General features: G+C 46.1%; 3 protein-coding genes across 8 annotated transcripts in view; 1 reads left to right on the top strand and 2 right to left on the bottom strand.

Moving 5' to 3' along the window:
* The window catches only part of HPRT1 (hypoxanthine phosphoribosyltransferase 1), a 21,472-nt gene extending 264 nt beyond the window's left edge, over positions 1-21,208 (bottom strand). Inside the window, exons 1-9 of the mRNA XM_037408269.1 lie at positions 21,131-21,208; positions 18,984-19,090; positions 17,297-17,480; positions 11,703-11,768; positions 10,714-10,731; positions 8,308-8,390; positions 5,919-5,965; positions 3,614-3,690; positions 1-3,009 (exon numbers count right to left, since the gene is read on the bottom strand). The exon at positions 1-3,009 is cut by the window's left edge and continues 264 nt beyond it. Of these exons, the coding sequence (XP_037264166.1) occupies positions 2,962-3,009; positions 3,614-3,690; positions 5,919-5,965; positions 8,308-8,390; positions 10,714-10,731; positions 11,703-11,768; positions 17,297-17,480; positions 18,984-19,090; positions 21,131-21,157 (657 nt within the window). The 5' untranslated portion in view covers positions 21,158-21,208 and the 3' untranslated portion in view covers positions 1-2,961. The remainder of the gene's footprint in view (positions 3,010-3,613; positions 3,691-5,918; positions 5,966-8,307; positions 8,391-10,713; positions 10,732-11,702; positions 11,769-17,296; positions 17,481-18,983; positions 19,091-21,130) is intronic.
* Positions 21,209-32,462: 11,254 nt separating this feature from the next.
* On the bottom strand, positions 32,463-59,785 carry PHF6 (PHD finger protein 6). 6 transcript variants are annotated; one of them, XM_037408025.1, is made up of 11 exons: positions 59,390-59,785; positions 54,129-54,308; positions 53,816-53,917; positions 50,150-50,283; positions 49,781-49,824; positions 40,133-40,296; positions 39,814-39,957; positions 38,469-38,573; positions 37,509-37,642; positions 36,753-36,882; positions 32,463-36,462 (listed from the first exon to the last, which is right to left on the bottom strand). In XM_037408025.1, exons 2-10 carry the CDS (start codon positions 54,264-54,266, stop codon positions 36,753-36,755), a joined length of 1,095 nt encoding a protein of 364 aa, XP_037263922.1. In that variant the 5' UTR covers positions 54,267-54,308; positions 59,390-59,785; the 3' UTR covers positions 32,463-36,462. The 6 variants fall into 6 exon arrangements, with proteins under 6 accessions (XP_037263922.1, XP_037263916.1, XP_037263920.1 ...); XM_037408019.1 differs by having other exon boundaries at positions 40,133-40,299; positions 59,390-59,783; XM_037408023.1 differs by having other exon boundaries at positions 32,463-35,163; positions 40,133-40,299; positions 59,390-59,783.
* Positions 59,786-118,405: 58,620 nt separating this feature from the next.
* Positions 118,406-273,375, top strand: GPC3 (glypican 3). Its single transcript, XM_037408503.1, has 8 exons — positions 118,406-118,734; positions 127,507-127,668; positions 189,299-189,993; positions 211,516-211,649; positions 214,524-214,649; positions 226,818-226,938; positions 245,265-245,418; positions 272,083-273,375. Exons 1-8 carry the CDS (start codon positions 118,572-118,574, stop codon positions 272,256-272,258), a joined length of 1,731 nt encoding a protein of 576 aa, XP_037264400.1. The 5' UTR covers positions 118,406-118,571; the 3' UTR covers positions 272,259-273,375.
* Positions 273,376-286,807: the final 13,432 nt, after the last annotated feature.

The following is a 286,807-nucleotide window of genomic DNA, read 5'->3' as shown; positions in this document are numbered from 1 at the left end:
GCAGCGCCAGTGGCATGCGGCAGGCGAGAATTATCACAATGTACAGAAATGCCAGATGTCACAGGGTGAGACAGTATAGCAAAGCCTATAAATATTCAAAATTATTTTTCCAGCATACATTTGTGATTCATAAAATGTGGAACCATAATGAATTTCAAATGCCACATAAACGTTCAAATACAAGATTTTCTCTGTGCTTTCATAATGCTTTAACAATATACATCTGGGTTGCATAAAGCTGGCATTTAACTTGCAAAGGTGTGACTAAAACCCCAGTCTTTTAACCGAAATTACTGAATTAAAAGTAACAACTGCATTTTCAACTTTTTTCAAGTAAGAATTTATCTTCCTGTAGCGCCAGCACAGGTGCTGTAAAAGGCTGCAATATGTTAGAACTGTTGTCGCCTGTGTGTAACTTTTCCTCCGAACAATTTTCATAGAAAGTAACAAAAGCTTTTGAACGAGGAGTCCCTCTGGGGCGACACGCTTCACCTGACAAGCGCCTGTGTGAAGGCAGGGGCAGGGGAGTGTCTGTTCCCCAGCGTTCGAAATGTGGAAATGGGCTTTTTCCGTGGGACACGGGTGAGGTTTGTTGGGAGGCGGACCTGGGCTCCTGCAGCATCGCTCCCGAGGTCAGTGTAGCTCAGGAGTATCTTCCCCGGCCTCTTCTGTGATTCCACCATGTGCACACCTCCACGCAGTTCCTACCCCTGACCCCACAGACCAGTCATTTCCCCACTCCAGCTGTGTGGAATACAGTATTTGTATATGGAATACATACAAGCTAAAGCACTTGTTATGATGACTCAACCTCTCCTCCCTTTCCCAAATCACAGCATCTGAATAACCATCCTGCCCAAGATAAGAAAACATTTCAGGATAGACTAATTTACGAGTTTAATCCTAAAAGACATCAACTATCACCAATCCTCACTATTTTCATGTGGAAATGGGTACTTTTCAGTGACCTCTCTAGTGTAACCTCTAGATGCCATGAATTTATTTTAAAACACATTGTGAAATAGGACCTAGTAAGAAGGTTGAAGAAAACGCTACTTTTTAAGATTAGAACTTAAGTTCAACCAGAACTAATGAAAACTTCAGCAGATGTAGTAATTCTCGAGTGGGTTTACACGTTTCTATGTTGCTTTTGTGTTTCCTCTTCTTAGAGATGCATCATACGTTTTTGCAACAAGTCATCCCAGGGACAGTACAGGTTCTTGGAAAGGCATAAACACAAACAGCGTTATAAATACCACCAGTCTTTGTAGTGCATTTAGGTAAAATAAGCTCTTTGGAACATTATAACATCGCAAAAGTATAGTATAATCACAACCAGTGTTCTGATATTTGTTAATGAGAATTTTGATTTACGAATAGATCTCCTACAAATAGATTGTGGTCATTTGATCTAAATTACAATGGGTGAGTTATTCATATTGTAGGTCTGCTACTAACTACTACAGCTGTAACTGAGCACACCATGGACGGACAACATGCAGTACTTTGAAAAGCACAGAAACATGGCTCAAACTTCAAAACCACAGAAAAAAATCTTTCAAAACAGGCTGGTAAAAAGTTCATTACGTATTAAGCACTGAGCAGTGTTAAATCTGAGCGTACAGTGGAAGAATCCACGCGCAGAAGTACAAGAACCCTGTGAGACAAGAGACCACAAAGCACAGCACAAGGACAAGGTGTGAGACTGGCTGCCACGTTTTGAATTAAACTCAACACGAAGAGAGGTGTTAATGAAATGAAGCCAAACGATTACTTACAAAACGGTTGTAGGTGGGGATTTTTCCATGTGTATGTCTTTAATAAACATACAGTCTCCACTCTTTATTTTTGCCAAAACAGAACAGAGGACAGTGCTTACACCATTTTCTCTGAAATCTAGTTTGGTTATGGAATACGCAAGTGTTTCAGTATTCCCTCAGCACTTTATCATCTCTCTTATAGACAGGATAATGTTAACCAAAAGCTCTACAAAGATAACAAATGTAGAGTCTGCCTTCACTGTTCAGAAACACTTCTGAAAAATATTACTGAGAAGAAAATGTCAAGAGCACTTTAATATACAGAATGAGTGGCATAGATATATGGGGCTTATTTTAAAGAGACAGCCTTTATTTAAAGTACTTTGTTTTGTAGATCTTATAAAGTAAACATTACAATACTTTTTCACAAATATATTAAAATTGTTTAAATTTAAAAGGCAATTCCACTGACTGATGGGAGATTTTTAAAGAAAAAAAAAACCTAACAGAAACAGGCAGCTCAACTAAAACTAGGTTTAAACATTCTGTTTTGTCATTCCATCTCCTTTAAATAAAAATAACAAAAAAAAAAAAAAAAGAGAGAGAGAGAGATATTTTTCACCCAGACTTCCTTTACAGCAATAAGGCAACTCCAGGAGATTTGAATGAGCTCATTGGAGATTACAGATACTGTAACTGGCTGCTCCTCATGCTTTATAACACCCAAAGGTGCAACTATCCATTAATCACAATCACATTTGTGCATTAAAATATAAAACTTAAATTACAGATTTTAAAAATATTACTAATAGACTTCCCTATCATAAAATGTTTGACATTTACAGTACTTGAACTATTTCAGTTCTGGGTTGATGAGGTTTAAGCAATTTACCACTGCAAGAGTTAGACTCCGAAGCTCACAAACAGCACAACCCAACCAGGGGCAGCAATAGTCGGTAGAGTCATAGTGCAAATCAAAATAAGGAGTGCAGAATTGCACTAGTTGTTTACATTTCTAAAATATAAATGAACAAGACGAGCTCTTATATTGTACATGCAATAAATTATAGTAAGCATATGACAATGAGGCTGGGGCATTCTACAATTTTAGCTGGTGTACCAGAGTTGAAGCCTGTGAAAGATAGGACTCAGTAAACAAAACATTTCAAAGCTCTGTTGTCATAGCACTTGAACTATGCTTTTATGCTTTGTACTTCTGCTTCCCTGTCTCGCTGATCACACAGATATGCTGAAACAAAATAAAATAAAAAGATCCTGTTAGAAAGAGACCAGTGTTTTACATCCGTATTCAATAATGTGTTTCTGACAAAAATAAAAGCGTACCATACACATTTCAGTATGAAAATCTTGTGATACTGTTTATGCAGAATAATTTAAGCCTTTTCTTGTCTAAAAATCCCAGCATTGCCTTCTTTCTCCTCCCCATGTCTGCTGGCGAGACCCAGATGAAGAATTAATGACTTAGGATAAAAAGCAACCCCCTCTTAACTTCCAAGGTGTCTCTTCTCTAACTCTTCCATCACTAAGGAAATGCACTTATTTGTTGCAGACATCTGGTAAGGTAAGAGACTTCACACAAGCTTTGCATTATTTCACAGTTGACAGGAGATGTGTAGCCTCCATTCTGCATGCAGCAAAATAAAGTTTCATAAAAGCTCCAAAACACTGTCCTGCTGCTCTAGGGTTTGTTCTCATCGTTGCACCACCAACGGAACAGATTTGCACACGAGGTGTGATTTACAGAGGAGGAGGGAGTGTGATGTGAGGAGACTTCCCTTCCTTCCTCCTCCCTAGTTTTAAATGGACAAAAACATACGGGAAAAATTACTTACGTTCAAATCTCTAAAGTATTCATTGTAATCTAGGGCGTATCCCACAACAAATTTGTCTGGCACTTCAAATCCAACAACTGAAAAAGACCGTTAAGTCACCAGTATGTTAGAGAAGAACTTCCTAGAGCTCACTAGACTTTTTTTATACAGACAATCTGGAATTTTACAGATATGTGACCATCCTAACTCGTTTTATTTCTTTCACTCGGGCATGCTCAGATTAAGTTCACGCTATTTTAAAATTTTAACTTACTTTGTTGATTTCATTTATCAACTAAAGCAAAATTAAATGGCTGTATTTATTGGTTCCCACGCAGCAGCATGGTGCTAGCATGCACTCTGCAAGAAATGAATGGAAGCACTTAAATCTACAGACAGGGTATTGTTATCAGAACGTAGAATTCCTTGAAAATTTCCTGCAACTTCGCAAATACATACAAAAAGAGCCAATTCCCGGACTTCCTAGATGCTTGACATGCCAGTACAGAAGCCATGGAACTGGTGAGCACAGCACAAGTCACCCCCCGACCCAGCATCACTTAAAAGGCAGCACTCCTGGGAGCTGGACCTGCGCCTCAGGCTGCAGGAAGGGTACCCGAAGGCATCATGAGGAGGCAGGTTCAGTCATCAGCTCCTCAAAGCTATGGATGTGCAAGCCCAACCGGACTTTCTGTGAAGGGCTGGGAAAGTACAGAATAACGTAAACGTCAGAACCAGTTATTGCAGGAAAACCCATCCTTTGCCCTTGAGTAACTGCCCAGATGGACTCCATTCGTGCGACTTGCAGGCAATGGCCTGGTATGCAGGAACATACTGCGGTTGCTAGAGCACATCTTAGATGCTGATTCCATGGTACAGAGAATGGTGAAGAGCAAAGAGCGCTCTGTTCTTTATGGAGTCACTTGCAGGTTTCAGTAACAGGTGGGTGGGTGGTTTTTTGTGTTTGGCTGTGGTTTTTTTTCCTCCCAGAAAAGCTGCCTAAGACGAGGACATCAGCTATTCCATAGATTATCTGAACAGCTTTAGCAGGACAGTTCGTGGGTGGTCAGGCAGTTATCAGCCCAACCTGTCCACACACACTATAAAATGACCAAAAAATATTACATACATAAAATATAAAATTTCCAAACGGCTTTCTCCCCTCATGCTATAATCAAAGACACCTGAGCACAGGAAATCTGTGCAGTTTTTCCTCTCCCTGGCTATAACGAGGGTCTGTAAGGAAAACAGGGAGATAAACTGTACCGCTCAAATAAAAGGCTGTGCGTGCTTTTGGAAAAATTTTAAAGTGATGTCTAGCATCTACCTGGCCTCGCAATACAGGGACAAAATGGAGGCCCAGCCACTACTGCCTTGTTGTCTCCTCCTTCAGAGCTCACGTGTCCTGCACTGAACAGGTTGCCTCTGTGGACAGATGGCAAAACAAGTCATCTGCTGCAAGATGCTCAAAAGGCAGACCATTAGCCCAGCTAAGCCTATAATAAGATCTCGGGAATGAGGAGCATCCTTGACTGAGGGGGAACACCTCAATTAAGCTTTAAGGCATTGAAAAACTTCATTCCAGACTATTGTACAACATTGAAAAGGAGGAAGAAGAGGATGCGATTCTGCTGCTAAATTCACTCCACTTCCATAGTGAAAGTACATGGCTTAGATTAACAGGAATTCAGCCTCTGGAACAGGGTTAAAACACACAGCCCTTCCCAAGGCAGGAGAAGCCGTCACTTTGGTCCAACTGCCTGCTGTGGATGCTATTATTTTCTTTATGGTCTTGGGACAGACAGGAGAAGACAAGAAGGGAGTAATTCAGATGCCTAGACATAACCAACTCTGTGCCAATTTAGGCTTCTTATCACTGTAAACTTTTATCAGACCTGCTACCCCGTGCAGTCCTCCAATATTCCTGGGGACATCCAAACAGCAGGAGGTGGCTAGGTTTAGGCACTCAAATCACTCTCAAAAGCGTCAAAGGTGAATCCAGCAGATTCTGCTACCCAAAGCATTTGACTACATGCAGCTGGGAAAATCTGCACATGAAAAGGGTGTAACCTGGACCAAAATATCAAAGTTTGCTTTTCGTATAGTAAAATGTTACAGGAAGTTAAGAAGAAAAAGCATCAGACCAAATCCAGATTAACTCTGTCAAAATACATTCCAAATACTTAAATTCCCTAAGTAAGAGCAAAATCTATCAATTTTTCATTAGTGAAAGCTTGTTTGGAACATCCCTGGACTCTGACCAAAGGGTACACAATACACTGACATACTTTTAAAAATTAATAATGTTTGTCAAAAAGTTACTTACAGTCAGGCCGATATCCCACACTTCGAGGAGTTCTTTTTACCAACAAACTGTCAAATAAAACCAATGTAAAACTGAAACATGGAAAAGCACTGGGTACAAATATATGAGACTGTTTCAATGACAGACAAGATGAATTTGGCCTAAGTGTGTGTAACAAAGCATAACTACGCATATTTTAAACTATTATTTTATTTGCAGGTACAGCTCATCATAACGACAAAATCAACACTTCCTAGACCCACGAACAGTTCACAGCCTAAAGGATAACTAACAGGTTATGGCAAGGAAGAGGCTAGGAGATACTGACCTGGATGGTTTTTCATTGTGAAGAGTGACTTAATGGGGTTTTATGTGTGTTAAGAACTTCAGACACAATTTTGCCTATATGTACAGTGGCAACAACTTGGGATCTGGACAGACCAACTGAGCTCTTTTCAAAAGCATCAGTATGAAACAAAAGTTCAGCTGCTTAAATGAAACCTTAATTGTACTTGCCCAACATGCCCTCAACTGTTTCTCACTGGCAGTACTACTTATCCCATAAAGAAAATCTAAGTGGTTCTGATGATCAGGTGATACAAACCAGCTCCACTTTTCCAGAACTAATAGTCAGAGGTGTAAAAAAAATCGTGGAGACACAGAGTTGAGGGTACTGCAGCAGAGAAAAATGCCCTGCTAGTTTAGTTTGATTTGCTCATTTTTCAGTTGAGCACTTCTACCTCTTAGAAGTCAACCCCACAGGCCTGATGTGTCTGTCTTTGAGATACAGAGACTTTGGGAGGAAAAGCAAGCATGGTCAATGGCTGAGTGGAATGACAGAGGTCAGCATAAGTCTGTGCATTAAGCACAGATCTTCCCTGCTGGATCACTCCTGAAGGTAGGACTTCTTCATTTGTCAGAGTCACAGTTTCAATTTTAGACAAGTCTCTTGAAACTTCTAGTTGTGAGACTTAATCTTTGAAAATTGGTGTAGGATTTGATCAAAGACACCCCAAAGTCATATTAGCATTAACTCACACCTCCCTGCTACAACTGCTTAATTGTCAGAGAGAAAGAAATTAAAAAAACCCAAAAATAATAATAAAAAAAAAAGAGATGAGAGTCAAGTGAAGTAACTAAGAACATCACCCTGAAGAGTATCTGGAATGATCATGTTTACCTGCACAGGTCTTTGGCAGACCCACATTACTGCAACAGGTTCAAACAATAGGAAACTGGACTTTGCTCATACTCTATCGTACCTGTGATATTCACTGCAGTGTTAGGACACTTTTCAGCAAAAAGTATTTAAAAAACACTTAATCTGGCCAGGGAGAAATCCTCAAGAACCTCACCTTCAGCAGGTCACCTCCAGATTATCAGCAAGAAAAGCTGTTCTCGTATGTCTAACAACTGCTCTGACATTGTTATGGCAACACAACCGACCAGATATTACATACAGCTCTGCTTTATTTCTAATCCCCAACAATCATTATGCTTTTATTGTAAAATACACCGCCACAGCATAGCAGTGCAAAAGATGTAATTTAAAAAGAAGTAGGAAGAATGCTCATGTTGGTTAATAATATAGTATTATTCTCAACCTTTCTTGTTGCTTGTAAGTTATTTAATTATAAAATGTTTTGAAACTAATTGATTAAAGATGTAACTAAGTAGAAAAGCCTGGAAGAGCATATGGCTGGGTGACTCTCACAGAATGACCTCTAAAGCTTAGCTGCACTATGCACACTACACAAACAGTAATGCTGGTGTGCAAACCAATTTAATTCTACAATTAAAGAAGGCAGACTAAAAAAAGGTCTCCATTGCACAGGTATATTGCACAGCACTGCGGTCCACTGAAATTGTAGATAGCGCAAGCACAAATGAACATGTTTGGATAGATACTACATATATGTGACTGATTGTTTTTATCCCCTTCTCTAGTAAAAGTCTGCATTTATGAACTAAATTTGTGTTGAAAATACGTCTACCAACTTGAAAGGATTTTTTTTTTTAAAGTCCAAAAGATTTAATTTCTTCTAAATCTAACTTGGACTCCACAAATCTTACCGTAACATGATAAAGCAAGACATGTACCTGGCATGCACAAACTATCCCCTTCTGAAGCACTGAAATGCTTCCAGCAATAAGACTGGAAATAGTGTTTTCGCCAGCCTTAACGAATACATGTTCTCATAAGAAGGAAAAGTACTTTTCGAGTTTAAACAAATACTAAACTCCAACAAATCACATCATATAGGACTCCCGCAGAAATGTTTCCTCCTGTTGCTCTTCCACGGAAATGTATTCTATTTTTTTTTTTTTCTTTTTTTCTTTTTTTTTTTTTAACACTGTGTGTCCTTCTTAAGGTGAAATACAGCACAAATAATCATCATTAAAAATATACCTGGCTACTTTCACCATCTTTGGATTGTATTGCTTAAGTAGAGACAGCAACGTTTTCATTGTTTTACCAGTATCAATTATATCCTGAAAATAAAAAACCCATGTAAGAAAGAGTATTAAACATGTCAGAGTAACATTTTCAAGTTTCTACCACAGAAATTGCTCATCCACAATAGCATGAAAATATGCCAAGATACTGTTCGAAATCAAGGACAGGTGAGATGTAACACCATATTGTGCTTATACAACTGTGCTCCGTAAAGTGATAACACAAATTAACAACAGTTCTCAATTGTTCTGGACAACTATGACATTGAAAGTTACTGAACTATGACCTTCTTGGCTCCTTTTGTAGATTTTATGGCTTGCTCCTTGTAGCTATTAGACAAACAATGTTTCATTTGAATATGATAAAATTAGTATTAGTCTTCCCATTCAGCTCAGAGACAGATGCATGCAACAGCAAGAAAACTAACAAGGGAAAACAGGCAGAACAACCCATTACTGCAATTAAAGAAAAAGGAGCGTAATTTACATTACAGTTCCAAGAAACATCCAAAGAAACTGCACTGGGAATATCAGGATGCAGTTCTAAAGTCTATACTCAAACACAGTAAAATTAATTTTGACACATCATTTTAATCCCATCCACTGCACATATAAGCAGAAAAAAAGAAGAATATATGGCTTACAACTGAAGTAACAGAAATGGACTCCTCAATTGCACTCCAATAATCACACAGCCTTTAGAGGGACAGTCCTTACCCTAGTCTGAAATCAAATCTATTTGAAGTGAAGGAGGTAACACAGAAGCAGCAATGTCCTCTTTTCAGCTTATTTTCCCATGACTCCCAATTAAAATAAAAATCAAACAAAAAACTCAACAGAGCACCCGTCAGCAATACCACCTTTAACAATTAATGCTTTTAATCATGGTTATAAACTCAAGGAAAGTTAAAGACATACAGATATCCAGATAAAAATAAAAGTTGGTGAATAAACAGAAGTAGCTACTTCCACGCTCTAAAATAAAAACAGAACCTATTACTGATTTTGTATTGTGTGATTATCTGTTTATTGGAGGCGAATCTCCATTTTGTACAGATCTTTTTGCACATTAAAGGGATGCAGTATAGAAAAGCCTGGTGCTCTGGTGCACAAGATACTAAGCCTACAATAAATGTGCATTTTTATTGTTTGACAGTTAAAACACACCAAACACAGGTGATTGGTAAAAGGATTCATGTTTGACAGTGTATAAGACAAATCACTGGAAGATGATTCACCGAACAAATGAGAAACTAACCTAGTTAGCTGTCTGGGACATTAAAGACATACATTCATCTGAAATGGAGCAGATACATAATTAAACACATCTGCCTATCTGAAGCAAAATATACTTCAAAGGACACCACTGGTCACACAGATGACTGCTGTATACATACTATTTTGGTAGGAGTTTTGGAACCGAATGTGCTTCCTGTGGAATAATATAACCTTCTCAAATTAAAAAAAATATCCAAAACCAACCATACATAAAAAACACATTTTATGAGGGGAAACATCCTTCCCCTCAGCTGCTGAATCAGTTGCCCTGGCTGGTTTTTTTACTTATAAACAAGCCACTTCCATTATTTGGAGCCTTAAGACATTATTAGATTGCACGTCTATTCTTCCTGTCTGCTGCTACTTCCCCATCCTGAAATTGGCAATCTTACTCAAGAACATCCATTGTTAAAGCAATACTCATGTACTTGCGGAACATAAGCAACACCGTCCACCGAGAAAGCGGTATGAAACTTTCAAGAATTAACCAACAGTACCTACTAGGAAATCAAACTGAGGTATATCGTACCTGGTATCATGCACAGAACTATGACAAGAGAGAGGAATGGGAATTTAGCAGTTGTTAAAACACTCCTTAAGAATTAGCGTATTCTATGTCACTATTCTCTAAAGAAAATTACACACGGGGACACTGGGCTTAGATCTGTTTTTCATGTATTTTAGGATATTCCTACTAAGAACCTCTTTCTACCCCTGCAGTTTAATTTTCTACCTTGCTGTTATAAACCCAAAACAATAATATGCTTAATACCACTTTGTTCAGGCTACTTAAAAAAAAAATAAAAGTCATTTTAGAATTGACAGAATTCCAGCAAACTGAAAGCAAATGCAAACAATTTTATATGGATATTTTCCTTGTTAAATTTAGCAGCTGAATGCAATTTGAGAATTTAAACCACAGATAATTTCTAAATCAGAGCCCACTTTTAAAATTCAAGCCTGAAATCAGAAGCTGGAAGCCTTGAAACCAGAAACTGTAGGTTTTCTGGCTTAAGAACAACTTCTATTAGAACTCTTACCAGTCAAACATTAGAACTTCAAGGTGAAACATAATACTTACTTCTACAATCAAAACGTTCTGGTGGGAAGAAAAGAAGAAAAAGAAAAATCTCCATTAATATCTAGACAATATGCCATTTCTTATATATGTTAATCTCTATAATTTACTAATTTTTGTTGCAGTTAAGTATTTGTACCATTTATGGTACATGTAAACATACCATGTAACAGTGAATTCTAGTAAACATTTCTGAAGCTCTAATTACAATTAGGTGGCAATGAGATTCTCCTCAACTGCTCATGCTGTGTACAAAGGGGTCTTTATTTGGGCTTTTAGAATCCTAGATGGATGCAAAAGAGAGGTAAACAGCCTACACAATTTGTATTCTTCTGAAACAAGGAGTATCATACTATAGAGACACAAAATTGTGTCATACCTACATCCTTCATATTGAACTGAGACATATGTGCCTTAAAGATCACGTATTTGTAAGGAGAAGGGGAAAGTAACGTGTTCTGACAGAGCAGGAGGCATTGAAGCTTTAGTCCTGGAAATCAAGCTCAATGATCTCCACAGAGTCACTGGAGAACAGCAGATTCCCAATTCACATTCTGCATTTCCTTCTCATTGCTGCCTGGAACAGCAACCTCCGTTCCTAACCTGGGCTGCACATCAGACATCTCGGCAGTACAAAATCCCTTTACTACTTCAGCAAAACAATACAGCCAATAAATAACGCTGCTGTCTTTTAAAGGTAGTCTGTAGATGACAATCCACACAAGATTATTCTTCTCAGGCACTGGAGAAAACCAAATCTCCTAAAACTTTGTTGATACTGAAGACAGTGAAGACGATTTTAAGTTCAGACTAAACTGATGGCTTTGGTGGGGCTTCTCCACAATCCTAGTATACAGTGCTGAATACTTAAATGAAACTCTTCTGTGTTTGTTCTTTTTTAACTTCATAAGCTTCACACACTAAAAGAGTAGCCTTAAAACCATGCAGGTATGTGGGTTCTTTAGTGGTTTTAAACATACCAAGAGCCATACCTTTCCAGTCAAGGTTGAGAGGTCATCCCCACCAATGACTTTGATATCTCCAGTTGACTGATCATTCTAAGAAAGAGGAAAGTGAGCATTAGCATTACCAGAATGAAAATAATTTTTTCTTCCAGTAAATATCAAAACTACAAAGTACATAGCCAGTGAATGTTAATGTCTTCAGAAACACAGCACCAACAGCATCTCTTTATTAACTAAGAAATTATAAGTGATCAAATTCAAAGACAGTATTCCTTTAATCTGAAATACTGAGATTTGACAACAGATCTGCATAAATGCAGGCACCATCTCTCATCTGTGACCATTACATAAACATATGTATCTAAAAAGATGATTTGCTATGCATTCCCTACAGATATGGAAATAAGACCCCCCCAAAAAGCACTTTGTTTTCAAAGCTGCATGCTGCTATATAGCTGGTAATTTACGTTTTAAACTTTAATGTTTGAAGCCTTAATATAAAATAAAATAAGTAACATAGAAAGCCTTACTCTTTGAATAAGAGCAAACAATCATAACAAAGTAATAAGAATAACCAGCAAACAAGGCACAGATTAGTATTTAGAAATATAAACCAGAAAAATAGCCAGAAAAGCTTTTGTTTGCCTAGTTTACAAAAATATTGGTAACAAACCAAATTACTTCTTATAGTTAATTGAACAGCAACATAGGAACACCATCACTACAGCACAGCATTTTGCTTCAGTAAAACTAAACTTTGATAAAAATGTAATTAACTGCTTATATAAGAAAGTTAAAACCAGTTGCTAGGGGTGCTTCGCAGATCTTTGCAGTTTACTTCAAGTCATTCAACTGACTTTAAACCTTGACAGTGTCTCACAGTTCATGTTAGATGTGACATGCTTACTATTGTACTACTTACACATAGCCACATTATCCTACAATTTCATTTCAGTCAAAGGTTACTATTGCTTATCAAACTTTATTCTCGTAACTCCTTACCACATATCTTCCTTTTAGAAAAATGGTATTGTTTTGCTGCCGCAGCTTGAAGCCCAAGCGTGCACACAACTCTGCAGACATGCAGCAAAACAGCAGTTCCTTCCCAAACCCCAGAAATTACAGATGCAATACAGAGGGGACCACAGGGGAACAGCGACAGCCACACACAGCTTCCTGTTTTTACAGTCACATGAAGACAGATACTCATGCTATATGAATTGTAGGCAAAACTTAGAAATGTTATCCCAATAGAGGGGAAAAAAATTATGGGGAGAGGTACACACCGAGTACACAGTAAGTAAACGCTGGGCTGATACTAAAGAGAAAATGTATTAAAATCCTTTGGACAGTGGTGTTGGCGATCTGGGATAAAGAAGTGCCGACAGCTCTAGGCACATAAAAGCAGACGATAAGACTAACAAATACTTTCCTTTTAAGATTACAATGACGCAACATAAAAAAAAGCCAAAACTTATTAGAAAAAGTATCTTTTCAGTTCTACCCCAACTGCTTTAAAGAAAGCATTAGTTCAGCGTAATTTCAGAGTGGTATAACTTGAACTCCCATGTTTCATTACTATACGGAACATTCATTTTTGATAAACAGCCAACTGTTTCAGTGCTTCCGTAACAGTGCAAACAATAACTAAACCAAACAGCATCGATGTCACTGTGTTGAAAAAGTCCAAAACCAAAGATGTCCAAAACGATTGCTGCTTGACCCCATAGATATACACACTGCTGCTGAATGCCTGTGATACTGGCTAGATCAAGCACTAGAATTGATTCATTTAAGCACTGCATTCATAAAGCTAAAGGACATTTGCTGCGTTCACTCTACCTTAAAAACTACCTTAAAGGACAGCTTCTTTAAGCTTCTCCTTGCTTATGTTACAGGATTCTCTCTTTATCTATTCCTACACTAACAGGGATTTCATCCCACTTCCACGGAATAATGTAAAAAAACATCATTCCTTACAAATCAATGATGGAGAAGTTGTTTCAGGTATTTGGTCCGTTAAAATTACATGCATAGATGACAGATTCTTACTGCTCAGTCTATGCGTAAGATCAGGTTCCTGATGATGTTTGGCTAGAAAGCAACACACCATAGTCAAACAAGAGCATCACAAAACTGTAGGTTACTGTAAACCTTTGGATTACACATATTGAAGTGTGATGATCAGCAGCAGAGAAAAAAACACCTAACCTACAGAAACTCTCCTTGCCCTTCTCACCAAATCCCACACAAATTGCTACACTGTTTAACACAAAACATAAATCTTCATTGGCATATAAACCTGCATTCCTATGCAGGTGCTGAGCTGCTGAGCAATTAAAGGATAAAAAAGTTAAAGAATTTCTGACACTGGCTGTAACCAGAATTCCATTGGAAAGAACTTTGTCTAATAATTAAGCAATGTTTTAATGATCTTCAGGAGCATTATTTCTGATTTCAGTACTGGTAAGACTTGGTAGTTTAACACAGAAGAGTTTTACTGTTTAGATCTGTTTTAACTGCTTCCCCATTCTTGGAAAACAAGAATGCTTTACAAAATCTTAACTCTTGACTCAAGTGACTCCAAGACCACCTTTTAAAAAGGCATTTTAAGTTCCTTCCAGTATTTGCTACAAGGCTTGGTTAACAGAGACCTTTCAGAGTACTGCCGTAACCAGCCTAACCAGACTTTACCATGTACCCCACTGAAAATCCCTATTTTCCCAAGCAACAGTGCACCACATCCATTGCCTTTTGGCTGCCCTTCATGACTACATAAGCAACGTCTGCTCATTTCCAAGTTTCGATGCAGAAGGCTGGTGAAAAGCCATTCTTCTTGTAGCACAAGCAAAATAAACTGTTTGTCATGAATATTGAGACCTGGGTCTGTTCACAAACACTATCTTTTCATTTCTTACCAGCTTGCCAGATCATTAAAATTCATCTGTAAGGACTCGGAAAGCTGGAGTTCCAAACAAAGTTTAATCGCAGCTTGATCATGTCAGTATTCTTTGAGAATTATTTTTGGGTGCAGAACACTATGAACTTTGCATTGCAACACAAAAAACCCCACATCCAACCATACGCTTGTAAATATTAAATGATTGGTTTGAAACAAGAATAGAATCTCAATTACATCAATTTCAGATCCATTACACAAGTTCAGCTGCTTTGTTTATGGGACCAGGGTATTTTTAACATCTTTTATCCAGTCTGTAAAGGCAGGCAGCATGATCTAGTAATTGCATCCAAAGATGGTGATAAGAGAGCTAGCTCCACTTTCAACTGTCCGTTACAGTTTGTGATGGGTTTCCCATCACTAAAAGCAGATCTTTCCACCTAGTAAAGCACAGATAAAAACTACAGAGCAGATTTAGCATTCTGACAACTATTAGTGATGGAAGACCTAGTCAATCTGTTACATACATGTTCATGTTAGGACAATCTTATCCAGTCTATCAAGTTAAGGAATCTGAAGGACATAAATCTGGATATTAGTAAACCCCTAAGAGAGTCCACAGAAATGGAATGCTCATAAACACTGTAGTGGAGGCATCAGGTAACAGGAGCTCCTCACTCATCTAGAACAAGAAAACATTCTTTTATAGAATTGGCTGACAAAACCAAAAACCCCAAAGTCAAGACCTCAAGGAAAACATTCTGCTTAGACAGTTTTCTGTCTAAATTTCCGCACTTTTCATCTACTCTTCTTTTACTACAAAACCAGGCGTTTAATTTCCATAAAAACTATTTTCCTGCTCACCCTCCTAATAATATCAAGGCATTGTAGTTCTGGGGAGTAATAAACAAAAGCAGCTGTAGTAAAGAAATGAACCAAAGCATGCCTAACACACCAGTGAAGAAAACATGCATACAAGAAGGCAGCCTTGCATTTTAACAGTTTTTTTCAGGTGTTTCAAACCATTTTTCCAATAGCTTTTTCCAAGTCACTCAGAAGGTGGAGAGAGTAAAAAGGTGTAGTCTTTATATTGCTTTTTGAAACAAGCCAAGTACGTTATTGGAAGTGTTCCTTGAAGAAAGCAGCAGATAGACAATTTCCTCACCAAAAAAAAAGGTGGGAGTCATCATTTTCTATTTTTAACATATTATACTCTAATAGAGGCATTCAGCTTTCTGTTGTGGCTTTTACAGGCAGAATATGGGCATGTGGTGGCTTAGTGGTTAAGTAGAAACATGGCAGGAGCCTGAATCTTTTGGGGAGAGCAGAAGGAAAGGGTGTCAAACAGCCCTCACCCACTGACTTAAATACAGTGCACAAGCACAGAGAGCTCCTTGTGAGATACAACCATGAACCTTTCTATCCAGCCTTGCCCTCTCGTTAAAGAGCATGGCTAATGCCTTGCATTCAGCAAATGTGAATGTGGTCTCCAGGTAACCCCTGGACAGCCAGCCACGTGTATGCCTCGGGCAGGCAGGGCTGCTCGTCTTGCAAATGGACTTGACCAAAGCCCTGTGCAGTTCTGGGCTTGGCCATGAAATATTAACGGATCACTCAACAGCGATCGTGAATTTATGAAGTTCTTTGATTCTTTGACAGTCCAAACTATGTCTGCAAATAACTCCATCTCTAGTTTCACAGCTTAATGAAATTAAGGGCGAGGATGAGTTTGCAATTTAGTAATCTCTGGTTTTTTCTACTGAAACAGGCACTCGTCTACAACTACTAGATGCAGCCTATACTGCTGGCTTGAATGTAAAGATGCTGAGAAAGAACTAACAGCATAACCTTACAAAATAATTTATTCAAACACTCTAAACTGAAACCAAAAGAGGTAATTATTTCCATGCTACAGATGGTCTTATCGAACAAATCATAAATACCATCCTGAAAACACGAGACTAGGCTGTCAGTAAATCAGGAAGCATACAGGACTAACACACATCTGCTTCTTCCTTTGACCCACACAACATAACCTCATGTTTCCTTCTATAAAACTTACACATTGCCTCATGTTACAGAATGTTCAATTTCCCTATAAAGTTAAATCCTTGTGTTCAGAATGAAAATAAATTATTTTCCAAAAATGTAAACCCAAGGCAACCTAAGCTCAGGCTTGAAAAGGTAGTGCCACATTCAACAGCCACTAATTACAAATGTAGGTTTATGAATCTAGTATTTCTTCAAGGCCAAATACAACTAGTTTTGTTCATAGTTTGGTTAAGCCAAACAAAAGATGAGCTAATTTTTGCAGCTTTCAAGTCTTCCTGTCCAATGAATGATGTCTAAGCCACATAAAAATTCATAAAATCGAAGTTTTATAACCACAGTTGTAGGAGTATCCTCAGTATTATTCTAGAGCCACAGCTTTAGAGTTGTAGTAGTGGGCCGAGAGGAAATTGTTTAACAAGTAAAGGACATGGAAAGGGTCTCTCTGCTCTGCACAAGGATTTTACTGTTCAGTGGAGATATCAAGGTCTAAAGAAAACAGGTTACATAATATAAAGTAGAGAAAAGTAAATTAGCTTGTGACTCTTAATTCCCTTAACTATTTGTTTAATATTAGTACATTCTGACAGTAACAATATTAAACCACCTCTGTTAATAATTCGAAGTTAGTAAAATTTATTAAAAAATTGCAGGGTACTGCAGAGATACTTACACAATAACTCTTCAACCTAATGAAGTCGACAGTCATGGGGATTGATTTGTCACTGTTTCTGTTCAGTGCTTTGATGTAGTCTAATAAATCAGCAAAAAATTTATAGCCACCCTTGAGTACACAGAGTGCTACAATGTGGTGTCCTCCCATGCCCTTCATAATTTCACGTGCCAGTCTCTCCGTCCTGTACAAAACCAAGAAAGAGTTAGCTGTCATATCACATTTCACTTGCTTACTATAGCAGCAGCATTCTATACTGCTAACAGTAGCAAACACATGCATCAAACTTGGAAACACACTTTGCTCAGAAATATTTGCCTACTACTTGTCGCTTTTACACATTATTGGTCAACAAAGTTTTGCTTTTCAAGGTTAATCTAACAGGAGCACTGCCAAACGCCTTTGTTTTCATACATCACGCTCAGCCAAAGCAAATCTGAACACTCTGAAGCTGTTTCACTGCCAGATACACGACATGAAGGTGCGTTTTCTCCTTTGAAAAGACAGGCTCAGCTTCCATGCACAGAGCGATGTAAGCTAACGCAACCAAAAACGCAGTAGCCCTTACTGAGGAGCAAAAAAAAAAACAAACCTCAAATTGTAAACTGAAGAGTTTATGTTTAAACTAGCCAAGCTAGAATGCCAGAAATTTGTCCTAACTGCAAAATACAATACCAACAAAGAAGAGCAACAGAACACTGTGCCTTTTTTCTGCAATCATTGTTTCTAAATTTATCTTGCAATTCATTTTAGAAAGCATGGTATGTATTTACTGTGTGCCAGCTGACAGCAGGTTTCTCAGAGAAAGCCTACTATTACAAACTTTACGTCAATTACTTAACGACATGTGCTTTGTCCAATTTTTTTCCTCTATATGGACCTTCAGTGCAAAGTTTTTACAATATTAAAAAAAAACCCACATTTTATACGAATGTTTATTATATCTAATCAAACAGGACCACACAAAATCCAGATGCATTCCTATTCACAAGATCTCCAGGAAGTTCCACCCAGCACCACTCTTAAATGGTTGTGTGTCTCCAACAACCAAATTTGTTGTTCATTCTCTTAAAGGGAATTAGGAACTTTCAAACACAAAGTAAACCAAAAATGCCTCACAGACTTATGCACCCATTTCTGACCAAATGAGATAAAACTTCCACAGCACATCACAGATTTCAGCAACCACAGAAGTGACAGATTGGTATTTGCAGAAGATAATGTCTTTCCCAGAAGGTAAGAGAAAGTTGGATATGACTTCTCTACCATACGAACATGAGAAAAGCTACGATGATGTGATTAATAATTTACTTGTATTAATACTCTAAGGACATTCAAGAGACTACAATTGTTTTCAGACTGAACTGGCACAACAAGTAACATCTTCTCATTAGGTTTTAAGAAGGTAAAACATCAAAGAAACTCTGGAAAGAAAGTCATAGATGGCTACACACCATAAAATTTCACTCAAAAATCATGACAAATTTCCAAACAATAGCATAACTGCAAATGTAAAAACTCTTAGAAGCCAAACAAGAAAGAGTTAATTAGCACTTTTACTTCTTAGCCTCTGATTAAATGTAATCTATTTAGACAATCACCAGGTGGCAAAACTATCACTGGAAGATTGTTTATTCCAGCGTCATGGAATCAGCTGGAGCAGTGTACTGTCTGAAGTCAAACAAACCTGTCCATGATGAGCCCATGAGGAATATAGACTTTTTCCAAATCATCTGCATAATGTTTAGGTATGCAGAACAAGTCCAGGTCGTAACCTTGTTCATCATCGCCAATCTGAAAAGGAAACAAGGTGAGATTTCTACAAAGCCTTATAGAAAGTCTGTGGTGAGAAACTGCACGTCCTTTGCTTTATTCAGTAAATTATCAAACCCATTATGCTCATCAGGATCACCTTATTTTCCCTTCCTATATATAAAAACATTACTCACGCTGAACACAGCATAAAATGTAATTTGACAGAACCTACAGTTCTCAAGACTTGCTTGATATACCACGAGCTGCTCTTGCAATACAATGTGGAGAAGAAATTAAGTCCTAACAACATACTCCTACATCAGAGAGCAGGAAAACGAAGCTATGACACATCAGTGTATCTCTATATTCCATTAAAAAAAATAATTAAGGTGCTTTTTAACACCTTTGATTTTCCTACTGTAATGCAAAACCTGCACCTGCAATTAAGCAAGCAGAGTTTTGACACAAGACATCTTCCAAATCTCCACAACACCAAATCACAACAAAACACACGAGCCAGCGTTCAGGACAAGACAAGACAGCTACACGAGCACGACAAGTTAGGCTGCTGTGAAGCAAGCCTTCTCAGCACCCTCTGCAAACCGTGGGTGTTCAAGATCCCTCAGAATATGAAAACGAAAGCCCTAATTCAGCAACCTGTTCCACACGGGCAAACTCCCTGTATGAAACAGCCTGTAATATCAGCAAGGGTATATTAATTAGGACAAGGGATTAACTTACGTTTATAATTACACCAAACATTGCTGAGGTTCAGGGCATATTGTCACAACAGCATCAAGGACAACCTTCCCCTGAACCTTAACCCTGCTGCAGCTTGAAAATGACAATCTGCGTTTTGTAATTACTTCAATCCCCGGTTATGCAGCTGAAGGCTATTACATGCAAAATGAAATTAAGACATTCAGAGGGAAAACCAAAGCTTGCTACTGACAGTTCACCAGGGCGGGCATTATAAGCGCCCATTCTGACTACCGCTGCCCTTGCAGGGCACAAGCTCATTTTGGTGCCCAAGGAAGCACTTACTTGGCCTGTGCTCAGCCAACAGTTTACACGGGGTGTCTTTTTTTGGTGTGCAAACCCTAATGAGTATTTCCCGTGGGAATTTCATGAGTATTTCACCCTCCCATCCACAACAGCCCCTCAGAGGGTCCCACGCGGGCTGGTGTTTGAAGGAGTAAGACACGTCCCTTCCCAAAACACACGGTATTTTCCTGTGGTTCAGACCCATCCCTGTACCTAGCGTGTCTCTTGAACCTTCCTTTCCGCATCTGGTAGGGAATTCCTACAGATTTTATCAGGGGTTTTTACTGACTGCAAGGATTTACAGGCACAACCCCGCGGCCGGCGCAGCCCTCAGCCGTGAGACACCACATGCCTCGCATGAGCACCCGGCGCTAGCTTTGAAGGGGGGAAGGGGGGGGGTGAATGAAGTCTGTAAGAGCCTTAGCAGATACGGCGATGATGCAAAAATACCCCCCGACTGCTCTTCCCCCACAAACGCCTCCGAACTGCACGCTGCGGCGGCTGGGGCTGCCCGGGAGCCGGTGCCTCCCCAGCTCGCCGCGGAGAGCAACAGGAATAGGAAGTTGAGCGGCGCGGGGCTGCGAGCGGTGGGAAGTTGTTTCACCTTCATCCCTGAGGCGGCAGCCCCGCCGCTCCCCGCCTTCAACCGCCCGAGCCTCCCGCCGTGGCCGCCGGCCCAGCCCCGCAATGCCCGGCGGCCGAGGGCGCGCAGCCGCCCCGCCGGCGCCCGGGGAAGGGAGAGCGGCGCGGCCGGGGCCGGGGGCGGCGCGGCGGGGAGCCCCGGGCCCGGCGCCGGGAGGCCGGGGCTCCCCTCAAGGTGACTCCGCGGGGCGGCGGCTCCCGCCGCCGAGGGACGCGCCCCGCCGCCCGCCCCGCTCCCTCACGGATCACCGGATTTGAGGCGGGGGGCAGCGGGAGGGACCCCCTTCCCCTCAGCAAAGCGGGAGACACCCCCTCGGGCAGCCCCCGGCCCGGCGGCGGCGGGCAGGCTTCCCCGCGGCGGGAGGCCGCGGCGGCGCCGGGGGCCGCACTCACCACGATGCAGGGGCTGGGGGTCGCCATGGAGCGGGGCGGCCCGCCGGCGGCGGCTGCGGGCGGCGAGGAGGAGCGGCGGCGGCGGCGGGCGGCGAGCAGCGAGGAGGCGCCGCGCCCCGCAGCGGCCCCGGCGCCGCCTCCGCGCTCCCCGCCCTCAACATGGCCGCGCCGGGGCCGCCGCCCTCTCCGGCAGCTCGCGGCCTGCAGCGGCCCCGGCCCGGCGCGGCGGCGGGGGAGCGCGGCCCGGGCGGCCCCGCCAGCAGCCGCCCCCCCGGAGGCGCGGAGAGCCGCCCGCAGCCCCTGCGGCGCCGCTGCCCCTCCGTGCGGGGCGGGTCCCCTCTCCTGGCCGGGCCGCCCCTCGCCGCGGCTGTCCCCAGCCCCGCAGCGGGGCAGGTGCCCCCGGGCTGCCCCCCCCCCCCCCCCCGTTACCCTGACCCTCCCCGACACCGTGTGGGGATGCCCCGTGTCCCCTCGTGTCTCCTTGGGTAGATCGCTCCTACCCCCGGGGGGGGAACAGGGTGTGTGGCTGCTGGCATTCCAAAACCAGGGCTGGGATGCTCTTCCCTCGGGCGTTCGTCTCCTTGGAGGGGCTCCGCAGACAGACCCCCAGGGACAGACGGACCCCCATGCACGGCCAGAACGCTGCTTGCCATCCAGGGAAGGCCTGTGCTCCGCCACCGCTCTGTGCGTGCTGAAGGAGGAAAGAGGAGGGACTGTCTCCATCACTTCGGGTCTTCCTGAGAATCACAGGATTTGATGCAGCATCATCCCCCCCCAAAATCCAGCTCCCCCGGGCACAGTCTGCTGAGGGCATGGGCAACACACACCTCCGTACTGGTCAGACTGGCACGGGTGGGCGTTGGGGCGCCGCCAGCCCCGGGGCCTCAGGCAGGGCAGGGTCACCTGCCTTAACCTCAACGGCGCTTGTGTCGGGGCAGTTGTGATAACCAGATCCCGGGGCTCCAGCCGACCCCTCGCAGCGGTCAGGTCCCTGGGTGCAGAACTGAGCATACTGTGGGATTTTCCTCTGCTGTCCTTTGCAGCAGCAGTGTGCTGACAGCTAGCAACCAGCCATCACTCTGACATGGTGCAGGGAACCCTTCGCAGATGCTGCTCCGCACCTGACACGGCAGGGAACTGATATAAAATTAGGTCTTAGCTGGTAATAACCGTGCATTTTCACTAGGCGAAGAAAGTGGCGGGTGCCACTTTTCCGTGGATAAATGAACAGGGATCCCCTGCGCCCCTGCCACCTCCCGGCACGGGGCACAAAGAACATGCACTTTCTGTTTGGTGCGAGATAAGGCTGAACTGTGCCTCCAGCATGCTGGCCGTTATCTGTAACTGTCTGAAGGAAAAATGGAAAAATCTGAACTTCAGGTAAAATAATAACAAAGCATGGAAATCCTTGGATAGCTCCACAGGCCTCAAATGAGGAAAACGCCACAACCCAACAGAGTAATTTTTCCTGTAGGTCTGGAGTTAAGGACAACGCAACACTGAAAATGGAAATTCATGGTTTCTTATATTCAACAATTATACATCATCTGAAGATTTTCCCCTTCTTTCTCTAAGGGGCGGAGACCAAGTTTTATTTTATGCTGCATAACTAACTTGGTGTCAAGAAAAGGATAACAATTCTTAAAAATAACTTTATTCATAAAGAACTGTAGCAATCGACTCCTGATACATTTTAAGGAATTTAAGTGTTCCTTTGTATGAAACAACCAATTTAAGCAAATTTTCACTAACCAAATAAGGCAGGAGCCCTAGTGAATGCGGTATTGTTGCAGGTAGGTGTTCAGCTACAGTTTGGGCGGGTTAATTCTGGAGTGGGAGGAAGGAGCCTTTATCAAATTGCCTAGAGCAGCAGAATGAAATACGCCCTGCAGCTAACTAATATCGAGAACATGTCACAGCTGGCCTGTTTCCAGAAGGCTGGGAAGAACAGCAGCTGCCTTGTCAAGTTCACGGGGAGCCTGACATTACTGGGCAGTGGGCAGTATCTGTCGAGAGACTATGCAACCACAGAAGTGTCTGAGGGTCTGGTTTTATTTTAGTTGCTGAAGACATTTCTCATTAATGACCAATATCAATGTCTGCCATTAAAAGCAGCATCCAACAGCACCTTTCTGGTTGCATGCAAAAGTTGTTGGCTTGACTTCTGTGCAATTTCTCCCCAGCAGACAAAAGCATTAGTCCTGTTTTGCCCTTCTGGGTGAGCAATTTCTTTGTTCCTCTTGCCAACCAGCACATTCCTAGATCCAAAGCATTCCTGGTCCTGCTGGCACCCCGTTATGGAGGGAAGAACAGATTTACAAAAGCAGAAATATTTGCTGATATTACGGGAAGTTGGTTAGCTGAGATCAGCAACAGATTTAGTAGATGATCAGTTTTGTTCTTGCTGGTACGGGGGCCACCAAGGTTTGCAGGGTGGCGGGAGGGGGTTCGGCGGTATTTGGGAGCTGCACATTATCTGGCTAGACGATGCATGAGGTGGGAGAGCCAATGTTCTGATTTCTCTGGTACGCACAGATTTTCAGAAGGCACAATAATTTAACAAATATGTTTTGTCTCTGAGTGGATTCCTGATTCCATTATTATTTTGTCCTCAGTCACCAGGCAGGCATATCTCGGTGCTCAGGCCCAGCGAACCATGGCCTGTGTGAGCACTGGTTGTATGCAACTTTATTAAAAGGCTTTTAAAAACGTTGCATGGTAACCACATGCCCCCAGTGGTGGGATACCTGGAGATGATAACTGAGTATTTGTCGTTTGGAAACACTTGAAATCGTGTCCTCTGAGTCAGATCTTCAGGTCACCGCTCACCAATCCCCCTCTTCCCCCCATTTTTTCTCCCCAGTTTTGCCATTGCTGCTGGGTGACTCACAGGGAATCAGCAGAATTTATCTGCTGGGTTTTTTGTGTTTTTTTTTTTCACAAGACAAGCCTCCTAAAAAAGCAAAGAGCACAATGAATTTTCAGCAGATTAACAACTGAGACCAGCAGGACTCCCTTGTGACCAGAAATTAGTCTGTGCAGAAAGGGAAATGATGGACAATTCAAGGCATATTAACTCAGTCCTGAGATGAGCACCAATATTTCTAATCAAGAGGAAAATCAAAAAGGAGTATCTCATTAGATGATATATAGAGCATTCATCAAAATATGAATTTAGCATGCAAGCATCCCATCTTCATTGTGGCTACAGAGAAATCACTCCACTCTGACCAGTGATTTAAATAGCCTAAAATGATTTTTGTAGCCTAATGTTTCAAATGGCAGAGGAAGCCAGATGTACCAAAACAACATTTAAAGAGAGACACACCCTTCCTAAGAAACAGAGAATAAATATTGTTTGTTGCAAAATACCTTTAAAAATAATGTTATTCCTGTTCTCCATCTTGTTGACCTTTGCAGAAATTAGTCATCAAAGTGATTCTCGGTGGCGACAGTCTCTGTGGATTTGGGGAAGCGGTGTCTATCTATTTACTTGTTTCAAGACTGAGACTTGCTGGATGATGAGGATTTACCAAGATTTATCTCCCTGCTCAGCTAATAAATGACAATTTACCTATCAAAATAAAAATAAGCAAACCTTTGACCCGATGCACTCCTCTAGAGCTGTAGGTAATTTCCTTTTTCACGTACATCTTTGCTTCTGTCAACTGTTGTAGGAAAAAGGTTTTCATGCTCTAGGCAGAGGCTTGGAGGAATTACAGACATTTTTCTCTTTATTCAGTAGTGCAAGGAATGGTCACTGACACAAGAATTACACAACTGCTACAAAACACTTGGTGTTGGCTTATCACAAAATGTCAACCATCCTCAGAAACAGCCAACCTAGATTGCTGCAGACAACACCACACATTGGGCTGGTATTTATGGCGTTTACTGGTTTTCCTTTGCAAACACCCGTGAAGAATTACCCCAGTGGTCCTGGTTCAGCAGGACCAGACGTGCGATGGTGTCTGTCACAACACAGCGGAGAGGCTGGCGCTTGGCACCACACATACCTAAAGACACACCGAAGTCCTGCCCGATGGGATTTACCGAGTGCCAGTGTGCTGCCAAGGTCCAGCTAGCCTAAGGGCCCGCAGAAATTTAAACAAGGATTATCTTAAAGTGGCAGAAAACAAGCAAAGGCAGATCCCGTCACCAAAGCAGGGCAGCTGGCATGGGCTGCCAGACCTGAAGCACAACCCCATGCCACGGGGTCTCATGCCCTTAGGGGCACCCAAAACCTTTGAGTAGCCCAAGTCCTGCTGCTGTGACTGAGCACGTGGGGTGCCCACCTTTCCCCCTGCAGCTCTGAGGTCTGGGTTTGCTCCTGTTCCCTTTGTCCAGGGAACTTGCTCCACTGGCACAGGAGAGCTGTAAGAAGTGGCTTGGACGGGGAGGAAGGCACACCTGAAATCTGGAGAGCTGCCCAGAGGACATTGTTTTTGGTTGAACCTGTCCTGGCACAAAGATTGAAGCCTGAGCGCTGTAACTACCAGGGAAGTATTTTTCTTTTTTTTGTGTGTGTGTTTGAAACAGCTGTTTCTCAAGCTCAGCTTGACTCACTGAACAATGCAGCCTGATGGAGCTGCTGACTTTTCATGCAGCAAAAGGTAAAAAAGCAGGAGGGTTTTTTTGCTTGCTGCAGAGCAGCCTTCAGAGCTATTACACTAACCATTTGCTGCAAGTGTGTGCAGCATCCCTGCCGCCACAGGAGGGGAACCACCAGTGTATGAGATGTTGTCACGTGGCACCAAGAACCCTGCGTGCAAGGACATGGTGAAGCCCAAGCTGACCTCCTTTTACTCCTCCCACCCACCTCCTTCGGCTGCGTGTGTTGCTCTTCTCACTGAAGAAGTCACCTGAGGTCCTCGGCAATGCCATGCAAAAGCAAAGCAGAATGAAGAGCGGGGCAAAGACCAGTTACGAGAATGAGATTCCTTCCCTCACTGTGCAGCATCAGTAAGGGGCACGTTTTCTCCGTGCCAGTAACAAGGGAAAACTCTTCCGCTGCCCCACTTGCATCAACAAGATACCTGGGTGACCCACGAGCTTCTGTGTGCCACGTTTCAGTGCAAACCCCATCAAAATTAATGTTACTGATGGCAGCCACATTACTCTGCTGGCTTACTCAAAATTAAATGGTCTCCTGGAGCACAGGAGTGAACAGATGTCTACACTGCAACATGCACGTGCAGCAAACTCCCAGTTCTACGCAGGCATAAAAGGGCTTCTGGCAGATGGGCTGTGCATGGGAAGTCAAGCAACTTATTTTAGCCAACAACTTGGATAACACAGCCTCCATTTTTTCATCATGTTTAGATGAAAACATGCTAGTAAGAAACCAAGGGAATCCCGCAGCGGGACTTCAGCCCGGGATATCTGCACCGGAGGCTCGTTTGTACCGTACCTTCAACTGAAGTCTGAGGGAAGGCTGGACAACTTCAAATGCAGACGGTTGGTGCTGGCAGGTCTTCCCACCAGGGAAGGGGGACTGTGGGAGAGATGTGGGGTTTCCCCCCCCCCCAGCTCAGTTGCTTTCTGAGGAATGAACAGGTTAATCTGCTTTCACCAGGCACCTGAGTGCAGGACCTCCCTGCAAACCCCGGGAAACATTTCTAAAAACCTGTAGAAGACTGGCCGTGTCACATGCCTCAGCAGAGGTGTCTGCACAGCTACACACAGGTGAGCCAGATGCAAAGATTGTTTCAAAAAAAACCCCAAAATCTGGAACCTGTTGGTACCAGCATGGACAAAGTGGCCAACAGGCTGTTGCGTGAGGACAGAAACTTGAGAGGAGGCAAGAGGAGGTGGCAAGGCTGTTTCAGCAAGAGGGGAGAATGAGGAAGACCAGCAAGAGACCGCAAGGCAGCAACGCGATCAGGTAACTTGCTGATGGAAGGCCGTGTTTGCTGAGGCTTGCAGATCCAGCTGGCACTGTCTCGATGCAGAGGAGGCATCAGGTGGCAGAGCTCACATGCCAACCCCTGCCTCCCATGCGGATCGTGGCAGCCGTTCAACTATCTCAGAAATCTTCTCTGGGCAGATTACAAGGGAAGCAGAGACGAGAAGCACACGCCAGGCCAGGAGGGAACTACACTTCAGGACTCGCTTCGCCTTTGCGTGACTTCTTGAGTTGTATGGTGTGAGCTGAATTGTCATTCAGGTCCTCAACTATTAAATACTGTTCTAGGAGTAACACCAGATCCTGAATCTGGATTTGGGTTAAGGGTGCAAGACTGCATGATATGCCTGGTGAGGACAGAGTCAGATAGTTCAGCTGAAAGAGTGCTTTTAGAACTCAGTTCATATTTAAAAGGGGAAATAAGTGGATTTGTAGGGTCCCAAGATAAATGACCAGGCAGCAGGGAGCTAGAATTCCTGTACTCTCACTCACCCAGAATCCTGCTTGACCCAGTGGGAAGCTCCTTCAGAAATCTGTCCTCGAAAAAATCCCACAAGACAGGGATGGGAAGGGAGAGGACTGTTCTCAAAATGACTGACAGGCCCCATAGCAAGGGGAGGACATATACCTTCCTCTGGGACAAAGACAACAGGACCTCATCTGAACCCCCTCTCCAGGCAGCTAGAAGGTCCCCAAAAAAACCTAACCTTGATGCTTTTTGAACCTATCTGGCTCCAGACACTGACCCTATTTAGCAAACTATTTAGTATGTTCAGTTAATGGCAGAACAGAGCACCTGTACCTATAATTGCAGAAATTTAAGATATAGAGTGCTCAATAGAGATGACAATAGGAGAATTTTGCTTCAAATAACATTTTTTCACCAAACCTCTGCTCTTAATTTTACCTATTAACTAAAATCCACTCCCCAAGTTGTAAATCTGTGATATCTGATGGGCTAATACAAGTTTTACACAGTGATAGCATCAAGATTTTTTAAATTCACCCAGGCTTATCTAAATCTCTGGTTGCTTGATTTTTTCAGAGTCTGGACAAGTTTTCCGAAACTCAGTTCCCCTCTGGTGTAAGTATTGTTCGGCAGCATCGGAAAGGCTTTCCAAGGAGAAGTGAGACAGACTGGAGTTCCTGTCTCCTTGAATCCCTGCCAAGCGCATCTTGAATTACAAACTTACAGACTAGTGTGGTCCTGCTATTGATGAGAGTTCAAAAGATTCTGAAGTACAATGACACCGATCTTCTGTTTAATTGTTGCACAAATCAGGTAACTGAATACAGAGGATTCAAATAAAAGCTGAGTAACTGACAATACAAAATCAAGAGGAGGGAAAAACAGCTATGCAAAATTACTGTGTTTTCAGTGATTCCTGTGAAATAGCAGAAAATGATCCAGAGATTTAATGACTGTCTTGGAAAATATTCTTGTTACAAGTGAGAAATCCTGAAAAAGGAAAATGTGACTCTTGTTATGTCTAAACAACCAACAACTATTGCAACAAAGAACAAGGAAGCTTGATACTTAAATTGAAAGATCGGTCTTCATAGTTCAAAACGTACAGAAGAATGTGACGTGATTTATTTTAGGGCAAAATGGCACTAGTAGGTAAAAAACACTGGAAAATGTGGCAAAACCAAGTAACTCATAGGCTTCAAGGCCTGAATGAATCACTTCTGTCACTCCGTCCAGCTTCCCAGAGAGCTTTGTGTCTCGTGTTTATTCTTTTTAATCTAGTCTCATTTAAGGAAGTGCCTTTCCAATTTCATATCACCACGTCGGGGTTGGGGATGTTTAGTTAACAGCAATTTGGAGGGTTTAAAAACCATTTATTTGCAGCCCAGCTGCTACAGTTCTTACTCTGCAGGAAAACACTTTTTGGATGTGTCACCTGAGCATCTCAGTTTTAGGTTAAAAGCCTCCTCCCTGCTTTGAACTTTGCAGACTTCAGGGATTGCCAGTGCCAATCTCAACCATGGTTTAAGTAAAAACGTTTGAACTGTGATCCTGTGTAAGCTACCAGCACTCTGGAAGAAGGTAAAATTGATACAGCACAGCAGGGAGTAATAAGATTAAAAGCGTTGCTGACTACGTTTGAGTTCAGTGACTTGTTTTGGAGAGGTATCTAGGCTTACAGCTAAGGCAGCTGCATGGCTGCACGCCAGAAGGAAGTTCACAGCAAAGCTGTTTGCACAGCATCAGCCTATTTTTAGTACGTGGGGAAGGAGCAAACTCCTTCCTCCCCCTGCCCCAAGCCTCTGTAATGCCCTCCACTGGCAGGCTGGAGCTGACGGCAGTCTTTGCACAGGAATACGGATTTTTTTCCAGCCAGCAGTGTGAGATAGGGTGTTGCATGTGTGCCAAGCAACCTCCATGTCTATCCAGGGAATAAAAAGCAGAGCAGCACCAGCCCTGGTTGCTCTCTTCTCAGCTGGAATGTTGTTTTAGGAAAAATAAAAGCAGAAAAACAAAGTAAGAGACCATCTTCGCACAAATTCAGATGAAGGTTTAAGATTCCCGCCACAATAATTGGGTAAGAGATTGGTCACCCCAAACTCTGTATCATCCCACTGCACGTACACAGGCAATTAAGCATCCAGGAGTTGTGTGTACAAATCCCACACGTACGTCTGTATAAAGCACTGCTGTCACTGCGCTTACTCTTACACAGTAGAAATGTACAGTCAAGGTGTGGGACACGTTCACTCAAAAAGTTGGGAGTGCTGCAGTACTCCCAAAAATCTGAAATGGAAGGGTGGAGAGTGCCTTATGCTGGGTGGTGTCGGAAAGTCCGTACTAACTACGCAGACGTGGGCCACTCCACAAGAGCATGCCGGTCTCCCCACAGATGTTATTGTTACCACAAGTGCTATTTCAAAAGAAAGATGAAAAAGGAAACACATGGCTGTGAGCCTTGAGGTCAAGCTCAAGAGCTTTGCCAGTGCCGTGTTTTGCTCCAGAGCAGTTCTCCAGCTCCCTTGCAGAAGGCAAGTGTGAAACTGTAAGAGGGCATTTCAGTTAGCCTTAGCCCCATCTGCACCAGCCGTAGGATGCCCACTAACTTTTCCTTTAAAATCTCAAATTCCAGAGATTCCACAGCCTGCCCAGGAAAGGTATTCCAGAGCTTAACTCTTCCAGCTGCCCATTCTGATGTCTAAGCTAAATGTCTCCTGCTGCAATGGGATCTGTTTTTCTCATCCTACCCACAGCAGTGAGGGAAAGTGTTTATTCCCTTCTTTGCAGCTACCTCCTACCAATTTGAAAACGCCTCTCCCATCACCTTGAAACCAGCCCAGTCCTCCATCCTGTTCTCTCACTGCTTTTCTCTGGTTGCTTCCAGCTGTTCCACATTTTCCATGAAGTGCAGTGCCTCCAGCTGGATGCCATGTTCCAAGAAAGGCTACTACCACATGAGGAAGAAGGACCACGTCATGTATCTTACAGACTATTTTCCTGTTCAAACATTCCACAACATCATTATGTTTTTTTCAGGAACAGGATGCTGTTGAATCATGTTCAGCTGGTGCCTGGCTATAACCCCAAGAGAACTTTGCTGTACAACTGCTACCCTAGCAGCCTGTCCCGTCCTGTATTTTTTTGTGCAGCTGATCGTTGCTTCTGCTGAAGTGTATAAATACGCATTTATCAAATCCATTGCTGGATTTACATTCTAATTCTTTTGAATTTATCCAGTTCATTTTGAATTGTAAATGTCTTCTACTCGGTCAGCTCAAGTCTGGTGTTCCCTATAGTTTAACCAGCATACACCATCTAAACTGTTAATGAAAATACCAAGTAACATCAAATTGTAGCAGAAATGTAGAGAATCCCACTCAATACATCCTCGCAGTCTGACTGCGAGTGATTAATAATTCTTCTGACTGGGGTTTTCCAAGCAGGTTTTTATAAACTCACTTTTAAATTTCTGTCAGATCACATTCCCCTACTTTAAGGAAAATCATTACACGTAAAGCTGTGCCCACTGCTTCTCTGTTCAAGACATTCGTTGCCTTTGTGTAGGAGTAACCTTAGCTAGCCACAATCTGATCTTTCGTTTAAAAGCTCACCGACAGTTTCCCTTTTCCGTTAATTTTCCAGTTTAAACTACTGACCCCGAGTTCTGAACAGATGGGTGGAAGCGGAGAGCCAAGCTGAGCCTTCAGTTTACAGCATCCCCCTTTGTCCCTAATGCTTGAAAGTAATTTACCATATGGGGTACTCAATCGAGGCACGAGGATCGCTACTGTTGTACTTGTGCAGCAATCCCTTACATACGGCAGAGTAAGTACAGCTTGTCTAGGCAAGGACAGGACAGCCCCTGAAGTATTCGCTACCCTGCCCCAGCATCACACACGGACAATGGAAGTCTTCTGATCCTATGTCTCTGGATCCCTCTCCTCAATTATTCCAAGATTTCAGTGATACGTCACATGCATGAAACAGAGAAGGCTCCTCAACAACATCCTGCGCTTCCTGCAAAGATCCCAGCTGACTGAACTAGAACACAAAAAACATACAGCAAATAGATGTGCATCCAGTAATTATTTCCATGGTATCAAAAACCATGTGGTAAAACTACTCCCAACATCAACTTTGATAATAAAAGTCTTAAATTAACCCCGTAAGAAAACCTTTGCAAAGATGGATGTGGCATCACAGGATGAATAATTACACTTCATCAACAAGACCTGATCATTTGGCAGCTCCTGTCTGAAGATGATACATAACAATTTCTTCCTGACACGTACGTCTCCGCTGACTGGGGATACGATTTTTCTCAGGTCACTGTAAATACCTACTGTGCTCAGTAAACTGACTCCTTGTTTAAGGCGACGACAAGAGCACGTAGTTGTTTGCAGAAAGTAAGATCTTCATCAAAAGGCCAACAGTATCCTTCCCCTATGGAGTTTTCCCATCATATTTCTTGATACTTTAAATACACTGAAATGTACTGGCAGTTATGTATTTGGACAAATCCAGCATTTTACAAGCGATCTTTTGTTTTGTTAATCTCTTACGCTACATCTATGTATGTTCTAAAGTGCATCCTGGCCGTAGCTGCTCTTCTGCAGTGTAAGTATATTACACTCTGCATTCCCTTGGTATCTTAAGTCTAAATTAATTTGCTCTTGAAAAAGAAAAAAAAAATTCTTGAAAGGTGAGAATGGGAACCTTCAGTGAGTCAGTTGCTTCACATTATTAACTAGCAGAGCAGCTTACCCGTTGCACAAAGTTAAGAAGAATACACAAATATGCAGTGTTACCACTAAGTGCCATACTGCAAGTATGCATTCTCACTTCTTTCCTGGTAAAATTTTCATGGGACTGTAACCTCAAAAGCAAATACTGCATTTATGCATTAAAACGACAATTTTAAGAGTTACACTTTCAGAAAAAGGACAGATATGCAAATATGAAATTCATAACTCATTTATTGAATATATATATGCAAGGATACCAATAAAAAGAAACTAATACTGCAAACTACAACTTTGGAAGTAAAGCCAATATAACAGGAACAAAATATACATAACATTGTAGATAGGAATGCATTTACCCTCTTTCATACATTCCTTGTCTTTACACCTAATGTAAATGTATGCTAGAGCAAAAGCTGCAAATGTTAGCCTAACCTGAGTGCTTTTTGACAAGCAACAGTTCTCCAGGATTCTTTAAGAGTTGAGATGTCACTGCTGACTAATGAGTGTGCATATATATGCATATATAGAAACTGCTTCAACAAGTATATAAATCAAGAGCTGTGTTCTGTTTTTTAACCTCCTTCACTAATACGGTGGTATCTGTTTCTGGCAACATGGAAGAAGAGTTACTATTCGCTATAATGTACTTTCAGTTCTCTTAAGATCAATTTCATCTAATGAGGATTAATTTTCTTGTCAATCTGATTTAGCATATTAGTATTTTTGGAATGCACTGATTATCACCTGCCAGATAAGTCTGATATTTCAAGTAGATCATCACCTCTTCATCTTTCACTCTGGTTTAGCATGAAGTTATTTCTCATATAGGCAGCAGCACAAAGCAAGCTCTCTTCCTTTATATTACATTTTAGGGCCAGATTGGGTATAATCATACCATTCTAGATCAGCACAGCTCTTTGTACCTAAAGATCAGACTTTGTGGAGTGTAGGTGTAACTCCTACTAGAGCCTTATCACAGAACCTCCTGTGGATCAACACCTGCTGAATGAGCAGATCTTTTGATCACCTCATCTACCTCAGCCTAGCTAGCTGCACTGATGCCAACGCCGAACCAGCCTTTCACCCTTCCCTGAAATGCAGCGATCGCACAGCTCGCTGCCATAGTCTTTGATCGCACCTTGAGAATGGCATTACACCAGCTGTATCCTCGAGTTGTTTGAACAATACCCTCCTGATGCCTGTCCTTCCTTGGTACAGTCCTTTCATGGTATAGCACAATCACAGATCTGTTAATACAGAGATACAGTGAGTTGGGGAGACCTCTATAAAATAGAGATACAGCGAGCTGGGGAGAAATTTCCCTTCTCAGAGGGTTCCAGGCATCTTAAACAGCACACACTAACTCTTGTGAGCAAAAGAAATGCCCAAAGGCCAAAAAGAAAATTTAAATAAAGCAAAACCAGTTTCATAAGACAAGTTTTGTTAAATTCATGAGTTCTCCAATTGTGAGATGAAAGCCGAAGGTGCCTATTAAAAAAAAAACCCTCAGTAACAAATAGACTGCATTAATTTAACTATCTAATTTAAACATACCTATTTCACCTATTGAGCACTTTCATTACTTCTAACATTTCTGGGAAGGCAGTAGATGCTCCAGAATAATCTTCAATATATGCTTGCAAAGATTACATTGCTTTACCAAAAAAAAAAAAACCCCAAAAAAACTCTCAGACAGACTGTCTGAAATTCCAAGCTAAAATACACATAAAAAGACAATAATGGCAGTATTTTGTCTTTAAAAAATGACGTAAATGTTGTATACTATCATACATTGTCATGCTTTTTAAAACTACAATTAAGGACGTAAGAGATGTACAGTAAATACACTGCTGAGGTACATTTCTTCTAAATATTAACACCACGACAGAATTACTCCCCAGCAGGTGATGCTACTTGGGAACATATAAATACAATTTTTACATTGTAAGGCACTTTTACCCAGCATACATGAGTTGAAGTCAGTTATGACAAATCTGAGGCTTGTAAGAAAAGATTTTTGCTTTTGACTTTGTTTCCATGAATTTGGAATTAATGACAGTTTAGTCAGGCCATCTCAGCACAAAGAGGTAACAGGTAAACCAGCCACTTTTCTGCTACCCAAAGGTAAAGTGCTGTTCTGGTTCTTCAAGGCATGGAATGGGGTAATTTATTTTTACAGATGAATTATTGGATTGAATATTATACTAAGCAACTGACACACTATGAATAAGAGCTCAGTCTCAAATACAATCAGTATGCTGGCAGATCTACCCCATGCAACCTTAGTTAAAATACAGTAGCTGCAAACAAAGTGCCTTTTTTCCATGGAAGGGCCATGTCTCAGGCACAAATCTAGAAGTAATTTAAACACTGAAGGATGTCATTTTGCATTCTAAAACTGTTCTGAGTGGCTGAAAAATGTTCATATTCTAGGAGAAACAAAACACCTTGATAGACAATTTCAATAATCGATCTGTCATTGCAATTCAAGTCACGCTTTTAATTTTGAAAGTTACAAATACAAAATAAAAATGATCAATGGCATCATGTTTAGAGCAGTAACTGAGTATTTTCTGTACACAGCAATATTTCTTTCCAAAATGACATTATTCTCCAGAAAAGCAAACAGAATTGATTGAATTCTAACAGGTAAAATGTTAGAAACTCCAATATACAGTAATTGAGTCCCTCAAGACATTAAGGGAATGCATAAGAAGACAAATGACACACATTAAATCTTTTAAAAATACAAGTAAAAAATGCTACAGAAATTCATGTTACAAATGAACTGTTTTTGCAATACCAATCACAGAAGAACTGTAGCAGTTTATAGTCAAATCAGTGTCTTTTGCTTGTTTCCTTCCTTCAGATCCAGAAGTTTTGTTGGGAGTTCAGAGTGAAACAAGTCAAAACCCTAAACGAACAATAAGGTGATGCGACAGCAACAGACAAACATGTGGACTAGATTCAGCTTTTTGGTTTTATTTAAGTCTGAGACTGTGCTTTAACAGACCAATTGAAGAAGCTAGTAGTCATTAAAATGACAAGGTGTTCTGAAAACAGTCAGAGGACTGATCTGTTAGGTTTGGTATAGCCTAGATCTGATTATTCCCTAAAGGAACATCAAAGTCTAGCAAGTAGGATTCCATGGCGTGATTGTTGACTTGAACAGAAAGAGAAAAAATAATCACTAAAACAATAAGGATGATAAGCAAAGTTTCTCATATAGTGGTCATAAGATTAAAAAATAAATACCAATCTAGCAAAAAAGGTTGTTTCCTCATTCTTTTTACAGAATGGGACCTTTATGCATATTCTGGACAAAACATGAAGTGTTCCACACAGCACAGAACACTTGAGGTATGGACGTCAGATATGGTGGCTAAATTCCATAGTGAGTTAGGAGTTGTAACTCTCTGAAGTAAAAGAGATTGGGCTGCAGAGTCCAAACATTTGTATAGTAAGGTTTTAATCACACTTAGTGAAGTGTTCTTTGTAAATCAGGGACACAGAAGAGGTGGGTCGTTGGGGAAAGAATGAACTACAGCCCTTTGGCATGAGTTCTAAAGCTCACAGCTCAGAACCAACAGCTGCTCAAGTAAATCTCCCGCAAACAATGCTGGGCGGAATGAGCAATCACAACAGGAACAACCTGAAATGTTCAAGCGTGCTTCGGTGTACACTGAGTCCTTTTCTACTGTGTGCTTTGCAAGCAAAAACAGAGAGCAGCTTTCCCATGTATAGCCTCCATTACTTGTGTATGAAGAGAATGCAAAATTCACAAAGTACCAGCTTGTCGCCACCACCAACTTGTTGTTAATTAAACTAGCTAAGACCTTCCCTCATTGCATGAATCCACTAAACAAGTTACACGTTCCAAATCTTAAGGTTTTTATTCAGTCCAGAAATATAGATCTTACTTCATTTCAATGTCTGCCTTAACTTTTGACACTGTACATATTACATATCATTTATATAGTGTTTCATTTTTTCCAGACACTGCAGACTACAAACTACATAATATTGACATGTAAAACTCTGCCACTTACTGAAGGCTCACACACATGAACGTTTCAGGCAGTTCAATGAAATTTCTAACAGAGTTGGGTAGTAAAAAGTTACTAACCCTTTTCTGATTTTAGAAAACAATTTAAAAGAATTAGTAGTTATGATGTCTTAGCCATTCCCAGTTCTATAACTCTGTCCCTTGAACCTGTTTAAAAAATGATGAAAACAACAGTAAATTTAAAATCATACAGAAAAGCATTTAGCAGCTCTGACATTACATCTATATTTAGCGACAGAAACGAGGGCCTCCCTTCTTATATGGTTACAAAGTCCGTTGGATTTAAAAAACAACAAATCCTCCCCATTTTTCTACAGTGTGCCAATGAAAAGTATTTATCTGCGTACACTAGATTTAAATACTTCACTGCAGTAAACTATATTAAATGTATATTGCATTTCAGTCTCGGTAACAGATCTGTCAGGTAACTTCCATACCTAGTTTCCATTGAGCTGCTGCTGAGGAATGTCATTATGGTCAGTGACTGATTTGCCACGGCTTTTGCTTTCTCTTTCTTCATCCTCTTCATCTCTTTCATCATTTCCACTATGGTTTTTACAATAGAGTCTAGCACAACAAAAGAAACAGTGAGGACTTCTACCAAAAATATCAAAACCAGACTCTCAATTAGTTTTGAGATGTGCTACAAGTCAGCTGCGAACTCCTAACTCACTCATGGTTTTCAAGTCTAGCATCAGTTAAATGGAGAAAGAAAAAAAAAGGTTGAAGCCTAGCCAACAAAACTGATCAATGAGTTTTCTAGAACTGCTACGACACTGCTCAGAGAATGCCCTCTTGTGGGCACAGCCACACTGGCAACTCAACTGCAGCAAGTGCCAAAGTGACAGGGTCCAAAAACCCAAAAATAAGCTACAAAACTTATCAGGATGGAGTAATCATGCCATAAATTATCCAGGGTTTCTTCAGTATAAATTAAAGATTAATGGAGGAGGAAAATACAGTACAAGTAAACTAATTTTCTCAGTTCTCATAGTGCAACACCACGAGAGAAATTTTAAGTTAGCAGAGTAACTGAAATCTTTTGCAAAGTCAACAATTACTTAAAAATACCATTTTAAATGAAATTATATTCCCTTTTTTAATAACATACTTGACTAGCCAAGTTAGACAGAAAAAGTGCCCTGAAATACCTTCACTTTCATTATAGATTGAAGAATTACATAGGTCCTTACTTATAAATTCCTCGTGACATATTCTCAATGTATTTAGCTTTGTCTTCTACTCCACAGTGGTAATGGTATGTTTTTATGCAGGCTTTAATTTCACACCCAATAGTAGCACCAGGCTGGCTGCAAAGTGTGCATTTCTGTGCAGGAGAAAGAAGAGAATGGCAGAGTTCAGCCTTTCAGTCTCTTGCCTCTTATCATCAGCTTAGTGTTCCTCTTATTTATGGCTACCACTTTGGAACAGAGTAATTTCTCTGGCAGATCATCCTTCCAATGACAAGTTAATCAAAGATATTGTAAAAGAGAAACTATATAATACTAACCTAATTAAATATGAACATTAGGATTTACCTGCTCATTGCATTGAAAATTGCTACATGATTGCACATATTATTGCATTTCCAAGACAATTTTATTGCCACTGAAGTTAGTAAGTTAATATATGAAGAATCTTAAATTATTTTTTTTTCAAGCGACAATATTGTTAGGAGTCATTTGGTCTCCCCCAATTTCTTAGCAGTTTAAAAACACACTGAATTTTAAAAAAATACAATGTGACATTGTACCAACATCCCCATCTCTGAGGCCCTGATACGTTTTCATATATAACATCAGAACAGTTAGAAACATGCTGCTACAAGAACATATTTTCTAAATTTATTTCTAGTTCTACACAGTATGTTTTCAGTAACATAGGATCCAAAGCTGTTACTCTCTTATAGTTACAGGAAGGCTAATAATTATTTACTATGTATACTGTCATGAAGAAACCTAAATACTTGCCCAAACACCACTGATTTCTAAGGCGATTCCTACCTGACTACCTGTCCCCAAAGTAATAATGTATTTAAATTTTGTGTTTAGAACATTTAGATGGAAATGATTATTTCACAGAAGGAAGGAGGCAAAGCTATGTACACCTTAGAAGAATCAGTAACACATTCATCACATCCTGCAGACACATACCATTCTTTTTCCTCTCTTGATTTCTTGAAGTACAGTTTTGATATCAAAATCACCAAACTCTGCCCTTGAAGTTGTTGTTAGCTGGACAGTGCCAGAAGAGAACAACTGTAAAACAAGCAAGTCAAAATAATTTCAGGTCACCAACATGATTAGAAATTTGTTTATATGCAGGAATAACTGCGTATTGAACATCCCCTTCTGTGATCTCAGACAGCACGTGCTGTACCAACAAACTAGGAAAAAAACCCATGCTGAGTAATTAGTACGATGAGTATTCCTTCTGATACCCACACGATTGCTTTAATTACATTTGGCACCTTGGAGAAATATATTATAAAAGACAAAGAAGTAGACAAGAAATAATGACATAATGAAAACACAAAGTAATGAATGGCCAATATTATCAATTACGCGACTGAACTTTTTAGGAATATTCAATTTCCTTCCCTGTGACATATATATATGTAATTCAGCTTCACACACAGCATCAGCACAGCTGATGTCAACATACCTGAAAGGCCCTGAGGGGTGACAACGGAGTACCATCCCTACTATCATCATCCTGGTATATTCAGTTTAAACTGCCCTAAGATCAAAGCTCAAGCAAACAGAGCAGCAAAGAATACTCTAAGGCTGAAGGCTGCTGGCACACACCAGCTCTGTTTAGCATGGCTAGGTATAGGAAGACACTTAATTAATACTCCACAGATTGCCTGGACTATTTATTAATTCTGAGGCGCAACAGGAACCACTGAGGCTTGTTACTCAAAGCCCTACCTCATTCATAGAACAAGTTATATGAAAGATAACTGCTCATGTTCATTGAAATGAGGAGATTCTTTTCAGGCTGGCAGTTCTATAAATGTGACCGTTGAAAAGCAAGGGTTTTCTAGAACTCCCATGTCCCACTCTACTTGAGTCACACAGTCTGAATCCACTGGTCAGAAAATTAATGAAGGTCGTGGATTCTTCTCAGATTTTGTCTGAATGCTTGTGGAGTAAAGGTATTTTGGTTTTGGAGTGGATTTGTTTAGTTAAAACTGTTTTCTGTTTTCCTTTTTAAATACTGCGCGTGCATTTACACGCTAAGGGAGCATTTTTAATAAGCTAAAGAGTCTCCCTGAGCTAATTCCATCTCTTAGCACGTAGCCAACTTTTATCCATACTGCCCGCAGTGAAAATAAATGAATTGCTCACATCGCAACACTTCAGCGCTTAAAGAGATCATCAGCGCACAGACAATACTCATGCATAATTACATGTGAGGTTACTGTATTAAAATTTAAAACAGCAATTCAGACAAAATTCACATAATAGACTGGTTTACAACAATACTGTTACTCACCATGCACTTATAGTGTGCTGCAGCCTTTTTGGCATTAAATATATGAAGCTTTCCTCTAGCTTCATTTTCTTCTTCACCTGCATGACAGAATCCACATTTAGGTTTTGTATCACTGGGGCTGCTTCTGTGGGGAGACCTGTCTCTCTGAAAGAAAAACATGTTACTAAAACATACTGCTGGTTACAAATAAGGTTTTAATTTTAAAAGCCTGTAGCCACCAGCTGGAGGCTCAGACATGCAAATTTTAATAAAAACTGTATTTGCAGAGCAGAAATATTAAATTCTGTCTTCTAAAAAGTTTAGCGTATTTACTGCTTACATAGGAACTGCTTTCTATTTCATCTGTGCCATGTGAGGACGTAGATCTAGTGTCTTCTGATTGCCCTTTTAAATTTGTTTTTCTTGGCTTTCCCTTACGACCCCTCCTTTTTCCTTTGGGAGGTGAAGGCTCCAATTCGTGTTCATTGATACTTTCTTCTAAATCTGCTTTAGAAGTTAGAAAACATCATCAAATAACATTCTCAAAAAGTTTACACAAAACTGACCAAACAACAACAATAAAAAAACCCAAAACACCAGGAAAACAACCAAACAAGAAAACATAACCTGTATTTTCTGTGTTTCAGTCAGAAATAATAATAGCAACTTTTCCCCATGTATTACAGACATGCAACTGCAGATCCTGAAAACATTATTTACTTCTTTATACATTATCACACAGCTTTGCATCTTTATAACATATGAAGATTTAGCATTTCTTACAACTTCTGCTTTCAGACCCAAAACGTGACCTCAGATACACATTTTCCTCCAGTGAAAATAAGACTCACTTAAACTACACTGAAACCAGAAAGTGTTTTCAACCATGAAATAAGCTTTTAATTTAGGGTTGGTTTTTTTTGAAGATGCATAGCTCCAATGTAAATAGCCCTTGATATTATGCCAGTGTATCCAAATAACACCTCTCTCCTTGCTTTATTAATTGATGCCATTTGACATAAGGAAAAAACTCACTCATTTTGGCTAGAACATTAACATTAAGTTTTAAAACTGAAATGTATTTTGCCTCCATGAAACAAATTAAAATTTCCTTTCAGTTACAGAGTATTTTTCCATCTACAGCTAAAAGCAGCCACCAGTTTACTGAAAAATCATCCACGCTGACAATATCCCAGATAAAGTATTTATAGAACATAAAGAATTTAAGAATGTATGATTTTAATACAGACATACCACAGAGGTCTGACAAGTTGCTTAGAAAATGTCAGCTCAGCAGCTGAATGCCATACAGAACTGTAGTCCAGTATTCTAACAGACCTCCTTTTTGATTACTCAAAACTCTACAGTTAATACAGATCAATTCTGCAAACTGAAAATTGCTTCAAATATGATCTAGTTAAGTTACATCTGATACTGAATAACCAGCTCTACTCGGTTGCTAACGTCTTTCCTCATCATCAGCTGCTCACAGGAGCATCTTTTTTTTTCTTTTCTAATGTGCAACACCCACCCCTGCTCAAACTGCAAAGATACTTCAGCAGACTTATTTAAAGAAACATGCACATGCTCTGCTAAAGAACTTGCTTCTAAAATCCAAACCACAAACATCAGGATGAGCCCCCAAACGGAAGAAAATCCTAGCCAGAAGATTTGGAACATCTACTTTATACATTAACTGGCCACTTAACTGTTGTGGTATTATTATTATTAAAGCATTGCTATGGCACTTATTGTGATTATACTGTTGCCTCAGTATCCAGACAGGACATCTTATTTTGAGACTAAATGTTGCTTCGCCAGAACTCATCTTTCTCATCTATTATCATAGAAAAACCAAATCACATTTCTATCTCATTATTAACAGCAACTCAACCGCACAAGTCAAAGACTTGAACATATTCCACAGCCATCAACCTGGAGCAGAAGATAACTGAACTACTGGGCCAAGGCCTTGCATACAAGTGTATCCTGTTAAGCTTCATCTACCATATCTGTCCCTGATGCCTAAGAAAGCTACAGCTTCTTGCTCATTCATTAATGGACAGAAAACTAATCCAAACACATCACAACAGGTTATACTGAACTGTAATTCCTCCAAAGCTTTACTCTGTTATATGCTTAGAAAGAGGCAAAAATACAAATCTGCAAATGATTTTGGCTTAAATTGACAAGATTATTCAGCTATATACAGATATACCCAAGTTGCTACTAAAATGCATCAGTCTATCTACCATGATATTCCTGTGCTTTAATACATATACTATCCTTTTCTAATTAGATTACAAAAGCTCTATTTCAGTTTCCAAAAATAAAATACATACCATGTATTATCTAATGACACAATATGTTTTACGTTTTCTTCTTAGAACTTACTATCTAACATTATTTTTTATTTATCATTACTTGCTAAATTCCCCAAGCAAGATTATACAATTTAGATATCACACCTCTCAGACTCCATAGAGCAACATTTATTACAATTTGAAAACCTTTTGAATAACTCTCCTTTATCTTGTCCTTCATCATATGAACTCTCCACCAATGTTTTAGAAGAAATTTGTGAATTTTTGTCTCTACTCTACATTTACAGAAATCACAGATGGTTATTCTAGAAAAAAAGAGTCTTACAAAAACATGACTATTGAATCCATGACCCTTTAAATAACATCAGTAGGAAGTTAAAAGTAATTCCTTCCAAAATCATTCCACGGACTTCCTTACTATATTTGATGAAGCAAAATGCAGCCCAGTCACCAACACATTTTTTCCAGAGCTCCTTATCAATTCTGTCAACCATAACGCTTTCTACCTCTTAGTCCACCCTTATTTTCTAAATAACATTAAAGCGTATCCTGAACTCTCTACAGGCACACTTTCAAAACTGAAAGTGAATCATAATCGCCAAAACCAAGCACATGTTATGAAAATAAACTTTTTTGTAAGAAATGTCACAGCCTCCTTACAGTGTAAGTTCTTAAGCGCTAGTTTTTAGTCTAAATTTGTTAGAATATTTAAGATTGGAGAAGTAAAAATGCTGTATTTTTAAATGATGGTTTCAGTGTAAGCATAAAAAAAAATTAAAAAAACCCAAGATTGCACAGTTTTCCTCAAAGGAGAACCCCTTTTCCGTGCTCAAAACTAGTACTTCCTAAAAAGTTCAGAGTTCACTGAAATAGAGATGCTACATGACCCCTTCATTAAAATAAAATTCCTTGCAGATTTAGGTCTCCTACTACAAGTGACACAGACCTACAGATTAACACCAGCGAGATGTGAGGAACTGCTTTACCACATCTATCTCCAAGACTGATGCCTCAAAACACTGAAGTTTCTCTCATTTTTTAACAGCACCGTGAACTACTGTAACAATACAGGAAGAAAGAGATTGTAACCAGCTTTAAAATACACCTGCCTTGGATGGTCTTTACTGTTTAATATGCAATTTGGTTTGTGCCCTACCCCTCCCCTCAAGCCCACTGCCAGCTTACCCTGTTTCCCTGGCATCTGATGGTTGGGTGTTTCCAACTTCTCATGTCAGCTTGAACTAAGGAAAACACAAAAAGTTGTTCAACTCCTCCCTGACCAGATGACGTTTTATCATGGATATCACCCATACACTGAATCCCCTGAGACTCCCTGGATACTCCTCAGCTGCCCCCATCCCATATCCCATTACTGCATTGATTTTTAAAATCATCACAATACGCTCAACGTAACTTTATCTAAACTCTTCAAAGGAGGTGTCTTAGCTTTCTTCAGAAGTCCCTACACACCGTATCTGAAAACACAAGCTTAATATACAATATGGCCTGAGAAGGAGGGGTAGGGGTAGAAATCAAGAGGAAACATTCCACATTTTAAAAAGCACCTAAGAACATGGTATCATAAATTCAGATGAGCAAAAAGATGAGCAGCAACAAGCCCCAAATTTGCATTTTAGAAATCCATGAGCAGTACAAAGTACCAAAAAGAAGACTAGCAAAATGCTGTATTACATAAACTGTTAACAGGGAGACTCAGCTTCAGAGAGAAATCTAAAAATTCTCCTTTGATCATGACTAGAAAGAAAAAGGATCAAGATGTTTTGCTGTTTAAAATAAGGCTTGGCAGAGAAGTCACTGAGGTATCACTGATCTATTCTATATTGCATCAGCTGGAAATACACCTGGAACAACCCTTTTCCCAAAGCTATCTTAAAGCAAAGTAATAAAAGAATTAAGTGATTTAAAGGTTGTGAAAGAACAAATAAAAAGATGATGTGTACAATAAAGGCTAATACTTGCTCTCTGCGTCCACCTCCTACATTACCTTAAATAACAGACTAAGTGAGCCAGAAGCAAAAGGGGCTAAGTCTGTATGAGGAAGATAATAAACAACTGACTGGCAAAATATATTTGGAAGTAGGACTGTACATAAAAAGCCGCCAAAATGCAGAATGTGGAAGAGGCTTCGATATGCTGTTATGTAAATCTGAAATCACACATGTATATTTAAAGTTTTACAGTGCATTTTCGATAAAAGAGAAGCTCTGAAAATTATAAAAGAACAAAATTGACTTTACTAGGTTTTCAGAAGAGAAATGGAATATAACAGAGAAAGAAAAATGTACTTTGACGTGTTAAAGTAAGATGTCCTTAAAATATGGCTGAAACCCAATGAACCATGTGTGGCAACATAAATATTTTAAATTGAAAAGAAATGTCAAAAAAAACCGGAAAACCTTATTATCCCAGTAGTCAATAATAAAAATGTGAATGCATCTATAAGCATTAGTAAGAACTAGATATTTGCATAAAAACCCCTGAAAACAAATACAGACTCAGGTAAACCAATCATGAAATAACAGCAGCTTTTATAAGCAAATTATGTGAAATTAACAATTAAAATACTGAATATAAATTTTAGTGTGGCAGGGGTTTTTGTCTGTCTGTTTTTGGGGTTAGGTTTTTTTTTTTAATGGAAAAAGACTAAGTTACATGAAACATATCTAAACTGGAGAAAGTAAGAATGTAGAGGAAAAAGATTAAATTACCTCTTAGGTCCCATCACTAACATGTTTTCCAGACACCTCAAGGAACTGATGACTCTTGTCCAAAAACTATTTTTGACTTGACAGTATCTATGCTATGAAGTACTTGATACTTTTTCTTTAAATACATTTAACATAGAAAATGAATAAATAAATAGTCCTTCATAACCTTACAATCTAAATGCTTTTTCAAGCGATCCCTGGCAAAGACTGAAGGCAGACAATACACTTGGCTTATCTGCATAATCAGAAAGCTTATTACAATTGTTATGTTCAACCTGTTAAGTATGAGTTAGCTGACCAAGATTCTATTTGTATAATGTCTTGCCTAGATAGGAAGGAGAATTATAGTGTAAACACCACAGGACAGCTCCTCAGATAGGCCAAACCTCTCACCACATTACTTTTACATTTTTTCCTGTTCCATTAGCTATACATTTTTCCATAAGAAAACACCACTGTGATGCTTCTGCAAAGTATCTCATTAGTCTATAATGGACTGTACAGGAGATCGCTAACTTATTGCCTGGACCAACTGTTTTTGTTGTAACACTACGCATACATTTGATGTCACATTCAGAGCAGCAGACTCCTGAAGACAGGCAACAAGAAGGCTGAGTTAGCAGAGCCTAGGAAGAATTTTTTACCATCAACCAGCACAATTGAAATGACACTGAACTGCAACATTACAGAAACTTATTAATACCTGACTGCATTAATGCATACAATGTTAGGCAAGCTTATGCTGTGAGCAGCATCACAGAAAATGCAACTATAAACAAACAGTGATTAAAGAATCCAAAGATGAATCAGGATATTACCTAACTATAATGCCAAAAAGTTGTGGATCTTTTTGCTGCCAGCCCCTGGCTTACATAGTGCTTTGAAAAAGCAGTCGGTTTGATACAGATTGCATCATCTCTAAATAGGTCTCACAGAGAAATATTATCCTGACTCAACTTAGAGGGCAGTATGAGAAGCACAGATTTAATGTCTGATCTTTAGAATAACATGAAAAGGATGCTGCGACAGGGAATGTCCTTATTTCCATTGTGGAAACATCATTCCCTGAGGCTTTGAGTACAGCTACCATAGGAATTACGGACACTTTTATTTCTCTGACTGCACAGTTCCCAAGCATCTGTTTTAAACATTAACAACAGATAGTCACACGGCTGTCTTCATTCTTTGATTTACTAATATGTAATAGAAGAATGAAATTACATTCTTAGTTTATATGAAACTATTCTTGATGAACTGAATTTGTTTTAAATTCAACACAGGGGACCCCACCTGCAGGGAACCGTAAGATACCAGATTTAAAATTTTTCAACAATTATTTCCAGTACGTTGGAATACATGCCAACAAATGGTGCCAAAACCTTATTTCAACAATACTCTATTCTTCAAAATGAATAAATGCAATTGTATAAAACTGAAAAGTAATTCAACTAATAGTCAGCTGTGATAGTTTGAATGCACTGGCACCAATTCCTGTAACCTATTAGGTACTGAGAACTTGAGATGGCTTGCCTAAATTAAGAATTAAATTACTTAAAGTTCAGGTCAAATTATGTTGTTAGATTTGTAACCAGCAAGACAAAAATCTAGACTTGAAGCTTTCAGTAACTTGGTCTGCTCCTCTGAGCAAGTGTCTTTAAATTTGTTGACCTCACAGCCACAGCCTAGTACAAAGTGTGAGGGTACCTCACTTTTACTGTCCTTTTTCCAGTTAGTGGGAACACAGCACAGAAGCAGCATTCTGAAATATATATACATAAAGAAAATATAGCAGAAGTACACTTTTCCTATTCTATGTTACCTGAAGGCTTGGCTGTACAAATACATCAAACCCAACGATCTGCTGAAACGGATAATGTATTTAAGAGCACAATACTTTGCTGCCATGTCTCATATTTTTATATTTAAAGAAAACAGAAGGTAGTTCAGCAACTCCTGTCAATTAAAGGAAACTGAACTTCCATCACCCATTAACTCTGTCTAGATGAGTAGAGAGATACTTAGTCTGATGAATTCTCGCGCCACTTGAACTTCATGACAGCAATAAATAACATCTAACAGGTCCTTTTTATTAGGTTTTAACTGGGTAACTTTAATTTCCACACAGGTCCTTCAACCACACTTCCACACACTCTCAAGAAATGTTCTTTAACTGTTATTAAATGGTTAACAGATACCCTTTTTAAACTAGAACTTCTAACAAAAGGTATATTAGTCAGATCTCAGACATGAACAAGTATGTCTCCAAAAGCATCTCTTTTCTAGGGAAGGGAAGAAAAAAAATCTCACTATTATGCAGCAGTACTGCCTATGGAAATAAAACTGTTCTGCACTGCACCAAACACTCCTAAAACCTCTCTGAACATCCACTGATAGAAGTGACATAATAAAAATGTTTGGACTGCAGCAATTAAATCTGGATACAGAGAACAATGGATAAAAACCCCAGACGTTCTACACTGACCAAGAAAAAAAACCACCAAAACACCAGCATCCCAGAGCAGAAGCAGTAAGCTTCCATTAAGAAGGACTGATAATTTCAGTGCCTCTGTGCACCTACATTAAGTGACAATAACCACTGATGAGCTTTAACTATTCTGTTACAAAAACACTGCCAAAAGCAAGGATTCACGAAAATGAAACAAACACATGAGAGGAAAAAAAAGCCACATCTAGTATCCCTAGCCAGTCTATTCACTCTTCTCTGCAAGTCCTTTCTGGTTTCACACACCACCACTCTTTGACATTCATATGACTCTTTGATATTCACATTTTCCTCAAGAAATAAACCAACAAAATACAGACATAAAGCTTAATTTCACCATCCAACATCTTCAAGTTACCATTTCACTAAGCAGACTTCAGCATTTAAATATGAAAAAACAAACCCTCCATCCTTTCTTAAACTCTGAAAAACATCCTGTATATTTCTGACTTGTAAAGGTAATTAGTTTTCAATGTAATAAAATACCATTGCTGTACAATGCTCTAAGTAATTTCCCTAAGACAGATGCAATATGTATTTTCACTTTCTTTGATTTAAAGAGGTCTATCACAAAAGAGCCCCAGCTTCTGGCATTATCAAATCCATAACTGTAAGTAATAAAATTCTACGGGTATAGTTCCCTAAATTGTATTGACTAAAAAAAGAGAACATATTCCTTGGAAAAGAGCACTGGCTAAAATTTCAGTCAAATATTAAACAAAAAAATGAAAACAAGGATGTGAAGTACAGCTGCACATATGTCTAAAAGCGTAAAGCATAACAGAACTAAATATTTTAAACAAAAATATGTGTCCAAAGTTCAATGCTAAGTAAGATACTGCTGGGTTCTTAGGTCTCAGTTTTTCTGAATGATGTTGCTTATTCCTCTTTCTCCTTACCCTCAAACTAAGAGTCTCTTTGGATGAGTCTAGTTTAATGTTTTAATAAATTGCCATCATCAACATTTAAGAAAAAAGCCACTACGCCACTAGTAATTATTCCCGTGTCTTCTCAGACAAATATATCCATATAAAATTTAAAAGCCTTTGCTGTAGAGAATGACATCGTAGAACTGGAGATAACAGTGTCTCAAAACTCTTAAAGAAAAGCACATTTCGATCCTGCAAGGAATTCCAAGCAGAAAAAGTTGTCCATTGGCAGTGGGCTCCACACAGAACTGGAGGCATTTCTCAATAAGATGTCAAACACTGAGCCATTTGTGAATAAGTATAAAAGATATATTTAGTTATCAGTTAAAAAGATGAGTATCTCTCTGGACTGAAATGTTTTTCATATTCTGTTCCTGCTAACAAGGAAAACAACCCCCAAATCAAAGAAACAAAGTGCTACAAACAAACTACAAGATAATGTGGCCCTGCCTCCTTGGAGAACTAATATGTATATTGCTTTTCTTGGGTAAACCTGGTAACAGCAGTATCAGAGAGTGCTCTATACAAAGCACATGACAATAATTATTTAAATAAACTAAAAAACCACAACCCACAGTTCTCATTTGCCATTTTCTACTGCTTTCAATATCTTTCTGAACATTGAAATAACATCCAAACTTTAACATATCTACTACCCAAAGCATAAAAAGTGGTACATTACCTTAAAATACATTTGGCAGAAAGAGACTGAATAGTTTACGAAATCTGATCTTCGCTAAAAAAAGCATCTCATACTCCTCATTAGTTAAATCTGATGACATTTCAGTCAGAAGTAATGCATAAAGTAAACTAACAATTGTTCACTTACACAAATTCAAATACAGTAAGAAAAAGGAAAAATACCTGCATAAATACACGATAGCACAACTAGTTTGGAATTTTAACCAAATGATTTATCTATGTTTGTGGCATATCACCCCTCACACATTTCACTACTCTCCCCTGCACAGATGCACCGCTTTTATGACTATATCCATACGGATTTTTTTGTTTATGAAGATGACTCAGAAATACATCTGTAAATGATCTGATCACAAACCTTTTCATTTACTATTGCGTCCTTCTTATTTGAAGAGTTAAGCTCCATTTAATAGTTTTAAAAAATAGTGAATATTTAGGAACATTAGCAATAGCAAAAATTAGCTGTTACCTGACAAAATATTTTAGATGTTAATATTGTGAATATTTAACTACAAATATAAGCCAGCTTCTTCCCAGAAGGGAATGCATTACTTCCACCCAAACTTTGTTTTGACAGAACATCAAATCTTTTGAACAGCCTAAAATTTATATTTTGGGCTTCTCTCCACCTCAACCAATAATTTTTAGAGAAAATACAGAAATCAGATGGGCTTCCAAACTCATTGTTTCTCAAAAAAATGTAGTTCTAATTTTTACTGAAAACATTTATAATCTCCAGAAGAATTAAATTTAACCAAGTATCTTTCTACAATGGGAAAAATTTATATTGAATAATTTTACCTTCAGAGTTATGCGTAGTTTTCTTGTGTTTTCGACATAAAATCCTATAAACAAAGTAGTTGAAAACTGTCAAGTCAGTCACGATTCACAGATTTATTTACTCATCTTTTAAATTTAAATGCCAGTACATTTTTGTCCCACTTGTAATACTCACTGATATACAAATCTTGCAGTGAAAAGAATGCTTTTCTAGCACATCACTATTTTGAATGCCACAATCATCATTAGAATTTTTTTTGCAACAGTTTTGTTTAGATTCCAAAGTGGGTATTCTTTTGTTTTGCTTTGTTGCTGGTTTTTTTTTTTTAATAAACCAAAGAATGTGAAATATAAATACAAAAATAAGCATAGCAAACAAGTAATAGTTACATGTAAATGCCTTGTGAGGGTTTCTCTCTTATCTGAGCTTTATCATGCAAAGCACAGTAGTAGTGATATGTCTTGTGACATGTTTTCACATCACAGCCAATGGTTGCTCCAGGACAATGGCATAAAGAGCACATCTGTAAAGAAAAAGAAAGCACAATTCACGTTACTGTTGGCTTAGTATTTCTGAGTTCAAAAATAACAGTTACCACTCCTGGTGACAAAATAAATGGAGTTATACACTTGGTATTACTCTGTGTGCTCTTAGGTGTTTTGCATAATTTATTTTAAAATCAAGGAGAAATTTGTTGCAATTATGCAACAGTACAATAACCATCATACAGTGATTATCAATTCAATGAAGAAAAAAAGTAATTTACTTTTTGGAACATGTTTGATGAAAGTGCCACAGCTATTCACCTAAATATCTCACTCCCAAGCACAGTCTGTACCAACCATTTCAGAAAAGTTAAAATAATAAATTGTGTCTAATTCTGATTTATGTTATGAAGTTAAGGGGAAGACATCCATTTGGCAGTCAGAAATACAGATGACCTGCAAATTTACCTTAGCCTCAGCAGCTAACTTCACCTCATTTTTCTATAGTAATTTCCAAAACACTGAATTTAGTGAAATATTTGTTAAATACAATGAATTTATTTCAATTAGACTCAATTTTGCTCTTTATACTTACATTGCAGAAAAAGTTAAATGGGAGTCTCTTCCTTTACTCTTGTTTCCCAATAATTAATTCTTCTCATATTACTCACTATTGCTTAGGATACACCAGCTATCATGCTTCTAAATTGCTCACTGCCCTGCTTATACTGTGTTAGGAATAACTGGAAAGAAATCTGCCTTATTTTTTACATATTTATTTGTAAATAAATATGGGGCAATATTTACATAATATTACCCCCAAAATCTCAGAATTTCCCATTAAACTCCTGTCCCAAGACAACCGGAGCTTTTTGTTTGTATCCTGCACGTTGTCCACACCTCCAAAAGGTTACAATTAATTCCAGCTCCGTCAGTGTAAGTGTGCAATGTAAGATACTTGCTACATACATCTTTGTGGAATACACCTTCTGTCTACTGCACTAGCATAGTCAAGTTCTTTTCATTTGTCTCAAATCTGCCAAATAAATATACCAAAGTTATGTATCACCATCCCCTTTTTCAATTTTAACAAAGTTAACTGAACAGTAAAAATGTCAAAGCCTTGGATCATCTCCACTTACTCCTCTACAAGCTCTGAAATGGTATAGTTATATACCATTCCCTAGTTCTTATCTAAATTGTATGGGTATTTTCTCTCGTAAATTTGTTATATGTTATGGTTTAATATATGTAATAATGGCAGACCAAAGTCTAGGCTGAAATTATATCCAATCAATTTTAGTCAGTACTTCAGTATTCTCAAAGCAAGAAATGACTAAAACAAAACTTTCTTTTTATGAACACCATGGTGTATCTATACAAACAAAACAGACATAGGAATTTTAACACTGATTTATTGGTCTATGTTCCCGGACAGTAATAAACTATTTATTTCATTGGTACAAGTCCTGTTGTCCAAATGGCCACTGTCAACAGATTAATTAATTCCCAAGTCATATCAGGTATATGGGAAGTTTGACAAGCTGCAAAAATGGGCAAGCTCTTTAAAAAAATCCTCCCACACACAGCTAACAGAAATAATACGGATATCAGTGCCGTGGTACTCCCAAATATTTAGACTTTGTAAGTTTTTATGACTGGCTTATTAAGGTTTGAACCTACTAAATTTTCTCAGGCAGAAATGTATTACCATCTACATGTCAGTCATTATCATTTCAGTAATCAACAGGCCTTGATTTTCAGTGCATACCTGGTCAGCAGCAGCACCTCCTGAAGGAGGGCAACTACATAAAATCTGTCAGCAGACAAATTTTGTCCAAGCTATCAGTATAATTACTTAACCCAGTGCACCATGCTGAGATATTTTTGCTCAATGTGTTCCCACATAAAAGAACAGGCTAGAACAGAAAGCAGACGTTAGAGGAGGGGGTATTTGGGCTAACTATAAACATTTAGCTTTACGCTTCCTATACAAGTCAATGCAGAAAGACAGATTCCTCCAGAAAGAGATACAGAGCTGTAGTTTTCTGACAGCTACAGACAAAGATAACACAGCTAAATTAAGATCTAAAATTATCTTGTAAATTCTCTCCAAACAGGATACATTTCAGGACTAGGAATCTACTAGGGTAACCAGATCCAGGTTTTCTTCAAAAAGCTGAACAAAATGCCTGATACATACAGCTAGTGAGTTCCAAGAATATATCCAGCTGTTGCATCAGTGAGGGAACGCAAAGAGATTCAGAAGCAGAAAGACAGAAACCATCAATGACATAAAAAGAAAAAAACTTCAAAAAACATTTAAGAGACCCAAGAATCAAAAAGTTTCTTTATGATCTGTAGTTCCATTTACTACCATGCTCTTTGGAAACTCCTAATCACAACATGACTGACTTGTGAATAGTTACTTCTTTATGCTTCAGCTAATTGGAGCAAAGAAAGTTCCCCACGTTGGAAAAGATTCAAATGAAACACTGGATGAAATATTAGACTACTATTATACAATTGCAGTTCTACAGTAGTATTTCGGACTACTCTTAGTGGTCCAATAACTGGTAAATACTTAAGAATGCTTTAAATAACTAAGCTGAACATTTTTAATGTGAGGAGTGAATTGATCATTTGTTAAAACTCTTTTTAAAAAGCCTTACTCATTTCTCCCAATGGAAAACAACTAGTTCTAGTTTTTTTAAAAAAATTTAAAATCATGAATTCGCTTCTCAGAAATTAAATAAACTAATTGCTGCTCAATTCTCATGAATTTGATAGAACTGTAATCACTATTGTATCCACATACCTCAGAAGACACCTATATTCACAGAACTGTCTATTAAATCAATATTAAAGGAAGCAACAAAAGTACCTTTGGTAGTTAAAACCAGATTTTGGCAGCAAAACCAAATACTGGTAAAGGCACAATAATACCCTCAACCAGGTCCCTAGAATGTGGGTTTCTTTCTGACATCTAACAGAAAATATTAAATAGAAATTACTGGATTAAAAACATAAATCTAGGAAATGCTATTGTTTATACGCAGAACATCAAAAAAAACCCTGGGCTTATTCTGTAAATGAGTTTTCAAATTTGCTTTGAAAAAATGCCTATCTGCTACAATCATCTACATTTGCCAATGAGGAAAAAAGTGACCCTAAAAATAGTAATTCTGGATTTATTTTTTAATAATTCCATTATTAAGCTACAATTCTTAAAAGATGTTTACATGAAAGCAGCACTGGACTTGAAATAAACAAACTACTTTTCATCCTTTCCTAAACACACTTCAAGAGTTGTTTAACTGACATTTAACTTTCATTTCAATATGAGTATAATCATACCTACTGAGGTCTTCTGTTCATAAATCTGAGACCAATCTTATTTCAACATCATCTTCTGTAAGTTGTCCATTGCCTCAGAGCTCACACAAAGGTAGCACTTTAACCACCCCCACCACCTAATATATATAACACACCAAACAACTGCATGGTAAACTTTACAGAAGGTAAGAAAATACTGCCTTCCATTTCCAAGAGCCAAAAATAGAGACTTACCAGTTTAGTGCCTCTCTTTATTTCTTTCTGAATATCTTCAATAGAGAATCCACCAAGACTCTCATTATCAGTGTGTGAAGATACCAGTGCAGATGAGAACAGCTAAAATTATAAAAACAAAACTTATTTTTTAAGCTCTAAGGTGGTACGGACCATTTAAATATATAGATAGATAGATATATAGATGAAACCCACAAAAATTTCAAATTACAGTGATCAATAAATTGTGCCAATGCCACAGCTTGTTGAATTTTCTGTTTGTTTGTAGCCTTTTACTAGCTCGCTACACTCCTTTTTCCTATGGGTTACTTACCATACATTTGTGATGTGCTGCCACCTTCTGGTTTTCTGACATCAGTAATTGTCCACATTCATTATCTTTATTAGATCTACAAAAACCACACTTCCTTTGTCTTGAAGACACTTTTTTCTGTCCAACTGAGCTTGTCATGATTTTAAATGACCTTAGAATGCCACTTCAATCCTCTCAATGCTACAGAAAAAAAAGGTGTAATCAGCACGTTAACATCAACAAAAGGCAATTTAACTTATAGTTTTATAAAAGTAATATTGGTTGCTTGAAAGTGATCTGTCCCTTTTCCCTTTTTTTTTTACACTACTTCAATATATCCAGATAAACATGCACCCAGCAGAGGCAGTATTTTGCCAACTTATGAAATTGTATCAGCAAGCATAATTAGTTCTTTAGGCAAAAATGTTTGAACATTAATATAAAACTTTGGATACTAATACAAAACTTAGGGGGAAAGAAGGAATAAGTGTAAAATATAACAAATACAGCAATCATTAGGGGGAGAAGTTACTGCAACTCCTTGATCTCATTCTTACAGTTATTTATTACAGCAAAGGAAGTTGTAGAAAATGCACTACCTGTGCATGCAATAAAATTCATGCTTCTGTTTTTGAAGAAGTTCAGTAGCAAAGAAAAACCCAAGAGTCCAGCATAGCATCCAGAACAGGTTTTGAGTGTAAAAGTATCAGCAGAGAAGTAACTACCCTCAGATGAGGGTAGAGATGAGAAGATAAATCGTTACCATTTTAGGTATTACAGACATACAGTGTGGCTAGTCAAACAGCATTAGGAACGAAATTTTAGAAGCATATCGGACTAACTTGCTGGAATGGAAACCTTTTCAACACCCACAGTTAATTTAGCCATACCGTACTAGCTTTCAGTTAAGTGCACGAGAACTGCTATTCTCACCTAAGAAAAGTAACTTTGAATTAAACTCAACATGAATCACACACTTTGCACATGTCACCAGCAACACATTTTAAAATATAACATTGAGGTCCCAAATCCTCTAACCAGGCAGACACTGCAAGTTCAGAAGTGAAAATACCTGATGTGTGTACGTGCTTCTTGGCCCAGTATTAAGTAGTTTGTGTGTATTGGATTCTACATCTCTCAAAGAAATAAAATACCATCCCCTTCAAACAGACTTTCTTATAGGTTTTCACTTTGGAGATTTGAGCCTTACTGTCAGAATTGGCCACAACTGCAATAAAAGCAATCCTCCTCAGCTTTTGTCTTCATTAGACTCATCTAAGTAAGAAAAGCCACCACATAGTTTGATATTTCTGTTGGGAAAAAATAAAAAATCCAGCCATAAAAACAGCAGATTTGCAATACATCTGGACTGTGCTACAATGGCCATTGCATGAAAATGCATAACTGTTTTTTCAAATTTGCATAGGCAAACCTGCCTGCTTCTCCATGCTGTCAGACTCTCATAATACTAATATCACCCCCTATTTTTCTGATGGAAAGCAGAGAACCATCATTAAGTGTCTGTCAGCATATACTACTGCTAAAAGACAATCCTGTTAGATTCTCACTCTTCTGTTTCAACAGATTTACACAGACTGTGCTTTAACTGTCTTGCAATGTTTACTCCAAAACTCCTGCATCAAAAGGTGTCTGTCCTGTATCTACTGCCTTTGCTTTATCAACAGCTTCATTTGCTTTCTTTTATAACTGGAAAGCAGTTTACTAGCCGGTGACGCATACTCATAAGAAGAATGCATAGATTTCAGATCTTGCTGATTTGCACAAAAAATGTGCCAATCTGGATAAACTAGTCACACCCTTTTGCAGTGGCAATAGAGAGTCCTTAAGTGTTAAACACAAAAGAATTACAATACTGTATTCTTCTAAAGAAAAAACAAAACAAGACCATTCTGTAATCCTTTCTGAGTAGAAAGAGGGAATGGCTCCTGAAGGAAATATACAGATTTTTAAACTAAAAAAAAATATATAATTTTTAAACTTAAAAGAAATGTATTTGGGAGTAGGAAAAAGACTTACAAAAGACAAGTAGGAAAAATATCACAAAGATTTCTTCTTTTCAGGTCACGTTCAATAGTTCAACACAAATCACAGAGCTATGTGTTAGAAATATATTAACAAAATCATTTAAAAAGCAAGAAGCTCTGCTTTGGTATAAATAATTTTATAAATACATTAATTTGGGTCTACCTGTTTCATTTTATATTCAGATTATATTATCAATATATTGCCAGGAATGATAATAGTTCTTAAACGGAGTAACAGGAATTTTGTTGAGCACATACGCAGGTACTGCTGACCTACAGGACTAAGAATTACAACTATAAGAAACAGCTATCTTTTAATTTAACAAGTAAATTCGTATTTTAGAAAATGCAAATAATCTGTAGAACACACAAAAATTTACTAAATCGCTCTCATAATCTTTTATTTATAAGAATAGTAACTTTCAAGAAACAAGATTATGAAGAACCTTCTCACAGCTGGCTGCAGTCAACTGCCCTCAGCTTACGCCTTCGAGAAGGCACGTCACTACAGCAACGCTAGAATGTGACATAACCTAACTTCTTGAAGTACTTTTGCATAATTAAATTTTTTAAGGCTCACAGTGAAGACAAAAATAATGCCAATATTTACTTGATGACGCATGGATGCTGATGTTGTAACACCAACAAAAATTAGCAAATACTATGTTTTGGAATACTTATTAAATTATAAATAATTTAACACTTGAAAATTTATTCAAAACACAAACAGACCAAAAAGCATCAGTGAACACCAAAAAGCAAACACACATTCTTTTCACGATCAGATTAAATTACTCCAAAAGCATTTTACAAGGATATCTAAAAGTTTTCTTTCCATTTCTACATTCTCTGCATTTGTGTTTTCTGTATCACTGGGCATTAACACTATGTATACATTTCTAAAGACTGCAGAAAAAAACCGAGCATGAGAAATATTTCAGAAGCATTTAATCTGTAGACCTCTCCATAAATTATATTTGCTTTCTCATAAACGTGAGAAAACTACCCTGAGATCACTTTTCTTTGTGCCAAGATGCACTTCTTATCCTGTCCATTTAAATATACTCATTTTCTGAAAAAGACAAACTAGGTTATGCAGCTCCAGAATTCTGAACGTGAACACTCAAAATTCTGTTTTCATCTCTCAAGTTAAATCACCCAAAAGCAACTAATCCAGTTTGCCAAGTATCAAGCTACATTTCATTGGAACAAGAAAAAGAATGCAACTTAAAAACAGCTCAGTATTTGTTTTCCACGTTTAAAAAGCTAACATATTACTACTAAAACTTATAATATAGTGTTTTAAGTATACTGTTGACAGAATCTTGCCTGTCTGCTTTGTCGGGGAAAGTCTTACAGATTGGATCACAGAAAGCGATGTACTATGGAATCACTGACTAGGAGATTGTGCACTATCTGTACCAAAACAGAACACGTGTACTACAGAACACAAATTATTACATACAGAAACATTTTCCACAGGCTTGGTCTGAAAAATGGGAAGTTACATCTACCCTATAGTCACAAAAGAAGAAACTAATTCAGTGATTCTTCACTCAGAAATTTGGTTCATTTGCATTCACGTTTCTTAAGTGTCCACTAAGACATTAAACATGGTGCCTCCCCTAACAGCATCTTTATTTTAATCTTTAAAGCAGCATGTTTTACAAACTCATACGGTTTGCATACTGTTTTACTGAGTTCTAGATAATGTAAGAGAGTGTGAGTTCAATGACTCTCAGGCAAAGAAGGACGCTCTCAAGTGTATGAGACATTGTTCAGCACCAAAGAACGGAAAGTAACCTGGATTCTAATTTCTATTTATTGCCCCAGGATGTTTCAAGAGCTACTGCCTGTTTATAGGAGTTAAGGCCCCACTTGTATTTCCAGCTGACAACAACGACCTGTATACTGTACTTTCTCATGTACAGTTTGGTTTCATGTGTGGCCTGTATGATTACAAAATTGTATTTTTAAAAATTAGGATTTATATTTATCCATGAAGAAAATTTCAGACACCCAAGGAAAACCCGCAAGTACACATGCTATGTAAAACGTCATTAAACATGCTGAAGTGGTTTGGCCTTTCAGGAAAAGCTACAGAAAATACAGGCAGTGATTTTTGCAAGATGCTCGCTAGAGATTACCAGATTCTCTGTTTAAAAAACTTCCAAGTGCTGTCTAGTTTCTAGGGTCAATTACCCATTTTTGGGGACATTATTTTGGAGAAGGTGAGCAAAGCTGGGGGGAAGGGAGGTATCCCATAGGTGTCTGTAGCTGAGAACCAAAAGTCACAAGTCCCATGGAACTCTTTAACCCAGAGTTACTTTCACACAGCATCCTACAGCCACTATAAAAAGTAGGACATGAACTTACCCGTGCAACTCCCTTAAAAAAAAAAAAAGAAAAAAAAAAAAAAAAAGAGAGAGAGAAAGAAAGCAAATGGGGTGGGTGTGTGTGTGTGGAGGGGGGGGGGTGTTCGGCGGGACACGATGAGGGGAAAGCCTGACCCTGGAAAGTCTAAACAATAAGAGCAGAGCAGGTAACTACAAATGACACTAACAGAGCCTGCGGTGAGGGAGATCTGGCAGGCAGCACAGACCTATCTTCAGGAAAGTTTACATACTCCCACGGGGAGCGGGAGATGAGACGATAACAGCACCTCCGCCGCTCGCCCCGCCGGGGGGGATGGCTGAAGCACGGCCCGGCACCCCCCGGGGAGGGACGGCCGCCAACCCCCGCAGGAGCCCGGCCGCCGCACCGGCTGGGCCTGATCCCTCCCCGACGGAGGGCCTACCGAGGGGAGCTCGGTGGGGCGCGGGGCTCCCGGGAAGGGCCATCCTCCCTCCGTTTCTCACCGAATTTTGGGGGAAATGGGACTGGGAGACAAGGGGGGGCGGATCCTCCAGGGAAGGAGGGAGCGGGCCGAGGCGGGCGGAGCGAGCGGCTGCCGTCGGCTCGGGGAGGGGAAGGGGGGGCGGGTAGCGGCGGCGGGGGGGCGCCCCCCGAAGAGGCAGCACTGGGTGCCGGGACCCTCCCGGGGGCAGGCGGCTGGCTGAGGCCCAGGGACCGGCGGCGGCCGGCGGCGAGGCAGCAGGAGGGCAGGGCTGGCACCCCGAGCCGGGGGCTGCGGGCGGGCGGGCCGGGGGCGCCGTGCCTGCCCCGGGCGCGCGGCAAAGAGGCGTTTGGGCGGGCAACGAGGCAGCTGGGCACTCGGCCGGTCACTCAGTCACTCACCCGTGTGGCGGGTGGGGCGCCGGGGAGAGGAGCAACTCGGGCACACCCCCACCCCCCCGTCACCGCCGGTCGCTCACGGCCGCTCGCTCGCCGGGACCGTCCCTTTCATTCGGGGCAGGGGACGCTGCGCCGCCGCCGCCGCCGCCGAGCGCAAGCACGCACGCACGCACGCACGAGCGGGCGGACGCACGCACGCACGCTGGGACGCACGCACGCACGGCGCGCTCGGGCCGCGACGGCGCGACGCTGCGGGGCGGCGCCCGATTGGCGCGCTCGGCGGTGCGGCGGGAGCGCGGCGGGAACACGGCGGGACCTCGCGGCCTCCTGCGCACGCGCGCCGCCGCCCGCCTCCCCTCGCTTCTCCGCGAGGCCCGGAGGCGAGAGAGTCGGGAAACGGAAGGGGGCGGGGCGGGAGCTCCGCGCCTGCGCACTGCTCACGCGCAGCCGTTGGAGCTGGGGGGGGCGGTGGTAGGAGGGGGCGCGAGCGCCGGGGCCGCGCAGGCGCGGTGCGTCGGCGGCGCGCGGCAAGGTGCCCGCGCATGCGCGGAGCGCGCGGAGGCGGGCGGCAGCGCTGCGGCAGCGCGGGAGGGGACAGGCGCATGCGCGAGGGTGGGAGTTGGCGGGGCCGGCTCGCGGCGGTGCCTGACGGCGCTGCCTCATGGCGCAGCCGCGCCTCGGCTCCGGCAGGGCCTGGCGCTCCGAAGCCGTTTCCCGGCTCGAGGTGTGACGCTGGCGGGGAGCCCCTGCCCTCCTCTGCTGGCCAAGCGAGCGCACACGGGGTTGGTGTTAGTGCAGCGGCCGTTGGTAGTGAGGAACAATGTGGCGGGAGGTTGGTTACCTTGCCCGGGCCCCAACATCGTGGTATAGGTCAAGGTATAGCTCGCTTGTGGAGCAGTGCGAAGGGAGCCAGGGAGCACCGTGGTGCCTGGGAGTGGCTTGTGGCTGTGGGTCAGGCAGTCTGGGAGGAAGCCAGAGGTTCCCTCTGCTGCCCAGCTGGGAGCTCACACTCTCCTCAGGCTTACACTGAGGGGGAGAGAAGCCAGGGCCCCCGCCACAGCTCCTTGGTCACAGCTGTGAGAGCAGGACTTTGCACCGCCAAAATACAGCCTAGTTGGCCTCAATGTTGCAGAGAGGCAGCAGAGCAAGGCCTCAGGCAGAGGGATTACAGATCGGCGAGGATGGAAAAGCCACAGAAGACAGCCACAGCCAAGCAGTCTTCCCAGGTATTTTTGTTTGAGAATGGGTGGGTGAGTGGTGGCTAAGTTAGAGGTAGGGCTGAATTGAAGAGACATGAACTGAGCAAGACAACAGGTGCTAAGAGAGGCAAGTGTGGAAAGAAGCTAAGGTAAAGAAGCAGTAGAGGCAAGAAACTGCTAGAGCCGGTAGCAATCAGTACAAATCCCTGCTGGATACCATATGCTGAAAACACAGCCTCAGCTGAAAGGCACAGTTGTCACTGCACAGCAAATTGTCACTGCACTGGTTGTTTCCACAGTGGCTCTAATCATACACTTTCTTCCTACCTTTTACTAATACCATATGGCAGAGAGACAAAGAGGTATCATTTGATACTAGCTTCTCCAGTTGGGTTCATGCCTACAAAGATATTACTCCCAGAGGATCCTTGAGAAGGATGGATTGAAAGAGTTTTGTGGGTACATGTATCCATTCACAGCCAAGAGGAATAATTTTTTTTGGTAGCTACTGTAGCAAAATAATTCAAAGTCCTTACAGAAAGTGGGTTGTCACTTTGAACTGATACAAGGTGAAAAAAATGTCAACAGTAATTAAGAGATCTGAGCTGTAAGTGTGTACTACAGCTTAACAGATACACTGAGTATACATGTACGCAAACACACAATGTGCTTCACAGAGGAGTACGATTCATGGCAGGAGTAATGGTTCTGTGTCAAGAAAAAACTGTTGTAGATGGTTGTATCAGCAAAACTGCTTTCTCTGATACGATTTGTTGTATTTGCAGAGTAGTGATGATTTTAAAACACTGATACTGTGCTCAATGTTAGGAGAAAAGTTGCAGCTGAGTATCCTACTGGTGTAAGAATAAATCAAACTGATAAAGCACTTTTCCTGCGGGTGAAACATTTTAAAACATTTAGTTGTGGTTTGAAAAAAGCTATTAGCTATTATTGCCAGAATAACTAAATAGAAAAATGTAAGGCAAGAATCCAATTCCAGGAGATTGCCTATTTTTCTGAAACATAGTAAATAACAAAAGTTACACTTTCCACAAAGTTGACATCATCCTGAATGTGTTGACCGAATCTGTATTACACTATAGTGAGAAGCTCGAATGCTGATACACAATTAAATACTCAAGATGCTGCCATTTTACATCATAATACATAGATGATTTACACTGGTATCCCTACAGAAATTATTCTGCCATCTTGTTATTTGTTCTTTTTGATTTTTTCTCATTATTAATAAGAAGTTTTATCTTCATTTAGTTCCAGAAAACATTTTGTGTGTCTTCAGGGAAAATGTCTCCTTTCTCTTTGGTGTTCTTTGATTTTTGCTTTTAAGTGAATGTTTTTTGAATATCAGCTATTGGGAAAAGAAAAAAAAGCTGCAAAGACAGTTTCTTTGGTTTTTGCCTGAAAAAACTTTTCCAGTGATTGTGCTTCCTTTCCAAGACAATTATTTTTGTTACCCTCTGGCAATATTTTGTCCTTCTTTGGCACAAGGAGCTTCAGAGGGGTAACATTTGAAAATATACACAACAGTAAGATATTTGTGATCATTGTTTGATTTGGCTCCTGTTAAAATATACGCTATCCAGCACATCGCTGTATAGCCCCAGCACCTGCAGAGCTAGGCAGAAAAAGCTTTCGTGGGGGACCCTACTGATTTCATGCTCTAGTAAAAGGCTGAGAACCAAAGGTGTGGAGTGCGTGGTGGAGACGGAGGCGACACTTTGTATGCATTATCAGCTAGTGATGTTTAGTCCTATGTTAGTTCTGATTTTCCAAGCAGGAGTGTATTTTCCTTTCTTTCTATAGGAACTTAAAATTAACAGCCAGTTGCTTTATTCTTTTGTAGCACAGTATTAAGAGCACTCTAGGGATGCTGTACCTCACTGAATACGGAATTCTTACGTACATAGTTTCACTGAGAGGCTCAGCAAGGCAAAAGAATTAATGAGTTTAGGAACAGCAATCCAGCTGACTTCATGTTTTATCATCCTGATGTTTTACAGCCAGAGATTCCATGAATAATGGTCACATGCAGCAGTATTGCAGATTTTTTTAATTCCTAATGCCAGGTTATGGCTAGCCAGTTGATTGCAGTGGGCAAATGAACAACACAAGGAGATTCTCAACTTTATGCTAAATATTTGGACCATGTTGGCCAAGGAGCCCAGCAGGCATTAACAAATACAGGAGCTACAGAACTTCTCAGTGCCTTGTGTTTTGCAAGCTCATCCACCACAGACTCACTTATTACTTTCTTTCATTTCAAGAGACAAGAAATGTCATAATCAAGAATCCAGAAAGACTGAATTGCAAAATAGAGCTTGTCATTTTGTTCAAGATACAGCATTAATCCAGTTTCCTCTATAGACCTCAGACTTATATAGAAACCATTCATCTTTCATCAAAGACATGACAGTTTTTTTCGATTTCTATAGCCCAGCGTAGTGGAGTATATTTTTACAGTGACTTCACTGTGCGCAGCTAATTTTTTTAGTTAAAATGATGGGAAATAAAACCTCATTATTTCCCACGAAGCAGTGCTCTGATTAGAACAAAACCCAACATTATATAAGGTCTGTAGGAATAAGCAGGGGGGAGCTATTTAAGAAAAGTCCTTTTAGAAACAGGTTGAATCCTCTGAAAAAAAATCTCTTTAGCTGCTGTATTTCTGCCTAATAATTTAAGCACAATCCAACAAGTGCAAGTCAATCAAATCTTACTGTTTGTGTAGTCTGGTTTTAGGTACAAGATGTAAATGAAATGAAACGAAGGTGAGACCCATACCATCTCTTCAGTGCTGGCAGCTTCCAAGAGCACAGCCAAACAGCTCGACCAAGCCCAGCTACTTGCTCAAACCACCCTCATATTTTCTGTTTATACAGTGCTATAAACCTTATGAAAAAAGGCAATGTGTTTACAGGGTAAGATTTCAAGACAAGCACTGCCAGCTTTGCTATAAGGAGATCCACAAAAAATGGATTGCAAGGGTTCAGGAGAGAAATCAAAATCAAACAAGAAAACTGATAATGAATGGAAAGTGTCCTGGGAAAAGAGAATACTGAATCACTTAGCCATCTTGCAGGTACCCCCATTTTTAACTTATCAGGAGAAGGAAAAAAAAGGAAGAAAAAGTTCTCATAATTTCATTAATGGCCATTCAAATGTAATTTAAAAATTATAATGAGTAATGTTGACCGTGTGTCCTAGTAGTCAAATACGGACATCAAAGGCAACTTGTGTCCAACAAGCTCTACTGCAAAACACCACAGGCAAACAAGACTCTCCTCTGCTTTCACTGTACAACAGCAGCTCAGTTTTAAGCTCTAGAATAATTCTCAGCCAATGCGTATTAGATACTTAATTGCATGTGTTTGGTTTTGTACAAGACTGTTAATCTTAGATTCTTTCATTCTCAAAGCAGCTACAAAAGGTCCAGGCTTTAAACCTAAAGTGAAACAAAACAAACCCCCATAAATCCCCTTCAAAAGAACAAATGTTGCCAATGGTGACTGAAAGCTTAATTATTTTACCACTGATTATTTTAGCATAAAGTTATGTATAAGGTACAGCATTCACAATCCTGCCCTAGCTCTTTCATCTTCCAGAATTACAAAATACAGAGGTTCCTTACTATATTCGTATCAATTAAGTTAAAAGCACACTGCTTTAGACAGCGCTCCAGTACAGCAGCATGTTAGCTTTGTGATGTTACCATGTGCGCTACCAGTATATATCCATAAGGGCACTATTTTAGTGTTCAGTCACCTCAATATATGTATTTTCTATGTGCACATTATACCGCTCTCCTGTTATTCTGGGACAAAACAATGATAAATGCTCTGTTAGTACATAAACACGTGCTTTGCCCAGACCTAAGTCCAGGATTGTCTTTCTGTGGCGACTAAGAAAAGATTATATATCTTGAGGTTTCGCGTGATATGTAATCCATAATTAGGATCTCATGCTACAAGTCACTTCAAGAAGAATGTCACTTCATCTCCCTGCTTTTATTTCCTCTGTCTTGTCCATACAGATGGCAAAGGCTTATGTGCAGGAGCTGTTCCTTTCTATGGGCTTATACGGCAGCTAGCATTTTCTAGGGTCTCTAGCTGCTGTGTTACACGAGTATTTAAGATACAACGTTTTCAGATGTGTGGACAGAGATCTACGTCTCAATTACTAGTTTTCTTACCTGTATTACAGTGTCTTGTGAAGGTTATACAGACAGCTAAGTTGGTCCTGCTCCCCTGGGATTCACAAACCCATTCTTAAAAGGAGATGAACATTACAAATCAGTTAAGTTACAATTACAAAGGCAAAATGCTGACAGGAAGCAAGAGTTTTACACCATTTATGAGGTATGAAACAATTGTTTATTGTTCAGATGATTCTTTTTGGACAGAACTGCATTAAACATGAATGTTCTACGTATGGCTTAACCAGGTGGACTTCACTGCGATTATCAAGAACATTGGATTTTGTATGATTTTATTTCCAAAAGTAATAGAACAGTTTCAAGCAAATCAGAAGATGATACAAATCATACTTGTTTTAATTTATGATGTAGTTAATTCAGGCTGCACTCTTGTTTTAACTACACAACAGATGTTTGTGGTTACAGTCAGTAACTGGAACATGCAAGCCGTTGAGGCTAGAGGTAAGATAAATGTAAAGATCAGTGGAGGACATTAGAACCATTTGTGTTCCAGTATTTTAACCAGATTTTTTTCTGCTAAAACCATGCAAACAGAAATAACTAATGCTGCTGTCATTTAAATAACAATCTTTTAAGTTTCTGAATTAAACTAGTCAAAAGCACTGGATGGTTCTTGGAGCTATTGTCAGAGCTATTGTTTCAAGCCATCTGTGGCTTACAGAAAACATCTTCTCCTCATTTGTATTCTATATGTTTAAAACCATAGGTCTCCGACTGCAGACCTCAGTTTTCCACTAGAAAAGGACTTCACAGCTATGATTTAGTGCATCCTTGTGTTTTTTAAGTGCTAGAGCTACCCAGAATATGTTCTTTATGGTCAGACAATTAAGAGATCTTAGACCCGCAGTTCCTAAACTTTCTGGGAACAAACGCTGTTCCCCTCTTACTAGGTTAGGAATCACTGTCAAGGTAACTGAAACACTGGCTTGTGAGTACTGTCAATGGCTTTGAAGACTGTCCTCTGGGAATACTTGCACTAGGCAAGTAAATCTGCAAAATTTATGTAAAGCATGGGCATTAGAATGACATTCCGAGTTGAGACATTCAGAGAACAGTCCACAGTTTGGTCAGGCTACATCATTTGGGACTTGAGTCTTGCCTATATGTAGTTTTATGTCCTTTACCACAAAGGATGTAGGTGTTTTGACTCCCAGAGGGGTGCAGTTGTGTGATGAGCTGTGTCTTTATTAACGGGAGGGGGGGAGTTTCTAGTTTTCAACCAGATCAGCAACCTGATCTGACTGATCTCAGCCAGCATACTGCCTGAGCCAGGGAATGACAAACTGTGGTCAGGGAGCGAACTCTTTCACTGGCAACACAGCCTAGTTGGGATTGACACAGCTGTGGGAAAGCATTCTTTCAGGCTATTTTTAAAGTATAGGACAATTTTGGTTTATGACCCAGGACAGTCTATTGCTTGGAAACCCACCTGGCCACACACAACGTAGCTTTCTGAGAGCCCCAGGCTCTCCCAGGTGAGATGATATTCAAAAAACACGCCTCTCTCTGTCTCACACAACAACTGGACATGACTGACTTGTTGCCAGATCTTGTCCCAGAGGCTGCTGCCTTCAAGCTTACCTGATATAAATCACCCGACATAGCTCTCAATTACTTTGCGTTCCAGCAACATTGTCTGAATGGTGCATAACAGCTAGGCAGAAAAGCTGTAAACAAAACACATGCTCTGCCGTTGTGTTTTATTGCAACTTACATGGTTTTCCGAACAGAAGTGGTGGACTTTCCAGCAAATTACATTAGCACTGCTGCCTAGTCTTTGTGGATTGCCATTAATACCTGGCCAACAGCACGGAAGCATCTTGAGTGTTGTCCAGAGCATTTTCCATTTTCAGTACTTATGAAGAGTTGTCAAACAAGAGCGTGTGTTGCCTTCATACTCTTGTGTCATCTTGGAGAGGATAAAATTCAGTTATCACATGAACGACTGCCTGGCAGGAAACCAGCCCTCTGACAGAGGTGTAGCAAAGGCTTATAACAATGAGAGTATCTCTGTGTGGGCTAATACTCACCAGGATTTTACCAGTTAGCATTAATCAGTTCTTGCCAGTTTTTAGCTCATCACGTCATAGGAGCTCTACACTGTAGTTATCAACAACCTATTAAATTCAAGTTTAAAAAAATGAAAAGCAATTCCCAGTGCAAATAAACCGTGAAGTACGTTTGAAAAGCAATGTAACAATTGCAAATTATGTTTTATGAGCTTTCTTCTAGCAGTAACTATCACATGAACAATACGACATTGGGACACTGGGAATATTTAAGCTTGATAGTCTAGCCTGAGGACTGCAGTAAGCTTTAATAAGCTATAGTCATTATCTTGAGTACCATTTAACATGGTTTCATTTGGCACAAGTCAGAGATGGACAGCGTTTAAAGACCCGGGATCAGATTCTCTGCTAGTGTACACTGCCATGCTTCCATGGACTGAATCTGAGCACGTATTCTCATACATCTGCTGGAGTATGGAAAAAAATGTGTTAATCACATTAAGTGCAGTGCTGGAGATTTCACTTTAAAGTAGTAAGCCTTACCTTAAACACTGTAAAATCTAGCAACTGTGGTAGTGCCAGGTTTGTATTTTCTCGCCTTCTGTAAGCTACTTTGGTGACATCCTCTACACAACAAAATAGATGGGGAATAAAGCCCCAAAAGCATTTAAACGACCCGGGAAAGCTCCCAAACCCATCACATCACTCCAAAGAGGTTGTAAATGAAATTAAGTTATAAACTTCCAGGTTTCTCCTTCCAGAACAGGCATGACGGAGGGAGGTTTAACACTGGGAAACATTCTGCATGTGATAGCAAGGACCCCAAAGGGCTGAAATGAGAAAAAAGGCGTGTGATAGTTTTACTGCAGTGGAGGGGAGAGTTAGGTTGTGTTCACCACACAAGGCAGGCAGGAGATTAGTTTTCATTTGTTTTAGCTTCACGTCAAACGTGCTTCTAAATCATCAAAGAGAGACACAATGTGGTTGTGGCTGCGGGTGCCGGAGGCAGAGGAAGAGGGAGAAGATTGGCAGCAAGGATGCCCTTGGCCACAAACGAGATTTTGCTTTACAAAGGGAGAGATGAATACTGAGCTGTGCAGAGCTCAGCTCTATGCAGAGCACCCGGAGAAGACAAGCCTCAAACAGGACAGGACAAAGGCCAAAGAAAGCTGCTTCAGCCTCTGAACTGGATGCTGCTGCTTTAAATATCCCAACAATTCAGCAGTCTCCTCCTGCCTGCATTTAGCCAGCTCCGGGCTCGACTGTAGTACAGCTGGGATTTTTTGTTTGTTTGTTTGTTTGTTTTTAAATCTGTGCAATTTATTTTACTTTCTTGCAGCCGTTTTTGGTTCTCTCAATTTGCCTCTTCCCAGTTGCTTTGCCAGTTTGAACACCCCATCCCCCTGTCCCCCTCCCCTAAAATACAACCCCGACTTATAGGGTAGTTTGGTCCTACAGCCTCTTATAACTTGGTGGTTTGTGTTTTTTTTTTAAAGCTAGCTATTGTTTAATTACTACTTTGAAGTCAATTTAGCAGAAAAAAAATCCCTAGTTTAAGGTGGCTTTTTGCATCCCCACCAAGCTATTCAGCAGGGCATTCATCCAGGATACAAAACTGGGCTGAAGCTTTAGGAGTTGAATGGATCGCTCCAGTAGAGATTTAATTTCCATGAAATTCCTCCATGAAAATCCACTCACTCCTCTCAGATCTGACAGACAGGCAAAGACCAGCCACTACCTTTGAACTGAGTCATTTTTAAAGGCATCCCACCACTCTCTGCCCCCCATGTAAATATGAATTGCTGAGGCTCAGAGCGCCCCGGTAGACTTTCGGCCGCTCATCTATCTTCACAGGGTGCCCGGGGAGGGGGGGCGAAGTCAAGCACATGACTCCTTGATGGCTAAACTGGGGGGGGTGGGGTGTGAATTAGCCCCAAGGCGGTTCGCAGGCACCTGGGGGAAGCCCCTGCCCCGGTCGGGGGGTCCCCGGGACAGCGGGGAGACCTGCCATCCGCCGGCCGTGCGGCGCGTCGTGTCCTGGGTGTTTGCAGCCGGCAGGTGGACGCTGCCCCAGCGGGGGGGCGCCGGGCAGGGCAGCCCGGGGGGCTTCGCGGCTAGTGGCTGCGGCGGGAGCCCGGTGCCACCCGGCCCTCCCGTTGGGGACACCAGCGGGCACGGGACGGGCCCTTTCCCCGGCCCCCGTGCCGGTGCTCCGGCGGCGCCCCCGCCGCACAGCACCCCCTGCCGGCCGGCCGCGGTGCTGCCCTCCGGTACGGGCTGCCGGTTCGCCAGGCACCGCCGCGGTACAGCCGGGTCTGGCAGCCAGGGATGGGGAATTTCCCCCTCCTCCAACACACACACCCGGGCACGGCGGAGGCATGCCGGCCCGGTGCAACTGCCTTAGACCCGGCGTTCTGGGCATGCAGAATGGAGTCACGCAGTGGGCATGGTTGCGGTTCCTCTCCCTTTCCCCCCTTTCCCCCCCCCCCCGCAGCTAACAGGGATTCCACTCGTGTGTTTTAGAAAATATGTACCCTGAAGTCATCAAGCGCATCACTTGGTGCTTGGGCCAAAAGGCAGTTTTCAGTGTTGCTAAAGCTGCACTGGTGCACACACGCAGGCCTTCCCAGTGCCCGGTTCCCAGCCCCCAGCTTGCTCCGGATTTCCTGGGCACTGCGGCATTTCCACCTGCTCTGTGCAAACCTGCTCCCTGAGCCCAGGTTTTAACTTGACTCATTGTAAACTCTTCATTTAATCCCAAGTTTTGCACCTAAGCCTTGTTTTAAACCATCAGTTCTAGATCTTTCCCACATCTTGCCCCGCTGCCTGCCGGGAGCAGGGGCTGTAGGCAGCATGCTGCCACCCCCTGCTGCTCCTGCCCTAGCTGCGCTTCCACGCGTGGCTTTGCGCTCCCAAATGCCTTTGCATTCCAGGCACAATGACCCTCTGTTCCCTGTAAGCTTTCTTCAGCTCCAACATCTAAATCACCAGTCCCAGCAGGCAGAATCCCCTTCCGTTTCCTCCTTTGAAACGTTTATCTTTGCACCTACTAACTTACGTTCGTAGGCTTGGACAACGGGTTTGGGAACCCATTCTTTTCCTTTTGAACCCTCTTTCCTCTAGAAATTTTGTAATTGCCATATTGTAGAGGGTTGTTTCACTCTTTTTGCTCTCTCTAAAGCCGATTTTTCAAACATCAGTGATTCAGATTGATTGGCTTGACTAAAAAAGTCCTGTGCACTGAAATTAGTTGCAAATAACTCCTCCCTGTGCTTTCTCTCCATTCCTAAGATTTGTTTCCTATCACATGGGAAAAAAACTCACAAACCAACAATATAATTTCACTTCGCTGTGAATGCTGATTGTTTTTATTGTAGAGAAGCTTAAATCTTTGAATACTTTTCTTTAGCAGCTCTCATGTAAGGCTGTGGTGGGAAACATATACCAAGGTGGTTTGTTCAGTGTAAAGGTCTTAGCTGGCAATGTTACAACACACTAACTAAATTATACAGGAGCTCAGCTGCATTTTAGCTGTTGCTGTGATATTGAAGCTGTTGGTATGATGTTAGTTCGTTAGAGGAAACATTTTAGAACTATACTTTTAAAAACCAGATAAATGTGAATAGTTCGTGCATTAAGCAAAACTTGTTTTTTTAAATAAAGCAGGCTTTATAGGACCTATGTTTGAAATGTTTACAGTTCCGGACCAAGGATTACAAACTGTGTTGTAAATTCGCTTCTTGATCTATTCTCATCACCACTCAAATTCTTCAAAGGTAGTTACTTGGTTTTAACATTTGCATTGGGATCTGAACATATGAAATGCTGCTGCGACTTGGGTGCTAAGTGTTACTTAAGAACTGTGGAGGTGTCAGACCTTATTATGCTGAATGACTAGAAAGCTATACATAGCATAGACAGGCAGTATATGCTGCCTCTGGTAACCCTGACGATTGCCCTTTAATCCTGACCTACAAGATTCCTGATATTCCAGTCATAGTCCATTCTTTGCATACAAACTGAGCAGAGATACAGTTATACAGGCTCATGTAAGTTCTTGTGGGAAAATAAACTTCTGTAGGAACTTAAAGGCTAACTCCAAATCCCTATCACTTAAAACTAAATCATGCCATGAATCAAAACCTCTAGAAGTGAAAAATGTGGAATGTATTATTATCGTATTTACTCAGAGTTATTTGTTCAGGTATGTTCCATTGCACTGTAATTGCTGAACTGAGGAGATGAAACCCAGTTTACTTGCTGTTAAAAGTTGAAAAGTAACAAATTTTATCTGCATTTACATTAAAATCCCATAAGAACAACTGCCTGAGGTGAAATGTATTGACAAAGGATTATGGTAAATGTTTGTCTGTTCTAGGGACTGGATAATCTAAGTATAATTTAAAATTTTGTTAGTATTATAAGTGGTATAAACTAGTTGTGAATAAGATTTTTGACATGGGCTTTATGTTTGTGGATGAGGAAGGGCAATAACTAAATAACAGCAGTAATATTTCAGTTAACCAAAATGAAACAATTGGACAGTGATGAGTTCAGAGATGCTTTATTATGTGTCGAGGCACTTCTATATGGTATGAGTATGCATAAACTGAAATACAAATGCTGCAGAAAGGATGTCTTCTACTTTGATTTCCATATAAACTCCTCCCTGATGTTAGAGGAGAATCAGTGTAAACTGAAGGCAGTTTGAATTTCTGTCTCGGTTGACTGAGGATTAATAATGATGGGATCTGTATTCCTCCTCTGTGGGATTTTGATCTTCCTGATCTAGCAGTTATTAGACAGTAGTGCAGTTGTTTCAGATCAGATTCTAACAGGCAGGTACCTCCATCTTAGAGGTCAGCACTATGCTGGGGTCAGTGTCTAAGTTAATCTGGAAAGGAGTCTGAAGTCATACAGGCAAGGATCTTATAAGAGAATGGCAACTTCACCTAAAGTTGTTCTAGAACAAGACTGATGCGCAAGAGTGCACGTAACAGAAATTTGCAGCCTACTCTGTAGTGAGAAGCCATTCAGGGCTGTTACAGGGCAATTTGCAAGAGTGGTACATTTGTGCAACAGGTTAGAAACAAAAATGCAGTTGCATGAAGAAAAAAGGGAAAAGGAAGAAAAGCAAGACAGGATGAGAGAGGGAGAAAAAGATTGGAAGAGGAAGGAAGGAAGGAAGCAAGGAAGGATGGAAAGGAAATGTAAATACTATTATTTATCTATTACATTGCTAAGCTTTGAATCATTCCAACTACGTATTCCAAAACTCAACTCCAAACTTTGGAAACAGGATTTCTGACGACATTACCAATGAATACAATTAGCCATGACACATTTGTTTCATAATAAAAAAGTATGCTGAATTCCAACGCAGCAAATAAACGAACTAAAACCTAATGACAAATCTGCATTTAGTTAAACATCGAAAGGTTGAATTTTCAAATGAGCTGAGGGTGCAGTGTAAGCAAGAGGAGCACTTCTGATTTCTTCCCGCCATCCTCAGCTGAACTTTTCTGCACCCTCTCTTGTTCAAACTCCAGGCATTGCTTTATGCTAAAGTCAGCCAGTTCAGCTCACTGAACCACTGAAAACTTGCATTTTGGAGGTGTGTTGTTTTTCAACAGATCAGCATGATGAACCAACTCCTCTTGTACCCGTACATGTATGCGCACTAGGGGCAGGAATAAGCAGCTGCAAGAGATTGAAGCAGAGCACCCCTTGCGCTGCTGTCCTACTTTAACACTGACCTGGGTGTACTGGGAGCTGCCCTAAGCACCCACCCACCTCTGCCAAGCTGGCATGCCACAGAGACCTCGACAGGACAGTAACTGTGGATCTCAAAACTGTGGATACTTGTCGCCTAAATCACTCTTGTACATGTATATTAGGCAGTGTACAGCGTGATCTACAAAAATGTTCTGTGCCAATACAAATTGCCTGATAAAAAATCAAATAGTATCAGAAAGAGTTATTGAAACACTGTTCCTAGAAGTGTACAGGTACTCTGTGTGGCTTAGTCCTCTTCTATTACAGAGGTAAATTATGCAAGTTAAAAGCAACTGACATGAGCTATAACTGCCTTTGGAACCGCCCACACTCAAAAGCAGCCATTCTCCAGCAGCATGGTGATGCCCCTAATGCTGTAATGCAACAGTTTTGGTCACAATCTTGGTCTCTGGGACTGGCAGCCTGTCCTCTTGGGCTTGCCCTAAAAATGGGGCTTCTTACATGGTATGTGTTATACCTCTGAGCCAAACTGGCAGCTAAGGGGCACAGGAGAGCAGGGAGGAGAAACTGAAGTTTCCTGCTGCAGCCTGATCGCAGAGGAAGTTGTCGCTTCCTGCAGCTTGGGTAGGGGAGCCCTACAAGCCAGCTGGAAATCTGCTTCAAGAAAGATCTGCTTAGAGAAGTCCAAAGCTGGGTAGGAGCGAGCAAAGAGCAGTGCCAAACAAGGCTGGAAAGGACACCACCAGTCCTGCCAAAAAAATCAGAAGCCGTCAGATCTGCCGCTACTACACAGTGGTGCTCACATGTATGCTATCAGGGTGGGCAATCCCATCACCGCCTTACGAGAATGTGGTGCATCCAGTCAAGCCCTGTATTTGTGGTGTCCCCTATTCCAGTCCAATGACAAACATATTGCAGAGGGGAATGGAGAGGGTCCAGACCTCTCCGACAACCAGTAACTCTTTGTGATCTAGGTAAATTTGCCCTAAACACCCTCTAAGAAAGAACATAATGAAAGATGAGAGAAGCACTCAGGTGGGTTTATTTGTCTTTTTTCTTAATTTTCATTTCTTCATCCTGCCCAACCCTTACTTTCTCCATCTCAGTGCTTTCCCCTCTGTATTTCCTCCTTTCCTAAAAGTGCTTGTCAGTATCTCCAGGCATGGAAAAAAAAGATTGCTTTTTGATGTGACTGTTATATTTTAGGAGCATGCACTGGCAGAAAAGAAAAAATGCTTCAAGCAACATAAGATCATTCCAAATTTATGCATTCTTGGGTTAGACCGCTTTTCTAGCAACAGAACCAAAACTCCAACAATACAAAATTCCAGTGACAGACTAGTAACTGATAATTTGAAGTTAACACTCATGTAATTGAAATGAGGCCACAGTTCGCAATGATCAGGTGAGGAGCAGCCCAGCACACAACTGCTGCAGGAGCTCTTTGCAGAAAGAAGCTGTTTGCAGAAGGATGTCCTGGGTGGGCAGTGACAGCTGTGTCCCAGCTCGCCAGGAGGACCGAATGCTGACCTGCGTAACAGCAAAAATGCTTCTGCTGAATCTGTGTTAGCTACAGCGAGTGCAAGGGAATGTTGCTGTTGTCACTCCACTTTGACAGCACAGAACTGAGTAAAACTTTGTGCAAAGAGGAGCACAGATATTTAGAAGAAGCAATCAAACCACAGACAGAACTTGGAGGCAAACTATTAATTTTAACATCTTATTACGTTGTGTTCAGTCATCTATTTTCATAAGTGGTAACCTGTTTTCAAGCTCTAACAACCATGATGGGAGAAAGAGAGAGACATTTTAGTATTGTTTTTCTGGGACATTCATCTTTCTCCCTCAGAAATGCTTTCCTTTGGAAACGCGTCAGCCAGAATCTATTTGAGATGAAAACCGCTACAATAAAAATAAATCCAGTATACTGATACAAGTGCATGTGCTGGCTGATGTTCCCCAGTGTCCTCCTCCCACAAGACACACTCACTGTCCGTGCTGGCAGAACAGTTTAAAATAAGCCCCTTTATCTCCCCACCATTCACCTGAGCCAGATTAACCGAACACATCTATGTACATTACTCACATGATTTTTCTTAATGAGTACTAGAGAGTGTGCACTGTGAGTTCCTCTGTCCGTAGATCTGCAGGGTCAGTATTCTTTGGAAGAGGACTGGGATAGCAGGCTGAAGGCAGCAATATCTCCAACTGTCCTTGCTGGATCTGGAAGAGAATATTTGTAAATGGCACCAGATTTCTAAACACACAGTAAAAATAAATATCAAATGATATGATTTAAGGAGGGTGACAGCTCTGTCTCCAAGTGACTTGGTAAAAGATGGCAATGAGGTCAGCAAGCAAAAGTGACCTCAGGAGTCAAGCCACCAGGTCCCACAGGAGGAGCTCGGTTGTTGTTCCCCCCCCTCAGAAAGAATCAGTCCATACCCAGACTGGTGATCGTACGGTCTGAAAAATGCAGAGCAGATGGGCAGCTTGTTCTTCTGGAGAGAAATGTGTGCATTAAACAAACTATTTTTCAGAATACTGAGAGCAGCCTCTAATCAACCTTCCCACCTTCTGTTCTTCGCAGTCCTGGCTGCCACGGGGGCACTATTGCTTTCCAAGGACAAGGAAACCTGCCAGGAAGACAACATTTACAAGAATTCGGCAGTTCACTTTTAAAGCATTAGAAAAAAGATGTTCGTCATTTTAGCTTCTGGATTTCATGAAGTTTGAGACTGTCTCAGGCACTTAGACCTGCAAAAAAAACCTCAACAAACCCACAGAAGAACGAAATCATGTCTCGGGAGGAGGAACAACAGGTAGCACTGCTGGAAGACACAGAGAAAGTTTCCAATTGTTTTCATTTTCCACTCTTCCCTAATGCACAGTTTCTCTCTGCACCATGAACCACATACAAGACGTGCTAGTCGTTTTACTTAATGTATTCCTGGAAGATGCTCAGACATTACAACTGATGTACCTGTCCTGCATACCTATACAGCACAGAAGATTGTCTGCTGCTAAATTTCCTGAGAAAATTTCCTAGAGAGGCATTAGACCGACTCACTAATGCTGCTGAGGGACTTGTTAGATTCTCCTCTGAACATTCAGCAAGAATCTTCTCAGGTCTGTGGTTTGAAAAATGATATGTTGAGAGTTACTGCCAAGAGAAGAAGGGAAAATTAAAGCTTTTGGTATAACTAATACAAATTACTTGAATCACAACCAATGTCTGCTGCAGCTTTAGGTAGTACGTGGCACAAGTTCATCCTGAATAAAACACAAGAGGTTATGAATTATCAAGTCACAGTCTTTTGAGACACAGTTAGGAATCTTTTTTGAAACATATACATCATGTTTATTATTATACAACATAACTACTTCCATTGAAATTTCACTTGGGACCATATGTATTTGAATATTAAAGTAAACAAATTATGGTGAATTTCATTGTAGATATTAAACACCAGCAGATACACACACACACACACGTGTTCTGAATAATATAGAAAAAAACCCCAAAGCAATTCAAAACCATCTCAAACACCTTTTATTCTAATTTATTTGTTTATGTCACCTTACCATGACTGCTTTTATGAGACAAAGCTGCCCTTACCTAAGCTAGCATATCTTAATTACATCTGAAAAAGTATTTAGGAAAGCAGAATTGTGGTTACGAAGATAAAATACAGAAAATAAAGACATTATTTTACTGGATACTGTTGCTGTTCTTAATCTGATCATTGGGGATGTGTGAAAAAATAAAATACTGTGAAGGTCTGGGAGCTACATGTATGTACGGATGCTATCTTCGGGTCTAGGATGAGCACATTTCCTAGAGCTAGGGGGGGTCTGGAGATACTCTGTGACCAAAACATGATTCAGCCCCTTTCTAAAAACCACTTGACCATTCCCACTGCTAATCAATATTTCAGTAGTTAAAAGGTTTTTCTCTCTTTTTTTTTCTGGACTCAATTTATCCCTTTTGAGTCCTACCACAAGTTATATATATATTTTTGTCCATGAAGTCACCGTTTTTTTAACTGGAAGTGGGTCGGAAAAGCAGTTTTGGTTTGGAAAGCATCCCTCATCCAATCTTCTCACATCTGACTTGTGAAGAGGTGGACTGCTGTGTAAGTTCCCAGATTTTCAAGTACAACAACAGGTTCAGCACCGTATATTAAGAAGAATCTTCTTTGACTCCTTTCAATAAAGATTTAGCTTTCTGTGCGTGGGTCCTTGAGAGCAACAGAGAGTTTTGGAGATGTTGCCCTTTGCTACATGCCAACTACATTTTTCCATGGGTTGTACTGGTTGTCTGACATGAGTGTCCAAGTGAGTGTTGGAGATAGCTGTACTCCATCCTCCTGGTGAGCAGCCCGGTGTGAATTCTGACAGAGTTAGTGGAGGAAGGAGAGTCTCTTGTTGCCCTTTCACAGCTGAAAGGGCATAGGAGAACAATTACAGCTCTTCATACTAGCACTAGCTTAAACGTCTTTTGCTTTTCATCAAACCAACAAAATAAAATACATTTCTGAGATACGTAATAAAGGATGCTAGCTTTTGTAACATTAAACTTTAAATATGAAATCGTAGAAACAATATTTAAAATTTAATTATATCATTTGAAATGTATTTTATATGTGCTTTTCTGGTACATGGTGCTAGTTTATCTTGTGTGTATATATTATGTCATGGAAATGTGTGACGTACATTATTATGTGTTTCAGCCTCAACATTTACTTAGCCAAGGGTATAATTAACGCTTTGCTAGAATGAAGCACCTCCAATTCGTATCAAGTAGCGAGTGACTGGTCTATGTTGAGCAAGGGACAAACCTAGAAACATTTCTTGGAATAAGCCCTCCCTCTCAATTCTTTCAGCTTCTTTCCTTGTATTAAATGGAGGCACGGAACAAAACAGAAATTAACCGTTCTTAGCCTCCAAATCTATTTTTTGTTCTGATACTAGCTTATGTTTGTTTTATGAGATCCTGCTTCAAATTATCCTTCAGGCTGCTAGAGACCCTGGGCTGAGATAGGCACCTGGAGATGGCAAGCTGAGTTGAGGAAAACCGTGTGGTCAAACAAGACAAGGAAGTTTGGTAGCAGCCATTAACTGCTGCTTCACTGTAAGTTTGCTCACTAAATGTCTTACCCACCAACTGCAAAGAAAATTATCCTGTCATAACATAAATAAGCATAATCTGTACATTGAACCAGGGAAAATACTTCCAGTATTAGATATCAGTGAAATCCTGTCCACTCATCTAGTAGTGACTCGCCAGTCTGGCATTAGATATAGCCAATATGTGAGCATTCCAGCGGCTGATAGATAAATTGGTTTAATTTAATTCTGGTAAATTAGAAATACCTTCCATTTCCAAGGTAACAAGATATCTGAACAGTAAGAATGAAAGTGTCTTCTGGACATGGAATACTTCACAGGGTCTATTCTTTCTATTTCCAAGTGCCCTCCTTTTGCCCCTAGAAAAATCAGCATCGCACCTTCAGAATACAAGGTTGAATTCTTTGAAAAGGGAGAGAGTACAGGGGATCCATAAAATATCCTTAAAAATACTCTCTTGTTTTTCAGGGAAGATTTAGAAGGCTTTGGTATACCTTTCAGCACAAGACCCATTAATTTATAAACTGCAGTGTTTATGTTGGGAAATGTATCCTGCTCTTTCTGTAAGCAAAATGTCTTTATCTTGACGGACTCTTTTCCAAAAAATAAATAATAAAAAAAAGAAAATAGACCACAGAAACCTCTGCCTGCCTCATGGGAATTTGGCTAAAAAGGGAAGATGAGAACATGCAGCAATCCACTGACAAGTGCCATGAAGCTTTTCCAGATTAGACTATTTCAGGTTTTGCATACCTGATTATTTTTTTTTATTAGGGGAAAAAAAAAAAAAAAAGGTAACAACACTTGTTCTGAGATAATATACTTCTCATGGAACATTTTACTTTGGGAAACAACTGATTTTCTGTCTTTAAAGGATGTGATCAGTCAGGATGTGATCAGTCTTACTCCCAAGGCACAGTCTGACACTGCACTGCAGGCTCCAGCATCAATAAATAAATCAGGTGCTTTATCTCAGCCTCCAGTATTAGTGAATGACTCCCGTCTCTTCCAGCCTGTCTCCCCCCCAGGACGCAACCTTGTGTTTGATCACCTCCCCAGCCCTTACAGCCCCACTCCAGCTTCTTCCACTCTTCTCCACCCAGTAGCTGCTATTGCTCTTGTTAGGACCTTGAAAACTACTTTAGAGTACTTCATGTGCATGTAGGAGGGGAGAGCGACTGCCAGCTTGCTTCTTTTACAATATTGACTTTATCCAGGGCATGATACTGTCAAGCCACGAATTCCAACAATTAGGTCCTGGGCTGCATCTCTTCTTAAAGAGCCGTCTTGTATTAGAAACATATATAAAAACTGAGACAATGATGGGAGCGTGCTGTGGGAATGTTAAAGAGATATACTACTGCAAATAGCAGAATTTATTTAGTGTAAGTAATTTTATTTTAAGAATGAATTACACACACTTAAGAAATGTGCATATTTATTTCCTGAAAAACTTCAAAGATGGGCTATTAAATTTCCAGTCAGAAATTCACTTTCCATTAGTCTTTTTGAAAGAGTAAAGGGTCCTTAAGGACCATGATTTAACTGAAAGAGTAGCTAATAATTTAGTTACTGTTTCTCAACAAAATTAAAGATACATAGTAAAGCCCTTTTAAAAAGACACTAGAAAATTAATTAAGCCAATTCTAATTATAGCTAGATATTAAAGTAAAGTTTGATTTTTGTTGTTTGGTGATCATTGTTTGAATGATAAGAGATATTCCAAGACTAATTATGTGACTTTATGAGTAGCTATTTATTAATGTTTGAATACTCTAACAATGTGTTTAATGGTATCTTCTCTTTTGAATTGCGATCTTAACTGTAATTTAACAAAGCATGCAACTTAAGTTCTGCTACACAAAATACCCTCCATGCCTTAACCAACTTTAGGGTCCTTTAACTGCCTTTTTATACAGAATTTTAGGCTAGGAGGAACAAAAGGATGCACTTTTCACGACCCTGGAACCCTGTGACCACTGGGAAATCAAAAGGGTGGTGACACGAAGGAAAACTATTGTCCACAAAATAAGCTCTTCAAGGGGCACCAGGAATGCACAATAAAATCCCAGTTTCCTTTGTGTAGCTGTTTATGCCTATGGCTTGCATCATCCAAAGCTCAAGAAAAGATCTAAACTAAAAAGGAATCATGGTTTCTAAGAAAATTCCATATTCTTCTAAAAAAACCCAAACAACCACAAAAACAAAAACCCAACAACCGCTGTGTGGAATAGAACCTTTTAAGAATCATCATCTCTTTACAAATTAAATATGTAACTCCGAGGTAATGAAAATCCTTCAGCCTGCTCTGTGGGAATCGGAGAGGTAGATTTTAAAAGTGATTCTGGTAAATAGGAGCAGATGGGAGAATAACCTGACTTGTCAGGACTGGGGGATTTAGTGAATTTGTTGCCTTCTAACTCTATCGTTATTAGAACATAGCAGCATGTAAGAGCTTAATTAGAGAATCAGCTCTACTTTGACCTGAAAACATTTCAAGTAAAAAGATTAAAAAAAAAAAAGAAAGAAAAACTGGTCCTAAATTCTTAATTAAGCAAAGCTGCTATTGAAGCTAGTAGCGTTTTTTCCACTGAAGATTGCAAAATATGGAAAAATAGCAAATAAAAAATATAGATAAATAAAATTCTCTGTGTTATTGTCTCTGAAAACAATCTATTGTGTCATATATTGTTATACAAAATTTAAAAAAGCTGTTGTTAAAATATTTTTCAATGACTTTCTCTAATTCAACTTGAAATCAGTGAAGAGAAAAAATCCCATTGACTTTAATAAGCTTTGTATCAGGGAATTGGCTGGTAATTTATGCAAACCATTGTAATTAAATTTTCTTTTAATAAAAATGTGTGCAGGTAAAATATGCAGTTACCACTCTTTTGTTTGTACATAAATGTTACCCAGGGATTTGCAGAGCAAAGTTAAAGTGCTGTGCTAGTGGAGCAAGTTTAGACAATGAAAATGGTCAGACACTACTTGTGAAAAAAAAAAAAAAGAGAAATCAACTGATTTTTCTCATTTCTTCTTCGAGACTTTCAAAAAAAGTAAGGAAAAGCATATTTGGAGAAAAAAAAATATGGTTCAAAAGGCTGTAGCTTTAAAGTCCACATTTATGTCAGGAAAGTGGAGAAGTTTTTTTTTAAAAAAGATTGTTTTGAATTGCGTAATTTTACAATTAAACTGATTGTGAGAATTTATCTGTGGGAACAATGCTAAGAGTACTGAAATATTTTATGTTGCAACTGTTGGTTGTCTCTGTAGAAACACATGGACTAATCCCTTTTTCAAAAGACAATTAAACTGTCCTCAAAGCAATGATTTTTAAGTTGCTAACGCATGGGATCTTTGTAACAATTATTTTTGGTTGCAGATTTTCTAGTGAGAACACATGATAGGGTAGTTCTAAAACTGATTATGCAAAGGCTGGAAGAAGCAGCACAACAAAAGCCCGCAGCCTAACAGGCATGCTAAAAACTTCGTAAAAAGCCCAAACCTACAAGTGACCTCTTGAGCCCTGAGGCACCTCATGCAGCCTACAACGTTTTGAAGACAAACTGTACTTACTCCTAGGCATGCTGTCAAACAGTTTTTGAAACGATTTCATATATTTCCTACAAAGCAGAGAATAATTTTATAGGGAATTCTGTGCAAAAGAATTAAAATTTAACACCCTTAAAGACTGATGTATTTTCTCACATTTAATCAAAACTCGATGTTACAGAGGTCAAAAGGGGATTGCAAACACAGACAAATCTTAAAGGAAAACTGCATGTTAGAATTCATATTATTCTCACTGAATCTTCAGTCTTCATCAAGTTTTGTGCTTTCTGCTTAGTACAGAGAGGAACTATTTACCTCCTAGGCAAAGCAAGGCACCATCACAAAATGCAGTGAGACCACAAGCCACAGCAGCCATCCACATTTTGTAATGCAGCACTCATCAGGAGGAATGTAAGAGAACAGGATCTATCTAAATGAGTAATTTAGAAAGGAAAGGAAAAGCCAAGCTAAATCAAATTAAACCAAATAGAAAGGCATCTTGGTTTAATGCTTTAAATGAAAATATATGTAAGGTACAAGATCTCTGATACATTGAATTTTTAAGTTATACAGAGGTTCATGTGGAAAATTCTGCTTCAGAATCTGCATTTCAGTTTTACATGGGAATGTGCGGTAAATTAAAATACATATATATTCTGAATGTACTCTTGTAATTTGCCTGTAAACCTTTTATCTTCCCAATTACACAGTTTTTTTTAGCAAAATGGCCAAAATCTAATGCAGAGATACATGGCAGAAAATATACTTTAAATCACTAAACAGAGATCTTTTTGCTGCCTTTTTATACAAAATTCTGGGTCCTTTATAACAAAAGGATGCACTTTGCACGACCTTGAGAGCCTGTGACCATTGGGAAATCAAAAGGGTAGTGACACTAAGGAAAACTATTGTCCAGAAAAATAAGCCTCTCCAAGGGGCACCAAGAATCCACAATAAAATCCCTGTTTCCAAGAAAATTCAGGCATTTCCATCAAAAAAGACTGGTAAGATAAATAGAATGTCCTCATAAGCCACAGATTCTTAATAATACAAAATGTCTAAGTCCATGGTAAACAAAGCCCCAACGAAAACTAACATCTACTAACTCAGGCTTCTCAAGACCTAGGTCATGACCCAGCGCCTCGTCACAAGGTACCTCAAAAGCATTTCTGAGGTGAAATTGCACGGAGTTTGTTTTGTGTAATATATATTTCAGTTAGAGTTTCACTCCTGTGCAGAGCTCATAAAACTCCTATGACTGTCTTCTTGTCGATAGATATGATTTCAGTATTAATAGTTACTGCTGCTGTTATCTTTTAAGCTTTTCAGTTTACATAAGAACACACGCTGATCTGAAAGTAACCCCAGCCATGCTAGTTGCTCTCTTGCTGTCTGCCTGTAATTTTTGTGCATTTTTGGTTTTCCCCCCAAGTTTTTCAATTAATCAATTTTGAAACTTTAAAAAAATCAATGGTAAACGCATGCTGCTATACATTTTGCATTTTGCTCTGTATTAAAACTCTTAATTTTTCAATTACTTTTCTTGAATTTGATTCTCTTCGGTTTCTTGTAATGATCACATAGAAGAAAAAAATTGTGATAGATTCAAATAGCAGAATGTAGCATTTTGTGGAAATTAAGTGTGGCTATGATGACAGAGTCATTTGCAGAATCTCTGGTTTTAGACAGTCCTGCCTCTAGTACTAAACTTGCCTTTTTCTATCTCAATCCTGTAGGAGGCAGAAGTCAACAAATCTTTCACCATTTGACGTGGCAGAAAGGCATTTTTGTTATCGAATGCCCTATTTTTGCTAGTCGGTACTGGCAAGAGCTAATTGAACAGGGAAAGTTATACATATCAATATTTTTAGTTGATGTATGCTTTTTAAAGGCTTATCCTGCAAATATTTACATGCAAAATCAACTTTAATCACATAAATAAAGCTACTTGCGTGTTTAGGCATTTGCCGAACTCACCTATAATTTCCATGAAAATCTAAAGAATATAACGTATGATTTTTCTCTAATTGTTAACAAAAGGGCATATGTAACAGGAGGAGTTGGGAACTAGATGACTTATTTATTAACTCAGGTTAGTATAAATTCTTAAAAAGTTACTGCCTCGAAGACTTTCTACACATTGCCTGTAGTTTTAACTTCTATTCTTGCAAAAAAAAAAATAATGACGGGTAACATTATTAAATGTCCAATGTAATGACTTTCAAGGGCTGAATCACAATGATCTGAATGTTTTCACTCATTTTTGCAAAGCTGACAACTCTGCGATGAAAACTGCAAATTTGCCTCGTCTGGTTGCATATGGCTCATGTTTAACTGGAAAATAATTTCATGTCATGAGCTGCACAGTAAACCGTTCTTAAACATTAAGAGAACTCGAGTGTCCTGAGATACATGATCGACATGAAAACATACCTGGCATCCACATCCATTCTGTGTTTTATCCGGGTTAATGAAATGACACCTCAGAAGCATCGCTTTGGAAATAGATTTCATAGGTTCATTTACACAGTAGGAGCAAATTTATGCAAACGTGGGGAGGGGGGTGTTTTCCCAGAACTAATAGCTCCAAGTTCTGGAAGACTGAGCCAGGGGGAATGAGTTAGTGGATGTGATGGGGCAGGAACCGGTCCCACCGCGCTCTCGCCGGCCGGCGGCGGGGCGGCAGCCGGGCGGGGCGGGGGCGCTGCAGCCGCTTGCGCTCCGCGGTGGCAGGGCTCGGCCCCGCCGGCTGTGCCGGGCGGCGTTTGCTGCGCTGCCGGTCCCCGGGCTGCCACCGGTCCCCGGGCTGCCACCGGTCCCCGGGCTGCCATCGGTTCCTCGGGCTGCCATCGCGCCCTGGGCTGCCCCCTGTCCCGGGCAGCCACCGGGCTCCGGGCTGTCATCGGTGCCTGGGCTGCCACAGGTCCCCGGGCAGCCACCGGTGCCCGGGCTGCCACCGGTGTCCGGGCTCCATCAACACCCCGGGTTGTCCCCGGTCCCCGGGCTGTCCCCGGTGCCGGGGCTCCATCGCACCCCAGGCTGCCCCCGCCGCCGCCGGGATGCTGCCAGCAGCCCACATCTCCAGCCGCCTGCCCGGCGCCGGGCTCCAGGCTGGGGGTCTCGTCAGCTCCTGGCTTCACCCCGCAGGTCCCCCTGTCTCCCTCTGTCACCAGCGCGGGGGCATTACCCGGGGACACACGCCGTCCCCCCCCGGAGCTGTACTTCGCCCGGCCGCGGCTGGGGGGCAGAGCCGCACCGGTGCCGCTGCGGCGGGGGGACACCGCTTGCGGGAGGTTTTCGCAGCTGGGACAGGTCCCGGCGGGGGAATTCCACCCCCTGTCCTTGGTTAGACATTTAGTCACTGCACTCTGTTGCAGAAAGGAGCTTCCCTCCTAGAAAGGCCAGTATTTTTGCCAAAAAACCCACCTTTGCGCCTTTGTATGTGAATTCCAGTCTCTACCTATCCTCAGCTTTATAGCCAGGCTGGGCTGGATCTTTGGACTTTATACTCAAAGCAGATCTTCCCACCATTTCCCACATGTTCTTCCTCATGCCTAGGTTTGTCTGCCTCCTGTCATGTTTTTCTTTTCCAGCAGAACATTTTGAGCTTGGGATAACAGGCTCATCTTTTAATTATGAGCATCCCCAAATGTGTTAAACTGCTGTTAATATGTTTTAGTGGCTTAGTAGGGACCCGGCGCACAACACATGCACTGGAAAAAAGCGTTGCATCGGGAGGAGAGGTGAGATTGTGTGTTATGCCTCTGGCCATAGCTCTGGCAACATACAGCAGGTTTAAGCTGTTTTTATGCCCTTCTAATCCTGAGCTGCTCTGCAGGCTGGAGTAGGCATCCCAGTGTTTAGTCAGCCTGAGGTTCCAACGTGTTTCAACTGCCCTGCGAACTCAACTCTCCCCTGAATTTCTGAAATGCGATTGCAAAAGGCGACAGCCTCTCTGAGATACACCTGCAGCTGCTGCCCAGCTCCTGCACTGGTGTTCGGAAAGGGAATCACCGAAAGGAAACGTTGACAAGCTGCATAATGAAATGCCTCCCCCAAATGGATGTAGAAACTACTTTGTGCTGCCCTGCTCTGAGGAGCTTATCCCAACCGACAGGATTTTGAGTTTCATGGCTACACACACTAATTTTTGTCTAGGACGTGCTTTCATGCAGTCGATGCTCTTGAAGAGGCACCGATTGTTGGTGCTCTTGAAGAACCATCTGATGTCGCACAGAAGAGGGCCTCAGGGATGCTGGTGAGACCTCGTGAAGTAGGAGCATCCTGCCAGTTGCAGGTGGTTTATAAAGCCTGCCCTGCGTCTACACAAGTTTTGTATATTTAACAGGCAACCAGAGAGCTTCTGTCTGAAACATGCTCATGTTTCTTCTGCAAAAAAGAGAGAGGAATCCTAGCATTTCCTATTGCATGCAGCTGTAGGAATTCAACGTCGGGGAAAAAAGTGCCAGCTGTTTTTTTGGCTGTGCATGACGATGTGGTGTGTGTCTACGCTGCCAGTTTTCTTACATGCAGAAACACCCATCTCTCTGCCTCTTTTCAGAGGCTGCCTGTCAGAAACAGGTCTCAAAATCTAATATCTGCTCAACCCCCTAGAGCGCGTACAGGCTGATCAACAGGGGAAAGGTAGATGTGTTCCTTTACCTGAGAAGTAATGTTAGGACAGAAAGCAACATACAGACCACCCAGACAAGGTCTGGATCTTCTCACCAGGTCCTTACCTCACACACTGATAACACCTGCAGATTGCAGAGGAAAATGTAGGCAATACTGTACTGCATCCTACAGTAACAGAGTGACAGAGCTCAATAAAATATGAATTCTATGTGTAACTTGTAGTCAAACAGTAATTCATTGACTCATTTCTAAAATGTCACGTGGTGTAAGGGAAATATACTTTGGAAGGAGATGTCTTATCTAGAAATGACTTGAGCATATTCTTAAATTTACACATGCACAGTAAAGAAGTTTAAACATGTCCTGTTTTCTTCCCCTGGCTTGAAGGAGAAGTTAAGCTGCACACAAATGTCTGTGCAGGACCGGGACCCAAAGCTTCCCTGCCCTTGCACATCTGGACTGGGCTGAATAATCAGCGGGATTGCTTGTGTCCACATTACCCAGCATGTGTATAAAACATGTGTAGGATCACCTTCATGATGTAGCCTGCCTTTGTAACTTGTTTTGAGGGAAAGAGTACTGCTCCTCAGGACAGAGCTTTCACGGTTTGCAAACTTATACACCCCTCATTAAAGATATTTAACAGTTTTAAGGGCTTAGGCACATATTTAGATATGTGGCTTACCAAAAAATGAAGATTTACACAAAACCTAGACAGCTCTCACAACGCAGTCTGATTGCCAGCTGCGGAGAAATAAAATATATTAAGCAATTTTACAAAAGGCAAAGTTGAGTAGTGTTAGAAAACTGTGCTTCATAATTAGAATGCAGGGATGCAGTCATGAATTAAAATGTTGTGTTATATAGACAAATAAGAAGACTCATCAAAATACCAGTAATATTTGGCAAAACTGGAAACCTATATGTGCGAAGAACATGCAAAATGAAGCAGAGAAATTGTAATACAACAGAAACCTTCCAAAGAGAAAGGCAAATCTCAAATGACAGAAACTTTAGTGAAGTAGTTTGGGCAGGTATCATCCATGATCTTATCAAAATGGCAGAAGGATGCGCAGTGTGTGTGAAGATGTGTTTAACCAGAAAGCCTACCTAGAGAATCTGAAGTGGAAAATGCATGGCCAGCTTGGCTACGCTTGCAAAACGCTGTCCTCAAAGAATTGATTTTGACATGAAAAAAATGCAGACCCTGTTACTGAGCAAGTTCCTATGGGGAGCATTTCTAACATAGCAGCTCAGCATTACATAGGGCCCTACCGCATGAACACAACACGGGTCACTTAGTCATGCAAGTAGCTGCTTTTTCAATTAGACAACTTAGATCCAGATTTCAGGATTTAACCCACCTGAAACCAGAGAGATGAAGAAACCAGTACTGTGAAGGGATGAGTTCATTTTACTTCCCATGATGCAATGAAAGTGGGAGCAACTCACAGAATCAAAACGTATAGAAATTGCATAAAGGAGCTGCACAGAAATGTAAATTCAGTCTGCTAGAAAACAATATAAATACAAAATAAATGAAAAGTATTAGAAATCAAAATGCAGAATTTAGCATATTTACATAGCTACCAAACTATGAAAATAAATGCAAGACAGAGCTTTCGTTCTTTACATTTACATTTCGTTGTAATAAAGTGTTTATAATAAATTGTCAAAGAGCTCTTAAAAAGACAGGTTTCAGACATTAGTATGCGGCAGTCCTTTACAGCATATCAGAGATACAGCAAATGTTACATTATTTATCACAGCAATCAATACTGTAAAAAAAATAAAAATTCAAATTAGACATGAAGTCCATGCCATTAGTATACATTTGTTTCTCATTTTACATGCGGATTGGTCTTCTTTAGGAGCAGGTTTACTGGTTTTATAAGCGTATTTCACATAACAAAAATGCAAGGCAACATAGCTTATGCGTGCCCTGTTTTTCTACATTAATAGTTCTACAAATAAAGTACACAGAATTAAAAGGTGAATGCCACTTTCAAACGTTTTACTAATACAATGACAGAAGTGTGAAATACTTTGTGGAAACCCCTCTGTTATCGGCCATTTTTCATAGGGAAGTGCAAATACATAGCAACTATTCAGAAAACTAATCTTGAGTTAAATTTTTCATTTACATTGAGGAAAATAGTGCATTTTAATCTCAAAGTGTTTTCTGTCCTCATAGGAGGAAAATAATTTTCATTCTACATATTTCTCAGCTGAACACTTTAAGACAGTTTAGCAGCAAATGACAGGCAATCCACAGTTATATGAAAAATCCAAAGTGTGCAGAAGAGGAATGATCTTTAGGAACTCCACGCCTGCAAAGATTTGCCGGAGTTGTGATTGTCTGAGCATTCACAGAAAAAGTTAGCAGCCTCTGCAAGATCAAGAGAATAACTCTGTAGCTGACTGTTGAAGTATTTTTTCTTAAATATTCCTTTACATTTTTTGTTTCTTTTTAAGATGACCTGATCTCTCTGAACATTTTCTTGCAAAATTATAAAATGTGTCTGAAAGACTCCAGACCCGGCTATAAAAGAGGGTTTTGGACACTGATTTCATGCTGCTGTTCTGGAAGTTTAGTAGAAGACCTTCTTAAGACTTTCAACTGTTCCCAGAATTTTGAGAAATAAGTTAGATTTTATTAACCTGAAAGAAATCTCTCCATAGAGCAACTGATCTGCATCTTTGAATGTTTTTTTTTGAAAAATAATTTTCTGTTTCACAAAGCTACATCCCTCTTACTTGTTTCTGGTTTTCATTCCTTTTCTTTTATGTACCCGGATAGTTCAGTGCATCTGGGTAGTTCAGCACAATTCACCGCGCTTTCTTCAGCATGAAAAAGGTCAGACAATAGTTCTGATTCTTGAAGGAAAGAGAAGTGGAGGAGACAGTCCAAGGCAATCCTCGAACAGAGTTGTTGGAGCAGGAATGAATCAGTAACCAAAGAGATAGAGCAGAAGGATCTGCAGCACTGAGAAGAAAAGTACAGTGAAGGAAACAGAAATACCTTCTCAGCATATACGCAAGCACGTTGATTCCATTACAGGAAAAACATCCAACCCTCTGCATATCTGCTATAAGGAAAAAGTGAGCTACATAATTTCACAATAAATTCTGAAAGTGATTTTCAGAGAATTTTTTTTCTTTTTTTTCTGCTACCTCTGCACAGGGCTAACACCTCTCTTAGTCTTCGTAATGGTCCTCCTAACCTGGAATAAAACCTTACCCCAGTAAGTAATATGTTTTACAAGCACCACCTTACAATCTATAAATCACGTGCATTTGAAAAGGCCGTCAACACAGGGCGAAACTCTGCCTAGCTAACATGGCAGATGAATGCTTTAGCTAGACAATACCCTTTAAAATATTAAGAAACGTTCTGGCATTTTTTTCTTTGACCATTACTTTTTTTAGCAGCCGATGTGTTTGCAGACCCCAAGACTCCATTCCAAGATACACAAAAATACAAGTCAAAGGTCAGCAGGAGGATGTAAAAATACCATTTAATCTTATCTGTGCAACACTTCATGTAGACTTATTTCACCATCTTCAGGCTCTCTTTGTTGAGAGCCTAATTTATTTCTGAGCTGACAGAAAAGAGATAATCAATTTCCAGCATGGACTGAGTAAAAGCTGCTACACTTACACATAACTTTATCCATACATAAGACTTGAATAACAGGTATGATACAACTTTTCATGTTAAATAAAAAAATCAACGCAAAGCATATGATTTTTTTCTCTTACAAAGAAAGTTTTCTAGTACTGTGCCATGTTTAGTGCTTGTTTGCTACAAGTTTTAAAAAGTCTTTTTTCACAGGGTTGGACACGAAGTACCTTTTATTTGGGAATGTTTTCTATCCTGTTGTGCGTATATGCGTTACTGGGACACTTGATTTGTATGTTTCTGTGTCAATTCACTCGTCCATTTCTGCAGGGGCACAGATAACAAATTTACACACCCGTGCTAAATTACCGACTTTAATGTTGAGCACTTTGCTTTCTTTTAGCTTTCGTGATTCAGGACCTCAGAATGGTACTTTGCCTGATGGGGCGAAAATTTAAATTTTGAATTTTACCACATCCTCCATTACATGGCATCTCCCCGCAGCTCCAAATCAGGAGTCAGTAAATTCAGCATCTACCCGAGGACACCGCAACGTGAAAGTCTGCAAAGAACAACCCGGCCGAGCATTTCCACTGATAATGAAGAAACAAATTGCAGTTTCTGGAACAAATAATACAACAGCCCCCGAAACAGGTCTGCCTGCGGAGAGCCCTCCCGTCTTGCTCGGGGAGCGCTTTGATACGGTCGCTTTGTTTTAGGCCTCACATGCGCAGGCAGGGAGGGCAGCGGGGACGCTCGGCCGAGCTCGCCCTCCAAACCTGGGGGAACTTGGCTGCAGAATTTTCAAAAAGAAATTAAACAGTAGTAAATACAGGCGGGACAAAAGCCTTTTTCTCTTCGCGTAACGAACGCAATACTGATAGATTACTCCCCCGTTTCCATGGGGACCTTTTTGTTCTAACTTCAGATACCGATGATCAGGGTGCAACCAGGCACCTCGTATTTTTTCGCCAAACCGAAGGCAGCGGCCGGGGGGTGGGGGGGGGTGGAAGCTGGGCGAAACCGTTCCTTCCCGATCGATGTTATTTTTATTTTTATTTTGAAAAAGGATGAGTACTTTTAATCCTTGAGGAGCGGCGGCCGCTGGCAGGGCACAATTAGCGCATTTTTAGCATTCCTGCGAGGGCCGCCCGCCAAGGCAGCCCGCCCTGCCGTGTCAGGGCCGGGGGTCCCCCAGGCCGGCCAAGCTCGGGCCAGACCCCTCGGGGGGCGGCTTGAGGTGCAGCCGGGCCCCTCGGGGTGCACCTGGGGGGCTCAGGTGTGGGAAGGCCACGGGGGGCGGCCGGGGGCAGCCGCCAGCGGCTCGGCGGTGCAGCGGGCCGCGCCGGCCCCCGTGTAGGCCAAGCTAGGCCGGGCCGGGCCCACGCCGCATCGTTTGGGGGCTTCTCACCCCCAAACGGCCACACGTTCCCACCCAGCGCCGCACCGGGGGTCCCGAGTGACCGCGGCCACGCGTGGCCGGGGGGGGCCGCAGGGCTGCCGCTTCCAGGCGGGGAAGGGAGCGAGTGCGCGGCCCCCCCCGCCGCGCCAGCCCCCCGCAGCGCTCCCCACAGGGGCCGCCGTGCCCCCCGAAAGTTGCCGGTGCTGCCCCCCGCCCCGGGCACGGCTCCCGCCGGCCGCCCGCCCGCTCCCCACCGGCCCCGGGCCGCGCCGCCCGCCCCAGCCTCCCCCGGTCCCCGGCCATCGCCATCCTCGCCGGGCGGGAGGAAGAGGAGGCCGGGGCGGCGGTGGCTGCCATTGGCCGGGCAGCCGCGGCTGCAGCTGCAGGACACAATTAATTATGCTAATGGTGAGGGGAGCGGATGTACTTTTTTCCCTCCTTTATTCCTCTCTCTTTTTTTGGCTGGTCGGTGCGGGAAGGAGACGCCCTGGGCTGGGATCACATGATATTGTCTTCGCGCCACTTTCGTAAAACCCTTTTTATTCCAGGGCTTTGCTCGGGCTCAAAGGTAACGTGTTTATCTTTCCATTCCCTGCTCTCTCCTTCGCGCTTCTTTTCTGTTTCCCTCCCCAGCCGCCGGCGCGAGCCCGAGGGTGCTCCCCGCGTTTGCAAGCTTTTCATTATTTTATCTTATTTAATTTTTTTTGCCCCCTTTTTTTTTTTCTCTCTTCCCCCCCCCCCCCCCCCCCCCCCCTCCGCCTCCCCTCTTGCGCGGCTTCCCGCGACCCGCCGAGCTGCGCCGTAATCTCTGCCGGCCGGCGCGGCTTGCCCGGGGCATGGGGGCCGCGCAGCCCCGACCCCCGGTGCCGGGGGGTGCGGGGGGGGGGGCCCGGCAGCGCCTTGCTCGGGCGCCGGCGGCCGCCACCCACCTGTAGGAGTGCGCGGGGCTCGCCCAGCCTCCCGCACGGGCCCGCGGCTCCCACGCTGCGCTCCCCGCGCCGCCCGGTGGCCCCCCCCACCCCCGGTCCCCCCTCCCTCCACGGCCGGCGACTCCCGCGGCACCAACAATGGACGGGGCCGCGGCGGGAGACCGAATCCCGGGGCTGCCCGGCCGGCCGCTGCCCGTGCGTGCGGTGAAGGGGGGTTGGGGGGGGCGGGAAGGCGGGCTGCTCGCGCTGTTACTCCCCCCCCCCCCCCCGTTACATCTCTCCCGCGACCGGCGGGGGGGGGGGGGGCGCGCGCGCCGCCCCGGCGTGGACCGTGCGTGGGGGGAGGGGGCGCGCGCGGCGAGCACATGGCGGCTGCGGCGGCGCGGGGGGGTGGGTGGGGGGGCGGGCGCGCGGGGCGCATGCGCGGGGCGCGGGGCGCGCTGGGGCTTGTAGTGCGGGGCCGGCCGGGAGGCGGCGCGCGGCGGGGGCGCGCACGCGCGCGCTGGCTGGCGCGCGGAGGGGGCGGGCGGGAGCCGGACCGACCACGCGCTCGGCGGAGCCGCCGTCGGGGCTCCGCGCCCCGCGCGCCCGGGCCGCCCTCGCCGGCCTCAGGCAAGACCGGGGGTGGCGGCGCCGGCGGGGGGAGGGGGGCCGAGGCGGGCGGGGGCCGGCGGCGGGCGGCAGCGGGGCTGCCCCCTCGGGCCGGGACAAAGGGGCCGCCCGCGGCCGTGCGGGGCCGCCCGCGGCTCAGCTCGGCGGCGGGCTCGGTGTCCCCCGTCTCCGCGGGCGCGGGGGGGGGCCGGGCCCCTGCTGGCGGCGGCGCGGCGGGCCGCGGGGGGGCGGGCGGGCGGCTTGGCGCGTTTTTGGGGCTTTGAATGGAGGACTGCATTTCCCACCGTGCTTTGTTCCTGCGCTTTAATCGCCGCCGCGGTGGCAGCGCGCGCCCCCCAGACGGGGCGGGCAGCACGTGGCGGGGCGCCCTCACACCCCCTCGCGGGCCGGGGGCGGGGGGCGGCGTGCGGGGCCGGGGCGAGCCCGCCCTGCCAGCGCCGGTGCTCGGGGCCGGCTGCTGCCCCCGGCGATGCTCCCGTTGCACCCCCGGGGTTGGGGGGGGGCGCCGTGCACGTGGCGAGCGCGCCCGAATAATCCCCCTGGCCGCCCCCCCCCCGCGCAGATGGTCAGTGCGGGGGAGATAACGGCGGGCTGCGCCGCCCCGGGGGGGGGAAGATAATGTCCGGCCGGGGGTGGGGGCCCTCCCGTGGCAGAGGACACCCCACCACCACACACACAAACGCCCGGAGCGCCTCCACTGCTGCAAGAGCCCCTGGGGGTGTGCGGGGCGGGGGGAGGGGGCATCCCCACCAAAAGCCATCCCACCTCTGCAGGTTTGTAGCACTGGGTCTTGACAGCGTGGTTCCGGAGGGAAATTTAAATTAGCTAATATATATATACATATTTTTTTTTCTTTTCCCCTCCTGCGAGGGGGGTCCGTCGCTTCGGTGCTGCGCTGCAGTTCGCGGCATCATCTGGAGTACAGATACTCCATTATCGGGTGCGGGATCATGTGTCAGAACTTTTCTTACCCTACTGGGGGGGTGGGAAATGTTTGGTGGTTGGGTGATGCAAGATACTCGGTAAATCTCCGGGAGAAAGGCCAAGTAAAATGTCTTGTGTGCTGTAGTAACGCACGAGAGCAGGAAACCGGGATGTTTTGATACCTATTATGGTGCTTTTTAACTGCCGTTATAAACGGGAGGAAGACATTTTCACCTTAATTTAAGTGAAAACTAGCTGCAAACCCTTCCTTTTGTGGTGTGCTCTCAGTTAAACTGCCTCCTTAAAACTGAACCTGTTTCTGCCTCTGGGCTTCGATAAGAAAATCTCTGCTAGATCGAGTAGCAAATCCATATCTGTGTTACGCAACGTTAATATTAGTCTTCTCTCTTGGCAGGTACTGTTGGCTCCTGTGCTTCAGTCAAAATGCTTCTGCGATGCTTTTCGCTGCACTGAAACAAGAAGACCTTTTAAGCAGAAGAGTTTCTGTCTGGTGATGGGCCTTGAGTTGTGCAAAAGTGCTTACAGTGCAGGTAGAGTTCAGGATCTACTGCAGTATAAGCACTTCTGGCATTACTGTGGCGATTCAGTGACGGTAGCAGGGCACGGACCTAACCAGGATTGTTGTTTTGCTGCGTTAGAGCTACGTTACAAATGGTTCTTGTGTTAAGGTGCATCTAGTGCAGTTAGTGAAGTAGCGTAGAATCTACTGCCCTAAATGCTCCTTCTGGCACAAGCTGCTGCCTGCGCGTCCAAAAAAACTGCATCCATCTGGCTTTAGCTCAGCAATTACAATTTTAGTTAAAGCGGGTTTTTTTTCGTTGAAGGCAATTGCTCGGGAAGTAGTTTTGTCCTAGCAGTATCAAAGTGCTCATAGTGCAGGTAGCTTTGAATTGGACCTACTGTAATGTGGGCACTTACAGTACTGCTAGATAAAGTGCATCCGAGCTAGTGGCAGTTTCTGGAGAAGATGGTGCTGATTACAGTCAGTTTTGCAGGTTTGCATCCCAGCTTACTAAAATTGCTGTGCAAATCCATGCAAAACTGACTGTGGTGGTGGTGAATCTGTGGTGAATAATGGGTTTTGAAGCTTCCCTCCCTCTCCCTCTTTTTTTTCCATGGAAGATCTGAAGATGCTTTGCGCTGGTTTCTCCATGGGTGGGGATTTGTTGCATTACTTGTAGCTATATGTAGAGTATTGCACTTGTCCCGGCCTGTGGAGGAAAGGAGGACTTGTCTTCAGGCTGCATTGCCCCAAATTTGCCAGTACGGTAAGCTTTGTTTTGCTGTTGTCGGGTGGATCACGATGCAATTTTGATTAGTTTAGTAGGAGAAAAATTGCACGGTATCCATCTGTAAACCGCAAGACCTTCATCGCTGACAACGTAGCTCTTGTCAGTAATCGGCTCTCGCAGCAGAGTCTCGTAGTGATGTGTGTCATGGCTTGCTGGTGACTCCGCAGCTTGAAGGGATGGGAAGAAAGAAAACTCCAGATACTCAGGTTTGTGTACCATTTAAAAAGGCAAAAAACCTCACAAAACCAACCCATCATTCCCTTGGAACAGTTGCAGTGGTCCAGGGACAGACATTTTGGGGGAGTTTGTTGCTGTGATAACTTGTAAATGACTGTGGTGGACTTACCAATAAAAAGATTTAAAAATAAACCTTGTGTTTATACTAATGTATCTCACAATCACGTGGTTGCAGCAGATGAGTGAAAATACAGGAGACCCTTTTTTGTGGCTTGCAGCGCCTCCTCCAGCAACCTCCTCTCCCTCGATTTTGAAGAAGGTGGATCTGCTGCAAACCTCTTGCCACTGCTGCTTCAAGGAGGCTCTTCGCTGGGAAGGGGAATGTTTCTCCCACAGGCCAGGAGAAGGATGTCCTCAAGTGATAGCGCTTGATGCTCACCCTTGAGCAATAGTCACTCCTTTTTTCTTTTTTCTTTTTTTTTTTTTTTTCTTCCCTCTGTGGTTTGCTGAGCCTTGAAGTTGGGAGTGGAGCTGCACCTTGTCTTGCCTGGGCGCGGGGAGACCTTGGTTTGTCCCAGCTTCAGAGGCTGGCAAAACAGTGTGACCTGCTCTGCTGTGGCACCAGGGGCCAGAGCTGAGGCTCTGCTGCACGAGCCGAATGTAGCAGCCCGAAATTTTGTGCTCCAGTGTTGGGGGTTGCTGCTGGGGGAGTCTGCTCTGACAGCGGGTGCTGGGGACTGGGTGCTGTCTGGTAAGGGAGGGAGCTGAACCTGAGCTGCTTGTTGTGGGTGCACAAGCGATGGGTGTACTTGGGGAGGGCTGTGTTGCTGAGATGGCTGCTGTAGTGTGCAAAGCGGGGGGGGTTTGGGGGTGGCCTCCCTCCTGAGGGGACCGTGAGTGTCCTGGGGAGAGGGTTGCTTGGATGCTCAGGCTTTACTAGTTTGGTGTGGTGTTTTTTTGGGTTTTTTTTCCTAGTCTGCCCTCTTAAAACTACGGTTATGTGGACATTATGTGGCAGAGATGTTTTGAGACTTGCTCCAGAACTGCAGCTTGTGGTTGCTGCAGTTGCCTCAATACAAATAGATGTGGTCCAGTTAAGTGGGCAGCACCAGTGAGTTTACAACACCCTCTTTCCCCCAGCAAAAATATTTTGAAGTTTAAAAAGGATCATTTTATTGGTCTGGCCTATGGTGGCCAATGCAGCTGGGCTGATACCATGATGGGTCCCTGATGCAATCCTGTGTCCAGACCTGGTCCAGAGGTGGTTGTGTACAACAGGGAAGAAAATAGCCAAGCAGAGCAGTCCTTGCTTAGTTCAAGTACAACCGCAGAGCTCCTACCGGGCTTTTCCTGCAGCTGGTGGCTGTGGATGATTTTCTACTCCAGAATTTAATCTGAGGCTGAGTTGTTATCTTCCTTGTGCTTTGGAGAGCTGTAATCTGGACTTCAAATCCCTGCACAAACAAAAGGCAAAGATGTTCCCTAAGCGTAGAGTCCTTCTGGCTGTGCCACTTGTTGACAGTGAAGAAAAATGGGTTGGAGTATGTGCTAATGATGATTTACTATAGCGCATCGTATCCCAACTGAGTGGAAGGCATCAGGCTGTGTTCATGCCAGGAGCGGAACCCAACTTTGCTACCGTGTTAGCGCGCTCCTGGGAGATGCTCCAAGCCTGGCTTTATATTGCTAATACTGGAGCTGTACCCAGCTCTTGCGTTGGGTCTTACTGGTGTTTTTCGCGTGAACCAGGCTTGTGTTGAGGGGTGGGTGCTGGAGGGGATTTGGTGCCACTGGTGGGCATGCTCAGCACGGTCGGTGTTTGGTGCAAGGTGCTGGTGTGGCTGTGCCAGGACATCTTCCTAGGGAGGGTTTCTGAGCACCGTGGTAGGGCTGAAGGTTGGGATGGGCACCCCAAAACCATCCCACCCAGGCTGGGCTGTTAGCAGATGACCGATAGCTTTAGTGTGTTCGTGTTGCCTGGGTGAGGGGGATTGTTGCGGTCCGATCCCGTGGATGAAAGCTGTCTATTAACGGCGTAGGTATTTGCTGTTCTGGTGAGTATCTACACAATCTGTTCCGAGTGACAAGCCTGTGGTTTGCAGTTTGGGTGGTTTGCGTGGAATTTACTGACTTTGCTCGAACCACTGAAATTTGGAAGCGAGCTGAATGTTCCTGCCGTTGCTCAGGCATCAGGAGGACACGGGATCCTCTGCTTTCTCGGGAGCAGCTTCTGCAAACCGGTGTGTGCTGCTACATGCATAGTAAGTTGGTTTTCTTGTCAGGCTCTGGCATTAGAGCACAGTGGGGTGGGTGGTGCATCTGTGTGACTAGGGTGCTGGTTTTCTCCAGGGTGCTGGTGAAACACCGAGGAGGGGCTAACTCACAGGGTATCGGCGCTGCAGGGTTCGGAAGTCAAATGTGCTCCTGCTGCCACCTCAGTGTGTCTCTAAGGCGGGTGAGGAGGAGTATGGTGTGATCAGAGGCTTCGTCTGGCAGCAGAGCGTGCCAGCCCTGAACTCAGTTGCTGTGCATCTCCCGCTGAAGCATCCGTCTCATCTGTGAGTTCCGCTGTCCTTTCCCTTCTTACACCCGAGGATAAGCTACTGGCTCACAGGGACTGCAGGACCCCCCTTCTGAGCAGGTCACCCCTCGCCCACCCAGCCTTGCTTGCAGCTGTGTCGAACCTACAGCCTGTTTCATACTGCCTGGATCCCTATGTCATGGCTTACTTTTGAAAAAGACCTAAAAACGCTGAACCTGACTTTTGAAGGAACAAATGACCTGTTTTTATACTAGCAGCAGCGTGCAGAATTTCCTTGTCTTAAGCCCAGAGCATTGCTTTGGGGGATTTTGCAGGAGATGCCCTTGCTTTCTGATGTTTTGATGCCCCGTCTAATCAGGTGGAGCCCAAGGATGACCAAAAAAAGCTCAAAAAACCCCCATCAAAAAACCCAACCCCAAAGCAAACCAGCCCAAGAATGGTGGCTTCGGGTATTTTGGATACCTGAACCGTGTGAAGGTGGGTGCGGAGCTCTGGGCTGGGATGCCCGTCCACAGAGGGGCTGTTCTGGGAGGGCTGAGGAATTTTTCTCCAGCTCCTGGTGAGGGGGGAATCTGTGGGATCTTGGGCTTTTCTGATGTACCCTTTGTCTTGCCCTGACCCTGCCTTCAGAGGACACGAAACCAGGGGGATCCCGAATCTGTCTTGGGATCCTCTTCATGACTCCTCCTCCCGTGGGAAGCACTGGGGGTGCAGGAACGGGTGTTTGGGTTCTGCATCAACGCTTTGCTACAGCCAAGGAGGAAGGGGGTGAAATCTCCCCGGCCACACGTGCGCTGCTGCTGTCGCTGTGCCGGTGCAGCAGTTGTGCTGCGTTTTAAACAGACTTGTTTTGAGGTTTGTTTTTTTTAATCCATGAGAAGCGTTGCAGCCGCGCGGCCGTTGGACATCAGCGCCGAGGGGGCTGAGGCTGTTCCAGGAGCCGTCGCAGCAGCTATTTCTGGGAGTGGGACGTCAGAAAGGAGTCGGCAGCCGTGATTTTTTTTTTTACTGGAGGTATATAAATAGGTACGAGCACATGCGGATGTGAGGGCTTCTCTTGGAAAGAGACAACTTTTGTTCTGGAAACTTCAGAGGGCTTCTAATATCGGAGTGCTGAGGCTTTTTTATGTAGTGGTAGTATTCCATGTCCTTTCAGTCTCCTTCCTGCCACACACCACTTTCTGTTACTGAACGTGTGTCTGGTTATTCCCAGCTGTAATCAGTGTTTATCTTGCAGAGCATCCAGTGGGTGCTTTACTTTTCTCTTAAAGGAAATTTCTGAAAATCATTCTTAATACTTGTGTATTATAGTTTCTTTTTCAAGTATCTTCTGCTGTTGATGGTCTTCAGGGTGTTTTTCTTTTTTATAGCACGTTCATGGCTAAATCGGTGCGCTCAGCCCAGGTGAGTGTTTCTAACTGGCATCTTGCAGTGCACAGCTTAAGTGTTGGCTGCCCTTCATCTCTGGTTGCTCCCAAGTTACTTTGTCCAAAGTGATTACACTGCATGTCTGTAAAATCTGGGTTTTGTTTCCATATGTTGTTAGGTTTAAATCACAGCTGACAGAAAGGTGTAAGTATCTTTCATGCGCTTCTATCAGTTATGGAATCAAATGTTGTCCAGATCCAAACCAGCTCTCAACCTGGACCCACTGGCTGAGAAAGCAATTACGTGTTGCATCCATCCTCGGTCTCCTCCCCCGCTGCACTTCTTTCTGTACCAAATCCCCTGCGAGGATCCACCAGGAGCACACGCCTCGTTTGCTCTGACTTTTTACATCTACCTATTGATTTAAGTTGCTGTACTGCTGCAGTCAGTACGCTGGCTGCTGCAGCTGGATCGGAAGCCACCAGTTATGTGGCTAATTACCTTTCCCACTGGAAGTTTTGTTTGTGAAGGTTATGTTTCATTTGCCAAAGGATTTTATAAAATGTAAGGAATTGCAGCACTGAACCAAAGGGGAGATCACCAGTGCTGATTTTACATATACACGCATCATATGGAAGAGGAAATTACCATTTTGTTACTCTGGTGATATGGAGCTGGAGTAAAGTGATTTTTATTTATTTATTTTTAATGGGAATGGGCTTTTTGGTGCAAAGTGCCATTCTCATGCTGTTCTCTGCTGGTGGAGGCACTGAACCTGGTTCCCCAGCAGATACCCTGCAGCAATAGCAAACGGGTGGCAGGACAGATTGAAAGCTTGAAAGAAGTAACAGATCTCCTGGGACTTCAAAGGCCACACTTTGTCAGCCAGCCTGCCTGCCTGCTCAGAGCTTCATTGCAGCAATGAAAAGAAAATTGAGATCTTCCTGCCTTAAAAACACAGCCCCCTTCCCTCCTTCAAAGCTGGACCACTCCTCCATGTTCGTTAGCAGCAAAGCCCGAAGCGCTTGTTCCTTCCTGTACTCAGCAGTGGTGCAGATGCTCATTAGTGCTTTAACAAACAATTTTTGGAAGTAGCACCATGTCCCAGAATGTCCACCCGTACTCGTTTTTAGTGGTCTGAGATGGGTGCTTAAATTGCTGAAAGTGGCTTGGGAATCCCTGCCCGTACCCCTGTGTTAAGGTTAGCTGTGGTGGTGGTGGTGATGGGCCTTCAGCTGCAAACTGATGCTGCTTGTAGCTGAGCTTTCAGCTTCCCTGAAAACTGGAAATTGGCTGGGATGTGGGAGGAACTGGGGACTGACAGGGAAGTGCCATCCCAGGGGACAGGAGGTTTGTCCTGCTGGTGCTTGCCGGACATCGCTGCTCCCTTGGACTGGCCAACAGGGCTTCTCTCTTTCTTTTTTCTTTCTCTCTTCCTTTCTCTTATTGAAGAGGGTCCTTTGCATCGATGGTTTTCTGGTTTGACTGATGAAAAATCTGGATTTGCATTGACATGGAGTAAAAGGAATACAGAAACTTGGGAAAAGTTTAGTCTTTGCTCTCTCTTTCAGCTTATGCAAAACCCCAAACCCTTGTTTTGCTCAAAGAAGGAGCAACTTCTGCTAAAACAAAATGATGATGATGAAAACCTTTTAAATCAGCCTTACAGCTGAAGAATGCTGCATCTGAGCCTTATCCTTCAATCTAAGAGCAGCACATGACAGAGCTTAATGGATTGATGAAAAACATTTTGGTTCCCTTTATTGTGATACAGTACAGAGAGGAGTATGAGATGGCCTCTCACCTCTGGTTTGGGGAGGCTTCATGGTAAGTGCTTTATCTGCAGTAAAAGCTGTGGTTAGTTTTGGAGCAAATACATTTAAAACTAACAGAGTTAGGACAGTATCAGCAGAGTTCTTGCACCACAGAGGCTGTGTGTGAGTAGCGGGGACAGGACTGTGCCGTTTTATTAGCACAGTAAATGTAGCAAAATAAAACTGCGTTAACTCTGATAGTTGTGTTGCCACAGCTCTGCTGATGGACTGTTCCTGAGGCAGCAGAGTGGTAAACAGACCTGCTCAGAATTATTTTTATATAGCAAAAATTTCTTTTCCCCAGTTACGCCTCACTCTCCAACTAAAACATGGACCTGGCTTGTTTTAGGAGGTGATGACAAGCAGATAAAATGGAATTAGAGCCTCTGCTTGAGTGTGGGCAGGGCTGCAGTGCTGCCTCTAATAGTTTCTCACTCGGGCAGTTTGTGTTGCAACGCTGACGCTCTAGTTGCTGGAAGGTTGTCGGCGGGAGATGGGGATTAGCGGCTCTCTGAAATCCTTGGATGTAGACTTAGACCCGTGTGAGCAGCCTGCTCTGTGAGCTTGAATCTGCTCGTGCAGCTGCTCTGAGGTGCCTGCAGAAAGCGTTGCCCATCGGATCTGCTGCTGCCAGAAGCCGGGGTAGCAAGTGGGTGTCAGGGTGAAACTCCTCTGCCGCTTTTTCAGACTGTAAAAAATACATGAGCGCCATCTAGACTGACGCCATTGACTGCATTTCCCCCCTCATTTTCTAACGAACTGTCACAGTCCCGGAGGAGGCTTTGAAGCTGCACCAGTGAGGTGGGGACTGGTGAGCTGTTGGTGCTTGGTTGTGCGACTGCAGTCGAGGAGCTTTGCAAACGGGACTGTTAAATGAAGGGGTTTGGAAAAAGTGAGAAGATGCCTCATCTCCCCCGTGGTTTCGAGTCAGCCCGTGGTACTCGGGTGGGGACCAGCCTGTCCCCTAGCACAACTCGGAGTGATGGCACAAGACCTCAGGGACCCTCCTGGCTTCATGGGAGCTGGTCCTGGGGTTCAAAACTTTGCATCTGTGTTGGGTAGGACGTGCTTCGCTTCAGCTTCCTGCTTTGGGAATCCTATTCTGTTTTTTCCATTCTGTTAAGAAGCTACTGGCAATCAGAATCAGCACCAGATCTGCTCCACTTGTGTCCCATCGGAAGCCAAGGGTGCCGACACTGTGGATGCGCGGGCTGTCGCTGTGACATGCAGGTACGTTCTCTTGCTGCCTTTTGGGTTCCTGCAAGCCCCAGACAGGAGCCACCGCGACGTGTCCTGTTCGCATGGTGAGGGATCGCATCTGAGCCATGAGCTGCAGCCACGTACTGGGGCTCGTGTCAGGGCTGGCCACGGGCCATCTCGCTCCTGGCCCTGCAGCATCGCCCGCTGCCTGTCGCGTCATGGTCCTGGCTGTCAAAACACAGCCGGCACGCTGTGCTCCTCAGTGCAGCCTGGTCTTGCATCATGGCTGGGTTTTCAGCGCTGATTTGGAAGATTCATGTACATCACTGATTTATTAAAAAAAAAAAAACAACCAAAAAACCACAAACCAACAAAAGAGTTGGTTGGTTGGGGAAGTTATGGCTTTCTTGGATCTGTTACTTAGCCTGTTTTTACTTACTCTGAATCATGTTGATTCTGGGTAAAGCTTTTATCCTCTGTCCCTATAAGCTGAGGCTGCTCTAAGAGGCTGCCCAGAAACCCCCATACGTGACGTGAATGCAATCACCTTTCTGAGCCAAGCCCGCACCCTCACGGAAAGTGTTTTTGGAGGTGTTCAAGACAAAGTACTGTTCTGCCCATAAACTGAAGGCAAACAGTGTTTTTCCTCATTTCAGATGCTGAAGCCCCATGCTCTGCCTGCACCCAGGGCTTGCCTTGGCTTTGTGCAGCCTTTCCCCAGCCAGTGCTGTGGGGCTGGCTCAGAGATGCTGCATGGGGCACCTGTGGGCTCTCTCGGGGCACTTGCCCATGGCTACCTGGGAATTACTGGGCCAGCGAGAGAAAGTGGCTACTGTGCAGGTGGGAGGAGAAATAGGCACAAAAATGAGTGAGGAAAAGCTGCATGCGGCAGGTGAGGGACCGAGCTGTGAGACATCTCCTCCGGTGGGCTCCTGGCCCTGGGTCCTGCCCTGGCACCTTTGCTGGACAGTTTAGTCCAAAATTTCCTGGTTTTCCATCTGCCACATGAGGGCAGGCTGTTTCTAAATAAAATACAGAGAGAAATCTCCAGCTCTGCGCAGCTGATAAAATCTCCAGCCCAAGCCTCCTCTTGCTGGGGAGGACTGGGCGCTGTGGCCAGGTGGCAGGGGGATGTGGTGGCCAAGGACGAGGTGCTGGTAGCCCGAGCGTGCAGCATCATCCCTAGCACTGTAACCACCCCTGCCCGAGAGATCTGCTCCAGCCTGTGCTCTATCTATCTCACTGCTCTGTTATTCCTCTGGGCAAACTCAGTTTACTCTAATGGCATTAGCTGTGCATAATAAATGCCTTTTCTCATCGTGCTGCTGCCATGCCGGCCGCAGGTTAGTGGCCTTTGCTCACCCTGGCTCCTGCATCCCGCCCCCCCCCCCCCCCAAGTGCAGGGATGCTGCTGGCAGCATCGTGGGGCTGTCACCCAACCCCACGGGGATTCACCACTGTGGTCTCACCCCACGGCACAGCTTCTGCCTGCTGTCAGTGAACAGTGATTCTAAAGAGGACAGAGTTAACTGATGTTTGTCTGATGGTTGGTAATGCCACCTCTGACTTGGGTTTGTTCCTCATCTTTTGGTTTTTTTTGTGTGTGTTTTTTTTTTTTTTTAATGGAAATGTAACAGCAAATGCCCCGCAGGAACATAGGGTTTTAAGAAAAAAATAATATGGATTTGTCAGTGTAGCAACTGATACTCCTGGTTTTATGGCCCATGGACTTAAAACTAAAGCAAGGATACTTGCGGTGTCAAAGGAGGATGCTGAACGGTTTGTGGTGCGTGCGCTGGGCAGGACCGCAGGGAGTGCAAGTGGGGCAGGGGTGGCCTCGTGGATGGCTCCAAGGAAAGTCCTGTGAGATGTTCCTCTCCAAAATCCTCTTCAGCTGCACTAACAAAATGCTTTGCTCTTGCAGACAGCGTGAGCGGGCAGGCTGCAATTTACGGGTCTGAGGAAATCCTCTTGCTCACAATCCAGGGTTAGAGTAGCCCCGCCATGGAGTGGTGTGACTGCTGGTGGGGAAAAGCCTACCAGATATTATTAACCTTAAAATGTCAGAAATATCACAGTGACCACAATAGAACACAAGTCTCTATCAGTTATCTCAAGAATGATTCAGTCAGGAGATGCCTTGGGAGCCCCCTCAGCATGGCTGTGTCCTGCTCGCCGAGGGCTCCAATAAATCTGTTGCCTTTTGCAGGTTTTTCAAAATTTGACTTAAAAATAACCCCTGCAGCCCAACCCAACAAATCCCAGAGGTGGCTGCAGGGGGAAGTGTCTGAGAAGGCATTGGTATCTGGAGCCCTGGCTGTCCTTTGCCATGAGTGAGCTTGTGCCACCATGCTGCTGCTGCTCGAAGCCTGGTGCTGCAGGCACTACTTTTTTTATTTATTAGTTATTTATTTAGTTATTTAATTATTATTTTAATCGGCATAGATTGTCCCAGCCAACTCCTCCTAGATATGCTTTCTATTCGCTTGATCTCTCAGGTAATTTTTCACGTCCTCCTCTGTGAACCATTTGGGAGGACACCTTGGCTCCATTGAAAGGTTTTATTAGTGTCTTCAATCTGGTCGAGCTGTTGCAGCTCTGTGGGAGAAGCGTGTCCCTGGCCACAGCCGTGTCGTGGGTGGAGGATGGGGCAAGCAAACACGGCTGCACTCCAAGCATCCCCCTGCTCTGGCTCATCCTTACTTAATCAACCTGCTCGAGCCTGGGTCTCTGTGGTTATGCCAGCGTGACTGCTGGTGTGAGCCAGGTAAATCCTGGGATTGGGGCTGCTGGAGTCAGGAGGGGTGCTGGTGCCCATGGGGAGAGAAAAGCACCGGTGCTGTGCCCTGACTGCCAGCAACTTTCTTCTTCTTTTGCATTTTTAGAAAAAGGGGTTTTTTTTCCTCATCTAGAGAGACATAAATAATTGCTGCTAAACTGTTGGGCTTTTACCAGGATGGAAAGAGATAGTTTCTTTGGTTGCTTTGTTCTCACTGTTGTGTGTGATGAGTTGAAGAGCTGAATAGCAGCCGGGGAGGGAGATGTCCAGGCAGGTAATCACGTGCCCCCTGCTAGGACTGGATGCAGCCACTCAGCCCCAGTGGGGACAGAAAAGTTATTTATCTCAAAGTGATTGTTCCTTGCTGTTACCGCTCTCCCACGGATTTAGAGGAGTAAACAGCCAACAGGTCATGATGGACTTTAAGGACTGAATTTGGAAAAAACAACCCCTCCGCAAGTGGTGTTATCCTGCTAATAATGAGGAGGAAAGAAAAGGTCATGTTCTACACGGTGCTGTCAGCTGTTCAATCCTTTGCGGGTCGCCTCCCAGTATGGCCCTCGGTGATCCCAGCTCCCAGACCGGGACCTGCCAAGTGGTCTTAATACAATATTTAATTGTACTAAGTGATCTTATTTTATATCTATATTATTATATATATTATAATATAGATATAATAGCTATATAAATACAATATAATATATATATTAATCTATATTAAGATCACCAAGTGATCTAAAATACAATAACACAAGTGGTGTGTTATCCTGTGCTGGTTTGCCATCAGTGACTGCTGGCAGGAATGGAGCTGGCCAAGGAAATTCCTTACCCTTTTTGGCCGCTAATGATAGTAACGGGTTAAAATAGCTCCTCAGAGGAAGGCTCCCTCTGTCCCCAGATCCTGGCCACCCCAGCACCTGGAAAACATGGAGCACTAATTTGAAAAACTACTATAACAGTGAATAAACTCTTCTGCTAAATATGTAATTGTGTGCCAGCAGGCACAGAAATGAGGTAGCTGGATGAAAAAACTCCCAAACTGGTGGGCATTAGCACCTGGCTTGTGCTCGGTATTGTACCAGTCCCAGAGTTTATGGTGTAACAGCAACATTTCCACTGTTGCTTGGTACTGGGCCTGTGGGATGCTTTCCTGCAGTTCTTTGACGCCACTATGTCAGGGTCTCTGACCTGATTCCAAGCTCAAATCCAAGGAAATCCAGAGCAAATCTCTTCACAGAGTTGTGCGAGGTTGGTAGAAGCGGAGGAAAGCTTTCCAGCTGTTCTGTGGGGAAATCCGGTCCTCTGGCAAAACGCAGAGGGGCTGAACATCAACACAAAAATTCCCACTGACTTCAGCTGGGCCAGGATCTGGGTCGGGAGAGCAGCGTTAAAGGCTTGGAATGCTGATGCTGAGCCCAGCTCCACTGCCCCATTTCCAGCCCTGGAGCCCTGAGGGCTAACCTCTGGTTTGGTAGGGGTTAGCCGCACTGAACCGAACTATTTCATTGCCTGTCAGATCTGCTGCCCTGGCTGCTGCAGGAGCTGAAGAGCGATCGGATGCTGCACGATCGGATGCTGCACGGGGTGTTGGAGCTGCTCCCTGGCACAGGCTGTCCCTGCCCGTGGCTGTTTCCCCCTTCCCATGGGCTGTAGGCGAACAGGTAACTCGCTGGGTTTTCCCCCTCAGCTCCCAGCACAGTCAAGAACTCAGGTATGGAAACAAACCTGCGTTTCTTTATTCTAGTTTGGGAACATTGGTGACCTCTCTGCAGCCCCTTGTGCCTGGCACTAGTCTGACCGCGGGCTGAGCTTAGGATGCTCAGCCTGATGCCATGCCCTAGGATTTGCTGTGCCGCATGCAGTGCTCTAATGCAATTCAGTCCACCTTCAAAATACCCACAATTAAATTTTAAGACTCGGCAATTTTTTGGATCTGGCCCTGTGAATACAAAAGGTTTCTCCAGAATGGCATAAAATGACCAAGGAGACGGGCCAGCTGACCTAAGCATTCTTTTTTTTTTTTAAATCTGTAGATGCATGACCACAGGGAAGGGAAACCCAGGGCAATTCCTGTATTTATTGCTCTCCAAATAGGCAAGTATTGCTAACATGCCGCCCCTTTGATGATTGCCTTTAGTGACCATTTTTTACACCATAATGGTTAAATACAGTAACTTCCCTTTAGACCGAAAAATCTATGGCACCAATATCCTTGAGTACTTCGGGATTTGGCCCGTGTTCAGGCCAATTCATAAAACACAGCTCAAAAACTCACTCAGTGCCAAGTCCACGGTGCTTTGCCTTGTTTTAGCCAAGATGGGTAAAAGTGATTTTATAAATTATTGCAATGTCATGTTGCTCAGATGAGCTGCTGCCCGGGTTAGTGCCTCTGAGGGTTGTGGGGGGCACGGGGGAGCCGTGCTCCTGCCTGGGACGGAATGGTGCAGATGGGTTTGGGCATCTTGCCCAAAATGCGCCGTTATTTGCTTTTTTTCCAGGCTGCTTTTAGCTGCTGCGTTTGCTGTCTGCCTGCGGCTGTTGGCTGCTTGTTGGTGGTGTAGAGAAACTGTGAATGGCAAAGCTCCTGCCGGGATCCCCCTCTTCGTGCTGAGCCTCGGGCGGCTTTCGCTTTCCAGCAGCTCCATCAGCTTCTGTGGGGTCTCACCTTGCCTCCACCATCATAGCCTCGTGACGTGGGGACATGTTTCACTTAGAAGATGTCAGACCAAGATCACAACAAGTTTTAGGCTAGGATGTCCAGCATGTTTCGTAACCAGAGGAAGCAAAAGGTGAAATCCTTGCACAAACCTTTGTAAGGGACCTCAGACCTATAATTAAATACCCAGCTAGCCTTGGTTTGTTCTGCTACATCACAGCCAAACTCTTGCAAGTCGTAAGGGATGGTCTGAGGTCTCCATGGTGGTTATAGGCTCTTCCCCTGTAAAGGCTGTGAGTGATGCATTTATGGACTGTAGCAATCCAGTTGATACAGATATGGCCATCCCTGAGCCGGCAGGCTGCAGCTGTGGGCTCTCCAGCCGTGAAATACAGCTGCCCAGAGCAGGGCCTGATCCTGTTGCACTCCAGCCCAGACAGTTGTGCTCTCTAACTCAAACCATGAAGCTCAATACAGTTTTGTCCAAGCGCATCCTGGTGCAGTGTTGCGCTACCGCATGCTTAAGAGCTGCAAGTGGTGTTAATGTAATCACTATGTTGTGTTTCCACAACAGATGTTGACATTTCACTATTACCCCAGAACTAAATGTCAAGTTACTGCTGTTCAAAACTAGCATTGAAATGTTCAGGGATTCCATCTGCAGCTGTATTTATAGCCGACTGCCTGCCTGCTAAGCCAGCATTTCTAAGCAGGTTTGTAAATGGGCTGCGGTGAGTTCATGTGAGTGCTACAGAGCTGTCTAGGTTAATTAATTCCCTTTCCAGACATTATAACCTATACGAGCAGGGCAGCTGGAGGGCTAGGTTTTCTCTGAAACCAGTAATTATGCACATTGTGGGACCAACTTTTGGATTTCTGCTGCTGTTGTTGTGACCTGGAAAACAGAAGCAGCATTCAGGAAAGAGCTGGTGGGGGATGCAAATGATCCAAGCAGGACAGATACGTGACTGATCCGCAGCAAATCATAACCCAAAATCCAGTGCAGAAACACTGGCACAGCTTTTTAATTTTGCACTTCTTGCTGCTCGCGTTGTTTTAATGTCTAGCTATGTGTCTGAAACCACTTTCTGTGCTCTCTGTGGCTATTGAAGCACTTTGCTTTCAGTTGAGGGGTCAGGTAAATATCTCCATGCATCACCGAGCCGATGCGCATGCCGCGTGCTCAACATTTACCCTCCAATACAGAGTGCTGCAAACCGTCTCATCAGATGCAAGCTCTTTGCTCAGCTGTGGAGTATTTTTTCAAAGCATCTTGCCCTGCTGCCTGGCCGAGGAGTAAATGCTAGCGAGTGGTTTGGGGGAGAGACAGTGGTTTGGGGGTGACACAAGAGCTACGCTGGGTGGCTTCAGGTGGCCCCAGTGATGGCAAAGCTGCCATGCTTCAGGATTTAGGGGGACCAAAGATCCAGGTGATGTTAAGGCCGTGCTCTAAATGGTTTTAGCTGTCGTGGGGTGAGCACAGCATGTGGTTTGGCAGCCTAAAAGGCAAAGTTTTCTACCAGGGTGGTCTGCTCTTTGCACCCTGTGCCTTTCTGGAGGGGAGCCCTGGGTGCAGAGGGGCAGGAGGAGCGTGGCTGGAGCCATCGGCTTGCAGGACATGTGCAGTGGAGGAAGGAGGGCTGTGTTTCGGAGCAGGGGACACTGCGGGAAGGAGGTGCACAGGAAAACCCCAGGGTTTCTCGCTGTTACAAGATGCCTTGTAACATCTTCGGGTTGAATCCTGATGCCTCCAGACCAACACAGAAGGCTGAGGGGCAGAGGCAACAGGAGGTGATGTGAAGCTGTGCTGTACAGGAGAGCAGGTAATCCACCCGATGCTTCTGATCTTGGAGATTATGAATTAATGTCTCCCTCAAAAAAGGCCTCAGGTGATTACAAATGCTTCCAGAAAAGAGGCAAACCTCTCTGGCTGATCTGAGCCTGACAGTGCCATAAAATTACTTGTAGCTCGGCCAGTTCACACCTGCCGTGATCAGGACCCTGGGGCTGCCTTTTAAATGATAAAACAGAATACGTCTTTTGTTTTGGTGGTGGGTTTTTTTGGTTTTTTATTGGTTTTGCTTTTTTTTGGTTTGGTTTTTTTTTTGGTGGCAGTTTGCAGGGAGTGTGCTACTCCCAGCTGTATGAGGAATTGTTGAGATTATCTGTCAAAAGCATAGGGAGTCCCTGTTTCTGGAGACTCTGAAAATGAACAAAGATGGGTAGTAAGAAATAATTTGAGGAGTTTTTATTATTATCACATTTAGTGGTAGGGTTGTCTCTTTAATGCTTTATTTTTTTTTTCCACGCTGTATAGGTGAGCTTATATTACACAGTAAAAAGCTATTAGTTTTCTCAAAAGATTGTCGATTTTCTTTCCAAATTGCTAAATTACATTTTCAGTTTTATGGGAATGTTCTTTCATTTGTGCGAAATCCTGTGCTCAGATGGGTAGGCCAATCTCATCATGCAAGACTATTAGGTGAACTAATTGGATCTGTCTTACTCATGCATTTCTATCAGGAGTACCTATAAAGTGGAAATTCATTTGGAAATGAAGATGGCATCTTCATGTTCTCAGAACTTTGGAGGTTTCTGCTGTTGCAGCTGCAGCGTGAGCACAGCCAGCGGGAATTAACTGCTTTCCTCTTGGCAGCTCTGTTCAAGCCTTTTTCCAAGGTAGGTACCTGACCATCTTCATAATTGTCAGAAGTTGCTAAATGATGCGGTTTCTCTGTGGTATTTAATCGATGCTAATCCCAGGAAGATGCAGGACATCTCTTTCGCAGGTCCATTTGGGCTGTCATCAAGGTAGGTGTGAGCATGACCTCGGCACTGTAATTGCTGATCCTCTTCAGTGTATTTATGAATTTATCTCCTCACTATCCCAGTAAAGCAGAGAAAAATCATTATTCCCGTGTTGCAAATGGAGAGGTGTGGGAGCAAGGTGGTGAAGGAGCTCCCAAGGTTGGCTGGCCTGGAGGCGTCTCAGATGGAGCTACTGCACTCTAAATCCCAACACTTAAATGTTCATCTCTGCTTGCACGTCTTCCCTCCTCTAGCGCTGCGTGGCTGATGCTCCGTGTACTTATGCTAGGCTATCAGCCACTCCTTTTGGACTGATGTTTTCCACTTCTAAGACACCTGCCTGGATTCAGCCAGGGGTTTGCACACAGGTCCGCTTTTCATGGGATTGCTTTGTAAGTCTGGAGTTGAGTCATTTTGTTGAACGAGTCCCAAAAGGTCAGATGCTGCTGGCCAATTTGCAGTGCATTAGTGCTATGCTCGCAGCGGGGCCCAGGACCTCTCTGTGGCAGGATTTCTGTTTAGCACCATGTCCTGCGAGTGAGAATCACCCTGTGTTCCCTTGGCACTCAGCAATGCCTTGCCTGGCAGAAAGTATGCAGAACAAAGTGAACCTTTTATGCATTTACAAGATGCTTGCACTGGCAGAGTACATTTGTATTGGTTCAGTGCTTTGCATCATGCAGGGATGATGCATCTTGCTCTTACACGGAATGCACTTTCTTCTTGAATCAGGGTCTTGCTTTCTAGGGGAAGCGAAGCCAAAATGACCGATGCACACCCTGTGAGTGCTAAATACTGGTCACTGACAGCAGTTCTCATTTGGGAGAGCAGTTTCTAGTAGAGCCAAACCTCTTTCTCCCTAAGACCTTCCTTCTTACTCTTGCCCAGGTCACAAATGAGGACAAATTCCTGAAAGGCCGTGGATAAGACCTGAACACGGCTTGCTGCGCTCTGCTGAAACCTGCAGGACATTTGCTGATGGCTTCAGAGAAGGTGCAATGAGAGAAAGGGGGGCACAGGAAGGAAAAGTCACTTGGCTTTAAGCACGTACTGTTTAAATTATTCAGTTTCTCCTAAACCAGCCCATTGAATAATACATTGCGGTCACTTTTATTTCTAAATGCTTGCACTTAGACTGAGGTTAAAATGAAGTCCTAAATTGCCAGTTGCACTCGGGTTCCTCTGGAGATGCCCATGGAGCAGTGCGCTGGTCCCGGCAGCTCTTCTCCCCCATGTTTTAAGGCTTTGGGTCCTGCGTTTGGGCAGTGCCAGCTCCAAGCGCTGCCCGGTCAGGTCCCCCACACCTCCTGCACCAAGAGGCTGACTTTAACCATCCCGAAACACTAAAAATAACAAGCTTGGGCTTGTTTCTATTTGCTTTCTCCATTGCTGGCCAAGCCCTATGGAGTAATTTGTCAGCAGCTGTATTTCTTCTTCATCAAAGCGGAGTTTTGACCTAATTGCACTAATCCCTGGGTTTATGGAAAACCTTTGAAGTGCCCTACACCAGAGTCACAAAATGGAGCTGTGACGGAGCGCAGTGACTCACTCTCCCTTTCTTTCCCATCTTGTCCCCAAAACAGGCACACAGAGACAGATTTCTGCATTTGAGGAGAATTTCTGCTTGAGACGCCCATAGCTAGGTGTGGGTTTTTCATTATTCTTTTAAAGGACTGGGGGAGTCAGGAGAAACCAGCTCTGCCTCACACTTACCTGCTTCTCAATTCCTGCTTAATGTTTAATAGTAATAATATAAACAAAACCCCAAACCCCCAAAGAGCTGTTTGAGAGGCCTGACATTTATGCATCGTGTGCAGGAATGATTTAGCACTTAAAAACAAAATAAATCTCTCTGTGTAAGGTGGTTCATTATTCTAACTGATTGGAAATGAGATGAACGTGGACGTCTAGTGAGGCTCCTTTTAAAAGGAAACTTCCCCTCTGTTGATATGCTGTCCTCCTCCACGGAGGTGTGAAACCTGGCTGAGCGTCCAGCAGGATAATTAGTTGTTGTTTGGGAAATGCCTTGAAATGCACAAGTGTTAAATCTAACTGGGTTTTTTATTAGATTATTTGGCTTGTGCAGGAAGGATGCAGCCTTAATAGCCAAGCCCTCTGAGATCTATTAATGTCCTCGCAGGTGCAAGTGAGAATGCTAATAATGAGAAGAGCAATGCATGATGAGCTCCGAGTGCAGCCAGCCAGGAGGAGCGCTCGCACAGCTCCTTGTGTAGCTGCTGCTGGCATCGCCTCTGGAAGGGTCAGGCCATGGATGCAGCTGAAAAAACCTAACCTGGGCAAGGTCATGATCTCCCAGTGTGATGTGCTGGAGCAGGGACAAAGGACGAGGGAGCTGCTGATGGCGAGCTGCACAGCTTGGGGGCCCTCGCCTCCCAGGGAGAGAAGGGCTCTGGGGGACAGCTGGCCACACTTGGCACAGGCATGATGTCTGTGCTGGGAGACCTGGAGTGGTAAAAGCCCAAACAGGCTGAGAGAACTTCTGGGGAGCAGTATGTGTCTGCAGCAGAGGGGCAAATGGGTGCTGCGCCCTGGTGCTGAACGTGCAGCCAGTGAATATCGTGCCACCTCGCAGCTGTAGGAGACCAGAACCTCCGGATCTGGTGGGAACTTGGAGAAAGTGGCTATAAACCCAGAAACTCCTTTGGTTTGTGATTTTTTTTTTTTTTTTCTCCTTGCTGTCACGTGCAGTGACCTTTCCTTAATGAGAAAAAAAGAGTGAGAAGCCTGAAAGGGAGGGAGGGGGAAGAAGGTGGCAATGGTGGGGGACACAGCAAGTGACAGAGATGCTGTCCATCCTGCTGCATGGTGGCTGAATGCTGCAGCAGCCCGTTGCTGGCCCTGGAGCCACCCTGTCATTGATGGAGGCTCTTCGTGCTGCTTCACGTTGCGCTGTTCCAAGGTCTCCTCCTTTGCTAGGGCTTGGTGCTCACTGGGGCTCCTCTAAATCCACTGGCTCCAGCAATGGCTCCTGATCTGTGTTGGTGAGGGAGAAGAAGGCTGTGACCCTACAATTCCTTGAATTATGGGGTATAAAAGCTGCCACCAAGTCACCCACCCACTCTTCTACCTGCAAAGCGGCATTTGAGGAGCGGTTTAACGCTTCTGATACCTTTGGAAGCACCTCATTACCATGCAATTCGAGACAGCTTCTGCATGAGCCTAGCAGAAATACTCCTCTATTATATCTCTTCATAGAGGTTTTGCATAGAATATTAAGCATTAAAATAATTTAATAAGGCATAAATCAAGTTTTACTGTGGTGCCACTGCACAGGAAGAAAGCATTCCTGGAAAGGCATCTGAATACATTGTGTCCTCCTTTGGAGTGGGAGCAATTTATATATTCAATATAACTTCTCTTGGTTCTGTTATAAATCCCCTCTCAAAGCCTATGTGCTCTCTGCATTGTACGACGGGACTTCAGCATCTGCAGCCACACTCGGGCCACCTGGTCTGCAAAGATCTAGTCTTAGTCTGCACTTTGACCATGCAGCGCATCGCCTGTTGCTTCAGCTGCTGGCAGAGCTCGCTCTGTGCTGTGGAGCCTGTTGCAGCGCGGGGAAGCAGGAGTGCAGCATCTCTTCGGAGTTAAATTCAGTGTGCCTCCCATGCCTGCACTGGAGCTGTCAGTCTGCTCGCTCTGCGCAGGGCTACTTCACAGCAGTGTTCTGTAATTTTACATCCCAGCTCCCCCCGTGAGTGGGATACCCATGGTGTGACAGCCCTGGGCTGGTAATTGTCGGCAGCGCTTTATTGTCATAGGTGAATGCTCTGGGTTGATCCCTTCTGGGCTGTCTCCTGGCAGCATCTCTTCAGTTGATTAATCACCGGGAGATGATAAATGAAAATATCAGCTTGAGAAATGTCTGCCCTGTGCTCCCAGCAGAGGCAGCAGTGCACGGTGAATAGTTTTCTCCCATCTCTGCTGCTTTGATTCCCTCTCTAGACCTGCATCTCAAATGATTCTTTTGCACTCAGGAGCTCTGCTAGTGTTCAGCCCCACTCACTGTGAGCTGGAGAAGAGATGGGTATTGCAGCCTGGGCAGTGCTGAGGAGTGCTACGAGCATCCTTCCTTCCTGACAGCCACATCCTATGACCAGCATGTCCCAAACTCCAGCACGCTCCGTCTTTCATCCTTCCACGCTGCGCTTTGGGTCCTCCAGAGATGCAGGGTGGGTAGAAGAGCTTTTGAACCACATCTGCTGTGCCTGTGCATTCTTAGTTTTACAAAGGATGCAAAAATCTTCGGATAACTGGATGGTTAGCTGTATATCTAGCTGCAAAACCTGTGTCTTATCCACAGGCTTAGAAAGGTTTGGGTCTGGTTGGGATTTTATCCCACAAAACCCCTTATTGTCCTCTACAACTACCTGAAAGGAGATTGTAGCAAGGTGTGTGTTGGTCTCTTCTACCAGGTAACAAGCAATAGGACAAGAGGAATCAGCCTCAAGTTGAGCCCGGGAAGGGTTAGATTGGGTGTTAGGAAAAACGTCTTCACCAAAGGGGCGGTCTGGCACTGGAACAGGCTGCCCAGGGAGGTGGTTGAGTTACCGTCCCTGTAGGGATTTAAAAGATATGTAGATGTGACACTTAGGGACATGGACTTGGCAGTGCTACGTTAAGGGTTGGGCTCCATGGTCTTTTCCAACCTAAACAATTCTATGATTCGGTAAATTCTGTGTTCTATAGTGGGAGAGAAGACTTTCCAAACTCTTTGCATAAAAAAAAGTGGAGTTCCCTAGGACTGGAGTGCAGAGATTTTCCAAGGTTCTGGGAGGCACTTCTGATGCGAGTGTGACTGAAGCTGCTACATACTTGCAAAAAAGTTCCAGTTCAGAAGTATGTAATTTTTGGACAGGCAAAGCAATTTGTCTGTGTGTTCTTGATGTACAGCTCTATTGGCACCTGTAGTGTCTTTAAGTGATGCATCTCTCTAAAGGCTTTGCTGCTTCTGCTGTGCAATCTGCTCCCAACAAAATCCAGAGAGCTACTGATTTATCAGCCACTGCTTTTTGGGGTGAGGAAAAGGCTAATGCTTTATGGATCTATCAGCATTCCTGTATGGCACATGGAATACAATATCCTGCCAAACAGGGGAGGGATGCCTGCTACCTGGCTATCCATCATTTCTTCCAGTGCCCCACGGCAAATGCACTTTTCTTTTTTCCATCAGACAATGTGCGAGTATTGTTATATAGTGAAGAGCTTCTCCCTTCTCCTCCTCCACAAATGGTTACGAAAGCCTGAAATGCAACTTCTGCAGGGTGCAGAATCAGTTGGAAAGGGTCAGTTTGATAGGGAGAAGCCATCACTGCCTGCAGCTCTTGGTTCCAGCAGGACACGAGTGATCTCAAGCGATGAAGCTCGCCATAGTCAGCACAAGGGGATCACAGCACGGATGAAAAAGCCAGGCTGAACGTGCCCACGTAGGCTGTCAGGTATGTGCTGAAAACACACAGATGTATCAACAGATGCTCCACGTTTTTCCTTTTCTTCCCTGCCCCACAGTGATTTCCTCTGCTATAGGCCTGGCTCAGCTGACCTTGTCCCCATGGAGCTCATCCACCCCGTCTACAGAGGAAGAGTAAGTGAAATGTGTTGATAACCTGGTGAGCATCTACTGGGAGTACGGATCCCTCTCCTATGTCTCTCCTTGGCGTTTTAATTGATTCAGGGTTTTCCCAGTGGAGAACTTCATACGAGCATTTGATAAAATCAGCTACACACGATCCTGCCTCTCATTACTTACAGGCTTGAGGCAGGTAGATGATTAAGTGAAATTTTTATGGTGTGAGCAGTTGTAACAAGGGAAATTATCATCCTGGATATGAGACAACGACTTGGCTCTTACTACATCAGCTGGCATACAACTAACCCAGTGACTTTGCTTCTGATCTTGGAGCAAGTCGTCTGCTTTCTCCTTCAGGACAAACCTGCACTTGCTATCCTCACACCTTGAAAGGACAAGTCATGTGGACGTGGAGTGCTCAGGAAAATAGCTTTGGACTTTCTTTGGGCTGTTGCAGTGCCGGTGCAGGTCAGAGAGTCTGCCATTGTCACCTTGGGAATGCTTCTGCAGGCACCAGGGTGGAGAGGGTCCTTTGGGCTTGCAGCTGGGGTGCTACAGAACAAAACAATATTGCTGGTCCATGGATGGGATGGGGTTCACCCCCCGTTTCCACCCAGCTGCACCCTTGAGCTTATTACCCCAAGGAAAACTCAGTAATGCCAGAGTGAAAACACGGGGAAATGAGTGAAAATCACTTGCTCCATTAGGGAAGGTCTTCAGTTAAAATGCAAATTCTTTTTTTTTCCTTCCAGTGGACTTTGGGTATAACTTAAAACAGCAACTGAACAAAAGGGCTGCCACTTGGCTTTGTTGTACATTTCCACAAGCTTTATCGCTCTTCTGACATAACCGCTTGTTGATAGATAAACTTTATTTTTGCAGAGAATCACTGTCAAGATAATGACAGATCCCACCGTGAAGCCAGATCCAGTAAAGAGCGGTAATGTTGTCTTCTAATTTGGTTTGAAGTCTTAAAGCACTCCCTCGTCTTAGCAGAGATACCTAAATGCCACCTATTTGGCACTGTATGTAATTCTTTGCTATAATGGCATGCCTGACAATATCTGCGTACTTACCTGGAACGGTAAAAGCCTCCTGTACTTAAATGAAATACACACAGCAGGTTTGAAGATGAACACAGGAGGTGCTTGAATGCTTTTTAGACAACTGTAATTCAAACCATAAACATAATATAGATTTGCAGTAGCGTGTATAAAGGAGCACTTCAAATACCAGCCTTTGTATTTTGCAATTTGGTCCAATTCATTTCTAACCTAAAGCAATACTGCACCCGAAATCCAAACTGTTGCGTAAATATAACAAATCTATCACCGAATCCATGAGGGAGGTGCAGAAAAGACGCATCTCGCATGAGCTGAAGCACATGTGACGGTATTTCATGCAAGCAACCGGGAGAAATGAAAATGCATAAAGGCTGAATCCTCATCCGTATGGCTGAGCGCACGCCCACTCTGTGCCCTGCTGAAATCAGGTGCAATTTGCACCGTGGAGCACCTGCACCTCTGAGCAAAATGTAATTTCCGGATTCCTCCGAATTCCTGCAAATCAGGACTTTTTGCTGCCCGGTTAATGGGCACTTTGTCAGCTGCGCTTACTAGACACAATAAACGGATAATAAATAGCGCAGTCTGCGGACAGCAACAGGCTCCGGCAATCCATTAAGCGAGGAGACATGTTGCACATTCCGGCTTATTAATCTCATATCCATAATATATTTTAACAATCTCTCCCTGGCAGGCATTTTCTCAGAACAAACACACAGGCCGGACTTCCATTTTTCATCCCTCCTCCAAATTTCAGAAGGAAAAAGGAGCTGGTGGCGAGCCATTAGCGATGATTTGGTCCTGTATTTGCAGTGGAAATCTTAAATCGGTTTTTCTTCTGTTCTTCCGCTCGCGCGTGCTCCCTCAGTGCTTTCCTCTGCAGAAGCAGCGTCGTGCGGATGGGGGGTGAGCAGCAGGGAGGGCGCCTGGGCAAACACGGTTTGGGCAATTTTGCAATTTTTTTACTGAAGCATTTTTTAAACTAAGCCTTTGCTCACACACACCCCGCCCCCCCCCCGCTCGTGTCACACCACACACCGCTGCTGCTGGTGCCATGAGCACCGCGGCCCCCCCCCCCGGCTGAGCCCGCATCGCTGGTACTGGGGGGTTACTGGTGTGATGGAGCTGGGCTGGTGCCGCAGCCGGGGTCCCCGCGTCCCGGGGGCGCAGGGTCAGGCCAGGCCTGCGGCTCGGTGGGCGACGGCTGCCCGCCAGCTCCCGCTGGTCACCGTTAAGGGGAAGGGGAGCGGCTGGGGTGCGGCGGCTCAGACCGGGGACGGCGAGGGCTGCAGAGACGCGCTGCGCGTTCACGGCGCGGCACGGTGAACTCACGCTACACGCGCGTGTGCAAACGGGACACCGCGCACCCTGCAAAGCCCCCCGCCGGCTGCGCACGCGGCGCGGTGCAAAACGCCGGGCCGGGTTGCGCGGGTGCTTCGCCGCACCGCCCGCGAAGGTGGCGGCCCCGGGGGAGCACGCGGCCCCGGGGGCGCTGCAGCGCCGCCGCACCCGGCCCCGTGCGGGCGCCGAACGGCCCCGGCCCGCAGCGGCGCTCCCAGCTGGCCGGGCGGGTGTGGCGCGGGGCGGGCGCCGCGGGGCCAATGAGCGCCGGGGCGGTGCCGCGCGCGGGGCAAGTTTGCCGGTAGCGGGGCGGGAACCAATCGGCTCGGGGGCCGGCGGGGCGGGGGCCAATGGGAGCGCGGCGGGGCGGTGCGCGCGCGGAGCCCGTCCCGGTGCCCGGTCCCGGCGCTCCGTGGAGCGCCGCGCGAGGCGCGGGGCTGAGCTCCGCTCCGCCGCGTTCCTGCTCCGCCGCGCAGCAGCCTGGCTCCGCCCCGGCGGGGATGCCCGCCGGTGGGGTGTAGAGGAGCGCCCCGGTGCCCCGGGAGGATGTCGGGGAGCGGCGGAGCGCTGCTGCTGGTGCTGCTGCTGGCGCTGCTCGGTGCCCCGGGGGGCGCGCAGCCGGCGGGGGAAGCCGCCTGCCGCTCCGTCCGCACCGCCTTCCAGGTGCTGCAGCCCGGGGCTAAGTGGGTGCCCGAGAGCCCCGTGCCAGGTGAGACCGTCCGGCCTGCCGGGGCTCGCCGGTGCCCTGCGGACGGGGGTGCGCCGGGGCCGCTCGGGTGCGGGGCGAAGCGGCTGTAGCGCCCGGGAAGCGGGGCGCGGGGAGGGTCGCTGCGGGGCGCCGCGGAGCCGGCTGCGGGTTGCCCACCCGCCGGAGCGCCTCTTCCCCGGCGGCTGGGTGCGGAGGCAACCGGGCGCTGCGCTCCGGGAGCGGCGGGTGCGCCCCGCTGCTGGGCTGGACCGGCAGCCCGCCGCGCCGTCCCTGCGCCGTCCCCCTCCCGCGTGAGCGGGCGGTTTGCGGCTGTCGTTCTGCTCAGCAGGGGCTCCCCGGGGGGGGGCTCGCAGCGAGCTGGGGCTGTCGGGCAGGGACCCGCCGCCCACGCGTGCCCTACCGGGGCGGGGAGAGCGCCGCGTATCTGCCCGCCAGCCGCGCACCCGGCTCCGTCCGCGGGTCCCGGCTCGCCGCAGCAGGGCGCTGGGCAGCGCCGTCCCCCGAGGGCCGTGTCCCCCGGGGAGCTTCCAGCGCCCCGCTGACCCCGGGGGCTGCCCGCAGGCAGCCGGGCGGGGGGGCTCGGCGGAGCCGGCTCGGTGCTGCTGCGCCGTGAGCGTTACAGGTGGTGGCACCGCACCGAGCCCCGCCGGGCTGCTTCCCGCCCGCTGCCGCCTGCCCATCGGAAAATAGCCATGCAATGCTTGAATTGTCAACCTTATAAAGGCTCTTTGGCAGTTTTTTGAGTAACTGGGGAGTACCGGCTCCCCCAGATGGGTGGCTGTGTTCTCGGAGTGGGTTTTGGTGGCTGCGTGACAGAGGTGCCGTGAGAGCGCGGGGGCCGCCGTGGCCGGGTAGGTACGTGATGGATGGAGAACGCCGGCCCTGCAAAGCTTGTGATCAAAGTATGGAAAGGGAGAGATAACGGGCAAACGTGACAGGCAGGGGAGGTGCAATGAGATCATCGCTAGCAGGAGCTGCTTTTAATTATGTGTTGAGTTACATTTCTTGCATTCGGCATCGTACAGACCAGAAATACAGGAGTCGCCCCGGCAATGGTCGGCTGTAGCGCGGGAGAGGAAGGGGAGAAGCGGGGTGCCTGTGGCTGGGCTGTGAGGTGCTGTGTCAGCCGGTGCGCATCCCAAACAGTTTGGTCTGTAGGGCTGTAGCAGTGCCTGAGATCTAGAAGGAGAGTTTAGATTTAAGTCCTGGTGAGAGGGTTGCCTTCCGTATCCTTTCCTATCCTTACACCCTCTTCCTGTATGATTTTTAACACTTTTCTTGATGTTTCTTTCAAAGTAGCTGCAGGAGCACTATCTGGTTTCTCCCCATCCTGCAGGGTCCTGGTCTCTTTCCAGTAGCACTGGAAATACCTTGTGATGAAATGTTTGCGTGAAGGGTTGCAGGGAGGGGAAGGAGCAGCTCATATCACTGCTGGAATGACAAATTCTGTTTGTTATCAAAGACATGTCTTCCCTGGCTTCAGTGAAAGTCTGTGAAGTGTTTGCTTTGATCCCTAAGTAACTTTCTTGGAATGTACTTTTACAGGGAGAGGTGATGGAGGGGTGGGCAGCTGGGGTGTTCCCGATGGGACCCTGCAGGCTGTGCTGTGAGTGGTGAGGGGCTGCTGGCACCTCTGTGCTGCAGTGGGGTCAGTCCTTCCCCAGAAACCTGTGGCATCCTCCATCCTGGCCTGGGCTGTGATCACAGTGGGTGCCCTTGCCCAGGCATCTTCCTTTCCTAGCAGGGCTCAGGCTGCTGGAGTTGCTCAGTTGAGCTCTTGCTGTCCGGGGAGCCCCAGCTGCATCTCTGGTACTCCAGAGTAAGGAGCCCTTTGCCTCTCTGCAGAGCCTGTGGGTAGCTGGATCAATACCTCATAACAGGCCTGGTGTTTCAAGTGAATGGTTCCAGCTTGTTATGATGATAAAGTTCCCACACATCAAATCGAAAGTGGATTTTACATTTGCCTAAGTACATAAACTTGATCATAATTAAAGCAATGACTGCTTGCTTATACCTTGGATCCGGCCCATCTTGCATGACTCTGTGTAGTAATTACACTTCAGAGCACTCGCTTCTCCTAGTAGCAGCTGCATAAATCTCTGTAATAGGGGAACATCACTCAAGGACTATTTTCCAGGCGTCTGTTTATTGCTTTTTTTCCTTTCATACATCTGTCAATTAAAAAAAGTTTTGGAGTTCCCAGCCACAGATCAACACGGAATCAATTCTGAGAACCTTTGCCTATAGATCATATCACCCTAGAGAAACTGAGGGTTTAAACAACTTACTTAAAATATTGGGGGTATTTTGACACAAACAGAGAATAATGGTTTCTGGAAGCCACATTTTGCATTATGAGCAGCTGTGGCTGAAGGTGTTAAGTAGCGGGAGCGCTGCAGAGTTGCAAGGCAGGCAGGAGAGATGTCCCCCGGCTCCGTTCTGCTGGACCCTGGACCGACGGTGCGTGGGCTGGGGGGACAGCGCACAGCGCTCGCCGCAGAGGAGCTCAGCCGCACCAGGCTGATACTTAAAATTAAAAAAAACCCAACAACAAAACCAAACCAAAAGGCAGTTCTGATAAATGTGAGGAAAGCGTCGTGCTGTTTCATGAATGCTGTTATGTTCTGGGATTAATTCTAGCTGAAGGCGTGCATCAGGCAGCGAGCAGGAGCCTGGTCCCTTCAGGTCCTGCAGCCTGGGGACTGGGTTTTTGCAGTTCTAGAGCATCGCAGGTGGGCAGCAGCATGACCTAACCGCTGTCAGCTGTGGCTGACTGTTTGGAGTGGTGGGAGGATGTAATTCATGGCAACTGCTCCACTCGAGCTAGCTGAGAGGCCTTGTGCTGGAGAAGAGCGAAGGCAGGGCGATGTGAGTGCTTTTCACAGGTTCTTCTGAAGCTGAGACGTAACGCCAGCTCGCGAGCCAGCCTGTCATTCTGCGCTGGGGTAATTTCACATTCATTAAGAACTGAATTCTCTTCTTCTTATGCTGCCTGTCTTGGTTTTCTTCTTCCTCTTGTCTTTTCCCTACGTAATTTCTTATGTATAAACCGTAACTTGAATTTCCATTTTCCTCGGTCTTTTTTTCTCTCCTCTTTGCCGCTTGGATTTCTTTGTGTTTGAGGGTGACGTGCCAGGTAATTGGGCTGGTGCACGTGGGTGGAGGGGAAGGGGCAGGGGCAAGCTGTTGCCTTGCCAAGGTGGGAGAGGGGGTGGATGTCTGTGGCTCTGGGCAGTAGGAAAGCTGAGGAATATTTATCTTGGCAGAAATATCAGCTGGAGGGTTTGTTCCATGCTTGTGCAGTTTCCAGCTTTTTGTTTATTCTCTTCGGAGGCAAAGAAGAGATTAACCTTTTGCTTTTGGAGTTGGGTGTAAAGCTGTACAACTGGCTGGCTGAGCGTGTCAAGCTTTCTTCTCTTCTTTTTGGCTGCTGATGTGTGCCATCATACAACTTAAAAACTAAAAATCCCAACTCTTCCTGCTGGACCCGATGCAAGCTGGTTCCCTTTGTGCTCCTGCTCTTTTGTCCTGGTTTTCCTGAGTGGGACTAATGATACTCCTCTTAGTGCAGCCTGTTTAGCTTAGCATGGTGGTTTAAGATCTTAGTTTGCTAGATAATTGAGTTTTCTGTTCTTAATTATTTCAGGCCTGCAAGTTGCTCTCTTGATAGTTAAGAGAGCAGGAGCAGAACCCTAAAATTTAGTAACCTTCCCAGGCAGTGGTTTTGTAGTGAGATCATTAATTTTATTTTTTTTTTTTCCCCCCAGGGGTTAATTTTAACAACATCCTGAACAGTGTTCTTCCCAGTCTTTGGAATGGCTGTAGGGTGTGTGTCTGTAACAAATGTGTACGGTGCGTGGGTGCCCACAAATTAACTCCGTACTTCTGATGACGGTATTGTTGATACATTTGTACATTTGTTAGGGGGGAACTCTTACTCTGTAAAACCTCTCTCTTTTCTCGGTAACTTCTTCTTTTAAAAGATGTGATGTTATAGAGTGTTATATTTGTGTGGCAGTCATCTGGCCAACATTGCTAGGCTTGGGGAGGAATCCCGAGTCAGATGGCCATGTGAAACATAAGATGGAATAGGAAATAAAAGATAATTAAGCAGTAATAAATATCCCATGTAGTACCCATACTGTTCCAACTTTAATCACCTATTGAACGAGGTTGGTTTATAATTTATATCTCTTTAATTAGGTTTTAAAGAGATCAGCACTTAACCTGGGTTCTGAACATTTGTGTTTCCTTCCCCCCGCCCCCAAATGCTGAGCATTAAAAGCCAGTGACAGATGCACGATCCCCTAGTCACATAATTTAAAAGGTTTTTAATAAAAAAAAAACAAATTAAAAAAATTGAAATAGCTGGGGGAAAAGCCAATATGTTTAAAGGTTGAATCACTGCTTTTATCTGTTTAAAGTACGATGCTGACTGCGAAACAATTAGAGAAAGAAAATGAACATGAAGCAGCAGCTTTCTTAAGGGTAATATTAACAAATTGGTGAGCTGAGAGGGTGGGATGAAGCCCCCTGATGTTTCCAGGCTGCAGAAGGTGAAGGGTGCTGCTGCATGGGGTGGCAGAGCCCTCCTGTTAACACAGGGAGGAGGCTGCAGTAATGTGGCATAGAGCAGGGACAGGTTCTTATTTTGGCAATGCCTGGGGTAAATTTGGGGTGAACGTTAATCTGATTTAAGACGCCGTTGTGTCTGGGTGGGCAGGCTTGTGTGCCCCGTGGAAAGCGCGGCTTGCCTGCCTGTATCTGATGACAGGGTTGGAGCTGTCCTGGGATGCTTAGGATCAAAACACAATCCTTCAGCCTCATGGAGGAGTTCACAACTGCCTGCAGATGATCTCAAGTTGTTTTGTTTGGTTTTTTTTTAAATTTTGACATTTAATCCACTGAAATTATTTTCACTTCTGCTGTACTAACCACCTATCTGTGGGAATAATTGTACATCAAAGTCAAATTTAAAGCATTAAATTCACTGCTACCCAGACTTCAGTAAAAAATCACTGTGTCAGGAGAAGAAGGAAAAGGCAGGGTGCTGCTGAAATTACTGTAGCTGTGGAGATTAGTTCTGTCAGCTAGGAGCGTATGCAAAATTACTGGAGCATTTACACTGCTGTTCCCCAAGATGGCATAAATGGCACAGCGCTCTGACGGTGCCTGGCTCCAGCACCTATGGAAGGGGCCGCATCCAGCTCCTGTTCACCCCTGGCAGCTGGGTGTTGGAGGGTCAGGCTCCCGTGCTTATTAGCACTGCATTGATATCACCAATCTTGCAAAGGTTGGTATGTGAATGTCTCCATGCAATTTAATAAAACCGTTGGAGTAATTTGTGGGACACTCTTCTTTCTGAAAGTGAATTTGTAGTGATTTATGGCAGAAGGAGGAGGTTGTTTGCAAGGGCTGACTGGCATTATGAGGTGTAATGGCTTGAAACTTGAAGGAAAAGGAGGTGGTGGTGAAGGTTAGGAGATAAAAACAGCCTTAACAGTAAGGGCCGCTAGGCAGTGGAAGGGGCTCTTCTATCTCGCAAGTGGGAGCTGTGGCTGGAGATATTTATGTTTAGACAAAAATGCTTAGAGGGGTGGATTGGGAGGCAGGGGGTAGGATTTGATGACTCACAGGACCTTTTCAATTACATTTATGGAGCCAGAAACGTGTGACAGTTTAATTCGTGCTGGTGCCTGGTCTGTAGGCTTGCAGTGTGTTTCCAGGCGTTTGCGTCTGTGCAGCCACGGTGCTGGCGGAGCGTTCACAGTTTGCATAGGGTCTGGGTCTCGTGGGTGGTGCTGCAGCATACGGGCGCAGAAGAGGGTCCTGCAGGCAATGGCATGAATAAACCCCAAATATATTCGCAGGTCAGAAAGCGCTGTCCCTCTTCCATCGGCGTCTGCTGGGGCTGGGGTCAGCGGGGTGGGTTAGTGGCTCCTGGGCATCAAAGCCTCTTTCCCTTACTGCTAGGACTTAGGGATGGGGCTGTCTGGGTGTGCTCAGCCCTGGGAAAGCCACGTACAGAAAATAGCTGGCAGGTGGGAGTCAGGCCCCTGTTCCCTGGCCCAGGGTAGCAGCACTGCGCCAAGGACTGTCCCTGGTAGCTTGTAAGAGCCTGTCCTGCCTGTATTGACCTGTTGCGTTTACCGTGGCATTTCTGGTCACCACTGTTAGTTGGCTATCTCTGTAAAACGTTTTAAGCTGTCAGAGTTAATTCTCAGGCTTTTTCCTCCTCCTTTGTGATTGCTCTGCTACAGCATGTGTCCCTCAACTTCACAAAAGCAAAAATCCATTTAAGGGGAGAAACTGGCTTAATTGCCAAAAAGAAGGATGGGATGTGAGTAGATGACCTTGCTGCTTCCTATGCCTGGCTTTAACTTGCACAGATCTCTTAATTGCCAACTCTCAGATTTTCTATATTGGTATTTCCATTAATCATGGAAGGCTTTTTTTTTTTTTTCCCCCCCATTTGAAATGTGTCCAATATAATAAATGTAGGAGGAAATAAGCTTTGTATTAACAAGAAATGTATGGCTTTATTGTAGTGTTAAAGGAACAATGCTAAGCCTTTTTGCGGTGTAAATTGACTTGGATTTGACTTTAAAAAACCTCTTTAACTCCCTGTTATATAACTGCTCCTCTCATTAACAGTGTCTTGCTATTATGCGGTTTCGTGGTCCCTGTTATTTTTTAGATGCACGAAGTGCCTGTCACAGTGCTCCTCCGTAGCAGCTTAGTTCACAAGCCACGGAGGCTCGATCCGTGGTGCTGGCTTTTGTTGGGGGCTGGATGAAGGATTTTGTGCTGCGTGTCCTGTTTTGCAGAAGGGGAAACAGAGGCAGCGGGTAGAGATGGAGCTGGGGGGGTGGTGCTCTTTCTCCCCCTCTGCTACGCGTTGTTTTGCGGTGACGGCAGGACTTGCATTGGTTAAAGCTCCTCTCCACATGTGAAATGCACGTTGCAGATGAAGTGTTTCATGTTGTTTTTCCCAGGCTGTGCCAGGGGAAGAAATGGAGCTGGAGGGAGGAGGGTTTCTGCTGTCGCTGCTCCCGAGCCCTGACAGCTGGTTTTCCCTCGGTGGTGTGCATGACTCTTCTTCAGGAGGTACACGATTGAACTGACATTAATATTAATCCTGTTCTTCTGGAGTACACTTAGAAAAGTGACTTTTGACACTTTCTAGTAATTAGTGAGAGAGTAGATGTGGTATGACTCTTAAGAAGGAGAGGAGAGGGCAACCTGGAAGGATGTGTAATCCTTCCAGAGCAGAGATGTAAATGGCCAAACTTGCTTTTATTGAGGGGGAAAAAACCTCTATAGCAAGGGGGAAGGCAGAGCAAGGGCTGAGGGGTGTGTGGAGCCCGTTCACCCTGTGTGGGCTGTTGGTTGCTGGCTTGGGGACTGCTTCCTAGTCCTGGATCTGGGCAGTGCTGAGCCTGACAGGGAGCTGCTGCTGCTCAGGGCACGATGCGGTTTGGGTGGCACACACTGAAGCGTAAATCCCTTGCTGCCGTGTGGCCATGGACAGCTGTTTTTAATGGACTTGTTGCTTAGCGTTTGAGTTTCTAACAGCAGCATCATATTAGGTGGGTTTTTGTGTGATGAAGGCTATTTGCTTTGATATGAGCTTGTTGCTTTGCTAGTGTTTGTGGGGCCACAGTTTGCCATGGAAGGTTGATCAAGAATGAGGCTTCTTGTTGCTGCTGCTTCTAGCTCTTCTGTTCCATCTTTTCCTGTTGTCTAAACCCAAAAGGTGATTTTTTTTTCCCTAGTTTTTATTTCACTTTTTAGCTAATGGCAACAGCACTTTTCCTAAAATTGTCTACTACCTCCAGGAGTAAGAGCTTTGGGAAGGTCAAACCCCAAACTTTAGCATCACTGACCAGTGCTTTGAGTTACAGCTTGAGATGCCAGAGCAAGCGATATTCCTCTTGCCTTCGTTTCCTGGCTGTTGCACTGTTCCTGGTGAATGGGTGGAGGTGCAGTGGCATGGCTGCTGCTGAACAGGCAATTTTGCAGTGCTCAGCGCATGCCTCAGGACCTGTCCGTCTGCAGTGGGACTCACATAAGTGAAGTGATAGCTTTGCCTGTTGCAATGGGGGAAAGATGGGACGGTGAAATTGGTGGGAGGACTCGAGATATTTACAATTTAGAAGTCTTAATTAGCACTAAAAACCCCAGTAGGTCATTATTGTTGTGCCCTTCTGTTGTTACTGTTATTGCTGTGGATGCAAAAGGTTGGAGATCACAGGCAAATGACACAGTTATTTGTATTAAGCTAGTTTTAAGTCTTAATGCAAATTACAAGCATATCCTGCCTGCTGAACTACATGTGTTGCTCTATTAATTGTAAATCCACAGCTACAAATCCTGGCTCCTTTTTTCCGTCTCCCACTCCATCTTTTCTGGGTGCCTGCAGCTCCTTACCAGTGTGTTGGTGGGCATGTCCTAGGCAGGAGGGCGATGCTCTGTATCGCTCTGCTCAGCACCACCACATCAGTGGATGGAGTGTGTGGGAGCTGAAGCGAGCGGGATGCTGGCAGGCGTACGTAGTAAGCTCTCGGGGGCTATTGCTCAGAAATCTTGGCTCTGCCTTATCAGTCTTCTCCTTTGGCCAAGCTGCTTGCTCAGGACAAATTCCAGAAATGGCATCAGTTTGCCCAAACAGTAATTGCAGCGATACCACTGTATGGGGTTTGTTTCCTCTCTACTCCCAGCAATTCCACCTCCTAATGCAAATTTTTCTGCCCTTCTTCTGTTCCTTTCCAGGGTCTGATCTGCAAGTATGTATCCCAAAGGGCTCCACGTGCTGCTCGAGGAAGATGGAGGAGAAGTACCAGGCAACAGCCCGCCTGAACATGGAGCAGCTCCTGCAGTCTGCCAGCATGGAGCTGAAGTTCCTTGTCATCCAGAACGCTGCGGTCTTCCAAGGTGAGTGCTGGGGGTCATCCAGGCATGTGGCAGGAGGAGGAGGTGCTTCTGCTCCTCTTCCTCAGTACCTGGCAATCAGAAATGCAGGTGGCTGGACTGTTCACTTGTTTTCAATTGTTTGTATATGTTATATATGTTTATGTATGATAAATAATATACCTGGTTTGGTATATGGCTGCTCTGCAGGGCTTGTCCTGAATATTCCTGTAGCTGAAACAGCAAATGTAAATTTGAACACTAAACCTCTTCAAGTGCAAATTTAAAAAGAAATGAAAACCCCACTTCTCCAAGAATTAAAATATCTGTGCAAGTACAGTCTTGTCTGATTCTGCCAGTCCCAAAACCCAGGTTGCAGTAATATGATCTGGTTGTCACCCTGGTGTGATGCTATAACGTGTGCGTTGATTACTGTAAACCACTGCAAAACAAAGTTGATGATTCCATGTGAAGGCGGTTAGAGGCTGCCTTGTTCACAAGTGTGGTCCCTGGTGCTGCCAGGGGGTGTCTGGGTGCTTGGTAACTTATTGCCACACTATACAGTGGCAGCTCTTTTTTTTTTTTTTTTTTTTTTTTTTTTTTCTCTAATGGTAACGTGATGTGATGTATTGTCGTCTCAGAAAAACCAATCTTTGACAATTATTTTCTGCTGTGGATACACACTAGTTTGTATCACTTGAATCTGCAATAATTTCTTTTTTAGGACCTTTACACAAACAAAACTTATTCTATCCGTGGTTAATGCGTGGTGAAATGATTGCTTGCTTGTTGAGTACTATCCTATTGAGGTTCCATCATTCTGTATTAATGGCATTTTTGCCTATATTTAAAAAAGAAGGCACAAGCAGTCAAGCATTTTTTTTCTCCTTCATGCTGATATTTTTCTAGAATAATTGATTTATTTTTGTTGCATGCCTCACTAACAGCAAGACCCAGAGATTGCTGAAGCCTGTGAGATCGTGGCAAAGCTCTGTTCTAGTCCACAACTGACTGATGAAGTCTAATGTGTTGTTTTTCTCAATGTAAGATCGAATAAATTGCTGAGGAGGTAACAGTGTATTTTTTTCCTGATACTTCTTAATGCAGTGACCATTAAGTTCCAATTCTGCTAAACAGAATGGAGTAAAACTGAGAGATTGCTTTCCTAGGCGTTGGAGATGAGGACTGGCTTCAGAAATGGTGAATAACCTGGCTGGAATACAAAGTGCCTGCCTCCTTCCCCTACCATTTGACAAAACCATTGCAACATCAGAGTTTTTACTGTGTGTAGGAGTGGCACCCTATGATACTATAGGTTGTATATAGCATAGCGGTTGGGTGCTCTAGCTCTGAAATTTCTGCTTCTTCTGGGGAGAGCTGAATCCCTTGATCTGATATTTTTTCCTGTGTTTTTTTTTGTTTGTGTTTTTTTTTTTAAACTGTGAATTTCCATCCTGGCAGTGAGAGCCCTTTCCCTCTCCAGGGGTTTTAGAGCTGGTGTTACTCAGAAAACCCTTGGTATGCAGAATTGCCATTCTTGGTGGTGGGGAAGAAGAGCATTTGATTGAAGAGTTCCTGACCACTTCTGCTTATAAAATAAAGCTCATGACTAATTTTAAAGATCTTTTGTAATCCCATTGTAGGAGAGGAGTTCCTAGCTGGATCCGCTGAGGAGCTCACTTCACCTCGTACAAAGTGTTTGGGACTTGGAAGGGCAATTAGATTTTGAAAATTGTGTGCTTTTGTTATCTTTAAATTTAATCTCAAAGTCTGTAGAAGAACACTTATTTTAATAGATAGATCTTTTGATTGCTACTTGTTTAAGAGCATTTTGATGGCTGCAGCACCAGAGGCTGTTCAGCTACAGAAATTGTACTTGGACCCAAGATACGGCAGTCTGGTTTCTTGTTTCTGGGAACTGCTTGTGGTAAGGGACAGGCTTCTGTCTCAAGACATCACTAAGGGAGCTGGTGGTGGGGTGCAGTGTCTCAAATCAGACCCCACTGGTGTGCTGTTTGCTTCCTCCCGCATTGCCAAGGTATGTGCTATGGCAGCTGGTTGTAGGTCAGAAGACTTCTGCTGCCCTGGCACAGCTGGAGAATGTAGGATGCCCATGCTATGTAGGGTTTCAGCTATGGGGGGGGATGCTGGAGCAGTCAGGGGAGAGGCACTCGTGACAGCTGTTGGAGCCCATGTGGTCCCTGAGCATCTCCTGCAAGTCCTGCTCCCATGTGGTGTCTCTCCTTGAAGTTGGGGCAGATGCTCTGTGACTTCAGGAACTGGGACTGCAGGAGTGGGATAGCCCAAAGCAATGCCAACTCTCACGTGCGTGCTCTGGCAGGGGAGACAGCTCTCCGTGTGTGTCTTGCATTGGGTAGGACCCAGTGTCTGCCAGGGATCCTGCACAGAGCACGGGTAATTGCACCACTTATGTTGGTATGGAAACATCCTAACCACTCATATAAAAACACAAATGTGAAAGCCTTCAGAGTTAATTTTAATATTTTTAGCCTGGCATCTAAAGGGACTGCTAGTCTTGACAAACAAAATCTCACCCAGATGTTATTATTTTGCACCAAATTTAATTTCTTCCTACTGAAGCCAGAGCAGCATCTCTGCTGATAAAGATCAAGGGAAATTGTCTGGCATTTACAGAAAATCTCATCCAGGCCTATCTGTTACAATGTTCACTTAGCAAAGTTTATTAGATTATTAGTTTTAGACCCTTGGGCTTTTCTTTATTGCAGTTAAGGAGGAAAAATCCCAACGAAAAAAATCCTCCCTTCACTAAATTTAAATAGTACAATTAGCTTCTAGTGTTGTCTTACAGGCATTTTTTAAAATTATGAAGATGATTTAAGTAGTGATTTAATCCTTTGGAAACTTGCTGCGTTTGACACTGTTAAAATGGATTGTAGCTGCTTTGACTGCAGTTTAAATCTTTCCCTAGGATTTCTTTGAGGGTAGGATTTTTCACTCCCACGCAGTGTATCCGTGCTGGTCCCTGCTGGGTGCGCACCTCCCGGTTCTGGTTCTCAGCTGGTGGCAGCTCAGGTGCGTACCATGAAGCTAGGCTGAACCATGTCACTTCAAAACTTGCTCCATATGTCTTTTGACAAGTGACATTTAGTATTGCTCTGGGGCTCTCATCCAAACTAACCAGTGAGTTAGTGCAACTAACCTGCTATAGTAAAGGGCGAGAGCCCTGCCGGCAGTTTTTCTCCCCTCTTTTTCTCCTGACCTTAGACCTTGGCTTTTTGATGGGGTGTTTCTAGTTCTTCCACCACCTAATCTTTTTCTATAACAACAGAAAAAGCCCTCAACAAATCCTGCTGGTTTCCTAAATAAGAAATCCGAATCTGAATAACTCTGCTTTGTGAAAGGTAAACTTGAACAAGAAAGTACCAGGGTGGTTCTTGGTTTGGTTTTGGTTGGGTTTTTTCTCCTCCTTCCCCCAATAAAGAGCTCTGCGCCCTGGGGTTGTGTTGTGTTTCATGTTCATCAGTCTGATGCTTCCAGCTTCCCAAGTTTGGGAATTTGCTTTTGAGTGATCACTTAATTTCTTGTCTGGCATACTGACTGTGTTGTCCAGCTAACAGAAAATTAAAGCTTTAGCAGCTCCTCAGATGCAACTTTCATGGTACCCTCCTCCTAGTTCTTTGTCCGTGGGAAAAGGTACTTTTTAACCAGTGGAGACTGCAACACAATTAAGCACAGAAGGACCCTCCAAGGGAAGAGGAGCATCTGCACCTGTTGCTCCTATTGCTTTGTGTAGGACTTGCTCATGGTCTTCCCCCTCCAGCAAGTGTGAAGCACTGGGACACGAGAGTTGGCTGCTAGGGGTTGCTTCTGCAGGAGTGACACAGTGTGCTCCTGGAGAAAGTGGCTTTCATTATTCCAAGTGATTGCTCAGATAAACTATGAGCAGGATCTCACGTTGTCCTTCTGCAGCCTCTTCTGTTGATGCTGGTCAAATCCTGGAGTGGCCCCTGGTGCAAACCCCAGGCTGTCGGAGCATGTTGGTGGCCGCTCTGCGATCTGGCAGCGATGGAGAGGTTGCTGGAGCCAGCAGGGTAGCAGTGGTGTCAGGCTTGAGATACACCACATGCCTGGTTCTGACCCAGAGTCTAGCCACTCTGCCGCCTGTGTGGGCTCGGGGCTTGCTTCCACCCGCTTCCCAAATAGCTCCTGGGGGGCTGCAGAGCTGCTGGGACTTCGGGAATGTGGGGGACAGTGGGAAGGCAGGAGTGCAATTACCCAAACGGGAAAATGGGCCAGGATGCTGCAGCTGAATCCCCTTTGGTGAAAACTTGTAGGCTTAAATTAAGGCTTGATCCATTCCCTCTTGAAGGCAATGGCATTTAACCTTCTGTGAGCGGCAGCTGGGAGATGGAGCTCTGTTGGGTACCTAAGGGGAGCTTGCAGGGGCTGTGGAGATTTGAGGGGGTTTGGGGAAGTGTGTTTCAGAGTAGTTTCTAGGAAGACCATGATGAATTAATACGGATAAACTTGCGTGTACGTGTATGGCGTTCCCTTATTCATGGGAGAATCCTGCTTCTGCCCTCTGGAGCAGGACCCTCGCTGGGTCTGGTGGAGCAGGCGGTGTGGGGAGGACGTCAGTTCATCTCCCCTTGTGTGCTGCAGTGCTGCAGAGCTGTAACTTAGTCCTACCAGGTGGCTCTGAAGGCTGTAAATCCTCTGTTAGGCATAAATGCAGCCATTTTGGTTATTTACAGTTATTTACACTATCCATTTATATCTGTCAAGAAGAAGGTGGTTTTGACATTGCAAGCTTCTATCAGGTTATCTTTAATCAGTTTAGAGGCACCTAAGCCACAAATATATCAAATAGCCCATCCTAATGTTGGAGTCCTCTAAAGTATGACTGAATTATTTATTTTGTTATGATGAAAATGTCTGGGCTTTATTGGGTTTTCTTTGAAGAACTTGATTCTGCTTGAAGTCTGGAAGATAAAAGATCAGCGATTGTCTCTCCAAGTTTCTTATTCCGAATCCTTCAAGGCTTTTCATTTTTCACAAGCTTCTCTTACTACTTTAGAGTCAAGGTGAGGGAGTTGAGATTTCTTTTGTAAAATAGGTTTAAATATATAAAAAAACTTTTATCTTTACTAATTATGCTCTGCATAGGTAAGTCCAAGATGCACGTGTCATCAATTAGGTGAGAAGAGATGGGCTGCGGGGTGGGAGCTATTGCTCATTAATCACTGAGGAGGGTCTGCAGGTAGCAGCACTGCCCAGCAGAGCTTGTGTCGTACTGTTTGGAATAGTTTAATATTCCAATGTCTTTAAGCCAATTAAGCCTGACAGTGAGTGCAGGAGGGTATTTCAGGTGTCAGCAGTAGGAAGAGCCCTGCCAGGCCTTTAGCACCGTGCGGTTCTGCAGACCGCTTACAGTGTGGGGCGGGAGGAAGGAGGCGATACAGGGCGAGTGGGAGTTGATAACTATTTGGATAACTATTTCTGGATGTGTAAAGCAGTGGAAGTGAGAGGTGCTGAGCGTTTGGAGGTCTTGGAGATGTGCCCTGGGGACCAGCAGGCCACCGTTGTGGTGTGCGCACAGGTTCGAACATCTAACCACTGTGCAGGTTTGGATCATCAGCCAGGCTTTTTGTGCAGCTTTTCTATGGAGAAGGAAAGTGATTATGGTTAACTGAATAAATGTAAATAAACAAGGTTCTTAGCAGTAGTCAAATGTGATATGAGTGGGGTGGTCAGCTTAATAGCTGCAGGTACGTTGTGAAAAGTGCATATGAAAATGAACTCTTGCTTGTGGGCTTGTAAAATATTAAGCTGACATTTTAGAGTGGACTCAGAGAATGAATTAATTTTTGGAAGAGAATATTAAAAGTCTAATTAGATTTTACAAGTAAATAAGCACCACAAATCGATCTCTCTATCATATTATAATTCCTGTTCCTAATTAGTCCTCTGCTAACTAAAGTCTTGCTGCATCCTTCTCCACAGCGGCAGTTCTTCCCTCTGAAAGCTTCTTGTTTTGTTGTTATTATTTTAATTTTTTTTTTATTAATGTGTATTTAAAATAGGAATTGTCTCGCTGGGTCAATTCAAGCTGGTATTCTGCCTTTGGCAGTGGTTCCTGCCAGATGCTTTGGATGCACAAAGTTTGTAGTGGAAAACTATGGCGATACGTTTCCCAGGTTGATAACGATGTTCTAAACTGATCATTACAGGTAGGTGGAAATTGCTGTCTGCATAATGAGAGATCTCTAGTTGTCAGAATTGGTCTAGGGAGGTTATGTTTCCTTTCAAATAACCAGAACTTATTGTTCATAAATCATGGTTAATCTGTTTATTACACTCGCATACGAAGCTGGAAGTCTAGAGTGTGCTATAATGCTTAGCTTTAGGAGCAGAACTGTAATAGTAGCAGCAGTTTCAAATGATTTGAAATTGGGGGATCAGCAAAATGCAGGAGTTAGCAGAAGCTTTGGGCTTTAAAAATGACTGCTGAGGATTGATGAGTTTCTTTAACAAATTGTAAAATCCATCATGCGGGAGTTAGGGCATGAAACTGCCCTCCTGAGCCGCATAAACCATGGGTTTGGAAGTATTGCGTGACAGTACACGCTACTGGGAAGAGAGATTTTGAAAGATGTTTGGTTTTGCTTTTGTTTCTTCCTTTGCTGCCTGGGATTTCAATGCCAGCACTGCACTGGCATGCAGCTTGCCAGGCTCTGGGTGTGCTGGATGGGGGTGCTCCTCATGATGCTGAACCTGAGGTAAGGGGCTCCCGTCTTGCCTGGGCTCCCTTTCCTCTGCTTTGGTCAATACCGGAGTGGTCACATTCCCCTGATCTTCCAAAATCCTGGTGCATCTTGGACAGCTTTGCACAGCCCTTGCTCACAGCTGCTGGAGAGCTTGGCATGCATCTTTGGGGTGCTCCTTGCAGGAGGGAGCTTGTTGGCTTTTGCTGCTGTTTCCCTGCACCCCCTTTTGAGCTCTGCAGTGCACACCTGCACCGACAGCCTCTCCGGTTCCCATCTGCGTTTCCTTGCAGGGAGGACCCCTGTGCAGTCCCCATGTTGGGTATCCATAGGTTGGCTGCTGTAGGAAGAAGTTGCACTGTGCCCTTTGCAGAGGGCTAGCAGCAGCTCCGTGGCACATCTGTAGGGGACTGAAGTGCGTGGCAGGAGATGTCCCTGGTCCTCCAGCCCCTGCTTTTGGGCCTCTGTGGCCTGGAGGGTGCAGCTGTGGGGAATTGCATGTGGTTGAGATCCTTTCCCAGTGTGTCCTGCCTCTGTTTTCCCCTGTAATTAAATACTGCTGATGCCCTTCCCCTGATCAGTGAAATGAGGCTTGGAGGTTAATAGGGGGCTTTTTGTGACCGCCTACATGCTGCTTCAGCAGTTTTTAAACACTGCGCTGGGTGTCTGAGCTTAGGAGTCTCCAGTTGAAAGAGCAGAGCAATTCCTGGGTGCTTGTGAACCTGCCTTCTGCTGCTGGGGTACTGTCCCCTGCCAGCTCTGCTGCTGCTTTTCTGCTGTGGAAGGGGATGGTGCTCCCCTGGCTTCCGAGAGGTGTAGGGAGGGGCTGGCCATGGGCCCCCCGGGGCTGATCCCTTCGCACGGCCATGGCAGATGCTGCACCCGCATCCTCTTGTGTCTGTGGTGCTCTGCCCCCGTGGGAGATGTGGACCTTTTGGATGGGGAGGTGTCTGGGCTGGGTGTCTGCAGGAACATGGTGGCCTTGCTGAGATGCCCGCGGTGTCTCCTGCAGCATCTCCGTGGTTGCATCCCCGCAGTGGTGCTGCCTCTGTCTTGCCTGCTTTGAACCCCTGCTGGCAAAACACCGTCCTCTGCCTGCGCTCCCTGTTGGGAGTGAGCTGTGAGATAACTGGGGAGCAGGGGCTCCTGTGTTCTACCAGTCTTCCGCTTCTACAAGTGTGGGCTGTCTTCTGTAATTACCTTCTGAGCTGCAAGTTATCATCCTTTGATAGTTCAAGTACTAACATTCTTAAAATACCTCCTAATGCTATAAAGCAGTCAAATTACATCTTTCTAGCTTGCAGTAGGATGATCTAAATGTCGTGTTACCCTTGAATGTGGTATTTATAGAACTGCTTGGTGCCTTTTTGTTTTGTTTTGTTTTTTTTTTTTTCCTTTGTAATTCCGGTACAGAAATGGACATGGTGGCATCTTCCATCTCTTGGCCTGAAAGGATAAGTAGAGGCATTCTCATCATGCAGAGCTGGTTTGCATTTGCTGGGGAGCAAATGGGGGGAAAAAGCCAACACCCAGCCATAAAGGCAGGGACTGTCTCTGTAAAGAAAACATTTTGCTAGATTGTCATCTACTTTACTTTTAAAGCAGCAATAAGATATAGCGATAAAATGGCCAATGGTGCATTTCATCTGAGGGAAATGAACTTGTGCTGAGCCAATTAAACTGTCAATACGCGGTGGTTTCACGTTCCCTCGAGCTGGCTGGGTCACCTCAGGTGTGTTACTCACTCTCACTTCACCACTGATGTGAAATCAATTTTAGCAATTTATAATCTTTCATTTTAGTGTGAAAGTATATTAATCTGTGAAAAATGCTGCTCAGATAGCGAGGGTAGGTGAGGGCTTTCTACACAAGTGTGTATAGCTGGCAGTGCCTTGGGTTACCTGGTGTGTAGAAGCCTGTGTAACTTTTGGGCACACTGGAGGCACTGATGGTCCATGTCTGAAGCCTTGGGCTTTATCCTTAAAATGTTCTAAAATCACAGGAGTGTCTTGGTCTAATCTTTCACTCCTCAACTGCAGTAGTTTGAAATGAGCTTTATTCCTTCAGCCCAGAGGAGGCACGCCTTCCACATTCTTTCTGAGATCAAGAGCAGCAAAGGAGCAAGTGTGGCAGGCTCGTAGTACGTGTTGCTCATTAGAAAATAAAGCAGATGAGTCTGGCAGGGGTGGTGGAGAGGTGCTGAGGGATGTGGGATCTACCCTGTGTTTTGTGTCTGTGGCAACAGTATCTAAATGTTTGGGTTTAGGTTTTCCTCCTCCTGCTGCTGTGGAGGGGATGTGGGCTGGGCTGCATCCAGGTCAGACCGAGGTGCCCAGGGGAGGCGTTACCTGGAAAACCCTTTTCCTCCAGTGACGCTGGGATGCTGTACCCAGTGCTGTGTCTCCTTGCAGCTGTCAGAGTACCTGTCTGTGTTGCAAGATGCGGCAGCGTTGTTCTGGGGTGACCCTGTTGCTTGCTGCACGGATGCTGTGTCTCAGCAGTAGGTTTTGTTTTGGCAGCTTCTTGGATCTTGCGTTGCTTTATGGATAGTCGGTGGATGCTTGGTGCACCTGGGAGGCGATGTCCCTGTGGTGGTCCTTCCTCTGCTCTTCCAAGCGGTGTGTGCCCAGAGGTCTGCGTTGCTCTGGAGGGACTTGGTAGCTTCAGGGGTTCAGGCAGCAAGGGAGAGTGCCAACACAGTGTTTATTTACAACAGTAACGAACCAGGCTGTGCTTAAAACCTCTTGTCTTCCTCCTAAAATGAGATCCCAGCTTCAGGAGCTCTGTGGGTGTTGGAGGATGGTCACGTTGTTGCATAGTGACCATCTCTCAGCGCAGTAGGAGAGGACCCATGTCTTGTTGCCTGCAAATACGCTGAGTTACAGAGTTGCTGGAATTTTCTCTAGCCCCCTCTCCTTTCTTTTTTTTTTTTTGCTATGTAGCTGGTTTGATGGGCCTGTGATGCAGTTTCTCCACCCAAGTCAGCTGTGACCCGAGGGGCGAGGGGAAGCCCCCTTGCATCAAAGGGTAACTTGCCTGACATCAGCAGCATTGGAAAAGCTTTGACAGGGGGAAAGCCCTGAGGGCAGGCGTGGGTGGAAGAAAACTTGCCTAATGGGGAAGAAATGCCTCATTTTTAGGTGCTAAAGGTGCACTGCAGGTCCTTTCTGTAAACCTGATTACACCAGCTGCTGGGAGCTGGGAGGTTTGGGCACGGCTGAGTTTCTGGGGTTGGAGTGGCCTCAGCTGCAGTCTCTGGGTGGCCTGGTGCTTCCCAAAGATTGACCAAAACTTGCTGTGGCTTCTGGGACAGCCTTAAACCTCCCGTTTTTCCCTGCTGCAGGGCTGGGTCCCACAGCAAAGCGAAGGGGTTGGACCAGGTTGGTGACCAGCAGCTGGGGCAGGTTGAACCTGGTTGCTGCTTAAGGTCTTCAACAGAGCCGAAGCGACAGGCGAGTCTCTGCTGTCTCCCTTGTGTGTAGCGGAGTTGTGCTGCACAGGGTTTGAAGGCTACAGTTGACCACAGGCTAAAATAATGTGACAGCCTGGCTGTACCGTCCTGCTGTCCCTCTGTGCTATTGCCACCAGAGCACTTGTGGGGATGAAGCATCTGTACAGGCCACGAGGTCCTGGGTGTGTCGTGTGGGTGTATGAATTTGGAATTAAAGATCTTGCACGTTGATGGCAGAGGGATGTGAGCCAAGTGCATCTCAGAGACAGATCCCACCAAGCGACTGGAAAGAGACCCAACTCTTGGTGATGTTAGGGAAGGGATGGCATTTGTGTCACCAGTGCCCTGGGCTGGCAGCGCTCTCCCCAGCTGAAAATGCAATAGCTGCTGTCTGGTTCAATTGCCTTCCTTGTGGTGTGTTTTTTTTTTTGTTTGTTTTTTTTTTTTTTGTTTTTTTTTTTTTTAGCCAGTAAGATTAAACCTTCATGGTTTCTGATAAACATAGGCCTAACAGGTTTTTTTTCCCACAAAGGGAAAATATTTTTGCTCTTAATATTGATCCAATTGTCTCAATGACACAGCAGCTGGTCGACACCCCCCCACCCCACCCCCCTACAACCTGTGTGCTCCTGCTGGGGGTGGGGGCTGAGGCCAAAATCAATTCCTGTCGCCCCACAATGAATGAAGGAATTGCTTGCAGTATGCCTGAACGTTTTCAGCTCTGCTTTGCATTGCAGATTAGTTCAAAACTGCTACAAAATAAAAATTGGTGACCAACATGATGAAATGCCCTTTCCCCCTCTACCTCCCCACCTCCCCCCCCACTTCCCTCTGCTGTAGTGCCTGGAAGTAACGTTGCTGGGGTGGTGATACTTTGGCAGGCTCAGATCTTACGCTAAAAAGGCACAGGAAAATACTTCAGGGTGTATTTATGCAAGGAGCTAAGTAACTTTCAATGCTGGATTTAGCAGCGGTTAGACTTAAATCGGTGATTGCTGTAGTGTGCGCACCGGCTGGCTTGCCTTGTGTGGTTTTGATGTGATGCTGGATTGGGACCATTTGTCCCACGCAACACCAGTGGGTCAGTGGGACAACTGGGTTCGCAGATGGCAGTCGGTGCTGCACAGGAGGCTAGTAAAAACTCTCATGTGTGAAAGTAAATGCGTTTCCATGAAGTGATGCATTTAGGAATCAATGCATCTTCTATGATGGATGAAACGTAGAAAGTGTCACATACTTAATCTGCTGATTTTATTTTTTTTAAAAAAATTTAATTGGAAAAAAAAATCATCTGAATGTGTGCTTGGAAAAAAATAATCACATAAACCTGTTGGTTAGAAAGTGAAGATTAAAAAACCCAGCCCTCTGAGACAAGGCAAAATAAACAGCAGTGTAGATCAATTGTAAATGAATTCTGTTGCTGATTAGCTCTTCCCAAATTTGTCATCTTCAAGTCAGAAAATCTATGATTGAATGTCATAAAGAAGCAATTTTAAAAGCGGTAGAGAACAGTAAGTCTACCTCTAGGATTACAGCTCAGCTTTGGAACTCATTCTTTTTGAAGGGAACTGGTGAGTAACAGATTTCGGTAATACGACATATTTGTATTGGTCAAATTCCTATTATGATTGCAGTGAAAAATGATGTTCCTTTTTTTAGGGAAAGGAAATTAAATAGGCCTAGTAATCCATGTCAGGAGACTGGCTTACACTAAAAGGGGAGGGAAGAATGTGAAGGCTCCTCAGATCGATTCATTCTTTTGAGTCTGTCTCATTAAAAAAATAAAATCAAATTGCTACTGAATTTCTGAAGAATTATATTGTAATGACACACATGCTTTTACTGCCTTTTAATTATGAAATAATTTCAATCTGCTTCAGTTTCCCATGTAAGTGAGCTATGAACTGTTCTTAAATATTGGCTCATAAATGCCAAGTAGTTCTTTAAATGGAAGAAAATGGTATCCCTGGTCCTCCAGCTGAGCATGCCAGCCCACATCATAGCAGGGTGAGAACTGCCATTTGCACTAGAGAAATCTCTGCTGGTTCATTTAGGTGCACAGCTTCCCTCTGGATGGGGCTTTTAAGATTGTTATTTATGCTGCTGTTTGTCAGGGCAGTGCTCGGTCTCTGATGTCCGGCTGCACAGCCGTGATCGACCTTCTTATGAAACCTTTGGGAATTGTTATGTACTTAGTGAGGGCTGGATGGACATCTCTGAGATTTTCACACGTGGTGTAATGCGTTGCCCCCCTCAGCTGGGTAGAGGCAGGGCTCAGGTGCACAGCTGGTGCATGGTTCTACAGCTAAGCCTCCTCTTGCGCAGAAAAGACATTTTAAAAAAAAAAAAAAGTCTTGTCTAAAAATGACCAGGAGAATGCTGAATCTCTTGCATGGCATTTCTTATGACTGAAATACTTGCTGCAAGGAGGGGTTGGCTCCTGTTGTTAATACATCAGTAAGAAATGTTGAATACAAATACTTATTTTTTTTGCAGGGGGGTGGGGAGTGAGGGAATAGCAGGAGCCCAGTACTGGGTGGTGGTCTTCTGCTCAGCCTCTCTTGGAGGACAGGGTGATCCATGGTGGTTCTCCTTCTCCTTGCAGAAGAGCTGTATGTGCTGGCTGCAGAAGGGTAATGCTTGGCTGTCAGGCTGCATGTGGCGCGCTGCTTGTGTGCAGGGCAGTGCAGCCAGCGTGGCCGCGGATGCTCGTGAGCAACGTGTGTGAGACTGTCCCAGGGTTAGGCAGCGAGCTGGTTCTAGGTGAGATTAGAAGGAATGGTTACTCTTGCCTCTCGTCCTGCAGAAGGATGATGTGGCTGCTTAGTGAGCTTTATCCTCGGTAGAAACCAGGGGGGCCACAGAAGGAGGATGGCTGGCCTCTGGGCTGGTGGGGTGTTGCGGTGGCATCTGCCCGGGGGGGCTGAACACTGAGGGGCTCTGCAGGTGTTTGGTGCTTATATGAACAGCCCTGGTTTGCTGTAGGTTCACATCTGCCCAGCTGTGTTGTGTTCCCATGGCAGCCCCCCCGCTGGGGGTGGGACCTAAGCAGGGGCTGAGGTGCATCCATCCTCTGGCACGGAGGGGAAAGCGTGTGCGTTGCACAAGTAGTACTGCAAACAGTGTGATGCAGCATTGCAATAAATGAAGAAAGTGCCTGCGTTGAAGTGGGTAGTCTGGAAAAGGGGGAAAGGTCTGCTGCCTTGAAGAGCGCTTGTGCTGATGTAGCCTTCGTTGTCCCTGGGAATGAGCTTTGTGATTTCTGACGGAAGATTAAAGGTGTGTTTCCGTACAGAGTAGGTGTTCTCATCTGTGTTGGCTGAGAGGTGGCAATTGTGTGCTGGAATTTGAAGCGGCTTTGAAGCTGGAGGTGATAAGCTGCTTTTTACCCTCTTTTACTTTGTTCATAGACTGTTTGTTTAGATAACAGTTTGGAAGTGATATTAGTAACCCTGTATGTCACGTTTTGGTCCCAGTGAAGAATAAGCGCAGTGCATTTGACATTTGGGGAAATGGTTCATTTTCTAAGAGGTGTGGTTCAGAATCTTACTTCTTGAACTAATGGACAGTATAATGGTATTTTTTTACTATGTTGTATAGATTTTTACCTTGAAGATGCTCTGTAAAGTGCACTGTGTTACTAGTATTAAATAAAAGCAAATACTTCACATCAAATGAGAAGGCAGTCTTTGAACTGGTAAGAGGCTGGAAACCATTTATTTCTCTGGCTTGTGATGCCTCACCGTGACATAAGCATGAAAAATAATTAGACTCGCTAGTAAGTAAATATTTGATCCCAAAAATGCATCTTCAAGGTATAGAGCTGGGAGAAAGTAACCTTTTCAGATGCACGTTGATACTCCTGGATTTGTCTCACACCAGCAGCTAGAATGCAAATTTACATTCAGAAAACTAAATCGGAAGAATATTATTGCGGGTGAGAAGTTTATGAAGGTTATGAACAAACCAGGCAATCTGTGACCTCAGTTTGGTTTCTTGTGTCCTGTGCATTAGAATACAAGCCTTTAATTATAGCATCATGTGTATTTTTTCCATAAGCTTCTTCCCTTGTGTAAAAGCACTGAATGGATGTCCCTTAATGAGTCATTTTCTTTCTCCTCATTGTTTGATGCCTGGTTCTTGATGCTTCCAAATGACACTTAAGGACAGAATTCTTCAAAATCTTAAATTGCATGCGAAAACATCATTTTCACGCTGTTTCATGCTGTTCAGCGCTGAGTACTAACATGTTTCTTCCAGAGATGGAAAAACTGAAATTCAGGAGCCTAATTAAGACCCTTTTTTGATCATGTTCACTGCAGTGTAGCAATATATATTAAAGCTGTAGGTCTTGGGTTTGGATACAGCCTCTGGTTAACGCTGGCTTTGTACACTCCACACCTTTTGGCTTCTGGAGCTGGCAAGGCAAGGAGCTGGAGCAGCAGTGTCCGACTTCCAAGTACTTCAACTTTGCTTTTAAGTTAATGCCTAGTAGCAATAATGCACCCAAACCTGGGATCTCATTTAAAAAGCGTGAGGTTTCAAGGTTGAAAACAAAACTGAAAATTTTCAGCTCTTATTCTCTCCCCCTCCCCTCAAAGCACAAGCGAGCTGAATCTGGGTGCATTCATGCAGATAGGGCAAAAAACCCTCAAACTCAACCGTACCCCCAAACTGCAACAAAAAACGTCATGTTTATACAGACTTTCACAAAGTCTGTCAAAAGTTGAGTTCTGTTTCAGAGTCTGGGAAATGCTTTAGCTAATTAAAAGAAAAGGTCAGCAGGAATTTTTACTGTAGGCAAAAAAAAATAATAAATAAATCTTTCTCCTTTGCCTCGTTCTCAGAAGCAGTCGAACCATTTTGGCTGAAATTAAAATTTGCCTGAGGCAGACAAAAGGCATGCGAAGTTGCAGTCCAGATGGTTAGAGCTTGGCAAAATTATAGGTAAGTAGGAATAGGGTCTAAAGATCAGAAGCATTAGGCAACTGTAATATGCAGGGCTACCAGCTCTGCCTATAATCAGTTATAATATTTAATCTAAATGTCGGTTGCAGAAAGCTATTCTGCTGTTCTGAAGTGTGATCGTTCATTCGGAGATCTGGAAGGGACTCAAAAGCTGTAGTTAGAGTGAGTTTGCTTGCAGAATGTGCGAGGGCTTTTTATCCTCTGAATATATGATGTCAGGAACGTGTCACCTCCTAACAGCTACATCTGCATGAGTAATACCTGTGTGACCGTGCAGACCTCCTCAGGTGTCCGTGTAGCTGTTCATTCCTGTAATACGCCTGTGTAGTAGAAGAACATAACAAACCTTGTTCGTAAGCAAATCTTTCGTAAGTTTATTACCGATCTGTTGATGCATTCGTAATGAAACCTTTTGTTCTGATCCTGTACGTGGCTGTGCCTTTTTCATTCATGTTTGCAGTGCTGCAGGAGTCGTGCGAACAAGTTAAAGTGTGTGGGGGTATTCTTGCATGGAAGGCATTTCAATACCATTTTTTAAACACTTTGGGGACTAATTCGATAAGAGAACTTAAGTTTATGGGCTGAGAAATGATCACCTGTACAAGGACTTGACTCCAAACACTATGAATGTGGCAGAAAATGTTTGAAGTTCCTTCATGTGCTCAGAGGGGAGGAGGAGAAATGGAGCAAGAGAAATAAAAAAAGAAAAAAAAAAAGATTCAATTTTATCTGTAGCAAGAGTCGAGCATGTTGTAGGTGACAGGACCTGCAGAGAAGGTGCTGCAGTAGCCCAAGTTGAGCCTGATGTCACCCTTTTGTGGACAAAGCGCCGCTCAGTTCTGCGAGTGACGTTGCTAATCGTGGTTCATGGGGCACTACAAAGTGGAAAGGCTGCCAGCAGGCTGGAGCAAAGCTTTTATGTTGTACCAAAACTATGCTTCTGAGTTACTCTGAGTTGGAGCTAATCTGCCCAGTTAATACCAGGTTTTGGTACTAAACCCAGCTGTTGGCTACACAGAATGATGAAGTCAGGTGGTGACCTGAGCCCTTAGATCTTTAGGGCTGTAAAACTTGTGGAAGTGGGGATGGTGCCTTCCCTGGTCAATGCCTGTTGTGGCCGAGCCTTTCTGCCAAGGCTTTCCTGGGCAAGCAAAGATATATCTCCTTTTGTGTTTTTGTAGAGGTCTGAAAGTGCACATAAATCACTGTGATATATTCGAAGGCTCCAGGAGGAGCGTTTGTGCATGTATTGGAGCTGAGGTCGCAGTAGAACAGCAGCAGCTAAGCTTGAGGGTGAAAGGGGACAGAAAACAGAACTCCCCCATGTTATTTCTGAAGATGACCCCCTGCCTTATCTTGGGTGATGCACTGAAGGAAAGATTAAGGTGTCCCTCTGAGAGACACGTGGAATTAACAGCACTTTTCTTCCATCCTCCCTATAGGCAATTATAATTTTGGGTTGCCACCTCTGCATGCAGACGTGTTGGAGAAGGAATTTAAGACTGATTGGAGGCTGAGGGTCAAGTCTTGCCCCTGCTCTCCTCCGGGCTTTGCACGCCCCTTCTCCAGAAGAGCATCCAGCTTTTCAGCCTGCTCCCAAGGCAGAGGCACTTGGTTCCATGCTCCCTGTATTTTAAACTGGTTTGCTTTTCAGACCTGCCAGTGGCTAATACTTTGTTTAGCTCTCTAGCCCCCCTCCCCTCCTCGGCCATGGTTGCTGGCTCTCCTGCTCCCCGTAGAGCATCCTGTCTCCCTCTCCCGGAGCGAGATGGTTGAGGAGGTCATGCAGTATTAATAGGGAAGCAGATCTCTGATTTTGTTTCTGCTTATGGACTCTGACATTTCTGACATTTTTCTGAAGTGTAAAACGTTTCAGAGAAAACAACATCTTGGCTTTTACTGAAAAATTTATGATGCTGGCACTTCCCCCTTTGCAGTGGGCTTTTGTCGGAGGACAAAGCCACTAACGTCAGGGGGAAAGGGTGAGATGGTGAAAGGACAGCAGTAACATTAGAGAGAGAAAATCTGCATTAAGGTAAAGAGATCTAATTAAGCGTTGATTATCAGGGAACAATGTAAACTCTTCAGAAGGCATTACCTTCTGTGCACTTACTGTATAGAGCTAACTTACACATCCAAGTTTATCTACTTCATAAATTAGTCTTTCCTCTAATTACAGTTAATGGACTATGACTTTCCCTGCTCTTCAGTAGTGTTTTCTGTTCCTCTGCTCCTCTCGAGGCGGAGATACACCTCGTACCACCACCTTGCATGCCACTCTGTGGAGCGTGGGGAAAACTGAAGAGTTAAGGGGTCTAGTAAAAAGCGCAAGGGGAGGCAGAGCACCAAAGGGCTGTCCTGTTGATCTTTTCAGCCTTTCCAGCATTGGTTCTCCTTTTGTCCTTTGAAAGGAGTGGGTCATCAGGGAGCCTCAGTTTAGGAGTAAGGAAATGATGATGTACGTTCCTGCTGAAATCTAAGGTTAGGGGCAGCTTGTCCCCCTGAATGACAATGATCCATCGTCGGCTTAATATGCACACAACTGTTAGTGCCCAGCCCCTATAAGGGGCAGTGATGCTGTTATCTCTGATCTTGCTTCTCTCTGGGGCTTGAAATCCAAGTGTACAACATGTGACAGCAGTGGGGTACGGTCAAAAAGGGGGTACAAAGAAATGGGTGTAAGGATGAGCATGTGAAGAGCTGTGGTTTCAGAATCACAGCAAAAAAAGTTGGGAAGGGAGGACACGGAGGCATAGAAATAAGTAGCTTTGCCCATGTTTCTGGTAGCCCTTCAGGTGTAGTTGAGCATGGGATAAAATTAAGCAGTGAGCCAGTGTATTCAAATTTCTATTTTGTTTCTTCAAACGGTCTTCCAGAAGAAATGGAGCTAGAATATGGGCTGATAACATGAATGGGAAAAAAGGAATAGTTATTGTACTCAGTTTGCTTGACTATTAGTATTCTGTTATTTTTTTCCCCTGCTGCTAATGATATGAGGAACACTGGATACACTTAAAGGGATGCATGTCATCAAAATTATATCTGACAACAGTTCCTTTGCTGCTTATGATGCTTTTGATTGTTAAGAGATAAAATATAAATGATCAGAATATAAAACCTCCCTTTTGTCTTTCTGATGTTTTCAGCTGCCTATTAAACAAATTATGTGGGAATGTGAGTAGTCTGTTATTTAGTACAGTGATGTCACTCAGATACTTTGAAATGCTTAATGGCATAAAATGAAGTTTCCTTGGTTTGTTGATTTTCCTAGTGGTAATGACATTTTAGGCGAAGTCATAGTTGCTCCTTCAAAATGCAGTTGCCTTGTCCTTACTGCATAATCATATTCTTTTATGCATTATGGTACTGTCTTAAGGAGTATTATGTCAGGGTTTTAATAAGCTTTTAAACCCCTGTAGCATAGGGGTGGCTGTTCTATTGGGCTGAATTCTCCTTTACTGTAATGCAACACAGTATGAAAGCGCCCATCATCTTATTTTGTTTTGTTGTTCTGTAGTCTAAAAGCATGCGGAGGATGCCGTGCAAGAATGGTTTCCTGCCCAGGACCTTACAGCATGTGTATTTGTGAGGTCCCTGTTGCCCGGCTGAAGAGGTGGAGGGGAATAGTTGGGGATGACATCTGTTTCCAGCCATCTGACTTCTTTTTTTCAGTGCTTGCTTCCTCATGAGTCAGTGCAGGTTTTGCTTTCTCTACTCTCTTTAATATTAATCACGGTCTCTCTTAGCTTGCTTGGAGGGGGAGATGACAGCTGTTCATTGGCTATTGTAGGGTATAGTAATAGGGACTGTAATAGTGGCCAGCACCGTGCATGTTAATGGCATGTATAGGTGCAACTGAACACTTCTAGCAGCTTTGATGACAACAGTTCTGCTGAAAGGTCCTCTGCATGAAGGAGGTTTGGACTAGCTTGATTGAGATGTAGTCACTGCAGCTGCAAAAAAATGGAAGTGTATGTTTATTTGTGCACCACTTGCCCTGCTCCTAACCGGGCTGCTTTTGGAGGCAGCTCTCATCCCATTATGAGGAACCTGTTTTGTTCCTGCTTGAGCGTTTTCATAGCAAAAGGTCTGTTCCTAGTGTTTTCTATAGCTGAAGTGTTTGCTGTCTGGGAGATGCAGGTGTACAGGGCTGCCGCGACACTGGTTTTGTAGGATGTGCCCTGACTTTTCCAGCTAAGGATGTGGTCCACAGCTGTACGCAGCACGCAGCTGGGGACTCATGTGGCCCTGCAAGCACTGAGGGGTCCTGTCCTGGCTTCTGACTTGTGCTGTGACGGCCCTTTGGCAGCCGGTTGGAAGTGTCTTTCTGCAGTCACGTCAACTGCTCTTCTGCTGGCTGTGTAGTCCTTCTGTGTAACGTCAATAGCAAGGTGTCTTGTACCAACCCGTCCCTTCGGCGGCTGTACGTGGCTGTGGAGCAGCACCGCGACCTCCTTTGTGTTATTTAACAAACTTCACAAAATTGAACACAATGTTACTGCTGTTGCAGGGGCCTGCTAATTATTTAAAACCAAAGGTTAATGAACGATTACAAAAAGAGTTGTGTAATAGGATTGCAATAGCTAAATAATTAAAATTTTAAAAAGCAGTTTAATGCATCTTTGACGTGGTGCCTGGGGAGTAGGCGAGAGTCTTGTTTTAATCACTTAATAGCAATTTAACAAGCAAGGCAGCGTAGCAGAAGTGCAGTGTCGATGGAGAATTCAATCAGATTAAGGGACCAGCTCAGTAAACAAGAGCTGGTTGGCACTAGCAGGGGCTGGAAACTTGGGGAGGTCAGCGCATCTAAACTCCTTGGTGTTGCTTGTATGTGGGGCTGCAAAACTTGCTATGTGTAACGGAGAGGGGCTGGCCAAAGATGTGAAAATCATGGATTTTCCAGCTGCCTCATGCAGCCCAGAGATAGAGAGCATCCAGCCACATGAGGGCTGGTCCGAGATGCTTAAAAGAGGGTTTCACTTGAGAGCAGCACATGGCCAGCTGCATTTTGGGGGGAAGAACAAGCGGTGGAGGTGTAGGGCTGAGCTGAGGGGCTTGCCAAAAACCTCTGCCTGGCAGCAGTGCAGAAAGCAAGCACAAAGTGCTGCACGGGGGACTGGGGTCTCCAACACGGGCTGCGGGGGAGCCTCAGCACCAGGCGAGAGCAGCTGTGGGGCTGGTGCTGGGTCAGAGACGAGGACAGGGTTGGTCTGATGTGTCCCCTTGGGCCAGCAGGGAGGGGAAGACACCATGCAGGTACCTCTGCTGGATGTGGCAGGGGAATGAGGTGTAGCTGTGACTGGGAGGGGTTTGTTTTCCGGAGCAATGTGGTAGACCTTGGTCATCCATCTGCTGCTGGTGGTGTTTCGCTGCATCAGGACGTTGTATGTGTATTTGTACCTGCCCTGGGCACTACCCAGACTTGCACAGCGATGGTTGTCTCGTGGCCAGGACGAGTGGTGAATAGCGTGGTGCAGTGAGTAAGGAGGCAGTTTTGAGGTTTCCTTGTACAGAAAAGTGCCAGATTCTTCAAACTTGAAAATGCTGACTTGAAAGGCAGTTTCTCATCTCTCACAAGGCTAGACTTGCCCTTCTTGATACAGTATTTTTGCGTGCAGTTCCTTAAAGCATGGATGCTTTCTTTAAGGAAAGAGAAATACCGTCAGCTGTTGCGTTATAAGTAGAGCCTTGGGCAGATGCGATTGGTAGCTGTAAAATCAGAAATTGATGCTTTCTTCTGCTTTCATTTTGGTTTCTTCTTTCAGGAAAACTGCAGAGGTGTCCCTGGGTGAGTGGGACAGCTTTTTGGTATTCCCCTTCTGTTTTAGTAAGGGTTACATCCAAATGGAGCAAAGCATTTGCCATTTATACTCTGCAGGCATTAACATTTCACACTTTCAAGCCAGAGTCTTCCTTTGAGAGTTGTAATTTTGCTGGCCTAGATAAGATAATCCTTGCAGTTAATGTTTTCCTTTGATGTTTAGGGTGCGTGGAGCCTGCAGGATCCTGCTTTGTGTTGACACAAGTAAGTGCGCGGTTGCAGATGCTAAGAGGAAGGGCCAGTCGTCAGCTGTAGGGACATGCTGGTTGCTGCTTCGCAGTGGTGGGATCTTTGGGGAGGTTTCTGGCTATTTGCTTAGCAGCTCCCAGCTCTTGGGTGCTCATCTGAAAGTTAAACAGGCATCTTTCCTTGACAGGTTGGTGATGAACACGCCTCCGATTGCCATGTTGAAAAAAGCAATTTTGCACAGTATTCTGCACTTGCAAGTTGTCTTTTTTTTTTTTTTTTTACTACTTTTTTGCTTTCCTGTAAAATGAGTTAAGCAATTGTTCTCTATTGACAGCTGGCTTGTAAATCAGCTACTCACTTGCCAGATGAGAACGTGGAAATGCCTTGTAAGCACTTTCATGTTTTGTGTTCATTTTAATTCCGTAATATTTAGAACCTCTTTGCATTGGTGCAAAGTAAAATAAAATATGGGTCTCTGACAGGTGCCAAGACCGGCGTAGGAGAAATCCCTTCTCTGAGGGTCTGAGAAAGGGGTTTGGGAAGAAACTGCTACAGCCCTCAGGGAAGGGGGAGTACTGGCTTTTGGCTGTTAATTTCATTGTTTAAGGTCAGATTATGTTGATCTAAATCGTGCAACTAATTCCATCAACAAGCCAGATTATTTACATAGCAGACGGAATTTAATTTGCTGCTTCTCCTACATCTCTCCCTGGTTTTGTATTTAGGTTGCACCTGAGAGAATAAACGGATGTCCGTGTTAGGAGTGAGTTTATTATGCTTACCTTGCTGGAGAGGTGTTGAGCTGCGTATTTCCCTTATGGCAACTTACTTTTTATTGCTGTTTTTATGGCCCTTGCTGTAGTTGCCATTCATCTTATTTGACTTCAGATCTGGGCCTCCAGTTGCTCTGTTTTTCTGATTGCAGAGAAAGGAGACAGCTTTTTCTCCACACGTAGAATTGCTTTCTGTTGGTCTCCTTTCCTGGCTTGCCAAAGTCCTACCTGGAGTTAATTTTGATGCCTTTGTAAATATTTTCAGTGTATATAACACAGCTACAGTGGCACTGTGTAGAGAAGCCAAGAAAAAATCAATTTGAGAACTGGACAGGAAAATGCCTGTTAGCTAAAAACATCTGTTTCAGCAAAAAAAACAAATGTCACAGCCTCCATTTTTCATAAACCCAAGCTGTCGTCTTCCAGCTAACGTGATGGAGGAGGCCTGCAGAGCTGCCCTTGCCTGGGTACCTGGTTCGTGAGCAGAGCTGGGGTTTCCCGCAGGGCATCCAGCGGAGCGTTTCCATGGGGAGGGCTGAGGTTTGTGCACACTTCTCGTTTTCCCTTCTCCATGCTTTATTGCATGATACCCTCTGGAAGCGGGTGTGAATGAATGATGCGATACCTCCGCAGTCGGAGGGTTGCACAGGCGTGTTGTCCCACTGACTGTTGTTTCCTTTGAGGGCCAAAGCAGGTGCCAGGATATTGGTGCGAGTTTTAAGGGGATCGTGTGGCTTTGGACAAGAGCAGCATGTTAGAGGTTTGCATATGGCAAAAACCAGAGAAGGGGGCCTGAGGAGGCATGGGGCAGGACTGTGTTTGGGGGGGGGGGGTGGGTGCAGCAGGGGTCTGCTGGCATGCAGGGGGGTCAGCAAAGTTGCTGCTTCCCTGATGTGAGAAAACTGATAGGTTCACTCTAAGGTCCTAAGCATAAGGAGCGAATTGTGCTTTAAGATATTTTTTTCCCCCTCCCCTCTGTGACTATTTCCATCCAGAGCTCAGCGCTGATCCCGAGGTGGAGTCACTTTTCCCTTCTCTTTTATGTTGCTCTAAAATTCCGACTTACCGTGTGGCTTGCAGTATCATGCTGACTGCACACAGCACAGACGTTCCTCTCTCTGCTGCAACTGGTGCCTGTCTTTTCCTGACCAGATTGAGTCCCTTGTGCAGTCTGCTGAAGTATTAAGTGAAGAGCTGTATAAGTTTTAAAGTTTGTCAAAAACCCTGTGGTGTGGTACGACTAGGGTCTGAGACCAGCTCTTCCATAGTCCTCAGATAAACTTTGATTGGGAGATGAATGGAGATAACCAGTGTCCTGATAGGATCTGATCGTTCAGTAAAGTAATTACTACAGTGCAGCGAACTTTTTTCTGTTAATAGAAATCTCCTTCATCTTTTTTCTTTTTGTGTGTGTGTGTGCTTTAGAGCAACTTGTTTTCTTGGTGCTTGCTCCCCTCTTCCCCTTCCCCCAAAAAGAAGAAGAAAAAAACCAAACCGCAAACCAACCTCACAATTTTGCTGAAGTTCAGATTGGTTTCTTGGATCAAGGCATTCCCGTCCCTTTGGGTCTGCATTTGCCAAAGGAAAGCACCACCCTTGGACCAGAGACGTGTGGCAGGAGAAATGGCTACAGGGAGTTGGTTTCCATGTGACAAACCAGTCACCTGCCCAAGACTGCATTGCTGGAGCCGCGTGGGATCGGAGCATAGCTGCTCTGCTCCTCAGAGGGCAACGACATTTTCTTGCCTGTTTGGATTTCCGTGTAGATAAGACGTTAAATTGAACTAAACCAGCATTCTACTCCTGAGAGAGGGGACTGAGATTTTTATCTTGCTTGAGACTGTTGTCTCTGGTGTTGCCTTTCTGCTGGAGCCCTGCTAAGTGTTTAATAGGTGCGCTGGCTTCTGAGGTTACAAGCACTTTGCTGGAAACCCCATTTTGTATACTGATATCCCCTGGGGGGGAAAAACCCTTAAGTGTTCAGAGACTGGATTCTGTTTCACCCACCTCGTATTATTATTGCAAATAATATTAACTTAATGAAACAGGGATCCATGTATTCGAGAATCCGGTGTGTTGGCAAAAATTAAAGATGCATAGGAATTGTGATCATATTACAATAATTGCCTCGGTTGTAACATTAATGCTTTTTCACTTCGGTTGCTCCTTGTTGATTGAACAACCCTTTCCCGTAGACTATAAATCTCAGTGGCTCTATTAATAAAGAATTAAATAGTCTAATAACGTTTCCAAATGTAGCATTGCTTTGCTGTTTTAGGAGGCGGCAATCTTTCATCCAAACGCGGTGCGATATAGGAAGTGTGGCTGTATCGTAGCTATACAGTGACTTACAATCGTGTCTTTGTTCCTTAACCACTTCTGTGGCAGACAGGTTCAAAATTAAAAAAATAATAGGTGCATTTCCCAGTAATAGACAACTTTTAGTCATTTCTAGCAGGCGATCAGGAACCCCAGTGAACTGTATGTGGCGATGGTGCCCTCCTTACCGTGTGTCCGTGCAAATAATAGACTGCTGCAGTATATACGTGGCAGGTGTTTGAAACCTATATTGTGCATTCTGACTGAAGTACTGTTTTGTGTCACCACTGGGTCAGTCCTCATCGCTGTGTTTGCGTGGGAGATGCTGCAGGCGGAGGTGCCTTGGTTTGGATGCTGGAAAACCAGTCAGTGTTGGTTTAGGGCAGGAGAGCTCTGGGCATGCAGAGGACAGAGGTTTTCTCAGTCCTCTGCCTTTCTTCAAAGTACGGAAAGCAAAAGCACTCACTGGAGAGGCTGTAGGGATGGATTTCTCCTAGAAATGTTGGTTATTCAAACTGGCAAGAAGAAACATTTAAAAGGCTCTGTGCTTCATAGCTGCAGTTAAAGGATCTTATGAATAGGTTTTCTTGCAAAGTAATCCCCCAAGTGTTAGATGCTGCTTTTTAACTGTCACTTGAAGGCATCAAAAAGTGTTTAGTCATTTGGAATGCCTGGGTTTGTCAGATTGCTAAAGGACGGCTTCTTGGGGAATCGTGGAAATAAGACACTGGCACACAGAGCTGCTAGTACCGTTTACTTTCAAATCCAATTGACATCATAGCCTAGCAGCACTGAATGTAGCAATATCTATGGGGTTTTTAGGTGGTGGTGGTAAGTCTTGAGCTTAAATGTTTGCCAATCTGTCCACTTACTAGAAATGCAACAGGATTTCAGCCTTAGAAAATCAGCAGCAGTTTGCAGTGCTGCTGTTAGAGCTTGGTGACGGGCACGTTGATCCTGCAGCATGTGCGCTTTTTTGCAAATTCAGCAAGATATTTCTGGTGATGAAGTCGCTTTGCTGTCTGAGTTCAGACTACCGTAAGTCATTGTTGCTGAATGGAGTACGCAGTGACCCTAAAGTACAAGTCTCCTATAGAAAATGCCCTGATCGTTTGGTCTGACAGTGTCTTCTGTAGGCAGTTGCTGTCTCCTCTGAAGCTTCATCGTGCAGCTTTTCCTGCACATCCACCGGTCCCTGGGCTGGGAACTGCAGTCTGTGCAAACCCCCTCATGCCAGAATCTGTGCTCTACCTGCATGGAGCAGCAATCCTGGGTGGGTATGCAAAAAGCAGTCTTATACACAGGGACTTTGGTAAACCGAATGATTTTCGTACTTTTTTTCCATGTGGGATAGAGTGTCAGTCGGGAGCCTGGTAGCGGGGTGATTTTGGGACCTGCTGAAAGATGGGCTAAAAGTGGCAGATGCAGAAGAACATTGTGGTAACTGAAATATCTGAGAGCATGATATGCTTTCCTTACAGCAAAGGATACTACAGCTAGTTAATGCTGCTCCTTTCTCGGTGGAGATGGGCCCCAGCTGTGCTTTCTTGAACTCTGGTTAATCTGTTAGGTCCCCAGCTTGTTCATGGACTGTGAAGTGCAGCTCCTCAAATTCTTCAAAAGTCTCCATATGACCTTTTGTGGCTTTTTCTTTGTGCCTCTAGGATGTAGCAGCTTTCCATGCTGTGGCAGACTAGAAGAGAGCCGATGTTTTTCCAGTCAGCTTATCTGCAGGTTTGTAGGCTGCAGGACAGAGGCAGTGGTGAGATTCACAACAGGACAGACACCTTCGGTGGGCTTAGTGGGATTGTCCACGCTCTGAAACATGTTTGTCTTGCAAAGACAAAACTGGCGATGGACTTAACCCCCCCCGCAGGCACGGAGAAGCGGGAGGGAGGCAGACTGCTGTAAAAGCCTGCCTTGGAGTGTTTTCTTTGCAACCTAGAAGCTATTCTGGTAATAGATGATAAATGAACGGGGCTTAACTTTTAGGAGATAATGTTAAGCTTCCACAACCAGGCATTGTGTTGTGAGCAGCTAAGCACAGTGAGCTGTCTTGCCTGCATAATAAGGTTTTTGCTCTGACAAGTTTTACTGTAAGTTCAGTGCAGGCTGGCGGGAGCAGAGAGGTCCTGGGGGGGAAGCAGGGCTGGATGAAATCTGTGCTAAGGGGGTGCAAGGCGGCTGGCTGCAAGCAGCGGGAGTCCTGCAGGGGACTCGCAAAATGAGCATTTGGAGTCTGATGCTTTTATTCATTTTTTTTTTTGTATCCAAGTAATCTTATGCAGTATCCTTGAAGGTATCTGTATGCCATTACCTGCTTACGGGTAAAGAGTATATATATCTGTTACAGACACCAAATGCATCCCCTCGCACTCCTCCTCCCCAGACTGTCTGCAGAAACTAAGTTAAAGCTTTGCAGATGTATCTAACATTTCCATTCCCTGTTAGCAATACTACTGTGAGCTCTGGAAGCTGAGAACCAGTTCCTGGATAAAACTTAGTGGAAAGATGGGAAGAAGCTTGGTCAGTCTACCAAGGGCTGCTTACAAAGTGGTGTGACCAGCTCTGTCGTTCTGAGTGATGCCAAGCGCTGAGCCAGCTTTGTGAGCTAAAATGCTTTAGGTGGCTTTAATATTTTCATTGCTTAAAAGTAGCAGAGGATATGTTTTTTGATGTGTTGGTGTTTTTTTTGGGGGGGGAGGGGTAGCGGTGGTGGTTGAGGTGCGCAGGGGAATAAATTTCTTGTCAGTACTTGAAAATCCTTATTTTTGTCTGCATTCCACTTAGATCTTAGATTTCCTGTCAATTTATATGCTTTCTGATAAATGCGGCTTTTTGGTGTAAAACAACCTGAATATTTAAAACGTGTCATTTTGATTAGCTAAACTATAGATTTGCTTTGACGTGTCATTTCTTTTGTTCTAAAATGCCCTGACAATTCATATCTGTGGCAGCCAAACAAGCAAATTTATGTATGAAGCTATTGTTCATTCCAAAAGTGTCACTGCTAAACGAGGCAGAGTTTAAGTATTTGATTTTTTCCCCCCCCTCCCCCCCTTTTGCATGATGGGAGGTCCGTTTCTCAATAATGAAAACAGTTTTCTTGCAAAATTCAATTAAATTAAATATCAAACATAAATCAGAACTGAGCTCTCGTTGAGTTCCCATATGTGCCTATTGCTGCAGTGATAACACTGGAAAAAACATTCATTCTTCAAACTGTTCTTTTTGTCTCAATATTATTTTTTTTTTTTCCTGGAGGAAAAAAACCCACATAAACCAACAATGAAAAACAGTGAGAGGAGTTTAGTGGGCTGCAAAGCCAGCCTCGGTGCTGTGTCTCCCTGGCTAACAGATGCAGCGTAGCAGGGTGATGGGGTCTGGAGGGGCTTTCGGGTCCTCTTCTCTACCTCACAGCAAGCTTCACTTTGCCTCCATCATTTCTGCTGGGCACTTGTCCACTTTGGCTCTCAAACCTGGAGATGTGGCAGGCTCTCCCAGAGCACAGTGGGGCTCCTGTGAGCAGGAAAGATTTTTTGGAAAATGCTGTTTTCCTGTTCTCTCAACTTGGACCATGGTTGTTCTCCATGTGCTGGAGACTCTCATTACAATGTCATGTTCATACCTTTCTAGGACCTCTGAAATTGCACATTTTGCTTAAAAAGACATAATTTCAAGGAAGTGTTAATGCCTTTGAGAGACCGATCCATTTGGATGAAATGGGAGAATGTTGGGGCTGTAAAGCTCTCCCGCAAGTCCTGATTTCTGAAAATCTTTGCTGCCAGAACCAATGTGTGGGTTTTTTTGTTAACAGCCATTAATATTTTTTTTAAGTTTAAAAAGCTGCTGGTGAAGTGCTTAGTGTGAAAATACTTTTTTCCTATGTTAGAACAAGATAATATAAATGGCTAACAAGGAAAGGTAGGTTAAAATAGTCCAGATGTATCTTGGAAAAATCTATTTCAATTATGTTCTGTGTGCTTTTAGTGAAGACCATAAATCCTAAAGAATTAAGAGCACCATAAAGATAAGTGTTATAGGAGAGTAAGCCTCACATTTCACCTTCAGAAATTAAAATATTTGCTGTGAAATCAGACGTTACAAGGGTCACTGCATTGCTTGTGGTCATTAATAGCAGGAGGTGACTGCTGGAAGAACTAAGGGAAGCCACTTCCCATAACATGGAAATTAAATGTGCAATTTACTGAAAATTCCCTTCCTATGAAATGACTTGCTAATGCGAGGCTGTGTGCTAAAGGGAACTTTGCTTTATATTTCAAATTTGCATATGGACAGACCATCTAAACTTGTATCTGCCTTGCATGAAATACTGATTAAATTAGCATAACATGAGGTCATTTTTTTTGTTTGTCCAGTCTAGCTGGGCAGTAAGAAAGACAAACGAGTTGTAACCAAGATGTTAATGCTTGTGAGAGTACGCAGTAGCTCAGATACCAGTTACCACTTTACTAAACCACGTACTTGCGTGTTTGTGTACCTCCAGGGGTGTATGTCTCTGCTAAATGCTAGTCTGCTGCTGTTTAGATAAAATTTGTATGACAAGTAACAATTACTTTAGACAACTACAACTACAACTTTGGCATTGCACTCAAAACCACCCCCAGACTTTTGTGTGACGGCATTTTCCATCAGAAAGACCATAAAACCAATGAGGCAGAGCCTGCCTGGCCTCCTCCTTGTGGCTATGGGTGGGGGTGTGTGTGTTGCAATGTAATAAGCGGCGTAATATTTCTAAATGTGAGGGTTGACACTGTAGCTGACTGTTGGATGCTCCCTTTGGTGCTCATCTTACTTGCTAGTGGATTTCTGTGGGTTCCCATCCTGTGAAACGCAGCAGTGGATGCTCTTATACCGTTGGTTTGATTACTTTTGTTTTTTTAACTCCACCCTATATCGCTTTTGCATGAGGCTGGTGGTACCCCGGTTCACACCCCGTATCTTCACTTGTTCCCTGCCCTTGGAGTGGAGTGGGTCAGAGTGTTCCTGGAGGCAGGGAGCGGAGGGGGCACTTGGTCTGGGATCTGTGTGCAAACCAGCCTGCACCATTTAGCACAAGGACCAGGACTGGTTCTTTGGCTCAGATCACTCGGCAGTGTGGATGAGCCATTTGTGTTTGGAGAAACTGTATGGAATACAGAATTCTCCAAGATTCCTCCCCCTCCCCATGAGAAGGAAAAAAATCCCCAGAAAGCAACCTTCAGTGTATAAAAACAGTGCAAACATTGCATTGTTGCGGCTCAAATGACAGCTTTCTAATAACAAGCTGTTATTTCTGAGACCCCAAGGTGTCTGCTGTATTGAGGTAGATTTTTACATCTTGACTTTGTGCCTTGTTTTGCAAGAGGAGTGATACCCAGGAACACAGCCACGATGCTCCAGTGATTTCCGTGCACTGAATGACGTGGTCCCCAGGGGCTGCCTGGCAGCAGTTGGGCTGATAGATGACCATCGTAGTCCCAGGAGGCACACGCCGCCGTAGACCCGGTCAGCAAATGCAACTGTTAAGCATTGTGCAGGCAGCTCCCAGGAGGTGGTAGTACGTGTGCTCCACCCTGGTACTTGCTGTGCTTTTCCAGGGAGGAGAAGAAGGAAGAGATGCTGCAGGAATAGCTTTTTTGCTTAAACAGTCTTTTGCTTTTGTGTCATGTCTTGTCTTAACTTAAATACCAGAATTATTTCTTGTAGGTCTTGGCTTACGGATGACTTGCTCACAGACTGGTCTGCAAATAGATACTATTTTTTTTGGTTTTGTTTGGTTTGGCTAGTGGGGTAGCCACAGAAGTGATGTTCTGGAGTTCCTAGCCTCTGGATTCCCTATCCCTTACATTATGAGACCCATCGTGTTGCTTTTGGTTCAAGGAGTGAGACTTGAGAAGGGTTAATGTCTCCTTTGTTTTTATTTTTTCCTTCCTAATGGCTATTAAAAACAAAGCTGCTAGGGATGAGTTGTTTCGAGAAGGAAAAAGCATGTGTTGCTCATATGGGGCAGAGGCATCTGTGTTGAGCTTTTTTAAAAACTGCCTCTTGATGGAAAGTTGTACCAAGGCTGGGGTGAACACCATCAGAAGACTTCAAACCAGCTTCACTTTAGCCAAACTGAAATCCAGTATGAACCCTACAGTTTGTTTCCGAAACCAGCTCCTATTCTTGTAGCTTTCTTCTGGATTTCTTGTAGTTCTCTTACATCTTCCTTAACATTTGGCACAGCAGAGTGGATTTGATATTTGGTTTATATTTCACCTTTTGATGATGCAGAGCAGCACAGCTTTGTGTCTTACATCCGACACTCAGCATCACTGCTTGCACCTGCGTATTTTTGCCCCGTGAGCAGCCTCGGTTGCTTTTTCTGCTGCTCCTCTGCCCATCCTGGGGTGTCAGTCCATGTGGCTCCTGCTGTCCTGGTGGAGGGTATCCCTGCGCCCTCACTGAGCTAACTGAATCATCTCTCCCATTCGCCAACATGATCTTGAATTCTAGTCTTCTAGGAATTTGAGTGTTTTTTTTAACTCCTTCCTCCCCAGTGAGGCAGTATTAAGGCCTAAGAGTATTCCCTCTGCCAGCAGAGGAGGGAGCTAAGCAGGACTGCCCCAGGACAGCCTGGGTGCTGTGCTGCTCCCTGGCTCCTCGGTGCCAGCGGTGGAGTGAGAGCCTCCTGTAAGCAGCAATGTCTCCTAGAAGCACCCTCTCTGGGAGTTTTTGTGTCTGGTACTCATTAAGCAATAAGACCAGGGAGAAGATGATTTGCAAAAATCGGCTAATCCTGTTTTACGCCGAGGCTGCTTTCTTTCCTTCTTTAAATGCCGTTAACCAAGGATGGCAGTTTTATTGTCGAGGATAATGGCCCGCAGGTTTCGTGCTGTCCTTAGACCCAGCTCTGTTTGCTCCCTGGGACTCTGGGATGCTGTGTGCACCGTGCTGCCTGCGAGCTGCGTGCCCTTCGCCTGCAGCATCCCCAGCGTGTGTGCACCCTGCTCTGGGGTCCCCTCCCGTGGGAACGTGGGAACCTTGCAGCCTTTTTCTGAGGCTTCCTGTGTCCCTGGGTTCATGTGGAAATAGCGGTCAGTCTGTAGAAATGCCTCTGGGTTCGTTATGTCTAAAGCTTGTGGGTTTTAATCTGTGGCTTCTTTGCTGGGTCCTGGTTCTGTTTCTGAAGGAACTGTGGAACTGAGACCGCCTGATTGTCACTTGGCATAAATTTGCTGTCCAGACGCCTGTGTGTGTTGTCTTTTGGGGGTTGTTTTCAAGTGCAGAATATGAACAAAGTGGGGAAGCAGTGGGATGCTGCAGAATTGTGCCTGGTGCTGTGCTTGGTCTCAGGAGGGGCTGTGCCTCGGCGGATCTCTCTTCCATGTTTGTGCATACAGTTAATAACTGTGATTCAAACTGGCCCAGCCTGAACTGGGCTTTGTGGTTCAGTGGTGGGAGAGACCATAAAATATTCATACGGTGAATATACAATGTGAAATGTAGGAGATGGTGCAAGAAATTCAGTGTGCTGAATTGCTGGAGGAGTACAGAGTTACAGAGTCCTCTGATCCTCACTTGGCATTAAACAGAGGTATAACAGGAAAAAAAATTCTGCCCCTTAGGAGCCTTCTTGCCTATGTATGACCTCTCCAGTCTGTTCACTGAATAATTTAAGCTGGAAAGAAGGAGTTCATCTGGTCCAGCTGCCTTCTCGGGGCAGGGGCTGCAGTTTCCGCGTCAGCTGTGCTGCTCGCTGTCCTGCCCCAGCAGACCGTGAGCTCTGGGGCTGGCTGCTCCTGCTGTATGGCCTCGTGCCCTGTGCGCCTTTTGCATTTGGCTCCCTCTCTGCTATCATGGTCTCTATTAGTGTTGCTGTCTTTCTGCCTTGGTGTTTTGCTGTTTTTCAGATGCCTTCTCTGTGAATTCTGATCCGTGCACAGAGCTGCAGGGTTTATATGAAGAAGTGATTTGCTGTTGATTTAACTGGTGCCATTCATCTGCGTGAATTTTTCTGTTCAATTTATTGAATTAATTTGGGTCAGTAAGTTTACAGGGGGCACCAGTTAAACCAATGGAACCAGCTTGAAATGATTACCAGGTACCATGTGCGAAATGCATGAGTTGACAAAAATGATTTAGGGCATATAGGGCTCATGGGGTATAGTAATGTCCAACTGCATATAACTGTGAAATATTAAGCTTCATCCTGACATCATTAAATGTGATGAATCTCTGCCTCTGACACCATCCTCCTGTGAGCAGTGCCTTGAACATGCACGACTCTGTTGCAAAAGTGTTTGATATTTGGAGTGACATATGAACATTTCAAACGCCGTCCACTTTGTGGAGTGCATTTTGTACCTTGGGACTGCCCAGGGTTTCCTCAAATGCAGCCGCCTTGTGCTTGTTCTCAGCACTGGGATGTTTGTGTTTTCAGTTTCTCATTCTTCATTAATGATGCACACAAGTGTCAGTGGAGCCTTCCTCCTGTGTTTATTTCTTGCAGTCGTTGACACAGAGGTGTGTGTGATAAAGACTCATCAAAGTCATCATTACTCTACGCTTATCTGCACTGAACTGTCTAGTTTGTCTGTAAACCTCTTTTTGATCTAAGCCTGTTTCTGGCTACGTGACTCATTATTTACTTTCCTGTAGCACTCCCTTCCGAAAAGCACACTTTTTTTCTCCTCTTCTGTTTAATTCATGATCAAAATATATTAGTGTTCATATTTGTCTCACTTTTTGGCACAGTATGCATAACGGTAACTTAGAAACTACCCAACTTCCCAGTACCGCTGCTTGTCTTGATCTCACTGAACCGCCTTGCAGCTCGCTTCTGTTCACAGCTGCAGGGTGGCTGTTGGGGAGTGACTGTGGGTCTGTGGATCTGTCCCGGCTTGTCACCCAAGAAGCTTTGATCACAGCCAGGAGAGGAACCTGGATTTGTGGTTGCCTCCTGGCACGGCACAGAATCCATGCAATGAGTGCAATGAATTTTATTTCACGCATAGTTGCGTTTTGCTGGGAAAAACTGACAAAGAAGCCAACAGCAACTTGGTCTCATTCGGTGGTATCGTAAGCAATATGTTAAAAATACGTATGTATCTTGTGGGGGAAGGACAGTGACACGGTGGAAGTAAAGCACATCCAACCCATCTCCTTGTTCAGGCAGGTGTCCCGTATCTGTCCTTGGGTGACACCCCGGGTGCCCATAGCAAGGACCGGCAAGCTGGCACCCAGCTCGGCGTGCGATCCTACAGCATCGTGCCCAAGCGGCTCTGCCACCGGCCTTTCGGTGGGCTTCAGGACGTGACTTCCAAAATGTCCATCCACAAATATCACTGAAACCTAATTATGTGAAACAATTGCTTGGTGTCGGACGGATGGAGGGAGTGGTGGCCGCCCAAAGGCGTGGCTCCGAGCTCCCGAAAATCTGCCGTGCCTGCTGCTGTTTAGAGCGGCTCCTCGCCCTGCTATTGTGGCTGCAGTCGGCACTTTGGGGTTTCCATCTGTTTTTGCACAGGGGAAGGAGGCAGCTGCAGGGAATTGCAGGGAGGCACGAGGAGATAACGTTGATCATCATCACGTAGAGACCCAGGCACTATGTTGGTCAGTGGCAATTTGGCACACCAGTGAGCTGGCTGCACAAGATTGTGAGTTTTCATTATAATTTTCTGTGATGAAAATCAAGACTTTTAAGGGATGTAGGCAAGTGTATGGAAGAATTTCCATTAATAATGCAGTGGTCTGTTAATAATTTTTGGTGGTCTGAGGCTTTGGTTGCTGGCATTCTCATCCCCTCCTCTTATCCTGGTTTGTGGGTAGACGGAGGTGTGGTTGTTCTTTACCCTTTTTGAAGGAATAAAAAAAATTAAAATTTATGTTCTTCAACTACTGTAGGCTACAAATAAACATGGCAGCTAGAATGCTGTGGTAATTACAGAATATTAAATGACATTGAGATAAAATCCCCTACGAAGGCACAACGGCTGTCAAGGTCAGGGTTTAGCAAAGCTTGTCATTCCCATGGCTTAAAATGCAGATTGCATACCGGGTCCCAGTTGGCCTCCTAAAGGCGCTGAAGCTTTTTCCAGCCTGCAGTAGCACAGAAGCTTGAGCATTTCTCCTGAAATTAGTGAACCATTCATGAAGTCAGGTGCTGTTGCGAATTTAGCTGTTAAAAAGGTCGTTTAATGCCATTTGGACACTTGAGAGCTTATTGGTTAACAGCAGTGGTAGCTTTCTTACAACACTTGGTGTGCTCTTAAGAGAAAGTCCTTGCTCCCAGTTTTGTACAGTTAACGAAGGAAGAAGTTGGTGGGTTTCCCCCCCCAAAAGAAGCTTAGCCTGGGTAACTGTAGGGAGAAGCTTGAAAACCCAACCCAGTCTTGCCTTAGCGTCTTAAGACATCAGGAGACAAATGAGTTTGCCTTGGTTTTTATGAAATAGTCTCAATTTGTAGCCTAATGACTTTTTTTTTTTTTTTTTTTTTTTTTACTGCTTTGGGTGAGCACAGGCTTTGGTGACCATAAACCCTTTGCTGCAGAATGATCATAAAACCCTCCGCTGCGGAGCCACGTCCCAAGCCCAGCTCTCCTTTGAGCTGCTTTCCCCCCCCCCTCTGCATCTGCATTGCTTCTGTCACCGCCGGGTGAGGTTTCAGCCTCCTTTGCTGCTCTGGGGAGCATCTGCCATGTGTACCGCTGGCGAGGGGGCTCAGGGTGTTCTGGGGGGGCTCTGCTCCGAGGAGATACCAGGCTTTCCCCTGCCTCTCCATTGTAGCTTGTTGAGCCTGTTGCCGAATTCCTTTGTGTGGTGGGATGTGACGGAGGATGCAGAGTGGAGGGATGGCCAGGTGTGTACCACCGTGTGCCTCTTCAAGTGTTTTCATCAGCTCCTGGGAGCATCGCAGCCCCCTGCTCCCACCCTTGGCTCCAGCCTGGCTGTGGGGGGCTCTGGCTCGGCACTTGCCCACCAGAGCCGGCAGCGGCTGGGAAGCACAGGCTTTATAACTTGGTTTATCCGGACTGAAGGGGATTACGCTGCTTCTGCTGTCACTTTGACAAATGCTTGCACTTCATGTGCTGAAGGGGCTTGCTGTGGTTACACTTTAACTGAGGTATCACCCCAAAAGAACTAAAATAATAAGAAAATTCCAACACTACAGCCTGCCGGGGAGCATGGGGCTGGTGGAGGTGGGGGAAGGAATCAGAAGTCCTGGGCAGCATTTTTTTCCTTCGAATAGCCATTACTAATTTTAACATGGACTGCAGGCACTTGCTTTGCTGCTTCTGCTAGCGAAGTCATGCTTCCTGAGAGAGCTGCTTAATTATAGCATTTTTGCTCAAGTCTGTTTGAAATTTTTTTGACTAGTGGGTATGAAATGGAATTGGATCTCTCGGGAGCATTGAGGTTGGTCAGGGTAGAAAGTGGGGAAAGTTACTTTAAAGTGGAATAATTCTTGGAAAACTTGCATCAAACTTCGCCTGGTTTTATACCCAACGTACCACTTATGCCGATGTCCACGTGACTGGTGTAAGAGAGCAGAACGTAGCTTGTAATTTGGGCTGCAGCTATTCGCAGAACAAGGCAGCTGTTGCAAGCTGGACCACTAGCCAGATGCTGGCTAAATCAGACAGCATCCTCCTCTTCCTCCCTGTATTTTTTGCATCACAGAATTGTCTGTATTGGGTTTGCTTGAATAGTAACTATTGAGAAGGGAGAACCTGCCCCACTGAGCTTAGAATAGTTGTCCGAAAGGTGTTGCTTGTTCTTTGTTTCACAGCTTCTGTCCTCTGCTCCTTGCTGGTTATGGGGTTGTGCTGATCCAAAATCACAGCTCCCCTTTGAAAAAAGACAAAAAACCAACCCACCAACAGCTTCAGTAACATAAAAGGCAGAAAGCTTTTCAAACCAGAGCACGTGTTGTCTCTCTTGCAATTGTTAGTAAAATTGATGTAAGAGACCAAAATTAGAGAGGGGAAATGATGAAATGCTTTTTTTTTTCTTTTTTTTTTTTTTTTCCCTTTTCTGAGTGAAATTAGAATATTATCTTCTTGCAGATGGCTGGCTGTGCTGGAATGCCCCATATGTGGCATCATGTGTGTGCAATTACACATTTCATATTGATAAGTTCGACGCATTTATGTAGCCGGCTGTTTGTCAGTCATCAGCTTCAGATCCCTTCCGAAGAGCCAGGCTTGTTCATCCTTAATAACATTTTGGATCTGCTTTCTTCTCAGCTGAATGACAGATATTAGCATATTCCTTTGGAGGGCGGCTTTGGGTGTTTGTACACGGCGAAGAGCAGTTGATGGGGTATTGGCAATCACAGCTAGTCTGTTCGTCATTAAGCTCAGTAAGAAAAAATGTGTCTGAATCTGATAATGGAGAACACAGAGGCAATGTTGGCAGCCAGAATTCTGCTTTACCCCTGAATCCTTTGTTTCCTAATAGGAAAACAAATCTGAAGTGTGGGCAATACCTTGGAGAGGATCCATCAGCAGGTTACTTGCAGGTACTGATATAACTCAGCACATGGGGTTTATTGGACTGAATGAGCTCTGCTCCTGTTCTGTGCATATTTTTATTATTTTTTTTAAGTGGAGAAAACATATGTTTTCTTTCTGAATAACTATTCCCTGTGGATTTCTGGGACAGCTATTCTGTCTTGCATTGCTTGCCTGTTGGTATCAGAGGTGGATCCTGGGGATCTGTTGAAAGAAGCCTTACAAAGGACGAGGTGGGGTTTTGGGCTGGATTACAGTTCCTGTTGCTTCTGATGTGGCAGATTTGGGTGACTAACCGTCCAGCAAAGCCATCTGTTTGGGATTTAGAGGAAGTACAGGAAAAGCAGGAAAATGCCTGCTCTGTCAGTTGTATAGCATTAGGGCACACAGTGGGAACAGTTCTAGTCCATCAGCTGCAAAAATTATCTCCATAAGTAAATACCACTTTTCTGCACGTAGTATCTGTTTCACTTTTCATGCGCGTGCCTGAATTAAGGATTACACTATTAAACTGTGAGCAGGGGTGTGTACGGGCAGGAGTAAAGGCTGTTTATGCCTTATTCTGCAAGGGGTGCAAAGTGAGGCGAGTCCCCTCTCCCCAGGCACAGCTGGGTGGACTCAGCAGAGTGTGTGCTCGTCGCTTTGCTAGGCTTTTTGTGTTCAGTTGTCAGTTGGGACCACAAGCCAGAAATAAAGAACCCTTGTATAAAAGTGCCTGGTACCCCTCCTGCTCAAAGCAGAGGAAATTATTATCAGTTGCAATTATTGCAGTTAACAGTGCTGTAAGTAGCACGGTGCAGCAGCACAGATGAAGGTGGCTGTGGGATTATTTCTTTTCCTTGAAGAGGCAGAGGATGAGCAAAAAGCACAGAGTTCCTGCTGCTGGTTTTTTCCCCTTTCTCTCCTCTGCCCTGTACCCAGCCGTATGCACTGGCTCTTCCTCACCTCTCTGTGAAAGGCACCTCAACCCACCCTGGTGGTTCTTGTCCCTAGTCCTTTGCTAACCTAAAGGTGTCCTAGGCCTGGGGACAGAGTGTGGGTACCATGGGGGGAGGAAATGTGCTCCAGAGCACACGTCTCTGTGACCTTCAGGCAGGAAGAACTACAGGAGTCTTAATTCAGGGTTATTAATTCAATTTGTTCAGTATCTCCTTGGGTATCTTCCAAGCAATAGAGTTCAGAAATTGTTTAAAAAAATTAAAAATTGCCCCAGTGAGAACAATAACTGGCTAATGATTGCTGGCTTGCTGCTTTCATTCCACTCTGTTCAGCTCCTTGTGTGCTCTCGACCAGCCTGGGGACTGCTCTGATGTTGCGTCTCATTTCTTTTATTCTCCTGCCGGTTGCAAGAGTGAGGTCTTGGAGACAGCCCCTGCCCCTTGAGCTGGGGTAGCTGCCGCATCCCTATGGCAGTTCAGTGCAGGGTAGGGAGGTACTGGTGTGTCTGCTCGGAGGTCCCCTTTGCAGCCAGAAGGGTACCGAAGACCTCTTTGTGTGATGCTGCTGGACTGCTGTTTGATCCTTGAGCTTTTTGTGGAGAGATAAGGAAGAGATTCCTGCAGAGGCAAGTTTCCAGCGTTTCTCTTAGCTTATTAGCCCTGGACCTTCTTTGGCGTGTAGGTGATAAAAATCACTCATGCTGCTCCTGCCAGACTGCAAAACATTTATTTTTAAATGCATTAGACCTGCAATTGCCATCCTGCAGTGTTAGGTTCACCATCCTGTTCAGAAAGTCCTGCCAATGATGCAGTCAGAGCAAACTGGGTGAATGATGCCTCAGACCTGTGGCAACAAAGGAACCAGACCTTTTTTTTTCCCTTCTCTTTTTGCCAGGACATAAAAGACGTGCTGCCTTTTTACTCCTCGTGGAAGAGTCCTTTGTGTCACTTCCAAATTGAGCCTTTGGGAGAGGTGCAGAAACAGCTCCGAGCTGGGGTGATCTTGGGCATGGGTCAGGTGGACATTTCCACTGTCAGCAAGGGAGATGCAGGATGTGGAGGGCAAAAAGGTGCGGCTGGGAAGCATCAAGCAGATCTTCCTGCATGAGGGATGATTTCTGGCCTCTCCTGCACTGAAGCTGGCAGCCGCAGGTGCCCTGCGATCAGTGTGGTGCCTGCCTAGGTTAGGAATTGGGCTCTGAGTTTAACGGAGAAGAGGTCATGGATGTATCTGAGATCTGGTTCTGCCCCAGGCAACTGTCCCAACTTGCACTTTGTGGCATTGTTTTGGAACCTTCCATGCTAGGGGATTTTTTTATTATTATTATCAGGCAGCCAGGATTCTTGCAAAATACTATTAGTTGTTTTAATGCTGGTTTATTAGTTAATATAATGTTTTAGCTGTAATTTTTAATCTGTAATCCTTTGGCATGGGGGTGCCTGGGGGAGGAAAGGAAGAATCCAGAAATCATGTGAAAGCTTTTAATGAACTACCAACCCTTTCTGCAGTGCAGCCTGGTGGGTATTAGCTGCTCTGGACACGAGTGCACCTCAGCCTTCTGTGGGCAGCATGGCTTTGCCCTCAGCTGGCAGAGCAGGAGCTTGACCACTCTCTTGCATGTAGTAAATGGGGCTTAACTCCTTTTCTCTCTGTTTGGGGCTGCAGCTCCAGAAGCTGGACAAATCTGTTAAAAAACAGTGGGCTCAAGCACGTCACTAAACCCTGGCATGGCCCTGGGCTGGCGTAGGTGCCCACCTTGCCCAGGCAGATGGTGGCTGGAGCTCCTGCGCACGCTGGGCTAACCCCTCGTGTCGCTGTGTTGCATGCTGCTGCGTGCCTGCTCGGTTCTTGCACCTCTCGGCAGAGCTTTAACAACTAGCTGCAGCGAGTTTGCAAGCAGGGGAGCCCAAGCCGGCATGTTCTGCATGCCAGGTGTACCCCAAAACCAGGGAAAGAGCCATCTTTCCCAGCATACGCTCCACATCATCTGATAAATGGAGTTGGTGTGGCTGCGGTGCTTGCCATATACCTTTGCTGCTGCATTCATTGGATACATTTTGCCATTTTCCAGGGAAAGCATCAATTCGAGGTTGTCTTTATTTTCTTTTTCTGGGGGGGGGTGGGGGGAGTGGGGTAGAAATTAATTACCATTCTTGTTTCTGTTGCTGCCTTGCAGACCAGAAATAGCCAGGAACTTCTTAATGTTCGAATGGTTTTCAAAAACAGTATTTCTAAATGTCAAGTTAATGTGCTCTGGGAACAATGCGATTCAAGGACCTGGTATGAACATCAAATTGCATCTGCTGCCACAAGGACTTGTGGGATTCTCTGAGGCAAACACAGTGGGGGAGACTTAGAGTTTATTTCAATTTTTTTCAATCTTTCTTCTAAAAGCAAAGTTTTATTTTTCTCATGCCTGTCCTCGCCACAAATGCAGACCAAACCTGTCTGAGATGGCAGATTAAAAATGAAACCCTCATGAATGAGAAATGTAGTCTGCATTTTTTATGATGGAGGAAAAAGTAAACCCATTTTAAAATGTGCATATTTTTTAAAAAGTAAATGACTAAGTAGGTGGGATGTAGGTATCAATAAATATTTATTCCAAAGAAGTAATCTGTCGACAGAATTGGAAATTGTCTCATCCTTTTAGGCAATTAAAAACTGGTGTTTGTTTTTTGGAGTGGAAGTAACATTTTCCAGTCGCTTTTGGAACGTGGCCATCATCAAATGAAAAGTTTCACTGCTGCGTGGCATTTTTTTTTTCAGAGTGATTGCACTAAAAGGACACGCTGATTTATAGGGTGGATTGTAATGATCTTGAAATGAAGGGGAGGGGGAAAAACTCCCAGCGTTAGCCCAAATGCTGCATATGTTATAGCAAAATGGTTCTCTGAAAAAAAAGTTGGTAATGGGGGTCCATAAACTTTAGGTGGGCTGATGGTGAGCACTGAGGCTGGGTCACGGTGGAGGACTTCGGGATGTGGTTGATCCCTGTGTTTCTGGGGGTTTTGGGGAAGGCTGTCAGTGCCTGCTGAAGCCAGTCCCTGTTTCCCATTCATCTTTGGAAATCTTACTGTTGGGACACCATGGCGTGTGAAACGGGACAAGGATCAGGATGTGCTGGGCAGCAAAGTGCCGGGGTTGCCCTGTCCTGCACGTGCTTGGGTGGGGATATTGCCATGTGGGACCACGGGGTCCTCTGAGGGAGCCCCGCTGCGTCTGCTGTTGGCGCGGTGAGTGGTCCCCTGTCCCTCTCGGGGATCCCTCCATGTCACCTGGGTGCCCCAGAGCTGGTGGCCTCGGGGCTCCCTGCCCAGAAGCTGGTCCTGTCCTCCTGCAGCCGCCAGCACTGTGTGCGAGCTCACAGCACCCAGCAGGCTGCACCAGGGAGGAGAGAGGGGCATGGAGTTTTACAGAAATAATTGGTAAGAGTCATTTGATTTCCTTGCCACTTATCTTTTTAAAAATGTGTCATCTTGTTAACCGTGTGCATGTGCACACACCTTGGTTAAATGGTGCTTTTACACCAGCTGCTCTAAGTGCATTTTAAAGAGATGAGGAATGCATACGCATCAAGGTCATATAAATTAATTATTATCTAAGTGCTTCTGCCCTTTTCTGCCTCCAGAAAAGAAGTGAGGAGGGAGAAAACTTTAAACTGCTTTTTTTTTTTTTTTTTTTTTTTTTTTTTAAATCTTCCGAACTAGATTTCAAGGATGATCTCGGGCACTGTTGTTTCGACTGCAGCCTTAGGCTGATTTGTACTTCGTCACCCATTTCACTGTCACGTTGCCTGTACTTGAGCGAGCGCATGAATTTTTGTTTCCAAATGCATTTGGGTTGGTAATGCATACGGTGCAAACAGATTAATCACGAGCCATGCAGAACTTGTAATTATCAAAACTAGGAGTACAGAAGAGGTATAAATCATGACAGCCCTGCTTTCCAGCTGCCAATTAAGAATGGGAATTTAAGCTGCCTAAGCGTGGAGGGTTTAGGCTGGGAAGTTTCTCTTCCTGTGTCTTGCAGAAGAGTTAATGAAGAAAGGGCTCGCCCATAACTTCTCATTAAGCCACGAGTGAATTTATGAAATGTTAGCACTACTGGAATAATTAGGAGCTTTCTATTATTGATGGGTTGGACCTTAAGTGAGACACATTATCTTGAAGAGCCCAAATCTCGAAGCCCATGGTAGCGTTTCACACAGTGGCTGGAAGCGTGCCTGAGCCTGGGCTGTGCGGTGTGCTGGAAAGAGGAGCGCGTCATCGGGTGGGCTTGTCTCGCTGCCAGGCTAAACATACAGCCCCGGGGGTGCCGTGGGGTCAGGCGAGTTGGTATGGAGTAAGGGGAAGGATCTAAACAAGTACAGACCTGCGCGCCCTCCTCCTTGGTCACCTTGGGATGATGCCTGGGGATAGTGCGTCATCTGTCGAGGGGTGGGGAGGTGGCACTGTGCACTGTCATCGCTGCTGCTGGACCATCAGAGGAGAAGGGTTAAACCTGAAGAGCTAGGAGAAATACTCAAATGCTATTTGCTGCTTTTTTTCCCTCCATCCTTTTATTGTGTTGGTGATGCTTCAGCGGTGTGCAGCACAGCAGGGACCCCGCGCCAGCACCCTGGTGCCCTGGGCGCTGCCAAAACTGGGGCCACAGAGCAAATACCAGAAAACACGAGTGCTGCTGGCTTTGTTAAAACCAAACCAGAGTGCCTCGCCTCACAGCAATGGAGCTGGGCTCACACGCTCACCGGGGAGCCTCAGCCTGGCTGAGCCGGGCAGCCCCGGGTTCTCCATCACCGTTCCCAGGGACGGCGGGGACGTTAGGCAACCTTGTAAGCCTGTTGTAATTTTAAAGCGTTTTGATAATATTCCCCTCAGCTTTAATGTTACATAGCCCTGCGTATGTACCTCAGTAATTGAAAGGGATATCGGGCAAATTTGATCTGTCTGGTTTTGACTTATGCTGTCCTTATCTTGGCCTTCGTGTCATTAAGAAAAAAATTGGTATTGATCTGAGACTATACTACTACATTGTGCTGCAATTTTTCTTCCTTGCTAGGAGAATATAAATCGATAAAAGGCAGCTGCTTGCAACACAGGCCAGATATGGTGCTGTCATTTATATATTGTAAATCCAATGATAGCTGATCAAATCAGTGTGTCTACTGTTCCAAACCTGACATGATTGAATTGTCAATAAAAAAGATTTTACAGTAAGGGAAGGACTGCTGGTGGTGTAAATGCCTGGAAGCCTCACTAAGTTTGATACAAAACGAAGCAATAAGCTAGGCTATTATTATATAATTCCAGCAACCAAAATATTTGGATGCTTGTGTTTTCATGTGGAACTGGAGCTGTATGCGGAGGGAAACCTTTCATTGCAACTCTTTTGAAAAATAATTATTGCGAGACTGAGGAATATGGATGGGCTTTTCTGAAATGAAGATGGCTTATATATTAGTAAAGACTAATAGAAGTAGTCCGATACTAAACTAAAGATGTGCAGTTTCAGTGCATTAGGAGGAAGGTTATTAGTGTTTCTGTTTGCTCGGAAACAAATGATGCGGGAAACAGTGTGATTGATAGGTTGTTGCTCAGAAGAGGCTGGCGGCTGGCTCTGCTCTAGTGTACAGTCGCTAGGACCATAAAACCAGAACATGGTGCACGTTTTTTCCTGAACTGCAAAAAAAGACTGTTTTTTGACAAACCTGTTCATGAGCCTTTTCTTGGAAATTAGGCAGGAAGGTGCTGCAGCCAGTGCAAGGTGGTGCTGAGCTGTTTTAAAGTGGAGTTTGCTGCTGTAACTTCTCCGAGTTGAATCACTTTCTGCTACCCAAAAACCTCACTGGACCATGTCTCTGCCCAGCTGACAGAGAGGCTGGTGTGTAATCTGCTCCCCTGCATCCCCCCAGCAAAGCCTGCTGAAGAGGAGCTGGAGGGGAAGAGGGCTCTGGGAACCACATGGAAATACGCAGTGAAAGCCAGAAAAAATGTGCCTTGCCAGGCTCCGGAGAGACCCTGCACGCCCAGAGCGTATGAAACTCTCAGGCTGGGCCCCATGTAGCGTTTAATTGTGACACCATTTGGTGAAATGTAGTGAGGTCGGGGGGGGGCTTTGAAATGATTCTACAAGGTCTTGGCTGGTATTTATGTGGATGGTCACCTGTGGGAATGGGTGTGCATCCAGTAGTGTACTATTTAAATTTTTTTAATTCTCTTTGAGTACGTTTTCCAAAACTAAATTAGCAATGGTTGAAGAACGTAGTGAGTTTTGTTTCCTACGCACATGCGCTTGGACCAAATGCTTCATTGTGCCAAAGTTTTTCTATGCTGAAAATGGAGAGAGCCCTCCGTAGCTGTTGCAGAGAGATGCTGATGCTGGTGATAGATACGTGGGCAACACGGTCTCTCCACAGTGTTCACAAGGGATGGGGTGGGTGGGCAGGGAGGTCAGGCAAAAGGATGGGTCCCAGCTAGCAGGAGGGCAAGGGCAGCTCTGTGTCCCTGCGATACCAGCTGCCCTGGGCAGCTCCTTAGAGACTGTCCCCAGGCTCTGCTGGAGGAAACCCCAACATCTGCTCTGCTCCCCTTTTTCACTGCTCTGTTGTTACTCTTGGACCACGCTGATGGCTGGTAGCTTTTTAAGGATGCGCTAACTCAATCACTTGTGATTGACCGTGCTTTTAATCTCTTTATTGTGTTGCACCAATTTAAGCTAAATCCTAAATCCATTAGGTGCTCTGAGATTGCTTTACAAGTGTCCAGAGGAGGTGTTTGCAATAAATCCAGCCTAATTCTCTCTGCAGACAGGTTTTTTAAATTTCAGGCCTGGCCTGGGCTGGAAGGAAGAGTGGAGTCTTGCAGGAGTGGGTTTGCACAGGAATTTGAAGGATGAGAAGCAGTTTAGTCTCTGCTTTTTTGCATTTTTTCCTACCATCTAGTTGATGTTACTGTCTAGTTTGCTTCTGTGATGGAGAGAAAAACATTGAGAGCACACACATGCGGTAAGAAACCAGCTGCGGGGACTCCCAGTTTTCATTCACAGAAACCAGTGAGGAATGGAAGCGATGCTCTGTTTGCTTACGTGATTTTTTTAAAAAAGCACCAAAAATGAAATTAACTTGCAAATAGGTTCAATCTTTGCCATCCACTCTTTTTTACTCAGCCTGAGCACAAAGAAAACACTGAAGTTCTTCAGTGAAACCTGGCTGGTCATGGCCATCGGAGTTCTCTGGCAGAGGATGGTGCTGTGGGTGCTGCCGTGGCAGGGCTTGCTCCCCTGGGCTGGGCAAGAAGTGCCGGTGGGGATGTGCTCCCTGTCCGTGCCGAGACCACTTCCCAAGTGGCATGGGGTGGTGGCTGCAAGTCTCTTCAGCGCCCAGCCGGGGTGTTGGTGTGGTGGTTCTTTAGGCCAGACCCGTTTTGCCTTGTATCACCATTGGGGATGGAGTGTGTGCGGTCAAATCCACGTCAGTGTTACGTTAGAAATGACCACCTTCCTTGGTGAGTGTCACCAGCTCCTCTCTTTATGAAATCAATTATTTTGAATATTGACATAAAAAAGTGAATTGATTTCATATGTATTCCATGTATATTCCACATACATTTCACTTACAGTACTGCATTCAGCTCTGGAGCCCCCAGTGTAGGGAGGACATGGACCTGTTGGAGCAGGTCCAGAGGTGGCCAAGAAGATGATCAGGGGGCTGGAGCACCTCCCGTACGAGGACAGGCTGAGAGAGCTGGGGTTGTTCAGCCTGGAGAAGAGGATGCTCCGGGGGGACCTTATCGCAGCCTCCCGGTGCCTAAAGGAGCCTGCAGGAAAGCTGGAGGGGGACTTTTTGCAAGGGCATGTAATGTTAGGGCAAGGGGGCGTGACTATAAACCAAAAGAGGGAAGATTTAGATTAGATATTGGGAAGAAATTCTTCCCTGTGAGGGTGGTGAGGCGCTGGCGCAGGCTGCCCAGAGCAGCTGTGGATGCCCCATCCCTGGCAGGGCTCAAGGCCAGGCTGGACGGGGCTGGGGGCAGCCTGGGCTGGTGGAAGGGGTCCCTGCCCATGGCGGGGGTTGGAGCTGGGTGGTCTTTAAGGTCCCTTCCAACCCAAACCATTCTGTGTGAGGCCTGGGCTTGCACTGCTGACGGCTGCAGCGACACCTCCCTGCTTGGGGTGTTTGCATGGGGTGACAAAGCAGTGCAACAGCTTGGTCGTGCTGGAATAACTGTTGGCACACATGAAGGATTTTCAGCTTTAACTTCAGATTTGACAGCAGAAAGTGTGAAGTAGTAAACCCCGGGAGGAACCCTTAACATTTCCTGTAATTTTTGTTTCCCCCTCCTTTTTTTCCCTGCTGCTCACAGGCTAATGGACTGGCATTGCTAAACACAACCTGGCACTTACTAACTTGCTTTTTTTTTTTTTTTTTTCCCCCTGCCCGGTTTGCATGGCATTGATGCTGCTTAGGCCAGTGGAAGCACTTTATTTAGGATGGGAACCATAGCTAATAATTCAATCCAGGAGCAAAGGGAATTAGCTTTTTCTCCTTAATTTTCCTTTCCTAGCTCTGGAGGCGAGCATGGGGAGCTGGCTGTCGGAGTGCCATCCACATGCTGGTGTCGGTGTCAGGGAGGGTGGGCAGCCCCAGCCCTCGGGGGGGCTGTCAGGGCTGTGCCCGCCCGGCTGGGATGCTGCTCAGCCTGCAGGAAGGATGTGTCCTTATTTCCAGTGCAGCATCTGGGAGGAACCATTTGTGGTTTGGGGCAGTTTGAAATTGTATCTTGTGCTTATATGCCGCTTGTTGGGTCCGGGGGATAAATTGGATGTCAGTCTGGGAGATGGGGAAGAGTAAGACACCCGTGTTTTAAAACTGGTCGGTTGTGTTAATACATAAAGGTAAAGGCTGGGACTCGCCCAAATCAGGGTAGAGTTACCTTAATGTTTTGGAAAGAAAAGAGGAAAAAAAAAAATGCTGAGGTTTTTATGGCACTTGCCCGTATCTTAAGCTAGTAAGTCTTTGGGAGACTTTGGTAAATTTTTGTTTTAGTGGGGAGGTAAAGATTAGAGTGAAACATGAGCATCTTCATAGGAAAGATGAATTTGCAAAATGTTTTGCTGTCTCATTTGAGTGGAAGCATGTGGTTTTCAGTTCCCATAACCTCAGGGTATTACGAAATCATGATTAAAGCCCTAAGAACAATGTGATTGGCATTACAACTGGTAAGTTTGAAAAATGATACATTGTGAGGTTTTCCTTAATTTGCTTTTCTTGTCTTCCAACACTACAGGTCACATTTTCAAGCTTTTTCCCCACAGCAGCGAGGGCTGGATTGTTTTGGTTTTTCATTGTAAATTGAGGTCTTTATGTAATCCACTCTGTCCAAAGCTGGGGCTTCAGCAAAACAACAGATTGTGCAAGATGTGAGAGCAAATCCAGCGGTTGGGAATAGATCCAGCCTTTGTCAAAGGTGAAACTTTGCTACAGATACCACTTATTGGAATGGGGAATATGCCAGTTTGAATCCAGATGGTATTTACATACCTAAGATGACATGGTATGAAAACATCTGCCATGCAAAGAGCAAGCTTTCTCATTTAAGATCTGTTTAATGGGTATCTCTATTTGAGCATTCAGGGGAGAAAAATAGTCTTACTGGCTGTATATACAAATTGGGCAGTAATTTAGATAGTGCTTGATGATGGGAAATCGGAAGCGCAGCAGTTGTTTGGGGCAGCGGAGATGTAGATGACACTTCTAGCTTTTTATATTGTTACTTTTTCTTTTTAAAGTTGTAGTCTGTTTACCTAGATGGTTAATTCGTTGATCTGCAATCAAAAATAAAACCAGTGCAGATTTCATGGAGACGGCACATAAAACACAGAGGCTTAGAAGGGTATTAGAGATTAATCTGGGTGCCTGAAATGCAGAGGATCTTTGATTTGGTTTGTGTCTAAGTGGTCTTTGTTTAACTGATAGCTGCTAACTTTGTTTAACCGATAACACATGTTGTGCTGTTACTGGTCTTGACCTTTTTCCAGTTAAACTGGCTTAAAATGAAAGTGTTTATGGGGAGATTCTGCAGCCCTGGCGTCCATGGGCTCTTTGTCTGGGCTGAAGGGGGGTTTGCTGTCTGGGGGAGTTAGCAGAGAGCTGCATGTTTGCAAATTTTTACGGCTCTTGCTCCAGACAGCTTTTAACATACTCCCTGCACAGCCACCCTGGGCAGGAACTGCTTTTTCCATTGCCAGTTTTGGTTTTGTCACAGTGGTTTCATTGCACTTTAGATTTCTTGGGCATGTGAAATGCCATCAGATTGGTAACAGAACGAGGAGGGAGGTTTGCAGTGCAACCTCAGGCTCAGCAGCAGCTGAGCGGGCTGCTGCCTGTAAGGGAAAAATGGAAGGAGTGCTTTGTGCCCGACGTGATGCTTTAGAGAGAGGCAGGGTCTGTGTCTGCGTGGACCTGCTTTGCGCCACTGCTTCTAGAAGTCAGGAGAAGCTTTTCCAAAGTCTGTCACAGCGAATGGACTACATTTGGGGAGAAGTGTCAGCAACAGAGCAAGTCCATCCCGTCTGATCGCTGGCAGCATTTTTGCTCTCCCTTTGACTCAGCCTCCGCGAGCCTGCTGCAACTGCCGTGCTGAGCAGCCCCTCTCTGCGCTGGTGATGCTGTTAGTTTTGCTCACTTGCTTTCCCCGTCTGCCCTGAAGACAAAGGGAATCTGTGAAGCGTTTTGTAAGGGAAAAGCACACAGGGAGGGTGGCCACAGTGTTGCAATGTGGCCATGGTGAAATGTGTTTTCTGGGAAGGCTTTTGTGGGTGCAGGGATGTTGTGGAGCATCTTTATTCTTCTGCTGGCCCCGGCCCTTTGCCTGCCTGCAAAGTTCCCTCTTTTAGCCAAGGGGCAGAGGGTGTGGGTTTGACCAAAGGGGCTCAGGGCATCCGTAGATGAAGGGGTGTGGACTGCCAGCCCATCGGGGCAAAACTGCCCTGGTGCTTTGCCCTTTTTGTCCTGGCTCAGGATGAGGCTGCTTTGGGGGACCTTCAGGAAGGTCCTTGGGAAAAAGGACCTTCCAAGGTCTTTGGATCTTGTATGAAAAGCTGTAAACTTCGAAGAAGAGCGAGCCCATGTATAGAAGAACACTAATTACTTCGAACAGGAAAATGTATTTTGATATAAAAATGGGGTACTGTCTGCAAAGAAGGTGTCACCCCTCCTTGTCCGTGTTGAGAGCTACGTTTTTTCCTAGTGCCGGACACAGGCATATAGGTCTGCCCTTCTCTTTCCAAGGCTCTTCTCCATGCCATGGCGCCGCATGCTGCTTGTGCTCAGCTGCAACTCGGGCAAGGGAGGTCTGAACACAGATCTGAGCTTTCTACTACGCTGTAGGCTAGATCGAAATAGCAAGGTTGTGTGGGCTTCCAGAGACAGCGGGGATATGGGCATAACTCTGGGTTGCCAGTGTTGAATTTGTTTAATTTTCCCCTCCATCCCTTTCATGTTGCTTGTGTGGGAGGCTGTGCAGGGGCTGAGCCGTGGTGGATGCTGACAGCCTGTGAGCTCTCCTTCGCCAGTGCTTTCAGAGGACAATGATCAATTTCAGAGCAAATGATCAATTCCGATAGTGGAAAATGGGCTGGCTCTTCTTTCTGTCTCTAGAGGCTGTAAAAACTCCCATTACTCTGTTTCCAAGAAGGATACATCTCTGATGTGCCTGAGCGAGTCAGTTAAGTGCAGATCTCACAGGAAATGAATTTTTTGATTCTTGACGAGAAGTTCACAAAGAGTAGCTTTTCAAGGGAAAATATTTTTCCTGGCAGGAACAGTGGTGGGCTTGGGGTAGGCACAGCGATTGCCTTTGGACCAGGAATCTCTGTATTTGAACCTGAGCTCTTTCACCTCTGATTTTTCTCTATGGATGTAAAAAAATCAGGTTATTCCCAAAACAACCGAGTAATTGTACAAGTTGTTGTAACCTCTCAAACACTGCAATAGGAGGCTGTGGAAGGGAGGAGAAGCAACGTGAAGGTTTAGAAAAAGGGTGATGCCTTTTCTTACTCGGCAGAGTATCTCTGTAGAGGGAAGTGTGCAAGCACTTACTCAAAGACTCACTAACACATTAAATACCTGGATCAGGGTCTTTTTAGATAGGCCATGGTGCAGTAAGTCTTTGAAATGACCCTCATGGGCTCTGCCCTCCCTGTTCAGCAATAAACTCATTCTCAGGACTAATGGTTAAATTCTGCAAGACACGAATTCCCAACTTAAATAGATTTACAGTACGTTAATAGATTTTCCAGCATATCTCTTGCAACCTATTTGTGCTAGCATCATTTTAACATGCACAGTAATTGAAAAAACCGTCAGGTGATAGGATTTATAATCCTGTCAGACCTGTGTTTTTCACGCCTAGGAAAGGCTGCATAATAAACATAACATTTGCGGTAAGGAAATACCTTGTGTGCACGTGTTCAGACAGGAGGTGTCTCTAGGTGGTACATTTTTTTTGGAACAAAGGATTCCGGAGTTGGGAGAAGCTAATACCTAGCAAATGCCACCGAGAGGGTCACATACTTATGTGTTGGGAGTTGCAGGCTAGACTAGATGAGTTGGAACTTTGTAATGATGAAGATCAATCTTCAACTCCATTAGTTAGTATTTTGTTGTTTCCACAGGCAGCTTTTGAAATACTCAGCCTTTATTTGGAGAGGATTACACCGAAAGTATCCATTGGAGAAGGTGTTTATTTTTTCCCAAGCCTGTTTGTCCTTGCTTCTTTTGTTATAATTATTTATAAATCAGAGGTTATATTGATCTGGAGATTATGTGTTAAACCATGTCTGTGCAGTGGTTGCTCTATTACTGAGAAAACCAGCTGCCATAAAACTTTTGGTAAATTTATCGATCGATACTCTCCGTGTTTCTCTTTAGAAAAAGAACAAGCTGAATTTTAATTTACTGGGAAAGCGGCTGAACACGTGGGTCCCCCTGTTCAGCGAGGGATTTAAGCCTGTGAGGAACTTTTGAGAGATGAATAGTGCTGTTACTTTGCAAAGGATTATTCATGTTCTTGAAGGAAAGCCCGTTCGGAGCAGGCGGTGGAGCCTCGGATCGATTTCTGGCAGCCGTGGTTGTGAGTCTTGCTCTTGAAAGCCAAATTGCCATCTTGCACTCCCATTACAACAGCTGCCTTGCTCTTACAGGGGGGAGTAAGGAGATGATAAGGTGATAAAACATCTTCCTTTTAAAACTATTGTTAATCAAAATGGGGCTTTGAGCCAGGGCAGCGGGATGCAGGAACCACATGGAATGCTGCTGGGTACAGCTCAGCTGGTGCCACCGGGATGTGATGTCCCACCTTCTGCTTCTTCCCTGGGCAGGGACCTGCCCACGCATCAGCTTCAAAACCAATGAAAGAAAACCCACAAAAAAACCCCCTCCAACAACCACACAAAAAACCTCAACCAACCAAAACCCCCAGCAAACCTCAAAAAACCCCAACAACTCCCTCCCCCAAAGAAAAAAAACCCACAAAAAAAAATCCCAACCAAAAGCCCCTGTCAGACCACCCACCCCCACAGACAAACAAACAAGCAAAACAATACCCATCCCATGGTGAGCAAAAACATCAAGGAAGGAAGGGAAGAGGTGAGTCCAGTTTTTGGAAAGTGCTAAGTTTGGAATCTGGGCCATGGGTAGGTCCTCCTTTCCTTACAGGTGGAAACTGTGCCTGGGGTTTGCATGCCTGTGATGTCCTGAGCCCCGCTGTAGTGGTGCTGGTGTGGGGATGGTGCCCTGTGTGTCCCTGTGGTGCCTCTGACGGTGGGTGGTTGGGTACCCAGCTCTGCGCCGAGCAAGGTGCTGCTAAAGGATCCTGTGTGCGCTCAGCAGGTCGGGTGCTGCCAGGGAGCATCGGAGGGGCTGGCTGCACTTGTGCTACTGAGATGATCCACGGTCTTATTTTCCACGTTGGAACCCCCTGTCCTTCTCTGAGGTGTCTTGAGACAAAATCAGCTTAAAAATCACTAAATGGCGTTTGAGAACTTGGGCGCTGTTCCGTGTCTTAGAAACAGCTGCTCCTTAGGGGAAGAGAGTCACGCCAGTGTTGGTTGCTCTATGCTCATGAGCAAATGCCTTTCCGAAGTTCTGCCAGCACAGGTAGGAAGCCAAAAGGAAATAAAGGGGCTGGAGTGTCTTTATAAATGGTCTACAGGTGCCCTTAAATAAGTGCAAGTCCTTTGTGTTACTGTAGGTATCAAGAACTGATCTTCTGCCATTTGCTTTTCATCAGACAGTTGAGATAACTCTGAAGAGAATTTGGCCAGGGGAGATTGTAAAGGGAGGAATTTGCTTCTTAAATAAATAGTCTGCTCCCCATTGTTGGGAGACTTAACAGGCAGATAAAAGCCTGCTGGAATGAAAGGGAGCCTGGAATACCTGTCTCAGATCTGCCTTGCTCTAAAGTTACTGAGACCAATGCACTTCCAAAGACTTTTTTTCAAATTTTTGAACACAAGCTCAGCTTGACCTAAGTGGCTTGCTTCATCTTCATTTATTCTGATGAATAAAGGGATTTGCTAGGCATGTGGGGTTTTTTCAGAAATTGCTTATAACTTTTGGTTTAAAATAAATAGAGGAACTTTACAAACTGGTGTCCTGGTCTTTAGAAATGCTTGGCTTGTAAATTTGGGAGGGAGTGTTATGGAATCACTTGCCCTCTGCTTGAAATGTGGCTCATCATTCACGATTTAAGAGACATGCTGCTTTTTCAATATCTTTATAACCCCATGCGGTAGATGTTGGAGGCTTCTATTAGTAAAATATGGGGGTGGGGACCAAGTGCTGGTTTCCTTGTCTCCTCTTTTTTTGCTGATGTACGTTGTGTTTAAAAACAAAACAACCCCACATGTGGCTTTGTGGTGGTCAGATGTCTGGGTGTCGCTGTCAGTCACCCAGGGCAGGGATGCCCCTTTCCTGGGGTGTTTGGAGCAATTCCCTATTCCTGCTGCACAGGGCTGCGCTCCCTGGCTGAGCAGCTGGCCCTGAATACGAGTTGTAGATGCAGACTGTCAAATGGGAGAGGTAAGAGAGACTAGAAGCAAAGAGTGTAAATATTTGGGATTAAAAAGGTGAAGGTGAAAGTTCCCCAGTGATGTGACATTAGTTCTGAGCATGTTATTGATATAACAGAACAAAAGCCTGGTTGTGCTGTTTTCAGTGATTTATTTTCCATTCTGTGGGTTTGGTTTAATTAACTTTTCCCCTTTAGAGGGAAAGAAAAAATACGAAATATTTGGAGTGTACGTCTTTCTGCATGTGGCTGAAAGCGAAGCTCTGGCTGGCTGACCCCGAGCTGTGCCAGCTCAGCACTCCCGGTGCTTCCCACGAGGCTGGGGTGGGTGAGACTGCTCTGACCCTGGCAGGCTCTGCCCTGTGGAGCACCAGTTTCTTTCCTGCTCGCTCTATTGCAAACTCCCTGCTGCCTCAGAGAGCACTGGCCGAGGATCAAAACACCGTTTCCTTTGCAGTAAATCACTTGTGCAGCAGCAGTGTTCACCCGTGCAAGTGGTGGCTGTGGAGTCTGACGCTCTCCAAGGCAAAGGCTTCCCTCCGTCCTCAAGCACTCTTGCATCCAGGTTCTGCCATGCCTCTTCCCAGTGTTCCTGCAGCACGGTGCATCCCTGAACTGGTGTCCAGTGATGGAGAGGAGCCTGGACTTGAACTCCAACCCTTATGGGGGCATGGGGAGAGGTTTCTCTTTCTTTGGTCTGACAGGTTACCAGCACAACAGAGCTGCTGCTTTTGCTGCAGAAACCTCTTACATCCCTCTGGCTCTGCTTTTCCTACTTGTGCTCCCAGGGCTCTCTTTGAGCCTTCTTCTCCAGGCCCTTACTCCTCCCATTCTCCTTGGTTTTGATAAAGAATCGTGTTCATCCACCACTTGTGCCCACCCTGACTGTTTGCATTTTTAACTTTGTCTTTATTAAATTTTCAGGAATCTCTTAAGCATTCACACGTCTGTCATGGCACAAAGCAGAATCTTTCTTGATGCTCAGGAAAACAAATTATGCGATAGATGTGCAACCTGTATTTAATCAAAAGTGCCACAACCGCATGTTCAAGCATGAAGCCACAGGAAAGATTTTACTGCAGCGTCGTTCTTGAGAGGTGTTTGCTGTGAGATGTTTTTTTGGTGTGACTTTTTTTCTTTTCATTTTGCTTAGAGTGTAGGTTTTCCTACATTGAACTGGGTACTCCTGAGGGTCTCCAGAGAGCTTTCAAGATATCCTGGTGCCCCTCAAAAGAAAATCTGCTTTCCTGTGGTCCCCTTCAGCATCCCTAACCCTAACGTTTGTTGTGGTGAGATGGGATGCCTGCACAGGGTATGGAGCACTGCCCCGAACTCCTTCCCGGCAGGGTCCGGTCCAGGCGAGGGGCTGGTTGGAGGTGGGGAGCTGTGGGCACCAGCATTACTTGTCTTCTTGCTTCTGGGCTTGTAGCAGCTTGCATTGGTGGGCTCTGCTGTCTGCATTAACAAAGTTACTGTGCGTGGGATATAAATAATAAATGGGTGAGCCACAGCGTGACTAATTGCCTAACAGTTGGACTGTTACGTAGAATATAATAGGAGTGCATTTTCAGGGCGTTTTGAGTGGCTATAATGAGATGCTAGCATACAGTATTTTTATTAGAAACGTCAGGAAGTGTATTTCAAAATGCCAGGGCGATAGATAAGCTGAACAATTAAAAATAAATGGCTTTGGAGCTTGGTGTGTTGATAGGCACAGATAATTAGGAGAAGACGCTTCTCTGACAAGACCATAATGATTTGGCTTTGGCCGGTGAGCAGCACTGGCTTTGGGAACTCTTAACTGCTCCTGTGGGAGCAAGGGTGGTGGGCACGGGGCTGGAAGGAGTCCGTTTTATTTAAAGATTTGACCGAGACCTTTTCTCTCTTGGTCTGGTGGTGATGGAGCAAAACTAGAAAGTGCAGACCTCGGTGGCTAAAAATTTAGAAGACAGAGTAACTGAATTTTCTGATTTTTATTACTAATGCTTTGAAGCTAATCTCATAAGCTTGGGAGCTTGAGTCCATAATTTTTATGGTGACAATATTGTAGATGTAATCCAAAAGGCTGTGTCGCAGTTGAAAAAAAAAAAAAAAAAAAAAAAAAAAAGCATTTCCTAAGCTTTAAGCCCAAATGTGCTCAGACAAACAAACCCTGTAAGAGCAGCAGTGGCACCATCTGATGGGTTTTGTAATGCCACAGACAAAAGTAATTACGCTGCTTAGAAGAGCTTTTGTCTCCATATAACGTTGTTAAAAACTTGCAGTGTAGCATAAATCATAAGGGAACAAATCTGGAGTCTGCTCTTACTGCTGCTAGGGGAACATCTCTTGGATTTTGTTTCCTTTCTGCTCAATATATTGCAAACCTTTTCCAAGTTTGTAAATAAATATTACCTGCTGTTTGAAAAATGACTTGTGGTTCATCTCGCCAGTAGTGCCTGTGGCAGCCAGGACGTTATTGCAAACAGTTGTTTCTCTCTTGTTGAGCTCTTTTGTGTGTCTTTCAGGAACACAGGCTGTTGTAATGAGTCTGGAGTTGTCTGATGCATCGGAGATATTAAAGAAGTATTTCCTTCTTTAGAGCTCACTCACATGTGGATGCCTATGGCTCCTTTTGCTGCTTCCCAGCAGTGCTGTGGCAATTGCTGTGTCAGAAAATATTTTGGTGAGCTTACAAAACCCAAAACTTTTAGTTTTTCCTTGAGGAACATTTACATTCCCATCTGTGAATACCAGTGGGGTTTTTTTGAGAGGCGGAGCATTTTTGGGTTTTAGGTGTATGGGATTCTGAAAGGTTTGGAAGCCCTGGGCCTGAAGAGGATGCAGTGATTGCATTAGGACCAGATTAACTGATGATTTTTCCACCACCCTGCCTGGAGAGCCGCGTTTTTGTCTCAGGATGGAAATGATTCCCATAGCATTGAGGAATTCTAGTGCCTGATTCTCTCCTGACGTGATTTGTGTCCTGAGGAGTGAAGGAAAGGAGGATTAAATCAATGGGTCATTTCACAGGCAGTAAAAATGAGGTTTTACCATCAGCAGGGAAGTGCCAGAGCACCAGGGCAGCTCACTGGGTGAAGTTTGGCTGGGCTGGGGGCTCTCAGGCTCCCGCTGTTATTGCTGTGCCTTGCACAGAGTTTGGTGCCAGGTCCTGTGAGTAGAGACCCTCCGGGGTCTGGGGAGCAAACCCAGGGACACGAGGAGAGCCATTGGAGCCTGCAAGAGGGACTTCAGCTCCTGAAGCTCAGTGGGTTTGCAGGTTCGCTTGCTACCCTGGAGCAGTTGCATCTGTAGATGAGGTTTATTGGGGAAGAAGGGGTGCATTCACACCTAAAAGGCGTTAAAAGTGCATTTTGGTATCTAGAGCTGGTGAGATTTGAAAATGGTCCCACACGCAAGACAGGGAAGCGCTGTGTGCAGCACTGTGGGCAGCAGCCCGGGGCTCTTGCCAAGCAGCAGCATCCCAGGAAAGGTGCAGTGAGTCATAAACTGCATCATTATCTGCAGAGAGGGAAATTCAGCTGGGTGCCAGTGATCCGTGTTGACTTCAAGGGAGGTTTTTGCTGCATGGAAATCAGTTTCTTGTTTGTTTTACAGGTTGGGATAGTTTGTGAGGATTAGCCACTCAGCCACAAAGTCCTGGAGGAGATGGCCCTGAAGCTTTTATGAGGAGCTAGAAACATGATGGTGACACTGTGACCTTGTCTAGGATTACTTTGCCTGGCTTTCTCCCAAAAAATAAAACTGAGCCTTGTCTTTAGTAGCTCTTGGTAGTGGAATAACAAACATGTTGTAGTCCTTCCACTGTGAAGGCATATCTTTGTGTGGTTAAGGTAAGGCTTTAAATGCGGGAAGACAATTGCCTGGTGTTTAAGAAAATACTTTGCAATATTTTGCAAAGGTGCAAATAGGAGCTGGGAGCTCAGCTCCTGATGGGCAGTGGGAGCAGCCATGGTGGGAGCTTCCCTGCTCATGGGTGCATGGTTTGTGTGTCTGGATGTCAAGAAACAGTAACACCAAGGTTGTAGGTGCAGTTTTTAACCCCATGTGCTGAGGGATGCGTGGATGTCACAATCTTGCACCTCTACCCCACTTTGTTCCCTTACAAGGTGCACCATGATCTTAAAGGTTGTCTCCAACCTAAGTGGCTCTATGGAAGAGGGGCAGCTGATGCAGCAAGTTTTGCTGTGCAGCTCCCTCATCTTTGGTGTGCCTTTGCCAAAGAGGACTTGTGTGGTGCGCAGTGGTGCACAGAGAAGGGCAGTTGCCGATGTGGGAAGCTTGTGTTTGCAGGAGAACAAGAGTGGCACAGTAACGGAGGGGCAAGCACAAAGCCCATGGCATGTCATGGTGTCTGACTGACGTGGTGGGCCCTGTGTCCCCTCTGCCCTGCTGTGTACCACCAGCTCACACCACCTTCCCATGGCTGCGGTGGTGCAGCAAGGTGGCTCTGCGCCGCTGCAGCGATGTCTGCTGGGGTGCTGGCTTTGGGGGAGCTGGTGCTGGGGGCAGACCTCCCTGTTCCTGGCAGCTGCACCTTTCCAGACACCTTCAGTTGCTGGTCAGGCTGCATTCACTGAGCTCAGACCTGAGGGTGGTGGACCAGGCTGGATGCTGTCTCTGTAGCTGCCCTGGCTCTGCAACTGCCATCAGACTGTGGCTCTTGCAAGGGATGGCTCGTTGGGGTCACTTGCGCTGGCTCCTTGCAGTTCAGGTGACTGTATCACATAATTATTAAATAAACCCTTTGGGTCCCAGACTGGGCTGGAGCCTCCTGCAGCCCGGGGGAGCCAGCAGGTTAATCCGGAGAGTTCCTCCGTCCGTGGCATCAGCCCCTTTGAAGCAGCCGCAGCTCAGGGGTGGACGCGCCTTCTCAGGAAAGCTGGCATTTTTACTAAGCAGCAGACTCTAATTATCTGAGCCAAGAATGCAGTGATTTCCTTCTGCCAGTAATCCCTACTCAGGGCACTGTTATGCTATTTTACAATTTATTTTCTTTTCTCTAATTACCAGTTTGCAGTGGCCGTGCAGCGCTCCCTGGGCTGCTTTTTAGGGAGCTTTTGCACTTGGAAAGCAGCTTAGTCCTTCCCTCCTGGCTGCTGGAACCAGGTGGCAATTCCTTGCCAGGTGCTTCAGTAAGAGTCCTGCCTGAAAAATAAGTAATACCCCATGCTTTTCAGCTGGTGCCTGGTAACTGTGGTCTAGAGTAGAGATTCAGCTGTTTCATGCATCCTTTGGGAGCCCTGATAAACTGCCCTTGACAGAGGTCATCAACAGATGTGTAATACCAGTGCACCAGGTATGACGCTTTGCTGGTGGTGGTGCTCTGGCTCTCATCCTACATGTGGTCCCTCTGTCTCACCTGGGCATGGCATGGTTCTTCCCATCTGTCCTGGGGTGTTAAATTGCTCCCAAGTTTGTCCCTGTGGTGACTGAAATGACTTTGGAGTGCAATTTGTGTATGTGTTCAGCAACTTTAGGTACCACCTGTGGATGAAATGTGCTTAAGAGCTGCCCAGGCAGGACTGACTTTCTGGCGTGGTGGCCTGCAGCAGCTCGGGCTGTCCTCTCCCTGAGCCAGACTTATGGGTCAGGGCTCTTTAAACTTTAGTGCACGCAAAGGTGTGTTGCTTTTTTGGTTTGTGGTGTGGTTTTTTTGGTTTTAGTTTGGGGTTTTTCCTACTATTCACATAAGAAAATATTTTTAAACCATAAAAAACCATGTGGCGTGGTCAGGTTCTGCTGTGTGTGCATAGCTATAGTGATGGCTTTTATATATATATATATAAATATATATCTATACACATATATATATATAAATATATATCTATACACATATATATATATATAGTGATGGAGATTGTAAAACATGAGCTCTGCTCTGCCGTGCGATACCTTTGCCTGCTGGAAGCTGGGTGCAAGTTTGATGCTCGGCTCTATCTGTGTTGTTAAGGTATTTACTCTGCTTCAGCTAGACCTGCAAACCGTCTGCCTTAAATTGCAGCTTTTGAAAAGATCCTTGAAATAATAAGAATAGAAGAAAGAGAAGATTCAGTTGTCCTCCAGCGATAAGAGTTTCAATAATGCCGTGTTACGAGCAGGGCACATTTACCAGCAGCAAATCCAGGCTGTGGGATTTTAAGGGGATCAGAAGCCTGTGCCGCTTCTGTAATGTGGCATCCCCACCGTTTCCCCATGGTGCTCGCTCGTGGGAGCACAGGGGCCTGACCCACAAAGTTTCCTCCTCTTTGAAGTGCTCAGAGTCTGGCCGTGGGTCACTTCTGCTGCCGACAGCTGGGGCTTGAATATTCTTGCAGCCAGGCCTTTGTGAGGAGTATTTCAGAATAAGCAACTACTAGGGGAGTTGGGTGTGAGAGATTTTGGATGTGTAAGGCTTCTTTTTTTTCTTTGCAAAGTTTTATTATTTCTTGCATCTATTAATAGGGCAGCAGGAAGCTCCATATGCTTTTATAGTCCCTGTTGCGTGCTCTAATGGATATATGCAAAAGCTCCAAGGCGCATAAAATAGATACTCTTAGCCAGTTATTATGATAAAAATTATGTGCATGTCATGACCTTTAAAGCAGTGGGACTGTGTGTGCATGCACTTCTGATAGTCCACTGTTCTCGATTCCTTTCTGAAGCATTTCTCACTGTAGGAGGTTTGCATAGGAGCTTGGAATATTTTTCTAATCAGCGAAGAGTCTCTTGGCTCTGATTATAACTTGCAAAGCACAGAGGAGCGAGGAAAGGGAAGAGGGATGACTTTTTCTAAGGGAACTAACAGAGGAGAGGTTAAAGGCAAATGGTGAGGCACAGCATGAAAATCCTGGCATCGTCTGCAGTGCTGTCAAAAAAGCAGCGGTCCAAAAAGTTCTTTGTGCTCTTTGAGGCAAAAGCTATTCTGGTGCTCTTGAGGATAAAGAAGGAAAAAAGTTTCATAATGCGTGTGCCCTATTTAAAGAGACTTCTTTTGTTTTAAAACTTTTAATGACGGTGCAACCAGAGTTTGCTCTGCCTGCGTGTTTCCCCTGCTCTGTGCCAGGTGTGCTGTTGTGCCTGGAGAGCCGTGCGGCACTCTGTATGGGTGAGGGGCGAGACGCCTGCTGTCACGGTGAGGGAGGCATGGAGAGAGGGGCTCGGTGTCCTTGCGCTGCTGCATCCCTCGGTCTGTGGTGTTGGGAAGGATTGCTGTTGTCTGGGAGCGCAGATGGTTGCTCTTGGCTTGCTGGGGCAGTACTGGTGTGGGTGTCGGGAGCTATGGACAAAATGCTTCAGTGGCACGCCTGGGAGGTGTGCAGGCACCAGATGGGATGGAGACACTGTTTGCAAAAGTATATTGGTAATTTCTACTTGGGTTGCTGCTTACGCCGTAGCTTTCTGCATGCTGGCGTGGGAGGCAGCAAACAGCACTGTGTCCCTGTCCAGCTGGGTGTACCTGCATAGGGCGCACCTGGGAAGAAAGATTTGGAAGTTCTGGAGATGTGATGGTCTCAGAAGCTCTTGAGTAATGCCAGAGGTTATGCAGGGTGAGCAGCGAGGCCTGACATTGCTTGTGATAGTGTTGATACCGAACCCCCATGGAGATTCGTCAGGCCACACTCAGCTGCATCCCAGCTTTAACAAATGGGAAAAATAACACTTACGGGTTTAAAAATTAAACATTCCCTTTAATTATTGAACATGAACAATTTTCATGCAAATTGAGCCTGGATGTGTGTTTCTGGAGTGACACAGTTGCGAGCAGTTACATCGCGGGGTGTCAGTGACCTGTGAACTGACAGGCTGCTCATTATTTTTAGCATTTTATGAACAGTACCCCGGAGGGTGGAACACAGGCTGGTAGAGGAAGCTGGAGAAAGGAAAAGACTTTAGTTTGCACTAGTGGCCTCCCCTTACCCATGCTTTAACTTGCAAGCCAGGGTGTGTGTATGTATGTTGTCTTTATGTACCTGGGTATGAGTATTTTGGAAGCCTCCCGCTGAGGAGGGCTGTAATTAAGGGAATAACTGCGCGGTGACTGTGCTGCTGGAGGCTTTCCTGCTTGCTGCATGGAGGCGGTGTGGGCAGAAGGTGCTCAGGTCTTCGAAGGTGGAGAGGAGAAAGTGCACCCTGGTTTTTCCTAGCAAATTAATAGTCTCTGTGTAAAACTGGAGCTTCACGGGGCAGTTTGGCACAGCCTGATGTGTGTGGGAGTGGTCCTGGCTGGGCATCCACAGGTGGACACTGCATCGCTGGCTCTTGGCATCGCTTTGGACCATGGAGCAGCTCACGTCCAGGGCAGCTGAAATGCTGGGTCTGCAGCTGAAGTGAGCCTGGTGCCTTTGGGGAAGCTTACAGCACTGCAGGGGCTTTTCAAATGGCTTTGAGGACACTTAGTGCAGGGCAGGTGCTGGGGGTCAAGTCCAAATATCCTGTGATTAAGCCCCTATAAATATTTTCCTTTTCACAATGGAATGTCAGCATTTACTGTTTCCTGATTTTAAACACTGTACAGTTTGTCAAACATTTATCTCTGTCTTAAATTAAGTCTCGAGAAAGAATTCCTGTTAATTTCAAATCAATATGAAAGGGGGAGAGAAAGAAATTGCGGTCTGGCCCTTTTCTTGAATCAATATTTTCTTTAGAAGCTGAAATGTTAACTAGATCATAGTTTTTTGCCATTTTGAAATGTAGCTTGTGTTTTAAAGTATGTATGCATTTCCCCTGGAAATTGCTGACGCTGGTAAGTTTTTGCACCAGGCGCGGCTGCCAGCGGGTGTTTGACCCAAAGCGTGCAGGATGGGACCAGCCTTTGCAGCAGTAATGTGCTATAACATCCCTGTTTCTGAGCTCATTGTCTCTTAATAACTTTTTTTTTTCCCTTCTGTTTTGCAGAAGCCTTTGAAATTGTAGTACGGCATGCGAGAAACTTCACCAACAGCATGTTTAGGACCCACTACCAGAGCATGGGGCCCAGAGCTCTTACGTTTGTTGGAGAACTCTTTACTGACGTCTCGCTGTACATATTAGGCTCTGACATCAGTGTTAATGACATGATAAACGAGTTTTTTGACAGTTTATTCCCTTTGGTTTACTCTCACTTGATTAATCCCGGCTTCCCCGATCCCTCCGTGGAGGTGACTGAATGCCTGCGGGCAGCCAGGAGAGACCTCAAAGTCTTTGGGAACTACCCGAAGATGATGATGACGCAGGTGTCCAAGTCACTGCAGGCTACGCGAGTCTTTCTGCAGGCGCTCAACCTGGGGATCGAGGTGATAAACACTACTGACCACCTAAAATTCAGCAAGGACTGTGGGCGAGCGCTGCTGAAGATGTGGTACTGCTCGCACTGCCAGGGGCTCCTCCTGGCCAAGCCCTGTGCCACCTACTGCGGGGTGGTGATGCAAGGATGCTTGGCGGGCGTCGCAGAGATCCATAACCACTGGCAAGAGTACATCGGGTCTCTGGAGGGGCTGACCAAAGGCATGCACGGCATCTATGACATGGAGCATGTCCTCCTGAACCTGTTCTCCTTGGTGCAGGATGCGATCGTCTACGTGCAGAAGAATGAAGGAAAGCTCTCAACAGCTGTGAGTAGCTTTCTGACGTTCCCCTAGCTCACTGCCATGGAGGGCTCCGTTGTGTACCATGAGCTCTGCATGCTGAAACCAACACACCCCAAATGCTCCTCTCTCCTTCCCCCCATCACCCACCCACCCCCAGTCTCTGGTAATTTTAAAAACTTTTGGTAGCATTTGAAACTGGTGGTTGCGTGGCCTGGGCTTCAGCTAAGGGCTTTGCCTCTTTTCAGGTTGGTCAGAGCAGGAGGGTCTTGACTCCTCCTGGCATCAGCCTTGGAGCTGGGGTGTGAGACTGGGAGCTGAGATGTCCCAGCATTTTCAGAACTCCCCGGGTGCTGTGCTTGCCTTGGGTAGCTCTGAGAGGTTGGTCCTGCTCTCCTGGGGTCCCCTGTCTCCTGTAACATCATAAAATGTACCTCCAAACAGATGCTAAGTGGAGGCGTGTGCTGTGGCATCCCCTGCTTCCTGATTTACTAAAAGGACATTTGGTTTTCCCCCTTTTGGTAACTCATTCCAGTTTGGGCCACATTTAATCCCAGGGATGAGGTTGTTTCTTATTTATTAGGAGTGACCTGACTCTTTAAAAAGACACTGTGTGGATTTCTGAGCCTCCTGAGAAACTGAGGCTTTCTTGTTCGGAAAACCCTGCTGCTCTGTTTGAATGCTGAGGGCAAATGGACTGTGGTAGTACAACACAAGTTTTGCAGAGGAGACTTTTCTTGCGGTACAATTGTGGATCTGTGCAGGTAGGATAGAGTTGGGGATGGGGGCAAAGGTGTGGGAATGTTGTAGTTTGCTTAAAGCCAGCGATGATTAAAATCTGCCACCGTTTCCTTGTTAGCTGCTTGTTCCTGTCATCCGTGACTCCTGTTTACAAAAGAACTGTGTTTATGTAGGTCACTGTAGTACTTGCACTGTAAGTAACTCTTATCTTTTTTTGGGAACCGTGGAAATGTGTTGGCTTATGGATTTTGAGTTTTGTGGCATTCAGCCAGCAGCACTCTTCTGTGCCATCTTTTCTCAGTGATTGCCTGAGACACGCCACCGCGTGTATGCAGGCTGTGAAACAACGTGGTGGCACTCGGGTGGTTTCACAGCCCTGGGTCATTTGGCACACATGGTGCAAGCTCTCTTCTTAGAAGGAATTTAGGGGACCACATCTCCAGTAAGCTGGGTTACTCTTGTGTTGTGGTGACCAGGAGGAGGCTGTGGCTGAGGGCTGGGGGTTGGTATTGGTCACCTGGGCAGATGGATGCAGGTAGGACTTGTGGGGAGCATGTTCGGCTCCAGGGTGAAGTGCAGGACACTGGCTTTCAACCTGCATGCCTTAGCCCCTTTCTGCAGAAAAATCCTTGTTTTACAGCAGCCTGCCAAGTGTTTCTTATGTCCCCAGGACCACAGGGAGGTTCCAGCTGATGGCGTCCCGAGCAGCAGCTGCTCTGCTGCTGTGGAGCCAGGGCAGGTGGTTCTCCCATCGGTCAGAACCTGTCACCCCCCTCTGGAACAGCAAAGGAGCAGAGATGTAACTGTAGGTTTAGCCTGAGGTCAGGTGAGACGCAGAATTCAAGTTACAGACATCAATGATGTATACAACAGAGAAAACCCTGCTCAACTCTAAGCCCAATTGGCATTTCCAAGACAGTATGAAACAAAACTTAATTCTACATGTAGTGTGAGCCTATTTGATCTGGAAAGATCACTCGAGATACTCAGCTGTGAGCAAAAGCATCCAATGTGTTTTGCACCAGCAAACCTGCCGTGCTTGTGTAGCTGCTAAGGTGCAGAACAGAAACATTGACCTTACAGGCTGTATGCCAGGTTTTTTCAAGCACACGCAACATCTGCATTGCTGTACCATCCTGAAAGGATAAGTGTTTGGCCTCCCATATCCTCCTTTTATTGACACAACAATAAAATTGCACTTTTTCTTGAAGATGTCCCTGTATACAGCAAAGGAACGTGACTGTCAGTTATATTTTTGACTACTGAGACCTTGATCTGTCTCCAGAGAATGTGTTTGTGGGATGAGTAGATCGAGTGCCACTGAAGTCAACACAAGCCATGGCAGCAGAGCCATAATTTACCCATCCTCTGCCAAACCAGAGCATAAATTGATGACTTCTAAAATAAAAAAATCACTGAGCATTGCAAAACTATTCAGTGCTTTTGTACATGATAAAGCTGTTTGAATTCGTTAGTGCTCTATGTAGTTAGGTACTTGTTTAAACATAACTCCCCTTGATTATTTGATACTTGAGCTATTCTTTTATTTGATCCAGAGATGTTTTTGTGTTATAGGAGTACAGAGGAAAAAAAATCCAAACCAAGCAAGCCAATTGTCTGGCAATTGTCACTAAAAGAGAATGGCCACTGGGTTTAAGTTTATTTTTAAAACACCAGTGCTGCTCAGCTAACGCTCTTATGTCGAACCTGAGCCCAGAGCAAATCTTTTTACAAATGAAGGTATGAGCTGTTCAGTAGAGGAATAAAGCAGTAATGGCAGTGCTGACAGTCGTAACTACAGCATTGCAGATGGCCTGACGCTGACAGCCAGTCTGCATTTGGGATCTGGTGTAAATATCTCTGCTTGTAAGTGATAAATACAATTTTTTTTTTCTCAGCTGTGCTAGAGTGAAAGTTTCTCTGTTAAACTTACCAGCACATATTGAGTTTCAAAGAGTATACCTAGAAGCAAACAACTGTATTTACTGTTATCCTGTAAATATGATTGGGTTTAGACACCATTGTCATATCAAAGCACAAAATGCCGTGGGAGTTGTTTTTGAAAATGTGGGGCTTTGCTCTTGCACTGGCTTCTCATAGTGACCTCTTTTATTGCTGACCTTGGCCATCACTGCTTCTGTACGCAAAGTTCAATTCACCTGTATGTTATTTAAGGATAATGACAGGTTATTTAATTGTCATTAAAATCCCCTGGAAATACGGAAAACTTATCTTCCATGCCTGTAGTGATTATAGCCTGAAAAACACCGCTACTGCCCTTGCCTGTCCTTTGGGCTGCTTTGGTTTTTCACTTCGTTGCTGGCACTTCAGTGGCAGTAGTTTTTCCTCCTGGTACTTAAGGTCCTCGGGTGCTTTACCCAACTGAGCATCCTTCCTCCATGCGGCTGCCCCTCTGTCCCCTTCACCACCCACCCCTAGGATGGCTGTGAGCATTTGCACAGGGATCGGGACCCTTTCTGTAGCTTGCAGCAGACCTGTCTACAAAAGGCATGTGAACTTGAGCTCCAGAGGTGTTGCAGAGCCTCCAGGTAGGTTTTTGAGGAGCTGCGCAGTCCCCAAGATGAGGAGTCATTCTGCTGTTAATCTGCTTTTGGAAACTGTGCGCCTCCAGGAATGCATTTAAATGTAAACCTGTGCCAATGTTATTCCTGGTATGTAAACAGCAATGCAGAAGGGTGAATTCAGCAATATGCAGTAGGCAGTTCCCATCCCAAGCCTTGCTTTAGTAGCTAATTTGTCAGCGATTGTGTGTGTGTTAGGGCTTTATTATTTCCAAGATTTATCTGTTTAAAAACTTCACCCCCCTAAAATATGCTATTAAAATAGTTCATCAAGGAGGCTGAGTCTCAGGGAAGGTTAGGAGAAAAAATTTCTGTCTGGGGATATATCTATATTAATTTTCCTATCTGTTACTTTTTTCCCTGGTTGAATATGTGCCTAGTATGTCCACCTCTTGTAGATACTTTAATCGTGAATGTAAGGAAGAGTGATTTTAGTCAGTCTCTTCATGCTTTCTACCACAAACAAAGAAAATCTGAGAGATGCAGTACAAATAAACTTCATAAAAAAATTGAACCCCAGCACCTCTTGAAGTTAATGCTTTCTCTGCTGTTGGAAGTACAAGAGAGACAACAGGTGTAGGTGCCTTACGTGGCTAATACTTGGTCTCCTCTGGGGTTAGAACAGAATCACACAGAATGGTTTGGGTTGGAAGGGACCTTAAAGACCACCCAGCTCCAACCCCCGCCATGGGCAGGGACCCCTTCCACCAGCCCAGGCTGCCCCCAGCCCCGTCCAGCCTGGCCTTGAGCCCTGCCAGGGATGGGGCATCCACAGCTGCTCTGGGCAGCCTGCGCCAGCGCCTCACCACCCTCACAGGGAAGAATTTCTTCCCAATATCTAATCTAAATCTTCCCTCTTCTGATTTATAGCCACCCCCCCTTGTCCTATCACTACCTGGCCTTGCAAAAAGTCCCCCTCCATCCTCCCTGCAGGCTCCTTTAGGCACCGGGAGGCTGCGATAAGGTCCCCCCGGAGCATCCTCTCCTCCAGGCTGAACAACCCCAGCTCTCCCAGCCTGTCCTCGTACGGGAGGTGCTCCAGCCCCCTGATCATCTTCTTGGCCACCTCTGGACCTGCTCCAACAGGTCCATGTCCTTCTTACATGGGGGGCCCCCACAGCTGAATGCAGTGCTCCAGGTGGGGTCTCACAAGAGCTGAGTAGAGGGGGAGAATCATCTCCCTCAACCTGCTGGCCACGCTGCTTGTGATGCAGCCCAGGATTTGGCTGGCTTTCTGGGCTGAGAGCACATGTTGCTGTGCCACGTTGAGCTTTTTGTCAACCAGCACCCTCAAGCCCTTCTCCTCAGGGCTGCTCTCCATCCGTTCTCCACCCAGCCTGTATTTTGGGCCCACGTGCAGGACATTGCACTTGGCCTTGTTGAACTTAATGAGGACTGCAGAGGCCCACCTCTCAAAGTCCCTCTGGATGGCATCCCTTCCCTCCACCGTGTTGACCACACCAAGGTGTTGTCAGCAAACTTGCTGAGGGCACGCTTGATCCCAGTGTCCGTATTGCCAGCAAAGATATTAAACAGTTCTGGTCCTGGTACTGACCCCACAGGAACGCCACTTGTCACCGGTCTCCACTTGGACATTGAGCTGTTGACCACAACTCTGAGTGCCACCATCCAGCCAATTCCTTACCCACCAAAAAGCTGGTGTTCCCTACCTTAAACCAGCACTGTAAACATATTTTGAAAGGTTGCAGAGTTGAGATGTGAAGGCTGTTGATTTGACACACATTAATTTATCTACATAAATATATTTTTCTTAATGTTTTTTTTCCCACCCCTGTAACTCATCAGGGTTTTGAACCCACTGCAACAGAGTGGGAAACAACAGGCTACTCATAGCGTAGTGAGACACGAAGCAAAAAAGGTGGGTGGCTTGGGGTGAGTCTGTAGCCCTGTATTGCATGTGAGGAGGAGGATGCACTGCAGGTGTGAGTTGTCAGGGAAAGGGATGTGGATTTTGGCTGCGCTGGCTGCTTTGTCTTGCATGCCCAGCAGGGCTCACATCCCCTCCCAGCCCTTTGGAGCAGGGTGGCAGGACTTCTTCTGCCCTTCAGCTGTCGCGTGGTGCTTCTATTTCTGGACATGAAGCTGCAGTTGCTGATCCCTGCCTCGTACAGCAGGACCCTCTGCTTGGCAGGACCCATATGTGTTAGTGTGATTAGGGTCAGGGTCAGGCACAGGCGATACTGTGAAACTGATGCATCTGTAACATGATTGAAGCTGGGAATGATAACAGGTTGCAAAGGAATACAAGATCAGTCTTATAAATCTCGTAGAAAAAGCACTTTATGAAAAACACCAGCTACACACCACAAAAAAAACCAACAACACGTTAAGAAGCTTCAGCTAGCCCAGACTTGTCAGGTAGGTGTTCCCCAGCCTGGGCATCAGCATCTCTAGGGAGAAATGCAAAGGCATGGGCTGAGAGCTCCCTGGCTGTCAGTGGAAGTGTGCAGCTCTGTCTGTGGAGTGTTGCCTAGAGAGAAAAGAGCAGGGAGCTCAGCAAAGCATTTTTCTTCGCTCGGAACTGATGGCTGAATTTCTAGAAAATCCTGTTAAATTGCAGAACGAAGGTAGCCAGACCCTTGTTCAACCGATGGCAGCCATCTGTGCTGAGGAGGGGAGCAGGGTAAAGGAAGGGTACTGGTGCCGTATGGGAGCGGGGTGCGATTCCCAATGTGCTTGCACTGTGAGCGGATCCCTGCTGTTTTACTTCCCTGCAAACACCTATAAAAGACTGCTCGGGCCCGGGTTAACTAGGCTGTGTAGCGGTGCTGCTGAGGAGGCAAAGCCACAGTGCAGGCTGGGTTTGGTTTGATCCCAAAGCTGGAGCACTCACCCCAGCCAGCACAGGCAGAGTGCCGGCTGTGAGGCCAGCTCTGATGCTGGCCACGGGAAGCTGCTGGGGGAGCCCCAGAGAGGAACAGAGTCAGGCAAACTGAACGCTTGTTTGCCCTTTATTTTTTGGGGAATCCTGGTGGGGAGGCCATGAGCATGCTGAAAAAATAACTAGCTACTCTGATTGCTTGTAGCAGCACAGAGAGCAGCATTGCTTTGTTGCAAATTGGTGTCAAAATCTGTAATACCAGCAGATGCACAGGCACGGAAATCAAGAGTATGTATGTTAAGGGAATTTTGGCATCCAGAGATGAAAATATCACCTGTTGCCATACACAGTGATTCAGTGCATTTGTAGCACAGCGATACCAGTTTTCCCTGGGAGCTGCTTTTGGAGCTGGCTCACCTGGCGACTTGCTGGAAGCTGCTTTGCTCGGTGGGTTGCAGCAGCAGGGAGCTCCAGTGAGTTTTCCTATCTGCTAATGGATTTCTTTCTGTGCCAGAGCTGGCAGGAGTCTTGTGAGGAAAGCTTTGAAATTACAGTGCTGTTTGAGAAGTCATTCCCTCTGAGACGCCGAGATCAGTTTCTTTGTACTTTTAATGCGGGTTGCTTTCTGTTGGCATCACTCATGGGATAGCTGGCTGGATGTACAGCCTCTGTATTTTCAGTTTCTTTCTCGGCAAAGTTTAATCCTCAGGCTGTTCTCTAATGCTTGCTACCTAGCTCCATTTTTCACTTAAAGCTGGAAATACGGGTGGGATTTTGGTTTCCAGTAAGCTCCAACCCACTCGTAGCTATCCCAAGGTGTGTTTATCGTGTACTTTTGTTAACCATTTTGTGATAGGCGGTGTAACGTGCTTGATAAGGCGTGTTAAAGCGAGCATCTGTTCCCACTGCAGGATGAAAATAAACCTGCACCGAGGACAGTATCGGCAACGTTCCTGTTCCCGTGAAAATACCTTGGGAGCATTATGATTAGTTGTCTGAAGAGGTTTCAGATATTAAAGATTTTCTGATAGTTGGGTAAGCATATGGCAAGGCTCTGAACTGTATGGCGTTGATTTTGATCTGCAGATCTCCCCACGTTGTTGGCAGCTTGGCTGCTGCTGAAAGAATAAGGGCAAAAATTATTCATGCCTGCAGTTTTGCAACCCAGTATGAACAGTTTTGATCCAGCTACTTTGGCAGGCTGCTGCTGGTCTTAAATCTTTGGTTTAATGTTCAGATACACAGTAGCAAATTAAGGGTCTGCATCTCATTTTTGGAAGGGACTTTGGCATGGATGCTCTTGACTATCATTTGCCTTTCCAAGAGAGTGAGGCTTGGAGGTTTTTCTCAGCCTAGTGAAAGTTTTACCTCTTGTCTAGCCTGGAGAGGGAGGCCGTTGGTGTCGCAATTAATTCACTGCTAATCGCTTTGCCTCTAGAGGACATGGGGTAGCATGCTTTCATGGTCTTTGGTCAGCCTTGTCCTTTTTCTGCTGGGGTCTAGCATGGGCACGGTGGTGTTGGTCTCCCCCTCCCGCTTGCCCTGATGGCATGGTGAGGCTTTGGGCCGATTGTCACTGAATAGGGTCTGGATATGAAGCAGGGTGAGCGTGCGGGGCTGCGCTGGGGAGCACGGGGGGCTGTGCTGTGCAGAGCTGCGAGGTGGGGGTAGTGGATGTGGCCAGCGATGCTCCAACCTGCTAGTGGGAAGCCAGGGGAGACGGCACTGAATATCAACATAGGTTTAATTTAAAATAGCATTTGATTTTGCTTCTATTTGTCAACTTTTATATTGTCCTCTCCTTTTTTGCTCTCCCTCTCTCCTTTTAACTCGATGTGTTCTAGCCTCTGGCAGGTTGTGCCATTTCAGTGGAAATTGCATTGATGCCTTTTTTTTTTTTTTTTTTTTTGTAATTAAAGGTAGAAGGTAGCTGCGGTGCCCCCTCCTCCCTGCGTGCGCACATGGCAGCACAGGAAGCATCCTTTGACAGCACGTTTGATGCCCAACCCAACTTTGCACTGAAGCTCACACAAATCCTTTCATTGACTTCAGTCAGAGATAGATCACTCAGCTGGTGGCAACTTCATCCTCACTACTCTGCAGTTTAAAAAGAGCTTTTTAAGGCTGCTGCATTTTATGGGTGGGAATATCATACAGCACCCACTGAGCCTGCCTTGATCTCACTTCAAATCGTGTGCAGGCTACAGCGTGAGATGCACGCAGATTGGGTGGCGGGATGTCTTGCATCTTTTCTGAGCTGAAGTCAGAACAAGCCTAAAGATCTTGTGCAGATTAATTACTTGTTCTTGGCCTTCGCCTGCTCCTTGTATAACAGAGGAGCTGATTCGTTGTGGCGCAACCGGCTCCCAAGCATTTAAAAGGATACTTGGTTCTGAGATGCCTTGACATCAGTACAAAGAGCTAGCAGAGGCAGTGGTTCAGGATACAGTCTTAAGTTGGAAATACACCTTTGTAGTATTACACAGCTTTCTTCACTACCCAGAGCATCTTCTTTTTATCCTCATCTGCCTTCTTTTTTCCTGGCTCCCATCACAGCTGTATTTGGTGGCTGGACATGGGATGCTCTGGGAGGTAGGAGAGGAGGGAGCTGGTGATCATGACATCCATAGCAGACTGCGCATTGCAGGAGGGGCTGTATGGGGGTGTCTGCTCCTTGGGCACTGGGCTTTAGGCTTTGACATTTCAAACTGTCTCATTTTGTAATAAATTGCAATGGTCAAGGATGTAATGTGAGGTCTTGAAGTAGATTGGATTTAATTGGAAAAAACCCTGAGTTTCAGGCTGAACCAAAGATCACAGCATCAGAAAGTTCCCCCTGAGTGTCTTGAGGCTTCTGCTGTTTCAGAAGCTGGGGGAGAGGCACTGGCCGGGGAGGAGGGGTCCCTTGGAACGGGGGGGGGGGGCTGGGGCACAGCCCATTTGCTGGGGGTGGCTTTGCAGCTGAACATCCTTCAGAGTTAAACCAGCATTATGCTCAGGGTGCTTGCAGAGATCCAGATGTAGCTTACCTGAGGGGTGCTACAAGCTGGTGCATGGCAGGAACGGGGGGCTTTTAGGTCTGGGCTGACCTGCCTGCCTTCCGAGGAGCCCACAGGGAAGTTACATCCATGGCATGAGCTGCCTTTCTCGTTATTTAGCTTGGTCTGGACCATCCCTTCAGACAAGCTGTTGCTCTCTGTGCTTACTGGGGAATCGGGGAGCTGCCTCCTGGATTCTGTCTCAAAACTGGCCACACATCTTTGTTTTATCAGAGAGATAAAACCCCCAAGTATCAGCCCTGTGGATGCGGCTCCCTTGCTTGCTGTCCAGATTGCTGCAGCCTCCTGCAACCTCTATTAACATAGATGCCTTATTAGCAAAATATATTCTGGCCCATTTCCTTTCCTGAAGATTTTTATCCTTGCTAAGAGCCGCAGCTTTTGAACGCCAGACCCATGCTCACCAATATCCATCTCTTTATGCTTTTTACACTAAACCCTCTTTTGGCCTCATTATCCATGACTGCAGTTTCCACTAAGACCTCCATCTGGGGTCATTTGCCGGGCATCCTTCATCTTAACTGTGCTGAGTTTACTTCCAATGACAGTAACCCCCGTGAGTGTTGCTGCCTTAAAACTAGAACTAACTCGCCCATTAGCAATGCTGATGAATGAGCCAAGAACAAACCAGAAACTTAAAAGCGACCCTCTGCAAAGCAGAACTGGTGCCCAGAGCTGCCCAGGCGGAGCAGCGGCGTTTTGTTTTGTGCTGGAGAGGACGAGGAGCTGGGTTGCAATGAGTGTTTTGCTTCATTTTGAATTCTCTGCTTGTATGTGGTATCATTTTTACATCTTATTGTAAAGTGGCTTTGAGGTACCAGGCATGAAAGATGCCATCTACAAATACTTTAGCTGGGGAAAAAAAAAATTACAACAAACAATTGAGGCAGATTTTTTAGCTGTCCACTGCAGCAACACACTCCTCGTTGCCAGCAGAGCTCTTGGGCAGTCCTCTTGGCCTCTTCGGGTTACTGCAAAATGAACCTGTGGCCTTTTCCATCCCTACCTGTTGTCTTGCCCCACTAATAAACCCCTGAGGGCACAGAGCCTGCTCTTGGAGGGTGAAGTTTGCTGCTAACTGCGTTATTCTTCCAAAGATTCATTTGAGCGAGAGCAGGCTGGCTGCAGAAAGCTGTGCTGATAGCCTACAGCTACTTTGGCAGAGTTATTTCTGGTTAAAAAGGGAAAAAAAAAAAAGAAGGAAAAAAAAAAAAAGATAAGCAAGCCAGCAGTAGTTGGGGAATTTAGCAATTCTTTATGCAGGTGTATCTTTCTAACCTAATCAGTTTTCACACCTAATTCTCTTCCACGCTATCAGTGGTGGTGGAGATGATGCTCTTAGCCACTGACCTGGAGAGGGCGAGTGAGCCTGGTGGTTAGTGAGGATAATTTGGGGGTGACTGATGTGCTCCGTGCTATGCCTTTCTAAAGCTTATTAACTCTTGGATTGCACATATTGATCTGTATCACTGTACAAATAAACTCCATGCTGCTGCTCTCGAGAGCACCAGAGAGCAGGTATTTCTGTAGATACCTCAACTGCCTGTGCTGGTACTTGTCGCCCATCCTCTGTCTCCTCCCTGAGGGACAGCCCAAAAAGCAGGGGGCAGAAGGCACCTGAGGATAGTGGGAGCTGTGCGCGTGGTGATGCTGGGATGGCTCTGACCAGCAAAGTGGCACCAGTAGCTCGGAGCAGATGGGCCTGAAAGGATTTGCCTGGCAGATGCTGAAAAATGCCCGTGATGTCTCTGAGCCTTGCCTCATGCATTTGCCGTTGCTGTTAGGAGTCAGGAAGCACCTCAGCCACCCTTTCTACCTGAAGATTTTGGTACAAGATCTTAATCTTTTCAGTGAGTTGTGGAAATGCCCAGCTTACAACTTGCAAGGTGAGTGGAAAGTAAAAAAGTTGAACAAAAATGCATTAAAAGTATTTAGTCATTTTTTTTTCCGATCTAATGATCCCCCTCCCCCCCCCCCCCATTTTGGAATTGTTGCATATCAATTTATTGGAATCTGCTTCTCGTAATCAAATTCTAGTCCTCAGTTTGACGATGTTAATAAATGTGGTGTGATAAAGTTGAATTAATTTCATTTCTGTCTGCAAACAGCCTATTGTTGGATGAGTCACTTTAATATATTAATCAGACATATAATATAGCATTGTAACAAGGTTAAAAGTGCACACCGATTTCCATTATAAAGATACTCTCAATCAAGCAGCAGCTAATCTAACATTGTAAGTCATTCCGTAATTTAATTGTACTAACCGCAGTACATGTAAAAACAAGATGTGTTACAACAAAGTCTCAAAAAAGCCCTGCAGATATTTATATCTTTATAGAAAAGAATGATTTACATTTTCAATAAGCCTGATTTGTCTTTGGGAAGAATGTAATTCCTTTATCATGAGCGAAAATCTAATGGGAGTCTTTTTTTTACCTTGTCTGCCATGTTTTGGGTAAATTATCTTTGTGCTGACCTTTAATTGGATTAGGCTAGGACTGACTGTTAGGGAAAAAAATTACCATGAATCCAGTAGCTTCAAAACTAAGAAAAATCAAGAGATGAAGAAAAGAAACAATGAAAAAAGAGCACAGGGCTTTCCCGAGCCCTTTGTTGGCCTTGAATGGATTAGTTTTACTGGTCCCTAATCTCTGCTGTGCAGAGTTGTTTTTACTGCTTTCCATTAATAACAATTTTTAGGTTTCTGTTGTAGGCTTTGCTTGGGGAGGGCCACAGCCCTGCCGTGGGGAGAGCCTCGTGCACCCCTCGCCAGGGGCTGGGTGACACGCTCTGGGGTTGCTCCGGGCTTCCCGAGGAAGCAAATGGTTGTAGTTTTTTTGCTGATGATATTCAGCAGCTTAACAACAACTCGAATGAATCGGTGACCTTTGGTGCCTCCAGCCTTACTGTTTTAGCAGGAACTGGTCTTTGGAAAGAGAAAGGTGGATGGAGGGAGCAAAAGGTGGCTGCTTGGGGGGGTTATTCCTGGGGGGGGGGTTAAAATAAGTGGGGTTACGGTCCATTGTAAGGGACTGGTGAGTAGGGGGGAGTTATGGATACCAAGCCTTTTGGAGTCGGAAGGGTTTTCCATTTGGTACAGGAAGGGAAGAGGGCATTTTATAGCGAAAAATACTATTAGTGGCGTAAAAACCTTTTGGAATGGTTACAGCACAAGCAGTTATTGAAGTGTAAATCTGAAAAACGGTGTATAGCTGTGAGCATGGTCTGCGCAGGTTGCAAAACAGACCTGGCTTGTTACCTGCTTGTTTGGGTATCACCAGTTAAAGCAGAGTTAGTGGTAAGCCTCGCGTGCTCTATATAATGTAAATATAACTCTTGCTGTTGGATTGCTGATAGAGGGAGGGAGAACTAATTAAGGAGATGGGATATCATCAGTAATTTTTTCTTCCCTGAGATTTTATGAGCAGTAATTTGGAAAGAGCCATATTAAAGTCATTGAGGAACAAGTTAATGCTGCGTTTCTAAGAATATTGCCCTTCTACTCAAAGATTATATTCAAGAATAAACAGTGTACAGTAGCTAATTGCTAGCTGACACATTATAATGGCTTTATACTGCCAAAATTGAATCGGTCTGTCTCAAAAAAAAAAAAGGCAATGCAGTAACTTTTTAATTATTTAATGATGTATTTCTCAAAGAATAATTGAATCTCTGCTCATGGCTGCGGGGGGAAGTTGGACTGGTAGGTATTGACCACATTTGCAACCCAGCTGACACGGCTGCTGTTAAATAACGTATTACAGGGCCTGTCTCCGACTTGGCAGCTTACGTTCCAGACTGATGGCAGGTATCTGTTTTTCCTCTCTAAATTAAGCTGCTAGGAATTTATTTCTCTCGGATTGTTCCTTTCTGTAGCGCCGTAGGCACAAACACGGTGTGATATTAAAACCCACAGAAATCTGCAAAGGAAACCAATTAACCCAGGGAAGGAAAATAACAAGCGCACGGTGCTCACCTGGTGTAGTGCCCAGCTTTGCCCCGTGCTCTTTCTCGTTGCCCCAGCCTCAGTGGTGGGGGATGTTTGTGGGCAGCGGGGCTGCCCTGGGCTCCCCCCAGGCAGCCCTAGCCCCTTCCCCACCAGCCAAGAGAGCCAGAGCTTACAGCCTGCGCTGGACTTGGTGCTTTCAGAGGGGTTATTGTGCGCTTACTGGCACTCTGCAACAGGTAGAGTGCACAGGGAGTAATTTTTATTACTCTGTTTTTAAGTTCTGGGTAGAAAGTGGTAATCCCTCAAGCCAATTCCTTGCTTTGCTTCTCCATCTGTGGGGATGGAGTAGATTTAGTTGCCTGCAACAGGAGGGGTCTTCTAGGTGCCTGCAGTAGCGGTTGTGCAAGTGTTACAGTATGCACAAAGCACAGTTGTGTAAGTGCCATGTGTTTAGCATCCTTAGCAGAAATGGGCATCGCTATCTTAAGTCAAACTTTTCTGGCAAGTTACATGATTCAGTGCTAATGTTGGAATCTGCTGTTGGGTTGGGAGATCTTTCAGCCTCCTTGGGGAATCAGAGTCCCAGAGGCATGGTGGCAGCCTGGGATCGGGAACAGCTGTGCCCCCAGCCTCTGCCATGCCCCCGCATCAGCCACGCAGCGCGGTGGGGGATTGGGGCTTCACCAGGAGCCAGGCTCCGGGTGCTGTTGTGTTTTGCTCCTGAACAAGGCTTTGGTCAGTCTAGCACACTCCTGCTTTTCTCTGGATTTTGCTCCCACATCTTCCCTTTTACTCGGTTGTCACCTTCCAGGCAAGGCTGACTTATCTTTCCAAGAATAAAGCCTTCGTTTGGTTGTCTAAGAAACCTCATATTGCACAGATCTAACTTAAAACCGTCATGGGTGCATTAGTATGCTACGGGGCCCTGTTCCAGGAAATATCTCTGCTTGGGAAAACTGCATAAGCATGTGCTGAAAATTAAGCAAATGCTTTTTCCTTGACTCTCCTGGTCGGTTGCTGGGTTGGGTTTGAGCCCTGGCTGGGGCACCAGCTGCCTGCTCTGCGGTTTGCTGCCGAGGTCTGACCGTCAGAACTGAAATACCAAATTTTGTGTTAAATATGGAATTAACAAAACACTGGAGGGAAACACTGACTTTTGAAAAGTTGTGCTTTAATTATATGTCATGGATTATAAAGGCAAAAGGAACAACTGTGATCATTTAGTCCAACTTCCTCTCTACCTATAAATAACAATAAACAGCCTTTTGCTTAAACACAAAGCAGCTTTCTTTGGTGGATTAAACGCTGCGTGCTGGGGATGCCAGAAAGAAGAAACATCTTGTTTGCATTATTTTATGTAGGTTTGAAAGGGCTTGGCTCAAGCTGAGGTCACAGTTCCTCCGAGGGAGAGGGCATCCTGCGCTGGGAGAAGCTGGGGTCAGCACAGGGGTCGGGATATGGTGATACACAGCACGGAGGTGCCTTGGATGCTGCGGCACATGTACGGGTCACCGGGCATCAGGTCCTTAGGGAGACAGGGTGGCATGCCCTTATGGGAGCAGCGATGGAAGTGCAGTGGTGGTCTCGGTCTGATTTGAGCTGTCTGCACCCAGGCGCAGTAGGGGGAAGTGCAGATGGGGATTGTCCGGCTGCAGCAGTTAGTGCCAAGGGCTGAAACCCTTAAAAATTCCCTTGCATGCCCCACTGCTCTTCTGAGCTGCTGTACCCATGTCCTGGTGCAGGTTCTGGGGTAGAGCAACTGCATAACCGCGCAACATATCAGACCTGCCAGGTCTTGTGTCACTTCTGTCACATCAATACACACAGCTGTGTGGGGGACACATTCTGCAGCTTGCCCTGAGGATCCAGCACCATTAGCCCTTGGGTCACACCAGGGCATGGCGAGCACCTTGGGCAGCAGCTGGGGTCTGCAAGCGTGGCTGTGCTGTTGGCTTCTCTTCCACCGAGTCTTGAGCCCCTTCTTGTTTTTTCTCCCAGTTGAGCTGGGCAGAGTGGTCTTTGCAGACAAGAAATGAGGTCGGGGAGGGGCACCCATCAGTCCTCCCTGGGCCCCAGGTTCCTGTTGTGACACTGAGACTCTGCAAAGTGTCTTACGATGCTCTGCATGAAGGATGGAATACAAAAATGAAGTTAATTCCTTCTAGAAGTGCCTCCTTGATGCCTCTGCGGTCTTGCAGGAGTTTGAAGAGCTGATCTCCCAGCCAGGTGGTGATGGCCTTCAGATGGTCTGGTAGTTGCAGGGGTCCCTGAGCATTTGTAGCATGTGTTTGTAGCATGTCCTGGGCATCACTGCAGGCACTGGTGTGACAGGCACTCTGTTATTTTAAGCATTAGTGTTTGTATGCATTTTACACATTATAGTGTTGCATTATTTAAAGGCAATGCATTATTAAGCGCTCTTCTCGGCACGGAGAGTAGGTCACTTCCCGCGATTCCCACTGCTCTGCGTGAGTGAGTTAGGATGTTGCCTCTTATGTAATCCGTGCAAGGTGATGTCTGGATACTGGAAGTTGTAATACTATAGAGCTGATTAATAACATTTAGTACTCCATTAATGAGGAATTTTAGTGAAATATGCGTAGAAGACATCTGTGTTACCAGACTCCGTTTATTCCTTCTGCTTGAGTGCCTGGAACCAGAAGAACAATCATTACTTAGCTAATAATGATGTGCTTCCTAAAATAAAGGCTTGTAAATTCATTTTTATGCCCATAATCATATTTTCTGCTGTGAGAAGAGCGAGGGAGCAGGGAATCATCTTTTTCCCATCTTACTGACAAAATGTATATAATGATTACAAGCATATAATAAGAATGTTTGTCCTAGCTAAATGTTTCTTCACTTCAGTCAATCAGCATTTGTTTGAGAGTGTGTCATGCAGTTTGTGGAAGAGGATGCAATCACTGGGGCAGTGTGGCAGATTTAAATCAGTAATAAAAGCCCGGGGGAAATTAACAAGACAAAACATTAACCACAGACTAAACATTAACATATATTAGCATTTTTATTACACCTGTAGAAATGGTAAATGTTCTTGGTTACTACTATTAAAAAGTTTATGTTCTATCCCACATCATCGCAATGTATATTTTTGGTTTAAGCCCTTTAGAATTTAATTAAGCGGATTTCTATAGCAGCGCTTGAGTAATAGACTTCAGGTTCACTTTTATGGTGACTTTGAAGATAAATGGGGCACAAATGCGTTCTTTATAATGCTAATAATACGTGTGATGTGTAGCAGAGTAGGTTGTTAAAAAGAATGGGGGAAGAAGTGCCAACGCAGGCAGCTGCGTTATTGAGGCTTTCCGCTTTACTGGTCAAACTGGGTTCCATGGCTGAATGATGATCACCGGTTTAGTGAGCACCAGTTGGTTCCTCCAAAGGTAGCATGTTTTCTTGAGGTCTGTGGTTGTCTCTCCTGTGCATACCATAGCAAATCACCCTGTCAGAGGCTGTGTTCAAATCAATTATAATAGTTAATCACTTTTCAGTTTAATGTGCAGCTTCTCCCAAAGGAAACTCAGGAATAGGTATAAAATGACATACGTGAACTCCAGAGAGCAGAGAAGATTGCGGGAGGAAATCTTCAGAAATGAGGCCATCCCCTTGAAAGGAAAAAACCCACTGTGTCTTCCTGGAGAATGAATCTATAAGCAGAACAGTTCACAGAGAAGACAAATGGAAACTCCACGTAAAGTTTAAGCAAAGGTCAAATACAGCAGGCTCTGCTTTAGAGCAGAGCGGAGCTCATGGGCTGAATGAGACGCGGCAGCAGCAGGTATTCAACAGCGTCCAATGCACTCTCTTCCAAGGGGAGGCTGATTCGCTTTTTTTCCCCCCCCAAAATAAAAATCTTCTAGAAAATTACCTTTAAAAAGTGCTTACTCTTGGAAGTGATGCTCAAATTGGCACCGAGGATCACATGTGTGCTGCTTTCCGATGTCGCCCACGCTGGATTGCTTGCAGCTGTGCAAGGTGAGGGGTTGTTGCCCCGTGCGGCTGCCCTGCCTTGTGCCTGGGCAGCGGAGCCGGTTCCAGCGGTGGCCCTGGTGCTGCGAGCGGTGCCAGCTGCCGCAGCCGGGCCGGTGGTGCCTGCAGGACTTTTGCCCTCCGTCAGCTGCACCAAGGCTGTGATGCTGTGCACAGAACTTGGTACTGCGGTCACTGCTCTTTCAATGACATAATTTAACCCTAGCCCAATGGTCCTGGTTCCCGTTGGCTTGTGGGCACCTACGTGGACCAGTGTTGTGCTTTACCCTGCCGCAGTTGATGCAGCTGGAAGCAGCGGGTCTGGTCCCTGCCTGCTCATGGTGCTTGGTTTCCATGCTCCCTGCAGTCCTCTGGCATCTCTCCCCTTAAATTAATGGGGAAGCGTTAAAGAGGGCTGATAATGCTATTCCATTAGCTTTGTCCCTGTACTTCTCTCAAATCAATGTTCCCTCTAAAAGCAGAGCCGTTGCATGGTGTGTGGCTCCCCGGGGTTTCAGGAGCCAGCTGCTTCCCCGGTGGGTGCGGGATGGCGAGCAGCTGGCCGGCTCCGGGGAGCCGCTCGATCCCCAGGGAGCTCTGCTCGACCAGCGGGCTCCGTCTCTCCCTGCGGCTGGAATAAAGAAATGGAGTGATGGGTAGCGGTCGGCAGGAGGCAAAGTGTTCCCCTTGTGACCTGGGTCATGCTCAAGTGGAGGAGACTAATGAAATCTGGTAATTAGTGAGTTTGTTAATGAGCTGGGGCAGGGAGATTTTGCTTTGGCTGTTACAGTATCGGTGGCTTTTGGGGCTTGTAAAAGTTCAGGGCTTTGGGAGGGTTTTGCTTGCCTTGTGTTCTCTCGCAGCAGGTTTTTGGTAGACAGGCAGATCTTCTTAAAAACAAACAAAACCCCCAACCCCGGTTGCCTAAAAAGCACTCTGCCCTTTGATTTCACATCTTAATTTTTTTTCTGGCCTGATGCTTCAAACTTCAGCCTGTTCTGGGATTGAGAGTGTGATGTAAAATAAGAGACTGCACAGCTCTTACACCGAATATATTTTAGATAAGGGCTTGTGTATATTTACAATCCACTGACAGTGTGCGGAGCCCCAGGAGAAGAGCTAGTGGTTCCATTCTGTCGATTTGCTTTGCATTTCACATTTATGTTTGTGTGGCGGGAGGCAACTGCATACTACTGCTGTCACTCGTTACTAGTTTAGCACATGCAATTAGATATGCTGCCTTCCTTTCGTGCTCTGCTCTTGCAGGTGTACCACCTTGCTGGGGATCTGGCAGTCCTTGCTCCTGCCAAAGCAAATGATGCTTGGGGAGCTGAAGCATCACAGGTTATTTTTCCCCCCTCAAGGTCTGAGGCTTGTGTTGTCCCTCCTCTGACTGCCCTACTGTGGTATTTTTCTGGACCTTTTTGAAATTTGGAGCTCCCTTTAAAATAGCGGTGCTTAGGAAGAGGCTGGGTATCTTGGTTCATGTGTTCCTGATTTTGCAGCAGGACTCAAAAAGAGGGAAAGATTGAAAGAGGGTTTCTGAGCCGTTGTCCTAGGACGGCTTGTGGCCCAGCAGAGTTTGGCAGATGGCTTGTGAAATCCTTCCCTCCCCTGAAAAGTGCATGCTATGCCGCCCCTGCAAATGAGCAGGCAATCTGTTACTTTTACATTCTCTCACTTTATTTAAAGTTCAAATCTCAGCCAGGTTTTTGTTTGACTAAAATGTGACAATCATTTCACCATGACTTCGCAAGATGGGCTGCAGTGTTGTTTGTTTTTTGCTGAAAAGGTTAGTTGGTCCTTAAATAAATTAATAAGCAAAAACTTGGAAGCACTGCTCAAACTTTCCAACCATCCATCCATGAAGATTTTGCCTGCACTGTCCCAATGGCAGGGCTAACATGGTCCTCTCTGGGGTTCCATCCCTTGCAGGAGCCTGTGGTACCCAGATGCCATGTGGGGCTGTGAGGATGCGGCTGAGCCTCAGCTCCTGCAGAAGAGCTGGGAGCGGAGGGGCTGTGATACCTTCAGTGCTGGGTGGGAGATGAGGCAGCCCCCGGCCACTCGGCCGCCTTGCCGTTTGAAGCATGCTCTCGGGTGGTGCCATTGTTCATGCTGTCGTTTCGGCCCTCCCCTCCCATTCAGCGTGTCTCAGCATCTTTGGGAAAAAAGCCTTGATTCTGGACTTGCTCTTCTCTTGGGGTTCAATAGGCTTCACCAGCTGAAAGGCGGGCTTTGGAAAGGGAAGGGGGGGAGGGGCTTTTCACAGGGGAGAATCAAAGGGAGTCACCACAAATGGCAGCTTAAAATATCCGACCTTTTCCCACTTCTCTCCACGGCTTTACATGCCCATGCAGAGCGTGGGTGCAGCAATGCTGCTTTTGTAGCATTGCTTGTTCTGTGTGCGCTGCCCTGTAGCTCTGGCGTACCTTGTGTTTCCCTGGGGTAGCTGCATGGCAGGTCTTATCTCTGACCCTCCCGGTGGGCTTGGAGGGCACCTTTGAGCAGGGTAGTCCACAGACTCGCGCATCCTCCTGTTCTCCTGCAGAGCTCCCCATTCCAGGGGTGGTGGCACCAGCCAGCACAGAGGGAGCATGAGATGTGCAGACCCATTCTCTAGTGGTGGGGTCTTGGGTGTCCCAAATGTCCTTGTCCAGGTCTCCTGCTGCCCCACGATTTCCTCTGGGTCCTGGCTGCCTGCATCAGAGGATTACCTGCAGATCTTAGGAGAGAGAGATGAGTGCTAAAGGAGAACCCGAAAGGCAAAGCAAACAGCCCACATGTGGTGGTCATTTTTTCTGACTCCCTCTGTTTTTTCAAGCCTGCCACATGATGTAGGAAGGGCAGTAGGGCTAATATGTTCTTCTGCAAGAGTTTGGGTTGGCAAGGCAGAGAAGAAAGACAGCCAAAGGAGGGCAATGGAGAAAAAAACCAGTAAGATGATGCAGAAACTGCTCCCCCGGCAGCTGCAGGAGGAGCCGATTCAGCAGAGGGAACTGCAGGCGCAGAAGGGACCGGTGGCAGCATCTCTCCCCACCGCTCTGTGAACATGAAACGGCAGCGCCTGGCTCCCAGGAGGCTTCTCTTTCAGTCTTCATTGTATGGCAGCCTGAACAAACAAACTGTGCTGTTCTTGATAATGAAGGAGGTGATATTACTAATTTATTTGCCCACCCAATGCAGGATGTAATAGAATTAATCTCTTCTCTTTACACATCAGATACTTGTATCTTGGGGCAGTGGGCTGTGTTTTTAGCTTCTGGTGTGTGGCTAACTGGGAGTTTAGCTGGCTGCCTTGGTTTGTTGTGGCGTGAAGACAAATGGAGTGCTGCAAGGAACAGGCATTTTATGGGTATGTGGTTGGTCCCAAGCCTGGATGCAAGCGGTGGGATGAGACTCAAGGGAAAGAGGGGTTGCCGTTACCTGCGGTGCCTTTGTGGTCCTGGCAGTTGGCAGAGCAACCTTCACAACCCAGCATGGATGAGTCCTGCAGAGGGTGGTTCAAAAGGTGAATTTCCCAGTGGTGGCAGTGCCTCAGGGGGACAGTTGTCCCTTGGTAGTCTCCTAGAGAAGGAAATGGCTGCAAGTCCATCTGCAGCAGGGACTGCAGCAGCAGCCGCAGCGCTGCTGGCTGAGTCTCGGGACAGTGGCCATGCAGGAGAGCTTTAATGAGGCATTTTGGATTCTTTCCCTCACTGCTGCAGCTGGTTACCAAATCATCTGTATGCTAATGAGCTAATTTGTGTCATTAGCAGAGCCCTGTTAATCAAGACCTCCCATGGTATGACTGGGCTGCAGCCACAATGCTTGCTGTATTTTAGACCTTGATTTTTATTTTTTTTAATTAGTAACAATGTGTGTGATGCTCTTTGCTGGGCACCTGCAGCGCAGCCCGTGTGGATGCTGAGCTGCCTTGAGGTGCAGAACCAGTGTCTTAAGATTTACCTTCAGAGGGGAGGTGTTTCCTAAAGTCTGGCTAGAGAGCTGGAGTGTACAGTCTTGAGATGCTACCGCTTGCAGCAAGGAAGGAGCAGGGAACATCTCCAGCCCCCTTCTGCCAGCATGAGGGTAACCGAGCACAGGGACACTTGCTGGCCATGCCTGCAGCTCAGGGGTTTTGATAGCCACAGGGGCACTGTGATGCCCAAAAATCTCACTTGGAGTTCCCTGCCTTCCCTCCCACAGGGCAGGTTCATTCAAGAGCAGAGTTGCATCCTTAGGGCGGTAGTTTGCTTTCAGGTGCTTGTGTGAGCTATGGGAGATGGGGATGACAGGACAACAGAGCAGCTCCCATGCAGGTGCCAGCGTGCACCTCGGCTGTTTTCCTGCAGCGTTTCTGGTCCCAACGTTTCCTCATGCTGCTGTGTTTGTGTTTTCCAGATCAGCCGGTTGTGTGGCCACACTCAGCAGAGGCAGTATCGATCGGCTAATTACCCCGAAGACCTTTTCATTGACAAGAAGGTCATGAAGGTGACTCATGTTGAGCAAGAAGAAACTTTGTCGAGCAGGAGGAGGTGAGAGTGCTTGGGCTGAGCATGGTGTCTGTGGGATGGGCTGCAGGAGCGGTTGCCATATGGGTTGGCCAGGTGGAAGCGGGTGGAAGAGCTCCTTGTTTCCCTTGCCCATAAACCTGCAGCTGGTTTTGACTCTGAACATCAGAGCTACTCTACAGGTAGCTCTGAAGTGCAGCAAAGTGTCTACAAGTGTGTTCTCACAGAGTGCATCCCTCTTTTTTTTTTTTTTTTTTTTTTTTTTAAAAAAACACACTACTGTAAAACTGCCTTCTGCTTTTCTTCTTTGTTTTACTATTTTGCAATGCACCAGGCACCCAGGTTCATACACTAATGCCTTGTCTGGGTTTCTTGGGCACTGCTGTAGTGCCACAAATACAGGTGTAGTTACAGGTGGAAATGGTCGCTCGAGCCTGAAACACTGCATGTAACACTGTGTGTGTAGGTAAGTGGGGCTTATTTCCCTTTTTATTGTGTGCAGTCTTTATGGTAGTCCAGGAATTTTAACAGCATTTTACTGAATATTTTCAAAGTGAAGCAGGTACCTCCACTGCTGGCACTGCACCCTTTGCTTCCTTCCCTCTGTAAATGGAAGCTGTAATTCAGTGAGCTTACACTGCTGTGTCGGGGGGATGCGTCTCCCCCCTGGATCTGAAAGCACACCCAGAGGCATGCGATGCCTTTTCTTGTATTCAAGACAGCAGTAAAATCCTTGCGGAAGAGAAACAGGCAAGCTTGGCAATTTTTGGAATGGGATAGATAAAGTTGGATGCATTTCTCTTTAAAAGAGTAACAGGGCCACATTCTTGATACGGTTCCCATGAGATATATCACCAGGGCTTGCATTCTTCCATTGTCTCAACACATTGGAGGGTTACACAGCCCAGGCTCTGCCAGAGATGTCCTTTGAGGACTGTGAAGTCTAATGAAATCTGCTGCGATGAATTACATGAGCTCATACCTGCAGATATGGAGTTTCTCCTGCCCGGTGGGGAGCTCTGCTGCCTGGTAGTTTTCTTCCCTCCCTTCTCCCCAGCGCTGCCGGGGTCTGCAGGATGGGAAGCAAGGCAGTATCTAGGATGTAAGGAGCCGTGTGTGATGGGCAGCGTAAAGCTTGTCCTGCTCAGGGTTTGGCGTAACTGAAGACCCAGGTCTTGCCTCATTTTGGCTTTCAAAATGGTGTTGGTTGGACCTCCTGCCCCACTGTAAGCCCAGGGGAAGAGATGGCCGTAGGAGGTGGTTCATGCGGGAGGTGAATGTCTGAAGCACCCTTCCAGTTTATGCAGGGGGGGTGTGGGCTGAACTCCCACCCTTTGGAGGGGCTTTGACTGATCGGGCTTGTTCATTGGCATGGACAGTGACGGGCGGGTTGGTGTCTGTGATACCCTGGCAGGGTGCCTTGTGGTGACCCAAAGGAGGACTTAGGTGCCCCCCTGCCTTCATCAGCTGCTGGCTCTGCCTGCGCTGGCTGTGTCAGTCCCACCAGGGCAGAAACAGGCTCCTCGCTAGAAAAAAGTCAGAGCAGAGCAGCGCAGGCTGCCTTTGCTGGCACTGGGGCGGCTTCTCCGTGTTTCGCCTGCCCCCAGCTGGCAGTCAGGGGCTTCATCTGGAGAGAGAGCCCCGCGAAATCCCCGAGTAAAGAGGGATGGAGGGAGCTGGGCACCCCCTCTGCACCCCAGCCTGCCTAAGCCTGCTGTGTCTGACAGCCTGGCATGGCTGGGCAGCTCCCCGCAGCTGGCAGGGCATGGAGGTCCCACTGCTGTGGGGCCAAGGGGATGCCCCTGAGAGGGCTCCCAGCTCGAGGTGCTGACCCCTCATCATTCCTCCTGGGGAGGAAGGAGGCCAAGAACTAACCCCTTGCCAAAGGGGGAAACGTGCTGAACCCAAGCCAGGAGACTCTGAGGCCAAGCCTTACTTCCTCCAGTCCCTGCTATTCATATTATCATACTTTTTATGCCATTTACCTAATTAAATCTGCCAGTGTTTCCCAGTGACAGCTGCTGAGTGCCCCTGAGGGGACAGACCCTGGGGCAGCCCCTGTCCCCTTTCTGGCAGCTGGCAGTGTCCCCCAGGTCAGACTGTCCTGGCACTTCTGGTCGGCTGCTGAAGGGGACCTGCTGGGGACAAGGTTCCTTGGTGCTGGGAAGGGGGAGCACAAGGTGGGGGTCTCCTCTTGTCTGGCTCAAGCACTGCTCCTGCGGCTTCTCCTGCCTTCTGGGGCAGAGCCATTTTGCTGAGTGTAACGTGATCCTTTGAATGCCGGCTGTGACTCCACGGCCAGCCCAGTGTACTCCTTAAAAATCGTGTATTTTCAACAGTGCAGCATGAAACCCAGTGTAACCCATCTGTACAGGTCTATGCTGAGAGTGACCGCTGTGGTCTACCACCAAAAATGCCGCTTGCCCTTGCAGGGGTGTTGGATGGCCGATGTCAGGTAGACCAAGTGACAAGGCTGTCCTTTCCCGAGGGGCTTCTGTTGCCTTCTGTGAGGTAGAGGGGACTGCTGGCAGCCTGAGCGCTTGCTGCTTTGATGCAGTCCCTGTATGCATGGCCTGAGCCAGCAGCACCTTTCCTTAGGTGCTTTCCTCTGGTTTTGGCGTGCTGCATGGTTGGGCTGAGGTTCTGCCGCCCCAGCATCCCTCTCCTCACATGCATCTTTGCCCTAAGAAACATGGACTCAGCCCTTGACTGAATAACATTGAGGATGATGGAAAAAGCTACTTGACATACTACAGAAATAAGACCAATGCTTCATGGTTTGTTTGCACCCAGCTGCTTTCTTGTGTTTGTGTGATGACCCTTACTGGTTAAAATGCGCTGACCCCATCTTCTTTTCGTCTTTTTTAACTGAGCACCATTTCCTCCCCTTTCTTCCAGGGAACTCATTACGAAGCTGAAGTTCCACAGCAGTTTTTACAGCAGCTTGCCAGAATACATCTGCAACCACAGCTCTGCTGTTCAGAACGACACTCTTTGCTGGAACGGACAAGAAGTCGTGGAGAGGTGAATCACGTCTCCCTTCCCCTCCCTCTCCCCAGCACTGCTTATCTTGTGTTAACCACCAGGCGTTGGAGTAGTCTGTGACCAGGGTGCTGCTCTTTCCCTTAAGAAACCTTTTGCAGAGCTGGGGTCCTGCAGTTGCGCTGCAGCTCGGATGGATGTGCAAAGTCTGCACGGAGAGTAGAAGTGGTTGTGTGCTGCCCTCCACTGAGTCTTCTGTACTGTGCTGTGAAAACTCTGCGGCCGTGGCTGGTTTTGGTCAGGGTAGGTTCGGAGTGGTGAGCCACAGAGAGGAGACCTGCAGCAGTGCAGCCGTGCTCCTGGTACCAGGGGTAGCTCCTCTCCAGTAGCCATGTGGGGGGCATTGCCACCGTGCCCTTCGTTGGGGTGGGGACGTCTTCAGCCTGGCTCCATGCAGTGGTAGCAGCACAGCATGGCTGGCATCCCCTGCCCCGTCCAGGGAGGGACAAAGAAGCCCAGCAAGATGGTCTTCCCCTTGGCCTTGGCTCTGTGTTGGAGGAGGTCAGGACCGCTGAGCTCTGGTGGTGCCACTGTTGCCGTCTGACCGTCTTCTCACAGCTGAGCCCTGGCTGCCCTCTCTGGATGGAGCCGTTCACCCCAGGGTCCAGATTGTGCCCTGGCTGCTTCTCCCTGCCCCACTTGCCAGTTCTGAGGATGTGCCAGTGGTAAGTGTGAGGTTAATCAGGACGGGCAAATGCAGGAATCATAGCACAAAGGGGAAGGAAACGTTAATAGAAATGGAGGTTTTTCTTGCAAAAGATGCCCCTTGGGGAGTGTTAAAGAATGTGGAAATAGACCTTGGAAATTTTTTTTATAATGATACATAAATTTCCTCTAATCACCCTACTTTGCAAAGCATCCTTTGCTATTAAGTAGTTTGTGTCAGGGAAGAAATAGAAATAAAATCAGGAAGTGGTGAAATGTTGAGATATTAATTACGACTTCTTGATCAGTAACCTCAGGTGGTAATTAGCCTGTGCTTGCAATACTGACCTGAAACACTGAAAGGACCAAAATAGCATCAAACTATATTTTGAAAAAAATTGCTCAAGCATCTAAGATCACACACTTAATAAAAAGTACTTACTTTGCCTAAGGCAAGATGTCCTCTATTTGTACTTATTTCTGCAAAATCTTGAGTTTCCATGACTAAGTGAGAAATTCAATTGGGGAAAAAAAAATTATTTTGGTATTATCTCACTTGTTGTTAATTAAAATTTCTTAAACAGTGCTATAAACACTGCGGCTTTGTAGGAGGGGGACGTAGTGTGAGGTCTTTGCTTATGACAGCTCACCAGGGCCACAGACAGCGGCCTCGGTCCAGGTCCTGCTGATGGCACAGCTGGGTGAAGTGGCAGCAGTGGAAAGGTGCTGAGTCTAGATCCCCCCCGCAAATGTAAGTTCAGAGTTGTTTGCAGATTAAACATGATTTTAGACTATAGCTGCCTTCAGCTTCCTGCCGAGAATACCAGGGAAGCGTCATGGGCACAGATGTCACCCTAGGTCCCCCGCTGCAATGCTGCAGCGTCGGTGGCATGAAATGGAAGGTCACGTAGGTGCCATGGCATGCGGAGGGGGCAAGGCAGGGAGAGGATGGTGTGTGTGCTTGAAGGGGGCACCAAGACTTCAGCGCCTGGCTGCCTCTCTGTTGAGGACTAAATCCTCTGCTGTGCCTGAAGAGAGCGTGCCTTTCCACTCCTCTCCTCCTTGCTCCCTCTGGTCTATTGCACAGATGTCACCACCTCTGCCATCTCCTATGGAATATTAGCAACAGTTCCCTTGCAGCTTGCAGATACTGGAGTTTTTTTGCTGCTAGCAGAGAGGGGTGCTGAGAGTTAAATCCCCCATCCCCTCCCAGGGACATCAATGGTGTCCTGGAGGGGGAGACTTGCTGTCTGGGCAAGGAGAGCAGTGGGGGTGGTGGCTCACATGGAGGAGGGGGTTTGAACCCCCCTGTGAAGGCAGGGTGTTCAGGAGGGAGAGCAAATGAATGGATGCACAAAATGGAAGTAGCTGTTGCCCCTTAAACGCATCGACTGCCTTTCTGTGTCACCTGGGGACCTAGGGTGACATCTGTGCCCATGACGGTTCCCTGGTATTCTCGGCAGGAAGCTGAAGGCAGCTATAGTCTAAAGTCATGTTTAATTTGCAAACAACTCTGAACTTACATTTGCGGGGGGGATCTAGACTCAGCACCTTTCCACTGCTGCCACTTCACCCAGCTGTGCCATCAGCAGGACCTGGACCGAGGCCGCTGTCTGTGGCCCTGGTGAGCTGTCATAAGCAAAGACTACCCTCTGCATCCATAACGCTTCCCAGGGTGACCCTCTCCTCTCCACGGGCTGAGAAAGTGTCTCGTACCTGGTGGTGTTTCTGCCAATGAAACTACCGGGGGGGGAACTCAGCTAAATAAAGCTGAACGAAGATCATGGCCCAGGGTGCTGTTCTCCCAGGACCTATTTGCAGAATGTTTCGGGAGCAAACATGTAGTTACAATGGTCTCTGAAGCCAGTTGCATTGCTTCACGTGGAGCCAAAACTGCTTCATGTGCTTGGACCTCCCAGCGTGGCATCTCTTTCAGAGAGTCTGGGAGGATTCCTGAAAATCAGGAGCATTTAAGGTAATGCTGCTCGAGTACCCCAAACCACCAGTTTTCTTTATTTCAGTGTTTTTCCCCAAGAGGGAGCCAAGCAGCTGTTCACCGTGTAGGAGCTCTGCAAGCTGCTCTGAGAATGTGCGTTATGTACTGGAGTGTTTTTGGCGCGGCTACAGCAATTCTCCTGCTGGATCGATGTGCACTTGTTGGTCATCAAACACCATCTTGCCACTTTTTGCAAGAAACTTGGTGTTTTTTGAATAGCTAGTATTAATTTCAGGATGCTGACCTTAGTTGTCCCACATGTATAACAGCTGCTGGAAAGAAGAGTCTGATTTTCTAGGTTTTGTGAATGTAAAATATACTTTATATCTTAATGTTTCCCCTCTTGCTTTGTTGGATATTGGCTTTTGTAAATCAGATCTTTCTGACTGAAAGTTCAGCAGGCTGGACCGGAGGAGACGCTCGTTCCTTGCATGTAACCTGCTGTGCGTGGTCGCTGTAGCTGGATACGTTTCACTGTGGGACAGGATTGAGTTGCCTGAGCATGGGCACCACGTGCAGCCTTGAGACCCCTTCACGTTTCTGGGACATCTATAGGCAGATCTAAGGCCACCCATGTCCCTGTGGAGGGGCAGCTGGGGCTTGAGGGAGATGCCTTGCGGTTCCTGTAGCAACATGAGGTGCTTACCCTAGGCGTGCATTAGAAGGCACCTGCTGAAGCTGCTGACGGCTTTGCAGCATCAGGTGAAGACCCAGGGGAGAGCGATGGTTGGGTGGATGCCATGTTTCTGTGTGGAGGTGATGGATAAAACCGGGCGTGGCTGTGTCAGTGAGCTCGGTGTGAGCATCCTTATGGGCACATCTGGGCCTTGGTGGCATTCCTGTAGGCTTTGTGGCTATTTACCTCTCACAACTTTAATGCAGTACCTGAGCGTTAATTAAGTTAGAGAGGAGTCTTACTGGCTTATCCATTTCCTGACCTCTCTGTCATGACAAAATTTGCTAGTTATTCTAAGCTCTTTTCCTGTAACATGTTAAATCAAGCCTGGAATAGCAACTTCACAGCTACTTGCCAAAGCACTCAAGTACCAGACAATACCGACAATGTGCATCCTGCTATTTGATGCAAACAATCCCTTCTGCACCCGATGCTGCTCCTTTTGTGGTTTTTCTGAATCTATTAATGCTGTCCTGTTTATCCCAGTGCTTTGTTATCAGCACTGTGTCAGTGCTTTGTTACTAGCACTCCTTGCTGCGGACTGGACACGCACAATGCCTTTTCACTGGGTCTCATTTCCCAGTTTCAGCCTTGGACCATCCTGCACTTCCTCCTTGCCCTTAGTTCCCTCTGCCCTGACTGAACGTGGCGTGTTCGTCTGGGATGCAGAAGCAATGCAGCTGGCTTGAGGATTTTATTGTGCTTTTCCCCTGCCATTTCAGTGCAGTCCTATGCGGACTCTACTTCGCTTGTCGTGGTGATCAAGACCTAACTCTGCTTGGGCTATGTTCTTGTTTCATCCCTGGTTTTTGAGATTTCCCACTGATGGAGCAGGGTTGTGCATGCAGCGGGAGCACTCCTTGCCTGGCGCAGCCCCTTGCAATCCCTCTGAAATTAGGAGCTGTGAGGACCTGCTGAGTGGGGGCTTTCTACACCGTGGCTTGTGATGGGGATGAAATGCAATGTGTTCTGCTGGTGGGTGAGCATCACTTATCCTGCTGTGTGTATTCTAGCATGTTATTGTGATTCATGCCTCATTTTCTTCTACTGAGTCTTACTTTGTGGTCCTTTGTCCATCTCATTTACTTCTCCGAGTTGGACTATCTAATGGTGAGAATTCATCCTCCTTCCTGAGGTTTGTTATTAACCTGCGGGTTAATAGTTCAATTGCCATTCCTTATGTGGGTTTAGGACATGGTGCCTTGAAATAACAGTGTGCAAACAGTGGCAACCATACAAGGAAGGTTGATTTTTCTGGTCACGCAGAGCAGTGCCTGTGTCTTTTGCTGTGCTGTTGCTGCGTAAAGAACATAAGCCAAAGTGGGAAGAAAAAATAAGACAACACATTATTGCTTTTCACACTTGTCAAAGTGTGGAAAAACATATTGTGCTTTTATGGGATGCCACAAAAGTTCACAGCCAAATCCACCCATGGCACACTGCACCACTTGTGAAGAGCTTGTTGAGGAGTCACGGTGCTTGGGTGTTCGTGGTAGCTGGTGACGAGACCTTCTGGATCTCCCTCTGTCTCTCTGCATCCCTGTGCACCTCTTTGCAGCTTTCCTGGACTCAGTTAATTGACAGGCACTTCCCTGAGGTAGCAGGGGCTGGACACGTAGGCAGGGTGGGTGTGCAGCAGCTTAAAACTGCCTAGGCAAGGGTTGCTATCATGACCTTCCTTACCTCTGTCTTCATGCCCCATCCTCCCGTCTGCCCTCACACTGGTGGTGCCGCTGGTGGTGCCCGGTGGTGAGAAGATGTCGTCCAGCATCTCTTATCTCCATCCAATGCGGAGAAAAACCAGAGGGTGATTCTTATCGCTGAAGTCCTGACTGAATAATTAGCTCATTTAAAGACTTCAGCTTAAGTCAAGTGGGTGTTGAGATATTGAACTCATCTCAGTTCCTATGGGAGTTCGGTGTCTGAATCTCCAAGGTGAGCCTTATATATTGTATGAGGGTTTTGCTGCATTTAATACTAAAAGCCTATTAAAAATCTAGATTCTCAGAGTTTAATAATCTGCTTACATGAGTATATATTCCTTTCAAGCTGTTCTGAATAGAATGACAGCAACATTTGCCCACTGCAAAACTTGTAAGCATGTTAAGTATTAGATTCTGCCATTTCCAAATTTCTCAGGACAAACTTGTACCGTAATCTCTATCACCGGCATAAGCCTTGTGCTCTTTATACCAATTCCAAATTAATATATTTTTAGCACCTTGCCAGATTCTCTTCTTCAAGCTAGAAGTCTCAGATTTCCCTGCTGTTGCCAATGAACTGCGGTTTGTTTTAATCATACAAATCATAAACAATGAAAGCACAATTGGAAGCAAGAAAGAAAAATGAGATTCTGTAATTGGAACAAAGGAAATTCCATGCCAGCAATAACCCTTTAGTTCATGAAGGGTTTGGTTATTTCTGGCAGTGCTGCAAAATATCTGATACAATGGAGTCCCCAAAGAGTGAGGCTGTATAACTTTTCAAGCACATAAAACACAGCTTTGTAGCAAATGTAAGCTATAATGAAAGGGTAGTAGGCAAATTCAGCGGGTTACTGAGTGGCCATAATTGTTTCCAGAGTATTTCAGAAATTAAGATCATGAATCTTCCTCTGTTAAGCCTGCTGCTTGGTCTCAGGTTTAGCCAATTTTTCCATAATCTATTTGTCTTGAACTTAAGTAGGAATGGAGGGAGACTTCAGGCTGCCCTTTTTATGCTACAGACTCCTGTTGTTTTGCTATGAATATTACAGCTTTTGCTGTTCCTTCTTAAAGTCCCATATTCCAGAACCAGGTCATTACCTGAGACTTCACGTTTACCACCAAACTAACATCTGCAGCACGCTCACCAGCTGCAGCACATTGCATAGGGAGGTTGGGAAGAGGCAGCCACTGCCCTTTGGTGGGGAACTGATACAGCAGCATCTCGGAGGGCTCTCATGGTACTGAGACCAGGCTGCAAGGTGTTGGTATTTGGAAAACCAGCAGAAAGTGGCTCCTTTTTATTTAGGTGAGAACCTTCCCCACTGAGAGCGTTGGATCCTTCTGGTTGCTTTTGAAGAAGCTTGCTCAGGGCTGCTGGTGGTGTAAAATCGGTTGTGGCGTTGCAAACCCTGCAATGACTGCTAGCACTCACTGCAATCAAGCAACTGGGTGCATCTTGCAAGCCAGGAAGGCACCTGAGAGCTATACACCCCTCCTCTCTCCTGCCACTTGCATCACCATGGAACAGATGTCTGCATATGGTTAAGGGATGGTGGGACCACACACTCCATATGGAAGAGGACAGCTGGGGTGGACCTGCACCCCACACCCAGCCCGCCTCTGAGCAATTGCTATGACTGACCAGGTATCTCTGGAAATTCTCTCTTTAGAGAGAAAACTATCAGGGAAAGAAGTTATCACCTCTTCTTGGAGGCTTATGGACTCACCCAGGAGTTACTCCCTGTCTGCAGGGTGGGATGAGTGGGTTGGAAGCAGCTCTTCCAGCCTTTTGGCACCTGCCACTCACACCGCTGATGTGACACTAAGTTGTCCCACTAAACCAAAAGGTAGCAGGGCCAGAGACAGTAAAATGTTGCCATCACCACTGTGCCCACCTTTAGTAACTCATGAAAACCAGCTGGAGAGAAGACTTGAGATCCTGCAGGGAGTGTGGGGGAGACACTTTTCTTTCCTGTCTCCCCTTTTTCTTATCTTTGTGCCTCCTATGTGGTGAGGACTTTGTGTCACCAGCCCACGTGGCCTGTAGTAAGTCTCATCTTGAAATGCAGAGCAGCATCAGGGGATTGTGGGTGCTGGAAACGCTGCTCTTTCCAGCTTGGTTATGAAGTCCCGTGCAATGTAAACCCCTTGTCTTGTGTTGTAGTCCTGTCTTGTAGCATCCTGTGTTGTGTTTGTCCCCCATCCTCTCCCTCAGACAAGTAGGATTCAGTGAACAGAGATGGTAGGGAAGAACCTGCAAGGGACACCGTGCTGTTTAAATTGTGGGACTGCATTTGAATAAATACTTTGCAACTGGAAAGCAGGCATAAATTAATTGTTATTTGAATAAAGTTATTTTCATTTTTCTAAAAGGTGTAATTCTTTATATTTGACTTAAAGGATTACTTTATCTAAATCACGTCAGGCATTGCAGTAACTCATCTTTAAGCCTAGCACGGCCAAGTAGGATGAAAGTGCATTTTACATTCATTGCCATATATTTAAGTTGCGTTTGTCATCTTGTCTTCCTTGCTCTGAAATGGAGAGCCTGGAAAGAGCTGCATTTGGACAGGAATGACCAAACGTTCACAGGAAACGTTTGTGGATGGTGGGGAGGAGAGGAGGGGGAAATCCCTTAATTTGACTGCATACCTTGTAATTTATGGCTGGGGGATGAGAAGGAGCAGGAAGGGTCTGTAGCTGGGCTGTCCCCAACAGAAGACCTCAGATCATTAGTGTTTTCATCCAGTGGTTGTCTTTAAGACCGTTTTTAGTGAGGGCTGCTTATCAGCACATTTTACAATGTGACATTTGTCTTTGGAAAATACCATGTCCCCAGCAAGAGCCCATACCCAGGGAGCCTGAGCAAGGAGATGCATGCTGGCTGACGTTGAGACACGTCAAAGAGGAAAGTATTTTGGGCTTTGCTTGTGAAGTGGAAGCCAGACCATGCTCATGTTGCAACACTGATATCCCTTTGGCGCAGGGACCCCCTGGGACCACGGGGTGGACTTAAACCACTGTGCATATTTTGCTGTTCAGTGCCGGTATCACCATGGCAGAGGTATGTCGTGGGTTTCATGGGGTGGCACAAGTGTTCTGTGGAAGGGGCCGTTTCATTGGCATATGTTGAAAGCAGCTCGAGATAGCTCTGAGACTTCTCCTTTTCTGCGCTGTGGCTGGAGACCATGGGAGGAAGGTGATGCTTTGGCTTGGCTTTGCAGTGGGACCTGCGAGCCAGCCAGCCCTGCAGCAGCTTGCAAGGGATGCAGGGGAGCCTGCGTTGGGACTGTTCCAGGAGCCCCCAATCCTCCAGCTTGGTGGAGACTGCAAAAGCATCTCTCTGCCATAATAAGGCCTGGCTGCTCAGCCCAGGCTGCAGGGAGGGGTGCCAGCTGCCTTTTCTAGCTTTTCTGGCATTTCAGGAATGCTCATCTCTCACTGAAGCTACATTTCAAAGTCTTTAACCCTTTCGGTTGGCTGCATCCCATATGGCTGAGTGCCTGCTATCCTGGCCCTGGTGCGGGGGCAGAGAGGAGCCCAGCGGAGGGCGAGTTGTGTCCCACTCATACCTGGGTACATTGGGGGGCGTTGGCTCAGCAACACAGGGACAGTGTGTCCTGAAGCACCCAAGGCACACAGGAGCATGTCTCAGGCTAGTCGGATGTAGCACATCCCTGTGCATCTGCTTCTTTGCGACTCATGCTCACAGATGCGCAGCTTGCAGTCCCCCCTGCCTTGCTACTTCAAATGACTTCTTGGAATAACGCAGATGATTCATTTTGGCCCTAGTATGTACCTTCATACCTGGCCAGGTGGGAAGCACCCAGGTGGTGGCACCCTGCTTCTCCAGCATCACTGTTTTAGGGAGAGATCCCTCTGCAAATGCCTTCAGGTTTGCTTCCTTCTCTGGGAGACTTTTTGCTCTGAGGAAGGTGATCTGAGGGCCTCACCACCCCAGTGGAGCCTTCTGGAGAGCAATTTCAGTCTTTGGACACATAGTCATGGCGTACTACTGTGGTGTACAACACTGTGGTACTGTGTTCCTGCCTCCTGTACGATGTTGTGTAGGTTACAGAAATCCTCTCTGGCAGTCACCGTGTGGATTTCAGAAGGAGTTTCACCCATGCAAACCCAAGCTATTTGAGTTTCTCTGTATAAAACTATTTAGGAGAGAGATTGTATTAATTTTGGTGTACATCAAATGGGCTAGGTTCTGCTCTTGCTTGTGCGAGATTTATCCTGCTAGTTAAATCTTTTAAACCACACGGGACTTTTCAGCCATGTACTTTAAAGTTCGGAAGAGTGTTTTAGATTAAATTTACAGCGAACACTGAAAACGGTAATTTCTTCGGCACCTAAAAAGCCATGGGTCTTGTGGATGCTTACGTTCCGTCGCTAGATGTGTTTGTGGGGTTGGCACGGTGGCTTTAAGTGACTGTGTGACAGAGTTCACTGCTCCCAATGCCTTACTCCCCTGCAAAAAGTTAAGCCCAAGCATCTGCAGAGCCAGGCAGGTCTGTGCTTGCGGCAGCAGTGTCTTCCCACGAGATGGTGCTCGGAGCATGTGGTCCTGCCTCCCATCCCTGCCAGGAGGCCAGACCTTCTCCTGGCTACCGGCTGCTGCAAGCTGCCATCCCGCCTGGCGCTCTCTGGCTCCACTTCTCCCAGTTCCTTAGCTTTCAGCCTACAACAAGCCTCTAATTGCACGTCTAAGTGCTTTTCTGAACTGGGAGCTATTGTGTCTCAGGTGTAGCTGTGTTTTGTACTTCCCAGGGTAATGCAACTATTAAAAAGTAAAAAAAAAAAAAAGCACATGTTCTGCAAAATGTTGAGTCCTAATGGGAGGCCTCGGCATGGGGACAGGTGTCTGGGTGGAGAACAGAGCTGTTGGGGTCAGTCCCTCACGCCTGAGCAGCACGGTGCTGCAGCTGGAGCCCTGCAGGGTGGGCAGGCAGCTGCCCCGGTGCTGAGGAGCTGGTGGGGCTTGCGAGACCCAAGTTGATGTCTCTGCTTTGCAGCGATGCTTCTCCTGTACTTGCACAAGCTCTTTATATCTGGTAACAGGAATATATGCAGGCATGTGCCGTTCTGTTAGAGGCACAAACACCTCCTTTCTCTCATCTTCATCTGTCATCTTTATGAAGCATCTCATGGGGTCATCAGCCCTCACCTGTATGGGGAGTGCCCAGCGCTGGGGACCGGGCTGGGGATGCAGAGCGCTCCTGGATGTACAGCTCCTGCTCTGAAAAAGCCTCGGAGTGCAAATCAGCCTCAGTCCTGCATTCTAAATGATGCGAACGTTTCAGGTCAGGGCAGATTCCTGCTGCACCAGTAAAAATCCAGGGTTGCCTTTGCATCCCCACACGTCTGAGTGAGTCTCATTCCTAATTTAGAGTTGAAGTGGGGCCAGCCCCCTGTGTACCCCCAAAACCCTCAGTGTGCCCCAACAGCTGTCGTGGCTGAGTGTCCCCATGCCTTTCTCTCCTAGCAAACATCCTCTCTGAGCTGGCCCCACCATCCCTCCCATCTCCCTCCCCTCCTGTAAATCCCTGCTGAAGTCCCACTTCCCAAAGCCTCTGTGAAATGGGCCAAATGTCATCGCCTGAGCTCGCCCGGCAGCCTGGGGATGAAAGATTAGTGGGCAGGGAAGCAGGGAGCTGGCAGACAGGGAGGCAGTTGCTGGGGCTGGTGCTGGGAGCTGGGTAAGGACACGATGTGTAGGAGATGAGTCGCAGAAAGGAAAGAAAGGAATATTCATCATGTTTACCCACGGCACTGGAACAACAGTCGTACGTCGAGTAGAGCAGACTGATGCTTGGCGTTATCTCAGCGATCTCAATTTCGTAGGCTGTGCTGGCATTTGGCAGCATGTGCTGGGGCTGTCAGCTCTTGGAGATGAGGACTTGGTTTGTGCTTGTAGCGTACCCCATCACTGGGGCTGTGATGAATTCCAACAACCCACAGCTCGAGAAGGCACCAGTGTGCTCTGTGCCACTGCCGTGGCTGCCAGCAGTCGGTGGCAGCAGCCGCTTGCTCTGGTCCTGAAGCCAAGTTTGAGGTTGGTGCAGATATGCTTGTCTCACGTCCTGAGCGTCACGAGCTGTTGCCCAGGTGCTGGGTGTAGAAACGTGTTCCTCCAAAGGCAAGCATGCAGTGATCCCTCTGTCCCTCCTCACTTTTATTGCTCTGATAAACTCTGCCATTCCATAATTTTTGCAGTAGTGAAGTTATATTTCTTTCCTAATTGCTGATGAAAAAGCTGAGCGCAGACTTGGCCGCCCTCCTCTGCAGAGCTGCCGTGACAGCTGTGTGAGGGTCCCTGTGGAGACCTGCGTCTGGAGATCTCTCCACCAGCTCTTAGTGTGCTCTACGGGTGCTTTACTGTCTTGCCCAGTACCCATGTAAATTGAGGTATCGTGTGGTGCGGAGCCCAGCACCGTACCAAAGTCAAGGTATGTTCTGTCTAAGCAGTTACTTTGATCCCCCAGGCTGGATCTCATCAAAGACTGAAATCAGGATTGTTTGACAACACCTATTTTCCATTAGCAATGTTGACAGCATTAATTATATTCTGATTCTTTAATTCTTTATTATTGAAATCACACATCAGTGATAGTAATTATTTTGCAAGGGGGTTGATATTATGCTAATCAGCTTGCAGTTAACTGGGTCATCCCACTCACTTTTTTTTTTTTTTTGGCTGTGGGCACAACACTACTGCTCTTGTACTGGAGTCTCTGTGGTCTGCCAAGATTTATTTTAAACAAACATGAGCAAGCCAGAATTTCTGAGCCAGCTTTTTTAGGACTCTTGGGTGCAAGTTATGTGAAAATGTTTATCTCTGTTGTATGCTGTTTAATGTCTTCCTTGGTTACTAATGGACTGGAAAGGACTTCATTGTCCTCAAGTGATACAAGTACATCATCTTGCTGGTTTGCAAAGGCAGAGCAGAAATGTTTATGGAAATCTTCTGCCTTTTCTTTGCCATTATTAACTGTCTTGCGCTCTCTGTTTTGGAAGGGGATGGTGCTTATCTTGGGATTTCTTTTGTTTGTACTGAACTTTAAAGATCTCCTGTCTATTAGCCTATCACATTGTGGTCTCCTCTGTTCTCGCTCCCACAGGTACAGTCCCCAGATCACAAGGAACGGAGCAAAAGCTCAGCCTGGCAACCATGAGGTGAAGATGAAAGGTCCCGAGCCAGTGATCAGCCAGATTATTGACAAGCTGAAACACATCAACCAGGTTAGTTGCAGGCATGCCAGCAGGGATGGCTCCAGAGTGGGTGGTTTCCAAATCAGTTTGGCCTCCCCCACACTTTCTTTTGGGCTCAGCCAGACAACCTGGGGCATCTCCGTCTTCAGCAGCTGAGTGTGGAGTCAGTGCCACCTCAGCCCTGCACGGTGCTGGGCTCACAGGGCACGTGTGGCAGGTCCTCACTCGTGCACGCTGGTGCGGTGCTCTGTGGGTGTAGGGAGCTGCAGGGCACGCGCGTTGCAGCCCTCCAGGGCTCAGCCTCTGCCCGGGCGATGCGTGGATGCAGTCCTGCAGCGTGCATCTGCTGGGCATCCGTCCCCTGCACGGTGAAGGATGAAGAAAGATGGGACTGCTGTGGTGTCCCTGAGCACGGGGATTATGTGGCACGTGCCTGATGTCCCCTCTGGTCAGAGGAGTCCCCTTTGGCATTGCTTGTGGCTGGCAGAGAGGGTCACCTCTTTCTTTGCTGTATCTCCCTGGACATCCACTCCCAGTCACTACTGGAGCAAGTTACTGTTGAATGGGGAAATGGCAGAGCTAGATGAGACCCTTTTCACTGTTGGAGGAAGCTTCCCTCCCACAATCTCAGAGCTGGCATCTATGCTGGGACAAGCAGTATCTTGTCTCTCCCCATCGTGTCAGGCCAAGTTAGGTCTGTGAACAAGCCCCACCGCTGCCAAGGCATTAGGTGGCACCTCCGCGCGGCATTCAGCTTGCAATTGTTAACTTCCCAGAGCTCTTCGGTGGTGTTCCCTTGGGCCAGCCAGTCTGGGGTCCGGCTCTGGACTCTGCTCTCCTTTCCATGTCGTTGAGTAAACTCAGAGAGGGAACGTTTTACAGTAAGCTGATAGCTTGGACCTCTCAGCTTTTCAGGGACACAGGACTGGGACCTTGCAGGGCAAGTACTTGAGTGGTGATGCTGTCTGTTAATAGAGCTGAGCTGCCCAGTCTCTCCAAGAGAGTTCTTACCAGTGGGGACCTTGTTCAGGGTCGCTCTGGCACGAGGCTTTGGGCAGCGGCGGGTTCCTGGGGTTAAGCCCAGCTTTGCTTCCCGGCCGGGTGGGCTGCAAGGGCTGCTCTGCCTGGAGTTGCTGGCTTAGCGACTTTTCTGCTAACCTCTGCTTTCCTGCTCCCATGACTGCCAGGGACTGTTTTCATAGCAGCTCCCAGTTTAACCCCCGTGCCCTGCGATGCAGGCACGCCTCATTAGGTGCTGTCTGGGAGCGGGATGCAGCGAGGGGTTCGGGGTCCCTGGGAGCAGCCCACCACACGGGAGCTGATGTGGGCAGCGGCAGCGCAGCCCGCTCTGCCTTCCCATGCCTCACCGTGCCATCTGCCAACAGCCCATAATTATTAAAAGGGGGGGGGGGGAATAGCATAATCAGCTCCCTATTAAATGGGGTAGAGGGCAGGCTTCAACCTGCAGGTGATAATGATATTTTGCCATTCACAGTGAGAAAGTCACACTGAACAAAACATGGTTATTAGTGTACTTGAAACTGCTGACATAAAGTGGTTGTGAAATGCTGGCTGCCAGATTGGGTCAAGTTAGGTCTCTGCTGAACAGTTCAGGCTGCTGAGGAGCCGAGATCTGTGGAACAAGAGACCCTGGGTAAACATGGCCAGGCTGAACTCAGCTGTTTGCAGCAGCAGAGTGTCTTTGTCAGCTGCTGCTCGGAGAAAAGTAGTGGTAAGGGGGTGGATACGGCCGGCGCAGTCGTGATCTTTTGCAGTGCATCCCCTCTGTGGCTTGCAGTGTCAGACTGGGACGTGTTATGGGGAGCAGGTAAAGTTCTAAAGTTGTGTTTGAGAAAGAAGGGGAATTGAGAATAAAATCAGGAGAAAATAGGAAGTGATCTGTGAAGATTATTTATAAACCTAACTATTCTTGCAGAGGGTCTGTAGTCTATGTAAGTGGCTTATATACCGGGAAAAAAACTGTGCAGGTTACTTAAATTTGGGATTTGGGGTGTCAGAGCTCACCATACACTTATTTTCTTGGCCTACCAAAGTTTTGCACTCTCCTTCACATCTGGAATGCATCTTGAATGCCAAAGAGTAGGAAATGTGGAAGGAGCAGCAGCTCTGGATGAATTACAGTTGTGTTTTTCAGGTGTTGGCTTCAGATCTGGGAAGCAGTGGGGACTCCTGGGCTGGGGGTGTGTGAAAATCTCCTTATCCACCAAGCTTAAGCCAACAGTGGCTTTTAAGGGTTTCGGAGAAGGGAGCATCTTTTGGAGTGTAGTGCTCAGAGCTGTGAACTGGATTCCCCATGTGACTACAGTAAATTGTGCATCTAGTACCGTGTGATGACTTCCTCCCTCTGTGTTGTGTTAGAGATGCGGCCTGGATTTTCTGGATGTGGGTAGACTCAGGAACCATGCTAGTTGGAGCAATTCTTGGAGCATTCCACAGCTTTTTGCTTGTAGTTTTTTGCTAATGCCTGTAATTTGCCGATGACTTGGCTTCAATTTATTCCAGACTGCTCATGCTGTTGAAAGACATGTGTTCTTTCAGCAGTACACCACGTTTTTGAGCTTGCTTGGGTTTGGTGAGTGTGTGTGTGTGTGCAGAAATAGTGTTCTCTTGTTAGTTCATGTCTTCTCAAACAGAATCTGGGTAACTGTGCACATATATATATATGTGAGAAATTCTCATCAAACTTCTGCAGTTTGAGATAAGGATGGGGTTTGTACATTAGAACAACATCCATGGGGGCTGAAAGGAGTACAGGATACCTAACCCAGAGAGAAGGGGATGTAAAAATTTGCCAGGTTGTATTAGTTTGGTTCAAGCATCTTTTATCAAGCTAAACTAAATAAATGAGTAAAGCTTGGCTGCCCAGGTGGTGTGCTGTCTCAAGTCAGACCTTTCGGGATGAGTCCCCCTCAGTGGTGCCTACTCACCACAGCAAGACTCCAGACCATTTTTGTTTCACCCAAATGTGTGATTGTGGGTGGTGCTATTTTTTCGTGCATCGGTGGGTGAGATGGTTTATTGTTGCTGTGTTGGAAGTAAGGAATTTTTTTTCCCCCTCCCAGTTCTGTTCGATGTCTACCAAGTTTTGATTTAAGTTATTTTTGCTGTGTGCCCAGAGGCATGAACAGCCCATCCATAAATATTAGCATTGTTATCTCAGCTGGGAGGCCAAGGGTCACCTTCAGGAAAATGAGTTGGAATTGGTTCCTAACTTTTATTTCCCAGAGTGGATGGGGTCTGTTTCTAGCTAGAAGGGTTTTCACTCATCCCACATGTGAAACTATTGAAACGGAAAGGTTATTCAGTGTCAGCACAAGGTCTTGCTCAGGTTTTTTTGTGACTTGGTAGCATCCCTAGGCAAAAAGCAGTCTGCAAGGTGAGCTATTTCCTCTGGTCACTCCATTTTCCTCCCACCATGGGGACATTTGGATGGCTGGCAGATGGGGATGAGCTTCAAGTTTTAATAGATATGCATGGAGGCGGGAGCTGTGGTGTCCCATGTCCTGCATGCTCTGCCACGCTGGTGACCTGCTGTCGATCCTCCTTTTCCAAGAAAGGCTCTGGAGAGCTTACCTGGGTGATGGTGGTGTGAGGATGCAGCAGGGATGGAGACACTGTGGGTACCAGCTCAGCCGATGTCTTGGTCTTCCCTTCTGTCACTCCCTGTCCCGAGGTGACTTGTGTGCTCTCTGCAGTGCTTACGGGGCTCCGACAAGGTGGCAATCGATGCTTTACACCATCCTTACTGCACTTGCCTGTTTAAGCTTGTGCACGGTCCCAATCCCTTTTTATACTTAGACGAATCCTGGGGTTTATTATAGGACCATCTCTAGGAGGAAGAGCGTAATTTTGCAAGAAGAAAGAGGAAAACCCCCACCAAAAATGAATAATAAAATCCATAAAAGGAAACTTAACTGGGGGACATGTGTCTTTACAAGATTGAAGGGCCTGGAAACATATTGTACATTTCCAGACACTCGAGTTAAGGGCTCATTTAGAATATTTCAGATATACTGGAGCTTGACAGTTCTTTGGTTTCCACATCAAACAATCTGTAATTTATTGCCCCGTATAGGGACTGTGTTTTTATCATATTGCATATTCTCTAGCCAGAAATCTAACTCCCATATAAGCTCTTGAAAAAATAAACCCTTTGGGGATCAAAATCCAGGCAATATGTTTTCACAGACCCTGAGAAACCCGCCTTGATTTATTTCCTTGGAAATAAGGGGAACGCAGAATTTCTTAGAGTATTACAGCTGTTCCCCCAAGCAGGATCTTGCTGCCTTTCTTCACGTGCTCGGTGTAAAGACCCAGTTCCTGTGGCAAGCCCCGTGTGAAAGAGCCTTGCATGGCTCTTCATGGGGTTTACAGGAGGATGAGAACAAAATTTAGAAGTTTTACGAGGCAGTAAAACGTGGAGCTCTAGCTGGAAAGGGGAAAAAAAAAAAAAAAAAAAAAAAAGAGGCCCAGAGGTGCGAATGACCAAAGACAAAATAGACTTGAAGTTTGCAAAAAAGCATGCCCTGGTGGTTAAATAGCCATGTTTGAAGCTGGTTTGATCAAGCAATGTGCCCTATATTTGTTTGTAGGTTTAATGGGCTGTTTCCCTGCGTCCCGGCTGCTGGGAGAGGGCATGGCGGAGGTCACCCAGAAGTTAATTTGGAAAGAGGCCAAAAGGCCACAACTTGATTGAATCAAATGTAAACAAAATAGGCCTGGGAACAGCGCCGTGCCCTTGCGCCCGGGTCTCTCTCATCCCCTTTGCTCAAAATACGGAGTATGGTGGAGTGTGGGGGACCGGCGAAGAGGGGCTGAGCCCAGCGCGCGGGGACGATGCTGGGGGCGGCGAAGGGTGGGATGTGCCACCGGGGGACCTGCCGAGGGGCTGTCTGCACGAGGGGTCCCCGGGCAGGGGGCAGGGGGTGGCTGCCCGTGCCTCTGGGGCAGGCGGGGGCTCCCGGGGAGCTGCCTCGCACCCTGTCCCCAGCGGCTCGATGCGGGGAAAGCCATTAAGTTTATTATGGGAGACCCTGGGGAGTTTTCAGGAATATATTTCCCCTGCAGAAAAATCCGTGACTTTGACAGATTTGGTGGAAGAGCATTTCTCTGCGGCCTGCTAGGCTTTGCGAGTTTATTATTCCCACTGTATTTTAATTTCCTGACCAGATGAAGCGGCGTAATAATTAGAAAAATGCACAAACTGCCAGATTGTTAAATAATGTGACGCACGACGCTTATCACTTGAAAATACAATATTTAAATTGCACCAAAACAAGTCGCTTTTGGCTAATTTTCCACTTTTAATAAGTTAACGCTACAATGTCTGAAGTGCTGTATATGTGTAATATAATTTATCAGGTCCTCAAAAGAAATGTTAATAAACACAATAATTACTTGGACACGCCTTTTGTTGAACATTATTAAACAGTTTGTAACAATTAAAATATTAAAACCACATGTTGTTGAAAGCAACCAGACATTGCAATTATTTCTTACTAAGGCTATTAAATAAAATGACAGAAGATTTTTATTTTAATGATAAATGCATTTTGGAATGGATCAGCTAATTCTTCTTTTACTGCACAAAATAATCTATAGCTCCACCAAGTCTAGGCCTGGTATTTAAAAACTAAATCCTTCGTCCTTCTGAGCCGTGCCTCGGCTCTTGTTAACGCGCCGGGTAAATGCTCGCTGACTCCATATGCAAGCGGCAATTACAAGATTTTGCCAGGGCCAGTTAAATCAGGGGAAGTGTGACCCTTTCTAACGAGAACGTAATTAAATTTGAATGTATCTCACTGTCGGGTTGCTTTTTAAACCCAGAGCCCTCCTTCGCCTCCTCAGTAAGAGCTGGTGTTTGCCCACGCCAGCTATCGCCCGCTGGCACCCTATCTGCAAACATCCCGGCTTTATCGGGTTTGTTGTGGGAACACTGTGGCCACAAGTCAGCCGAAATGGGTTTCCTTTAACGGCCGGAGATTAATTGGAGCCGGTGTGTTTGCACGCGTGTTTTTAAACAGAGGAGTAATCTGGGCTGTGTTGCTGAAGTTGCTTGGCTGTTTTACCCGCAGGCTCGCACCGTGCAGGGGGGTGTGAGGGGTGCCTGTGCTGGTACCCGTGCTGTGGAATGTGAGCTATTTCCCATTTTCAGCAAGGGAAGGGTGGTAAATAGGCACGTTTCTGGTACTGCTCAGTGACTACGGAACTTGAGTTGTGCTGAGCATCTCCTGTGTGCTGTGTAAACCTGGCTAAGCCTGTCTGTGGCTGACCGGCTGTTTTTATTGAAGGTAGTGCCAAAATGCCCATCAATATTCAAAGTCTTTGTATCCGCCAGGTTTTGGAGAAGCTAATTCATTGTGGGGTCTTCCTCAGAGCACCCAAATCCTTTGCTCCATGGCCACGTGCCCCTTTTTTTGGTAAATAATGGGACTGAAGAGCTGTCATTTCTTGAGACAAGATTCACTGTTTCCTGTCCCTTCCTGCTTTCCATTGTCCTTCCGATGGCAGTGAATTTCAGGAACACACAGGAGAGGACCGGGAAAGATGTGTTCTCGTGTGAAGCTGTAGATCTCCTTTATCGGTATGAAAAAGGAACATCTCGCTTGAGCTTACTTTTTGCTAATCCCACTTGCCTTGGCAGGGGTTGCTTTATACATCCGTGGTGCTTCACCACTAGTATCGGAAAAGATGTTCAGCTCAGTTGAGGCGATAGGAGCAGCAAAGCTTTCCTGGGGAGTGAATCTGGCTCCTTGCTTTCCTCAGCAAGAGCTGCTGGGGCTGAGCTTGGATGGGTGGCAGTTTTGGCTGGTTTCCACACCAGTTTATTGTCTGGCGTTCATAACCTCTGGGTGACATAAATAGCATTTTTATCACTCTTCTTCCCTAAAATTCCCTGGTTGCTGCAGTCTTATTCATGAGAAGGGATTCAACTTTGCCCCTGTGGCCTCAGCTCCTGCAGGGAGGCAGGTGCCTCAGGTGTGTCCTGCAGGGACCAGCTTCCGAACAATGCTGTGGAAATCAGCTGGAAAAAAAATACCATTAAAGGGGCTTCATTTGCTTTTGTGTCCATAACATGCAGCTGATGCACAGCGGTGCTTTAAAACAAACACCAGATATCCTGTACCAGTGCTGGAGTTTATCCTGTTGTGGAGGAAGCAAACCTGGAGGAATCCTTGTGCAGCAAAACATGGTGTAAGTGGAGCCATTGATACCAATTTAACAGTTAATTACAGTTATTCTGGGCCTTGTTAATTGTATCAAGTGTCCTCTTGTGCTGTGACTCAGGCTGGTAATTTAATCACTAGATGTCCTGGGGGGTGTCCTCCCTGATGGTCCCAGTAACAAAGCGAGCATGCAGCTGACTCTGGTGTTAGTGGGATGATTGGTAGGTTTCTCATTTATGTGTTTTTCTCCAAAATTTGACTTAATGTCAAGGTTTTTGAAGTGTGGTCCAGACTGAGAGGGGACTGAGATTCAGGGTGCTAATCTTCATTAGCAGACCTGGAAGGTAACCTGTGTTTTTTTTGCCAGGGAACAAATCTGGTTGCTTTTGTTCCTGAGAAAAAGCTTCGTTAACGATAACGTTACTTTTGGTTCCAGCCTGACATCATGTAACCACCTAGTGATGATGTTCTCAGGAAGGGAGGAAGAAACAGCGCTGTCAGACCTGCCGTGGGCAGGGAGGGCCAGCTCTGGTGGGAGGTCTGTCACGCATCCCTGCGGTTTGTTTCGGGACCGTTGTGCCCAGCCATGGCAGGGTGTGCAGCAGTGTTGCTGTGAGCTGGGATGCCTTTGAGATTCCTGCTCCATTCCTCGCTGCTCCATGTGCTGGGAAGGTCAGAGTAGGGATTTTCCCAGTGCAATTCTGCCACTTCACCAACCACTCTGTCTGCACTGGGAACAAGGCTCACTTAGGGCATTTTTTTTCTCCTGAAGGCATTAACGTGTATCTGGTCCATGACACCAGCTGCGGATGGGTAGCGGAGGAGGCCTTCCAGGTGCTGTCTGCTCGGCTGCTATGTGTTTGTGTGTATCTTGTATTGAAGGAACTGGAAGCACTTGCTGGTTTGGCATCCCTTTGATTAAAAGGGCCATGTGAGGTGTCTTACTGTTGTGTGCAGAAAGACATTAGCCAGCTGAAGCAGTTCATCCTCTGTCTACAGAAGTTCGCTCTTACCAGAAATGTTACCAGAGATTTTCTGGTCTGAAGTAGGAGAGGCATCAGATCTACACCCCACCCAGCAATCCGGCTCTGGGAAAGGGTGGTCCCGTTTTTTAAAGCACTGGCTTGGCTTGGTGAGAAGCTGAAGCTGCTCCTGGGACCTCTCCTGATGCTCTACCCCACCTCCATGGAGGCAGCAGCTGGCACAGACTGCTGCAGCTCTCCTCTAAGCAAGCTGTGCTGCTGCCAGAAGGTGCAAAAGGTTTTGTACGTTTTAGGTAATGAATAATTTGCAATCTCACTCCTTTTGTTATACCTGCTGACGAAGCAGATGTCTGTAATTAGGCAGGTCTCTGTGCTGGCTAACCCGGTCCCCAGTCAGTGAGACTGCTGTGACCTGTCTGCATTGGGGCAGGTGTCAAAAACCCCTACGGCTCAGGAGGACTCTCTCAGTTAATGCTGTTGCTCGTTAAACTTCTTACCTTGGTTTTGACATGGCAAAGGCTGGGCTGCCTTTTAGTGCTCTTGCTTTTGGAGCACGTGCTGCGAGAGATGGCCCTTGCAGCACCGAAAAACCTGCAAGCAAACAGGGAAGTTTAGGTTGCAGCAGTATTTATTGCCTATGGCCTCGCTCGACTGTACTGCGAGGGAATGATACTTAAAAGAAGAAAATGTGCTTGGCTGGCCTTTCTGAGGACACATGTAAGAAGATGATGACTTGTGCAGCATGGTCAGCAGGGGATGGGGGAGGCAGCTGGCAGAGGATGGTGTTTGAGCCATCAAGAAGTACCGTGATGGGCAGGAAGACCTTTTTCTGTTTGGCAGGACCCTCGGAATGCCTCTTGCCCACGAGCGAGGAAGGAGTTTACTGACCTTTTTGTGCAGCACATAAGCTCCTACATGCTGAGGGTGAGGCTTGTGTAGGTGCATTCAGGGCTTCCTCTGTGAGTGTTGGGTCTCTCTGGGGGAGGGTATAAAGTCACCAGCTTTGAACCTCATTTAAATGCTGAGTTGCTTCAGCTGCTCGGTTTGTGGCTGTGCATCTCTGTGGGAGAACCAGCCCGGGCAGGGCTCCTCCTGCCTGCAGCTCAGGGGGCCTGAGCCTTGCAGGGTCTGTTTCTGTGGGAGACGTTCAGTGTCGGGGATGAGTTGCACCCCGTTGTATCCGTGGTGCCTGTGCTGCAGCCTGGATGTTTCCTTATCCTGTTTGTAGACCCATCCTCGGTGCTGATATCGATACTGGAAAAGCTGTGTCCATGAAGTTAAATTTTCTCCTCTTTAGGTTTTACAGCAGCCACGCTCTGAATGCAGAGAGCTGTGACCTTGCCCAGGAGCCAGCCCAGCCATCAGCCGTTAATTAGGGACCTCGGAGGCTGGAGAGACCCCATTCCTGGGATTATTTCTGGTCTGGTTTGTCTCAGTTGAATGCCTGTTTAATGTGAAGTGCGTAAATACTTGTGGCAGCCAGGCTTGGGGCTCGGGGCTCCCTGCTCCAGCTGGGCGCCTTCCCCAGCAGCACCAGCCCTGTCCTGCCTGCGGGCCCCCCACTCCATTCTCCACGCAGGACAGAGCGGTGGCCATGGGATGCTGGAGGCTACCAACCCCTTCAGCTCCCAAGGAGCGCATCCCGGGCTCCACTAGGCACAACCTGTCCCAGTGCGGTGGTGAGCGGGTCCCCAGGGAGGGTAGACAGGCTGCTCCCTAGCTAACGGGTTTGGGGGTGTTAGCCGTGGAGTCCTCCTCCTCCTGTTTGATTTAAGTCTCTGCTGAAATCAACAGCTTGGTCATCAGCCCTGCGCTGGGGTCATCTTGTATGACCGGTGGTAACTGGCCTATGAGGCAGTTGCTCAGTCCCCTGTGACAGCTCTGTGGGGCTGGGGACATTCAGCAGAACTGCTTGCCGTTTCTTTTTGGGCTTCCAGTGCCCTGGGGTGAAGGGAATGCAAAAGTAAAGCTAGAAGGAGCAGCCCCCAGGGAGGGCAGGGTGAGGCAAGGGTGACCAGGGCTGGTGTTCTGGCAGAAACTTCTGTACAAGACAACATTTTGCACAAAAATACGTGATTTGAGATTATGTTCTCCGCTGGGAGCATTTAGGGCAACAGGGAAGTGGCCAGGACAGAGATTTGCCTCTTATTTGTGTGGCAGAAGGAGAAGGGGGGAAGAAAATCCTTCCGGCACAGCTCTCGGCTTGCCTTTTCCTACCTGGTGCCAAGGACGAGATGTTTGTCTTGCAGGCAGCCCCAGCAGACGTTGCTGACAGCCGGAGAGCAGCCACGTGTGCTGGAGCCTGAGCCAAGAGGAAATCTCCCAGCCGCTTCCATGTGGGCTGGGCTGAGCTGGGCGGCGAGGAAGCTGCGGGGACCCGCTCGTGGCTGCCCACCTTGCCTTGGGCACGCTGGTCCCCCTCTACAGAAACGTGGGGCTTTTCTAGCGTACAGTTCAAGGTGGTGTGATACCTACATGTCCTCCTAGATTCTCTTGCATCTAGGGCACCTTTCTTCCAGGCCATCCCTGCTCAGACGTCTGAAGGACGTGATGGCGATGAGGTGGTTGATTGCTTCACCTCTACTCATGTTGTCGTCTTGTTCCTTGTGCTCCTGCTTTGCTTGTTGTCTCATGTTTTATCTTCCGGTGACGTGTGCTTTGGGCCTTCCTGAGCGGTGTTTGGATGGCAGAGTGGGATTCTGCTCCAACATAACTAAACAAAATATGGAAAATATGGATCATAGCAGTGATGGGTCCTGGCCCATGTAGGCTCCCACACAACTTCACTCAGTTGCCAGCCCCCTGAGGGGTGGCTGCTTGACAGGTGGAGAAATTGGTCCAGGTTCTCCTGTCTAGTGATGCAGAGTGGGTGGAAGGGAGAAGGGAAGGCAGCTGGGGCTACTGGTAAGATACTGAGAAACTCTGTGGGAAGAAGGAACAGGGATACAAAGCCAGTGAAGAAGTGGTGTGGGGAGGGGCTGAGGCAGGCAGCCCTTACAGGTAGCAAGGAAGGGAGCATCTTTGTGGAGCCTTTTCCACCCTAGACAGGTGTGGGTGGTTATGTGCCTGGTGAGGACAGCTCTCTTTTTTAGTTCTTCCAGGCATTCTGAAAGCCCAAGCAATCTTGAAATACCAGCTCTTGCTGGTATATTCATCTTGCCCTGACGCAGCTTTAAAAGTGCCCCATGGGATTAACGTGGCATTCTGCTCCCCTTTCTCAAGGTACAGGTTTTCTGGGTCATGCACCAGACATCCTCAGGAGTTGCTCCGGTATGAGTAGTGCCAGATCTGGAACAGTTATGGGCCCTGTGGCAGAGACTGGGACTGAGGAAATGTTGCAGGTCAGTCCAGGCAAAGCAAAGAAGAGCTGGAAGGGGCTGTTTGCGGCAAATAGCTCCACTCCTACGTCACTTCTAGAGAAGTGGTAGCTCGTGGGAGTCTGTCCGATCCTGGCAGGAAAAGGTCCAGGCAGACTCCTGCAAGGTGCTGAAGGAATCATCTACTGCCTGCTCCAACTACGTGTTCAATGACTGGTTTAATGATGGGTTTCTGGAGTTTGAGGGATGTCTGTGTTTGGCGGAGGTGGATGGTGGTGTGCAGGAAGGGCTGCTGAAGGACCACTGGTCTCAGAATTGTGAAGGAGGAGAAGGAGCTGTGGCAGCTCGCAAAGAGAAAAGCAGCATTTCTCCAGCATCAGCATCAATGCAGGGCTCAGGGGACAGGCCAGAAGCAGACGGGGACTGCCCAGGTCACCAGCAGGCTGGGCTGGACTCCGTAGCCCTGCTCGGCACCTACATCGTCCTGTTCCTTCCTACCGCACAAAAACAAGCCATAAATAGCTGCAGGGTGGAAGGGGAAGGAACTGGATATAAGGTGAATGAGCTGATCGTAAAGCCTGAGTAATCTCTTTTTCGCATGTGCCCTGTGATGAATGAGCATTTGTTCGGGTTGGGGGAAGTAACACCTCCCCTGCCTGGGGGAGAGCAGGCGGGAGCTGGTCCCTCTGCCTGCCCTGGTGCCAGCAAGGGCTTAACCTCTGCGTGCACAGGAGCATCCTGTCCCGGGCATCAGCCTGCCCTCACCAAACCAGAGCAATCCATAACGGCTTGGCAGCCCCTTCTGCTGCCGACAGAGATTTACTGTCCAGTGTGGACCCATTTTAATTACTGCCAGCACTTAGGGGTCTTTATCTGTCTTCCTTTACCCATAGGGATGTTGTCAGTTTTCATAGCTAATCTGGAATTAGGCTGATGATCCATAAAGTAGGGCCACCCTTTTGCCAATAATTCACTGCTGTCACCGGCTTCTTTGTGCTATCAGGAGAATGACCAGGAAAACTGATTTACTGGCAGCTGAGAGCATCTCCTCTGGAGCCTGTGAAGACAGTAAAGGGGGTCCTGCTGTGCCGGTAGACCCCGAGTGATGCATGGTAGGGATTTTTCCTGTTCCAGGGGATGGCATTTTTAGTGCTAGAAGTAAAGACTAAAACATTTTTGCAGGTAAAGAGGCACAATATAAACTCAGAGCTATGGTTCACCCCTTTTGGCACCCGTCACCGTGTGTTGGTGTGGAGCCCCAAATCAGGAGTGACCCAGGAGCGGTGCATGGGGAGGGCATCCCAGCACCATCCCTTGCCCACCCTGCCCAGAGCAGGCAGAAAGTGCTGCCTGGGTCTTGATCTGCTGGATATGGCATCAGCAGGGCAAAACCTGCGACATCTCGAAGCAGGCAGCATGGGGAAGTGCAGAATTTGCTTTCAGAGCAGCTGATAAAACAGCTGACATGCACAACTTGTTGTTTTTCCAAGCACTGAAAATTACTTTTCCAGCTCCAAAATCTGCTTCTACTTTATTAACATTTGATTAGCGATCGCTCCTTGTTGTGCTGAGCTTGAAATAGGAGTACAATTAGGAACAGGTTTCTTCTCTGCCACATCTGTGCTGCCAAGGTGCATCTAACTGGAAGGGCTGTAAGTAAACCAGTTTGGGTGTCCTCCTGCCAAAACAGGCTCTTTTGTCCATGTGGCTGGAAGGGCAGTGATACCTGCCCCCGTGCATATGCATGCGTGTTCACTCTTGCAAGACAGAAGTACAGATGCTGGTATTTACAGATACTTTTAAAATTTTTAAATATCCTTCTTTTTAAATGGTGTTTGGCGTTTGGTGCCAGGGAACATTGAGTTTTTCTGTAATGTGCGCATTGCATTTTGTTGCCGCCCAAGATGGGGAGGGCTCTCTAGAGCCTGGAAAGAAGCAACTGAAAATGCTGCTGTTGATGTTTGTTGAGTTTCTGCTGGTGCACGCTCCGGTGCCACCGAGGCCCCTGTCCGCAGAAAGGATAAACTGAACAGAGCTGGGAAATAGGAAAGTGGAGTGGAGGGCACCAGCGAATCTCAAGATGAGGGTTGGTTAAATAATAAAGAAAGTATTTGCTAATAAAAGATAATTTTTTCCATGCTATTTCCAGGGCTAATAAGCAGAGGAAGCGGAGAGAATCGATTCTCCTGTTGCATGCTTGTGTATGATCAGGCCACAAAATTCAAAACACATGAGTTTTCAAAAAGTCCACAACTTCAGCCTTTTAAAATGGGTTCCTTTCCCTGATTCTTGCTTGTGATCAGATAATGACCTTCGTAAGCAAAACAACCCCAGCTGTATTTCATAATGGGAATATACTTCTGTACATTGTAATGAGCTGTTAACAGGGAACAGTATCGTGTGAAAATCTGCACGTTTCCCATGATGCTGCCCTGATTTAAAAGCCACCCATAAATTATTCGGTATTGCAGATTTCAAGGCCAGGATTGGCCATAAGATCTAGTTTTTCTCCCCCCAAAACAATGTTTTCAGCAAGCTGGAATTTAAAATAGAAAAACCTGACCTATTGGGAATCTTGGGAGTTGTGTGGGAAGTGTGGCGGCATCTGTGTTGGGTACCTGAAAATGCGTGGCTGGAGCAGGCAGCTGGCACGATGCAAGGGGAAATAACACCTTTGCTCCTCCCAAAAGTTTTTTGTACTGAGGCTCCTGGAGAAAGGCATCCCAGGTTTTGCAGACAGTCGTAAGCTGGTGGGTTTGGTTGAGTTTTGGGAGGTTTCTGGCAGAGCCAGGGGCTGTTTTTCACTGCGGGGTTGAGTTCCCAGGGTCCCCTTCATGATGCCAAGCAGCACATGGACACGGCTGGGGATCCAGAGGAGTTTCTGCACTCAGGCACTTTTTCTGCTGGATGTGAATACTTGATTATTAAGCATATATTACAATTCTGAATATTATTTTAGCTGCAAGTTCAGTCTCTGTCCTCTCCAGCTTTTTAGGTTTGATCGTATTCCAGAGGCTTACTAAAAACATGCGAAGAATTTCAGCAAAACTCTATGGAACACTTTTATTAAATTCTTTCAGTCATGCAAGCTAAATTAAATGACAGCTCTGTCCACCGAAAGATTACAAATATCAATCAGACTTCTCCCCTGAACTCATGAAGGAATTAAATGTTTTTCTAAAAGTCTTCTATTCCCCTTAATAATCTCTTTGGCTGTTCTCTTTACATATTTTTGAAGTATGTTGAAAGGGATGATTTTTGCCCTAAAGGAGCACGGTGCTAGTAGCTCACTGGTGATATTTTATTTGAATTTGTGGGCACAATTCTGGGCATTGCTCACATTGGTATTTGCAATACCATGGGCGTAGTTTCTGAAAGAAGAAAACAGCTATTAAACTACAGTCCAAGAAACACAATACTGATTTCTTTTCAGAGACGGGAGATTAATGATAAAAAGTATGTTGCAGCTCTCAGTGTTTATGTTAAAATTGGAAAAACAAGACCAGGTGGCTCAGTGGGCTGGTGGGCTGGTGAGCTCTGAGTAAAGTGGTTGTAAAGAATGAGGAGTTATAAAGATTTCAACATACGGTGGCCCGTCCAAATCCAGCTGAGTCATTACCCCATGTTGCTGCATCTGTTTTTGTCTGGTCACTGTATGGTTATGAATAATTGTGTAAATCATGCTGGGATGCCCTGGGGAACTTTCCTTGCAGAAAGGCTCAGCACGCCGTTCCCATCTGCCTTGTTTTTTAAGCTGTAAGGAGACCACAAGACAAGCCAAACGACCAAGATGTGTACGGAGACCAGCCGGGGCTGCTCAGCATCCCTCGTGCCGATGCCCCAGCGGCTGGTGCGGCAGCAGAGGTACCGCAGCGCTGCCCGCCCTACCCGTCCAGAGGGTCACGGTTTAAAAGGGATGAGATTGGAAATAAAACCGATGCAGGTCTGAGCAGTTGGAGCTTGTAGTCAGGAGCAAAGGAAGTTTCTTGCCATGATGGTTGTGCAGATGGAAGATGAATGCCCTGCAGACACTTCAGAGATGCCTGCGTGTGCGTGGACTCCCCACTTAGTGCTCTAGTTTACATCAGGTACATTATACAGTATTTTTACCATTATGGCTTAGCAAAGAAGAGTAGGTACAACTGTAAACTCTTACAGCTGGATGAATTGTGATTAAGTTAAAGCTGTTTCACTGTTACATACTACTTTAGCGATTGCCAGACTATGTATTTTCCTGTCTCTTACCATAGACTTTAAACCACAGGACATGAATAAGCAGTAATGTTAGGGTACAGTCAACTCTGCTTGCTATTTAAGGATGGAGAATCTATGTTCAGTCCACCAAATATAATTTCATAAAGTGTGCAGACCGTAGGGGAGGTTGTGTAATGGTCAATGACTGGGACTGTGGCTGCTGTTTCAGCCAAAGCTGAGGCATCCAACAGCATTTCTGGGCCTGGATGCACGAGTGGGGTGGGATTTTCACCCTGTGTCAGGTCTCCTGCTAGTGGTGCCAGTAGGTTTTGTGTCACGGGCTTCATTTCTCCACTGCCAGCTGCAAAACTGAACACATTGAACTTCCCTGTGGTTCTCAGCAGCTGGCGAGTGTGTCAACAAGGATGGAGCTTTTGTCCTGGAAAAGAAATGAGCAGCATGGCACAGGGATGTCACGTTCACTCGATCCAAAGTCAGGGCCTGTGCAGTGTTTCTCAGAAAGTTCCTGTTTTATTGTGGCTACAAAGGCAAAGAAATTAAGCTGCTAATTTATGGCACGTCAAGAAAAAAAGTAGTAATACAAGAAATGCTCAGTCATTTTAATGTTTGAAAACACACGACTGAAAAGTCCTGATTTTCCCCTGCCCCCTGCTGAGCTTATTAAATCTGAAAATATCCCAAAGCTTGGTTCTGCCAGAAAGTTCCTCTGCTGTTTTGGGTAAGTAATGCAAGTTGTGCTGCTGAGCTGCGCAGTGGGTCCTGTCTGGCTTGCTTGGTGCCTCGGATGCAGCGGAGTGAGCATCCTGCCTCCGGTCCCCTTCCACCATGTTGCGGTCCCCTTCCACCATGATGGGCTGGGCTTTTAGCAGTGGTGCACTGGGGCAATGGGTTTGAACTGGTGTGTGCTGTAATTAGCTGCTGTGTGCGGGAGACCCTCCTTCCACCTCGAGCTGATAGACTCTGTGCTGAGGACCGCTGTTAGCTGTGGGCTTCGTTTGGAGCAGAGCAAGACAAGTGATGGTGTAAAGGCTTGAGCGGTCAGCGTGTTGGGTTCCTGTGCGAGGTCTTCCTCGTGCTGCCCCCAGCTGCATTTGCCTTTTTTTGTTTATTTGTTGCTTTTTTGTGTTTATGCCATATTCTGGGAAAGGCCTATAAATGTCTAAATACAATAAAATTCCTGAAAAGTGAACTTAACCAGTCTAAGCCAGAGCCTGTTGAAGGCCATGGAAACACATCCCCTGAATTTCGGGGAGATGGGCTGGGTTTTGCTTCCTATCGTGGATGCGGAACCCAGTACGGCTGTCACGCCAGGCAAGGCTTGTGGACGTGCCAAGGTGAGGGTTGCTGTGTTGTTTGATGCAGCTGGGAAACCCAAAGGGGTCTCACATCCAGCCATTTGTTTTTCATTACGTTATGCTCCTCTAATATAAACACTAAGGTATGTGGACATTGCCGTGGACAGAGCAAGCCAGATGCCGAAAGCATTCCTGCAAGGCTGTATAAACTTCAGCAGCTAAATATTTTAGAAACTGTTTTCTAAGGCTACCTTGATAGTTTAAAAATATAATCTAGATTCCAGATATTAAAAAATGCCTTGAAAGGCATGCATATTGCTGCAATAGATGGAACTAACTAAACCCCTGAAGTATGCGGAAAGCTCCCATTTTGTAATATCTTCTCAGTTACTTATCCTTTTCTTTTTTTTTTTTAGTGCTGGGATTAAATTCAAGAAGGCTTTTAACAGCAGAGTGGTAATGATAGAAATTTTCGGCATATATTAACCAGCTGACTCATACTTTTTTCAAAGTGGATCTGAGTTTATGATGAAATAGCTGGCTGCTTTCAGCAACAGCAAAATCAGAAAAGTCGGTGGGAAGAGGAAGCCAAGAGCTTAAAACGTGTCTAATCCCTCCGCGTGCTGTGAAGGGGCAGCATGAGGGTCTCCCACCTGTGTTCGGAAAGCAATCCTGACCTGTGCTCAGCGGAACCATTCGGGTCCCTGTCTCGGGGATGCGCAACCTGTCACTGTTAGTTAGGACTTTTAACTAAACATCCTTTAAAAGATCCTTTTGCTGTGTTGCTTGGCTATCCCAAAAACTTTGACGAGCATCCCCTTCACTTCCAGGGTGAGGAATGAGATTTTTAGGTTATTTTTGTGGGCCACGATATGGACCCAAGAGATCTGCTGTTTCCTTTCATGTGTGTTACTTCTCAGATGGGAGATAGTCCCTGAAAGTAGTGTGAATCCCTGAACAGAGTCTCCTCTTGCTGCTGGTTTTTGCCCCGTCTTTGAACACGTATTTTGCAGCCGACACCAGAGCTTTGGTGGCACTGGGGTCTTGAAGAGCTGGCTGGACGCACTCCAGCTCATGTGATGCTTGCTGGGCAGAAGCCAAGGGGCAGAATTACTCAGTGTGGTTTTTCCTCCTCCTTTTGTTTCTTCCATTGAGGTTTTGTCTGCAGCTTTGTCCATGAATGAAGCTGAGCTTGTCATTGCTTTGGCATGAGGAGTGTGATGGAGTCCTGTCCCCCCATCCTGTCTCCACTGAGCCCTGTCCCCCTCTTGTCACCTGATCTCTCTGCGAGCGTGGGATGAAGCAGTAGGGGGGGTGGAGGGAAGCTGTTGAATGACTGTGGCACCTCATGTCTTTCAGCTGCTCAAAGGGATGGCTTTGCCCCACCGAAAAGCTCCAGGAAAAACCCCAGAGGAGGAGGAGGAGAGCGGAGACTGCGACGATGAAGATGACTGTGGCGGAGGCTCTGGGGATGGAGAGCTGCGAGTGAGGAACCAGCTCCGGTTCTTAGCAGGTGATGGGGATGGTGGTCCCACAGCAGCTGCCCCTCTGTGGGTTCTGAGTCTTGGTGATGGTGTGGGGAGCTGCTCTCGGGGGTCTGCTCAGGTCCGCTCACTGCAGGTACCGCTGATGCTCTCCACAGTCACGGTCCAGAGGCTGTTGATGCTAGCATCATGCTGACTGGCCTCAGTGCCAGCTGAGGCAGCAGCTGGAGAATAAATGCTGATGCTTTCCAGGTTGGTTTTGCAGGGGTGTGTTAAGGGCAATGCATGGGAGAAAGTTTGAGACAGGTTGCAAACCTACTGTGGGTCCCAGAGCCACCCTTTTCTCTCTTTACTGTTGCTGCCCACACTCATGAGCATAGAGATGAGCTTTTCAGCTTTCTGGAGAGCATCAGAAAGTTGGTAAGGATCGTTTGACTGCAGCAAATGATGGATATTTCTGATCTGGGCTTTAGGAACCTAAGGTAATTTTTGACAAATACCTTATAGTCTTATTTTGGAGAAATTCAGGAGGCTAAAATTGCGTTGCTTGCCAGTATGAGTCATGTCTTTGATTGCTTTGAAAATGGCCATGCTCGTGCTTTGAAGCTGCATTATTAATAAGGTAGTCCCTGGTCACCCACCGGGAGGAGAAAGCGAAGGACCAGTTGTGACTTGGGCAGTCACACGTGCTGTGGACGTGGGCCTTCTGCCCGACCCACCAACCCCAACCACTGCCATCCTGCTCCTGGCTCCGTGATGCTCAGCAGCAGCATCAGTTTCATTCACGTGAGCAAGACCAGGCTGTTCGAGGCTGTGTCCATCGTGGATGAGCGGGGTCTGCTGGACATGGGACTGCGGGCTAGAGGCTTGGCCCAATTAATGCTGGTTCCAGTGCTCTTTGAGAGACCAGACAACTGAACCTGGATAAAATCAGCTTTACAGCTTTGAAGTTTAAGAGGCAAATTTGGGCTCTTAAACGAAGCACAGATGTTTATAAATTCCCTTCCATTGGTCTGGGATAATTAAAATATCCTTAATGAAGTGAGAGCTGAAATATTAAATGCCAGTTTCATATCAAAGATTATTGACACATTATGTCAAATATATAAAATACATATATTCAAATATTGGATAAGGAAAAGAAAAGACTCTTTAAGTCCTCCAATCCAAGTCTGAAAGAGAAATACAGAATTCAGAGAAGGATAAAATGTATGCTATTTCATCCAAGAACTAAATATCAAAGTGTACATTAAAGAAATACAGGTGATCCACATCATCCTGAGTCGAGAGCAGATGCACGTGTTTCATTTTCTGCGATCTTTGTGTCACACCTTTATGCTATTTTTAGCGTGTTTCAAATTTCCTCTTATAGCCTTCCCCATAATACCATCAACGATCTCTGGAGCCGGGTATATAATCCTTTCTGCCTTTTTCCATCTCTAGGCTAGTTTAATCACTGTATTGATCTCCCTGACAACCTGCTTGTCCAGCAGTGTGGACCCCTCTTATCCCTGCGGTACGTGAACATGTAATAGGAAACGAGGAGTTGTCCTCCCTGTGCTACTCTGCTGGAGGGTGTTTGCTGCTGCCTTTGCTACAGGATGGGTAAATATTAACTTTAGAGCAGCAGTGGCTTTGGGGCATTGTGTTCCTGGCAGGTGAAGTCTTTCAGGTTGCTGAGAGCATGAGGTTTGTCCAACACAGCTTTTAGGCACTGGCTGGCCTCAGAGGACACAAGATGTGCCGTTGGGGTGGCCAGGGAGACTTTCTGGTGCTTCCTCACTTGCCCGTGCCGTAATGCTCTTTTTTTATGTTTTGCTTTAGAGCAGAAAGGCGAAACTGATCTGACAGTGACAGAATCCTATTTGGCTGGTATTGGATACAAACTGTGACTCCGTTCAAGTTTTATTTTGGAAAAAAGCCCAGGAAAAGTTGCTGATGGTGTGGAAATACTCACTTTCAACATTTTTTAGAATATTTCTTTTTACTTTGAAAGGGTATTTTTCAATTATTTTTTTCCATCATATCACATGCACATAGCATGAAATAAAAGGGACCAGAAACCGTTCCACGTTCCGGCCCCCCCCCCCCCTACTTTCCACAAATTCTAAATTTTAGGTTAGCATGCCGATTTGAAATGATGCCAGGCTTTAAAATCTGGAAATAGTTTACAAAGTTAACTATTACATTTAGTGTGGCTTTATCTGTCTCCTGCCCAAGGTGGTTACCCCGTAATAGAGGCAGAAAGGACTGGGAGTGGCGGGGTGAGTTATTGACTCCCTGGTTTTATCCTGTGCTGGATGCTCTGCGGTGTTAAGGCAGGGACATGGATGGATGGCTGGGGGGGGGGTCTCATCATAGTGGTCAAACCCCAAAACCCCCTTCCAGCGTGTCTGAGTGCCTCTGCCAGCCCTTGGAGGTTTACAGTCGGGGAATGCAGTTTGGGTCCTTTGCTTCCCTTTTCTTAGAGGCTTTGTTCTACTTGGGAGGAGATTCCCATGGCCCCAGGATGGCAGCGGAGATCTCCTCCCTTACAAAGGGTTTCCCAAGCCTTGCAGATGGACTTGGCGATGCCTTGGTGGGGAGGAGAGGTGGGAGCCTCAGGCTGGCCCTAAGTTTGGCCGTCGGTTGAGCGAAAATGTTGGCAGCGTTTGCCACCTCTGAGGTCTTTGCATCTCTTGGATGCAGTGGGAGTTTCTCCTGCTTGCTGGTGTGGGTGCTGCTGGTCCTGCCAGCTAACTGCAAACAGCTGCTCGGTGCTGGCCTCACCGAGATGTGCCCTCAGAAGGTCTTGAAAATGTGGAGATGAAAAAAGAGGCGGGGGGAAGTCAGTCAGTCTCAAATACAGGCTAGTTTTGATTTATCGCCTGTTGTATAAAATGTAACCTTTGTTTCCTATTTATAATGAGCCTGTAATAACTGGACAGTCAACTTAAACTTTAATGATTTAAACATACTTGTAAACTGTCAAGTCAAAAGTTTGTGAGTGACTATAAACATATGTTGGTGAGCCCTATATGCTAATAAATTCATTATTATGTTGCCCCAGTGGGAAACGTGGAGATGGCAGGCTTTTTTTTATGATAGGTCTTTTATTGTTTGTCACATCTGCAACACATTAAGGATTTTGAAGGCAGATAATGTTTACAATAAGGGGGAGGACTGAAAACCTCCCAGCTCAGAGAAGAACGCATCCTGTTTGTCAATGGAGTAACCGTGGAGCCAGCACCCTGGCCGTGCAGCTCTAAAAATAGAGCTGTGCACATACACACACATATATTTATGCCACACCAATGGCAAATCATGCCTGTGAATAAATTACAGTATTTTCCCCCCAAATTACGAGTCAGTGCAAATGTCTTCCAGACTTTACAGCACAAACATGTGCTCACACCCCTCTGGGATCAGTTGTCTTGCATCGGGCACCCAAAGCAAACAGAGCCTAGGGTGGCTGGCGCTTTGCTGCTGCTCCAGTCAGCCACCCACTAATTAGATCACCTCCGGCATTCTCACTCAAGATGCCACTTATAACCGACGAGCTCATTGCCAGGAAGCCTGAAAATAAAACATGGGTGCTGGAGAGGCTCCTGTGCTGGGCAAGCAGCTTTAGCAGGCACGGCGGGGGAGAAGGTGCAGGCTTTTTGCAGGAGGTTGCAAAGGCGGTGTGGTCCAGCTCACCTGTGTAGGGATGCTATTCCATAGGTATCTCACAGGCTTTGCTGGGAGGAAAAAAATTACTTTTAGTGGCTGGAGTGTCACCTAAGGAATGTTCTGAGTGATCCAGCAACCGCAGGGCAGGGGGAGGAGAAGGGGAAGATTTACCCTTCCAAAATATCTGTGCTAGGCGGTAACAAAAGTTGTCTTGGGAACAGATGGATTTGGCAGAATTAAGTAGAAATAGTTTGTCCTGGGAAGGGAAGTTGGCCTCATCCCATGAGATATGTAAGGATAGATGTGTGCAATAAAGATATATAAAGATGGCTCTGCAAGGTTGTGTGTGTATAACAGCTCCCCTGCCTGGCTGTTCCTGCTGCGTAGCCTGCAGTTAGTTATGCCTTTCTGCTCTCCCTCGGTTATTTCTAAGGGGGAGAGGGAGTTTGCAGTGCCCAGGGAAGCCCTGAGTTTTCCTGCACCCTGCCTGTTTGCTGCTCCGGCTGCTGCCGCGTGCTGCCAGACCAGCCGGGTGGGCTGGACTCCTGTGCGAGTTTCCAGCAATCCGCACCATACCCAGGCGCTGGATGAAAGTCAAGATCAGCACAGTGTGTCCCTTGATTTACCCAGATCTGTAACTCTTTAATGGCTTCTGGCTTGCTTTGCCACAGATTTATCCTCTCAGCAGGGTTTTTTTGAGTGTTCTCATCAAATTGCAGGCTTGAACATCGCCTCTGGGCTGGCCGAGCGTGGTCCTTTCCCAGGTGGAAAAGCTGTTTGTTGGTAACCCCTTTGTACATGTTACAAAGGCATTGTTGCTTCCAAATGGGAATATAGGCATGTCGCAGAGCAGGTGTTGTCTCTGGCAGCCGCCTTCCCAGAGAGAAGGGGTTTCTGTGTTCGCCCTTCGTGGCCATGGAGCGGGACCCCCATGTTGTCTGCCTTGCACCGTGTTTTTGGAAACTCCTCTGAACTCCTGTGAGTTGCAACTTTCATCCTATTCTGCTTTTAAACATCTTCAAACGTCCCAGCAAACCATTCCGTGTTTTAGAGGTCTCAGTGCTGAGATGTCATTCCTGTGGCTCAGCCTTTGGGGACCTTCCCGTTTTCTCCCAGGTTTATTTCTGGAGGTGCCATCAATCTGAGCTACTTCCACCCCCTGCTGTGGCAGGGAACAGGAGATGCTGCTGCTATGATGACATTTGAATTGCACTTTCATGAGGTGCAAGAAGGATGCTCATTTTGGGGAGCACGTGGGTACCAGCGGGTTTCCCTGCTGAGGTGCGTGGCAGCCTGGGGTGCCAGGCAGGGTCGCGTTGGGTGCAGTCCTCCTGGATTCTGCAGCCCGCTCCTGTGGGAAGGGTTCCTTAGAAGGGAGCATTCATGCTGGAAAGGGGCTGGTCCCAACCTGGGAGGAGTGATCAGAGTCTGCCAGGGCTCACACTGTGCGCTGTGCCTGTGCCTGGGCTGGGAGACAGACCAACAGTAGTTAAAATATTTACAAGATCATGTTTTCCCATCCTTTATCATGGTGATTGCTTCTCTTCAAATGCCTTCAGGGAGCCCTATCTGAGCTGACGGTACCTGCTGATACTGCTCTGCTCCATTTAGTGCTGAGTCTTGGGATGTCTGGATCTGTCTGCAGAGAAAGACAATACCTGATTGACTTTTGAATTACTCCTTCCACAGGTGGAAGATGTCCCTGTCTGTGTGAATTTTGCTGACAGCACGGGGCCACGTGGCTGTTGTGCCTTCCCGCTGTACAGCCCGCAGGCTTGGCTTGTCCTACTGAAAAATATCATGCGTACAATATCAATATTTATTGTGCGTGGCTCTGCTCAGCCGACAACAGAGGTGCCCTGTCCTTGGCTCTTGTGACAGGGTGAGCCGTGTCAGTTTGACGCAGAATCCTTCTTGACGCAGAATCCTTCCACTGGATTTTTCTATTCTGCTAGAAGCTTTAGGAATTTAAACTGCAATTTTTGTAGCAGCAACTTTCCCCTCCCCTTTTCTTTTTTTTTTTTCTCCAAAGAGGGTGCTGTTGAATGCTTGACTGAAGCAAGGATAGCAGAAACATACTGCTTTACAAGACATCCATCCTGTCTCAGGGTGAAAAAAATGATGAGGCCAAATGTCAGCTAGATTATCCTGATGGAACAGCTGGAATTGTACCAACTAAAACAGTGCAATAGCTTGATTATTGCTTTTCTGTTTCAAGTGTTTGTGTTTGTTGAAATTTCTCCTTTTAATGAAGATTTGGTTGGAAGTCAAGAATTCTTTGTCACTGACCAAATACAAGCTAGAAGATGAAGAGGGAATCACATATAGCACTTGGCTGAAGCTCTAATTGAGTGGCAGGTTCATTAATTCACTTTTGACGTCAGCAAAAATGATTTTTTTATTGACAGACTGGGAAAATTATTGGTGGCTTTCAGAGATGGGCTTGTTTATAGCATCCTTCAGCTGGTTGTTTGTACTTCTGTGACTCTTCTAGGCCTCTCATTGTACATAATGTAGGCGTTTTGAAGGGTTCTTGTAACTTCTGTGCTGTGAGTTCGTCCAAAGAAACAGCAAGTCTACAACTGAAGAACTAGAAATTCATCTACTGGAATCAGTTTGCACTTTGAGAAAAGCTACATACATGCAAAAACCAGCTATGAAATCAGCAAGTAAATCCACTGAACATATTAATCCCATACTCCTACTTTTCTGGTTCAATGTTTCTTAATTTAAAAAAAAAATAAATTAACTCCTCCAGTGTTGTGCTTACAGGTTGCAGATCCAAGCCCACCTGAGCAATTTGTATCCAGTATTTTTAGAAGCTGACTTCCACTGCCTCGGTCTATTCTGACCCAAAGCAAAGAATGAGGTACCAGTGTTTTTTTAAAGCAAGATCAGTGGAGGGCAGGTAAATCCCTGATATCCTCATATCCATAAATCACATGCATCACATTGCCAATGTGAGCAGACGTTGGCCTAAATCCTTCTTTTGGAAGCCCATATCAGTGCAGATGAGGCCGGTTCTTGGTCTCAGTATAGGGTGACTGGGTGAGGTTGAAGGGTTGGAGACGCATTGGAGTTCAAATGAGATGATGCTTTTGCTGTTACATGTACCGATGCACAAAAGTCTTTGAAAAATCTATGATTGCTTAGCGGTCCCTGATGTTTATAATGCCAGTCCGTTGGCAAAAGGTTTACCCTGTAGTCAGGTTGCAAGTTTGCATAACAGTTTGTGTTATGCCAGAGTGTCTAAGGAGGTACTTTTCAACAGCGTAATTTAGGAGTTAATGTATCTTTAAATTGTTACCAAGTGCAGCATTTTACATGACTTTACACATCAAAACAATTTCAAGCATGCAAAAATCTGCCCAGGTGCAATAGTGATAGTCATATTTATCTTTAAAGGATGATGAATCTGTTTTTCTGTGGCTGAAAACACATGAATTCTTCTGAGGCTGGGAAACACAATTTCTGACTCGGATACAAACTTGCTTTTCTTCTTGTGCCATTTTTCATTGTGGAGAGACAAAATAGTTTAACTAGATTTCCTTTTAAGGGGCAACAATAAAGAAATACTTCAGACAGAAGCAGACCAGGTGCTACTTGCTAATGGACCGACAAGATAACCTTACGCTGATAGTCAGGGCATCGTATCTGCACAGTTTGTCATACAAAGAAAGGTTTGTCTGCGAGCCTGATAACAATATAACATGTTGATTGACTTTTCACGTAGGAGAGGGTGCCCCTTTCAGGAGTGCCTTGGCTTTTACTAATGCCTTACTGCAGGTAAGCTGATCAAAGTGATTACGGGGATGTAATAAATGAGGCTTTAGGGTGTTGCAGGAGAGGGCTCCAGCCCTGGAGCGTGGCCCAGCCATGCTGGCTGAGGCATGTGCCCAGCATTTGTGTCAGTATGCCAGCACTCGGCTGTAAAGCATCGTGGGGACATCCTGCAGGCACGAGGCAGGGCCATCCCGCTCCTGCCCCATGGCTGCTGTGGCTCCTGGTCTCAGAAAATGGGGGATGTGGATGACGAAGGACTGCCTTCTCCCCTGGAAGCATTTCCACTCCTCTGCGGTCCCAGGCAAGCTGGTCCAGCTGAGATCCCTTCCCGGTGGACTCTGTATCAGTGTCCCTCGCTGCGTTGTCTTTAGCCCAGATGAGAGCAAAGACAGGTGGGTGCTGAGCGCCCGTATTAGCTCACCGTCCTTGGGATCATGCTGCAATTTGTCACATCTTATGCTTCAGGTGTCTGTGACCACCTTGGGCACCGCTGAAGGGCAGCAGGCAGGGGACAGCACTATAGCTGAGCTACTGCCGGGTGGTGCTACTCAGAAATCGCAGCCACCAGCTGAACACAAGGCTGGGGTCAGCAAGACGGGGATCCTTTGGTGCACTTCGCCGTGGTGCTGGGAATTTGGCTATGGGCCACTGGGAATGTCACACAGTGGGGACACCCAAAAGTCATATGCAGTCAAAGACACAAGAATACAAATTCATGGAACCAAGGGCCATGAAGGACGTACTGAACACAGCTTGGCTTAGGACGAGCTTGACATGCTTCTGCTCAGGTGTCTTGGGGAAATACAACTATGTGATTAACTGGAGACACAATTAACATTGGGACAGGTGGCCCTGTCTCATTAAAAGTGTCTAGGAGAGGGTCCTGGGCTCTCAGCTGTGGCTGCTGCATTGCTGTCCGTCATCTTGCACTGAGGGAGATGTCCAAGAAAACAAATGATGTTTCATGGAAGCCACCACTTACTGGAAAACTTTTGGGTACAACATTCAGAGCATTCTTGAGCCCTAAAGGGAAGAAGATGGGAAATGCTGAGATTTTCCAAACTGCCTTAAAAAACTGATCTCTCATTTTCCTCTTCAGCTTTGAACAAATGTGTTTGTTTTTGTACAGGATACTGTGGCAATGACCTAGCAGTGCAAGTTGCAGCACTGCATTATGGCAGCAACTGAAGGCTCTGGGGAGCTGGTGTTTACTTAGATGTGGTTGAGTGAGAGTCTACATGGCGGTGATCTCCTTACCCAGGATCCAGCAGGTTCCTACTTGCTGCAGATGACAGCATTGCATTCTTGAAAATGAGTTTTTACACCTTTCCATAAATATAAGTGTATCTATCTATGAACTAATCAAACCTGATTAGATGAAGCTGTGAGTTAAATATCTGGAAGATGTCTGGATCTTTCCAAACCCTGAAAAGTCATGGGTTGTAGCCCAGATGGAGGATGAGGCGTTACCTGAGATGAGGCTCTCAAAATTAATTCAAGGGAGAGACCACGCTGGACTTGTACACGGGCTCAAGTGCGCTGGTGGATGGTCTCCAGCAGAAGGAAGCGCAGACCTGCCCAGAAAGCAGCCTGTCTTTTTAGTCCTTGCCAAAAAGATATCAGAAAGAGAGAGAAGGATGCTCCTCCAGAGAAATGTCTCAGGACCAGTGTTTTAAATCCATGTTTCTTTCTTTCTTCTCTCCACCACCTGCTTTGCAAACTGCAAAATAGTGTGCGTTTGGGTCCGGCCTGCAAATCACTCATCGGTCAGTGTATTACCAGGACGCAGTCGTTTACCGAGTCAACACCGCTCCGTGCGCTCCAGAAACGGGGGATTCATCATCCATCAGGCAGAAGCTATCTTCGACTGTTGTGCATTAGCCCTGACCTGTGCACGCACATCTGCCGGAGCTGACACCAGGAGTAACATGAACTGAACCAGGTGTATCCGTCTGAGCACTGGCTCCCCCGATTCCCAGGTGGACCTCCAGCAGATCCCCGACCCCTCGCACGCGGGGATGGATGAGCTGTTAACTGGAGGAGGGATGTCCTCTGTCCTGCGCGGTGGCTGCCGGCGGGCTGTGCTCTGCCTCTGCCATCCATTCCTGGCCCTGGGGCTTTTGTGGCTCCAAGGAGAGCCCAGATGGCTTTCTGCCATATCAACAAATTTCAGGCAGCTGAGTGCTTCTGAAGTTTGCTGGCCTTGCCAGCTTTTAGGGGTCTATGGTGCATCTCACTTGGGGCAAAAGTGGCTTAACTGCAAAATTTAACCTCCCCCCATGTTGCTTTTAAGGCAGGTTGGAAACCTTCTGGTGGGAAGACTTTGTGTTGCAAAATGCCTCTCTGCTGGAACTGGAATGTGGTGAAACATGCCAGAGTTTTTGATGGGATTTTTTTGTTTTGGAAATAAATTGAAACATCTTTCTCTGCTCCTGCAGCAGGGAAATGCAGGAACAGCCTGTTTGCCCATACCGCAAGGTAATAGTGTCAGCTTTCACTCCAGAGTGGCTTCTTGTCTAAAAGTCCACTTGAGATTACATTTTTAATTATACCACAGAAAAAACATGAAATCCAAATGAATTGATTAGACTTTGTTGGAGTAGTATGTCAACTTGCCTTTCTTTTTTTTTTTAATACAACAGAAAATTTGGATGTGTTTTGCCCTTGTTCTGCTTTGAAGCAGTAGCGCATTCCCCCTTTTCTGTGGGAATGGAAATCTGGCACTTTGACCAGCTTCTGTTTCAGAAAATGTCTTCAGTGGTATTTGGGGCTCTCAACGACATCTTGGTGTCTGTTCCTGCTTTTTGTTTGCTTCTTACTTCCTGGGGTCCCTGGGATGATGCTTTGCCTTCCCCTCCCATGGGAGGCTGGATGTGCACCCAGCACAGAACTTGAATGCAAACCCGACAGCACCTTTTCTTTCCCACACCTTCCTTCCTCCAAGGGCCCTCTCTGCCGTATCCCATCTCTGAGCAGCCAGGAGCTGTGCCTGAAGTGGCGCCTTGGGGCTGACACTTTTCTGGATGCTGAAGGACCCTGTGCACTGCTGCATGCCCAGGGAGCTGCTGTGCCCCTTGGCTGGCTGCTCCCTCGGTGGTTCTGTGCCGTGCTGTGCAGGGATGTGTGTACGGTGGTGGCAGGTACTGCTGGCTGCTGTGGGACCTGGCTGGCTGTGTCAGGCTCGGCAGCTGAACAGAGTGCCAGGGCACCTGTTGCCATCTCAGTCCAGCGCAGGAGTCCTAGCAGGCTTTCTAAAATGTAAATTATAACTGCAATGTGATACACATCCTTTTTCTCCCCCTTGCAACCCCCCCTTTCCTGTTTTAATTCAGTATCTGGAGCCTGTGTAAAATTGCTGGACTCAAAGCTATTTTGGAGTTGCTTGTGTCCCGTGGATACTGGAGACGCTTCCTGCATGGGGAGGCAGACATCTGCTGCAGCCTGTTTTCAGACTTTTTTGTGTTAGGCAGACTGCAGTTGGCAGGTGGGAGCTGGTGGTTATTATGAGAGTCTGAGTAATATCCTCTGCCTCCCTGATAACTGTCCGCCGCTTGCTCCGCAGCTTTGGTACACTTGCTCGTTCTCTTCTGGTTCTATGTAGATCGTTCCAGTAAAAAGTAAATAAAAAAAAGTGGTGTGGTCCCCAAAGTCAGCGCAGAACACAGCCTGCAACATCTCTTCCTCTTCCCTTGTCCACATAAATCATCTGCTAAGGCAAGTGCAGAGAATGTGGAAGAATGCTCTGCTCTCCCCTGGCCGCTAAGGGCAAACCTCCCCCTAGTGCTCCAGTGTCTGTTCTCAGTGCTGTCGCCTTCCATTTCCCTTCCTGGCACTTGTAGCTTTATTTCTGACGTTGAAAAGACCTAAAAGACAGTCAAGGTCCAGAGGAGGGCTACAAAAATGATTGGGGGCTGGAGCACCTCCCGTACGAGGACAGGCTGGGAGAGCTGGGGTTGTTCAGCCTGGAGGAGAGGATGCTCCGGGGGGACCTTATCGCAGCCTCCCGGTGCCTAAAGAGGCCTGCAGGGAGGATGGAGGGGGACTTTTTGCAAGGGCAGGTAGTGATAGGACAAGGGGGGGTGGCTATAAATCAGAAGAGGGAAGATTTAGATTAGATATTAGGAAGAAATTCTTCCCTGTGAGGGCGGTGAGGCGCTGGCGCAGGCTGCCCAGAGCAGCTGTGGATGCCCCATCCCTGGCAGGGCTCAAGGCCAGGCTGGACGGGGCTGGGGGCAACCTGGGCTGGTGGAAGGGGTCCCTGCCCATGGCGGGGTTGGAGCTGGGTGGTCTTTAAGGCCCCCTGCAGCCCACCCCATTCCGTGTGATTCTATACGGTGTGCACAGCACCATGCAGCCAGCACATAGCTATGCACAGCCAGGGGTGCTGTCGCTAATGAACTGATTTTTCCAAAAGCGGGGCAGTGGCAGATATCAGGGGCGGGGGTGGGGGGGTGGGGGTGGGGTGGGGTGTCACGGTGGGAGCCTGGTGCTGTTGCGGGAGGCATTTGTCCCAGACAGGTGGGCTGTGCCAGGGGGGCCGCTGTGGCCCAGTGCAGGGAGGAAAGGGTCTGCATGCACGGCATTGCCCTCCTGGGCTCTGGTGGGACGTTCCTGCCCTTCTGCAGGCTTTGGTGGCAGTCAGAAGGCTTTGTCCTGGTGGCGTGTGTGTGTCCGGGCAATTTGGATTTTGTGGGGCTGAAGGTCCTGAATCTACCCCACCCCAGGCATCTCCTTGCTGGTTTTGATTTCCCCTTCCCACCCCCCAGATGCTTTATTTACCCCAGCAGCGTTGGGGGATGCTCTTCAGCCACTCCAGAAAACAAAGCTGAATGGTTTCTCCTGGGCCCCGGACTGGTGCCCCAGGTCTGCTGATCCCTTGGTTTTTCAGTGAACAAGTACAGGCTGGTGGGTCAGATTTTGATCTTGGAGGTTCGTCTGATCCCTTTCCCGCTAGTTTGCTTCTCTAGATATTTTTAATGGGATCACTGAGCAGCTGAAGGCAGCAGAGGTGGCACAGTGCTGTGGGCAGAGGTAGGTCTGGTGAAGCCTGGAGTCCCCAGCTGTGAGCAACCCCCACACACAAAGAATTCCACTGAACTCAGTCCTTGGGTATAGGTGGACTTGGGCACTGGCTTAAGTATCTTGCTGAAACTTAAGTGTCTGCTGGGCCAGGCACTTAATGCTATTAGCAGATGCTAAATAGGTCTTTCTTATTTAGTGGCCTTAATTTATTAAATCAGGCAGCAATACTTTTGGAAGAGTAGTACCGGAAAAGGGAGCAGAGCGAGCTGTAAGTTTCCAATTTCAGCTGGATCAGGCCCCTGGAGATCCGTGTGATCTGGTGGATTGGAGGCAGTGCTATTGCAGTGACTCATAAACAGATGTGCCCAATTTACATTGCAGCTTAATACCTTTGTTTAAAAAGAAAAAAACATTTTTTCAAGACAAATGTGTTAAAGCAGATGTTTCCAGTAAAACAAATACTTGTGTGATTTACAAACAGCTTCCTACCGCCAGAACTCATTAGAAAATGTGGAAAAAAGAAAAATGGTTCTGTCTACCCACAAAAGGATAAAATCCAAAAATAAGGACATTGAACAAAAAGAACTGCTCTGCTTGGGTTGGAAAGCAAGAGGTTTGAGAGTGATTTTAGTTGCTAATAGCAGTAAGACTATGACCAGTTACGTACATTAAGGAGCAGAAACCTGTCTGTAAAAATACTTAACCAGTTCCTGTTATGTAGGATACAGGGTAACTGGGACCACGGTGTGGGATTGCCTGGAGGTTCCTAAATCACTTCCCACCCATTGAAACCTACGCTGGGGCACTGAATGGCTGCAGGACAGCACAAACCCTAAAGCAAAGCAAACAGATGCAGCCCCCATAGCAAGCCCTGCTCCAAGGGATGCCTCCCTGGGCATCTCCCCCTCTGCATCCCACAGCAGGATGGGATGCACAGGGGGAAATACCCTGCCTTGACCTGCAGCTCAGGCTTTCTGGGGCTGTGCAGACCCCCAGCGTCTCTGCGTTTCCTCAGCGGGCTGTGCAGGGCCCGTTTACCTGCTCCTCCCCATTTTTGGGAGGCAAAGGCAGGTATGTGCTGAGAAACTCCTGTCATCTCTGGTCTCTTTGGACCCACTTTCCGCCCAGCTCCATTGTGGGGCTGCCGTCACGCAGTGCCTGCAAGCCCTGCACTCCTGTTACATACAATTTGACACCCCATGTGGTCTTAATGGGTTTCCCAGGCTGCAGCTGCAGCACAGCCACCACTTTTTGTTAGCGGCAGGGGCTGACAATCTCCTTTTGCCTTTCAGCTCTCCACTGCACAGGTATCATATTTTTTTAATGCACTTGTCACCTATTTCATTCAGGCATTTGTTGCTAAAGAAACAGTGGCAGCAGATGTTCATGGGTTGGCAGGCTGCTTGTCTCAATCCATCGCTGCTTGGCACCTGTGCCCTGGGCAAATGGGTTGACCAGCTTCCGAGGGGACATGAAATCATCCGGACAGGCGGAAAGATGGGGAGGCATCCAGCAAGCCCAAACTGAGCAAAATGGGGGAAGCGAGAGGCAGAGAGGGTTTTGCTGCTTGGCTGGAGCATTGCGGGAGTGGCCTCCAGAGTGACCAGGACCAGGGCTGTACAAGTCCTGTGTGATGTGTGTGAGTTTGACCCAGCGAAGGACGCCGGCTCTGCAAACGCTGCAACGAGGGCGGTTTCTGGAGCATCTTGAAGTACTCATGGATATTGGGGTGCCTTCCCATGGCTCTGCTGGCAAAGCTGCTGGGGATGCCTCTCATGGCTGGAGGTGGTGGGAAGATGGGCAGAAAAAGGCAGCTGGGTCATCTTCTGCAGCCTGCCCGACCCAGGGAGGGGGGACACAGCAGCCCGGTGGCCAGCACCGCACGAGGAAGCAACGAGGATGATTTGCTGAGGGTTTTTTGCTTCTCAGCACATGGATGCAGGATGTCTCATCAGAGCTGTCAAGTTCATCACTAGGAAAAATGACCACTAATGCCAGAGACCTCTTGAGGCGTCCTTAGAAACAGGGGCTGAGTGGATGCACTGGAGGATGGCTGCAGGACGGGACTGCTCCTCGCCTTCCCTGCACCCTGCTGTGTCTGCTTTCCGTGCCTTGCCATAAGGAGTGTTTTCAGAGCAAAACCTTGAGTGGCTGCCTTCACAGGAGGACTTGCTGGGACGTGTCTGGAGGAATTAAAAGCATCCCAGGAGGAGGAGGCTGCTGCTGTGAAGTGACTCTGGGCACTCAGAGGTGCTTTTCCCAGCTTGCCCATCAGTTCTTGTGAAGCCTCGTTGCAACCTTGGCTCAGTTTTAGCCATTAGTGAATGCAGGTTGGCGCTTGGGTCTCAGGGATCATGAGGCTTCAGTGTTTAATTGATCTCTGCAAAGCAGAGGGTGTAATTAATGCATGCAGCGTGCTTTGAGACCCTTGGGTGAAAGGCAGCATGCGATTGCTGTGCTTCACCTTTCCAGAGCAAACCCACACAGCTAGGTCTGTGAAAATCATCACTGGCTGTTGCCACATGCCATGCGTGATCATCCCAGGATGGCTGCTCATGGTATCACAGTGTTTTGGGGTCTTTTGGTCTGCCAGTGCTGTCTTGGGGAGGGCCATGAGCAGATATAGCCTAACACCTCCATGCTAAAACGCTCCCTGACCGGTGCAAATTGTCCTGGGGACATGGAGCCACGTGGAGAAAAAAAACTCTCCTTACTCCTTAAGAAGGGGACATCTCCTTCTGCTTTCCTGGTGTTTCTACACAGGCTTTTGAAATTTGTTCCTGAAATACCTTTGTTTTTCAGCCATTGCTTCAAACAAAGAGAAAAAATTGCCACTGGTTGCTTAGTGCTGATTTTAGATTAAACGATCCGGCAAAGACTAAGCAAACTGGGTAAAAAAAAAAAAAAAAAAAAAAAAAAAAAAGGCATATTTTAGTAGCTTAAGGACAGCCAGCTTGATACCTGTAAAGCTTTTTTTCTCACTGTCAGCATTGTTTTTGTGGGTGTTAAAAGGAGAGGAGAACAGATTGCAGGTACGTTGAGTTCCAGCACAATCAACTGTCATTATTTAAAGAAGATGCTTTTAACCAAGTCTTTAAAATTACCTCCCCGTTTCTCAATTGTCAGGTGTAAAACTGCATGTCGTCGTACAGACTTGTTCCCTGTCACACACCATCCTGACACTGTCGCACCCGCTCACGCTCTGGGTGATCTGCAGACATTTTACACCACTTGCCACTGAGCATTAACAGAAATAAATTAACACTTTAAAAGCGTAAATGCTGTATTTCGTAGGAGTCAGGCAGGATATTTGGAAAGGAAAGAAATGTAAATAGAATGAAATTCTTAAGCAAGATTATTGATATGACAGGACTAAAGAGCTTGGGGTTCTGTGAAAAGTGCCTCTTTTCATCCCTCTAATAAGTCCATTACTTGCACTCGGGAATATTTTAAGGTCCTTTTCATGCTGAATCTGGAGTTGAGCATGCTTTGCATTTCAAGCTTTGTCTATGAATCAGTAGAAGCCAAAGTTATTTCTGCTTTAAAATAACAGGAGCAGGGAACAGCTAATCTCTTTTCATTCTGAGTCCTTACATTATTTTACTGGACAGAGTTTGTGTTGGCTACAAAACAGGGCATTCACAAAATCTATGAGAAGGAATTTAGTCTAAGAATGAAGCCTAGATTGCAGTATGCATAAAGACTCCTTCTCCTAAGGCCATTAAGAAATTCCAAATCTGAGCTATTTTGAACAGTGACATTAAATTAGCCTTGCTAATTCCAGTAATTCAAGCCGATAGCTGAGTTTACAAATCTACTAGATGAGGCCTTCCCATAATTACAATCTCAATGTGCTTTTCAGCTAAGGTGAGTTGGCACAAAAAAAGACAAATAAATAAAAGGGGGGAAAATGCTCTTTCTGTTCTGGTTTTGAGATGAATATCTCTAAAGAACAGTTAAACGGCTGTATTGCTCCAATAAGACGTCCCCTGTCCTCGACTGGTAAGTTCATTTTGCCTCTAATGTGCAAGTGAAATGCAGAAAAGAGACTGGATTTTGCCCTGCTTTGTTTTTTCTGTTGTCTCTTTTCAAAGAAGCATTGATGCTGCTGGTGCTTGTAGTTCAGTTTTTAGTTGTTTATTTATAGGTGGTAATTCCTACTGGGAGATGAAAGAGTCTGACTGTGTTACCCTCTTTTGTGGGAGGAAAAGCCCCAACCTTTGATGGATAAATTCAGCTCAGAGCAAGTGGAGCAACGGTACAAAGCAGCAACCCCCCTTGTTCCTCTGGAAGAGTTGTTGATTTCCAGATCCCAACACAATTAGATGTTCCCAGAGTAATGTAAAGGTTTTGAGGATATGTTTCAAAGCCATAAGGCACAGAAACATGAAACAAATAAAAATTGAGTGCCTTATTTAAATGGGTGTTAATTTTATTAGAACTGAGCTGAGCTAATATTAGGCTGAACGTGAGTATTCACATCGTCACTTTGCTTGGGCTGCAACGTTCATAAAATGTCCTTTTGATCAAGCTGTAAGTGTTTTGATCCTTATTCTGTGAGCATCATTCAAAGTGACCTAACTGTAGCTCCAAACAGGCAGCTGCAGCTGCAGAAGTCCTTGAGCAATAACAGGTCAGGAACTTGAATGGGTGCTCTTCTGGGAGTGCTAATATTGCAATCCGCCCCCCCCCCCCCCCCTTTCTTTTTCTTTTTTTGTTCCAAACAAGAATAAAAGCACAAAAACTTTCACAAAATAAAAATTCCTAACAGAAGATTGTCCTGCCTCCATTGACTTTGGATACTTGAGTCAAATATTAACAAAATGCTGATTTTAATGTATCAGAATAGTAATGGCATGGCTGCTAAATATTTTGGTATCATTGGCACGTGAGTGTCTGACCTTTCTCCCATTGCTAACGTTGTCACCATTGGCACAGCCAAGAGAAACATCTTGATTTTTGGAAGACCACCCTGATTTAAAGAGGACAATCTTCTGCTGGGCACCTGCAGGGTCGCATGCAGCTCCTGTAGCTCACAGAACTGTGGCAGCACATTGCACGGTCCCCTGGAGCCCGTGCAGAAAACAGATGGACCAAACAGCTCGCGGGAGGCTGGCAGGCATCCCCCCTCTCCCTGGTGGCAGGCAGATGTCCTACCAACGCATGGCCCCCATGGCGTCAGGTACATGCGGGCAGATAACGCTCCAAAATAGTGCTTAGGGCAAAATCAGGTAGCAGCAGCTGTGCTGTTTTCAGGGGCCAGAGGGAGATGCCGTTGCTCCCTCCCCCAGGCCAGGGTGATGGCCGAGGAAGAGTGTGATGGGGTGGTGCAGGGCACGAGCCCATCTCTTTTCTGGGAGGGTGGGAGAGGAGGGAGGCTGAAATGGAATTCTTGATTTCCAGGAAACTCTTGTCTCTAATCTCCGTAATCCGTTTTAGAGAGGATTTTGTATTTTTCAAGGGATTTACAAACTGGATTATGTAGCCTTTTTATTTTGATTTTCCACTGCGATTGTGACATTCCTGAGAGTGAGCTGTGAGTGCTAGAGATAGGATGGAGGAGGAGGAGGTATTCGTGGACTTGGACCTTGGAGCCCTGTTGCGCTGCCATCTCCTCGTTTCACTGCTCACTGTACCAATGGATGTGTCCCTAGAGCAGTTTGGATGCTCCCACGTGAGCCGTGTCCCCCCGTCCCTGGTACCCTCCTTGGTACCCACCTACAAGCTGACCCAGGGAGGTGCTGGGCGGGAGCCGGGGGCCGATGCCCTCCCTCCCTTACTCCTTCCTCCTGGGGTGGGGACAGCCGAGGTGGTCTCTTTGAGCTCACCCACGGCCCTGAGCAGTGGTTTGGTGAGATCCCATCCGTGGATCCCCAAGCGTGGCAGGGAGCCCTTTGGCCCCCAGGAGAGAGCAGGTGTGATGGCACGGACCCAGCGCAGCCCAGGCACCGCAGCTGTGGTGTCCCAGTGCTCAGCTGGCGTGATGCTGGGTTTCCCATCGGAGCTGCTGCCGCCACCCACCTCTGGCTTCCAGCACCATCGTTCCACTGGTGCTTTGGGACCAGGGTTTGCTCATGGTCCAGGAGGGAGGCAGGGAGCAGGAATCAGCCCTGTTTGTGTGTCAGATGTTACACCTGGCGAGCAGCTGGGTTCGAGTCTGTCTCTGCAGCCATGCAGAAGGCGATGCAAAGCCAGGTCCTGCTTTCAGCCTACAGTGGCTGTTACTGGGGCTCCTTCCAGCTCAGGGAACGTGACCTGAAGCTGTTAAAAGGTTCCAGCCTATGAACCCAACCCTTCTTTTTCTATATAAAGTGGGAAAGTCTGGTATGGTGATGTTTCCCAGGGCCTCCTGCATTACCCCATTTTTATAGGCTGAAGTCACTTTAATGTTGTTTTAATGCAGGGCGAGGGGTTTGTTTATTTATTTATTTTAGCAGCTTAACGCAATTAAAAAAGCTGGGTGGTGCTGTAGCTTCAGCTCCCTTCCCTTGGCAGCTCTCTCACCTCAGCCTGTGCTCTGTGCAAACGTCCCCCCGGCATGGGCAGGGGGAGCTGGCTCTCTATCCGCGCCAGCGATCCTGGGCAGCGTAAGAGCACAAAACTTCAGGGAGTTTCTCCAGGAGTGGAAGCAGGGTGAGCAGATGCCTGTGCACCGCCATGTCTGAGTCTACCTGCCAGCTCTACCTGTGGCCTGAGGAGGTATGTCCATGCCCGACCCAAATTCTTGACTTATGACCTGAAGTCTCGCTCCAGGTATTTTCCTTGGCATCGTGAGTTGTAGCCTGGTGGAGTCTCTGTCAGTTTGATCCTCGGGCTGGGAGCGCTGCTCAGGCGCTTTCCTTACGTGTGTGCTCAAGGAGCAAAACACCAGCTACCTTTGATTTTTCTATTCCTTACCAGTGTAAGGCAATGATGGATGTCCGGGGATTTTTGACTGAGCGTAGACATTGCACAAAGACCTGGCCCCTTCGGATGGAAGAGGCACATTCCTGGTTGCCTACCGGGAGCATGAGTGCCACGAACCCTGGAATCCATGGCCTGGGCCCTGTTCAGGTCTGGTTTCCACATATAGTGAGTCACAAAGAAGATGTCGGATGTTCCTGGGTGCTGTAACACCACCAGGAATTTTCTAACCGAGCATTGAGAAATATCCTTCTGCCTTGAGGGCTGCTTTTAGCAGCTGGCATCTGGAAGGCAAGGACAACTGCTGTTCCCCTGAGGACTGCATCTTGGTGGGTCTTGCTAGTCCATGAATGTCACTAAATGTCCTGACCTTGGAGAGTTGAAGGCCAGCAGGTAGCAAGCAAGAGCTGCCTGTCCTGGTCGTATCCAGGGAGCTTTTTAGGGGAGCAAAGATGAAGAAGAAAATTCCAATTTGATGTGATAATGTTGTTTTCAGTCACTGGAGGAAATACAAAGTGTTTCATTTTGCTCTGCTGTCAATGTTCCCTTACCTCCCAAAATCAAGACTGTCCTGAGATGTCTCAGGTGACAGCAGAGGGATCAGAAGGGATCGCTATGTAGGTTTATATCTTGAAGGTCTCCAAAGAGGGAGAGGGTGACTCTGTGTCTGGGTGGGCTGAGGTACATGGGGGATCTGCAAGAACATTGCTTGAGCCAGTCCTATATTGCTACCTCATAAATCACTTCGATTCCATCCATCCTCTTCTGTTTCCATCTTTTCCTCTCTTTCTTTCTTGACTCCTGCCTTTGTAGATGCTTTTGGCTGTCCATATTTAGCTTTGTATTTTTCAGTTCTTCTCTCCAAAGTTCCTTTAGGTAGCAGCTCTTTTTCTGGATGATACAGCTGGATGTCAGACTGGGGCATGATGCTTTATCTTCAAACTACAAGGACTCCGGCACTTCCAATTAATAATGCTAATGAGATTTGTTAATTTTTAATAGATTACATGAGCATGTTTTGCTAAACATGTTTTTGTGGCTCCTCGCTGCAAGTACAGTTCAGAAACTCTTTCACTTGCTGCCAAAGGGAAAATGATTAATGCGATTGCAGATGCCAGATTCTCTTCAGGGTAAATCTAGAGCACACCAAGGAGCAAAGAGGAATTTAATCAGAACATTTGGAAAGTAAACATAGGCCCAGGTCGTAATGATAGCCCTTCCTCAGCACCAGCCTCTGGCCAGGGTGGGGTGGGGATGTAGTTGCTTCAGTTGGGGTCATGGTGCAGCCCCTCTGCCTGTAGCGTGTGATGTGTTGGGGTTTTGGGGGTGGTTTGTCCCTTTGCCCCATGGAAAGCTTGAGGACATCCATGGATGAGACTTTTGTAATAGTGCTGGAGGTCGGGGAGCCCAGGTGTGGGTCCTGGCTGCCTCACAGAGCTCATGGCCTTGTGTACCCTGAGCGGCATCTGGTTGCACCCCTGGTGTGAGGCTGAGCTGGAGCTTCCTCTCCTCTCCATACTGGATGGATGACTTGATGCCCCCAAATCAACCTGGTTGCTGCCCTCCAGATTTCTTCAATCCTGGGGGAACTTCCCCCCAGTCAGTGCTGGTTTTGTAGTGGTGCCTGCAGTCTTTGGGTTGCTCACAAACACACGCTGCAGGCTGTGGGCCATCCGTGGCACGCCGCCAGCTGGGATCTGTCAAAGAGGCAAGGAGGGGGAAAAGTTTTGGTTTGCAAATCAGCAATCCCAAACCCGATTCCCTTGGGTTTCTGCCTAGGAAGTTCGGTTTTACCGCTCACTGCTGAGCCGTGCCAGGCTCCCTCGGCCACGTTGCCGACAGCAGCAGGATGATGTTGAGCTGGATTTTTCCTTCTTTTTTTTCCCAAATCTGTATTGCCAAGAGCCGCACCTCCTAAATTGCTGTGGAGGAGGTGGAAAAGCAGAGGCACAAGACCATGCACATGCTGCGCATCCTTCTCGGTGATCTCGCAGCCGTGCCAACACAAGCACCGCGCCAGCCCCGGCGCAGCATTTTAATTACACGCTGGCGCGGCCGCACCTACGGCTGGGCTGTTGCAGCTCGTTGTGCAAGGAGACAACTGGCAAACTCGTTGGTGCTCCAGGATTTTAGTGGTAATAAGCCAGAGGGCAAAACCTCCCTGGTCAGATGAAACCATGCTTGGCTAGGTGTTTGAAAGAGTTGAAGGTGTTTTGGAGAAGCAGAGGGTTGGGGATCCCGGCTGTATCGGCGCGGTTGTGGCCATGTGTGCTGTGTAATTCCGTGGACTGGTTCAGGTGTTGCCTTTGTGGAGGCAGAGCTGTGTTTGTAGTATGAGCTGTTCGCATGAGAAAGCCAGGTGACTGGAGGCTGAGGTGAGCAAAGCTTTTGGTGTGCCAACAGGAAGAGTCTGGGATGAAATCGGACTGTTCTTCTAGATTTCAGGTGCAAACACCTGTGAGAGTGAAGTGGTTGGTGCTGTAGAGGTGGAGAGAGCTGGGAGCCAGGGTCAGGTGGTCTGGTCCGTGGAATCACAGGCTCTTATGCTTTGCCTTGCGATGAGTCAACAACTTGGGCTTGACTCAAACATCTCTCCCTTTAAGCAATCCAGTCTTGCTTTGGAGACAGCCAGTGTCTACTGCATCTGTTGGCAACTTTTTCCCCACACTGATGAGGCTTGCTACTTAAAAAATCGAATAAAGCAATGCACCCTGGAGATTGTAATTCTTGTTGGTGATGGTAGCATGTGCTTTCCTAGACAAGTCCTGAAGGACAGACACAGGCAGCTGCAACAACCTACCACGAGAGCTGCAGGAGCTTGCCAAGCTGCCTTACTTGTCTCTGACATTTCTACTCGATGCATTTTGTGCTTATTGGAAACACATGGTCACAATCCATTCCCTACTCCCTTCACACCACAGAGTTTCCATCATCTGCAAACAAGGGCCATCACCACTTCCCCGCCAGCGCTTTGGCCCACTCGGCAGTCTCCTTTGGTGAACACACTGGGTTAGGCATGATGGTTTCTCCTGGGGGGAGGGGGATCCCCTCCGCACCCGTCGCCGCTGCACGGGGCACCAGCAGAGCTATCGAGTGACACGGCCAAGCGGTTTTCATGCATGGCCATCCATTACGACGCTGTTACTATATTAGGTCCATCGCTGGAGCCATCTGCCGGGGCTGGCTTGGCAGGCGGGCAGCCCAGATGCCTGCCTGTGGGATGACATTCCCTGGCTCCGGGCTCTGGGCAGCAGCCGAGCCAGCCAGCGGGAGCCGGGCACTGTCCGCTTGGAGGTCATTTGCCAGAGTGGCGTTCGCTGGCAGTTCTTTACTTAAGACCACGTTGTCCTTTGAGGGGTGAAAAGGGGTGTCTCAGTGGGCAGCGGTGGATTTGGCATGGGAATGCCTGCTGTAACGCTGCCTGCGTGCCAGTACTCATCCTCCCGGCTTCCTCTGTGCCAGCTGCCGTGGGACTTACACCAGCTCCAAACCCACCAGCTCCAAAGCCACCTCCTCCCACTTCAGCCACCTTTTGTAGCAGTCTCCAAAGCTAGCGCGGCGCAGCGAGAGGAGCTTTTTAATGATTCCTGCCCAATAAGCTTATGCAGAGTCAGTATGCCTAATTCTAGTCCTAATCCATGGAAAAATGCCGCCGCTTTTTTTCGCGGATGCAGAAAGTGTGTGTTGTAGAGCTGGCGGCAGGTTTTGTCATCGGCGCTGCGAGACCATTGATGCTTTTGCTGTCCCGGGAGCACAGCGCAGCAGCTTTGTGTTAGAGGGGCTTTTGTTACAAAAGATGCTTCCGGAGGGACCGGCTTGTGTTCGGCTGGAGACCTTTCACCAGCTGTGTGAGGACGCCGGGAAACAGCACGGCACGCCTGGCTCGCATGAGGGGGAAAAAAAAAAAAACACCCAGGGCTAATGATTGACTATTATTTTAAGGGGATTATCTAATCCGCAGCCCAGAGGACAAGAGGGGCCAAAATGAGTGAAGATTGAATATGTAATTAGTGCAGATTCTTGGTAATACCCTCTGGGCTCCAACTGATTATAAACAGAAACAGATTTTTCTAGTTTGTCCATGTTGTTGTCGTCCATCCCTCTCTCTCTCTGTGTGTGTGTGTGTGTGTGTGTGTGTGTGTGTTCCCTCATAAAAAAAAAAAAAAGCCTTCAGGCCACCGGGCCACTTTGTAGTAGAGACTTGCAAATGAAGTGGGTGATCAGAGCTGGGGCAGTGGAGACATTTAATGCAGAAGACAGCTGGGGAGTGGGGAGGCACAGGGGCAGCTCCTCTCTGGTTGTTTCGCGGTGTAAAGGCAGAGTTTGGGGTGGAAGTGACCCAAATGGCGTATGTCGAGGTGAGAGTCTGTTAGCCTGCACCTCCATCCCTAGCGGTGGGGATCCTCCTCTCCCGGTGGCAGTGGGAGCAGGAGGTGCAGGGATGCGGCAGGGACCTGGGCTAACCAGGGATCCTGATGAAGGCTGGAACCATAACAGAGCACTCTCAAGAAGTCAGGGACATTTGCTAATTTGGATTCCTGGATTTGAAACACTTTAAAAAAAAAAATAAAATAAAAAAAATAACATTGTTATTGCCTGGACCTGGTTTATCAGCTACCTCAGGTCTGTTAGAAACTAATACTTTTTATTTGACTTTCCTCTGATGTACCAAAGGTCATTAGAAGTTAAGTGAAAGGGATCTGCAAGAGTTACGGATCCATTATTAGTACAAAATAAAACATGTCTGGCTAAATCCTTCAAGCCTAAAAATACAGTTGGGCACAAATAAGCTCAGAGAAGGAAACAATGGAAAGAACAGTGAAAACAAACGGCACACCCAAGCACTAAACTTCTAAAGCAGTTAAACAGGGCTAGGTAAGACAGCTCTCAAATCTCTTGATGACAAGAGGGTTTCTGTTCCCTTCTCTTTAATTTGGTCAAAGAGGATGAATGAGAGAGAGTTGCCATTCCCATTTGGATGAAATGCCATGATTTAAACAATTACCCTTACTCAAGTTCAGGTGAAATCCCGGAATTTGAAAATTTTCCATGTAAAAGAATGTTTGAAACAATCACTTTGGTACACTTTGGCTGAACGTCTCCAACATGATTCAGTTGCTGCATTGCAAAGCGTAGAGGAACTCGCATCTCGTAAATTACATTGCAGAATGAGACTTTAAATGGGAATGCAAAACCCCTTTGTGCTGTTAAGGGCCTTGCTGAAACACTCTTTTGATTCAAATTTCTATTCTAAATGGAAGGCAAGAGTAGTTACTCGGTTCCTGTGGATTTTTGTAGTTTTGATAGGATGTCCGATAAGAGACTATTCTGCCCCAAAAGCTCTGCTGATCGGCTGCAGATCGCTGGCCTGGAAGTGCCTTATGGTACTGCATGCCATGGGGCATCTTTTAGGTTTTAGGAGTCTTTGGAGTGAGTGGAAACACCTTCCAAAACACACCAGGGCAGGCCGTATTTGCTTTGAGCACTCGTACTGGCTGAGGCATCTTGTATAAAACAACCAACTGCAAAATAATCTGCTGGGATTTTATTAACACAAAATCCCTTCACTCACTTTGCAGAAATTATCTTGGGGAAATAAGATGGTAGGGCCAGGCTGCTCCCAAACTTTCCCAAAGCCTGAACATCCCTTGTGCCTGAGGGACGACTTCTTTCTGTGCTTGGAAAGCAGCACAGGATGGGCAGAGGTGGCCTCCTGGTGCATCCCTTTCAGGGTGGCACCTTTCCCTGCTCTGCCCGTGGCTGTGCAGCTCTGGAGGACAGCAGCATATCTGTGCTCTTTAAGAAGAAAAAAAGGGAAGTTGTGGAGAAGAGGAAGGGCAATATTTGTGGGAACCTCCTAGAGAAGGCAGAGCTTATCAGGTGGGACTTGGTTGCACCTGGCCCTTTGTGTGCATGGGTATCTGCTCCTTTTCAGCTGTTTCTGGCCCTCTTTGATGGCCTGGGCTGACTCACGTGTCACGCTAACATCGTTATGCTTTTGTTTTGCAATGTTTGGGTATTTTTGATTAAGAAATACAGCCTGTTTGCCTTGGCAGTGGTGCTCATTGGATTGATGTGGCGTTTTTTAGCTAGAGTGTTTATTCAGCCTCTTGGATTCTTTCTCAGGGGTGGGGTGGGTTGATCCAAACCCATCAGTATGCTGGTGATCCACCAGGGCTTGTGAAAGGCTTGAGCCAGGGTCTCTTCTGATGGAAACCACCAGCTTCCTCCACTTCCAAAGGCCAGGCTCTGGGGATGAGGTGAACAGGCTTAACTGATCCCCATCTGGGCAAGAAACCTGCACCCCAGAAGGAGACAGCAGCAGCATGAGAAGGGGAGCGAGGGACCCATTGCCTTGAGTCAAGCGTGGGTGCACCCACTCGGGCCAGATGCTTAGCAGGTCCAAATGCACCAGCTAGATCTGGCTAATGGCATCTTAAAACACCTTTTGTTTTTTGTTCTTGGCCCTGAGAATTGCTGGTTTCTTCCCTTTCCACATTGTCTGTTTGGGCTTTTTTATTCTTCCCTGTCCCAGGGAGACAACGGTGAGTGTGACTTCCTGCTCAGCAGGTCCTTTGCAGCCACTGATGGGTTGCCACAAGCTTTTCCCCCGTTAATGTCACGCTCCTCTGCCAAGACTATCAAAACTGTTATAATGGACCTCTTGGGTTGGAGCTCTCATGTGCTTCACCTCAAAGTCCCTGTTTTGCAACACCATGTGCGATCTATTCATATTCCTCACTCTTGAGCACTCTGATGAGGTGGACAGGGGATGGGTGGATTTAAGTGCTGTAAAGAGCATATTTTGCACACATAAAACTGCAGAAATGCAGAACTCCTCAGGTCCTCCAACCAGGAGGTATTTGGGAGCAAGGCCCTGTGCTGGCTCTGGGTTTGGGGAACTGTTTGTGCTCGCCTGGATTTCCTCACTCCTGCACGCATCTTTGCCATGTCTGGGGAGCAGACACTGCTGAACACCCGCTTTGAAGCTTAGCTGATTCTCTTCGGTGGTGGCTGTGCAGTAATCCAGGCCCCCTTATCTCTTTTGCTTTCTTACAGTTGTGAGCTTTCGGTCTTTCCAAGCATAGGGTTTTGTGCAGGGTACTGGGAGGTACTCTGGGACCTGGGCTGGGGGCAGGACTGGCGGCATGTTTGCTAAGCTCTTCTGGCCCATCCACCCCTGTCACGATGCCTTTGACCACACTTGGACCCAGCTGTCCCCAGCTGTCCCCAGCTGCTGGCACGGGCTGCCCTGGGGACCCTGGTGCTGGTGGGCGCAGGATGTGCTGCGCGTCGTGATGCCTGCTGCTAACCGCTTCTCCTTCTGCTTTCAGAGCTGGCATACGACCTGGATATGGACGACACCTCCGCAAACAAGCAGCTTCTGAATCAGCAAAGCAAAGACGACACTGCGGTCCCCAGCAGTGACCCCGGGAGCGCAAACCCCCACCCCAGCCCTGCCGCTGCCATTGCCCTGGTCCTGCTGCTGCTGCTGGGACACCGGCCGTGAGCGGTGCCGATGGCATCGCTCTGTGTCTCTCCATGACTTTTTTAAATGAGGAAGACATTGAGAACCTCTTCTGAAATATATGCACATTTCCAAAGACAGGGCAAATAAGACTTGAGTCAGTTTTATAAAAGAATATGGTATCTTCACACAAAAAACTCCCTAGAAAAGCGTTTGTTCATGGTAAACTAGTAAATACATAACAGTGCTTTTTAAAGATAATAATCGTTTAATATGACAAGGTTTGTTTTAAATTGTGTTCCTTGCAGTTTTTGAAGTCTGAGGTCTCCCTTGCTGTTAAGTTGAAGACTGTATTTCAACTTGAGTTGTTCAAATGTGCATGGGGTACAGAAAACCTATGATTTATGAAATACTCTCAGCAAGATCAGACCTCTGATCTTAGTTGACTTAATACAGATTTTGTCTGTAGTTCAGGCGGGTTTTGTACTAACTACAAATTTGAGGCTTACCCCTAGGAATCTGGCCAGGCACATAATACGGAGCGTGTGTGAAGGCGGGAGAGAGAAGGTCAGACATATAGCAGGAGGAAAGGTGCTGCAGAAGAGGAGTTGTCATGCACTGGGATTGTTGTGAAGATGTGTTCCCATGGGCACAGAGCACATTTGCATCATGGCAAGTTGCAGGTGATTTTGCTGCTTGCCTCCCACCCAGGTTCTGCAAAGCCCTTCAGTGCAGGTGGCCAGTCCTCACCAGCGTCCTCGTGGTGGATCTGGGCTAAGCCCTGCTGCGACCTGCTGGTTGATGGTTGGAGGGCTATCCTCTGGGTTTCAGACACCTCATATCCCATCTACATTGGGGTGAGCACTGGAGCCATACGGTATTCCCGTAATGCAATGCCCTGGTTTTAATCTTCAGAAGTGAAGCACCTCGTTTCCCACTGGAAATCTGCAAACACAGCTCCAGCCAAAGGACAGGCAGCGTGGATGCACACACTGTGCTTGACAGGGACGTGTAACAGGCATCCAACGCATTGTGCTACGAGGGGGGAAAAGAAGAGGATTGGCAGGAACCTGAGGCAGATGAGACTCTTACGTGTTTCTTTGCATGTTACTTTACTTAAGCTATCTCTAAAATAAAGATGGTTGCTCTATAAACAGTGCTCTGGAAGTAGCCTCCCATGTGTGCGAGGCGATGCTCTGCCTTGTTCCTGTTGCCAGCAGTGCCCGGCTCAGGGGCACTGTGGAAAGGCTTGGCGCTTGGCTCAGTCTGATTAAACGGATGGGCTGGGGCTGGGGAGTGTTTGCTTTGGTTTCATTCCTGGCCAAAATGGTTACATATTTCTGTTTAAGATGCTGCCTTTACTCAAGTGATTACATCCACAGTATCTTTAAGCTGCAGTGTGTGGATGTATGCGTGCATACACTCACACGCACATGGATGCTTGAGATATTTGTGTGTCAGGCCTTTTTAAAAGCAATTTTGTGTTTGCGAGAAAGTAGATAAATCCGAACCATGCAACCAGGTGGTTTGCAGAGCGGAAACTTTGCCCAGCCTCAGTGGAGGGGCTGCTCTGCCTGACCCTGATTTGAAGCACTGGGGACTGCATGGAGTGATTCAGGAGCTGTGTTGGAGGGAGAGCTGGCTGCTCACCCTGCTCCTCTGCCTGGGGACGTTCACTCCCAATTCATTGTTCCTGATGGAGAGGAGCGAATCTGGGCTGAGCCCCAGCATGACCTGCTGGTTAATGGTCGGAGAACTATCCTCTGGGTTGTGGACCCCTCATGTCCCATCCGCATTGGGGTCAGCGCTGGGGATGTTTGGGCAGTGCTGGTGCTGATTTTTTACATCCATGCTGGTGTGACGCGTATTTGTATTTCACGTGTTCAGAAAAAAAAAAATTGCAATCCTCTCTGTCTCTCAGAATCGCTGCTTGCTGGCAGAGATGTTTCTTCACCCTCGTGCTGCTTTGCTCTCACGCTGGCCCAGCTCTCCCCATCATCCCTGCTCTCCGCACCGCAGCTGGCTGTGCCCATGAGCCTCTGCTCCACCAAAGGGAATATTTTATTAGCGCCACTTGAATTTCCATCGCTTCTTCCCTTCTGATCATTTTCCTTTCATCCTCCTGGAGCGCTGGGGGTGGGAGCAGGCCACTGGGTTTGTTCAGAGATGATACGCTGCCTCTGCCTCACCAGGTACTGCTGGTACCAGTGTGGGGACATTCTGTCCTCTAATATTGTGTTGGAAATATTCTGTGTGCTGCTGCTTCCCTAGATAAGCAGTAGGATGGGATGGTGGCACTGGCTCTTCAGTGCAAGTCCAGCGTGCTTTCCTTCTCTCTCAGGGAGATGGCACGGGCTCTGCCTTGCTGTGTGTCTCACACAGCCTGATGGGTTTTCCTGCTCTGCATCACCGTGGTGCAATGCTGATGCTTCTCCGCAGAACTCTCTGTAGCACGCTGAGCTCGGCTTCCCATTGCACAGACATGCTGTTTAGCAAAGCTATGCTGGTTGGAGACTTTGTTATGATAAGAGATCACAAAAAACAGCCTTTGAACCTGCTACCTGCCAAGTTTTTGAAATAATGCATTATAACTTGAAAAAACAGCTGTTGAATTTTACCCTGCAGTGGGTTTGTGTGCATGTTTTAACAGGGGTTTTGCCAGGGATGCTGTGGCCACTGAAGTGGAATAAAGGTGGCATTCGGTTTTGGGCAGTGTTTCATTTGCATGTCATGAGAAATCAGGAATAATCATTCCCTGGTTTTGCACACACCTCTGCTTACAGTGACCTGTATTGCCATGGGATGGGATGTCTCTGTCAGGAGATGGGCACTGTCATCTCCCCTGTGTGTGTGGACCTGCAGCTCCACGCCTTGTCGCAGCTTTAACCACTAACACGCAGTTTAATCTATTTCTATTACTATTTTTGTTGTTGTATATTAGGATATACATGAGTAATGAGTATACATATCATACATACAAAAATATATGAGTTGGGGAGGTGTGGGGCTTAAGCTGACAGTAGGTGCAGGGCAGCGTCTCGGCTGTGCTCACAGCACCGTAACATGCCAGTATGGCTCCGGGACTGGTGGTGGCCGTGTCTGACCAGTAAGGCATGTGACCAAAGTAAATACCAGTCTGGTTTTCTGCCAGTGGGAAAAGCAGCTGAACAGTGGGGTTTATGTCACAGAGGTGCTTCTGGGAAAAAAAAAAAAGGGGGGGGGGGGGACAACGGGACATTTTCTAGATAATTTCTAGCCTTGCAGTGAAACCCAGAGCCAGTCCTGAGCTGCCACTGACTGAACCCCGAGCCTCCCCGTGCAGAGCCATGGGCTCCCTGGTGCATGTGGCTGCCCTCCGCCCTCCAGCACCGTGTCCCGACAGTGCCTCGTGGCATTGGTGCCTCATGCCAGTGCCAGCTAAAGGGCCAGCGACCTTGGGGAAGGTTTCCAGTCTCGGGTGGTTGAGCCCTTACCCCCTGCCAGTTAACTTTAATGCTTCCTGGCCAGTTTTGCAGCTGTTGTTAAGCTCTAGTGGCAGCAGCGGGGTGGCCAGGAGCCTGGCACCAGAGGGCATGTCCTGTGTGCAGGCAGGAGCGAGCAGCAGCGTGCTGCATGCAAGGCCATTGCCTCTCCGGGCGGGTTTGCAGGCAGCCTTGAAAAGGTGGCGAAGCCGGCACCTTTCCCTGTGTCTGAGGGTGGTGATGAGATGCTAACATGTGCTTAGCATGTGTAATGTATTTCTGTACTAACTATGCATCAAATTATAATTTAAAACCAAAATATTTTTGTTGGATGGGAAGTCCCAGTTCATTAATCAATTGGCTAATAGTTTAGTGCTGGAATGCTATAATCTAATGCACTTAACAGCTGCTAGAAACAGCTGGTCCTCACGGCTCATGCTGTTTTGGGAAGCGAAATCTAGAGCGTCTCGGTTTTGTTTTTCAGGGAGTTTTTCAGAATTGCACGTTCATCTCCCTGAGCAAAGCCCTCAAGCACTCTGGAGCGGGGACCCAGCAGGGATGTAGGACTGGATTCCCAAGGGCTTCCAACCAAAACAAAATGCCCCTTGGACAGAGGATGCAGAGAGCACCAAGCATGTCTGCAAACATGGCAGCTGGACATGAGGGTGTTCCTGTGGGTTTGCATAAGGGGGGGACATGTAATCCTGTGCTGCAAGGTGTTTTGATTTGCTTTTGAGTCAAAACCGGTGCATGCTGATCTCCCCAGCCTCGAGGGCACTGGGTTGGGCCACAGGCCAGGCTGCTGGTGAGGTGGCACACTGGGGACCACTGGGTCAGGAGGAGAGAAGGTGACCACCTTGTCCTGCGTTCTTGGAAGTTGCTGGTACATGGTGAGACCTTTGCAGCCATGCAGGAGGTGATGGTGGAGAAAGTCCCAGGGTAGAAGAGGCATGAGGAGCAGTGTACAAGCAGGTGGCTGGCAGGGACCAGACATGGCATGTTGCGTACGTTTCTAAAGTAAAACAAAACTACACAAAGACCTCAAAATGCTCTAAATGGAGTCACGTGCACTTCTGAGACGTCTCCTTCCAACCCTGAGCATGTAGCTCAGTGGTGAGACCAGCCATGGCCAAGTCCACTGGATGAGTCCTGCCCTGCAGACTATCTAGCTCATCTAAGCTAAAGCATTTCAGAAATATCATTTGATTCCCAAACACTTGGGTGCCTTGGTGGGAATTTTCCTGACCATTCCAGTAGCTTAATGATTGACAAATGCTGCTAAAACTTTACCAGATAATGCACTCACACCCCAGAAGCAGGTGTCCATTCCCAGAAACCAAGGGACTTTTCACTGAGCTCTGCATCTGGGGGTAACTTGGCTGGGCTTCAGCAAAATCACAAGTCCTCCTTGTGCATTATTTGTTCCCTTAGCAAGGAGCCAGGTATGGAGCTGTCTGGGGGATGAAATCCTCAGGTGGAGTAGAATGAGGTGAAACTACCCTGTTGGAGGATGCTTGCTGGTCCTCAGCATGGGAATTTGGGTTTTCTATTGGGGATACAGTGAAACACTCCATGTGACACCAAGTGGTGCGTTTTGTTTGGCTCCAGCCTGCGGCTTGCTCATGGAAGACCTTGCTCAAAAGTATAAGTGGGGAAAAAACACAACCCAAGCCCACAAACAACCCCCTAAATAAGCTCGTCAAAATGTTACTCAAGGACATTCCCCAGAGATGACGTAACTGAAATTTTGATATAGGCAGATGAAGCAGTTCTGGCATGTTTATACAGTCAGCAAATTTACTGAAAAGCAGTCGGTATTAATCAAATATAGTTTATTTTGTCAAACATTGTATCCTTCTGAAAATAAACATCTTGGTGGTGTTTTGCTGAGAGCGTGCTAGGATCTGGAGTCCACATCCCTGCCTCGGGCTGCAAAGCGCTGTGTCCCACAGCCCTTCCTGACAGCTAATGCCATTCCCGTGAATGCCGTCATGCCTGGCTCCCGGTGAGGCTCCCTGCAAAGCATGTGCCACTCCTGCAGGGTTGTTTCAGATGCTCCTCAGTAGCCACAGGGACACAGAAGACTTCTCCAAAATGCTCCAGCACATTACCAGTGTTGAAAACCAGACTTTTCCATAGCAGAAGTACAGACCTAGCCTCAACCTCTGAGTTTAGTGGCTGTCTCCTCCCTCGCAGGAGCCCAGCAGAGACCTCAACAACTGCTTGCAACGAGTCAACATGTTTGGGGATCTCTGCCAGCGGTTTCTGTTTGCTTTCGCTGTTCTCTTTGCTATTATTATTTCAGCGCGCAAAGATGCTGCACATCCAGAAAGGAAATCGCTGCTGGATCCAAGCAGCACAACCACCTTCTGCATCCAGCTTTCTGCAGGCAAATCCCTAAAAAGAAGTCGCAAGCCCGCCTGTAGCAGCCTGTATCCCTTCAGTGTCATATTATATTACCATCCACCATGTTAGCAAATGGGAAAATAAGCACGGGCTGGATAGCAAAGCAAGAGGCTGTTTAATTACAGATGTTAAGAAGAATGACGTTTGTGTACATTCCACCCAGAAGTGGATTAAAGTGGTGACCTTTCCCGTGGTGTGAAATGGGTTTGTTGTGGAGCGCAGGCATCTCATGTCACTTCAAGATCTGCCAGACATTTCGTTGCCCCTGTTGTTTATGGTTAATGTTGGATGATGTCTCTTGAAGCTGAATCTCAGCAGCTGACAGCATTTTCTGAGAACTTGTCATCTGGACTCTGTCTAGCAAAATTCCCGGTATTGGGTGTATTTGTTCCCATTTGAAGGAAAAACAATGTTTTCTGGAAAAAGAAAGAAAGAAAAAAAAGTAAAGGGAGGATGGTGACATGAGTGACTCATAATGTTGAGCTGAAACCTGCAGAAGGATCAGCATTTGGCCCAAGGATCCAGACCCACGCCATGAGTCACTGCTATTGCCTGTCAATATGTGTGTGATAAACATCTCCGGAGTATGGTAGCCAATGCAGGCGCTTCACTGTGGTGGTGCCACAGAGGATTTGAGGTCGACTTTGCTGTGCATGGCCTCCCATGACCACGTCAGAGGAGAGGGATGCTATTTCCAGCCCACACAGGTACCAAGGTGCAACCTGGTCTTGCTTCCTTGCAATCCTTCTAGCAGGGCCTTTGCTCCAGCTCAGTTTTTAGTGTGCTGAACATGCAACCAGCCAGTTCTTTGCTGTTCTGCTCCTGGCAACAATGATAAAGCAGGGCAAGGGAAGAGGAGCTTTCATACCGGTATCACTAGCCTTGGTGGTGTGAAGTCCTCTGCAAAGGACTTGCTCATCACCTTGCTGCACGTCAGAGCAAGACCAAGCTGAGCACTGCAGCCAAAGTGGCCCATAGAAGCCCTTCCCAGAGCTTCCAACAGATGCTGGTAGCTCAGAGGGCCAGGCTGGGCAGCATGGAGATGCTATCTGGTCAAGGAGCAAAGGTGCTAATTGGCTTGGGTAATTGCATAGAAGGTCAGACCCAAGTCTGCAGGTGGACCCTGATTTGGTGATGAATGACTGATGGCAGTAATGAATGACTGGGGCTGCTCTGTGCCTGCGGCCAGGAGCTCTCGATGGCTTTCTCTTAACAGCTTACAGTACAAAAGGATCATGGGGTGGTGCTGCCCTGTGTTTGCTGCCAGCCAGCCTTCCTTGTTCTGGAGAGCCATCAACCTGAAGGTGTGGGTGCATTGCTCTGAGCCTGATGTGTTTAGGTGCTGAGGGTTAGGGTACATGGTGAGCCCTGTTTCACTTCCCTGTGGTGCTGGGAGGGGGGGCAATGTCTGCTGCGTGTGCTCGGGGTGCAGAGTCCTGGTCCCTGAGGTTATTGCTAGGGACACGATTTGATTCGGGGGAGGTGTGGAGCAGGGTGCTGCAGCTGCCCACTCTCAGCACCTACAAAGGCAGCCGGGGAGCTGGGCGTGCTTTATGGAGGGTGTGTGGGGGCTGTGTTACAGTTAGGCAAGCTGGAGCCTGGAAAAAGAGAAATCTTTCCTAAACCTGGAAATACAGAAAACTTCCATTTTCAATCCCTCCTCTTGCATGTGCTCCAGTCACAAACCACAGAGCCACTTGCCTTCTGGCCATGACAGGTGCCTTTGGCCTTTCCCCGTCACAGCAGTGGGAAGATTCCGGTGCCATCCCAGAGGCTCTGCTGCCCTGCCTGTGGCTGCCAGCCAGCCTGCCCTGCTCCCCGGGGCTCGGGCTGCAGCGGAAACCTCCCAGGAGGCTGGCTCACACCTTGCGGTAAGAGCCACACTGGAGCCTTTTTGGTGCTGCTGTGCTTAGAGATGTGAGGGAAAACCCTTGCAGGGGGTGGAAGGAGTGAGTGTCTCCATCACAGCCCTGCTTTCCTGCCTGCAGCATCAACTGGCTCCCACTCGCCCACGGGGAGGAACTACTGGCTCCCACAGATGCTGGGGGTACTGCTGGGGGGGGCACCTCGAGATGCTCCTGCAGAGAGTGAGGATCACCAAGGGCTGAGCTAGAAAAGAGTGACACCCCCGCCCCCCCCCCCCCCCCCCCACACACACTTTTCAAGCCATGGCAGAGGTAACACCTCTTTGAAAGGCACAGGGGAGGAGAAAGCCATGGCTCCAGCCTGCAGTGATGCTGCTGTGGGGCTTGGCCGGTCCAGGGGTGCATAATGCAGGGCTGCTTCAGGAGGGAGAAACTTCACTGGCATCACAGGGATTGCCCTTGGACCCATGGCGCTCGGGCAGAAAGGCGGGATAGGGAAGAGAGCTGAGCGGCGTCGGGTAGCTGCGTCCCACAGCCTGGAGACAAATGTTTAGTAGCCGCGTATCTGCTGGTGAAAGACTAGATAGAGATGTGGGTCTTGCACCTTTTAAACACTACATGTCCGCGGACTTGAATGTGGGGATGGGATTTGCATGCTGCTTTATTTATTATTATATAAGCTGTGCCTCGTTTACGGAAACCGCCCTGCTGAGACCAAATGTGTGACCACACAAAAAAAAAAAAAAGGGAGGGGGGGGGCAGGGAAATGGAGGCAACCTCTGGTTGCCAGTGCCCCGGCTCCAGCTGTGTGGTGATGCTTGAGGGGAGCTATTGCTGGACCTCCTGCTTCCCCTCGTGCTTTTGCTGCATCGCAAGGCTGAAGGATTTTATCACTAATAATTTCTTTCCTAGGGACAAATGGAGAAGGCCACTGAAGTCGGGGACTAACTTGTCCCCCTGTGGGGCCACTGCTCAGTGGGGTGCAGGTGACAGACACAGGGGGAGATGGCAGCAGCTGCTGCAGGTGGCATAAGCCAGTGTTCCCAATTTTGGGGGGCAGAACAGGGGGTGAGGGAGAAGCAGGAGTGCGCTGGGAGGTCTTGGCACAGGGTGCAGGTAGGGTATGAGCACCAAGAGCAGGAAGGGACCCTGAGATGCTCTGTGTGTGGCTGTTGGATGGCATCAGTGTCACCTCCCTCTGCAGAGACTGCCGCAATGGTCACTCGCTCCAGGGGAGGAAGAGCCTTTGTATGTAAGGGCATGATAATAGTAACTATAATAATAATAATAACAACTGCTGTGTAGCTCATTCTGCACGTGCACTCAAAGCTCTGTGTGGTCCCTGTGCTGCTTGTCTGAAACTTTATTTAAAGAATAATCATGTTAGGCAAGATATGGATAAGTTAATTATTTTTGAGGAGACTGATTGATCCCACTGCCCGATGAGCTGCCAGACTCCACCTCTGGCAACTGTCTGGCAGAAGCCCCTGGTCATTGTGACCTTGACCTGCTAATGCAATCACTAAACGAGTAACTCAAGGTCCTCCTGTTCCTCTGTCTGCTGATTGAGGGATAAGTGGATTCCTGGACCACTATTTAGACAGCTTTTACCACCTCTTTTACAGAGCCTCACATGGCATTTCGGTTAACAGTGCTGTTTGCTCTTGATCTTATTCCTGACAGCGTGGGATGGGCGGGCGGATGGTTTGCAGGGCTGCCGGCAGCGCCTGGCTGGGCTCTGGGTTGCTGGTGAGGGACTCGCTCCTGAGCCCCCTTCTTGTTCCCGTTATTGCTGTGAAATCCACGGGAGAGCCAGCTGCATAAGCAGGGGCAGCTGTGCCTTTTGCAATAAAATTGCTGCTACCTGGGGTGCAAAGAAGTTCAGAGCAAGCCGGTGCCAAGGTGCTTTTCAGAGGGTGCCTGGTGCATGTGGGAAGGATCCGGGGTGCTCTGCATGTCAGGCCAGCTGAACCTGCTCTGCCCCTTTCAGGGGGGTCTTCACCACAAGCGCTGCTTGTCCCTGGGGAGTGTTTGGCCAAGGGTTCTATGCAGTTTGTTGTGCTTCATCCCAAAGTAGTTGCTGTTAACCAAAGTGTTAAATAATTTGCTTGGTGTTCCCAAATGTGATGAGCACTGAGGTGCTCACCTGGTGCAGAAGGTGCTAATGCTTCACCCCTGTCATTTTTCAGCGCTCTTTCCCGCCAGCCTCCCTTTCCATGTGGCCCTGGGCAGGTACATTGATTTCCAAGCTAATGCAAACCTTCATTTTTATATCTTTTTCCACTTGAAAGCACCCCTGCGAGCAAGGCCAGATGCTCTTGCTTTTGAAGCATACATTTGTTGGGAGCTGAGAACATCCCCAGCCCCAATGTTGCTATCACAGAGAGTGCCTTTTGCATCGAAACAGGTCATTGCTCCAGACAACTTGCTCCTCCAGGAGGGTGCTGAGGCAGGAGGGGAGGCTGGTGAAGCTGCCCTGTGTGAGGGGAGGCTGGCACACAGCTTTGCCAGGCGCCCCCAGCCCTGTGATGCTGGGGGCTCACGTGGCTGCAGCTCATGCACCTTCAGTGAGCCTGTTTTGGGAGCAAGCTGCCTCTGGGCACCCTTTGCCCATCCAGCTACAAGCTGGGTGTGCTATGGAGAGGAGGGAAAGCTTGTGGGTCCAGGGACGGAGAAGAAGGGACACAACCAGTGGGAGAGTTGGGACACAGTGGGGGCTGGGAGCTTGTCTGCAGGGTCCAAGCTGAGCCTCCTGTCTGCACAGCTCATCTCTGGCAAGACACAGGCAGCAGCTGCACCATGCCCCAGCAATGGAGGAGCCCATCCTGCGCCAGGTCCTGCAGTCAAGATGTGGCTTAAGTGATTGGGTGAGTGTCTGTGTCTCTGGGACATGTGTGCTGGCTTATGGGCTCTGGAAAAATCTACCCATAGGAGCCAGAGTCACTGTAAATGTCACAGTATCGTCATCCCAGCAGTGTATGAACTGGTGAATGAGGCTCCAAGGCAGCCAGGCCTGCCTTAGAAACCAAACTAAATTTAAAAGAATTTTTAAATTAAGAAATAATTTATTTGGAGTTCCATTCCTGCCATCTGGTTTTGCATGTTTTGGGTGTGAGTTTTCAGTTTTCCCACTGCAGCCATGAGACTTGGAAAAAAAAACCAACCCTCCTTAAAGAGCTGAGACAACAATTTCAAGTGCTGGGCACTTAGATTAAGTATTGTGAAACCTAAATTGCAAGAGGTCAGCCCCGCTGATGGTTACTTTCAGACCTGTGTCGCAGAAGAGGAGCGAGCACACAGCTACTTGATGCTTTGCTTTCTCAACTGAAACAAAGATGTTGTGAGTCAGAATGAAACTTTCCATGGGGAAATTTTGCTTGGCCATTAACAGCAAAAAGTGCTGAGTGCTTTTTTTCCCCTAGTACCAGAGCCTGCGGTGAGCATCTGTACCAGGGGGCTCTGTGGGAGCCGGTTGGTTGGGGGTATGGGGTGCTGATGTGCTGCAGGAAGGCGAGGCAGCAGTTTTGCACGCAGGCAGTTTCAGGAGTATCAGCGCAGCACGGAGGTGATGTCCCTGGAGCTGCTGTTTCATACCAAGGTGGAACCAAGGAGGTGCAAATCATGGCTGTAACAGCCAGTGGGATGCCAGGTCCCCCCTTGAAGGGCTGTGCGGCTGTTGCTCTCCAGACCCATCACCCCCACCGAGTTGCTCCCCAGGGGAAGGGGACATGTGGCTGTGCCTGCACTGGTCATCCTGGGGGCTTCCCAGCCTCTGCACCAGCAGTGCTGAGTGCTGCTCCCACATGGGCTCTGGGAAGCAGAAAGAAGTCCTTTTTTTTTTTTCTTCCTGCTCCCCCCTTCTTTTTTGCTTCCCCATCACGTCCTGGATGTGGCTGGGGACCAAGGGCTCGCCCAGCCCGCCGGCTGGATGTCCAGGGGACTGGAGCGTGCGGGCCAGCCAGCCTCGCCACGCAGTCCTCCGTGCCTCCGCGGCGGGGACAGCCAGGGCAGCACATCAAAGGGGCAGTGGCTGCTCCCACCGTCCCCACCTCGTGTGGGGCACGCTCCCAGCCCAGTGGCGTGGGACCACCCACGCCGCCCGCACATCAATCAGTCCCTGGCTGAATCTCGCCACTGGCCACCTCCCTGACCCCGCTATCTCCCTCCTTTTCCCCTGGGATTCAAGTGCAAATGCCTGGGGGCTGGGGGCTGTATGGCCCCTAGCACCAGCCTGGCCCTCGAGGTTTGCCCCGGCTGATGCGGGATCTCCCTCCAGCTGCGAGACCGCCGTGTTCCGGCTGATTTACAGCAGGAAACATTGACCTGCAGGGTAATGAATGGCTGATTTTTTTTTTTTTTTCTTTTTCTTTCCCCCCTTCTTTTTCTTTCTCTCCTGATCAGCTATTGCAACAACATGACTTCCATTTCCACCACCCCCCCTCTTTCTCCCCAGTCTATGCCCAAACCACAATATTGGTTAAAAATATCATCTGTGAAAAGAAAAGGCAAATAAATGAGCACATCAAAGCCAGCTGCCTGTGGCCGTTCAGTTGGGAGCAGAAATAGGGCTAGGCCCTGGGCCCATTATCTTGCTGATATCTAATGCCACCACTTCAGCGTGTGAGAATGGAGCCTTTTTTGTCCGCAGCCGAGCGTACTGGCCCCGCTGGTGTTTGGGAGCACAAAGGCCGCCATCCACCCCAGCTCTCGAGACAGACTGTTGACATGTTGCTCTCAGATTTCATTCCTGAAAATCTGGGACTTTATGCCGAACAAATAACATGATCTTTTTCCTTCATCTGGAAAGGATAAAAACAATTGCTGGCACTTGGAGCAGATCGCTCTTTCTTTTCCTCCCTCCAGGCTTTCCTCGCGAGCCCCAACTTGCTACCCGCAAGTCCCAACTCGCATATTTTCATTTGAAAACTTTAAAACCATGGGGGGTGAGGGGTGAGAGCAGAGGGGAATGAAAAAAGAAGTTTTAAAAAAAGGATTGCGAGCAGCACCGATATAGCCATGAACGTCTGGCAGCCCGCGTGCTGCCCCGGCCCCGCCGGGTGGAGAGGATGGAGAGAAATGGCGTTTGCTGTCTGGGGGGACTTTCCTCATGGGGGAGTGGTGCCTGGCCCCACAGTGCATCCCTGCTGTGGGATGGATGGTGCCCTGCTTCGTCCGTTCAGGGACTGTGACAGCGGGGAGGGTTACATCCTCCGGGACCCACGCTGCACCCTCTGATAGGCATTGCACCCGGGACACGACGTGAGCTGTGACCATTTCAGTCCAAGGCAATGTCTGCTGGGTCCTCCTCAAGCAGCGGGGCTTGAGCGGGCACTCATCTTGTGCCTCATTCTCCTGGGCTGCTCCTGCATGGGGTTTGTTTTCAGCAGGGCGCTGTGGGGAGAGGGCTGCACCAGCCCATCCAGGCAGGGCAGCGGGCTTTGCCAGCAGGTTTTGTTTCCTGTAAGTACACATATTTTCCACCCTGTGTTTACAAATTTGTTTGAAATAGCCTTTGAACTAAATGAAGAGAATGCCTGGGGGTTAAAAAAAAAGAAAGTCACTGTTTTATCATTATTTATTTATATTGTGGTTTATTGATACTGAAGCCCTGTACAGAACAGGACCGGTACAAGTCCTGCTTGCTCAGAGCTGGTGCTCCCCCTGCTCTCTTATGACCTGTTTTGCCTCCCGCATCCCAGGTGATATTAAAAGGGGCAGCCACTTCTGCTCTCCTCTGCTAATGAAATTCTCCAAGGTGCTGTCACGCATCCCTGCTGTAATGAGGCAGATGTCTACCAACGAAGCACTTGCTGGACCGATGCCCAGGTGGAAGCGCTTTGAGGGGAATGAAATGCCCTACATGAAGTGGTGGGTGCAGTAATTAGGATCTCTGAAATTCCCCCTGGCAAGCTCACGTGGATCTTCCAAGTTCTAAGAAGCCAACTCTGGTCGCTCTGCTGACCATTACAGTGTGGCTTGATCCCTGAACAGGCGCAGCTTGACCTGGAGCACAGCACCAGTGCTGCTGGTGGAAACCAACCTCCTGCCCAGAGGGAGCAACTGCCATCAATGGTGATGCCCAGCGTCAGAGAGGACCGCGACAGCCTTGCTAAGAACTGCAGAGCAACAGGCTCCCTTCTTCCCTGGCTCTGCTCTGGGTTTTTATCAGGTAACGCGTATATATTAGTAATTTTTAAGCAGTGCCAACTGGCTGGGTTATCTGCTGCTCTGAACATGCCTCTCCCCGTCTCTCTCCTTTCCATAGCAGGAGATTATTTCCTGCTGGTCCAGACAGAGCTTGGGGTTGTTCCCCTTTGCCCCAGGTCTGCAGGGACCAAGGCTGTGCAGCCGGTGGGGCCACCGACAGCAGCCAGGGCCACCTCCAGCCATGCTGTGCTGTGCCAGCCACACGTGCCGAGAGCTCTGGGCTCTGCTGAGAGCAGGGTATGTTTTCTCCACATACAAGAGATAGGAGGAAAAAAAAATACTCGGCTTGAATTGTGGCCAGGGAGGTTTAGGTTAGCCATTAAGAAATGCTTTTTTGCAATAAGATCCCAAGTCAGTAGCTGGGGCAGGCTGTACAGTCTTGATCAAGGAGGGATTTTGAGAACAGAGAGGGAGAGGACAGCTCGAGGTCAATTCTGCTGGGCCAGTGAGGGAGGCATCAGGTATCTGAACCCTTTTCCAGTCCTAATCTCTGCAGCTCCTGGGTTTTGTGACCCCCCAGGTGGGTGATGTGCTTATCTGTGGAGCAGGAGACTGCACATTTAACAGGCAAGACTAACCCAAGTGGGCAGGCTGGAGCATGTGGGCTGGCTGTGCCACACTCACAGCACCCAAAAACCTCCCTCTGCCCCTG

Source organism: Falco rusticolus, chromosome 14 (genome assembly GCF_015220075.1).
Source record: "Falco rusticolus isolate bFalRus1 chromosome 14, bFalRus1.pri, whole genome shotgun sequence".
Classification (NCBI taxonomy): Eukaryota; Metazoa; Chordata; class Aves; order Falconiformes; family Falconidae; genus Falco; species Falco rusticolus.
Note: the sequence above shows the minus strand (reverse complement) of the source record. Positions and strands in the feature narration are given on the sequence as shown.

What these genes read in the sequence shown, in the direction of transcription:
- PHF6 (XM_037408020.1), bottom strand. Translation starts at nt 54,266, where the DNA reads ATGACAAGCTCAGTTGGACAGAAAAAAGTGTCTTCAAGACAAAGGAAG. An exon ending in CAGCACACTATAAGTGCATG is followed by an intron (nt 38,574 to 39,813) that starts GTGAGTAACAGT and finishes CTTGTTTTACAG; the next exon opens with TTGTTCTCTTCTGGCACTGT. An exon ending in ATGTCACGAGGAATTTATAA is followed by an intron (nt 36,883 to 37,508) that starts GTAAGGACCTAT and finishes TTGTTGTGCTAG; the next exon opens with ACTCTATTGTAAAAACCATA.
- GPC3 (XM_037408503.1), top strand. Translation starts at nt 118,572, where the DNA reads ATGTCGGGGAGCGGCGGAGCGCTGCTGCTGGTGCTGCTGCTGGCGCTG. An exon ending in GGACAAGAAGTCGTGGAGAG is followed by an intron (nt 214,650 to 226,817) that starts GTGAATCACGTC and finishes TCGCTCCCACAG; the next exon opens with GTACAGTCCCCAGATCACAA. An exon ending in AGCTGAAACACATCAACCAG is followed by an intron (nt 226,939 to 245,264) that starts GTTAGTTGCAGG and finishes CATGTCTTTCAG; the next exon opens with CTGCTCAAAGGGATGGCTTT.